General features: G+C 44.6%; 7 protein-coding genes across 8 annotated transcripts in view; 3 read left to right on the top strand and 4 right to left on the bottom strand.

Moving 5' to 3' along the window:
• ppp3cb (protein phosphatase 3, catalytic subunit, beta isozyme) overlaps positions 1–31,284 on the top strand; it is a gene marked incomplete at both ends in the record, with an annotated part of 39,467 nt that extends 8,183 nt beyond the window's left edge. Inside the window, 13 exons of the mRNA XM_080501957.1 lie at positions 6,225–6,425; positions 9,961–10,085; positions 13,052–13,163; positions 15,632–15,777; positions 17,402–17,541; positions 19,113–19,190; positions 22,784–22,878; positions 23,031–23,156; positions 23,588–23,665; positions 23,787–23,871; positions 24,173–24,270; positions 25,275–25,322; positions 31,106–31,284. Of these exons, the coding sequence (XP_080358083.1) occupies positions 6,225–6,425; positions 9,961–10,085; positions 13,052–13,163; positions 15,632–15,777; positions 17,402–17,541; positions 19,113–19,190; positions 22,784–22,878; positions 23,031–23,156; positions 23,588–23,665; positions 23,787–23,871; positions 24,173–24,270; positions 25,275–25,322; positions 31,106–31,284 (1,511 nt within the window). The remainder of the gene's footprint in view (positions 1–6,224; positions 6,426–9,960; positions 10,086–13,051; positions 13,164–15,631; positions 15,778–17,401; positions 17,542–19,112; positions 19,191–22,783; positions 22,879–23,030; positions 23,157–23,587; positions 23,666–23,786; positions 23,872–24,172; positions 24,271–25,274; positions 25,323–31,105) is intronic.
• A 5,263-nt stretch (positions 31,285–36,547) lies between these two features.
• On the top strand, positions 36,548–46,495 carry sting1 (stimulator of interferon response cGAMP interactor 1). The gene is made up of 7 exons (XM_080501887.1): positions 36,548–36,604; positions 39,313–39,536; positions 40,256–40,448; positions 41,841–41,949; positions 42,862–43,106; positions 45,335–45,521; positions 46,107–46,495. Exons 2-7 carry the CDS (start codon positions 39,313–39,315, stop codon positions 46,355–46,357), a joined length of 1,209 nt encoding a protein of 402 aa, XP_080358013.1. The 5' UTR covers positions 36,548–36,604; the 3' UTR covers positions 46,358–46,495.
• A 5,144-nt stretch (positions 46,496–51,639) lies between these two features.
• On the top strand, positions 51,640–52,968 carry LOC308134977 (DNA damage-inducible transcript 4-like protein). The gene is made up of 2 exons (XM_080502840.1): positions 51,640–51,858; positions 52,283–52,968. Exons 1-2 carry the CDS (start codon positions 51,705–51,707, stop codon positions 52,717–52,719), a joined length of 591 nt encoding a protein of 196 aa, XP_080358966.1. The 5' UTR covers positions 51,640–51,704; the 3' UTR covers positions 52,720–52,968.
• Positions 52,969–53,594: 626 nt separating this feature from the next.
• On the bottom strand, positions 53,595–71,253 carry brd8b (bromodomain containing 8b). Of its 2 annotated transcripts, none has more exons than XM_080502728.1 (19): positions 71,137–71,253; positions 68,690–68,786; positions 68,485–68,554; positions 68,304–68,353; positions 68,102–68,224; positions 67,940–68,020; positions 67,616–67,680; positions 67,026–67,219; positions 64,935–65,126; positions 64,555–64,648; positions 64,221–64,363; positions 62,372–62,810; positions 61,410–61,456; positions 61,108–61,307; positions 60,914–61,006; positions 60,717–60,785; positions 60,316–60,601; positions 54,641–54,729; positions 53,595–54,550 (listed from the first exon to the last, which is right to left on the bottom strand). In XM_080502728.1, exons 1-18 carry the CDS (start codon positions 71,153–71,155, stop codon positions 54,670–54,672), a joined length of 2,322 nt encoding a protein of 773 aa, XP_080358854.1. In that variant the 5' UTR covers positions 71,156–71,253; the 3' UTR covers positions 53,595–54,550; positions 54,641–54,669. The 2 variants fall into 2 exon arrangements, with proteins under 2 accessions (XP_080358854.1, XP_080358855.1); XM_080502729.1 differs by having other exon boundaries at positions 61,419–61,456; positions 71,137–71,251.
• A 4,751-nt stretch (positions 71,254–76,004) lies between these two features.
• gpc4 (glypican 4) lies at positions 76,005–105,411 on the bottom strand. Its single transcript, XM_080501978.1, has 9 exons — positions 104,692–105,411; positions 85,176–85,334; positions 78,805–79,202; positions 78,502–78,667; positions 77,486–77,616; positions 77,232–77,378; positions 76,965–77,089; positions 76,718–76,890; positions 76,005–76,267 (listed from the first exon to the last, which is right to left on the bottom strand). The coding sequence occupies exons 1-9, from the start codon at positions 104,846–104,848 to the stop codon at positions 76,050–76,052; spliced, it is 1,674 nt and encodes a 557-aa protein (XP_080358104.1). The 5' UTR covers positions 104,849–105,411; the 3' UTR covers positions 76,005–76,049.
• Positions 105,412–112,842: 7,431 nt separating this feature from the next.
• Positions 112,843–246,055, bottom strand: gpc3 (glypican 3; the record flags this gene model as incomplete). The annotated part of the gene is given in 9 exon segments (XM_080501768.1): positions 112,843–113,018; positions 128,509–128,695; positions 144,917–145,028; positions 152,321–152,446; positions 153,509–153,648; positions 167,405–168,090; positions 233,787–233,948; positions 245,900–245,911; positions 245,914–246,055. Coding segments are annotated over 9 exon segments (1,743 nt in total).
• Positions 246,056–256,305: 10,250 nt separating this feature from the next.
• On the bottom strand, positions 256,306–260,277 carry cab39l1 (calcium binding protein 39, like 1). The gene is given in 10 exon segments (XM_080502084.1): positions 256,306–257,453; positions 257,558–257,691; positions 257,694–257,700; positions 257,807–257,872; positions 257,957–258,016; positions 258,107–258,275; positions 258,851–258,969; positions 259,172–259,336; positions 259,453–259,579; positions 260,022–260,277. Coding segments are annotated over 9 exon segments (1,029 nt in total). The 5' UTR covers positions 259,570–259,579; positions 260,022–260,277; the 3' UTR covers positions 256,306–257,261.
• Between the last annotated feature and the right edge of the window lie 2,635 nt (positions 260,278–262,912).

Genomic DNA, 262,912 nt, shown 5'->3' with positions numbered 1-262,912 from the left:
GCCGACCAAAACACATAACAAGAGATTAAGTTCATTTTGAGCAGTATTGAATCAAAGTTGTGTCTTGGCTCTCCACTGTAGTTTTACTTTTTCATGTGGCTCTCTTGGGGAAAAAGAATTGCCCACCGGTGCAGTAGTGCTCTTATTCTATTGTGTGAAGTGTTTTGAAGCCAAAGAAGTCTGCCTATGGCTTAAAGTTAGTAAGACTTGGTCAAACCTTGTTTTAATCCTCAGTGTTTTCATGGCGAGCGCAGGATGTTAATCCGAAACCCGACAGGGAAACGCTGTGGGGTTGATAGTAGATCGCCATGTATATATCTGTGTGGGTGCTTCAAAATATCAAGGAAGTATCAAAGACTTGAGGGAGACTGTGTGTGTTACATCTCTCTGCCAAACCAAGTCTTTGCTGCTATTAGTGCAGTGAGACACATCTCCACATTGCATCAGACAGGTGCTTAGAAATCCTAACATTTCTATTGGAAGCAGACTCAGGCCACATTTACACATAGCTCGTTTTTCAAAAAAAAAATGTTTCATTTACTCAAGCGTGTAAAAACCTTAACGGCAACTATGAGCATGACACACCTCTAGGCGGCGATGTAACGAGGAGCACACGGCCTCTGCTCCTCCGCATAATAGAGCAGCCGTGATTGTAAACGCCAACAAGACAAAAGCGTTTGCACATACATTAAAAACAAGCACTGCTCTGACAGCATCCATCGCCACCTCAGCAGCCAAACTGGAAACGCCGGTGACTTTGATGCCGATGACGCTTCTGTCGCACACTGTGACGTTAACCTCCGCCTCCCCTGAGTTTCTACACGCAAACAGAAAGACAGCGTTTGACCAAATCTTCACTTTGGGTGTAGTTTTCAGATATAATCTTTTTTGGGGGGGGTAACAAATGGCCCAAAACACATTGAAATATCACAGTTTTTGCAAAATAAAAAAAAAACCTTTAAGTACAAGAGCCATCGGCACAATTAAACTTGAAAAGAGTGTCTTATTTTAACGTGGTGATTAAAAGTACAATATTGTACAGTATCAGTCTTGCTCTTTTTGGCAGTAGGCACGGTAATAACTAGTAATTGCTTTCAGTCCGCCGACCCCCTCAGGTAAAAGCGCTGGTTATTGTGCGTCATCGCCGATTTGCGGCTTCGCTCACCTCATTAGATGCTCACATGAATGAAAATGTTTGTTCAGTCTTTGACACAGTTAACTTGGCGGTAATGTCACTCGCGCTACAAGAGGTGAGCGTGTGGTTCACGCAGCTCCTCCCTCTGAGATACAGGTGGCGCCCTTCAGGCCTCTGCGAGAGGTTATGAGCTCACGGACCGGCGCTGGTGTGAATGTCCTCGCTCCAAATGTCGTCTCTGCAGCAGCGACTCCGCTATCTAATCTAATGAATGCGGCAACGCAAACTGTCACCGACTCCTCCCTGAAGTCCAGCGCGAAGCATTTGAAGGCAATTTCAAACATCGCCACTTATAGCAACATTGCATCACAGCCTGACATAATAACGCCGCTGCCTACTGGTTCAGCGTGCAGCCGATGATCAGAAGTAACCCGCGGGCTTTGTAGCCCGGGTGGGTGAGGTGACTTTCTGAACCACGGATGCAAAGGAGAGCAGCCAAGCTCCTGTTCTTGATCTCCGGTCTTCACACATCCACTGTTAGAAGGCTGGTTGCAGCAGACCGCTGAAAAAAGACTTGACGCTTTCAGTCGTCAGTGGGTGAGATTGGTTCTGCACAAGCTGTAACAAGTCATCGGCACCAAATGACACCAAATGAAGCTTTGCAAGGAACCCAAACATCCGTTTTCCCCGAATACCGACTTGGAAAAGAGGATTTTCATGTTTGAAGTCCTTCCTGTGTGTTTGTGATAAGCTGAGTCACATTTTGTCACTGAAATGTCACTAAATGGTCTCTATTGTTAAAAGATAATAAATTGCTACATTTTAGACGTTACTATTTCATTATGATTTCACCATGAGTTTTAACTCCAAACATCAAGATTAAATTTCAGGACCTGTTTTAGTTCTGTTAGTCTTTCCATTTCCATGAATATCTGAGTATTTTAATAAGTCAAATAGTTCAAACAGTGAGGAGACAAGCAGCCACATTTGATCTCGTCCTCAGTTCTTACAAACTAACATTGGTGAGTCGGTGAAAACTCCAAAATATAGTGCCAAATTGAAATTGGAGCAGGTTGAGTACTTTGTGTAAATGACGTTAAATATAATAATGATCCTGCTCTCAACCTCTCGTGTTTTGGTATAAACCACGTCACCACGTTTAATCGACAGTGTTCAGAAAATAAATGATCCATAGGTGGCATGTTTAACAAATTTTCAATTTAGACACAAATTTACACGGTAAATTGTGAAATAAATGCACTTTTGACCAGTTTTATACTTTCCCTAGAGAACGCATGATAATTTGGTGTCACCCAATGATGTTAATTACCTACTTTAATGACTCCAGAAGTAAAAGTTTAACCTTGAAATTCTCTTAGAAGCTTAAACGTTTTTATTATAATCCTGTCACTGGTTGAACGTAATAAGTAGCTGTTTATTGCGATAGTAAGTATAAAGAAAGCAAAAGCACAAGGCAGCAGCTCACCGCCACTATTCCAGTAATCAAACGTTACATAAACAAGGATTCAGACTTTCTCAGAATTTGATGCTGCGTTGCAGTTGTCTTGGAAAACGTGGATGCTTCTAGGAAACCCCATTCTTGCACTAAATTAAATTCTATGCCTTTTATTCAAGATTTCCCTGTTTGAGGATCACTTTGGTGGCGAATATCATGAAAGGTTACAGGAGGAGCCGAACAGAAACTTGCTTGTTAGAATGCTTAGAAATCTAAATCGGTACCAGACCAACACCAGAAAATGGACACGAAACCACACAATTAGACACTGTGTTGTCAGTTTATGTTAAAGATGGAATGTCTCATAACTTTCTGTCCAGTTTTGGATTCAGAGCAAATATCCAGTCTGACATAAATGTGCACATTTTCCTGCTGTTTGCACTCGCTCATTCACCCTTAAAGCCTCCCCCTGCTGTGGACTTGCACATTTCTATAGCTTCCGTCTTCACAGAGACCCACACGAGCAGATGTGGACATAAGATGATAAATCCTTCAACCTTTCAGTTTAAGAAAACAACTTCAGCTGTGTTGTATAACACATTACATATTGTTTTAACCTGACCTTCACTGTTACGTTTAGATTTCCTTTTGAAGCTTCTGTACAGTCAAAAAAATATGGAAGCAATCAGTGCTTCTCCCTATGTTTTTCTTGCGTCTTGTTAAGAAAGGGAACCAGATTCCAGCTGTTGTTAGTGAATTCCCTATGACGAGTAGATACTAAATTGATGTCAGCATTGAGCTCTGATAAGCTCTGCGTCAGTCCAGAAGAGCTGCTGCCACTTTCCACTTTGTTTCCTAAATCAAATTCAACTGCAGACTTCAGTCACATTGGATCCATCAGACGACAGCCCACAAGCTGGTAACCACGAGATAATTAATTGTACTAGTGAATAATGGATGTCGCATCCAGACGTCATGCTAAAGCCACGGTTATGAGTGCATTGCTTCTGTTTCTCTATTTGCCTTCCGGGCGAATAAATCAACACTTGTTAAATTAAAATGCTTATTTTTCAACATGCTTCACAAGCATCTTTCAGAATTCAGATGTGGTCCTTTCATACTTGTGTGTGTGTGTGGGAACCTCTCGACCATAACTGAGTGTTTCCCATGGATTGTGCCCTCCTCAGACGGGCGGCCATCGTGTGATCTGACGGCGTCGGCGCTGAACTTCTCCTCTCTATTCCCCAACTGCCGAGTGTAGCTTTCCCAAGTATAGTTCCTCTCCCCTAAGCTCGGTGTCTCTGCTGCTTTCCACTCTCATACCTGCCCTACTTAAAACGCTCTCACAATTTACGAGCTTCACACTCTGTCCCTCTCGCTTCTGCCCTCCTCCGTCTCTCCGGCTCTTTTTCCTCTCGCACTCGCACGCCCGGGCGTCGCACAAAGGCCTCGGTTGGACCAGAAACACACATAAACAGATCAAGTTTATGGGCGTGCGCTCCTACAAAAGAGGATCCCGGCCTCTTTCTTGGCTGTTTTGTTTTAATCACGCGGAACAGCGTCGGCACAGTAATTCAGACGAGTGCATTACAGCACAACAAAGGACGAGTTTAACCACTTACTCGCCGGGCCCTGTTGTTTCCTGTTATAAATAAATATGCAGTCACATAAAATGCCAACATGTGCGAGTAATTCCTTCGTTGGCCTGAAGTCCACGTGCCTTCTTCAATATCAATCAGGCTCAACTTGCAATGCAGAACTGGTCTCAACATGTAGGACCACTGCTCTGAATGGATGGAAAACAGACCCGTTGCTCTGGCAGCTAGAGGTGTGCTGGGATGTCTCAGGGTGAGCTGATGTGTTACGTTCAATATGGAGAAGTTGAAAAGAGTCATGGGCATGGTGGAAGCTGTCTTACAGAGTCAGGAGATGCACCCACTGAGCTTGAGCCACATGGCTTAAGTTCTTGGTTTTTTTTTGTAAAGTTTTTCCACGTTACCTCGTGTTCCTAACGAGGGCTGCTGGTTCATAGGCAATAAAAAGCACGAATCTTATCAGTCTTCATATAAATCTGCAACCCTCATAACTGTCTTTGTTATATTTACTTACATTCGTCTGTGTTATTCACACTTCAATGTACATCTCAATAACTGTTAATATGAATATCTTATCATGTCGTGTAGAGAAGGAAACCAACGCCCGAGCTCTAAAGTGACAAGTTTGAAACTCTTCCCCCGACACACTAATGAGCAGTGTCCTAAAAATCTGTTTGGAATTGAGATGATGTGGGATGTGTTTTAAGTGCTAATGGGCATCTCAAGTTGGACAAGTGTGACAAGGTGAAAGAAATCCTCGTGTTTTTCCGTGAATGACACAAGCGTACTGAGTTGCCGCTCACATCTGAGGGCCACGTGATATGGAGGAACCATAACGGTTGAAATAATCAGTTTTTCCCCATTCGCTGATTTTCACATAATAAGGACTCATAGTGAGTAAAATCACAGTAATCAGACAGAAAGTGTTGATTGTAACAAATGTATCCAACATCCCCCCCCTAAGGACAGCTCATTTGGAGTTGGCGAAATGTCACTGATGTTTCAGATTGGACTACATAAATGTTTTTGATGAGCCAGCTTTACTGTGGAAAGTAAAGTGTGAGTGTCACATTAGAAAGAAACACGATGCAGGCTGGTGTGAACGCTCACCGAGGAGGCGCTTGTCTGTTACGGCAACAGGACGAGCGAGAGAGGGAGGAAAGAGAAGGGACCGGAGGAGAGAGTGCAAAACAGAGACTAAGTGACAGGGTGTGTGTGTGTGGGGGGGGGGGGAGAGACAGGCCTACTTTTTAGTATGTGATCTAGGCCATTATCTGTGTTAGCACTGGTGGGGCTCCAACAGGCTCTGTGGATCCTGAATAACAATACCTTTTATGAGCTTTCATGAATGTGTGTATGTGTGAGTGCGTGTGTGTGTGTGTGTGTGTGTGTGTGTGTGTGTGTGTGTGTGTGTGTGTGTGTGTGTGTACACCCGTTTGATCATGCGTGCTAACGCCATTTTGCCATACATGATGTGCGCATGCGCCCCTGCACCTCTGCCTTTTGTTTCTTGCCACTGACTTTGTGCTCATTCGTTAAGAACACTTTGCGTGCCTGTGTGTGTGTGTGTGTGTATGTGTGTGTGTCTGTGTGTGTGTCTGTTCGTTCACATGTGTGTGCGCGCCCCCTCACGTGCAGCTGTGCGCTCTTGCTGTATCACCCTCGTCGTCAGTCAAACCCCCCTCTCCAGCAGCGCCCTGGGGGCCTTCATTATGTAAGAAAGACATTACTGCAGAACAGAGGCAGGCAGCCCTGATAACACTGGCAGCCCCTGCTTACACACACACACACACACACACACACACACACAAAGAGCAGAGGCTCCTAAAAACTGCTGGAAAATACAGAAAATATCAATAAATCATGTCCGTCATTATAACAAACCTTCCCTCCTTCTTTCCCTGGTTCAACCTCTCCACCTCGCCTGTTCAACTTCATTCCAACTCCTCCCGGTCATGATGTCGGCTGTATTTTACGCTTTCCCTCCCTCCGCCGTTGACTCGTACTCCTCTCATTTCGAACCCTTCTTTGTCCTCAGCGGTCCCCTTCCCCCTGGCCCACCGGCTGACCATGAAGGAGGTGTTCGACGCCGAGGGCCGGCCGCGGGTGGACCTGCTCAAAGCTCACCTCACGAAGGAGGGCCGGCTGGAGGAGGCCGTGGCCCTGCGCATCATCGACGAGGGCGCCGCCATCCTGCGCCAGGAGCGCACCATGTTGGACATTGAGGCGCCAGTCACGGGTATGGTACACTGATGAAGAGCAAACAGGCTTCACACAAAAAAAGAAAAAGAAAGACAAGTCAACCCCCAGATGTACATCAGGTCAGATTGATTAAACCAGCAGGAGAGAGATGCCACCATAGCAATATGTCAGACATTTCTGTTCAGTGTGCACCAAACACTGGCAGAGGACAAAAGAGAGACAAAACAACCCGACAGCATAGAAACCAAAGATCTGTTAGTCCATTCAGACCTTGAGCAACACGGCGCAATATTTTCTCTCCAGACGGGTTGGCTTGAGAATCTTGTAAGAGTATCCTTGTGTTTTGTGGTCAACAAACCCATGAGTGCAAAAGCATGAAACACATTCAGCTCAAGAAGCCTGAAGCACACAAACAATCCGAAACAGATAGAAGCAATCGTCGCAGAACAATTGAAACCAATTGCTGAAATTCCCAAACGCAACAGTACTGACTTTAAAGTGACGGATTGCTCACATTAGGGCTTTGATGATTACATTTTGATTTGAATTAATCACATCCCAAATTTTCTTTTCTTTTTCTTTTTTTTTTTTTTGTTGAATCAATAGTCTTCTATTTTTGTAGTGCAATACAGAGCATTTCTCCGTGCACCTGGAGAAGTACGTTTGAGCTCCAGACAATCTTCTCGATGCAGCATATCATAAAAACCCATGCAGAGGGAGAACATGCAAACTCGAAGTGGGAGAGCCTCCAAGTCCACCTTTACCTCGAACTACTAGGTCACCGTGCCTATGTAATAATACAAATGTAATTTACTTAAAAGCAAAATGTGTATTTTTGGGCTGTGAAACCAAACCTTCCAAAATCTTGGCGTGAGTGTTGGGCTACTCGACAAAGCTGGGGGGTTTTTTGTTCTCAGAGAAAATAAGAGAAAATTGTTGAATCCCAGGCATCTGTTGTTGCCAGTAGATTATGAATAAATTGTGTAAAGCAGCAAAAATAGAGATAATATTTGTCTCAACATGCATGCAGTCTGACGTCAGCTAGAAACAGCTAGAAATTAGCCTTATTTGACATATGGTGGTATTCATTTTCTCCCTACAGACACGTTTCTGAAGTGAATTTTAAACTCGAAATGTCTTGTTCTTTTTATTGGCAGCTTCTATTGAGGCAAAAACCCCCCCCAAAAAACAGGATGAAAAGTGAGATGTTAATTCAAATGTGCTCCTGAATGACATGCAGATAGTGAGGTTCACACAGAGCTGTGAAGCAAAAAGGCAGGAAGATCAGTAATTATGTATTAATCAGAATCCATTCGTGGACTCATTAATCTGCCATACGTATCTGCCACCCTTCTTAATGTGAACTGTTGTTCGGTCGCACTTCACTGCGAGAGCCAATTGGCACATACGCGCCTCACAATAGCGGACGACGGCTTCGGTAATATCTGCATGCATTTCCCCGGAGGAGCGCAACGGAGAGGCGAGCGACTGAGAGGGAGGAGAAGATGGAGATCGATGGAGAGCAAAATGAACAACAACTTTCTGAGACAAGGACGGAGAAGACAGACAAGCAGGCGGGCAGACTCAGACAATCCCAACCTTTTGACACCGCTCGGCTCGCGCCTTTCTGTGTGTGTGTGTGTGTGTGTGTGTGTGTGTTATGCAAATGCCAACGATGAGATAATTCTGTGTGGGACGTCGTGCCCACGCCATGTGGGAACATCGCTCAGCTTTCACAGGTACAGATCCCCGGGGACGAGGACGGACAGACAGGCAGACGGAGAGACGGTGGATCATAAGCAGCTTAGAGCAGAGGTTCTCCGACCTGCTCGCTCCTCCAGAGCGACACATCCATCCTGGCTTCCAGGTTCCTCTCCATCCACGGATGCTGTCCCGGGGAAACACACCTGAGGGGAGTGGGCTGGTGAATTTCCTTGGACCAGGCCACTGCAAAAGAGCCTGAGAGACAGGATTTGTGGACGGCTGAGATCTGAACTTGACAGGCTTTTAGGATGTCACGAGAAAGCTGAGACAGGTCGGAGGAGGCAGACAGGTATAGCTCCGTTTCAACTCAGGCCATTTTGCATTTCCCAATTCCCACTTCAAATTAAAGCCAATGCTTACAAGGAGCACAAAAAAAAAAAAAAAAAAAAACCCAGACATTAACATGGCAGGCAGATGAAATGACAGATCGACGTAGCCGGCCAGACAGATGCAAAATAGCGAAATGGCTGCAGAGGGGAAACGGTGACATGGACGAGAAGTGAAAGGAGAGCCCGGACAGATGGTGAGAGAAGGAGGCTGGGAAGACATTTGCTGGCAGATCATGCAGACAGACAGTCCTGAAGACTATTCAAAACACAAAGAGTTCACATCGTAAAAGCTGATACTCCTGGAAGTGACTTGGAATAAATTCTGAGGAAAAAAACAGCGGGAAAACACATGCAGCAGGATAGAAACGGTGATCACATAGAGATTGCGAGTATTTAAAAAAAACTAATTAATTTGTTAATCATGTAAGTTATGAACAAACTTCAAAAGGATCCTTTCAAAAATGCTACAAGTTGTAACAGAAGTTGATGCTCTTATTGCCGCTACACACTGTGAGATCTTCCACCGTCCCAGACGAGACATAGCCATCGTAAGAGAATCGGGTCAGTATCTTTGGTCTTGACTGGAAATCAGTCGTCCTACGTCCCACTGTGAGACCGGCTCAAGCACCAAAGACAATAAAATTCAGATGGTGTTAGAAATTTGGGGTGATCGTTGCTGCTGCTGTGACCTGCGGCAACTAAAGAAGCTGGTCCACGTCCATACGGTATACATGTTTGAAGCCACTTTGCTCGTCCATCTAAACGATATCATGAGCAAACTTTTAGTAGGTGGCATTTAGTCTTAGAACATTTAGATAATCCTCACATTCATTTTGTTTATGTTTACGTGTCGTGTGTTGGAAAATGGAAGACAGTAACAGCAAATGCTAACCTGAAATGCTAGCAGACGCTCACAAGTTCTTCAAACTCAAAGACATGACTGCACTTTACACTTTGCCCAAAGTCGTCAGTGACCCGTTCCATCCTCCCATAAGCCTAGATTCAATAAAGCAAGTATCAAAGATGTACAGATGATTACAACATTATTTGTGAAAGGGCAGAAAATCAGCGCACACTTTCCAGAGAACGCAGGAGAATGCCAGCTCTGTGGCCGAGTGACAGTCCAAAACAAACAAACAAACAAATTAAAAAGGCTTCATGTTCGAGAAACTGGAACCATCCAAAGCTTTTGCTTGAAAATCGCCAAACAGTCGGTTTTCTCAGATGGCCCTCGAAATGACGTGAGCAGATTTTCACGGCGAGGAGATTTAAACATCTTTTTTTACTATCGCACAGATAAGTGATGTTTCCAGATCAGCAGACAGGACAGATATACCTCTGCAGATGCAAATCAGGCCATATGGAGTTCAGTGAAGCAGACACGGTCCCGTATGTGTCAACTGACTTGTTTAACATGTGGGAGCTGAAAACGCTCGTCTCCGTCCTCACAACACTGTGGTTTGTTGTTGCTTCCAACAGTGTGTGGCGACATCCACGGCCAATTCTTCGACCTGATGAAGCTGTTTGAAGTGGGAGGTTCTCCTGCCAACACGCGATACCTCTTCCTGGGGGACTACGTGGACAGGGGCTACTTCAGTATCGAGGTGAGGACCGACCTCTTAGCCACAACCGTAACACATAATGGATGTGCACCCGCTCTAAAAATAGCTCCATTCTGACTAGATTGTGCTTACACTGAGCCTAAAACTGAAACGGTGCGGTGGACATCGCCCTGAAATGTATTATACAGATGTCCTGGGGCACCGCTTGTGTCACTGCAGCGGTTTACTGTTAGCACAGCGAGCACTGTGCTGGATTTAATGCATTGTTAATCTACAAAAGGTACCTGAGATTAGCGCTGACATAACACTCTGTGTGTGTGTGTGTGTGTGTGTGTGTGTGCGTGCGTGCGTGCGTGCGTGCGTGCGTGCGTGTTGCCCTGTACATACACTCAGGTGATGCAATTCAACATCAATGAATAGGAAGTCTCGCTGTTAAGGTCTGCTGTCATGGACCCTTCAGATTTGTGTGTTTTCCTAAAAGGCTGAGAAGGATTTTTGACAATGTCCATTATGGACGGTACATCACAAATCTATCTTTATCATGATGTTCACGTATCACAATAGAGCGAGCGACAGTATTGCTCATTCATGCTCGGCATATTCACATTGAAAAGTGGGATCGAGTGGTAATTTACAAAAATACAATAAACAACAAAATCAACTGGAAATATGACTAAAAATCAACAAACTGCTCCTCTCTTAAATGTCCTGGTGGGAATCGCAGACTCATATATGATGGGAATAACATTGAAAAGAAAACAGGGTCCAGTTTGTGCTGGTGTGAAGTAGCTGCAAGAGGAAGAGCACTGTTACTTGAAAAAAACCCCAACAACACACACATCTTAAAGCCCCAATGACCCAGAATGGGATAAAGTGATATAAAAGATGGATGGATATCTTAAAGCACAGACGATAGTTTCATCTACTCCAACATTTGTGTTTATCAACATAGCACATTGTCACTTAATATCACGCAGCACTACTTATTCTTCAAAAAGGCCACGATGTCCGTTAAAAGTCCTCTTTCATTAGGTTCTCTGTTCAAAGCGCTCCTCTGATCAACAGTGCGACTCGAGTCTGGAGAGTAGGTGCTCTTGAACGTCTCAGCCTGTCCTGGCAATTGGGACATGTCACTGACACGGAGTGAGTTTGGAGCACAGGGAGTGAAATTCAGGCCACCTTGCTAACACATTTCAAGGGCGCATGAGGGGGGGGGGGGGGGGGGTAGAGCGGAGACAGTAACTGTGTGATGGTGAGAGAAGATCCTCTGAGTCGTTTGTAGAGTTAAACCAAGTGATAACAGTGAAAGCGTGTCACACAAAGCCACAGCTGTTTTCTAGTCATCTTTTTGCCCCCCCACACCCCCCAAGTGAACTTAATCAGCTCGGTCTGACTTGCGATGATTGTTGTCAAAACCCTGTTTGTTTCCATATTTAGCCCTGGGAAAAGGATCAGCTCGCTTGCAGCTCCATTATTTCATGACAGTGGCTCATTCAGAGGAGGGATTCCGAGTAACAGCTTCATCGTGACACTCTGTCAAGCTCTGAATTTCCCACTTTAATGAGGGGAAGTGAACGAGAAATGACTCCAACTCTGTCTCATGCAATTATGTAGTAGGAATCATGTGGTCGGACAAAGTTTGGTAACAGTGCAGTGTGTGTTTTGGCTACTCAACGTGAAACTCAAGATGGCTTCGCAGCCAGCTCAGCGCGGAGACTGGTAACGTGAAGTAACTCGACTGGACCCTACAACCTCAAATAGAGCAATAAGATCCAATCCTGTGGCGAGAGACGAGACAGGTGGAGAGATGGAGATGCAGGAAGTAGAGTGGAGGCGGATGAGGTCAAGGATCTGGTGTCGACCATCCAGAGAGTGACGAGGGCGTCGAACCTGAGGCCCACAAGAGGCTCCAATCCGGTCCCCTAATACACCAAGCAAGCTGTAAGAATTTCAAAACAAAAATTCCTTCAGAGTAGCGGAGACAACACAACATTGAGTCCAGAGCTGGGATATTGGCATGAGAGCGAGTCACCATGTTGCTCAGTCATGCTGTCAGGGTGAGTTTGTAAACACAAGCATATCGCATATCGCTGTAGGAGGTGTTTTGATGGATATTTCACTGTATTTTGCACCTGAAAGTACCACTAAAATCAACCTCGTGTTGAGATTTTTAGTTGTAATTGTTCAGTTTTGTGAAAATAGAGACATTTTCATGAGGTACACTGTGTCACAACGAAGAAAATCTCAACACAAGGTTTAATTTCAACAATTATAATGACACTGTTTTACTGGTCTGGACCACTCAAGATGAATTTGGCCCCTGAACTAAAATGTGTTTGACACCGCTGTGTGAAGATATTTAAGACAAGTAGCTGAGGTGGAGGTGGCAGAGATGAATAAAAATTAACAAATCAGAGGGAGCTCTAACCTTTGGAGAGAAACTAGAGAGCAGGGCTCCACAAAATATCACTTGCCATATCAACATCTCGGAATTATTGACAGAATTTTAAATATGAAAATGCATTGCAGTTTTTTTTTTTAACAATTAATTCACAAATCATGTGATTGACTTATTTAAAAAAAAAAAAAAATTCTGTTAGATTGACCCTCATAATAATTGTATGTCTTTTAGCCTATTGGCATTAGATAGAGGCACTAAAATCAAAGAACGGCCAAAAATTTCACTTGTGAAACGCTGCTGGTGCAAATTGCAGATACATCTGTGACTGAAAGAAAGACATAAAGAAAAAAAAAAAACACATACATTCCATCCAGAGAAGGAGCTCTGATTCAGCTGTGATGTCGCCTGGAAGAGCAGCTGAAGGACTTTGCAATGTAGATATATCATGAGCCTGTTTAACCTCTATTAGTGCCAGAGTGCAGTAGATTATGACTAATATCTCATTAATCTGAGACTCGATTACTCTTTTGTTCTGCGAGTCGAATGCTGCTAGAAATGTCGTGCTGCTTTAATGTTTTTTTTTGCGTTTCCCTTCCTCTTCATTCAGTGCGTGTTGTACCTGTGGTCGCTGAAAATCCTCTACCCAAAGACGCTCTTTCTTCTACGGGGAAACCATGAATGTAGACACCTGACGGAATATTTCACCTTCAAACAAGAATGTAAGTTCCTTCCTTCCTTCCTTCCTTCCTTTCTTTATTTCTTTCTTTCTTAACCTGCTGTCTTCCTCATTATCGTGTTCATCGTGGCTCTAAAGGTCATACGAGCTTGTCACTCCTCATCTTTGCTGTAGTGACTCAGCGAAAACGTGACAAACGAGTTGTACGACAACAATGTTTCTACGCTGGCACTACATCATATGTGTACATAGAAAACACAAAGATCGTTTTCTTTTTACTGAGTTATGTTGTTAAATGAAATATTTTTTACTAAGTGGAACAAAAAAAAAAAAAAAAATCATTGTGTTGTTTAACTGTTTTTAATATATTTGAATGGGATTTTCCTCTTTTATACACGCACCTTCGTTTACTCTGTTGCCGACGTTACAGGTAGAAAACCTTCTGGAAAAGTTTGGTTTTGTGGAGAAGAGTTAGGTCTACGCTCAGATTAGAAGATACTAAGTGTTAATTAGGACAAATGTCTTTTAAAAGTAAGAAAATACATTTTGAACTTCCCACTTAGAAAGTGGAAGACTTCTCAAAGACCAATTAAGCTGATGTACATAATGTACTTATAGTACTCGATGAGAAATGGTATTTTCTAAAAACTAAACTTATATCCCAACTATCCTAATGAAATAGAGGAATCCATTAGCTTAGCCTGTGCTGTTAGCTGTGTATTACAAGCATGTACAATGACTTGAATTTCTTGATGCTGACATGGGAAATGGGAGATTCCGAGCTGGTGACGTTCCAAATTCCCAGCTGCACGAATGACAGAAGCGTCCAACCAAAACTTGATTATTTTTCTAGCAGCTCCCGAGGGCTGATTCAGTCCAGTCGTCAATACACTGAGTGATCATTTCAGCTCGTGAAGTAGCTTCTCTCTTATCTGCTCTTTTCTTTTTTTCCCCCCTTCATAACAGGCTGCGTGCTTTCTTCTTCCTCCCTCCCTCCCTTCATCCATCCCTCCCCCAGTCTCTCGCTTTCTCGCTCCATGTCTTTGACTCCTCTGCCAGTGAGTTTCGGCGTCCTGTCCGAGAGAGGGTGATTAGCAGCAAATTAATTTGGCCCTTAATGATTGGCTCAGGGACTTAGTCCTCTGTGTCTGATTGGCCAGGGGACGAGGAAGCTAATTTCCCCTGGTGCTCCTGGCGAATAGTGGTCGCCCTCAATTACCATCTGCTGTGTGTGTGTGTGTGTGTGTGTGTGTGTGTGTGTGTGTACAACAAGTGTATGTAAGTACATGTGCTGTGGCTGCATGCATGTGCAATTGCCTTCATAAATGTTTGAGTGAATGTGTGCGTGTGTGCGTGTGTGAGAGAGAGATTGGTAGAAGTGTGTTTGTCAACCTCTCCATCTGCCTTGTGTAGAGCAAGGGCTCATTATTGCCAGTCCACCAGTTGTCAGCTCACACACACACACACACACACACACACACACACACACACACACACACACACACACACACACACACACACACACACACACACACACACACACACACACGCAAAGATTTTGGCTACTGTATGCTTGTACTCACTGTCTTTGATTCGTGTTTATGTGGTTTTCATGTCCTCATGCCCTCCCTCTTCCCTCCCTCCCTCCATCCTCCTTCCTCCTGTCATCTCCTTTCTTTCTTCTCTTAACCTCTTTCCTCCTTCTCCTGTCTCCTTCCATCTCTCTCTCTCTCTCCCTCTTTCTCTCTCTCCCTCTCTCTCTTTTCTGCCTTTATGAAATTATCGCTCTTTTTTTTTCTCGCCTCCCCGCTCGCTATCATCTGAATCCACGCTCCTTTCTTCCTCTCCCTCGGCTTCTATCGCTCCCCTCCGATCTCCTCTCAGCTATTTTAATCCTGTGATATTGTTTAGTGTCAGATGTATTGTTACGCCCGTGTGTGAAATTAACTTTAAAAGATGCTGCGTGTTGGATGTGGTTATTGAAATAGCTGCCAAATCAAAAGACAGTTTCAGAAAGCATAAAAAAGAAGTTGAAGAAGAGAAAAAAAACTCAGTGTTACAGAGCGTCGCGTCTATATGTGGGTCAGAATTAGTTCAGTAGAAGCAGAAATGGGTAGTTTTGCATCCATACAGTGTGATGCAGGAGAATATTCTCACTAATCTGGGAAGTGCCATTCCTAAATCATCGGCGGGGAGAGAAGCAGGTCATGCGGGAGAGTGCTGGAGAGGAGATGGCCGCATAAATTAATAAGGCGCCGTGTGGAAAATCCTACATGTTAGCGCCTTTACACCCGAGTGAAGCGAGCTGTGTTTTTGGGAGAGTCTGTTTGAAGCCTGTGAGATGGCTGAGCCCCTCAGATGTGCACGAGCAAGAGAGGCAGTGTGTTTGTGTGCGATATGAAACACATGACGGGGGAACCGACTGTACGTCTGGTCAACCGAACACGGCCCCGGGCACTTTGTTTTAGTCTCGGGCTTTAAAAACGTCACTCCGTTCCTTCAAACCCGCAGGTAAGATCAAGTACTCCGAGCAGGTGTACGACTCCTGCATGGAGGCGTTTGATTGCCTGCCCCTGGCGGCCCTGATGAACCAGCAGTTCCTGTGTGTGCACGGGGGGCTTTCACCAGAGATCCACACGCTGGACGACATCAAGAAGGTACGTCGCGTGTAGCCGACATACACACACACACATAACAGTGGATGCACTTTTAGCCAAAAGTGACTGGAGGTTTGCATCAGTATCATCACTACCTGAAGACGTCACTCAATACGACATGTTCTGTGGGAAAATGAGAAAACACAATGAAGAAGATGTGTATGGAAACAGCTGACATGTAGATAAACCTCGAAGCAACACTGTAGTTAAAGATAAAACTTAATTTACCTCTCAATTTAGCATTTAAAAAAAAAATCTGTTCAATACAACAATGTAGATTTATTCAGATTTTGCAATAATAATTTCAGTAAAAGATTAACGTTGATATTCAAACAAAACTTTGTGTTCATTTGTGTCCGAAACTTTTATGAGTTACCTTAAAATAATAAAAAGTTACTTGTTACTTGGGAAAGTAACTCTTGCATTTGATTCTTTCAGTCACAAATCTGTTCAGAGATGTGCACGTAACTGTGTTGTTGTAGGGTTTCTCAGTCGTCAGCACTGCATATCGATTAATTTAAGGAACATGCTCTATCGCCTGAATGTTACATCTCTTGAAATAAAACAGATTTATGAATTAATACTAAAGAAAATCATCACCAGACATAATCATCAAGCCAACAACCTCGAATAAAGCTAATGTAATTTTTTTTTTTTTTTTGGGGGGGGGGGGGGCTCAGTCAATAAGATAGAGAGAGACAGCAGCTCTGCAACTCTTCAAGTATTTTTATAAATGACAAAAGTACCAATGGTACTGTATCTTTAACTCCCTATTCATTCATGCATTCATTCATTCTGCTTTATTTATATAGCTCCACATAAAACACTGTTATTTCCAGGTGCTTTTTCCTTGCACTGTGTATAAAACACCAAAAACCAGAATGTAGAAATGATGTTCTGGAAAAGTAGATGTGATATTCAATATGTTTTTCATTAAAAAAAAAAAAAAAAAGCATACATTTCAGTGATACACCGTTTAACAGCCGATATTCTTCATAAGAGAGACTTCAGATAAAGATCTTAAGACCCCCATAAAAAAGTTGGTTCCAGTAACAAAATGTGATCGACTCATGTTCAGCGATCAAACACACTTGTAATCAGCTGTGGACACATACCAAGTTTTATCAATGCTTTAAAGGAGCGCCAAACAAAAACAAATGAATCACAAGCCTGTGTGTGTGTGTGTGTGTGTGTGTGTGTGTGTGTGTGTGTGTGTGTGTGTGTGTGTGTGTGTGTGTGCGTGTGTGTGTGTGTCACAGTATTACAGAATACAAAGGCACACACATGAACAGAGACATGAGAAACACACACACACTTCCTCATCTAATGGCAGTGTTTCCATGGTGAATCTGCTGGTGTGACATCTTCTCCCCCCTGTGTGGTGAGGGTTGCCATAGCGATGCTCTGCTCTGACAGTACGTGTTTGCTTGTGTGTGCACATTGTGTGTGCGTGTGTTTTTCTTTCCCCCTATTCATACTATATGTGTTCATGAGTGCGGTTTACTTCAAATGTGTGCTTCAGTTGCATGTGTGATTTCTTTGTACACACTTATCTTTGTGACTGCCTTTTGTGTTCATATTTCCGTGTGTGTGTCTGTGTGTGTGTGTGTTATGTATGTCCTAGTTGGACCGGTTCAAGGAGCCCCCGGCGTTTGGGCCCATGTGCGACCTGTTGTGGGCCGACCCCCTGGAAGACTTTGGCAACGAGAAGACCCAAGAGTACTTTGGACACAACACAGTCAGAGGGTGCTCATATTTCTACAGGTACACCAGGACAAAATTACCTCTTGAAACAACAAAAGAAAAGAAAATTGCATAAGAGGGGAAAATCAACATGAATGTGAATGAATCGTCTCTTCGCCTCGGAGCAATAGATCCCAGTGCTTATGAAGCTCGCAGATATGAACTAACCCCATATCTCAACAAGCCAGAATGAATCGATGCAATATTCAGAGATATGAAAAAAACATCCGTAGTTGGAGCAATATTTTTTTTTCAATTAATTAACTGTCAAGAAGAGGGTGTGTGCGTGTGTGTGTGTGTGTGTGTGAGTGTGCGTGTGCATGCGTATGTGTGTGTGTGATTACATGTCAGGATCCCACAGGTGCCCAGTGTCACTGAGCTGTGGTGCTCATCTACAAAACAGAAATCTAATAAGTTTTAGTGGGAATCAATGCTGCTAGTTTTAAAGAGAGAGAGAGAGAAAGAGAGAGAGAGAAAGAGAGAGAGAGAAAGAGAGATGGGGGAGGAAAAAGAAACAAGATGCTTTCTGCTTGCTCTCACTCCATCCGAGATCCATTAACAGCAACGCACACTATTTAAAACACACACACACACACACACACACACACACACACACACACACACACACACACACACACACACACACACACATATCTTGGGTTTACTCGCAAATGCATAACTGCATGCTCTCCAATATACACGTACTCAGACACACTCATACACACTTTTGTTGAAGAGCAGGCAAACATACATGCACGTTGACAGACACACACATTTACCTTTGGTGTACACGCAAGGACGTAGTAATGCCAATTAACACACACGTTCACACGTTCACACACTGGGTACACATGCAAACCCGCAGTATAACACATAGATGCACTTATTTAAATACTCAGATAGTGTGTAGGAGAAAACATACTGTATAGCACATCAACTACACTCACAAACCACACACAGTTCTGTTTCAGTATGAAATGATATCCCACAATCCCCAGGGAGACTGCACGGTTCTGTTGCTATGACGACTGGCTACTCCTGCCAGATATGGAGTGATATTAAGATACAGTGAGAGAAAGAGGGAGAGCAACATGAGGGGAGGGTTGTGATGGCGATGCCGGTGGTGGTGGTGGTGGTGGTGAGGAGGAGGAGAAGATGAAAGAGGCGAATAAGAAACAATTAGCATGGAGGAGTGTAAAGAGGAGTGGAGACGGGACGCAGGTGGAGATAACCTCGGTGGTTATATATAAGTTTGTTTCTGTGACATGCTCTCTGTGGCTCACACACACTGGTTCCCAGTGTTTAGGAGACACAGCATCCACAGACCAACTCCTGTAAGCTCCGTCCCCTCAAGCAGTGAGGCCTGCCCTCGCTCACTGATGCCCCCTGCTGCTCACTTCACACACCGCATGAGGAAACAAGAGGCCGGATCATCACCCACAGCTCCACTTGAGATACTTCTGTTCACTAGTTTACGGCAGCATTAATGTAATAACATATGACATTTTAGTGATGCAAAGTGTATTTCACTGGATAGTCTTCCCTCTGTATGTGTGCCTGACTTCAGATCTGCTTCTTCTCTCTGTGTGCAGCTATCCAGCAGTGTGCGAGTTCCTACAGACCAACAACCTGCTGTCAATCATCAGAGCACACGAAGCACAGGACGCTGGGTAAGCTGACTGACAGTGGCAGCTCCATCCTCCCGCTCCACTTAAACGGGAGCAACCATTTAATTTAATGGCTTTACCTTGACATTTCACGTTCTTGAGTTGTTATTTTTCTTTGTCTGGGAATTGGCACATTACAGGGGAAAAAGAGCCGCCACGATTTCCCCCCCCCCCCTCCCCTGTCACATTTACACCGTGTTATTAGCCTTGTTAGAGGTTCGTGTGGCGGAGCGCCGCCGGGAGCCCGAACCAAATTCAGGTTAAATAAGCCACCTCGCGAAATACACACAGGAAGCCAGAGCGCCATGCCTGGTTTGCACTACTCGTCTAAACAAAATAGTAATAGGGCAAAACAGAATTTTCTGACCCACAAATCCACTCCTGGCAGCTGTCACCTCAGCCAAAATCCCCCGGATATAATGCAGCAATTAAGGCAGCACTATAGTGTCTGTGTCTGTGCCGTGTGCCGGCTTGTTGAACCCATTGACAGCATTTTGTCTGTGGTGCAGATGGGTGGTGTGGGTGCTGCCGCAGGGGCCTGAGTGCACTTGTCAGAGGAAACCGCTTCGGAGGCTGTAGATCCTCCACCTGCACAGTGTGCACATCATTTATGCTCATTTGAAGAAGCAGAGCGACTTCAATACGATCACACGGGCGCTGATCGCTCTGCATGCATTAACCCTTTCATAGAACACTCGTTAAAAATCTCTACAGGATGGAGGATCAATACTCCTCTGTGCTTTTTAGACATGAGGAAGTCGCTTAAAAAGCTGGAAACTGACAGAAATCACTATTAACACCTTAAAAAATTCTGCGAATTGGAAAAGAATGTGAATGGATTTCTACAAATGATTGACCGCACACTCTTAATTCCCATGCGTTTGTTATTTAAAGAAAAGAGACATGCCCTATATATCAAGCAATTGCCATTCATCTTTTTTTTTTTTTTTTTACAGGTCATGTTTTTAAGGTAAATCGGATCAATGGGGTATCAGGTGTTGTGACTTGGAGAAAGATATCCTTACTTTCTATATTTTTATATTATCACCATTACTTTACAATTAATACCTAGGGAAAAGTTACACAAAGTTACTTAATATGGTCATCTGCCATATGAAGGGTTGAAAAGTCGTAATTGTGTCGTTAATATAACGTTTCTCTCCAAATGTACAAAGAGGAACCAAAATTAAGCTGATGGTGGAAGAACTGTTCAGGAGACGTGGCACACATTCTTGACTTCTGATATATAAAATGTAGATCTGGTCAAACTAGAAAAAGAGCTATAGCCTTGTTGTTTTATATATATATACATATAGCTTTGTTGTAAAGCACTTTGGACACCACTAGGTGATTGTAAAGGGCTATAAAAAATAAAGTTTGATTGATTGATTGATTGGTACTGAAGTAAAATATAAAGAAAAAGCAGTTTAAAAAAAAATCTGCAACAGTATAATTTGTAAGAATTATAAAAAAGATTTCTGTTGCTTGAGTGGACAGTAGCACCGATTTCGAAATTGTCGCACTACTAGTTTTTCATGTTTTCTGCGACTGTTCGTTTTTGGAAAATAAAACAGGACGTTACTGAAAATGGTAAGGGTTAATTTAACGGGTGAAACAGAGACGAACAAAACAAATAAACACGAAGGTGAAATATATTTACCAGAAAACTTCACTCAAATTAAGAAAAAAAGATAACTTTGCTTATGAAGTGAAATTTATTTTCTTTTTCTTCGACTTTTTACGTAAAATGTCAATTGTCCCAAGTTTGGACATTTAAAAGACACAGTTTGTGTCTGAGCTGACTGTGTTGTCATCTGTCAATATAGAACCAATAAATCTGATGGATTTGTTCAATAACTTATTGCACATAAGAATTTACACCCTGCTGTATTGTAACTTCGAAAAAAACAAACCATCACAACAGATTTTTAGCTCAAGGTTTGACATGCTGATGACAACATTTCATTATGAAAAGAAAGACTGCAATTATGTCTAAATTGCATTTGCAAAAAATAATAAATACATAACCAGAAAATATCCGGTTTGCTTGGGGACCACTCCATGTTTGAGTTTGCATATCTGTTGTACTGAAATGTCCTCCCACAGTGTAAAAACATGGATTCACACATAGTAACTAGTGTCTCTAAATGATCCTTCTGTTTGAACATGATATGTTTATACCTGTGCCTCTATTGGCTTCCTGTTATAATCTAAAGTCATGCTCGTCAGTTTGAATGCAGAAAGTCATTTGTCAGGTGTGTATAGGTCTTTTTGTGTCTCTTTGAGGAGGACACTGTGACCGTAACCCAGTGGTTCTCAATTATTTTCTGTCACGCCCCCCCTAGAGGACAGAATTTTTTTCAGGGCACCCCCCCCCCGAATTGTACTACCATTGAGAACTTGATAATATGTATTTATTTATCTGTATAAACCACTGTATGAGTTGCTGGCACCAGCATTCTGCATACAATCGCCTGATTATCAAAATAAATCTGCTATGGTGTGAGGTTTTTTGCACCTTGCGATGTGGTGGGCAACTTTTAAGAGGCTAACAGGCTTTTTTGTTTACTGATGCCGCGCTGACAAAATGACCGGCTTGTTGGCAATACTCATGGAGTTTACGATGAAAAAACTCCAGTGGCTTACTAACATAACGGGTGTATGGTCTCCAGGTGTATGGTGTATGGTCTCCAGGTGTATGGTCTCCAGGTGCCGTCTTCATTTATTTGGTTTCATGCTCCGCTGCCAGAGTTTTTAGGCATAAAACACAAACGGGTGTTTCCTCGTTTCCGACGTGTTCACGGTAAACCTAAGGGCGACGTAGCATCGTCATACCTTCTGCTCTTACTAGGTTTATGTTTACTCTCACCTGTTTTCTTTTCTTCTGACGCCTCATCCTTTTTTCTTTTCACTCCTGTCAGAAACTTCTCGACCTCCTCCTCCTCCTCCGCCAGCTCTGTACACCGGTGTTCATGTGTAGTACTTCTTCTTCTCTACTGGTTGAACAGGCAGCCTGTTGATTAGTTTGAGCACTGCTGCCACCTAGTGGCTGGAGGCCCTTTTTTTATTGTTCAAGCATGAATAAAGACACTAATACTGAAAGTCGCGCCTGCCTCGCGCCCCCCCTGACACCCCACCACGCCCCCCCAGGGGGGCGCGCCCCACCATTTGAGAAGCACTGCCGTAACCTAAAGCTGCTGTGGACCATTGACGAGTTCGTGCCAGAAGGACACCACTAGAGTTCAGTGTTGGGGATGGAATACATGCTGCTTTGTTTATCACGTCTCATCCTGTCAGCTTCTTTGCATGCATACCATTAAGTACCCACAGACTGAATAGATCCAGGACTGAGGAATCAAAACTCTGTGCTTTCAGTACCTTCGTCAATAGCTCTTTCACTTCGTCTTGTCATTTCCCCGCCGTGCCCGAGACTGTTCTATTTCTGTTCTATTTGTTTTTAAGTGTGCGGCTGTCTCGCCTTCAACTCGTCCCCCGTCTGCTTTAAAGTTCTCTGAAGCAGAGCCTCGTCCACCGTGCGCTGTCTTATTGGAGGAGCTGTAACATGGGTGGTGGTTTGTTTGTCTTTCTGTCCTCAGGTACCGCATGTACAGGAAGAGTCAGACTACAGGTTTCCCCTCCCTCATAACCATATTCTCTGCTCCAAACTACCTGGATGTCTACAACAACAAAGGTCTGACACACAGAAGTGCTCAGAAACACAGGTGTCACACAAAATAGAGACGTTTGTCACGAAACTAATGTTTTTCCTGTGTGTGTGTGTGTGTGTGTGTGTGTGTGTGTGTGTGTGTGTGTGTGTGTGTGTGTGTGTGTGTGTGTGTGTAGCGGCGGTGCTAAAATATGAGAACAATGTGATGAACATCCGTCAGTTTAACTGCTCCCCTCACCCTTACTGGCTGCCCAACTTCATGGACGTCTTCACATGGTCACTGCCTTTTGTGGGAGAAAAAGGTAACACACACACACACACACACACACACACACACACACACACACACACACACACACACACACACACACACACACACACACACACCTTTAGTTTTCATATATATATTGATATTTTCAACATTTGCTGGGCAGTGTTGTTGGGCCAGATTGGGGCCTCTTGCAGGCCAGTTTCGGGCCACCGGCCTTATGTTTGACATCCCTACTTTAGAGCATCTTCCTCCAACCTCCCAGCTTATGAAACTTCACTCTGACCCACACGGCTATTTGCAAAATCTATTTGCACGTTAAGAGGACAGGTTAGTCCTTCATCAAGTGTGTGTGTGTGTGTGTGTGTGTGTGTGTGTGTGTGTGTGTGTGTGTGTGTGTGTGTGTGTGTGTGTGTGTGTGTGTGTGTGTGTGTGTGTGTGTGTGTGTGTGTTTTCGCCCGGTAGTGACTGAGATGCTGGTCAACGTCCTGAGCATCTGCTCCGACGACGAACTCATGAACGACGGCGACGAGATCTACGACGGTGAGAGACGTTGAAGCCAGCCGGGTTAAATGGACGCCGTGGATTGGGTTCAATATGTGCAGGTTACGGTTTTAACGACTCGCTTCTCTTATTTATGAGTGTGTTCCTGACTGTTTCGCAGCCAGCGCAGCAGCAGCCAGGAAAGAGGTGATCAAAAACAAGATCCGAGCCATTGGAAAAATGGCCAAAATGTTCTCAGTTCTAAGGTGGGTTGACTAAAAATACTTGTTTTTACTAATGTTTTGGCTGAGCGTTTTGCCTCACGGGGATGTCAGTGTGTGTGTGTGTGTGTGTGTGTGTGTGTGTGTGTGTGTGTGTGTGTGTGTGTGTGTGTGTGTGTGTGTGTGTGTGTGTGTGTGTGTGTGTGTGTGTGTGTGTGTGTGTGTGCAGGTGCACAGTGTGGGGAAGTGTGTCATTCTCCGTAGTTCTCTCTCCATCACCTGTTCGCTGTTTCTATTTCCTCTCATGTGTCACATGTGCATATAACCTCCCGTCTCTGTTTCTCAGAGAGGAGAGTGAGAACGTCCTGACTCTGAAGGGCCTGACCCCGACAGGCATGCTGCCCAGTGGAGTTCTGTCCGGGGGCAAACAGACCCTGCAGAGTGGTGAGTTTTTCACACACACACGCACATACATACACAAGCTCACACTTTACAGCTTAACCCTGATCACACCTCTGGAGGCCAGACGGAGAGAAGACGCCTCCCCGCCCTCTTCTCCTTTTCTCCTCCTCCTCTCATCCCTCCGCCTCACTGACTCACCTCACCTCACCAGCGCTGAGGATACTAACAGCCTGCTGGTCGCGCCTGCGCGTGTGTGTGTGTGTGTGTGTGTGAGAGAGAGAGAGAGATTCACAGTGACGTTAAGAGCGAGACGACATGAAGCTAAATGGTGTGCATGAGTGTGAGACAGCTAACCCAAGCTAATGCTAACACCTGGTGACCTCTGACCCCCGCTGCGGTCCCAGTGCTGCTCTGAGGGCCTCACATGTTTTAAAGCCTGAAACATGCCCCGAGTCTGCAAGGAAAAAAAAAAAAACCCCACGTACACCTTCAACTGGAGATTTAGAAATCAAAATTATAGGTGAAGTCCAAATAAAAAGTCCCACATTCGCTCAGATTTGAACCTTTGGCCCGCCATGTGCCGTTTATTTTTTAGTCTTACAAGGTCATTCTAATATTTATTTTGATATTTTTCATTAAAGGTCACTCAACAGCACATTTTTTTTAATCATTTTTCATGAGCTTTGTGGTTAAATTGTTTTGTTATTTGAGGCTGAATCAACCCAGTTAACTTTTTTTTTTTTTTTACCCGATCAGAGTTCAGTCTCATCCATACACTTCTTTGCCTTCTGAGGCAAAGATGTTAACGCGTATCTGCACAGAAGCATGTTTCAGCCTTCACTTCGTTTTCCTTCTGCTCCTTCTTTCTTTGTTCTTCATCCTTTCTCGCTCTCTCTCTCTCTCCTTCGCTCTCTCTCTCTCTCTCTCCCTCGCTCGCTCTCTCTCTCTCTCTCTCTCCCTCGCTCTCTCTCTCCTCTCTCTCTCTCTCTCTCTCTCTCTCTCTCTCTCTCTCTCCTTCTTCTCTCTTGTTTTTGCCCATCCTTCAGCTACCATTGAGGCCATAGAAGCTATCGAGACAGTTAAGGACGACGAAGGTAAAATCACACTCATTTCACTGTGTGTGTGTTGTGTGAGTGTGTGTGTGTGTGTGCGGCATGGCTGCGCTCTCAGCCACCCATGCTCATAAGGTCATGGATTTTCTTTACCCACAATGCACTGAGCTCTTCTAACCGCATCTAACAACAAAGCATCAAACCACCGATCATTTATAACACATGAACATGCACAAGCTTCTCTCCTTCTTCCTCTGGAGAAACAGGAAACCCCAGAAGAAGTTCTCACGGTGCACGCGCGCACACACACACACACACACACACACACACACACACACACACACACACACACACACACACACACACACACACATACATAAGAAGAGCGGAGCTGTGGGTGGGAGTGGGTGTTGTAAAGGTGGGCCGGGTCACTCAAACCTCTTATAGACTGCGGCGCGATGCAGTCTGTTCTTTATATTTCTGAGGTGCTGTACAACAAAACCATGCCATCAGTCTGTTTCTCTCCAAGCTACGGCAGAAAAAGAGATATGGGATTGACGTGCAGACGAACGACTTGTGCTCGTTTTACAACCTCGTCTATGAGAGAGTGGGGGGGGTCCGTAGTGCTTGGAACAGATTGTGGCCATGGTTTTTGTGTCTGGTGTAAAGAGGCTGACTTAACGGCCTGCACCGCTTTCCGTTGTGTTCAGAAAGTTTTCAAAAAACTTTTCACCTCGTTTCCCAATTTTTGTTAGGTTATCGGCTTCTGCTGAAATGCTTGAAATTCCTTTTTACTCCCTCATCAGTCTCCTCCCTCGGGTCCCGTCATGGAAAAGTCAGAGGTCAGGTGAAGGGATGTGTGTTCAAGTTAAGTCACGCTGGCCTACGGATTCAGTTCCTTCAAGTTGAACACGCCCAGAGTTTAAATTGTAACCGTCTACAAATTGTAGATGGATGTGATGCACATGGGATGTATTTATTGTTGATCAAATCTAAAACTGGTCATTTTTATTTGTATTTTTTGCCATTTTGACTCTAAAAATACAATTTTTTAAACAGTTTTTAGCTGTTTTCAGTTGTTGTACTTTTCTCCAACCAGTCTTAGTTGTTTTAGGACCTTCAACATCATCATCATCATTGACAGTGAGTCTATTCAGAATATATCGTTCTACTTTTGGGACATATTTTAGTTGAAAAGTACGTTGACTTTAATTTGTCACCTTGAACTGGAGAACAGAATTGACATTATGACTTGGCGAAGGCTTCGTGGAGCCACGACAGAGGGACTGAAGAGCCACGTGTGGCTCCAGAGCTGAGGGTCCTTGAGGGCTCTGGATGAGGTTTTTGTAACTGACATTTTGTACTTCGCTCCACAGTCTTTCCTCAGCACTCCCTCTGGAGCCTGATGGTGCCGCCGCCATGCTTCAGAGCAGGGCAGCAGGAGTATAATGAGCCTTGGTTTCCTCCAGACACAAAGATTTGAATTAAGGTCAAACATCTCAATCTTTTTTATTTCAAGATTGTGCTTTAGGGTTTCTTTTTTTTTTTTTTTTTTATAACTCCAAGTGAGTTCCTTGTGTCTGTCACTGAGAAATTTTTTTTTAATAGATTTTGGGCCTTGTGAAAGTTTAAAAAAAATGTTTTTTATCTTCACCACACAGGATCTCTGGATTCCACAAACAGAGACCGTTGCGTTCTTGTGCACTTCAATTTACTCGCTGGGCTGTGCTGGTTGACTTAGTTACTGGTTCTAAAACAAGGTCTGAATCTTCTGGAACTTCACGTTTTTGTTTTTTTTTTGTGATTTGTAGAGACGCCCCATGTTTAATCAATGCACTGGTGGCTGAGGAAAGTTTTCCTTTGCCAGTTTTATGCATGCAGTCAATCACCCGCTGGCAGCTCTTCCAAGGCCATTTAACGACGTGTGCCTGCCTTCCTTTTCATATCCAATCAATGAGATTTATTTCTGTCGGGCTCCATTCAAGCCAGAGATGATGGAGAAAAATGGAGGCGGACTGCACCGAAGCTCAAGTATCCTTTCGTATGAACGTCTGAATATTTCCAGCAGAAGGGATATCTGTGACGATGGGTCAGTAAGTGCAGGCTGATGAGGGGGAGAAATGAACTTTAAATAATCATTTCGTATGACTGAAACCAAAAAAAGAAAGAGGTGAAGGAAACTGAAGACGCTTCTGAATGTAGATAACTGTGCTCCTCTGTGTTCGTAGCTGTACCGCTGTCTTTGGCTCAACTGCAGTACAGTCCATAATTTGTTTCCGCCGATGAATTATGGGTATCTCCTGTGCCGTGTATTTCTGTCACATGATCCGTAGCTGAGTGGTAGACTGTACGTCCGCTGTGTGATACGGGGCCATGCTGCGTTTGTGAGGAGCTGCATGTGTACGAAGGGGGATGTACGACAGTCGCCGCTGTTCAAACTCTGTGGTTGTAAGATTCATCAACGTTTTGAGGGGAAATGAGTGATGAACAAACTCTCCTGATTCACTTTGTGCCTGAATAAAAAAAGGAAGCACTCCGCTGATTTGGCACAACATTAAAATATGGATTCAAATAAGCCATGAATTACATTTAATATTTAATATTTAAAGATGCTCAAATATCTGCTGACACTGACAACATGAACCTAATCTAGATAGATAGATAGATAGATAGATAGATAGATAGATAGATAGATAGATAGATAGATAGATAGATAGATAGATATGTGACATGACTACAAATTCAGAAGACACACACATTGAATTTGTTCAGAATTTGTTCCACCAGCTAAAAAAAAAGCGCTTCCAACATAAAAACAAACTCAAACTCATTTATAAAATTGAGGAGCCACAGGTGGAGTGACAATAATAGTGCCTATCAGGTATTTCTGCATTAAATTAAGAAAGGAGAAACAGACAGGAAATTGAAGTCAGGTTGTACGAAGATTCATCCAAAAACAATGAGCAGTGTGAGACTTTATGTCTTGTTTAGAACAAAGCAACACTCAAGCAGTAATTATGAAACCAGAGAATAACTTTTTTTTTTTGTCACTGTCTGGATATTTTTAAAGGTTTGTTTTCATGAAATGTTAACATTTTAGTAGTACATCACATTCATCAAATGTGCTTAAGACAGAAAAAAAAATTACAGTTGGGGAAAAACAGAATTGTATCTAAAAGAGAGTGATTATAAAGAATTGTAGTTCTCAGTATTTAGTCTGACAAGAGTACATTGGTATGTTTTCCTTCTTTCTGTCCTCATATACTCCAGGCGTAAAAAAAACAGTTGACAATCTTGTTTCACAATGACTCTGAACATGTTAACGCTTGAATTCATCAGTCGGTCAGCTTGTTTCCTGATCAGGGGATCCGTTTCACTGCTGCCTGGTCCAGATCTACGTATCCTGGAGAGACACGACATTAAACAGTCACCTCCTCCTGTGCAGCCTTGACACAATGTCTGGGCAGGGGCCATAAGTCTGATCAATATGAGAGCAACAAACATTATGTCATCATCACTACCAGACTGCCAAACTATTTGCTGAGCTCATAACCGGTTGGACGTCTAATCATAAGATAATTGGTAGAATAAGGTAACCCTCATGTTTGGTTAGTGCTGCATTGACACTTGAGTCAAGCTTTCAAACTCGTTTCTTTAAAAGTGTATTGCGGTCGTCTGTGTAAATGAACTCAGTCCATTTGTTTAGTAGTGACCACTTTACAGAATGATGTCTCATCTAGTTTCACCTAATTATGTAAAAAAAGAAAATACATATTATAATAGTCAGCCACATTTGGAAACAAATAGCCTGAACACAATAAGTGTTATTCTTCTAAATAAATTGTTAGAGATTTATATGGCTCTTACAAAGGCTTAGATGTTTTTATTCAAGGTTTAATGGTTCATTTTTAATCCTAATATGCAAGTTGTGAAAGGAAGAAAATTCAAAAGAATCTAATTGTGCAACTTGATTCGTGTGTGTGTGTGTGTGTGTGTGTGTGTGTGTGTGTGTGTGTGTGTGTGTGTGTGTGTGTGTGTGTGTGTGTGTGTGTGTGTGTGTGTGTGTGTGTGTGTGTGTGTGTGTGTGTGTGTGTCTTTATGGATCCTTGAGTACAGGTTTTAATTTATTAAGATAAGAACTAAAGAGACACATGATGCAGTTTTGACCAACTGAAGTCGTGAAAGTTTTGCTCATTCAGATTACAGTAATAATGTATATTTATGTTTGTTGACGTTATTTCTGGTTTGCAAGTTATTATATTTGAACTTCAAAAAGGGAATTCACATAATTGTACATATCCGCTGCAGTATCTCACAATTTACTTTAAAAATGCAGTACAATTGATTGCATGTTACAAAATATGTGTTATTACATGATGAAGGAAAAATCTAACAACGGTCTTGCAGAAACTGCAACACATTTACCCCTTGGCACCCTACTTCTGAACACATTTTAAAAAAAGAAAGATTTTGTACCTGGTCTGGTTCTCTTTCAACTCACAGTGACGTTTTTAACATCTGACCCAAAAACGCACACAGAACTGTTGCTGGGCAGCTGTTAAGAAGTAGATTCAGTTTATTTATTGACTCCCACAACAATGCTGCGTGTTGAACTAAATGCACCACAAAGCATTGTGGATTATTGGAGTTGGATATGTACCAGCTGGTAAAGTCACCCACGGTCAATTACATGCAAAAATGAGTCAAAACAGCAGCAGGAAATCCTCTTTTATGCATCGATTACAATAAAACTATGAGAATCCAACAGTTCTTGACATTCCGTGTTTGGTCTCTCCACATGGTTTTGGTCACTGTTTCATTCAGGGTCTCCTCAAACTACATCAGAGGATGTTTTTAAGTGCATCTTTCAAGGCAAACCAGTATATTTCCCCACCTATTCAGGGCTCATGGGTCATCACCGCATCATTCATGGTAACCAAGGAAATGATCATTACAGCTTTTAAATGTACCTGCGTGTTTAAAATCAATGGAGTGCCCCTTTAAATGAAGGATTATAGCAGTTCTATCACAACAAATTGACTCAGTTCGGACCAAATCTAAGCTGCTGACGCATCTAAGCAGCATCAAAGGTGAAGCTCTTTGTCTTCACCCTAAATCTCCGTGTGCAGAACGGCAAACGAGCAAAAAAAGAACATAGTTTCGAACAAACGGCTGACTGTCACCAGCTCCTCACAGAGGTGAAATGTGTTTTTTCAGGACTTTATGAGTGAGCGCTTCTGTGCCGCTGTGCTTTGTTACGTATTCTGTGTCTCATAATGGCTTTTTCCTACCCGGGCGTCTCCGTCTACTGATCTGGGATCAATGGCCGGGTTGCACTGACTGTCACGTTCATCGTGAGCCGCAAGGTCAAACCAGTCCTTGGTCGGCACTGAGACGGGAGATGAACGATCACTCTGTGTGTCTGTGTGTGTGTGTGTGTGTGTGTGTGTGTGTGTGTGTGTGTGTACGTGTGTGTGGACCATGTCGATGCGAAAGCAAAACTTTGTGTATCCAAATCCCAAATGACCCTCAGGTTAAAGCAGCAGACGTAGGATGGCAATTGTGCAAAGGATTGTCACTCAAAGGAAAAAACGTTCAAATGGAAAAACACATCAGAGGGAGCTGTACGTTTAATAATAAAATGTGGAGCTGCGAAGGTTTTCCTTCAAAGCTCCCCCCAGAGGGTTTGGATACACAAGACTCTACTCAATGTGTATGGTAAATATTAACTCTGTGTGCGTGCGTGTGCGGTTGTGTGTGTGTGTGTGTGTGTGTGTGTGTGTGTGTGTGTGTGTGTGTGTGTGTGTGTGTGTGTGTGTCTGCAGCCATCCGAGGCTTCTCCCCGCAGCATCGGATCAGCAGCTTTGAGGAGGCCAAAGGTCTGGACCGGATCAATGAGAGGATGCCGCCACGGCGCGACGCCGTCAACAGCGTGGGCCTGTCGATGGGCCGCATGAACATGGGGGAGCCCAACGGGACCGACAGCAATAGCAATATACAGTGATGGACACACGCCCCCCCCCCCCTCCCCCCACACACGGCCAGACACATACTGCAGGTCCAGCACTGATACGGTACCATATTTATAGATACGTGTACATAAAGCATAATATACACAAGAAAGATGCAGCACATTCAAAATCAAGTATTTGCTACACTAAATACATATACATATACATAGAACATAACGCACGCACACACACACACACACACACACACACACACACATACACACGATTACCTAGCCCTTCCCCGTCCAGCTGTTATGTAAGGACATGAGCGTACCCAGACTTTACCACCAAAGGCTGGACCTCTTCACTGAAACTGCTCGGCCCTATTTAGAGAACTCCCATGATGCACCTGCGCCACCGCAGAAGAGAAACTCCAGAAACGCTCCCCAGTGCAGCGCAGGAGGAGCTGCAGTTCACCTTGTTCGTTAGGGGGTCACCAGTGGGGTTTGACAGTGTCGGCATGACGTGCCTGTGTTAGTGGAGAGTGTGTGTGTGTGTGTGTGTGTGTGTGTGTGTGTGTGTGTGTGTGTGTGTGTGTGTGTGTGTGTGTGTGTGTGTGTGTGTGTGTGTGTGTGCGCGTGTGTGTGTGTGTGCAGGGGAGGGACCGCAGGGGTCGACCGTTTGCACGGGGGGAACCTGGAGGGGGAGTGAGGGCAGCAATCAGAGGAATTTAAGAGACGTACGCTTGCATTTTTTTATTTTAATTTTTCCTGTTTGCATCCCAAAGCAGGAAGCGGAACCAAATTTAAGGCCGGGTTTCCAAGAATGGTGGATTTTGTCTGCCTTGAGTGCGTGCACATATAAGTGTCTGTGCAGTTGTATTTGAAAAAAATAAATAAATAAATAAAAGGAGCAAGTATGTTTGGGGTAAAGAGCTCGCCGTCGGCCGGGTGCGGTTGAGCAGAAGCGGCGAGGGGATCGCCGGTCGGCGTGTGGCGGTCGTTCGGTGGCTTATCTGGAGATAATCTGAGCTCCGGTCGTGCTTTTTCTTCTCTCGAGAAGATTCCCGTTTGTAGCACTACATTGCACACAGGACCCCCACCCTCCAAACACCTCCTCTCAGAACAGAAAACACCCCCCCATCCCCCAGCCTGCCGGCTCCGGGGGGGTTGGTAAAAGGCTTTAAACCAGGCCTGCTCGTGTTCAGAGTCTCTACCCACCCGTTGTGTGTGTAAATAAGACACATGCAGAGGTTTTAATGCATATCTGATGCATACGGGATGCAAGATGCAGTGTAGCGGGACGTTTGTGTGTGTGAGGGGGCAAACGAAGGGGGGTGGGGGGTGAGGTTAAAAATGTGAAGTCATGTTCATTCTCTTTCTACATCCTCCTTTTCCTCCGGCGTGGCAGTGAGCCTCTCTGGCCTCAAACTAAAAGCGGCAAACGGCGTCACACCGAGGAAACAGACTCTTCTGGTAAAGGCAACAAGAGGAAGTGTGAAGAAAAAGGTCTTTGTAAAGCATTTATATTAACGCATCAGTGCATGCAGAGTTAAGTTCTTTGATAACAATGTGAAGATTATATTTGTGCTCTGTGTTTCACTATGGTAGGAACTTTTTTCTTCTTGTTTTTTTTTCTTTTTTTCTGGCTAATATAACTGAACTGAGGTATAATGAATCATTTATTTTGTACATAATGTTGATTTTATTTATTTTTTTGTATTCATTTTGTTGGGTTTTTTTCCGTCTTTTTTGTTGTTGTTTTGTTTTGTTTTGTTTATTTTTCACGGCCTGTGTTTCCGGTTTCTTTCTCGACGCTGTACAGACTGACGGTGCGCTTCTATTGAAAAAGTGTCACGTCCACGTCCTCTCCTCTTCTTTGTCGGTGTACAGGAGTTGTTTTTAAATGATAAATATGAATAACGGTAAACAATTATTAAACTAGCATTGATGAATGACCATACTATATAACAAAGGCACAGGTATTCAGGCAGCCAAAAGCATGATTGCATGGTTACAATTTGCGCTGTTCGAGGCAAAAAGCAGCAGACACATTTTACCAGAAGAGCCCGTGTGTTGCCGTCACAATTTAAAGGAAAAAAAAAGTGTACTCTCTCTCTGATCATTATTCTTGATGACTCCTCTTGTTATTTGATGATATTTATGATTCTATGATTATTATGATTCTATTTATTATGGACATTCTTCTTAATATTTAAGCTCTCTCTCTCTCTTTCTCTCTCTCTCTCTCTCTCTCTGCTGGTTGCTCTTCATGTTGCGTTGCTCCTTGGTTGATCTTGTGCTTCTTTGGGAGAGGTGAACCCCCCCGGGAGACCCTGTGCCATAGAAATTGTGCCACGGTTCTGACTTTCTCTCCCTCTCTCTCGTTCTCCCTATCTTTCTCTCTCTCTCTCTCTCGTTCTCCCTATCTTTCTCTCTATCTTGCTCTCTCTCTCCCTTTTTTTCCCCTTTTATTTCTTTCTCTCTCTTTCTGCTCCGGTTCTGTTTTGACTCCCCAGTCACTAACACTGTAAGCATGCCCCATGGGACGATCCACTTTTTTTACTCTTGAATAAAATATGCATGAACCTTTGGTATGGACTTTGTTTCACACACACACGCACACTGAAAACATGATTCACCCTTTGCATCATATATCATGTGACAGATTTCCTCCACTTTCACTGAAACCAAGAGACCTCAAGCAAATCAAGACACAAGTGTTAAAAAACAATAAAGAGAATTTAACTGGGTTCATTTCAAAAAATCCGAATCCTTAAATTAAATCTCCACCTCGGCGGGATTCACTTCATACTTCAGACACGTCTTTATTGTTTTCTCGAAGTCATTTGGTTTACAGGAAAAGGTAGAGCACACGACAAAGTGAAAGGGGGAGTGACGGTGAATCCACCATAATTACAACACAGATTATAGTTATATTTAACTATAAGATCATGAGAGGTAATTCTGTTAAACATTAGTCAAGGATTCAGCCATTCAGCTTTTTTTTTAATTATCCTTCATTAAAATACTTGTAAACCTTTTTTTCTCCAAGGATTCATTCATTTAGAGTCTGTTCGAACTTTTCTAAAAACTTTTTTTTTATTACCTATTGAAGATTGTAGATATAATTTTTGAAAAACATAACTTTTAAAAGACTTGAGAAAATGCATATTTACACCTTTATGTACAGTTCTATTTTCTTATTTGCAGTTTATATCAGTTTAAATGGAATTAGTGTTGCTCATCTGGCCATGTGCTCTAGAGCAGATTCTCACCTTCAAATTAATTATCAGAGTGAGACTTCAGACTTCTCCTTGATGCATGACTAAATCTTTTTTTTTTTTTTTTAGTCTTGTGTGTGTTGCCAAAGGGCAAAGCTGTGCCAGTTGAGAGATACTGGAAAGAGAAAAACAGGGTGTACCTCGTGTGATACCGTTTTGAACAAACCTGGCTTGACTTGATGAACAAGGAGTGCTGGGGGGGGGGGGGGGGGGGGGGGGGTAAAACAAAAACCTATGAAACCGACTCGTCATGAACAGGTGACACCAGCATGAAGTCACGGCGGAAATGATGCTCAAGTCATTTAGTATCTTCCCTTGGTCAGGGATTAATTAAAATAAAGTTTGAGTCTCGAAATGGCTTAAAGAGAAAATAGCCATTCTGGAGAACTTCACCCTTTGTGTTGGACGCTGTTGTTTCTTCATGTTGGCTATAATTGTATCTCTATTTTCTCTAGATTCTGCATGTTCCTAAAACTGTGGCTGACTATGGAGACAACAGATCTGAGACAGTTACTGTCAGGAGAATTCTCCTCGTAAGAAAACCTCAGGGAGGCAGAACACACAGGAAAGAGACTGAGAGCGACTGAAAAGTTTAAGAGAAAGTTTATTAGATTATTCTTGCAAGGAGGGACAAAGGTCACAGTACAAACCTCTGCATGGTCGTCCAGGAGTCTGTCCAACTCTGAAGTCAGACGGTGCCTTCAGGCTGGATGGTTCTGAGTCTGCATTGAAGCAGCACGGAGGTTTCAACAGTGCTGACACAGGTTTATCCTTGAACACAGACTGCAAAACTACACATCGTTCTTTATGAGACAAAACAAGATTCCCTTAACAGTTACGAATGAACACAACTATTTGTGAAGCAAAGACATTCTCACCACATGGTACAGGACGGCCGCGCTCCCCCAACACGTACTTGAAGGAAAGAGAGAAAGAATCTAACACAAACAACCCAGGGTATGTGTGAAAAGTTCCTCGGAACTCACTTATCTACAAACTGTCACTTCACGCCGGAAGTGTTTTGTGAAGCGGCCATGATAAGGACTGTCCAAATTCTCAATGAGCAAAGAAAAGGAGGCTTGTTGGTTCCTTTAGAGCCTCTTTTAGCCTAGCACTGATGTATCCTTTACCAAAGAAGGAGAACTCCAGCTGCCCTACAATTCCTTGCAGCAACAACATTTAAAGGGACCCGCTCATCCGAGTGTTTACGGAAAATCACGGTGGCGGAAAAATGACCATGTAATCAAAGCAATAATCTGCAGTGAACCACTTAAAATCATCTAAAACCCAAATGTGCTTTTAATAGTCCATTTTGGGAAACTCGTAGTTCTTTCCCCCACCACGGCAGACGTCACTAAACTTGCGTTGCCGTCGCATTATTATGACGTCTAAGTTACCGACTATATTATCCGGCTGCCACGCCAACGTGATTTCACAAACTCCTTTAGGAAGCCTTCTAACACCTTTCCTTTAACCCCGTGACGTCAGCCGAGGACTTTTCGGACGTACCCCAAATGTACAAACTCTGACCGCTTCCATTCCAACAAGCTGAGGAAAAGCACCATCCCGTGGAAACCTCATGGAGAAATTATTGGGAGGGGGGGGGAAAGTCTTCCGTCTATATCCATGCCTGAGGCGGGGTCCCGTTTGCAGTCGCTTCCTTGTTTACACATCCACAGGATGTTGTCGTTGATCATCAGTCAAAGCAACATGGAGGGAAACACATGGTCAAATGCAAAGCGTTTGTCTCTGTAACAGTGAAACTAAAATGGCAGACTGCACGGAAGAATTTAAGTCAAAATACTCCAACATTTATTACCAACTTTATGTTGGGTCATGACACCTGCATCCCTTCTTCCTGTTGATTATGTTAGTGGAGGTCAGCTGGACTGTGACAAACTGTCGAAACTTCCTCTTTCTGGAGATCTGCACACTCTCACTGATCACAGGAATAACAGGGAGACAGGTTTATGTGAAAACAAAACTGAAACTGGTGGACACTGTTATAAGGTGCGGCAGAGAGGAGAGGAGAGGAGAGCAAACAGAAAACAGAGCAGCAAATCTTTCCATTGTCGACTGAACACATCGAGGTGAGTGTCTGCATGCTGCGTGTCTTTGTCCCGTCTGGTTTTAATTCATGTGCTTAAGGCTAGATGGTGAAACATTACTAAGAGACATTGGTTCCGTTTAAGATGTACGAAGCCTCAACCAGCATGTGTGTACTTGTCACTTCATTCAGCTTTTCAGTTCAATCTTTATATAGTTGCTATTATCATATAATAGCAACAGTTGCTATTATCATATAATAGCAACTGTATAATCTGTCACTTTCGTCATGGCGGCCATTAAGATTAACTGACCTTCAAAACAAACAGGCTTTGATGACTATTGTGGTAGAAAAGCATCTGAGACTCGACCTCGCTTGGTTATGATCTGTGACTATGGTTACACGTGTGAAGAATTACCCCGGGCTCTCTTCACAGTTTGGTGCTTCCACGTACATTTATGAAATAAAAATTACACTATCGGATAGTTGAGATGGAGATTAGATTCTGCACGATTACAGAAATTCGCAATATCTTGACAATGCATCCAAATGTAAAAAATGTTTCCCTCCTTTTTGATTCAGCAAAGCATCTGTTCAGTTTGTTTTTTTTTACCACTTGATGTATTCTATTTGGAAATACCCCCTAAGAGTGGTGAGCATTTCAAAAAATATGCCCGCAAACATAAAACGAGTACAAGAAACTGTATAAACTTCCTCTTATCGACCATATTCAGAATTATAGCAAGAAATAACATAATAATGGCTAATGAATGAATAATTGTGGTACTTTTAAATTTAATTAGGTGAATAATGTAATGTTTTACCACATTATTAACAATTTTAGACTGATTTCATCATGTAGAAATCCGTGTCACTGTAAGGAACATACACTCATTCCTGCAGCTCAGAGGACAAACTGTATGTGTTGATATTTGAACATTCTTGTCCTCCGTCCGGACCTCAGTGGGAAGCAGCAGGTTGACCACATTTTTTTGAAGTGGCTGACAGGAAGTGTTGGAGACAGAGGAGCCGAGAGGGAGCAGCCCAGGAGAATAGCGTATCACCTCAGTGGCGGCAGAGACACGCCGGGGATAAAGACCGTCACTGGCTTACGGTTCCCCACAGCAGACCCCCCGATAGCATCGCTCCTCTGCTGAATGACTTCTTTGGCCACTTTGAGGCAAACAATAGCAGCCCTGCTTCATCTCCTCGTGGCGGGCAGGTGCAGTCAGTGTCCCCAGAGAGTGTGTGGAGAGCCCTCGGCAGGATAAACGCACAAGAGCTCCAGGTCCTGACAGCTTACCTGGTCAGGTACTGAGGGACTGTGCTGGAGAACGTAACGATGTATTCACGGACATGTTCAACGTCTCCCCCGAGGGGGACTGGGACAATTCCCGGTGGGCCGTTCTGATGTTTGGGCCGGTGTTTGCTTCTTTTTTTTTTCTTTACAGCACTGGGTTGATCACACGCTTTTTCCACTGTTCCTGGGTGAACTCTGCCCTTAAAAAAAAAAACTGTATTTGAAGTTTGCCACTGGCAGCTTCTTTTATTTGCAGACACACCCTGACGACGTAACACGTCCGTACAGTCGGTCAGTGGTGTTCGAAAGATGGATAGAAAGAAGAAGGGTGGGGCAGAGAAGGCGAGGGTTAAAAAGAAGAAAGTTCTGGAAACAGATGCAACATGTGCTAAGATTGTCTATATTTTCATTAAAACCAGCTCACGGTTAGAAACAACAAATGACGGTGGAAAAGGTAAGAGGCTTAACTTTGCCTCCAGACCACTGCTCAATTTAAATATCAATTCAATGAATTCTGTGGCATCTCAGGGCATACCCTGAGATGCTAAATGATTCAGCACTACATTAATGAAACTGAGCTGAACTTCGTAAAAGATGAGAGTTGTGCTGGGAATTTGGACCATTTTTAAAAAAGTGATTTAGCGTCAGAAGCAGAGCTTGATGAGGGGATTGGTGCCGTCAGTATGGAAAGAACAGGTGATCTGTTGTAACAGTGTGTGAATGATCAAGCATTACTTCCAATATATGAGAAGTTTCTCAACGGTACATTTGATTGAAAACAGACTCAGGAGCACTTTGACCCAGAAGAAACTTGAGGTATCTAACCGCCAACGGAGTGGCTATGGAGAGATTGAGCAGTGCCAAGTTCCTGGGTGTGCACGTTATGGATTATCTCTGCTGGCCATAAAAGCACGTCAACGTCTCTGTTTTCATTATAAGCTGAGAAGAGCCAGAGCCCTGCCCCCTTCATGTCCACCTTTTACAGACGCATCATTCCATAAGCTAGAGTCTGAGGTCCAGGACCAGCAGACTGAAAAAAACCAGCTTCCTCCACCAGACTGTCAGGAAGCTGAACTCTTTACCAGCTATACCCTATTTTAAGTGTTTGCCACACATCAATATCTGCTCCACTCACTGCTTCCTCCTTCTTTCTCGGTTGACTTCCACGTTGCTTTGATTGACACACTTCAGTAAAGTAACTGCATGTAGCAGTGAGACCGGGATGACAGGAAGGTGTCCTTCACGGATGTCATTGCAATTTGACCGCTGGTTGTTTGATGGCGTTAATGGGGTGGGTCCCTGCAGTTGCTACATTTCAAGCCATTACTGTGGAGTACAGGGGGCCCCGAGCAGCTGCCGGCCTCGCCTGTTGACAAGCTCCATCCCCAATGAAGCAAGTGTAGATTGTGACAGGTGAGGCGAGTTGTTGATGCTCTGGTTTCCCCTCACAGATGCACCGTCTCCGAGATCAGGATGCTTTGGTCCCTCAGCCTCGTGGCAGCCTGCCGAAGGCGTGCGGTGTGGTCGTCTTCACCATAACCATGAGCTGTTTTGGGTTTTTGGGTCCTGAAAATGGGGGCTGGCTCATAATGGCGGTACTTGCCCTGACCCTGGGGCCTCTGCTGCATGGGATCGGTCTGCTGGCTGAGGAGATGCTGTTCCACTCAAACACAAGGTGAGAGAGCAGAGAGGCTGTCTGGTCAGTAACAAGACTGTCATGGAATGAACCTCTCTTGTTAGGGTCCTCTGGACAATCAGGCGAATAAAAAAATTGTAAATAAGTGAATGGAATTTGAGAACAATAGGGAAAAAAAGGAAGCAAGCTTTAGTAGTGTAACAAGTAAGATTACTGAAAGTTAAGAATATATATGTCGATGCACAGTAAGATGTTTCAAATGATGACCCGACTGCCTTTACTCACAGTCCTAGTTAATAAAACAATAATCCACACATGAGGTTCCTCTCACCCAATAAGCTGTCCAGTTAAGATAAACAGAGAATGAAAACCCCTGGGAAAGGTGGTCACATGACGGCACCCACGCTTATAATAGGCCACAGCTCTTATCATACCTGCAGCCAGATCAACACCGTCTACGTGGTACACATGTAGCTCAGATAGACAAAGTGCCAGAGTTTGATTGTGGTTTTCTCCATGCTTAAATAGCCTCAGCACAACTACAATGAACCAAGAGATCTTCCTTATTTACACAAGATATGCACAGTACAGTAAAATGCACTACTGACACTACTGAAAAATACACACTCCTCATATCTCCACCAGGCATTGGAGAAAATATCTTATTGTGTATATCTTATAGAAAGTATCTTATAGTGTGCAATAGTTGTAATGTAAAGACATGCGCCCCCCCCCCCCCCCCCCCCCCCCCTCCACAGGTATCGAGGCAAAACAGTGCTGAAGCACATGCTGCCAGCTTGTGGTTTGTGGGGCCGGACCCTGCTGACTGCAGCGCTGGCGGGCCTCCTGCAGTACCTGGTCGGACACCCACTGTCTAATGAAGGCCAGTACTGGAAACTGCTAGGCCTCTGTTCTGTTACTTACACTCTGCTCAGGAGCCTGGGAGTCCTGGTGAGACTCACACACACACACACACACACACACACACACACACACACACACACACACACACACACACACACACACACACACACACACACACACACACACACGGTTTCTGCATTTCATCATGCCTCCCCTCCCATCCTACACCTCCTTTCAGGTGCAAGACTTCAAGTCGTGGGGAAAACTCTAATGGCGACGGGAATTCGCAGGTTGATAATTAGCCTGCGGGATAGAAATAGTACATGATAAATTAGCACGTCAGCATCTACCGCAACGAGGATACTTTGATTATTTGAAAGGAGTCTAATTCATGGAGACGAGATGAAGCTGTTGAGACAGACAGGTGGCAGAACAGTTTCATGTGTCAGTGGTCATAGTAGCGGAGAGGCTAACGCTGTTCACACTTACTGTGTGGATTTTGAATGTATTGGTTAGTATTAGCTGGATTGTCTCCACACTGTACACTCTGTTTCGGAACAGAAGGTCTTTTAAGAATGAATGGATTCATCCCCTTTAGAGGACGACATAACTTTTTTTTTTTGTTGAGATATTGCTCACATCCTGAGTCTCACTTCGGGAAGTGAAGTCAATTAGCTCCCTGTCCATGTTTAAATCCACCTCACAGCGGTGAGTGTCCCGCTGCTGTCTTACATCTGAAAAGGCCTCCCACCCCCCTTCTCTCTGGCCATGGCCTCCTCAGCAGCCCACCTGTCAGCACTGCTCATCCGGCTCCACTCGTCTCACCATTAGCAACTAATGAGAAGCACCTCTGATATGTTCGAACAGGAGAATGGTTTCAATTTCAGTCTCTTAAGCGGAGCCACGTCTGCAGGGTCAGCCGGCGATCGCTCTCCAGTTGAGCCTCGCTGATGCGTTCACTCGCGGCTCGCAGCCACCCTGCACCCACACGCTGCAGACCTGTGCCTCTGCTCATTTGAATTTCAGATCAGAGCTTACAGTATGTTTGTACAGCCGAGCAACAAGACAAAGTAACGCAGGGCGCCTATGCGCTTCTGCTGGTTTCGCTTGACAGTAATTGATGTGACGCTTCTGGAGTAAGAATAGACTCAAAATATCTTCTTCGTCAGCAATAATGACCGTCACACTCATCACACGCCGCGCTTGAAGAATTCCGTCTAATTTTGACCAACGCTTCCTCGGAGTCCTGATAAGAATTGACAGCAATATAGATTCAAGTCCCGCCAGAGTCCTCAAGTGGCTGCACTGAAATCAGTCTAAAAAAAAATGTTGTCCTACATAGGAAAGTCGAGCCGGGGTGCGGGGATGCCCTTTTGTTTTTGTCTTTGTTTTTGCCGTGACACTTTGTGGAAGGTGTCAGAGGGCCTCGGAGAAAAGGTGAGCTGTCGTGACTCTCCCACCGCTGTCTGTGTGATGCAGGGTCCTTCAGACGTGGAGGTGTCAGAGATCTGCGAGGGGAAGAAGATGAACGTGGCTCACGGCCTGGCCTGGTCCTTCTACCTGGGCTACCTGCAACTGGTGCTGCCACGTCAGTAGCAACCAAACACACACGACGCACACACAGCACATTTGACTTCCTTTTTTAAAAAATATTCAAATATAATACCAGGTTTTTTTTTTCTTCTTTTCACATGCACAATGCAATCAAATTTAAATATAGTCTGCTCTCTGTTCTACGACAAATGTGTTTTACATAAAAGGTAGTGAGCTGCAGATGATAGAGCATCTTCCTCCTAAACTGATTGAGATACCAGACTGACACAGAGCAACACTATAATAACACAACAAATGTGTGTATTGTTGATATTGTAATAATTTCCGTCAGTAATTGCGAAACATTTTGCAAAAACATATAGTTTTCCAAAACGTACACTTGACTACGAAAACTTTAAAGGTCATATTGAAAGGTAATATGTCACTACTGTACCAGTCTGGTCACTCAAGATGATATTGGGCCTTGAACTACAATGAGTTTGACACCCGAAGTAATGATAATATTCTCTTTCAGATGATTCCTTCTCGTGGAAACTGTTGCAACATAGTCTATTTTTTATGGCGTAGGTTTTTTTTCCTTCCATAGGCAGGATTTGAACCAACATCCTCCACACATAAAGTCAGAATTTATCACAGTATCTCTACCACCATGGTTTCCAAAAAATTGGCTTCGATGCAGAATCTCTCCACAGTGTCTATCAGGTGGTTCATGATAACTTTCTATGCAGGTGAATTAAATATGAACATTTTAAGACTATATGTGTGTATTTGGATCAAAACAGATGGAAAATGTGGAATTTATGTTGAGTCTGATTGAGATCAATCAATATGTGACATCCAAAACCAAAGTGAGTGTGACACTACGGGTATAAATGATCGGATGTGTGTGTGTGTCTGTGTGTGTGTGTGTGTGTGTCTGTGTGTGTGTGTGTGTGTGTGCGCACAGATTTGGAGGATTCCATTGAAAAATTCCGTGCTACCCATCAGTCCTCCACTTCCTTCAGAGGCCGGGGCTCCCACAGGCTCCTCATCCTCATCCCCCTCAACTCCAACATCGCCAACAAGCTGGACTCCGAGGACGACAACATCCGTTTCTATGACAACCTCCCAGAACTCGAGATAGACAGGGCCGGGGTCCGGCGTCGAGTCTACAAGCACAGCGTCTACAGAGTGCAGGACAATAACGGGCAGGTATGTAAAGCACCGGGACGACGAGGTTATGATGCTGGTACGCTGGTTATGATTGCAATGAGCTGTATCAGTGACATTTAGATTCCTTCCTGTGGTTCAGGGTACAAATATTAAGTCGGCCCTGAACAAAGTGGCCAGAGAACCCTGGAGTCTGAATGCTGCTCGCACAATAATTCCACTCAGCTTCGGTCGTGTCGTTGCCAGTGTGGGTTGAAAGACTCAGCATGCTGATATTTTCCCCTTTGATCAGATTTGTAAAGACTTGCACAGCCTAAATGCGACAGAGTCACAGGAAAGTGACAGACTCAAGGGGCTGTTTCTCTCTTTCTCTCGCTCTCTCTCTCTCTCTCTCTCTCTCTCTCTCTCTCTCTCTCTCTCTCTCTCTCTCTCTCTCTCTCTCTCTCTCTCTCTCTATATATATATATATATATATATATATATATATATATATATATATATATATATATATATATATATATATATATATATATAAATTTTCCCGCAGTACTTCTTAGATGGAGCGTCAATGTACTCTATATTCAAAGTATTTGATGTAGCCAATCTGACACGGATTGTACTCAAAATCAACTATGCCGTTTCATCGAGTGAAAGGAAGTTTGGGGCTGCATGAAAGCATCCGGAGTTTCAAACAAGACCAAAAATAGCCGGCAATTATTCCAAAGTGATTACAAAGAGGATGTTTTGGCCTGGTTTTACCCTCACGGTGAATAAAATGCTGGCGATTGCGTGATTGCTATTTCTCTTTAGAGTGCTGTAAGGAACCCTTTCTGCTATTGTTGACCATTTCAAGATACTACTGCTCTAGTTTTACTGTATCTAATTGTAGTTATTTTACTTCCTTTCACTTGAACGACCCTCCTGGTGGAGCCTGAGCGTGGAGGCCCTGTGTTCAAATCCCATGTGTGACATAAACTAGTAGTTTTTAGTTCTATACATTCATTGTCTATAAGGCTTTAGTAGTAACATGCAAACTGCACACAAAAAGATAAACAATATATATTGTTGCTGTTGAGGCAATTACATAAACTGCCAAACAATGTTGAATTACTCAGCAGTTGAATGCATTTAAAGATGATGTACATATCCAACGCATGCAAGTTTATTCATTAAACCTATTTAAAGGGTTTTGTATCCTACTGATAGAATTGTTTAGTGTCGATCCCACCCTATGTTTGAAGCAATGTTGTTGATGTTGCTGTTTTCCAACTGTTTGATGACATTTTGTTTGCTACTGCTCAACTCAGAGATATGGCGGGGGTTGCTTCCACAAACAAGACCTCCCCCTGTGTATATGTGAAGGTCTGATTCTAGGGAAGCAAAGGCAGAGACGCCCTTTGAAAAGTCTGATTAAATTCTGCTTATAAAATTTGAAGAATCCCACACAGGAGATCAAAACAAGCTCCCATCATAGCCTGACTGCTCCTACTGCTGGTGCTTCTTAAAGTGTGTCACCTTGTTTTTTAAAAACCAAGTCGTTAATGGAGAAAACGAGCTTTAATGTTACATATTGCTGAAATAAATATTCCCAGTGATGGCACTTAACATGAGGTCGACATGAAACAAAGCATTTTTTAAATATAAAAATGTAGTGACATTGTACAAACATGTATAATGCAACAGTTATAGAAGTTAGATTTTTTTTATATTTCACTTTTCAACCAGAAAGCATCATTAAATTTAGCTTCATGTTGGGACTGTAGTCAGTCTGTAGTAATTGTTTGATTTTGAGAAAATATAGACAATTTAACCACGCTTACCTAGAAAACCTTGAATGTTTTAACTGAAGGGTTATTATAGCTCTATGTTACCAGTCTGGCCTCGTCAAGAAGGAAAGTCAAGTCAACAAAGAAAGGCTCTAATCTGGAGTGGACATCTGTACGCCACTCTGCAGGTGTAGAAATGCTTCCTTGTTGCCTTTTGAACACTTAAAATACTCAGTACATCACCTCCAGCAGGATGCTTCCCCTTTCCAAAGCAGAGCATTAGCACCACCTATTGGCCACAACTGTGAACTTCCTTTGTTGGAGAACTCATCTCTTTAAACTCCAACGGGTGTGAGGCCGGAGTGAGTCAAGCTTTTAAGGGATTATCTGTCCAGGAAATGAATCGTCCTCTGGGTGTCTGTTTTGGTTAATGTGTGTGTGTGTGTGTGTGTGTGTGTGTGTGTGTGTGTGTGTGTGTGTATGTGTGTGTGTGTGCGTGCACAGGCCCACGACTGCGTGGCGGAGTACGCGACCCCTCTGGTGACCCTCTACAACATGTCCCATGAGAGCAGCGCCGGCTTCGGGGAGCCGGAGCGCCGACACCAGGTCCTGCTCTTCTTCAGGACCCTGCAGGACATCCTGGACCAGTCGCTGGAATGTCGCAACCGCTACAAGCTCATCCTGATCCATGGTGCCAACATAAATATGTCAATTACATTTCGTGTGTTGTGTGTGTGTGCGTGTGCGTGTGCGTGTGCGTGTGTGCGTGTGCGTGTGTGTGTGCGTGTGTGTGTGTGTGTGACCTCTGCACACACCTCCCAGCATGATACAGGCTGCTTTTAGAGGGATTTAGCTTTTAGCTTATCCACTGCCCCACAAGGGTTGACAATCAGGATTTGTTGTATTTATAGACACTTTCGCAATTTATTTGTTGTTGTTTTTAGGAGGTTTTTTTTTTTTTTTTTTAGTTGTTGTTGTTGATGTTGTTCATGATGCAGCATTGGGCAGAGCTGAAATGAAGTATGAAGGTCAGACTGTCAGTGTTGGAAGTATCTGTGGCTCTGTTCCAGGTACCTGCAGACTCATGTGAACTTTGTCGCTCCGCTATAGTAGAGAGCGTCGAGAAATCCCCCGTCATGGCACGAGAACCTTCAGTTCCCTGGATTAGTCCTGCTTTACGTAACACTTTTTAAAACGGTGAACCTCAGAGAACGAAAACAAGTCGAGGGAAATTGCTGAAAAAGTGACGTTTGCTTCTCATGTCTTCCCGTCCTAGACGATCACGGGGAAGACCCTCACTTCCTGTCCAAGACCATCCTCAGACACCTGAAGCAGCAGGAGAAGGAGGAGTTCTGCCTCACGCCACCTCCTCACCAGGAGGTGCGAGACCCGTTCAGAGGCGCTGGAGTGGCCCTGCCCAGCGCCCCGCCGATGAACCCTGAGCCGCTGAGCCGGGAGCCCACGCTGATGTACAGCCTGGAGGAACCTCGGCCTCTGAAGGAAGCTGTGGAGAACAGCCACTACTAGGCCATTGCTATTTTTTTTACTAGATTTCCATATTCGAGATTGAAGGAGAGAGAGAAAAAAAAAAAAGTCGTGTGCACGTGAAGACTTTGGGAATTTTGGTGTTTTAATTGAAAATTTTAATAAATCAAATAAATGCTGTGTTGATCTTTCTTGTTTGGTGAAAGATGTCCAGAGATTGTCACTGCTGGTACAATGATTCACAAGGGACTAAATAGTTGGAAGGTTAAAAGAAGATTAAACTACACGTCGGTCAACGAAACGTAGGACTGTGATACACGCGTTGCAATGAGGAGCAAACTATGCACAGCTCGCAGCAATCCAGGGCCGTCAGAGTGGAGGGACATGAAATGTGCACGAGCATTATATAAGACGTGAGCATTAACAATGGCAGCTGACACGGTAGGGAAACAAACTATAAAGGCCGAGGACAAGACGTGAGAATATCACACTTCTTCAGTACGTTGAGCGAAGACTAATCCGCAGAATTAGCTTCATAAACTCCGAGTTAAAAGACAAATCCTGGATTGTGCACCTGGTTGCAGTGCTCAGAAAGTGCTGCAGCCTGAAGGTTGAGGGCTTCTCATCATGTTTCCTCATGTGGAGAACAAGAAACATCCCAGTGGATTCGCTTCCACAGTATAAAGGCTAATATCCACGTGGAAATATAGTCACAGCAAGTGGAAAAATACAATTTGGGAAAGGAGGCAGGAGCTGAAACAACTTTACAGCTTCTTCTTTTTTTTTTTTTTTAGTGTGAGGCGGATGTTTTGCATAAGAAAATAGAGGGAGCAGTCACAAGGCAGCTGGCAGCCGGCCTGTTTGTCTACATTTCACATTCGCCTCATAACAGGACTGACGGCGCCGCCGCCGCCGAAACCGCTGCGCCAGGTTGCATCAGCTCTGTTTACAGCTGCAGTGTTTTGTTTACAAGGCGAGAACGTGGACAGAGAGGGTCTGACCCGGTCATCGACCGCCTCTGCACACGGCACGTGTGGGTAGCTTCGAACTTTACATACCAAGAAACTGCAATAAAGCGAGAGATTTATACATGAAATACAAACCCGTGGCGGTGAAGTGATCCTGGTTGAACGTGTGTGTGAACTTCAACTTTTATTTTATGTCTGTTTCTGGCGAAACCTGAAGATCAAAAAGGTTCCCAGTTAATTAAAACGGTCATAATTCACTTCACCCTTTGTGACCATGAGTCTGGACTTGTGTGTGTAAAAGGTATAGTAAAGTAGTAGTTGATTGCAATTACTTGGCGATTATCTAAAAAAAAAAAAAAAAAAAAAAGCAGTTGGTTTAATTTTTTAATTACAGATTAAAAAAAGTCATGTTGGTTTTGATGGTTTCCTTTCTGTTAGGACTGTCCTGCATGTGTACAAGTAACACAAAGGGACCGATTTTAGCTGCTGCAGCTCATTTTCTTTATTAAACTAACTTAAATGTTAATTAAAAAAATATATATATATCAAACATCCAGTTAACTCATACTAACATAAAGCAAATACGATGAACAAGTAACGTGGCTGTCTTCACAGGACACAAATCACGCTAAAATACATGAAGTGTATTTTACAGGAACTGAATTACGAGTGCAAATTTCCTGAAGTTCATTAGTTAGATTAAATCAGACATATTAAAAATGGCTTTTGGCTTCAGTGTCGACTTTAGGATTTAAGATTTAAAACAGGCCATTATGTTTTTAATCTTTAAAAAAAAACCTATCCCTCTCTCCTCTGTATCTCCCAGTCAAACCGTTTTGAGATCAATGCTTGTGATTATAGGAAATCTATGGCCTTAAAGGTCACCTGTGTTTCTGCACACAGATTATCAACATGCTGACCATGTGTGACACTTTAAGTGAGTCAATCTGAAAAAGGAAATGATAAAAAGATGCTTGGATGCTGCTTTAGAAAAAAAAACAAAAAACAAAAAAAACATCAACACAAATCGCTTCATCTTTAAATGACTGACTCAATCCATCGCTCCAATGCAATCTGCAGACGGCAAAAAGTTTTACTTTGAAGGACCGTGGGAGGAAACCTGGACAAACCGGGCGCACAGGGAGAACATGAACCAAAGCAAAGATTTAGATAAAGTACCGTATAATTGATTTAAAAAAAACATGTTTCTACACTCCTGCATGCTATTTATTTTTACATTTAAACTTTACACAGTCCAAAGCTTTCAGAGTCAGTATCTCGTTCTCATCGGACCACAGACGATAGCATTTTCTGCTCTCTTTGTTTGATAAGGGTTTTTTTTTGTTTTGTTTTTTTAAATAAACAGCACACCCTACAGGCTGCAGACACGTGAGTTTTTAGTTGTGGACACAGAGTTGACAAGTCAGACCAGTTTCCCCACAAGAAGCAGCTGACCTCAGCAGAAGGCCTGATGCTGACACAAGGAGGACGACGAAGCCGCTGTGAGCAGGAGTGAACGCCAGCACAGCGTGGAAAGACCACTTTCAATTTAAATAAATCAACGACACGCCAAATAGTAGAAGTAAAACTTGTGTTTCTGCTGCTGGCGTCCAGATGGGCCACAGTTGATCATCGTGTTTGTTTGGGCTCATAAAAAAATATAAAAATAAAAAGCACATCAAGATTACATTGGGCTAATTTCATTTTTGTACTGTGTTTTGCAAACAAATATAAAGGTGAATCAGGACGTTTCTCAGCTAAAAGATTAAAGTAACAGGCGACAAAAATGCAGATTGAAATATTGACATTTTGAATTATTTGTAGACACACCCAAGAAGTGTCAAATTAGCCAAAGCTAGGTTATTTCTACACTTATGACAAAAAAAATGTAATATGGTAATAATGTCTAATAATTACTTCCTGCTCGCACACTCACTCTTTTAAAATCAGGACTTAAAGCACTAATATTCATTCAGGCCTTCAATTAAACACTAGATTTTATTAATTGTATTACCTTTATCGCAATAAATTTTTTTACTTCATTTATTCTATTCTTTTATTCCTTTTTAATCCGTTTATTTTAATCACTTTATATATTTTTCAAACTGTGCGTTTTAACTCCTATTTCCACCTTCCAGTTATTACTCTTTGCGATGATGTTTTATAAGATCTTAAACTGGAACACACACACACACACACACACACACACACACACACACACACACACACACACACACACACACACACACACACACACACACACACACGGTGTAATTCCCCTGCTGTGTTGCAGACAAACACTTCCTCCTTGGGGGCACGCCGGTGTGACATCAGCCTCTTCCCGGAACGCGATTGGCTGGTAGCAGTGAGGTCACACAGAGAGAAGATTTTCCACTGCAGGTGACTCAGGTGTGTGAGGGTCAGACGTACGTCACCATCCTCATACAGCTTCACATTGTTTTTAAACTGAGTGGAAAGACTTGGCAGCTCCACGTATATCTGTGGATACACATCCTGCGCTCCACCAGGTGTGTGTGTGTGTGTGTGTGTGTGTGTGTGTGTGTGTTTAGTCACCTGTGAGTAAGGCGGGGGTCACACCACGGTGTCTAGACTTGTTGCAAAACACAGAATTCCCACTGGAAACCTCTCATGAATCTCTCATGAATAGGTTGAGATTATTAGAGACATAAATGATGGATCCATAGAGCAAAGTCTGACATATGGAGTGCAGATTACACCACAAAAGACACGTGATTTAATAAACGTTTTTGATGTAATTACACAATGTGGCTCAGTAGGAAGAGCAACTCGTCTTCCAAACCATGAGGTCCGTGGTTCGATCTCCCATGTCAACCTGTGATTGTGTCGTTATACAAACACTGATATAAACACACATACTACACAGGCTGCACAAGCAGTTTACAGTGTGTAAAGGAGAGTTCCTCTTGAAAGTGGTACTGTGGTTATACACCCTCTACTATAAGGAAAGTCTTTGGCACGTACAGCCTCTGTCTGAGTCACACACTGATATACTGTATTTCCACTGAACAATAGAAACACGTTTTCCCAGAAATTACCAGACACATAAATGCTTCAATTAACTATAACAGCGGCAGGAATAATACGACAGAACTCAAAAGTGACCATAGATGATGAATGCTGCTGCAATTAAGATTCAAAGGTCAGTTGTTTGGAGGGAGTTTCCTGGAAGACGTTGATAATGTGAATTTCCTTGTGAGGAAAGCAAAACTCTAACTTATATATCAGCCAAATTAACCTTGTTTAAACACATAACTTTGACTTCTTGTGTATGTTGAACTGAAACTGTGCCGGTGGACAAACGAGACCCACGGTGACAAGATCAGACCGAAAGATGAGGTCAAATATAGAACTACTTTACAAACCACTCCTCTGAAATCGAAGTGCAACCATGTAATACAAATCTCTATTGTAGCGTGGAGACACAGTGCCCAGTCTATTGTCTCTCGGTTTGTTCAGTGAGTCAGTGTTTATTGGTGGGAGTCAGACGATATGATACATATTAAAGACTGTATTTGCAATAACCACTGTGCCACATTAAAGTACGAGGATGCAAGACAAAAGGCGCTCACTGAAATAACACACACAGCATAAATAAAACAACTAAATGTTATTTATGTATAATACAATCTGATGTCAGATTGACCAAAATGACGTATTTCACAACTTGTGATATAAGAATCTCTTTGAAAGAATAAAATTGTTACTAGGTTGTCTTTAAATACATTTAAAGACATTAAATACTGTTGTCTCTTGCGTTGTTATCAGAACAGTAAAGTCATAAACATAAAAGTCGTTACATACACAACAACACAAGGAAATAACAGCAAGACTGGAACATATTGTGTTTAACGTGATGCCAAATAATCAAGAGGCCAAACTTTTTTCAAAGTTCTGATTCAGTCCAGAGGACGACAGTCATTTTCCACAAACATCACTGTGGGCGGGGTGGTTTCATGCATTCATAATCTTAATTTCACTTTTTCTATCAGAAATATTCATAATTATTGTGTTGTTGGACTCCTATTCCAAGTAACATTCCACAAAAATCCCAATCGATGAACTCAAAGGATAAAATTAGCCTGTTTTCCCTCGAGCTCAGTGGGTGGAGCTCTAAAGTTTGATTAAGACGTGTCGAGTGGAACGTGTTTTCTTCCCGGGTTGGATGTTTTGGCTCACCTGTGTAATCTCCGGCAGAGTTGCGTGATGCTCGCGCGACAGGAACGTTCTCGAAGCCCCGCCCACACGCCTCTGACGCAGCTCGGCTATAAAGCGGCGCAGCACGTCGCGTGCCGCTCGACTCGGCCGTTCACCTGTTACATGGAGGAGACACGGAACCAACGTTTGCGGGAGAAATCGGAGCTGCGCGAACGGGACTCAGGATGGTGTGTAGCACGGCTCTGCTCTTTGGAAACGGAGTTCTGTCGGAAGAAGAGATGATCGGGAAGTACCTGTTCCAGCGGCCGGCTCCCGGCGCGAGCTCAGCCCGGCGGGGGAGCGTCGAGAGCTGCGGGGAGAGCGACAACAACTCGCCTTGTAAGTCCCTTTAAAAAAACAAACGAACAAAAAAAAAAACTTGTGACTAATATGAATCAGTTAAATGTTGAAAACCGAAACGGAACGTAACCGCGGACCAGAAAGTCAATACGATATTAATGCGCCATCCCGATAGGAAGCGTCAAGGTAAAAGTTGGAGCGAGGACTATAAAACCCGGCGGATGAATACGCAATCAAGTGTCAGAGCGAGATGCGTCTGATGCAATTGACTCCGGTCTTGAATCAGCTGATCTGCTGCTGAGCTGCTCACTGTTTCTGCTGATAACGAGGCTTCTTGCTGATGACTCAAAGTAGTTCTCTTGTACTCACACACTTGAATCACTGCTTAGCAGGAAGTTAATTTCAATAAATCATTTTTTTAAATAAATTTTTTATTTAAACCTCCCTCTTGCTCTTGTTTCAGTTGCTGACCTGGAGCCTGAACTCCGGCTCCTCCAGCAGGACGTGACCCGGCAGATCGAGCGCCGCCTGACGGAGGCCAAAGCCTCCGCCCTGCACTGCCGGTCGCTGCTGCTGCCCCGCCACATGACGACCAGGGTGGGCCTGGACGTGGTGCGAGCCTCCGCCGACGAGCCCTGCGGGCTCCGGGGCGCCTCCATCCACGTCTACGTGGAGAGGGAAGACGGGCTGAAGCCCGCGGGGAGCTTCGTCCCCGACCCCGCCGTCAACTCCACGTTTGAGCTGTCCGTGATCTTCAAGGCGGATAAAGACGACGGCTGGCCGCCGCTCAAGCACATCTTCGACGGCGGCGGCAAGGTGTTGAAGCTGAGGCCCGAGTACCGACTGGTGAAGAGGAAGCTCTACTCCTCCGCCAGTCCAGTGATTCGCGATTTTAACTAGGCTCAGCATCGAATGGACACGATTCACTGGAACGTCTGTTACATCGTCACTCAGGAAGTGGGATCGTTCAATATAGGACCAACGTTTAGAGTTGGGTTGTTCTTCCACTGTAATGAACATTAACTCCCCACAGTATTTTGCACAGGTTGAGGGTGTGAACAGTTGGGTGTTTACCAGGAATGGGCGGGCCTCACTCCTGAAGTGTGCTGCTGTTTATTTATGAAACTGTAAAATAAATATTTTCTACAATCCTGTTGTCCCGTGTGTTAGTAGCTTTTATTTTTCAAGAATTAGCAACATTTTTTGAACACACTGGTACTTTGTGTTGGTAAAACTCGAACTTAAAAACCAAGTATTTTTAAATTAATAATTACAAATGTTTGTAGCATTTGTCAGATCGGCAAAGTTTGACTAAAAGCTGTTTTCTACTGGGTAGAATTGGTCGAACCACTTCCAAATAAAGAACACAGCTTATGTGTATAATCAGTTAACAGTTTTAGCCACTTGATCAATATACAATTTATGCTATTATGGCAGATTTCAAATTGTCACTTCAAGGTAGTTTTCTGTGCATCAATTGTATAAGAATAGCTTAATATAGCTGCACGAGCCACAGAAACTGCCCCAACAAAGCATTTTGCACTTGAATTACAAAATGAGGAACAGTGGATGATGGCATGTTACAAGGAAATGCAGTGAGAAATGTGTCCGACTCAGACATTTTAAGCAAGAAGTGGTGAAATATAAGTGGTCAGTCTGGTGCTTTTAATCTTTTTCTGTAAATGACTCTGCAAGTATTGAAACATCGAGCCGTGGTTGAGACTGTACACCACGATTCAGAAGACGTACACATGAAAAAAACACTATACCGTAGGTTTAGATACAATCTTTATTTAACAAATTTACAACAGAACACATGTACATGTAATCAGCTACCCAAACACAAAACTACACGACCCATCGCAGGTACAAAAAAAAAAACCCGGTGATTTTGTCCTCTCGTCTAACACCCAACACAAACATCTCTGATAGCACTGCACACACTGGCTACATCCTAAGTGAGGCGTGGGGCCAGGTGGTGAACTGCCCCCGGCCCTGTTGAAGCCCCATCAACTGACACCTGATCTCACAGAGCTGTAGCATTTTAACGTCGTTTCTCCCACCTCCAGGGGGCAGCGCTTCGTTCCGCCACGGCGTGAAACTATTCCAGGTTGAGGTGATTCGTCAAACTAAACGTTATGCGAGTTATGTGACGGGCGGCTCAGTTCCTTGGTGCTTTTCAGGAACTCTGCAGCGGCAATGTAACTGAAGACACGGGTCACTATGCTGAAGCTCATTTCAAAACTGTGTGTGATGTTCATTTGTAGCTGGAACACTCAATTATGGCATCCTTGTCCTAAATTAAAGCCCTTGAGCTTAAAAAAAAAGAGCCATTCAACTGGAAAGCTTGCATAACTTAACGGCGTGAAACAAACAAGTTCATCAACGCGATCGTTTATTACCAAACAGAAGATTTGAACTGACGTTTGAATTTTGTGGAGGGGGGGCCCAAATCAATCCAACCTAGTCGTTACTTTAACACAACCTTGTTTTGAACATTTCAGCAGCCATCAGACCGACTTGTGTTTTCATCTGTGTGGTGGTGGTCAGTCTGGACAACAACAGTCGACGGGACAATCCGTGAACCGCGACTCGGTACGGAATCTTAAAACTTAAGCCGTCCTTTTTGTCGCGGGAGCCCCAACAAACGTTTCCTGCTGGTGAAAATCCTCTCGCTCCACAAAGTCCTTGTTGGTGAGGGGGAGACGGCGATGGTCGGCTGCTCGGCCTGCTGGGGAGACATTTGGGTAAAATGACGCTGCGCATTGACCTCCTGAACAAATAAACAAATAAAAAATAAAAGTATGGAATTACTTCCAACCTCTGCTCTTATTGTCCCTTTATTTGTCTCTATTTCTTCATTTTGAGGTCGGCCTCCATGGCACTACGGCGACCCCTGGTGCCTCCGTCCTGTATCAGAGAAAGAGGAGAGAAAGAGGAGAGAGAGAGGAGAGAGGAGAGAGGAGAGAGGAGAGAGGGAGAGGGAGAGGGAGAGGGAGAGGGAGAGGGAGAGAGAGAGAGAGAGAGAGAGAGAGAGAGAGAGAGAGCGAGAGAGAGAGGTTTAGTATGGGAGTGCCGGGGGTCAAAGGTCAGCTGGACAGAGTGCAGGGAGGCCCTGTGGCGGGGCCTCCTCGTGTGACTGAGCTCCGCACAACAACACAGCCTCAGAGGGCTTCCTCCCCAAATGAAGAACAGAAATGAAGAAACTCAACAGAACAATGGCGACCAAAAAAAGGGGGGGGGGGACACTTTGAAAAGAAAGGAAGGAGAAAATAAATTAGAACATGCAGAAACATGGACAACCGCACGTGAACAAGAGGGGGGGGAAAAAAGAAGAAGAAACAAAACAGGAAACCGGCATGGGGTCATTAACCGAAGGTCGACGGAAGCTTGGGTGATGACGGGTTACTGGAGCCTGAGTGTGTGTGTGTGTGTGTGTGTGGGGGGGTGTCAGAGAGGTGTAAGAGGGAGGTAGAGAGAGAGAGAGAGCGTGGACGATAGCCACATCTTTCAACTTGGGCTGCAGAGCCTGATTAGTACAACAGAACACATGTACATGTAATCAGCTACCCAAACACAAAACTACACGACCCATCGCAGGTACAAAAAAAAACGATGATTTTGTCCTCTCGTCTAACACCCAACACAAACATCTAACCCTAACCCTAGTGCTTAATCTTTAAACCAAGATTAACACCGCTATGTTAGGGTCACAGTAGTTCTTTCGCCAAATGTTGACAGTTTAAAAAATAAAAATCCTTTGCAGATGTGATGTTTGGCTCATCGTTCTGCTCAAAACTTTCTCACAACATTTCAAGCTAAAAAGTCCTCGTGTTTTTGAATAACATTCGACGCTTCCAGGACCAGAAGAAGCAAAAGCAGCCCAGCAGCATCATGGTGCCTCCACCATGTCTCACAGCAGGTCCTCTGGTCCTTTCTCTCTCTGGGCTGTTTGGATTCTGAACGGGAACTTCTAGAGAACGCCTCACACTTCTTACATTCTGTCCCGTTTTGACATTTCTGTTCCTCACAAACGGCATTCTGCAGGATAATGAATGAGCTTTAAGAATGGGATGCTTTCTTTGACAGAGGGCATTTCCAAGGTTGAGTACATGATACACACACAGACACACACACACACACACACATACACACTGGGGATAACCGGTTAAGATTCCTGTTGAAAGACTCTCTACCAACTCCTGCCTCAATCAAACATTCAAGTGAAATGATCGCTGAAATCCATGAGCTAATCGACAGAGAGAGATAGAGAGAGAAAAGATTAGAGATTACAGGCATAGACAGATGTGTACTGAGTGTGTCACTGTTTGTGTGTGTGTGTGTGTGGGTGCGCGTTGAGACAAGCGTGTGCGGAGCGTGGCCCGGTTCTTGTGCAATCGAAGCGAGGACCTGAATACTTACAAAGAGAGAGAGAAGGAAAGCAGGAGAGGCCATTGGGACACTGTCCTGTAGGAGGACAAACATCGGAGTGAGAAAGAGAAAGAGAAGGCACACGTGCGTGAGAAAGCAAGTTTCATACAAGTCGGGAGTCAAACACGCCGGGGGGGGGACAAGACACGCACTCCCACAGCCAGAAAACAGTGAGTGACAAGAGATTGAGAGGAAACGGGGGGGGGGGGGGGGGCACCAGACGTCTTCATGACCGTTTACTGGCTCCAGATCAAGCTTTTCATTGATCTCATTTAAGATCACCTGGTTTTTTTTGGGGGGGGGGGGGGGTTTGTGCATACACAAATAGTGTAATTGTTTCATATATTTTGCCGTTTTTTGTAAGACCAGCGAAATTTACTCACAAATGGCAAATTCACGGATGTTTTTCTCTTCTTCTTTAAAAAAAAAAAATCAGACTACTATAATTAATCAAAAATGCAATGAGCAGCAAAGACTCCCAAGACCTAAGTTCAAAAAAATTAAAGAGGCAGACATCACGCCGGTGGAAAGGAAAAAAAAAACAACACAAAAAAAAACCAGAAAGATATCAGACAGGAGGACAGAAGGGAGCGGACGACATGAGTCAGAGACAGGCGGCAGTCAGCGAGGAGAGCTGCAGCGAGCATGCGGGGGGGGTTGAACCAGCTGGCAGGTTCAAACTCAAAGAGTTCTTCCACTGAGACAGACGCTGTGGCATGTTGTACAGCAGAGTGTGTGTGAGACGCTCATGTGAATCCAAGGAGAGGGAGGAGGGGGGAAGAAAAAGAAGAAAGTAAAAAAAAAAAAAAAGAAGACAAATTGGCACTTTATGACAATTAAAAACTGGAGTGCAATTCGTAGAAAAAAACCTGCCGGACTCGTTTCAAAGAGGGGATTATTTGTCTCCGGATGCAGTTGATCCGGATCACCTGTGCTCTCAGGCGATACAGTTTAAGAACCAGGCCTGAAAATTTGGTCACAACAACACAAGAAAAACCATCAGACCCTTAACATCAGGCGTCATTGTGCGACGTTCAGGCACGTCTTTGGGCCAATCCCAATTCTACCCCTTAGCCCTACCCCTTACCCTTGCACACTTAAAACAGAGGGGTAGGAGGACATGGCTCAGAAGGACTCGCATTTCACATATATACGCTTCTAAAGTTATATAAACCTGTTGTGTTATATACTAGTAAGAACGGCAGTAGTGCTGCCGTATGTAGCTTCCGTGTGTATTTGTTTGGTAGAGACCGTGTTTATAACATTTTATTATTACACTGTAGAGTTCCAAAGTCTTCCAATATGGGTGTTTTGAAAACAGGGGCCCCCGAGCAAACAAGGAAGCTCCTCCGCTTTCGCATGGTGAATGAGGAAATATTTCTGAAGTCCAAATACAACGCAAAAACTGAAGTAATCCATGTCTCCGTCTATTTCTTCACCTTGGTGTGGGAAAGGCGGAAAACGAAACAAAGCAGCCAAGCTACTGCAACACGTTGAATTTGGGACTGCATGACGATGCTCCTGCTGGAAAATCAACAAACATCCGTGGCTCAGCGCTGCTGATATAAGGGCGCCATATTATGACGTCGCAACTATGAGACTGAGCGAGAGGGGGCGGGGTGAGCAGAGGGAGAGGGGTGTCCAAAATCTAAGGGCTGAAACTTGCCTTTGCCCTTGTTTTGGAGGGGAAGGCGGAGGCGAAGGGCTAAGGGGTAGGGGTACAAAATTGAATTGGGATTGGGCCTTTATCTCCTCTGATCTGATGTCAAGCATAAAAGACCAGATTTGTAGCAGCAGACCGTCTTAAATACAAACGTTAATATGAGGCACATCTGGCCTGCATGAAGAGCTGGACATGGTCAGCAACAACACTCAGGCAAGACTGTGGAGTTTAAACACGGTTGATTTCAATGCTGGATGGATCCATAAGTTCAAACTCTTTACTCCTCCATCCGAGTGACATCTTTTATTGTCCAGTTTTGGTGAGGCGGTGTGACAAGTGACCACAGAGGCACTTGGTATGGGTTTTCTACTATTGGGCTCCCAGGTTCCCCATGTTGAGATGCTCTTCGGTTGTAAACGGTGGTTCATTGAGTCACTGTCGTCGTTCTGTCGTTCCAAAGCAGTCAGAGCTTCGACAAGGTATATCACTTCAGGGGACGGCTGCTCACTTATACATTTTAAGTCAGATTTGTTCCAAAAGAGGAAAATATCCAGATGGTTACAAGTGAAAATAGACTCAAAATACTCAGATCAGACCGTCTGGCACCAACTAGCATTCTAAGTCGCTTAAGTCAGTGATTCCCAACCAGAGTCAAAGATTGACGGGCGGGTCGCGAAACCCTCCTGATCGTAAGGGGTATACAAAAAAAAGATGAATCGGCCCAAGAATATGGCTTCATAAACATAATGGACCAAATTAGAGCTGAATGTGTCTTTAGCAGTGGACAACTGGTGAATGAAAGTTTGAAACTGTTTCAAGCTGAATAAGAACGAGTCCAACAACCCCCCCCCCGGGGGGGGGGACGGTGTGTGACACCTGAAGAGTTCACTCTCAAGGGGAAAAGAACTTAACTTTTACAAAAGGGAACAAAGAAACTGGATTTTACATGTCGAGTGTTACCGGGTAATTGTAAATGTGTTTTTTGTAACTGTACAGGCTGTGCTAGCGAGTCGCCCACGTTTACAAGTAGTGAAAGTGGTGTGATTTAATTCAGTCCCAACCTTTTTTCTCGAGTGACCTCAGGTCACTCAAGACCTCAGGTCACTCAAGAAAAAAGGTTGGGACTGAATTAAATCACACCACTTCCACAGCGAGTCGCTGACACGCGGCCGGCTGATTAGATATTCAGATCACAAAGTCGCTAATGTGCACACGGTGAGTGTCTTCTAATATACAGTGGAGCCAGAAACTATGAAGGCTTTGGATAAAAAGGGCTGCTTGAATCTCTGCGGTTAACGCCGCCTCAGCGCTTCTGGGAGCTGCTGATAAGAGCTTCATGTCCCATCCGGCTTTCTGGGACTCAACGCTCCGTGACCATAGGTCACCTGACCGTGAATCTTGGTTCAAATCAGTAAATGACACTTTTTTGAAAGTCAAAAAGTTTGAATGATTTTATGAGTCAGCGTTTTTTTTATTTTTTATTTTTTTTTATTTTTCTTAAGTCTCCTATGTGAAACACTTTGTGCTGTATAAAGAAAGCTGACTCGACACTTTATCAGGTTTGCTAAATACTGACAACGAAGATTTCAGCGTTCAGCAGAGACACAAAATGTTATGTCTATTGTATTTGTCTTATACTTGTGACACGGCTGGAGAGAAGAGAACTTTTTTTTTATATCCAATAAATTCAAGTTCAATAGGCTTAAACTTAGATTAAACAATAGGGTTGGGTTTTTTTTTTGCTGGTTTAAGCCACAATGTAAACCCCCACAGTACACTGTTGGCTTCAGAAAGTCCCGCCGTCGTACACGAGATTCACGAAAACGCAGGAATCCAACGACTGGCCCAGAGTGCTGAACGGAAAACGACTCACCGCCACTATTCAGACACAGAAGCACACTTTCCTCTTCACTCACCATGTGACACCGTGGCCAGAAATACAGGCTGACGTGTTAAACCAGAGGCTGCAGCGGCAAACCTTTCAGATCACAGCTCTATAATGCATCGATGACCGGCTCAACAGATGGTGTGACTGATTCTATAACAAGCACTGTGATGATAAGAAAAATAACCGAGGTAAATTCTTCGTAACCCTGAAATTGGAAAATGTGGAGACACAGCTGAGAATGTTTGCCACCTGTAAAAAGAGTTTACAAAACAAAGCATGCCGACACCAACCCTTCTCAACAAAGCGAGGCAGTCCTGCTCTTGACCGACCTCAGCTCGCTATTTGGCGAGGGGTCGTGGAAGCAAACGCTTTCCATCGAGTCCAACCTTAATAAAAGCCGCAGAACTAAACACGTAATTTGGAGAGAATCAAACGTCGCCTCTCCAACCATCAACAATAAAAACAACGATTTGACACAGCCACGCCGCCGTCGCCCCGACGGCGCCACACCCACCTTCTCGGCCGGCTCCCCCGGCTTGCGGTTCCCCTCCCTGCCGCGGAGGCTCTTGGCGGAGATGGCGCTCTCCGACGTCTGCATGATGAGCTGGGTGGCGAGGAACTGCTGCACGTGCTCCAGGACGTCCCGCTGCATCTCCAGCGCCATGTGGTACACGTCGTGGTCCGACGAGTTGTACATGACGGCGTTCTGAAACATCAGCATGATGTCGCGCTGGAACTCGGCCGTGGTTCGGATCACGCCGGACTCGATGTTCTTCTTTATGGCCGACAGGTCCATCGGTCTGGAGGGGGGGGGAGAGGTGAGACGACACGCGTTTATTTTGAGTTTGCCTCTATAATCGACTGTGTGAGTATGTGACTTTATGTTAAGAAAGGAGGTTGTGCACGTGTCGTCACCTGTGTACGATGCTGTGGTAACCAGGAGCGATGTCGTCCGAAACAGGCTGCAGGAAGACGCTGGCGTATCTGAGGGACATGAGCGAGAGCTGAAGCCGCTACTGGAAGGATCCTGCACGACTTACGAATCCGACGCAATCAAAGAAACTAGAACTACTGCGGACAAGAGCCTGCTGGCGATCATGTGCCGGGCTCACCTGTGATTGGCTGCGGCTCTCCACACCAACATGATGGCTTTTTTCCAGATCTTCTGCGCCTGGACAGTTTCCTGGTCCTCCCCACACGTGGAGCTAAAGCGGCGACAGGGGAAGCCGGGGCACGGCGGGAAACCATGAGGGGCCACAACCAGAACCAGAACACTGAAGAGGACCGCCGGCGCCTGGACACTTACAGCTGGGAGGACGAGGCCGGGCTGCTGGCCAGCGAGTCGGCCGTGTAGCGCTGGGACGGCGGGCCGTAGCCGTCCTCGCTCTCGCTGGCGGCGCGCTCCACCTCCGACAGGTACGGACCCTCGCCGTCTCCGCACTCCTCCTTTATCTCCATCCCTTCCTCTGGGTCGCCCTCGCTGCCCGCTTCCTCCTCCTTCACGTCCTGCAGGCAACCGCACAGGGGCGAGGGTGAAGGAAACGGTTTTCTTTTTTCTTTCGACAAGAGGTTTTTCTTATATGTAGGGGGGGGGGGGGGGACACATACGAGTGTTACCTTGGACTCTTTCCCAGACACAGAGCTGTCCTCGGAGTCTGTGGGACAAAACAGAGAGGACGTTTAAATCAGTGTTTTTCAACCTTTTTTGAACCAAGGCACACTTTTTTGTTTGGAAAAATCTCGAGGCACACCACCACCCGAAAATGTTAAAATGTGAAACTCTGCAGCCTCTATTAACAATATAAAGTCGTTCTCATCAATGCTTTATCAACAGGAATCAAATAAATACAGAAGAAATGTATTTCCCAATTTCTTTTTTTTATTTTTCCTCACTCAGTGTGAAACCGGATGAATGGATGAACACAGAGCTGAGATCCTGGTTAGATTCTTCCTTTTCAAAAACTTCTCCATTACTGTCAGTTTCATTTCACCGGCAACGTTCTGTGCTGCCATCTAGTGGCGAAGAGTATTGTAGCAATCACGGAGTTGGTCGCTGCAGGGCATGATGGGAGTTCAGGTTGTGTGTTGCCGGAGGTTATTGAGGGTTGTTGTGTGTGTTGATTTGTGCTTGTGTTGTGTTTTTGTTCCTCGGTTCAGATAGTTAATTATTTCGTCTAGTTTGGTTTGTTGGATGTTGATGTGCAACCATGAGTGAGAAATGTGTTGTGTCGAGTGTCATCCTGTTATGAAGTTGCGTATATTTATGTCAAAATAAAAGCCTCTGGTGATCAGCTGGTAGATTAGAATCTCGACTCAGAGCAATACTTCCGCGGTGCTCGCCACAGTATTTATACATGATTACTCTGCACACTGCTCTCACAGCTGACAGTGAGAGTAAATGTTTTTTTAAGAAAAAATGTGAAATTGGATAATTTCCCACGGCACACCTGACTATATCTCGCGGAACACCAGTGTGCCGCGGCACACTGGTTGAAAAACACTGGTTTAGAGAATAGAGGTGAAGGACGTGACTTCGTGTGTGTGTGTGTGTGTGTGTGTGTGTGTCTCACCAAGGCAGGGTAAGTTTGGTTCAGGCTGGCTCCACTCCTCTCCTTCACTTTTCACCGTGGCCTCGGCGGCCTCCTTCACCGTGGCGACCTCCTCCGCGACCTCGCTTCCCGCGGCGCCGTCGTCAGAGGTCGCGGACGACGTGACGTCACTTCCCGTCGCCTCGGGCGCGTCGCCGTTTCCCTTCAGCCTCTCGTCTCTCTTCGCGTCCGGCTGACTCGGCGCCTCCGGGCCGGCCGGCGTCGGCACCGACGTCGTGGCCACGTCCGGGCCTTCCTGGGCGGGGGCGGGGTCCTGAACCGCGGGCGTGGGCTCGGAGGCCTTCAGCTCCTGGGTCTCCCAGGGGCCCGGGAGAGTGTGCCCCTCTGAGACGGCCTCCTCGCACAGGGAGAGCGCTGCTTCCACCGCGGCCGCATCCAAAGCCTCCACCGAGTCGTCCACCTGTTGTGACCAGAACCAGGTTATTTGTACTTTGAAAACTGGATTTAAGGTTTGAAGTCTCCCAGAATCCACGCGGGACCAATTAAAAAAAATGGAGGACCCAATTTTAGTCTCTAATATGTCGTCAGGATCTTTATGAAGACAATTCGTCATTTCACTAATGCAGTAACGCATTTCCAGCATTTACATTTCGCAAAACATCCCCCGGATTTGTTGACATCTTGCCGTCACGGAAACGTGATAATTCTGCTGGAGCTGCCGTGACACCATCTTTGATTTCCCAGAAACCCTTACGGCAGGTTTCCGAATATTATTATCGGCTATTTTTATGTTATAATAAAACTGTGACTAAAAATTGCTTTATCATCACAAAACATAAATAAAACATAATTTCTTTATATGTTTTTGCACTATACAATATACAATATTCCATTTGAAAACCGAGTCAAGCTTTAGTTATTCAAGCTTTTCCAGATTCAAACTGAGTTTTGACACTTTGGAGTCACAAACAATAAATGTCCTCAAATGCTGATAAAACGTATCTTTCAAAAGCTTTCAGGAGTCAATCAATTATTCAATCAATCATTCTTCTTCAGTGGATAACACAGTGACTTGTGGACTTTATTCTCTTATGTTTGTATTTGGTCTTGAAATATCTTTTTTTTAAGATAATTTTCAATGCTATATCAGATATGGTCTTTATCTGACTGAAGTGATGGTTGGAGAGGACTGAAAAATCTTTCTCCTCTTTTCTTCACTCTTCACTCTTCAAGTCTTCACTCCAGTTTCTACATATTTTGGAACCCTGCACTTTATGAGCAGTCTTTGCCATATTATCAAAGTGAGATTAGTCCAGGAATTACTCCCTTCTCGTGTTTGTGATTCTGGCCCAGAGAGAGAAATATTGTCTAATTGGAGCTTAAATCTTACTGCAACACGGTGCGATGCCAGGAAGGGATTTTTTAAAGCAAGCGGTCCCATTCCTCTATTTTATTTCCAAATTCTCCACTTTGTTTATGCTGTATTTGTCCCATGAGTTCACAAGTAAATTAGTTTTCAATGAAAAAAAACGTATTTTCTTTAATAATTTTGCAATATCTGAGGCTTATAATATGGTCGGTTTAGGAAATCAAACAGCAGTGAAATGAATCCTAAAATTTTTTTTTTTTTCTGGATTCCCCTATAGAACACTAAACCACAATCAGTGAACATCTCCACCCTCTGCTCCGTCCTAGCCACGTTCACTGCTGAAATGAGGTTGCTTTGTCTTATTAAATGGGCCTGATGTGCAATAAAAACAAAGCAGAAAAAAAGAGGGGAAATTGGATGAGCGCAAGTCAGTGAGATCCACATTAACTTTGTCTCTCATGCAAAGGCCTGACCGATGAGCCTGTGATTCCCAGCACGTACCTTCTCCTCGATGATGGCGATGATGTCCCCCACCGTCTCCAGGTCCAGCTCGTCCCCCATGTACGACACGGCGACGAGGTCTTCTTCCACCAGGCCCGTCTCCTCGCCCAGCTCCGCCTTGACCGCCGCCTCTGCGTCTCCTTCTGGAAGCCATACGGGCGGGAGAAGGTGAGGACGCAGCCAAGCTCCGAGCAGCGATTCATGACGAGAACCGGGGCGACACAGATGGAATTAAAATGAAGAGAAAAGCCACATGAACGTGGTCCAGGAGTGTGTGTGAGACAGTGTACACACACACACACACACAGGCAACAGTAAATCTAGGTGTCTTCACCTGTGATGATGTCATGACCAGGTGGTAAGGCCGTAGCTGCCGTGGCCGTCTGGACACCGTTGGTGAGGCTCCCGGTTGAGTCTCCGTCTGCGACCTGATGTCAGAGAAACATAAATGACTTATAATCAAAATAATAGATGAAGATTTCTGCCTTTAACTCAACCCATTACAGCAAAATGTGGACTTCTACATGTAAAAAGCCTGTAAAAAGATTTTTTTTTAAAAACCTTTTTAAATGTAATCAGCTATTCAGAAAGAAGTATTGTATATAGATACATTAATCAGTTTTTTATTGTAAATGCTGTTTATTATAATAGAATTTCAAGATTCCTCGTAACCTAGTTTTTGACTATTACAACCCGATGTAATCCGTCTCTTACCAGGCGAGGGCTGGCTGAGATGAGGTTGCCTTTTTTTAGTAATTCTGACAGGAGCGGTGAGGGCGGCGGCGTGGCTTTTTGTGTGAGGAGTCTTTTCTGCGGCGAGTCGTCCACCAGAGCGGTCAGGCCTCCATCTTTGGGCCCTGGACCCGGTGGGTCTGCTGCTGGGAGGAACACTCCCACGCCATGGGCCTGGCAGGGGGGAAAAGAAAAGAAAAGAAGAAAAAAAAAAAAGCAAAGCTTTTATTTTTAAATTGCTCCCACTATCATCTATACAGTGAAATGGATCGTTTTCTGCTGATTGCCATCATGAAATGCATTGAGAAACAGCCTTGTCGCATTGATCCATCAGACTTCTGAACTAGAACAGTAACGCAGTGTCACTTCCATTCGCTGGAATTATTTTAAAAGGGTCATATTATGCAAAATTCCCTTTCTTTTTTTTTTTTTTAATTAGTATTTTATTGTGATTTTCCAAAATTTACAACAGACAATCCTTCACAGTACAGGCACATTTCTCCCAAACTCAATGTCCTTTATGATATCTATACTTGTAACAAAAGGGAATACTCACAATAAACAAAGGAAAATAAACAGATAAGAAAAAGACAAAATATAAAATAAACGAAAATACAAGAAACAGTTGTAGCTTAGAACCAGGGGTAAAAATAAAAAAATGCTTTATATATGTATATATCTGCCCGGCCTCTATAGAAAGTATTACCATCCTCAGACATGCATCCCTCAGACAAGATTAGTCCACAGAAGCATACATACGTTGCAGTAGGTCCTACACAAAGTCAGGTCTATGTTGCTGTATATATAGTAGCCATCCTTTCCAGTTACACTTAAATTTGTCCACTTCCATTCTAAGAGACGCAGTCAATCTTTCCATATTATAAATGTTCAACATTACATCCATCCATTCATCAACAGTCGGCACCAGATCCTGGCACCATCTCTTGGTTATTGCCTTTTTTCCAGCCAAAACCATAATCCTCAGTAATTTACCATCTTGTTTATTTTTCAAATTCAAAGTCTTTAATAATCCAAAATACAAAATCTTAAAACTAGTTGGAATCTTAGTTCCAGAGATCTCCCCTATTATTTTTGCTATCTCTTCCCAATATTGATTAATCAAGGGGCAACCCCAGAATATGTGGAAGTGATCTGCTTTAGCTTCCCCACAGGATCGCCAGCATTTGGTGTCACCGTGTTTCCTCTGTGCCGGGGTCGCAAAGAACCTTATGGTATTCTTCCATCCATACTCCCTCCAAACCAATGAATTTGTAGTTTTCCACTGGTAATTGCTTATCTCCTCCCATTCCTCTGCAAAATTCCCTTTCTAATGGCAATAATCATCTCCATACCTGGAATTCCACAGAAGGGAAGAAAATCTGTCCTCTCTCTCCCTGGTTTGTTAAAATGTTTTGCTCCAACGAGCCAATCAGAAATCAAACCCTATATAGTGTCATTAGGGGTTCAGCCAATCCCAATCAAGGTAGGCCCTCCCTTTGACCCGCCCACAATTAGGCAGCTTTACTCTGGCACATGGCACCACGAGAGGAAGGACTTCCTCCTCTTCCCAAGATGGGCATGTGTGGGCGGAGCCAGTCCAGCTCACATACACACAGCAGATTCTGAATGCAGCTCCTATGATCCAATGTTCAAATGGAGGAAAATCAAGGAAAAGCTGGATTTACGGCATTAAAATATTGAATACAATGTTTTTGGACCAATGAGACCATGTGAAAGTGTTGAAAAGCTGAATAATATGACCCCTCTAATGTTGCTTATGTACAATCTCCTGCCAATAATTATTCAATTTTATTGGTTTTTATTAGATGTTATTCGCTCCCACACTGCACTGGACATCGCTTACCTCTTATTGCATACGTTTGTACTTTTGAATATAGTCTTGTTTTATATGTACATTGGATTTGATCATTTATTGTTTTTGATCTAGCTTATCAATGCACCATCCAGTGATGATCGAAAATACTGCTCCTTGAAAATGTATCCAATTCCCCTGAAAAAGATTGGGAATGTTCTACCACAAGCCCAAGAGGTGAGAATTAGATGCAGTCTTACGACGGAGTGGGTGGTGGTGGTGGTGGTGGTGGTAGTGGTGGTGGTGTCGTCCGACGCGACACTTCCTGTATCCATGGGTGGTGTGGATACTGAGGAGTCCGTCTGAGAGTCGGTGGCGGGGGGGCTGGCACCCATCGGAGAGCGGACGGTCACGCTGGGGAGACGCTTCGGTGTGTTCTTCACTGCCTGCCGAGCTGTGGTGGACACAGAGGATCAGACAGGAGTGAAGTGAACAAGCGAGAAAAGGATCGAAATCAAGCATTTATATGAAATCTGCAAACAAACAACTGAGATTAAAAAGTATTGGAAAACTCTCATTCGCACAATTATTTGCTTTCATAGAATATTTCTGGAAATTCATGCATCAGACTTGTGCTTGACTGGAGATGAACAATTGCTTGTTCTTTTTTCACTCAACAAAGTTAAAGTTAAGTTTTAGTACAAGCAATGTAATATTTAAGTGAGGTTAGTGAATGATTTACAGTTGTGTGGAATTAACACCCTGTCAATGTGACTATCACATAAACCCAATTCTAACATCGCACAACAATAAATCTTTCTATATTCAGCAGGGTGGGTAGTGAGCCTACCTTGGTATGCAGATTCTGTAGCTTTCCTCTTCTGTTCCGCTTCCTCCTCATCCTGCTTCTTCTTTCTGGAATTAAGAAGTACTGGTATGAGAGATCATAGGAAGAACTGCAGCTGATGTTTGTATCTGAAGAGGTTCAAGCAAACAGGAACAACTCTTTGCCCCGTGTCTACGATTGATTGGTTTAAATGACCAAGTGGGTTGAACGTCTTCATGTGCCGTGTGTGAGGAAGCCCTCCGGACTAAAAAGGATTCTTTCTCGGACCTCATGTGGAGATCATGGGAGCACCGATCATTCAGAAAGCAAGCGAGATGAGAGACTTACACTGTGATCTCGGCCCACAGTTCCTTCACCTGGGAGTCCATGTGACCCGTCTGTATCAGATCCACCTCCTTTTTCAACTTTCTGTCAGGAAAACGGAGGCGACGGAGGATTAAAGCTTGTATATCACCGTCCTCAGGAAGGAGGGTGGGGGTGGGTTAGTACCTGTACTGCTCCTGTGTGTCTCGCAGTAACTTTTTCAACTCTTCTATCCTCTCAGCGGTCAGCCTCCGAACGATAACATCTTCGATTGTCTCAACCACTTCTCCCTTCTCGCCACGCTTACGCCTGGAGAAACAGAGCACGTGCAGTTTAAGATACCTCCGACTCCTGGCACACCGATGTGTTCTCGTGTCGTCATACTGACTTTGGTGCTTCTGTGGCTTCAAGAAGTTCAGAATACTGCGAGGCACAGTGCTGGGAAACAAGAGAAGGGAGAACTTGATTATTATGTGGACGAAGAGACGCTCCCTCTCATTGTATTGTAAAGACCAGGAGTCAAGAAAGAAAAGAAAAAAAAAAGGAGGTAATCGGACTAATTCTCTCACCTTCTGGGAAAACCAGTCAGGTGGACGGCCTTGCTCTGAGAAAGGCTTGATGGCTCTGCTTACGGATACCCTGGAAAACAAGGAGAGTTCAGCTCGAGAAGACAATCTGAGCTCAAAGAAGAAACAGGTTTATACGATTTACTCTTTACACACATTAACGGCTTCTTCGCCTTTAGGACAGTGACTTAAAACGTGTTTATTTTACCAGTTTTGATCTCCACTCCTCATCACAGAGGAGGCCAGACACAGTTTCTCCCTGACTGACCATGGCTCAGTTGGCCCCACGTTGAGGATCTTGTGTTCTGTGAGGGGGGAAAAAAAAACAAAAACACAAACAGATTTTAGGAAGCAATGAAGTTTGAAAGTGTATTTTACCCAGTGTAAGATTGCAGCGAACTGGATTCAATTCCAGCTGAAATTAATCAAAATGCAAATGGATCCTTGTGTTGACTATTAAACATTAGTCAAAACAACATGAGAACGGGCCCTCCGTAGAACTAGACCTTTGCCAAGGCCACATTTGTTATTCGGAACCAAGTTAGCATTACTGACATGTTAGCTGCATATCAATGCTAACTCGCCTGTCAGGTAGCAACATCACTGTGTGAAACACTGAGTGGGGAGCATCGCTATGGCAACAAACACTAATCTCCTCCATGACCTCTCTCATCTGCTTTGTATGGGGTAATTTTTTTCCACATTTTTTTTAGGATTTATTCTGAAACAGTTAGTCGTTAACGTCCCAAAATCGAACTGATTGGTCCTTGGATGATGATAAATCATCCCTGAAGATTTCGTACAATTTGGGTTAATAGTTTTTTGCAAAAACTTGGTAAAACACATACATACACACACAAATCAATACATGAAAAAAATTAATAAATACAGGCAAATCGAACACACATTCACAGCTGCGGCCAATTTAAACCACAAATCAACTTAATAAACATATATTTGGACTGTTTTCCCAACCATTACATTCAGGGAGTGGATAGAGCACCATTCTGCTCCCTCTTGAAGGTCCAGTGAATTTTAAATCCGACACAGTGACAGATCACTACGTCCTACTCCTTTTATGAGACAATGTTATTATCCTTACATTACTTATCCTATTTACGTGACTTTATTTCTCCACATGACAATTCTCCTCTCCATAGCCACTCATTCCCGGCAGTCACTCCCAGTGTCCGAAATTATTTTCTATGAATATAAGAAATAGCAGGCCTGCCATTGGAACAGTGGTTAGATCTCTTGCCTCACACTGAGATGGTCATAGGTTCAAATAATGGCCCGGCCTTTCTGTGCGGATTTTGCATGTTCTCCCTGCGTGGGTTTCCTCGGACAGTTCAAAAACAGGCATGTGAGATTAATTGGTGACACTAAATTGCCCACCAGTTGTGAATGTGAGCCTGTCTGGTTTGCTCTGTGATAGACTGGAACACTTTCCAGGGTGGACTACTATGTTCTCACCCATAATTAGCCAGGTGCTGGACCCTGAATAGGAATAAGAGGCATAGAAGCTAGATGGAATACAAATAACATATTCTGCATTCTTTTCACACACCCAGCCTAATAAAGATGGCAATGTTCACTGTTCTGCAAGATATCTTACTGCAGGACCAATTACATAGAAATATCCACGTTTTGCACATTCTCCTGATGATGAGCAGCAAAAGTACAAAAGTAGGTGACGAGACGTGCTGACAGGAGGTCAAGGGAGAGAAAGCACACCACTTTAATAAAGCGTTTGGTTTCCTTTGCAAAGTCATGTTCATGTCAGCCTGAACGTATCAATATTCCATCCGTTCACCCACGTACATATCTTTAATATCCTCTCTAGCGAACTTAAGAACCAAGTTAATTCCAGCTGATGTTTTCCTAATGTAAGCTATGAATAACTATAAACACGTTCGAACCAGCAACCTTCTCGAAATTGTTTAATAGGATTCCCATTAACTCCCAAAGTGGTTGCAAGTCTTCCTCCCATTACAAGGCTTCGTCGCGTGTTGCTGAAATAGTCTAATTATGGAAAATGTCCTTTTATAGCCATTTTAAGTTGCCAAGTGAAAACAAGGCACACCATTAAAAAAAAACAACACCCTATGACTTTTAGTGATTTTCATCAGAATTAGTGACTCAGTCCTGTGTCTCTGGATTGCGCCTCTGATTTGGTTTCGTCTGGAAGCGTTTATCTGATTTTACGGTTTTGAAAAGTTGACGTTTCTGCAGTCGTGATGCAGTGAAGGTTGAAAACAGAGACAGCGAAGCAGCGCCGCTTTGCATTGTTTACAACAGTTAGCTCGCCTCTGTTAGCGGCGGCGTTTTACAAGTTAGCTCCGATTTTAGCTTTGAGAACGTTTCTCCAAACATTATGGCATACCGACTCTTGTTAATGCGTTTATATTTCACACACCACTATTAACGTGGCTATAACATACACACGGGAAACAGATTATATCTAAATAACAGCGTTAGCTTAGCGCCGTGGATCGGGGGAGAAATTCAGGAGACACACAGTTCCCACAATTTATCGTTTTGTTTTTGTTGGCCACGTTCAACCTACGTCAAATAGCCCATCCAATGTTTTGTATTGCTTATATTTCCTTTAAAATAAAAGCTGATATTACAAAAGCTAAAAATAAAATTACTTACTTCCGATGCCGCTCGCCATCGTTTTCGTTACAAGGCCGTGGGATCAATTTCCGCCGGATACGTTTCAGTGCTGCACACCGAGGAGCCTGAACTGAGCGGAAATGAAAAAAAACCAAACCCAAACAAACAAACAAAAAACCCCCACTAAAAGTAATGTTTCACTTCAAAACTAACGTTAACCTCCAAAAATGTATGTTGCATTATCAACAAATAGGAATTATCGTTTCACCCATAGAAGTCGTGTTTCATTCTAAAACGTCAAACACACTGTTAACGAGTTGTGTATGATGTCAATTTAGTGCCAAAAACACAAGCACATAAAAACTGTAATTAATTAGGCTATAAACTGTGGTTAAAAAAACAAAAAGGATGCGAGGCAAGACAGTTCGTCTTTTAAGTCTCTTGTTCCACGTTCAGTCGACGGAGAGCCTGAGGCAGGAAGCGCCTTCTCATCCTCTGTGGCGCTGCCTTCAGGCAGTGGTGGTGTAGCACCGCCCTGGTGGCAGCAGGGAGAACTGTCACAACTGTGAGGACGCTCCCAAGCTTCCTCACCTTTAACCTGCACTGTTCCTCAGGCTGATCGAGGTGATGTGACAGGACCACATCAGGTCCTGTGCCATGTCAACAGCCACGTACTTGAAGCTCTCCAACTCTCTCCGCCTCCGTTCCGCTGATCCTGAGTGGCTGCTGCTATCCACTATCAGCTCCTTGGTCTTGCTGACATTGCAGAGGAGGCCGTTGTCACTGTACCAGTCCTCCAAGTGGATGATCCCCATCAGGGAACCCTCCTCATCGTTGTTGGGGATCAAACCCACCACTGCAGTGTCGTCAGCACGCCTGATGATGGTGTTAAGAGTCTGATGGGGACACACCAGAGGGGTCTGCACTCACACCTGGGAGGTTTTCTTAATAGAGTAATTTGTCTATATATGAATTTTAAAAAAAAAGTGTATTAATCACACAACCTGAGATATGAACAAAGTATAAAAATACAGTTATAGCTGCAAGCAGTGTTGAACTGCGTCCATGCTGGTCAGCGATTTGAAGCCTGTTTTCCAGATGGCGCTGTTTGCGACTAATAGTGTATTTTGGCATGTGGATATGATGAGGGCCGACTGTGATCAGACATGTAAAGTTTCAGGCAGATTGCAGCACGTGGAGCATGCTGTTTAATAGATAACCATGAGATATTCAGCCGGCCGCCATACCCACGCCCCCTTTGACTTTAGATTTTAATGCATTTTTCATCGGGAATGCTTGTTGTATTCACTGGGCAAATTTCAGTTCTCTACGACTCAATGCCCTGGAGGATTGTGTTTCACGCATAATGTGAAATGTCAGGCTTCCTGTTGGATTTAGAGCATGGAGTATAGAGTATTTTTGCGCACATTTAAGGATTGACAAATGGAGCCATTTCGCCTGTAAATTAGTAGTACAGTAAAACTAAATGATTGAAGCTGCGATGAATGGACCCTCGCACACTGGAAACACAACTCTCTCAAGCCCTGATAGATATGCCAAACGTCATTTATGGAGAGTCGGTTTGTAAGGGGACAGGGATTCCTGGGCTTCTCCGCTCTCCATTACTGCCCCAAATGGACTAAGCAGCAAAGACGAAAGATTGAGGGACGGTTGGTTGGATGGTTTGCGCCGAACAGGAGACATTGGGCACGTCACTGGCCTTCACTACCTCTTCATTTCCAGGGGAGTGGAGAAGAGCCAGGCCAGGCGGGCGGAGGCGGCACCAGTGTGATGACCCGAGCGTACAAGGCTCTTCTTGGCTTGGTTCCCTCATACTTACCTTCTCTTCTCCAGACGACCAACAGCCACTGCTCTTCCATATTCAGCTTCAAATGTGGTTGAAGTAACATGGCGGATGGGCGGCACCGGTTGCACACGTCTGCTGTAAGATCGGCAAGCAACTGCATGCAGCACTTGGGAAATATACACACACCCGCTTAAATATTGGCAGTCTTTATTTCAACAAGACTAAGACATGTTTAATATACATTTTCTCTTACAATTTAACATCTATCTCATCTTGTTTTTTTTTTTTTTTTTCATAACATTTAGGAGATACTCTGACATGTAAAAATCTGGTGTACTGTTAAGGCCTCTTTTAGAGACATCTAAAAACGGCTGCTCTGTATATTTACACTTTTTTTTTTTCTTTTTCATTCTTCTCAGTCGCTCTCTCTCTCTCGCCGTCTCCTCTCGACAGGCGAGTCCTTCTCTGTTCTTGTGGGCCAAAGGCAGGCGGGAAAGTTTTCAAGCACCTTCCCCGACTCAACGTTTCAGTCGCCGCTCCGACTTTTGCTCCGCGGCTTGAACGAACAACATCCGGGAGCTGGACCATCTCCTCGTCTTTCCCCGCCAGCCCGAATTAAAAAAACAAAACAAATAAAAAAACAAAAAAGAAAAATCGCTTCTGCCCTGGCCCGCAAGCACAGACATCTATCACCATCACCCAGAACATTTCCTCTGACTCTCAGAAACACTCGACACAGCTCTTCCACGTGACACAAACACATGCAAAAGCCCTTGTAGAAATGTTGGTAGGACACACAACCGGGAGTAATGCCTGATCGAGCTGCTTGAAGCACAGCTCCATGATTTCATTAAAAAAAAAAAAAAAAAAAAAGAGGAAAGGCTGGAGTATTTCATTCAGGTTGCATAGATGTTTTGTCAAATCCTTCAAAGTCTGATTGATGTTTCTCTCTTCTTCTTTTTTTGGGGGGGAGTGGGGGGGGGACAAACTTAGCTAATCTTACAATCAACCTGTCATTTCCAAAGCCAAACAAAAAGCAAAATAGATTGTTTCTTTAGTTTTCTAACAAATAGAATTGTTTCAAAATGGGTTTTTGTTGTTGAATTTTACAGACTGAATCTTTAAAGCCCCCCGAACAATCAATTCAATAAATTAATTAAAGAATCTCCCCCCGGTTTCCCCTAAAGCGTGCATTTCGAAGTCTCGTGGTTTGCGTTTTGGATAATCTGTCAGTACTAAAGCAGGCTTGCAGTGACTAGAAACTAGACTCATAAGTTAATGTACAACAAGCCACTGAAGGCTGCCGTCACTTCAGAGATGAAACGGCCAGGTGATGCAACTTACACCCCTGATTATCAAATCGGAACGCACCCAAAAAACAAAAAAAAACAAATCTCTTTCGTCGTGCTTTTCAGATGGTAGCGACGTACTCGAAGGAGTCCGAGCTGATTACGCAGCATCTGCGGTCTTTCGTGTCGCCGCGGGAAGACGCTGGCGTACCAAAGAAACGCACGCACCGGACACCTTGCATTGCACTCATTTTGGCAGTAATAGTGACGATACCTGGACGTTCCTCCTGCAGCTGAAATGGTGAGAATGTCAGGAAGAGGATAGGTAGATCAAATCGGTCAGGATGAGTCCATTTATAGTGTCACAGGCCAGTAAAGAGGTACAAGTGTGTGTTGTGGGATGGGGGAATGTGGGTTAATAAAACCCTAAAAAAAAAAAAAAAAAAAAAGGCTTAAAAAAACAAAACAAAACAACTGGACACTGACCAAAGTGCCCCCATCATCTGTGCACATTGTCCTCTTCCACCATCTAAATCTAGCAGTAAAATCCACTGTAGTACCTAATATATATCTTCATACCAAAAATAGCTAAAATTACATCATCTCCTCCACATAAAACCCTGTATTAAAATAATCTTCTCTTGCGTTCATTCGATCACAACACCGTCTTCTGCTCCGGTTCCTCTGGCTGGATGGGCATACGTGACGCCGCCTCTGTCTGTTCCAAAGAGTGAGAGACCGTGTCGAGTCAGACCTTCTGTGCCAAACTGAGCTTACCCCACCGAAAAAAAGGCAAAAAAAAAAAAAAAAAAAAAAAAAAAAAAGGACTTTCAGGACTCGTCAGCTTTTGCCTTCTTCAGGTGTGACGGCAGGGGACGATACCGGCCACGTATCAAACTCTTATCAGACACTTTCCCGCTCCTCACCACCAGAGTGCATTGACAATGAGAGTATGCATGAGGTATGGACTTTACTGTGGAACTGCTTTAAAAAAACAAAACAAAAAAAACAAAAACCCCGATGAAATTAAAAACATTAATGAGGAGATTACGCGTCGGGTTGAAATAATGCACGTTGGCGACGATGCACGTTGTTTAGTCCCGCCGGTCTTAAAAGACTGAGGGACCCTCTGGGACCAACAGAAATGACCTCTGCTGTCCTCGCCGCTCGGCTCCTGACCACACAGTAACCATCCCACCCGAAGCTGCTCCACGGGCCGGCTGATGTCGCGGCAATAAAATACTGAAAACAGCATTCCTCAACCCCTTTATCGCCACGTCCCATGATTCATTCGGGTGATGTCTGGATTGGTGGGAAGAACGAACGTCCCGCGGAAACACGCGGCTCGGGCACGCCGCGTTCAGCCAGACGTCTCGCTTCATTACGTACTTAATCTGATGGCGATCGCTGAAGAAGGCACGGCGTCGGATGATGAGATCAAATTGCCAGAACAAGAACAATTTTATAATGTTTTGCAATGTTGTAAGCGGAACCATAAAGTTGGCATCTGTGTGTGTGTGTGTGGGGGAGGGAGGGGGGGTGGGGGGTGGGTGGAGGTCTTGCAAGGGAAATCATATTGCTGTACACTGATGTCCTTAAAACATACAAATAGTTAATAGCGAAGTTATTGTAATATTAAGAAGAGTCCCGCCCCCTCCCCCTCCCCCCCTCCTCTTCTCCCCTCCAAGACGGACAGTCTGAGGTCCTGAAGGCAGTCTGTTTTCTTCTTCTTCTTCTTCTTTTTTTCTTTCTTGAAAGTCTCTCTTGACAGTTTTACCCCCCCCCCCCCCCCCCCCCCCCCCCACCCCGTTTCGCTTCATTATTTCCTGGTCACTCTTCCTCTGCCCAGCCAGTTTTTATCTCCAGTGGGGGGCGAGCAGAGCGACAGCCAGCCCGCAGAGCGCCAGCGCCATGCTTCCCCGGGACGCCGCGCCGGCCGACGACTTGCTCTGCACCTGGTTCACCCGGGGTCTGCCGGGGCTCGGCGGGGTGGAGAAGTAGATGTCCTGGTCCGTGTCGCAAGGCGGGGAGTCGCATCCACTGCCGCTCTCCTCGTCTCCGCTGCCGTCCTCCTCTGGAAAAGACAAGGCGGCAAGGAGAGGGACACGGAGGTGAAGATGCGCAGTGTTTACGGTGCATATCGTCCGCCGTGCTTCTTGTCAATAACAGTTAAAAAATGTAAGTTTATTGGTCGAAGTGGGTCCACAACTTCAGTCCGGGTTCACAAACTCACCGTTCCACTTCATGTTTTTACTGGAGTCATTAGCCTCATGGCTCATGGCTTAATTATTTCATAAAATGTGATTTAAAAAAAATTAAACAAGTAAAAAACAACAACAAAATGGTGGAAAAGTTTAAATTCAAGGTTAAAAAAATGTGAGACACTTAACGAAAATGAAATAGCCAAACATTAAGCCACGAAACACATACGTTCTACATGGTGACGCACTACGTGACTTGTTTGAATCCAGTCCGAGTGTGGACTCAGCGGCTTGGCGAGGAGGCGGAGGACGAACACACTCACCGGCGTCCACCGAGATGTCGGTGCCGAGGTACGCGGCTTTGAGCCAGCTCGTCATCTCCCTCAAGACGGCGATCTGACTGCGAATCACCCGGTCCGGCTTCGTTATGTCCACGTCCACGTCGGGGTTCGAGCCCTGATTGGCCAGCCCGCTGCCGATGACAACAGGCTCGTACCTGCGCAAGAGGGAGCGTCAGAGTCGAGACGCGGCAACTGGAGGACGGGGTTGGACGATGGGCACGTTTCTCACCTGCTTTTCGCGGTGCCGTTCCAGCACTCGTCGCCCGGTGCAATCCTGTCGTCCGTACACACCGTGTCCGGCAACGTGGACCAGAACTTCTTGGCGAGCCTCAGCTTCTTCTTCACATCGGCCGTCTGTCAACCCACGAGAGGAGCAGGCCAATTATAAGTACGAGTCCAGCAGTAGAGGCACTCATCATCATTATTGTAATGATAATACATGGACGACACAGTGGTGTAGCGGTCAGTCCGTGTTCCGCGTTTTCCCTCTTCTCACCAATCGATCCAGACTCGTCCTGGCGGCGGTGGTCGGTCTCGCATCAGGACTGTATGGACGAAAGCGGCCGGTAAAGGTCGTTTCTTTCACGGAGCGTGCGGAACGGAAGGCCGTGCTCTGCTTTGGGGTCCCGCACCCCTGGAAAACCTGGATGGCAACGAGCACAAAGTAAATCTTAGTACCCTCCCCACCTCCTTTTTTTTTTTCACTCAATCTCCCGTTGCAGTGGCTGGAGCAGAGAAAGGGGGACTGACTTTCTGTGACACTTGCATGCTGTTCTCCTGCATGTTCATGATGGCGTCGGAAATCTTCACGTCGATGGGCTCCACGATGGACTCGAAATTGAAAGGACCTTCGAGCCTCTCGGCGAGACTGATCATGGCATCTGGAAAGCAGCACGTTAAAAGAAAAACTTTACTCGCAATCAACACGTGGGAGACGATGTAAAAATCCCTGGCCGGACTTCACTTCTATACTTATTTCAAACACAAACTGTTGAGTTTGAGTTCATTTATTGGGAGTGAAAACAAGCTAATTAAATACAGACAACTGAAATAAGTTAAAAGAGTAACATTTCCTCTCTCGCCATCCTTTGATAATCTGTCTAATTACAAGGAGGAAAAACAAGCTGCAGAATGTTTTTCACTGTGGTGTGATATTACTTGAAGTTACCACTAGGTGGCGGCACATTCTAAGGAATATATGATGCTGTGCGCTCCTAAAGTGAGCTTGAAGCAGCAGAAGGTGTAGCGCCTCCACGTGCCACTAGACATGTTTCTGCCACCACTCTGATGAATTCAATACACAGTGACGAACAGTGAAAACGTGCACCACCTTGATTAAAACCAAACTGATCTTGGCGAGCTGCATTCATTCTAAAGGCCCGCGACGCGTCCTACTTGTCCCGGACTTACTTCTCCCTTTACCTCGAGCAAGACGTGAATGAAAGGGGAACATGTTCATGCTTGATCTCCCACAATTATCATTGTGCTGTACGACAGGTTGACATTCCTCATTTTTTGAAAATATCTGATTTCGTGCCATTGAGGAAAAGCGCTCGGTGTGGATTACACGATTTAAAAACAACCTCTCTGGAAATATGCGCACGGAATCAAGAGATACACCCAGGAGCAGGAGGTGCTTTGTGAGCGTCTCCCAGGTCAAACATACTGGAGTATTTTAATGGTACGGGGCGGCGCTCTCATGGTCAGGCTGGCTGAAGGGTGTGGTTGGGGGGGGGTTGTCCTTGATTCGCGTGTTGCCCACTTACCGAGGAAATTGTTCCACTCGGTGTCCAAGTCGGCCTGGTTGGCCAAGCAGCCCCGCATCACGTTCAGGCAGTAGTTCTGGCACGGCTTCAGGGCCACTTGGCCGGAGCAGTATGGACAGTACAGCATCTTCGTGGCCGCTCGCACACAGCTGGGCGAGGCGCTGACCTGAAGTGTGAGGGTGGGCAGTTAACACACCGTTTTAATTGGAACCACCCCCCCCGTCCATCCAGCACCAGTTGGGTCAATCTGTTTGAGCGAATGTGTTCACGTTTCATAAGAGTGCACAGAACCGAGGCGCCTACCGTTGAGACTTTGTTGACCACCTCCGGCATGAGCCCCAGGCCGCGGGTGAAGGTCCGCGCGGCGATGAAGGCCCTGGACAGGTGGATGCGGACCTTTCGCGGCACGTCGCCGAACGGCTGCAGCTGCTCCGTGTGCCGGCTCACGCACTCCATGTAGGAGTCGCTGAACTCGTACTGGACGTTGACCAGCCGGAACATCCGCTCCAGCAACTCGGCCCAGAAGTCCGACAGCGTGTAGTCCAGGTTGACGGCGGAGCTGCCCGACACGTAGTACCTCGTCAGGGACTGGAAGAAGTTCTTGAACAGCTCGGCGTTCTGCACGTACATCATGCCGTACGTCCGCACGAACATGCTGTGGAGCGACGCCTCCGCCTTCTTCAAAAGCTCACGGAAAAACTCTGCGGAGAGAAGGGGGAGAGGTTGGCTGTGGTGCCTGAAACCCGCGGTCGACAGAGAGAGAGAGAGGGGAAGGAATCGGTTCAGCGTGTGTCTACGGCGAGGAATCTTGTTTTAAAAGATGACATGAAGGAAATTGAATTTGGTGCAAATGTTAACATCCGGCTGGGAAGATTTACAGAGACGGAGCTGATTTGATCAATCTTCTGCCCGACGTCTACCGATCTGATCTGTCATGTTTTTGGGAGGATGGAGCTTTGTGGGTATGGCATCATGCAGCTTCAGACGGCCCGCAAACACACGGCGAGGTTCAAGTCTTTGAAGGGCACAGACTCCGCCGTGACCATGACGCGTGTAAACAACTGAAGCATTGCTGCTTCCATCCTGCTGACAAAAACCCACACATTTCAAAGTAAAACCCTACTGCCTGAAGCCCATGTGATGTTACATCTTAACAGTGATACGTAGATCCTGCAACCCAAATTTCCACAGGGGGGGTGGGGGCGGACAAAAACAAACACAAAAAAAAAAACTCAACACGCACAAGGTTGCTACATTCTGGTTTGGTTCTGCAGTCTGCTGACAAATCCATATGTGGTATGTATGCGGTCACAGTTCAGGCCGAGCCAAGGAGCTGAAGAAGGAGCAGCATCAAATAACTCAAGGGCTGGCTGCAACAAATGCAACTGAGTGAATTATCCTGGACTGTGGAAGACTTCTCGGCATGTGACGAGGGCCGCTTGTGGCTTTCTGCTGGGACGCTGCAGGCTTCTCTTCCTCCAAACCACAGAAGCTCATAGTTGTTGGAATAAGTCAAACGATCATGAGGATCCTGTCTGAACATTAAATCTTCAATTAAAGGCAGAGGAATGCATTTTGGGAGGTGAAGAAGGGATTGGAGGAGGAGGAGGAGGGAGGGAGGGAGGGGGCTGGAGCATCTCCGTCATGCTCACTTGTATCTGCAGACCCTCCATTCACGGAGGACGTCTCTCCACATCAATCTGCTTCAAACTGACCACCATCAATGGCATTTTTCCGTTGTCACATTCCATTCGCTCTCCTTTCTGGCCGGCTTCTCTTGGACTGTCCTTCAGAGACATTTTCAATAGGATTACTGAATAATGCAACCCCCTCTCCCCTTCCTCCCGTATATGGACCTGTACCCCCCCACCCCCCCACCCCTCAGCATCACCCCCCCACCCCCTGTCCGCTGCTTTCACTTCATCAGTTCCTTCAGAGCTCTCTTCAGTAGAGACAGGGAACAATGACCTACTTCATCCTAAGGAATGTCCATCACCCCCCCCCACCTTACCCCACCCCCAATAATCCAGGTCCCCCCTCTCCCATGGAAACCTCCCTACCCCTTACACGTTCTTAATCTGAACAAAATGAGAATTCCTCAGAGTCTCAGAAAAAAGAAGAAGAAGAAAAATTCACCTTCAGTCTTACATGCGTGCGAACATACACTTACTCCCCCCCCACCACCACCACCCACCCCCCACCCCGTCCTGCTGGAGTGTGTATGTGGGTGCCCTCTGACTGGCTTTGAAATGTAAAGTTCCCATAAATTCGAAGAGAGTCACTAAACACTCGCCGCCACCAGCGCGCGCGCGCACGCACGCACGCACGCACGCACGCACGCACGCACGCCCACACGCCCACACACACACACACACACACACACACACACACACACACACACACACACACACACACACACACACACACACACACACACACACACACACACACACACACACACACACACACACCGAGCAGTGCTGTCACTTCCACTTCAGACTGACACACTAAATGAGATAGGGGAGGGGTGAGCGTGGCTCGGGGTGGGTTAAGTTGAGAGATTTTTTTTTTTTTAACTCCAAATCCCCACTGCGTTGCCAAGGAAACTGAAAACACTGCAGCCCCTCCATCGCCATCCTCCCTCCACTCCAGCACAATTCACGCACACGCAGGCACACACACACACACACACAAACTGGGGGAGAGGGCACCAAGCTCCACGCTCCATTGATAGAGATTAAAACAAAAATGGTCCAGCCCCCCCCCCCCCATTCCTGGAATGTCATAGTACCCACGAGCTGAAAGTCAGTGAATGAAGGCCAATGAGGTGAGGAGGAGGGAGGAGGGAGGGGGGGCATGAAGCATGAGGATAACCCCTAACTTCTCTATTTCCTTTCCACAGTTTATTAAGGCAGTAATGCCTGTATGCTAAACAGATAAACCCAATAATGAGTTTAAGGAGGGAGGGTGCCGGGCAGAATGTGTTGTGAGTGGCGGTAGCAGGAGGGGGAGGCGGCTTGCGGAGGCCGATTGGGGTCTGAGGCATGAGCAGCATTACCCAGGCAGCTTGCATTGTCATTAAAAGCAGTTTATGACACGACGTCGCCTGCCAACGGGCTGCGGAGCAGCACACTCCTTCAGGATTTCTTCTTTTTTTTTTCCGCCATTAAATATGCGCCCCTCACTCACGCCCAATGGTCTTGGGGAAACTGGGTGAAAGGTTACGTGGGAGGAAAGCATGGAAAGAGGGACAACTCCTGCCTCCAAGTTTTGTGTCTTTATTCTCCTTGCCCCTCACCACCACCACCACCACCACCACCACCCTGTCGCTATTTCCACATGTTGCAGAGAAAGCCCTAAATTATGTAGAGTGATCTTAGGCACCAATCCATCACAGGAACAGAGGAGCTGACCCATCTCCTCCCACTTCCTCCGCCGTGGAGCTGCCTCACACCTCCCACCGGCGCCCCTATAAACTCTGCTCCTCCCAGTCCCCAGCCCAGGCAGTAATTGCATCCTATTTGTGCCAATTAGTCCCTGTGCTTCTCCCTTTTCTCAGAGGATGAGATTCTGTCCCTCCTGCTGCTGGTTCTCAGTGCTTTAGATGGATGTCTCTTGTTGTGTGTGTGTCGGGAGGGAAGGGGCCTTAATCCAGGCGCTTAAATCCCAGACGTAGACTTGCTCTGCTGGACAGGGTCACTGCAAGCAGGACAGACGGGGCCGCGGCCAGGACAAACACGCCAGTGACGAGACACAGAGAGGGGAGAACTATTTCTGGCTCGGCTCTTAATTGGCCGTGACTCCTCGCTCCGGGCGCATGATGGGAGCATGCCTAATCACATACACCACTTCCTGAGTTTGTCGCGGCGCAGCTGCATGTTGTTGCAGCTCATCTTGGCCCGTTTGCGGGCGGCGGTCGTCGTCGGTAACGGCATGACGAGCGCTCCCCCCCCACCTCGACTGGAAGTGCCTCCTTCAGGGTGACAACGGGAAATAATAGGGCGGCAACCCGAGCTCGTCACCGTATCCAGTGAGAAAGACGGCGTAATGGCCCAGGTGGACGACAACACAGCGGGCCTTTGTAAAGAGATCCCACATCTGACAGTTCAGAGACAGCAGCGACCTGTCTGCAGGGATGAGGAGGGGGGATGGGGGGGGGGGGTTCTCTGTCATCCTTACAGCTACCCGCCCACCCCCACCGACGGCCAACTAACACAACATGACAGCTGTTTGGCTTTGCAAAAATTCTCCAGACACTAACTTTTACTGGAGATACTTCATAACTCCTCCTCCTCCAAAAAAAAATCTCTCCCGATACCATTGTGTGCAATTTTGGATGTGGATGGTTCACGGTTTCTGCATCTGTAAAAAAGATTGAAATAATTCTAATGTATGCAACATCTGGAATGATCGCAATAAAAGTACTTTTATAGATAGGAGAATATTTATACACCGTTTTATGGAGGAAAAAAATTAAATAGGTAAAGTAAGAAGCAAATCTGATCTATTTGTGACAAGTGTCTGTTGTTACAAACCAGTTGACGTTGAACTGACGTTAAACCTTTTCCACAACAATTAGATCATAAACATTGACACTTTTTGCGTCAAGCTAATAGTTTCGATCACGTCTGGGTACACGTGTGGACGGTTTCCATTCACAGTTACCAGCGTTGACGTCCCCACGGAAGGGAAGAGAGGGAAGGAGACGGATGAGCCTTCATCAAACGTATAAGTACGTGTGTTGCACTATTTTACAGTGTTGCACCAATCCCACTATCGTTTTCAAAGTGACAAAAGTAGTCAGAACGTCCGCTCATTATTTCATAGCTCAGACGTCACACGCAAAATGATCAATTGCCTTTTGGGGTCTCAAAGACACACGTGCTTTTAGCCCACAAATATCTATGAACTTGAAGCCTCTGAGATTTCATTGGTCATCACTGACGGGGTTAAGAGAGGCGGCTCGGTTCCAGTGTCTCCACGGCAGATCATGTGATCAACAAGTTGACCCCCCGGGGGGGGTGGGGTTCAGGAGGAGGCCTGGAGGTAGTGGAACACAAACCAGTGAACCTCTGGTCACAAGGGGTTGCTTCCCAAAACCATCGAGATCGCTGACGAAATTACGGTACGCGGTAACGGGCCACTGTGAACCCAGACTGACGGGCTGCGGTGTTTTCAGTAAGTCACTACCTTTTTTTTACAAACAATCCTCAGGGCTGCGGTTGACCTTCAGCCGTGATCGGCGCACTCACGGCTGTGAGAATGAGCCGGGCCGATTGTGAAAACGGCGATAACCGTTTCACATTCGGGATGTTTGTTTATCAGTCGTGAACCTTTTGTGTACATGCCGTCGGTCTGAATTTGGTTGCATTGTGCGATACTTGAATGGGGTCTTATGGAAAGAATCCTTAATTGTGAATCATTTGTGCAACACAAATCTGACAGGGAAAGAGGCTCTCAGCTGAAGCCGCAATTGTTCAGATTTTTATAACTTATGTAAAACATCTCCCGAGGAAGTTGTCAACACAGCTGTGGCTCTGGTTGTCAGTTCCCGAAACTGTGGGCCGAGCACTCTGCAAAGTGATGTCAAATGTGTTTGACGGAGAACTTTTGTAGAGGGAAAGGCAAGGGTCTGTGGAGTAAAGAGAGGGGAGGGGTTTTTTTTTTGGGGGGGGGGGGGGGGGGTAAAGCCTGAGACGGGGACAAAGGGCAGTTAGAGCAAAGAAAACGAGGGGCAGGACAACTCGAGCAACCACTGCATTCCGACACGTCACATTCCTCTTCACATCTGGCTGCAATACACACGCTCCCCGTTACTGACTCGCCCTCGCTGCCTTTCACAGACACATAAGATCCCAGGGTCTGTGACCTGCATGCACACATGCACAAGCTGAAAACTCACACACACACACACACACACACACACACACACACACACACACACACACACACACACACACACACACACACACACACACACACACACACACACACACACACACACACACACACACACACACACACACACACACACACAATCTCGCTCCACAAGATGAATTCCGGAGATTTTCGAAACTTCCGGATCCGGCATTTCCCCGTTGGTTCCCCCTCTATTCCGAGCCGGCGTCTCCCTTCTACGTTATCTTCAAAAACGGCGCTGCGGCCAAGGCATGGTTGGGTGGCATGCGGGGGATTGGGAGCTGCGTCGTTTCCGCTGTGAGTCAGCACTGTTGCATGTTCCCATGCGCTCCGGCCCTCAGCAGAGAGAAACCCGACCCCAATATTTACAGGCATACACACATGTGCACACACACACACACAGAGAGGAACAGGAAGTACAGAGAAGACTAAATCGGAGGATGTGTGTGGTCCGTCTGAAGTATGCATGTCTATGTGGAGAGCTGGGAAGCTGGTATGGTGGGGGGGGGGGGGGGGGGCATGATGAGGCAGGGAGCTGAGACGCTGAGAGACAGGTGGACAGGGTCTGATGGACACAGACTGACTGTCTCCGCGCCGAGCGGTGCCCTGGCAGGTGGGGGCGTCCGTCAAAACTTGTGCAACGTGGGGGCGCGTGCGGGAGGGGGAGGGGGGGGGGGGGGGTTTGCATGGCGACCGGCAGCACAATGGCAAGTCCTCAAAGTAGTCGGTGTGTTTGTGCAAGTGTGTTTGCTTACTGTCAAAATGTTCGTGCTTCTGTTTGAAGGTGGATTGTAGGTTGGTGCTCTGAATGGAGACGGGCTCTTTGATCTCCGTGTGGCTCTGCTGGCTCAGCTTCTCCTCCATCTCCAGCGTGCAGCAGGAGAAACCCTGCGGACACACCTTCAGGGGGGCTCCTGCAAAACAGGCCGAGAGCGCCAATGTTAATCACCGCACCGACATGGGGACGGAAAAAAAAACAACTTGGCCCCGGGAGGCAAAATCGGCATAAAATATTGCAAGTCAATTGTATGTTGGAGTGAAAAAAAGAAAAAGAAACAAGAGCACTTTCAAACACCTCAGTGAGTCTCTACATGTAATTAAACTAAAAGTATATATATATATACCTTACGCACTTGTCGTGAAATTAATCATGACACAGGATGTTTTAATTTTTAACTGCATCAGTGACGAAACACTCGCACTGGTAAATAACAGGTTCAACCTTCAGCAAATCAAATGCACCTTGGCTGTTAAACCCTCTTAACTGCACTTAATTGCAACACTCCGCTCAGAGCAGTCTTTAGCCGGGCCACTTTATAGAGCCTCGCTCTTATCCTGGCACTCCCCTGTCTGATTGATAGTTCAGTGCTGAAGCCGTCTCTCAAGAGCGCCGTGTCCTTCCAAAACATAGGTTTTTAAGAGGAGAGGATTAACTTATCACCCACTTCGCAGGTAAGAAGTTGGACTTCAGACACAAACACACACACACAGTTGGCCTATGAGTCGAGGAGCATCAAATGTGATTTTTTTTTTCAAAGCGTCATCCCTGGACAATCGCACCAAATCGAAGACAGTGGAGTCGCAGTGGAAACGGCACAGGTGTGATTTCCATACATGACCCCAGGCTCCCGGGTGTCAAGTGGTCAAGCCTTTAAATCTGTCCTTGTAAACCGACACGGGGCTGTGAACTCCTTTCGGTCTTTTGTTAACATCGACGTATTAGCTGAAACGTTCAGAAACCTGACAGGCTGGACAGATGATGTGTGAACGTTTTCCAAAACGCCCGCTGTTCAAATAAGACGTGTTTACGAATCGGGTCCAAAAAAAAAAAAAGCTCAACACAAACTATGCCGTATGTTTCTTTTCCCTCTAGGAAAAAACCTAAACACTCTCTTTGGTCAAACGGCAACCGTCAACATATGTCAAACGCGAGCTTAACGTCCAATTAAAAAAGCGAGGGTCACAGTGGGACGAATGCAAAAGTCGCAGCTGCAATAATGTTTTGTTTTAAACGTGGCTGGTGGAATTTGAGAGAACACAGGGATCCTTTCATTGCGTCTCGGCACCGAAGAGCCTGTTTGGTTTTCCCCGCCGGCTTGCGCTCACGAACTCCGCGAGCGACGCACGCCTTTACTGCTACTGGCAGGGTCCGGCGTGTTGTGAAATGACTCTGGCGTTTGACATCATCTGTGACGTTTTGATGAACTCTTGTTTACAGAATCGCTCGAAAATCCCAGATTAATTTGGTTCAGCTTTGGGTCAGCACTTCATAGTTTTCAGATGGACTTTAGCAAGGGTGGGGGGGGGATTAAGGGATCACAAAAATTCACGGCTTGGATTTTCGCCCAAGTTTGAGTCACCGATTGGATCGCTTTTCAAACGAGTGAAAACAAAACTAAATAATAATAACAACGCACGACCGGGTTTGGGCTGTGTCGGACAAACTGGATTTTTCCCCCACCAACTTTTGAAAATATTTACCTGGAAACCATCAGGATTCCTTTTTTTTGAAATGGAGACGCAAGGTTGTAGCGTTTAGCTGCGCGTTGATAAAACTTGTGGCCGGGACTGCGTTCAACACCGTATCGAGATAAACTTTGCTAAATTAGGCCGCGGTCCACGAGTGTCGCTATAAACTATGGGGTTGGGGTTTGTGTGTACATATTGCAGATAAACTGCAGCCAGTAGTAAAAAAAACAACAAAAAAAACATTTCAAGCCTCATTTTATCGCTTGCTGTTGAAACCTTTAACTTGATAAAGTCAATATGAATGAACCTGCACAACAAGCGTCGTTACACATGATGATTAGAATGACAGGGACGCTGGAAGTTAACTTTCTATTCTGTTGAATTCAACACAGTGGCTGCTCTACTTATGATGACGTAGTTGAAGTCAACTTCATCTAATTCACATTTAAGTGGGACGCTTATGTCCTGCTGGCATGCCAGAAAACAAGGTGGAGAAAGTAATAGTAACTGCAAGCAGACTTTAATGAAGATTTGAAATCTTTCAATCCCTGCACTTGTATTTTGAATCAACCTCCCAGAGATACTTGTCTGACGCGGGCTTGTACAACTATTGGAAAGTTGTTTTTTTTTGTTTTTTAAAAACCAGGCCAAACAGCCAAGAAACAACACCGCCCGAACTGCACACAACATGTTCAGACAAGATCCCAGTTTCTCCGAAATCGTAGCCAAAAAGTTGAACTGCGAGGGTCAGAAGTGTCTCACGGCAATACAACTATCTAAACAGGGCAACAGGGGGCGGGATGCACCATGGCGCCATCAACTGGACCCCTCAGTCTGGGATCAAGTCCAAATAAGCCTCAAATCACTCCTTCTCTCACAGTCCTCTCCTCAAACTCATCTCTCTCTCGCTCGCTCTCTCTCTCTCTCTCTCTCTCCACTCATCCCTCTCCCCTACATGCACACACACATACCCAGGCACAGTTGGCAGCCCCTACCTAAACATATTCACACATCACATCACTGCTCAACACATGGCTCTTTGTACGAGCGTGATTGGAGGTACAGGGAGCACACACACGCACACACACACACACACTGAGGCTGAACCTTTGGGTGAAACAGCCATCCAGTCTCTCCTCCAGCAGCCCCCCCCCCCAGAGCACAGCCGTACAATCAAAAGGGCCTATATCCGTGTGGAAAATGTCGCTCGTTACCAAAGTACACAAATAAAAGTGAGATGGTCAATATTTCACGGGAATGTCTGCACAAATGTCACGTTGTTAGCCCGGAGGATTAGGTCTCTCCGAAAACTGCAGGATTCTTAGCTAATGCATACTTTGTGAAAACACTGTGACAGCCAATTTCTCAAAACCGCCAGGCGGTGGGTGGGTGGGTGGGGGTGGGGGTGGGGGGGGTGGCTGAAACAAAAGGAGGGTCAACGGTGAATGAGAGCAGTCGGATTTCATAACAATTACCAGCACGTGGACGTGTTACTGCCTTGCTCTTTCATAAAAAGGTTATTTGTTTGGGTTTTTTTTAAAACCTTAACTGGCATCAAAAGCTACAGTGTGACGGCAAAGTTGGCTCTTGGTTTGCCTGATGCGAAGCTCCTTTTAAGGACTCCTCCAGTTCAAGGTGTAATAAGTGACAGCGCATTGTTCCGAGAGTCACTTAAGAGGGGGAAAGCTGCCATTTATGGAGGGCAAAACAAGAGCGCGACATCTTGTAAACAAACATGTGACGGTGCGCCGCGAGCATTCCCCCGCCCCGCGCTGCTCCTCGGGCCCTCGCCCTTTGTGGGGAAGGACCACCATCCCCTTTTAAATGGCTCATAAAATAAGTCACTTCCCTTTGACATTGTCCTGCCTCTCAAACGTTTCTCGGAGAGGGGGGGGGGGGGGGGGAGAAGGCCGGTGGGGGAGGTGAAAACGCCTCACAGACAAAAACCAGATTAGACACCTCACCACCCCCTCTGCCTCCCATCATGTGCCCCTGAACCAGACGGACCTCAAAGCACCCCCCCCCACCACCACCACCACCACCACTCCCCACCCACCTCAGCCTCGCCACCACCCTGCAGGCTTAAGCAGCGAGGTCAGGGGTTAACAGCAACTCCTCTGAGAGAGGTCCCGTCCTCTGACCCCCCCCCCCCCCCCCCCTCCTGTCCGCCGACCAGCACATCCACCACACACAGTAACTCACGCCCCAAAAGCCCCCAATAATAACATCACACACCAAAAAAAAAAAAAAAAAAAAACCCACACATACAGGCAATTAGGAGTTGTAAAACTCGCAGACACTTGCAGAAAATATAAATAGGAAACCTGAACAGTCGTACACTGAAGTCCTGAAAGGTCCCTCGAGGATTATTTCCGTGCTCAACGGAGAGTTGTTTACAAGGCCACGAGGCGCGGCGCGTCACCAGCCGCCCGCCATCTCGTCCAACCCTTTTTTTGTATTCCACATTCGGAAAAAAAACGGCGAAATGATGGGACCGGGGGCGTGCACGCGCATTAATTCAATCCCAGAAGAATTGCAGCTATTAGAACCTTTGGTGTTTTTGGATTTACAAACGCGTCAACGAGATTTCAGGTTCGCTTTGATTTATCTCCCGACCGTCTGCAACGGGAACAAAGCAACCGGCGCGTTTGCAGCCGACTCGTGAATGTGAAGCAGGCCCCCGTGAACGCGAAGGCTGACTATTAATTGCCATATTATTCTCCCTGCTGCAACACGTGCAAGAGCAGAGCGCTGCCAGTCTGCGGAGCATTGCTCACGCAGACTGTTGTAAATTTGCACGCCCTGCAGCCACAACATTCTCCTCTTGCTCCTCACCTCCGTCTGGGGTGTAATTACCCCGGAGGAGGGGGGCGGGTTTAGGGATCGGTGCCATTTGTTGGCCAACTTTCTTTTTCTGCTCCACTTCCTGTCGTGCACAATCGCAACGAGCTGAGGCCAGGGTGGACGATTCAAACCCCGCTGCCTTTTAAAAAAGGTGCGAACGCCTCGCTTTGCTGAGCGCGATGGCTCTCACAGGCATAATTCAATTGTCTGCGGGTGCGAGGGAATCGGGGGGCCACGATGGTGAAGCCGCAATTTTAAAGGCGAGATGAAACGCTCGGGGAAAAAAATAATTTCATTTCAGGGTGATTGCCCTCTCCCGAGTCTTTCCCTCCTGTTACGGCATGTTGTCAAATCACACCTCTCTTTTATCTCACAAACCATAATGGCTCTGGTGTGTTCCTTTGACACACTCCCCTCTTTCAAAAATACCATTTATCCGTGAAAAAAAATGACTTTGTAAATTCACAGACCATTCCGACAAGTTCGTCCCGGACCGTCGTTTTAATGTTGAACGCTCAAACTACATACCTTCTATTAACTTTGGAAGATGGCTTGTGGAAGCCAGTGTTTTTATCAAATGCCGAATGTGTCATTTTGGAATTAAGGCCTGGCATCTCCTATCCAAAACCGTGGAATGAATGCGTTCAAGGCTGCGTAATTATACAGGATTTAGGGATGGAATCTCCCGCTCGAGATCAGTCTGACATTAAGGATAACAAAAGTCAAGCTATGAAGCAGAAAGTACAGTTTCTGGACCGCTGCCGTCTAATTTTACACCACAACTTTTCACAGCGCCATTAAAAAAAAAAAAAGTCTCTTTTACAATATAAAACCCCTCGGCCGTCCTTTCAAGAAGCCCTTTAACTGGGTGAGCCCAGTAAGACTCTTATTTACAACATGGAGGAATGAATAGGGGGGGGGGGGGGGGGGTTGTGGGTGAACGGGAGGGGGCATTACAGTACAACCGCAGACTCTGGCTCAAGGGCACCATGCCAGTGGTAGTTTAGGGAGGAGGAAAAGTGTGTCTTGTTCGTGTTCCTCCATCCAGAGTTTCCTCGCTCCTCTCCAAGGGCTTTCTCAGTGATGCCCTTCATAACCCCCCCCTCACCCCCCCCTTTACACTTGGGCCATTAACACACAGATGTACCGATATGGAGGGATAGATGGAAAAGGAAGCCAGAGAACCGCGAGCGCATTTAGCACTCCGGCATTTCCAAAACCGGGTGAAGTAGAGTCACGGTTAGGAGCAGGAAAAACTACTTAAAACTGCAGTTTGGAGCCCAAAATAAACGCAACCCTCGTCCGTATTTCTCTCACTCTAATAACCTGCGTACACAGTTTTACTCCGAGCTATGGCCGGATCGCCGCAAAAGAGAAAAAGCCGCTCAACAACATTACGCTGTAAGCGGAAACCATTATTAGAGGCCGGGGCTGTTCATATGGAGATAATCAGGGGCTGGGCAATAGTTCCACCTACTCTTTTTTTCTACACTTCAGCCCCTTACAAAAATAGAGTAATGACAAGTTTATAGCAGCTCTGGCCAAACCAATAATGCTTTTTAGGTTGCCGTCTGTGAGGCAAATGGAAAAGAAGCAAGAGTCCGACCGGAGAGCCTCGCCAAAATGGTGCAACAAAAGATACCGACACAATAAATAGTGTATACACTGAAAACTCGCGTTTAAAATAATCTATTCTGCAGGTGTCAGAAGGGGATAATGCGATCATTTGTTGCAGTGCTGGATGTGACGGCTAATCTAAGGCTGGCCGGTGTTTACGCAGACGGCCGGCAAAGTGCAACATTCACCTGAACGTCAGATCTGAAGCATCAACCTCCAACATTCTCTTCAGACGAGTTTCCAGACTCCAGACAAGCGACGACTCAGACAACAACACCACCTCCCATAACCGGCCTATAGCTTGTAAAGGATGCAAGTGGAGTGGGTGACCGCTTTTAAATTCAAAGTTAAGCCGTAAAATCTTTCATTGGAATAGCTTGAAACTGTAACCTTAACATCTGCATGTATGCCTTAATTAAAAAAAAAGTAAAAATACCCCCAAAAAATCTAAATTACCAGTTGAAAATGGAAGGTGTTGCATCATCTGGGTCACGTATGAGTCATCATAGCTGAAGGTAGAACAAGAGCAGATTAAATAAATATGGACTACACCTACAAAATCTAATTTTCCCCAATACGATCATCACATTTATGCCTCATGCAACAATAAATTAATACTTTCAGTTGGATGTTTACACTAATCCAATGATGAAGGGAGTCTACAGACAACGCATTACTGTCAATCACGCTGTGCTAAAAAAAAAAAAAAACTTTGTTCATACATGTTCCAACAGATGTGGCTGTCTGAGGCAGAGAGAAGAGAAGGAACTCCACTGTGGGGGGACAGCAAAGAAATACACGAGGCGGCTTGAATAAACCTTATTGAGGCAACTAAACGATGAGCCAATGTGTATAATCAAAAAAAAAAAAAGAAGAAGATAACTTGATGCAATCAGCTTCGACCTTTTCAATCAAGGTAAATGTAATATCATGATACTGATTTTAGTTCTAAGTCTATTTACTTGCTATATACGAGCTGTAAACTTTGGCTTTACTTATACATGGTAATTAAAGCCCTTTTACATGATCGCCATTTTAAAATATAAACCAAAGAGTTACTACCCCATGTCTGACTATGGTGAAGGTCAGTGTAGATTGGGTTTCTCCAAACCCTGTTAATTTTGGTATTTTTGTCATGTCGTGATATATATAGTCGCTCTTAGATGGACGATTGCATGGTGGAGCTCTACAGCTGCAAGTCAGCAACAATTACATAACCAGCACATGATGGCCGCCCTCAAACTGAGAGTTCTATGGCTCCACTTTCAGTACCGGGGGGGGGGGGGGGGGGGGATGTAGGGTTACGCGTCCGCCTTGCAACTATTCATTGTGTGTCTTGTCACTCAGTATGCGACCAGCTGATCAGAAACCACAAGCCCCCCCACATGATGAGTCACAACACTATTGCAGGACTGGACTCATGACTCAGCATCGACCAAAACAAGTAAATCACACAACAGTTAAGCTGTCTGGTGTAAAATGTACAGTTCAGTGAAATCCCCCCCCCCCCCTCCATGTGGCGACGGGCACGAGAAAGATCCATTAGCGTTTTGGGACACGAGGCATTCGCTTCAGTCACAAGAGGAAGGAAGCTCTGCGCTAAGAGCGCTTTCTCGAGCGGAGCCGCGCCGCCAGCCACGGGGGTTTCGGAGGATATCGGGAGTCGAAGGATGTTTCCGCGCAATAAATCTCAAATTAAAAAGCTGTTCCGTAAACGCAGCTGTCAAAACACCAAACTGCCAGAAATCTGCTTGTCACATGGCGTGTGGATGAAGAGGAAGGAAAGCGTGTCTGCTGAACTCCCGACGCCGCGATCCCTGCAGCATCAGCTGCTGCTTTGTGCAGCAGATGCATCACCGCAGGAAAAACTCCAGCGCCGCTTCCTTCTTATCCGCAGCGAGGAGTTTATCACATTCGAATGGCAAATCGGAGCCAAATCTAACACTTTTCCCCTCCGGTGTGTTTCTTAATTTGTGAAACTAGAAAAAAAAAAAGACGCTCGATCTTGAACAAACAAAAGCACATCCTGGGAGCACATGAATCTGAGCCCTGCAGCCACCGCCGTCCATTTCTGATTGCTAAACCAGCCGGGGGCCTCAGGCCAATTAAAACTCACCATTTGTGAACATTCCAAAACGCTGTCATCCATGAACATTTTACCCAGAAGCCCCTGGGGAGATTCCACAACATTGCCCCGGCCTCTCGCTCTGTCCGTTTCCCCCTCTCCCGTCCCGGCCCGGCATCTCCGGCTTTGTCTGCCCACACAAAAGCTCCCTGCCTACACCACTTCCCAGGTCACTGCTTTGTCAGGGCTTCAGCTCGCCTGTGCACTTCCACCAAGTACGTTTAAACAAGTCAGAAACCAAATTCCTGCCGCGGCGGGGCCGCGCCGCGAGTTCACCTGCCGGAGAACTTCTACAAACTCTCCGGTGGTCAAAGAGAATCTGGAGAGCTGCTCTTCGGTGCTGACCTGTGGAGTGAAATCATCTCGGGGAAGAAAGAAGAAAGATGCAAATGCGTCTAAAAAATTTTTTGAAAAAGGCTATTCTTATGAACTTGAGCATATAAACAATTCAAATGAGAACAGAAGGCCGTGATCCAGTCTGATAGGGGTCAAGTAATATACAAACACACTTGCAAAAACACGAGGGCAGACCAAAAGGACAAACCGCCGAGAAGCCATGATTCCTGCTAACAACGCCGCAGGGAGCCCAGACTTCAAACAGAAGTGGTTTGTCTCAGGATGTAATTCAGTTTGGGCGACTTTCACACCCCGCGCCACGCAAACTTGGAGCTATTGTTTAAACTTCCTTCTGGTAAATAAATGACCCACTGCTGTTCGGCTCCGCTGCCGCTCAGGCACGCGGACCTGTGCAGTTTTCTGAGTCGGGGTAATGTCCAGACAACCGTTGCAGACATGAAAGGCAAAAAAAACTCGAGTAAACTCTTGCAAGCAAATCAAAGAGCGATCCTCCTCACGGTTCCCCGCCAGGAATCTCTTCTCAACGACTGCTGGATCTATCAGTGGGAGATGATTCATGTTAACAACTAGTCTAATCTTTCACCCCTTTCCACATCTTTATTTCAGCTTACACGTCTTTTGATGAGCCACATATTTGCAAGCGTCCGACCTGCTTGCTTTTTACAACAGATCCCACCTTGATGCTCCCGTCTGTCAGTGTGTGTGTGTGTGTGTGTGTTTGAGATTTGCAGAGACAGGCAAAGAGGTTTCGCAGAGAAACGGAGCGAACAAGTTACAGCACAGCACGATTATCACAAGAAGAGAGAAGGAGGGAGGGAGAGAAAAAAAAAAAAGAGCCACAAAAGACCTTCCTGGCTTGTCCCTCTGCACCAGTGCTCCATCTTTCCACTGACTCACGGCATACAAACGAAAACAGACTTTTAAGAAGAAGATGAAAAACACCCTTTACTTAAGGCCAAGTGCTTTTTACCATGGGGCCCTGCAGAAACGCTGCAGTGCTGTCAGAAGGGATGGACTACTGTTGAGCTCACAAACAGGCCCTCGATAACACGGGCCCGAAGCACACGCTGCGCGAAAGCAACACACTTTAAAACCTAAGGGGGGGGGGGGTTTACAGCAGCCTGGTCTTGTCGTTTGCGTCGTCCAGCCTCATCTCGAAAGAATTCACGAAATCCACGTTTCTCGAGACCTAGAAAAAGGCCTTTCTTCGACTTCTCCAGCACAGAACACTTTTCCTACATTGCCAGTAGAAGCCAAGGCAGCTCTCCTAGGGACAGGGAGCTCTTTGACAATGTTTATAACAGACATCCAAAAGCAGCTGAAGTCCACCAGATGTTGAGGCAGGACAGGGCCCGGCGAAGCCCCCCCCCCCCCCACCCGAGGCAGAATGAGGTCAGGTACAAGCTCAGGTTTCTGGAAGCTCAGAGCTACAAAAGGGCAACAAAGATTCTGATATACCTGTTGGGCCTTAGGAAACCGGACACCGGCGGAGGGCGGTGGGAAGAGAACCTCTCGTCGCCGACTGTCAAAGGGAGCAAGAAAGCCTAACCCTTGCGCTACAACGGTTTAATGGGCCTCACGGTCCTGGACGGCGAGTCTGTTCCTGATGACGTGCGTCAAATGTTTCGGTAAATCAAAAAAAAAAGCTCCCGACGTACAATAATTGAGCCTCAGAACAACACATTTTTTACCCGTTAGGAAAGGCTCGCCGGACAAATGATTTGCGGCTCCAGAGACGACTGCAAAAATAGTTGAATACTCTTGTGTGTGGTTGTTTTCTTTTCCTCCGTTATCGGCCATCGGCCAGCAGGAAGGTCTGCCGTTATTTCCTTTCTGGCTTAAATGTGAGCGTCGAGGACCTGCTTTTAACACATGGCATCAACTCATCAAACTCGCTAAACCGCGTGAAGCAGCCAAAGACTGCGCTCCCGAGTGTTGTATTGTATTTGACAGGAGGGAAATAGAAAGACAGGGGATTTGGTCTCAAACAATGTAATTCATATGAAAATAAATCTACGCGCGAGAAGCACACAGAGGAACTGAGCAAATATTAGGAAACTTATTAAGCTAACTGCAGTTTGGAAAAGTGAGCTAAGTGAGTGACTGCCTTGACAGTGGGAGTCTCGATGGAGGCCTTGGGAGTAATTAGCTGGGATTACAGCTCCTCTGGCCGGCACCCAGCACTGGGGTTTCAGTCCAAACACCCAGGCAAGTCCCTGGCTTCGCTCCCTCGCTGCTTTTCCCCAACCACACGGGCCTCTGGCGGCGAGCAGCGCGCATTCTAATGATGATCACGGCTATCAACGTGGACTCCAACCTCACTGCGGCTGCATCGGGAATCAATCCCTATCGACTGAGTTACACCTACGTCGTAAATACACTTCGGACGCTCGCCGGCGGCTCTGTGGCGAGCGAGCCCGAGACTTTTGGTTGTGTCGGGAGGAAAAAAGGGGTTCAAGCTCCCCTGCAGTTTGGGATCAGGGCTGCGGGGGGGGGGGGGGGGCTTTGCCACACTCCTCACCGCCAGCTGAGTGACACCAGCACAGCGGTGGCTGACACACGAGAGGCGAGCATCTCTAATATCAGAGGGACAAACAGAATTTACACGACGGAGCATCAGGTGAGCAGAACTTCTGCCGCCTGGGGAGTGGGATGTCGCCGAGAAGCGGAGGCCAACGCACAGGAGCAGCGCTTGTGAAACAACCAGTCTGATACTGGCTGGCTTATAGTCCTGAGCCTATACTTAAAAGAAGTTTCCAGCGGTGTAGTGTTTACAGCTTTCTTCGACCCAAAGCAAAGGTGTCTCACTTGACATTGTTCCTGTTATGCAGCGGTATAGTTCAGTCATGTAATAATCCGTACCGATCATCAAAGGGAGGGAAAAGGTATTTGTGACTCCCCGACTATGAAATCTGAGATCAAAGCTATAGGGAGATGGATGTTAACAAGAGATGTGGTCAGGACTTGGCTCGCACATCATCTAAAAGCCTGCACAGAAATAAATAACAAAGGGCAAAAAAAAAGAAAAAGCAGACGAGACGGGAGTGAGGTGGGCTGAATGGCAGTGGAGTGCCAGTAAAACCACCACGGACAGTGAAAGGGAGAGGAAATCATCCAGGGATGAGGGAGGAAAGAAAGAGACTCAGACTGAAAGAGAACCTCCCAGAGGAGCTGCGAAAGAGCGAGCAGCCAGAGAAGAAAATGAATCGATATGTCAGTTGGGACATAACAGTGGTGGGGGGTTGGGGTGGGGGGGGGAAACATCGTGACTCTAACTGTGTGCAAACAGGATGTGTTAACAAGGAATTTCAGGGGGTCGCTCCTCCTAATCTCGAAATACAGAAAGCCACAAAGTCAGGATGAGGATTTCGCAAAGTTTGCATCAGGTGGAGACCCAGGCAAACTATTACAGGCATGTTTCACCGACTGCTTGTTTTGTGTTCGGACATGTACGGTCAAGAGTGGCCTGCACGTACAAGCCTCCGTGGCCTGCACGTACAAGCCTCCGTGGCTGACCAAAGATGATTCACAGTGCATGCATGCATCCAGAGACGTCCCAAGATTCCTCAAGAGTGTCTCGCACACTCCCACTGCCTCCTACCAAGCCCAACACTCCTGGATGGTCCCACATCGACCTCGGTACAAAACTCTTTCCTGTCAGTCAAATCCCCTCTCTTTCTCTGCATGTAGTCAGCCCCTCCAGCGCTCTCTTTGTTGCCGTGTGTTCCCAGCTCCGGGGCTCCTGTGTGCAGGTCTTGGTGGTCCAGTGTGGAATGTGGTGAGGAGGAGGAGGAGGGAGAGGAGGGAGGGGAGGTAGGGGGGGTCAGTAAAGCCGGCCTTAAAAAAAAAAAAAAAAAAAAAAGGAGGGGTGCTCAATTGTTCCCACACAGAGCATCCACCCCCCACTGATCTGTCGCTCATTTGGCCATTGGAGGAGGAGGAAGGGGGGGGGGGGGCTACAGGCCGAAGCAAAGGATGCAAAGTGATGGAATCGCAGACGCACACACTGCCATTGAATTGATGCGACACTCTGAGCATACAAAATGAGCACAAGAGAGAAACTTAACATTCCACAGTTGTTGAAGAGGAAGGCAACTCTGAAACTAAATCGAGGCCGCAAGCGACAAAATCACCTCCCTCACCAAACATGGGTCCACTGAAACGACCCGTGCACAAAGTATCGCCACTGTTATTGCACTTCCTTTGAGCGGGGAGGGGGGGGGGGTGGGCTACATTTTTTTTTTGCACACACGGTGATAAGCTGATTTGTTTTTTTTGGATAAGGCGGTTGTTGCTGGCAGAGCGCAACGCCACGCCACACGAGAGGCCCCTGACGGCAGACCTGCCCTGCCGCCGCCGCCGCAGCAGGAAACTGATAAGAGGTAGCGGGCACGTGGAGCCGCCGTCTCTTCCTGCCCCGTTTCCCTCTGGCCACTAAAACTCACTGCCGGGTTCATCTCCTCCCCCTGGTTCACGAGACCCAAAACCTCGTGACACCTCAAATCAATTATCCCCTGAGGGCCGATGAGGAGATATCACACACTGCGGGGGCGGCAGGAACCTTCGCATTATCGCTGCATCTGACCGATCTGCGAGGAAGCAGAGGAGCAACAATCTACCGAGCGATTAGCATATCGCAGACGTGAGCCGAGCACAATCTGGAAGTCATGTGTCCCGCCTCCACATCCTCATGTAACCGAACGCAGGCATAACAAATGCAGGGGTCGGCGGTGGACGCCGAGGAGATGTTGTTGTTTTAGATCCTCCTATTAATACTGGAATGCAGGAAGAGGGAACAAATACTGTATCCCCGGGTCTTTGGAAAAGGTCAAAGAAGCAAAGAAAAAAAAGAAGTGCTGGGAAAGTTTTGATTTAAGATGCTGAAGTAATCCACTCCATCGCTCAGGAATGTTATTAGAGATTATTGCACATGCTTTGGTTTAATCTCTACATTCAGGGATGGACAATATATCCCAAATGTATCGTTACTGCGACATTGACATATTGCAAATCACCGACTTAACCGCGATAAATAATGTATATGTAGGCTCCACATGTTCAAATGCTGAGAATTCAAATACGAAAGTGTCACACTGTAAAGAATTATTCTCAGAAATTGTGTGAAACCTTTCTTAATTAATTGACAACTTTAATTATCACACAGCTAATGGTCATCAGAAGCACAACAATCAGGGAAAATTACTGAAAAGTAAAAAAATAAAACTACTCTACTTGTGAAAAGCTGCTGTTGGAACGTGGAGATAAAAAATGTGATGACAACAAACAAACAAAAACACGACCAAATCCCAGCTGGTGTAAATTAAGGGGAAAGAGGAAGTGCACATTATTTGTAATTATCGCAAATCATATCATTACTGCTCGTCAACGTAACGTTTTTCATGTGTTACCTCAAATTGTGCGGATCGACTCCATGTGCATCCACTCCCACCCATTTCACTTTTTGTGCAAAACAACCCTATGGTGAGCTTTTCATTTGACCATAAATCCTCCGAGCAGAGGACTTAACTACTTTTAATTGTCACACAAAATGGAAATCTAACCCAAAACATGGCTTTGATATACTGCGAGTCGTTCGCAGTCGCAATCATGAGTCAGACGCCCACGTGTGAATTATCCGTTGGTTGCGACCACACCTATGGGTGGGTCTGAGGACGGCTCCTTGGATGACGCATCTGCGATGAGCTGGAGCCCCTCTCATACCTGGCGGGAAACCAGCTTGGGATTAGAAGCGCAGTATTTCTCTCATGTTCCGATTAAGGGAAGAACAAAAGCTGCATTTAAGTGTGCTGCAGCTCTCGGAAAGATAAAGCCCACAGTTACAAAAACGAGAGACAAACGTGTACATGGCCTGACTACCAAAACGCCCCATTGAACTGACTTTATTTCATTCCCAGGGGAATCTATGATGTTCGACTAGCGTGTGAAGACATAAAACTGCAGATATGCAATAGCAGTATCTCTTGTGGCCTTGTGCTAGACACTCTCTCAATCCCTGTTACATAACATGGACCGTTAACAAAGATCTCAATGTCTAGACTTTATGTGATTACACAAACAATATCCTTAAAGGCCCTGTGGCTTTTTCTGGGAACACGTCCCTCTAAAAAAAAAAAAGTCTGCTATTGCCTAATTTAGCATGAACTCCATAACATAAACCACTCATCATCAGCATGTCAGACGTAGGTTTAATAAATACTGGTGTTCTGGACTGGGAATGTCTTAAGTCTTCCCCTCTGAGAGGCTGAGGGTGTGAATAAAACAGCAGATGAGAGGAACTAATCAGAAAATACACTCTTCAAACTGTAACGGTCGAGTCTCAGCAGCCTGCTGTACATTTTCCTGTGCAAACTTTGTACTACAACCCCTTTTTCAAAGTAATTAAACGTCATTACAAAGTTCACCAAAGCGGTGACTCCCAATGATAAGACTTGTAAATGATTTAAATTGACACAGAGACACTTAGGGCGCATCCACAACAATCTTTTTTGTCCCCAAGCCTTCGCCAAAAAAATTCACTACTAGGAACACGGCTCAACACGAGGCTTCAGGGCATGTAGTACACATGCCAGGCCTTTAGAGGCGCTGTGACTTACTAAATACACCACAAACGCAGAAGAAGACAAAGCACATACAACTTTAGAAGTAGATTCCTGCTCATAAATCCCTATATAACTCTAGTTCTCTCGGTCTATGGTCACGCTCTTCCTGCTGTTAGCAGCATGTAGCTTTATGCAGCTCCACCGGAGCTTGTAGTCCCTGATTGTTGTGGTTGTTTGATGACATTGCAGACTGCAGTAGAGAGGGGGGGGGGGGGGACATAACGCCATCTTTTTTCCACAGATGATCGTCTTTGCAGTCTTTGCCGTCCACATCTCGGGGGGGGGGGGGGGGGGGGGGGGGGGATTGGACGGCACGTCAAATTTCCCCATTCTGGGACCCGTGTTTAAAATTTTAAAAAGGCTAGGCTAACCGGTTTCATGGTGTAGACGGCCCCCTGAGTTCTGAAGCACAGACCACGACGCAGGACAGTTGACTGAAGAGTTTATTGGTTAATAATTGCTGAGCTGCTCGAATGTTGGTCTTTGAACCATAAAAGTCACAGACGGTGTGTGTGTGTGTGTGTGTGTGTGTGTGTGTGTGTGTGTGTGTGTGTGTGTGTGCGTGTGCCCCAGTCCGCATGCCCTTATCTTATTTGCATAATGTCCCTGCAATGGCAGAACCTGTTATTTCCCCCAACCGTTATGATGCACGGCTTTCTGCCACCAGCTCGGGGGGGGGGGGGGGGGGGGGCGACGGCCCTCACAGCGCCAGACTGCAGCACGTCTCCAGCTCTCCAAGAGGCCGAAGCGCTGAGGTCATGCACGCTTTAAGTTTCAGCCATAATGCCCTGAACTGATTATGTACGGGGAGATGTTCCACATGCAGGAGGCCGGCGAGCCCGACCCTCTCGCCTCTTTGATCTACTCCCCCGTCCCGTACCTGAAGCCTGACATCGAGTCGGCCCGTCAGGAATAACCCGAAGCAGATTTGACTTTCCTCTTTGACCAAGTGTAACGTCCAGCCTTGCAGAAACTTATTTTTTTTTCTTTCTTTCTTCCAGGCAGTGCCTGAAGAGGAGCTGGTTCTTGTTATGGCTGTGCAGCACATACCTTCATCCACAGTACCGAATATAAGCATTCAGAATAATAAACGCCACCTACCATTAACAGATCAATTCGCACAGTAAAACCACAATGCTCGGTCTGGAGCGCTCCTCGGATTATTTACCTGTCACCATTAGATGGTTTAAACATAATTTATTTCCCATTTAAGTGTAATGTTCGACCACAGGCCCTAAACAAACCCATCATTTCACAGAGAAGGAGGTGGAGTGCTGAACTTTCTTCCACCGGTGGCAAACGAGTGACAGTGGAATCGAGGAGGAATTTACCAACGGAGACCGACTTTTTACTGTTGCTCAACTCTGCCGACGCAACCAAGGTTTCCATTTCACTTTTACTGCGCTAAAACATCTTTATTGAATCTCAAGTCTGGCCTCAGCTGAGCCCGTCTGTAATTTTAACTCTTTAGCAAACATTCTTATCTCTCTGCTGCCAACAATAACACAAGACGCGGCGGTTAGAAAAGTCTCAAATCTCGTGTCTCCAATAAGTCTCACATTCCGCAAATCTGATTTATGATTCCTGTATCAAATGAGGTAAACATATAAGCTCTTTATGTGTCAACTGGCAAAGAGAATGTAGAATTTTTAAAGTATGTCACATGAAATCGCAGTTATGGTGAAAGCTAAGGGACTTTGAAACATCCTGGCGACAATCCCTCCAGCCATGTGTGGAAAAACAATCCCAGCAACATTTGCATCGTGCACAGATATTCTAAGTGAAACTGCTCTTCCAGCAAACTGTCAGCAAACTTGATTAATAACTGCCAAAACGGAATATGTGATACGAGCATGCATGTAATTAATGGTCTGACCCTTCTGCAACCCAACATCCAGTTCAATTTGATCCGAGCGATTCAAGTCCGGCCGACTACCAAGTATAGACGTGAAGCTTTGACACATTTGAGTGAAGTTCAAGCAGACTTACACATCTGGGGTCTCTTTTTCTCATCGGCAACATTGAACATTTCGAGAAGCTTTTGTATCCGGGAAACCCCCCCCCCCACACTCTCTTAATGACAGTAGACGTTTCTATGGATCAATTATCTCAGTCTCCATTGATGACAAAGAGCAGCTCATTGAGTCCGACCCTACTTAAAAGCCCAGACATACACCAGCAATCTATTGTAAGGACGAGGCACGTGCATGCACAGCAACACAAACCTGCACAATAACACTGGCTTCATTCACGTCCTCCTTTCACGAACCAAGAGATGCGAGACAATCAAGTCACACTAACACCGACATGTTGGGGTGCTCCCGGTGACATTTAGCATCACAAAGACATACAGCCGGGAAACAAAAAAAAGGACACAAGAGATTTGTGTGAGATGCAGGAAAAAAAGAAAGAAAGAAAAAAATAACAAGTCTTCACTCTCTTATGGACAACCGAGTCTACGCCTAATTGTGGCCTTAAAAGAATAAAGGGAGACTGAACACCCTCTTATGGTGCAAAGGAAAACTCATAAATGTCTGCGGGACAATAACAGGAACACATACAAATTGGTCACCCTTGTCAGATAAAGTAATGCTGTGAATACTTTCCCAAAAAAGGAGCTGGTGGCAGAACGGCGAACAGACCTAAAAAAAAAAAAACTGTGGCAAATCGTTAATTAAGTTTAAAATAATCTGTAAAAAGTACTGAAATATGACAGGGGCCATATCTGGATGTCCTACATATTAAAGTTTCAGATAGCAGCCAGTCTAAAACTGACAATTACACTGAGGGGGGGGCCTTCAATACATAATACATATTGTATATTTACTTTAACCACCGTGTTAAATTAGGAAAATTAGAGGGGGTGGGGTTAAAGTATGCAGGGCACATTGAACCCCCCCAATCCCTTCCTATTCCTAAATCAGTTACTTTTTCTCACTTTAGCTCATGATTAGCAGAACTAATTTGTCTTCTCTTCTTATCAACATATCAGTTCTCACTTACAGCCAAGCAATGTTCATTGGTGCATTACATCCTGTCATTCAGACTAGTCCAGGAGTCAATGCAAACACTGCTTAAACCACAAAACAAAACTAACCCGGCGTAAGAGGAACTGAGAGAGAGAGAGAGAGAGAGCGAGAGAGAGAAAAAGAAAAACATAAGCCTTGTTCAACAATGCACAGGAATGTTTACTAAATCACTGCCGGGTGCCTGCACTTCACAGCCATAGGAGTCGCTAACTGAGGAAGCTGGGAAATAAACACAGGCCTGGCTTTTTTTCAATGGGGAGCGGAGTATGATGTGTTGATTATAGCTCTTTATTGTTATGAATCACCTACAAGTATTTCCTAAATGAAGACTATGTTTACCCACCGGAGCGCTCCAGTGATGCCAGCAACACATACCAATGGTTCACTGCTGTAATTTCCTCCAGAGTTAATGTGCTGAAACTTTTCTACAGTGTCTCTATGCTGACTTTTACTGGAACACACACACACACACCAAAAATCTATTTTCTTAAGTGACAGTTGTACTAAGTTGGAAAAGTTATCTGGACTAATGTCCACACAGTCACGTCTGCATACTTTAACATTGCTCAGATTTAAAAATCCCTTTGGGGAAATTCCTTGTTTCTGGGATGTGGTGGGCCGCCACACTACGACACCCCAGGGAGCTGATGGGGGTCAAAGGTCTTCGCTCAGGGACCCACAGTGGTGACCTGTCCCACTGTCGGATTCGAACCCGCAAACTCGCGATCCAAAAGTCTGCTTCTCTCGCCCCCAAGGCCACCGCTGCCCAAAGAGAAGTGAACTTGGGTATCAGGAGTTAACAGGTTTGAATCCCACAGGTGACAGGTCACCACCACGAGTCCCTGAGCAAAGACCCTTGACCCCAATCAGCTCCCCAGAGCGTACTAGGAATAGGTGTATACGGAAAAAGTTTATAAGCCATGTAGATGTCTTCCACTGATGCCAGCATGAAAATCAAACACAATAATAATAATAATAAAAACATGTAAATTAAATCTGGGAATGTAAATACAAACAAAAATGTAATGAATTAATCAAAATGAATAAAGCAGAGTTATTTAAAGGGTAGCATTGGGACCACCAGGACACTTCTCCACGACATGTGTGTGTGTGTGTGTGGGGGGGGGGGGGGTCCACGACCCCTACTTTAACACTTTAAAAACATCCCCCAGGGAAAAAACGAGTGGATAAATAAGAAAAAACCTCTCACCAGTGATGCCTTTGTTGGGCACATCGTTAACGTTGAAGCCTTTGGAGCTGTACGCAGCGCGGACTTCGTTACAGTTTTTTAACTTTTGCTCCGCGGCGCTCGAGACAGACAACACAACCAGCGTGCTGACGACACACAGCGCGAGCAGCCGTTTCATCTCGACTCTTTGAAGGGGTGTAAGAAAAAGAAGAAAAAAAAAACTACCGGGAAAAATGAAAATAAAAAGTTGTTTTTCTTTTTGTTTAAAAAAAAAGAAAAAGAAAACCCCCTCAGGTGTGTTAGAGCTGTGAGAGAGTAGGAGCTCCCACGCCGAGTTTCCTCATGGAGATTTTCTTCAGCGCAACAGAAACTTCATTCACAGCTGCTGCGGCCAACTCTCCACAAAACTGCGAGGAAAAAAAACTAAAAACTTGCAAAACACCTCCGTTTTTAAGTTACACACCGGTATGCTTAGTGACGAGTTCCAGACTCGATTGAAAACGGTTTTAAAAAACATGTAAAAGAAAAAGAGAGAGAGAGAAAAAAAAAAGTTTTTCGGACTGGAGGACAAAAAAACAAAAAAAAAACAATCTCAGAGTCACACTGTTGCTTCGACGGAGACAGAAACGAGAGTAAAACCAGGGCAGGACGAAGTTGCTTGGGAGAGTGGGGAAAAAAAAGTTTTGTTGCCTTTGTCCTTATTTGTCTTCTTTTTCTTGCTTTCTCCTGCAGGAGTAGGAGCAGGCCGTGGTTTCGGTGGGACAGGACGCGGGGGCTGCTTCGTACTGGGATCCAGATGCGAGCTAGAGGAAGGAAAAAAAAAAAAAAAAGTCCTGGTGGACACCCAGGAGTGAGAGCCAGTTCCGGGGACAAAGACCTGGAGATCAGGAACACCAGGGGTGGAGCATGGAGCAGGGACTTCCAACCTGGATCTCTCCTTCTCTCTCTCTCTCTCTGTCTCTCTCTCTCTCTCTCTCTCTAATGTCTAGACTGGAGGCAACTGCTCCTGAAAATCAGGACTGGAGCTGCAGGGTGGAGTTCTGCACGCTGGCATAACATGATACTGTATAAGGGGAAAGAAACATTTGGTGCACAAATGTCATCCAGACCACAAATGTTGGTTTGTTTGTTTTTTTCCCATTGCAGATTCCTGCTACGATCTTATCTGCTCTCAATTGTCTGCGTGGAGATAACAGCAGATATAAGCCTATTTGGTCTTAATGGACTTTCCTCATCTTTCTCACACAATCATGACAGAGTCAGTAAAACAGTCAGAGGCAACGTGTCGCTTAATGACCTCGAGGAGCCACCCAGAGCTGAAAGCCAGTACATTCACGACAGGACAGCGGAAATCAGATCATTAGGCATTAAAACCATTAAGGTCCTCACATTCTTTACCGGAGTAGAAGTACAGTGTGTGCACAATGAAATAATAAATGCACAATAAAAGTACTGCTTGAACTCCCGTACTGAAGCAAAAGTGAAAAGTGCTGGTTTCCGAAGAAGGCAAAGGGCTACAATGACATTTTAGCGTCAGTGTTTGTGGACGCTGGGCGGTGGTGCAGTGGTTTGCACCCTCCGCTCACAGTAACACTATCATGGGTTCAAGTTTGTGGAGTTTGCATGTTTTTCCCTGCATGTATGCGGGTTGGGCGTCCTCCCACGCTCCCAAAACATGCATGCAAGGTTAATTGGTGACCCTAAATTGTCCTCTAGATGTGAGTGTGTGTGTGTGTGTGTGTGTCGTTGTCTGTCTCTCTGTCTGCCCTGTGATGGACTATTGACCCGGCCGTCTCTCGCACACAGTCAGCTGGGATTGGCTCCAGATAAAGCTTTCTGTCTATTCATGTTTTTTCCTGGGTTTTCACCAGGTGATAAGGGTTCCACGATCCAAAAATCTGTATTAAAGCTCAATCGGTGACACTGCATGTCCTGTACATGCACACTTAAGTGCGTGACTCTGTCTCGGTTGCCGTTTTTACATTGACCTGGTACTTTTAACCCCAACAACCAAGATACAGTGACCCAAGAGCCACGTGTTTCACAGGTATTGCAACAGTGTGAAGCGTAGACCGAGGGCACGCCGACACAGTTCAATCACAACGACTGTTTTTAATAGAAACAAGAGCACAAGAAGCAAGCGTATTATGATGGCAGTTCAGCAAAGATGGCAGTGAACTGGCGAGACAGAGAGATGAGGAAGGTTGCACTGGGGGTGGGAGGTTATAATTTTATATAGACAAACCTTAAAATTTGCTCATGAGGTGTTGAGTTCACTTACAGGTTCTTGTTGCTGATTTGACACGACATGACCCATGTTTGTGCTTCCCATCCGCTTTTTTTTTTCCCCCCGACAAATTGATTTACATAACAAGAAAGCACATGACACAGAACATGTTTTCATCCAAATGAGTTATTTCCGTCCAAACCTTATAACCCACTACATCCCAGTTTGTTTAAAAGCCCCAGATCAAACCCTTGCCAGTGTTTCCGTAACCATAGAGGCAACGAGAAATTACAGGCGTGGGCCCTTCTACAAAACACAGGTCGGTCTGGTCCTGCTCGCACCGGAGTGCCCATGTTTGTAATATGCAGCTGCTGAGAGTGCAACCCCTACAGTAAACAGGCTGCTGGATACACGGTGGACCTGTTCTCAAGGACAAATATTACGGTTAGGAATAATAAAAGGTGTATACGGCGAATATAGATCAGCCCATGCTTGCGCGTTGCTCTTCGGTTGCTCAGAATAGAGGGAACCTTGTGAAAACCACTTTGTGGCTGAAAACTCTCCAACAGCTTGTGGCCTGATGTTGAATAATGTCAAGGTATACACAAATGTTGTCTGTCATCTATTTTAAGAAGCACTTTGTTCTATTTGCAGTCGTCTGCTCTTCTGTCTCCCACCCTTGCCCCAGTTGCAACAGCAAGTAGAGATCATTTGAGATCGCCTTTGTATCGGATTGAACGAGGCGAGGCACACAAATATCAAACAGATGATTTCACACAGTCCCTCCTGAGCTGCGTCATACCTCTTAAATTCTAACGACATATCAAACACATGGTTATTTTTATTGTGGAAGATAAATAAAATACAGTGTTTTGAATTTGGATCAGGTGTGTGGAGACTTGGAGGCAGACATTAAAGTAAGGTGAATGCTTGTTTTAATGTGAGACTACGGTTATGATCATTATTGGGTAACTAGTGGTTATAGTCTCGTCTTCGTAACTCTTTAGAAAATAGTTTGTGTGTCTCTAATAGACCATAAAACGCAACAAGTGTGTGTGTTTGGACACGTTTTGTAAACGTTGTGACCTCACAGCATGGAGACCTGGCTGAAATAAGAAGACGTCAGTAAAATCTCCATAATGTAACTAATTAGATTTTGAGATTGAGATAATTAGGCTGAGCTTTGTGTTACGTTAGATTATTGGCTAAGTGTTAAAGATAAACAATTGAATGTTATGGTTAAGATTAAGGTGAGTTTACACTGCTGGATGTGAATGTAAGTCAATGCAACGTCCCCTGAAGTTATGGAAATGTGGTGTGTGCGTGCGTGTGTGTGTGTGCGTGTGTGTGTGTGTGTGTGTGTGTGTGTGTGTGTGTGTGTGTGTGTGTTGTCCCTCGGTTTGGGGGGTAGCACTCGGGCAAAATGACATTCCTCCCTTTGTGCTCGCATTCCTCAGGCGGCTCCATTCATTCTGTGTGACTGCGGCGGCTGCAGGGGAATCCAGGGGTTTGTGAGGAGCAGGAGGAGGATGCTGGGGCCGTGTGCATGGGAGAGCGTGGGCCCGGCGCTCCTCAACAAAAGGTAGGAAAATGGTCCAGTGCCATGGTAATTAGACGTGAATGAGCTTTGAACGACATGACATGTCCCAGGCTTTTCTCTCTGTGGCAGAGGAATTTTAACGTCCAGCTTGGTTAAAAAAAAAAAATTGGGGACTGGACTTGGAGAGGGGGGGGGGGATTGTTATGGGTCCGTACGCTCCTGACCACCTGAGTCACATTGTTCATTTAATTTATATGCACTGTTTGATGAGCCCTCTGACTTGTAAAGGTGCCCAAGCCCAAACATCTGAGCATGACCATGAAGTGAAGCTGGAATACATATTCATAGGCAGTTTATTCACTCGGGCATAAAACGCAAGCGTTCCTGGTCCCGTCAGCTATTCTCAACTGTTCCTGCTGACTAACGTCAAGCTGACCTTTCACTCTCATAAGGCAGCCTCCTCCAACATTGCCCCAATATTACCCTAAGAAAACACATGAACTCTGCATTTCAATGGGCCTGTTTGCCCATTCTCCAGCCTCACATTAGCATTCAGGGTGTCACCCCCCACCCTATCGAGGGTGAGCTGCTGCTTTCTCTGCAGCCACTGTTTGCTCATCTCCTAATCAGCCTCTCTCTCTCTCTCTCTCTCTCTCTCCCCAACTCAAAACGCTGCATTTCCAGCTCAGGAGAGAAAAGCACAGCTGGATAATGGTGGAGGTTTTTTTTTTTTTTTTTTTTAACCTTAAACCTGCCAAGTGGAGGGAGTGTGGGTGTGAAAAGGTACAGCGGAGAATTGGGACAGAGGAGACGGGTTTTGAAGTGTGTTTGCTGTGACAAGCGTGGTATGTGAGTGATTGACCTTGTTAGGGGAGCAGACAGGCTTTAAATAAGGCAGACGAAATGCAAACAATTAGGACTAATGAAGCCGGTTTCATTGTTGGGGTCTGTTACCTGGCCGATGTCAAGCCTGAGGGGGGGGGGGGGGTTGAGCGGCGGTACATTGATTGAGTTGAATGTGGAGAATCCCTATGGAGAGGGGGCAAGAGAGGAGCAGCTCATGCCCAGAGTAGTCCATCATCTGCTGAGTGAGAAATATGGTTGAGAGGAAAACACACATGATTCACGTGTTGCTTGGGGGATTCAGAGAACCGCGAGCAACGTCCAGAGACACATAAATTATGTGATTCATGAAGGCCTTTGAAGTGGATCAGACTGTGAAAAGCACACAAAGTAACAGAGACAGTATACTTGCAACACTGTGCCCCCCCCCCCCCATTCCTCACCTCTGTGGTGCGCCACCCATTTTTCACCTCACTGGTATTCTGGAAATCTTCCAAATCCGTACCCGTTACTGTGATGTGTTTCTGAAAGTTACTTTGAATTCTTTCATTTCTGTTTTTTCGTTAGCTTCGCCAAACAACTGCAGGGAGAAAATAAAAATATGTTTGCTTTCTTTGAAACAGGTTCGTTTTGTTACTGTACTTTCACATTTTCATCGACGTTAAATGTAAACTAGCATCAGTCAAATGAAATCCTGAGCTCATTTCACCTCTTCATTCAGTTTGACAGTAGCTGTACTTCCCCATAGATAGATACTAGCTTTTTGCATTTTGAATTAAAGTTGAATAATACCGTTTGAAATATAGCATCATTAAATGGTTAAGTTTGCATTCATGTAAACGTCTGACAGAAAAGTCCTTGTCAGGATATGAACTCAATGAATTCAATGTCAAAATACACTCAAGTGAAATCTAAAATAAGATTTTTATTTTTTTTAAATTTATCAACGACACATGTTCATACGTTTTCCATGAAGTGCAAGATGCCGTTAAAATATCCACGCAGTAACACTCGACACAAAACCTCAAAACAATGTTCATGTTTATTTTTACATTGTACGTCGATCAACATACAACCGAGAAAAACATACAAACACCAAACTGTGCATTAACGTTTCTCCTTCCGTGATCCCAGGTCTGAAAACAGTGTGGGTCTTTTTTTTACTGATCGTAAGCAGAGCTTAAACATGACAAACACATGGAACTAATAAACATCATTAGACTGGTATCTGAGTCAGGATCTGCACATATTTCAGAGCACTTAAGACGGCTCAGGCCCGGCACACACGTTTCCCCGGAGCGCACGGCCGCACATGTTGAAAACAAACTGTTCTCACCAAGATGTCAAATTTATAATACATATTATGATCGTGACCACCATCTCGTCTAATTTGTGCATGCCCAATGGTTCTTTGAGGCTCGCTGACCTGCAATGGTCAGTAGTTTGAATGCAAACAAAAAGTAGTCATTTTCAGTACATTGAGGATCGATAGCAACGTGTTTAGCAGTGAAGGAAAGCATGTGAAATAAAAGGCATATTAAACAGTTTTTTTTTTTTTTTAATGAAGAACCTGCAAAGATACAGCTACACTTTACTTAACCCCCTCACTGTCATCAGTTTCAAGTTTGGAAGAAAAGACATTCACAATCATAACAATCTAACTTTATTGCAACCTACAGGTCCGACGTTACTGTTTTCAGTGACTAAGGTCACTTTTCCCCAGTGTAAAATATCAAAACACGATAAAGTCAACTTTTTGATAGGTTGAAATTTATGTTGCTTTGGATTTTTTGGAATAAATACAAAAACACTTCTTGAACATTTCATTGCAGAAACTCATGTTTGATGACGTTGGAACAGGAAAATGTGTCTAATCTCTTCTTCTGGTGCCAAACTTCTTTAAATATTTGAAATTGTTCACCATTTCTAGATGTAGTTTTATGCTGGTTGGTGAGCTTCTGCGTCTCTAAAATGCTCCTTTTGTACCCAGCGTAATGACTAATTTGTTATAATCCGATGGCTTAAAGAATGCTCCCTCTTTTTTTACCACTTGTCTTTTGTCAATGTCCCACAATGATCAAATCATGAAATTATTATTTTTTTTAATTGCTCACACTGCTGAAATATTTTTTGAATCGCAGGGGGAAAAAAATTAAATTGCGCAAATGAAGGGAATAAAGGGGGAAATGAATGTAGGGGGAAAAAAAGTGCGCATGTGTTGCGAGTGGAATTTGTTAGCAGTGCGGCTTTCCATGAAACCGAGCCATCAATGCACCTGATAGGACGGGCCAAACACTCCCAGCTGTGCAGTCAGCTGGGTGGCAGCGGCAGCTTTTAATGAGCGACTTTCCACACATCCATCACACGTCCTCCAGTGTAAATAACAAGGGAGCTGGACTTCATCTCCCGACCACACTTCATTTTGAAAAACCAAACAGAATTAAATAAACAATAAACTGACTTCTGGTTTTAAACCGAGAACACAGAAGCAACAAGTGATTAAATACTAAGGGCAGACTTTGAAAGTGTATGAGCCCAGTGCAAACCAACGTACACACAATTTTTTTTTACACATTATTTATACTTCATTTTACTGCTCACTTTATGCACAGTGCAAAAAAAGAAAAAAGAAAAAGAAAAAAAGTACCAGTTAGAAATTTGTAACAACGCTTCATAGTCCATCCAAGCGTTTCAGTCCAGATATCAAAGTACCAATACTGCAAATAATCTGGATTTGTAAACGTGGTACCAACACGGGGGAAACATAGATCTGTACACTTATCAGGATGATATGGAGACTGATGCTGTAGTGATAGCTCTTGAATCTTTTTCTTTTTTTAAATTATAGGGCTCTGAAGAAATGCAGCTCTGAAAATAAGAAAATGATGATGGTGGAAGTGCGAAGGAATCAAACTAGTTGCAGGGCATTTCTAGAAGCAGTGCATCTTTAAGTAAGTGATTCACCTCAGCCTTCAGGATAAAGAACTCACAAAAAAACAAACCAAAAAAAACAAAACAACCCTTAGTCCAGTGCTGGCAGGAGATCATTCATAACCAGGATGGAAAAAATAGTAGCAGTTGGTTTCTTCTTCCCCTTCCAGCTTGTTCCTGGAGGGCAATAACTGAGCGCAGAGTCAGAGTCAAAGCATTTGGAGGGAAAAAAAAAAAAAAGGCCTGTTTTGTGTTAGATCCTCAGTTACAGGTCCAGAACAAAACTGTCCAATGGTGTGGATCTCCATCATGGTGTTGCTATAGAGAGGGTGGCGAGGCAAGAGGGCACCAAGTTGAAATAGCTGTGGTGGGAGTGGACTGGTTGGTAAGTTTCATATTTACACAATTCCGAGGGTTTTATTTTATTTTATTTTTTTCTCTAGTGTGCTTTCAGAGGTTTGGTGAAAAACCATCTGCTGACTCTGAATAAGATGAAACAGGTTTATTTTGTACGGGATGGAGAAATGTTATGTTCTGTATTCCACTGATGAGCCATTGTACTGGCTAACCAGAGCCGGCTTGTCACCGTCCGCACAGCTTGGTGGTGAAGAGGTGAGAGAGTGGGACGGCGTCAGTGGAGACGGAGCAGGACCAGGGTGAGTGTCGCGGGGCCGGTCAGAACCGCGTAGCCCCTCCGCAGGTCGGCCGCCGGCGAGGAGGCGCCGCCGACCCCGCCTGTGGCCAGCCGAGGGGTCAGCAGCTGCTCCTGGAAGGTGAAGTCGTCCACCGCCAGGTTGTCGGACAGGTCTGCGAGGGGGGACAGACGATAACGGGGGCACGGTGAAAGAATGAAAAAAATATGAGAGGCGGGAAAAAAGGATTAGAATAAACACTGTGACAGAATCTGAAAAACACATGTCTGTCCGCCTCTCGTATCATGTCTTGCGCAGCTGTGAAAACAATGTTAGATGGGGAGAAACCCAAGTCCCTCATATAACCAGATGTTGCATGTTATTGTTGTCGACACATGCTGAATCACGCAGACATAAATTTTGCTGAGAGTGAGTGTTGAAATGCCAATTCGAGTGGTGAGATGCTGAGGACCCCCCCCCCCCAAAACAAGCTGCTGCATGACATCACGTCTGAGCGTGTAACACAATCAAGACATTTGACTGACGTGTGTCATCGGTCTGATCACACAGATTTATGCCTCATCTGAACTTTTCCTTTTACCAGCGCAGCTTTCTACTGAGACAACACACATTAGCGTCGTCGGTGCGTTGTAATAGTCCATCCTTCTATATTCCCCAAGGGAAGAAATGTCTTCAATTAGATTTATAAACTATGATTTCTTCTTTTTTCTTCAATACCCACTTAGTCTAAGTGGAGGGTTGCAAGGGTCCCGGGGTCGATTACATTTTATCTATATGAACGTCTTGATTGATCATCAAATCCACCTTAATTATTATTCACAAAAAGATTCCCAAGGAATGCACTGAACTGTCAACTTATTATGCAACGCTGGAGACGTAGTGTCAGCTATTGCCTCTTCCATTCAGAAAGTTCAGAATAGTTTCCATGTTGGACCAGTAGTGGGTGCTGTGGTTCATTTTTCTAAATGAAACCACACACGTATGCTTTAAACATTAACAATGGCGAGCACACAGACGTTCATCTGGACAGACGATCAAGTTGGATTGTTATTGCGGGTGACTGAACTATAAAACGACCACGTCCCAGGACAATATGAAGTGGGAGTCGGGACACTCTGGATCTAAACATTGTTATTATTGTCCATCTCCTCGTGCAAGTGCAGTCGCAGCATTTTCCTGTTTCCAGGGAGACGTAGCATTTAAAAAAAAAAAGATCAATTTTAAGAGCAGTTTTCCAAAAGTTGTATTTTCAGTGATTTCCCTGATGATCGACATCCATAACACTTGGAAATGTTTGTGTGAATGTGGTCTAATATCCGTCAGTGATAACACCTGTATTCATACACGTATTCAAACCCCAACCGCCTCTTTAAATGGATTCTACCTCCGACACTCCATCATGCTCCTTTACATCACAATTAATCCAATCAGTAAAAAAAAGAAAGTACTGTCTAATACACATTGTGTTACCATCTCCATTTTTTCCCCCCCACAAAGAGGACACACCAAGACACTAAGTTCAGCGCAGGGAGCCTGGAAACAGTGAGCTGAAATGACAGAACGCCATCGAAGCTGATTTTTTTGTTTTTCATGCATTGTCAGAGGGCCGCACACTGGTGTAGCGGTCAGTGGTTTCGCCTCACAGTGAAAGATTGATGGTTCGAATTTGGTTGGGGACTTTTCATGCTCTGAGTTGTCATGCCTGGGGTTTGGTGTCTCCACTTTCCTTCAGACCAAAAACATGTGCTTGAGGTTAATTAGTCACTTTAGATTTGCTGGTCAATGTGAACGCGAGGGTGTTTATCTGCTTTTTCCCCACAGTCAGCTGGGACTGGAGCCAGTGTCCAACAACGCTGGATAAGATGGATGGATGAACACTTTATCAGAAAAGTATGTGATATTGTGGCAAAACCTAACATGAAACAAGTTTCCTTCAACTTTCAATCAATTGCCTGTTTTCATTTTTACCCTGAAGAACATCTTGTTTGCATTTTTTTTTTTTTTTTGGTGTGAAAGGAAAGAAAAGCTGCAAAAACATATCAAGGTTGAAATCAGTGATTGAAGCGATTAAAAGAGTCAGTTCTTCATCAGCTTTGACGCTACTATATCTAAACAACGTATAGTATTTTATTTGCCGAATGTCAAAGCAACTGGCTTTTTGCTTTTGGGAAATAATGTTACGTAGGCTTGCTGGAAAAAGCAAAATGATTGCCCAAGCACAATCAATAGAAACACAGATAGAAATCAGTCTCCTAAGAGGTCAAAATAAAATCTTTTGAGTTGCAACTTCTGGCTCTAAACTGAAAATCATGCTTCACATATTTGTAATATTCCCTTCTTGTATTCAGCTGCATCTTTATATTTGTTGTCTGAAATGTTTGGCATCTGAAATGAAGTGTAAAAGAGATACTTATGTCCGCGCGTGAAACTGGCGCTGCTGTCATCTCCCCCTCCACAGCTGTTGTAACGGCGCCCTAAAGCAAAGGCACTCAACTCATTTGCTCCAACGGGGCTGTTAAGGGGGGCTGTGTCAGTGCGCTGTGGCTGTGAGGTGGACTTTTTGTTGAATAACGACCTCGAAAAAGAAAAAAAAAAAAAACCTTGTTTACATTAATAAACGTTTCTCAAGGCGAAATGTTTCACTCCCGTCTCCTCCATCTGTTTTGTACGCCGCAGTGACTTCATGGTCACCTGCTGCTCTGCTCCTGCTTACTGCTGCCTCACTGCTCTGCATCCACAGCTGTTCCCCTCCTGACGCTGAGCAGATCCTCCTCCCGGTGTGTGTGTGCGTGTCTGTCTGGATGTGTGTGTGTGTGTGTGTGTGTGCGCGCGCACACGATGTGATCTGTGCTGCTTTGTCTGGCTGAGAGCGGCGAGCGAGACCGAAATAAAAGGCTGAGTTATGAGAGAGGCCAGGAGGATATCAGTAATAAAGCAGCACTATAGTTAGGAACGCCAGCTATGAGCTGAGCTGTCCCTTGTCAAGCCCGAGGCAGAGCACGTCTCCACACGCACAGACACACACACACACACACAACCAGATTTTGTGACAACTGAGGTCCTTGAAAAAAAAAAAAATGTCGCTCCTAATTGAATTAGACTGTTTCATCTGATCTGTGCACTGTTCTCCCTCATGGGAGCGATCCATGAGGAAGTGGCCGGTCCGAGCCACTGTGCGATCAGTGGGAGCAGCCCGGGGTCCGGCGCTCCACTGGAGTAGGAACGCAGAGCGCCAGGGCCCCTTCCTGCTCAGTGTCTGTGCCCTCGGGCCGCGACGCTGCCAGGCACCGTCTCAAGCGTGGGGGGGGGGGGGGACGGGGCAAATAAATAAACCTCCAAAGCGTCGGACTGCATGTCCGATGAATTTCTTTACCGTTACGACATCGTTTGAACGCCGGCCAGGGGACAATTAACTTTTCTTTTTTTTTTTCTTTCCTCCTCTCTGTGTCGTCTGACATGGCAGTGAGGCAGACATTCTCTGGGGCCCTGAAAGAACGATTTGTCACTGTCGACAGCGGCGCACTGTACTGCCGAGCCAATTAAGCTCAAGGTGCAATTCGATACAGCTTTTATATACACTGTGGATAAGAGGCAGGGCAGAGGGACGGGGGGGGGGGGGGGGGGGGGGACGGACCCGCGCGTCTGCATTTGTGTGTTTGCGGGCGGATGATTGAGTGGGGTGTGTTCGCCCGTCCCTGTGCGTGTTTGTTGAATGAGAAGGGGACAAAGTGGGAGAGCATTGTGTTAGTGTGCTTTACAGCGGCAATAATTTGAGTGAAAAAAAAAAAAAGAAAAAACAAAACTCCAAGAAGTTTCAGGCTCTGAATGGAAGAAAAAAAAAGAAGAAAAAAAAACTCCCAATAAGCTGGAGAAAAGCAGGACTTTCTAACCGGTTTAAACACTTGGACATGAGCACCACAGAGGGGCCTTGTTCTGCAGGATTGAAAAACAACCCAACTGGGACTGAACACTATGCAAACTTAGATCCCTGACAGTCCTACACAAGGCGAGGACTAATAATATCCTGGTATAATTAGTGATGAACACCTGTGCCTCTGTGTGCGTGTGGTAAAGTGCAGACAGGGTGAGAGTGAGCAAAATGTAAAACACAGACAGAGGTTACCCACATTCCTTTTTCCTCTTTTTTTCTTTCAGAGGAGAGCCGGGACAGTAGACGGACAGAGGCAATTAAGCAAATAGATGGATGCCTCCCGGCTACAAATAGAGCCGCAGACCCAACTGTGATTAATGTGACCAACGTGGGCCCTTGTGGCTTCCATCTCAAACAGAGCCCTCCTCCTGCTCGCTCATTCAAGACTTCCATTTGCAGCCGATCACTCTGCAAAAGACACCACCTTGCCAGCGTACCCCCGCTGGCTTTATCGTGGCCTTATGAGCTCCAGTTACGACCCAGGGGAGAGGTCAACAGTCCACCCATTGATTTGTAATGCTCAAGGCCCGGGACCATGAATGAGCAGGCCTGGCAGTCACATGCAAGTCTACAAACCGAGGCAGAGTTTAGCCTTTAGAGTCTGTGACTGAGGATCGAGTCGAGAGTACCGGCTTCTCGATCAGCTACCTTGAGAATGATCTTAACTTTGATTTGGTCATGTCATAAAAGCTAAAGGGGGTTCCACCACATTTGGCTTCTGCATAGTCATAAGCATTGATTGCACATACTCTTTGCAGTACTTACAGGCCACTTTGGAGTCGCGTTAAATTGGAAGTCAGACATTGCGAGGAGAATCCCGTTAACCTCCAAATGCCCCTGTCAGTAATGACCTCGACAACATTGGAAGTGACATAAGTGAGCACAAATTAAAAGTGTTTCGTTGCACTGATTATTTTCTATTGTGACTTATTAAGTTGGTCCAGTCACGTTAACTGCAGTAACAGACTCAGGAGACCACACAACAGTTTTCTTCCCCGGCGAGTCCTGTTTGATTCTGTACAGCTAATATTCAGTTTCAGTGTTTCTTCTTCCTCCCAGGGCGCTGCTTGTGTTTTAAAAGCTATTTTTGCTCAGAGAGGCCATTTTTTTTTTTTTAAGTATTTTCTATCTCAGTGTTATGATGCAAAAAATGTTGTGCTTTCACTGTAATTTAATTCTACGTTTGCAGCTTGTATAAAACATTTGGTAAAAAGAATTGTGTGTGTCTGTATGGGCTTCATTACATCGAAAAAAGCCAACATTATTCCATTCTCGGCAGGTATCACATTATCGGTTGTCACAAGGAGGCATCAGACAATCTATTTCTCTGTAACAAGAGAAATATGTCACGAAATTGTTGCTGCGAAACAGTAACATGCCATTCACAACTCTTTTATGCCATTTTTCCTTTTGGAAACCTTATTATGATATTTACAGCTTACCTGTTTATATTGGTCAAATAAATGTCTATTTTCATCCACAGCCTTTATTTCTAAACTTCATTCCAGACATCCGTCCCCAGTAATCAACCAAAGTTGATTATATATGCTTAATGTTTTTGAGGCGTGGTTCTATCCTGTAAGGCTGTATTAGAAATTGTAAATCTGTTGTAGAAGGGCAACAAATCTACTGGATGAAGCTTTTCCTTTTGAGCTTCATGTCTAAACACTCCCAATGATTCACACAATAGAATAAAGTTTATGTCTTTATGGTTCTGAAACCTAATTTTACACTGTTTTACACTTTTTTCCCCCAAATCATTCAAACTTGGGTGAGTGGTAAAAAAGATTTTTTTTTTTTTTGTGGCATGACCAATTCAGAGCACATTTATTTCTGCTTTATGTGGATTTAAACCTTGTTTTCCTTTGTGACCAATTCTCTGGAGAACAGACAGATATATCCAGACACTGTGGGTTTTCATGGGGCAACGGATGTTTGTTTGGATTCCCCTCGCAGGTCAAACAGTGGCTTGAGTGTGTGTTTGTGTGTGTGCATGTTTATGTGTGTGTGGTGTTTCTGTCCGTCTCCACAAAGAGGAACAGGGCAAAAAAAAAAAAAAAAGAAAGGAAAGGGGGGGGGGGGGGGTGAGAGAGAGTCTGGGGTTTGGTTTTGAGCAGTGATTGGTGCCTGAGGCTTGTCGTTTACAGTTTGCAGTTGTCACAACAGTGAAACTATGTGGAGAAATTGGAAGAATGGCTGCATTTTCCCAGACGCACCTCAAGTACAGGCGAAGACTGCAAGAGACAGAAACTGACATTAAAAAAAAACCCAAAACCAGTCAGTTTGTCCTGCCTCACACTGTCAGGAAACGTGTTTTGTTTAAACCGTGGCAGGTCTGCTGCTCACCAGCCACTTGACACATTTCACCTCCTCTGGCAAGCGTCTACCTCCGTGATGAGGTACAGTTTATGTGGTACATGTGTGCTCCGCACAAAGGCCTTTATTTGGTCAGATAAGAATGTGGAATGTTAAGTCTCCAAACACAGGTGCTTCTTATGAAACAGTAGAGATGGTTTAAATTGCTGCTACATTGGCAGGCGACGTGTGCACATTACACACCTAAGCTGGTCAAATTTGATCTCAGTTTTTAAGATTCGACAGCTTAAAAGATATTACGGTTTCCAAGGTAAAGCAAATATTTTATCACTTGTCTCATCTCCGCGGAGAAAAACGTTCAATTCAGCAGCTTTGGAAAAAAATGCGAGGGGTTGGTGTGCTTTTGTGAGGCGCCGCCTTCCAGCTGCAGAGAAGACAGTGCTTCTGTGAAAACATGATAGGAGCTGCTGAATTCGCTGGCTCCATATCTGGCAGAGTTAACTGATAACAACTGTAATTATTGGCTTCTCGGTCACATTCTGTAACTCCGAGGGTTGGCCGGGGCCGGTCCGTCCCGACTGAGGGCCCGGGAAGGGAATCGAGGGGAGCGGCGCGGGATGCCTCTGTCCATGGGTTGGCGGGAATGTGACTGTCTGCCTCCACACCCACAGGCCAACCACAGGGGTGCTTCGGAGAGGCTGGGAATGTCGGGCCAAGACAAACGCGGAGGCCCTGCCCCTGGCCTTCGCAACAGCGCTGCACTCTGAGCCGCTCCGGCCTCCCGACTTCCACAGCACCCACTGTTATTGCAGGCCGAGGGACCCTCCCCTACATGGAGGACAAGAGCCTAAGATATGAGGACTCGGTGCCAAAGAGGGCCGAGAACAGATAAAAGAGTTTGGTTGTGTTTGAAAAGGAAACGTGCAGAGATGATTACATGGAGCTTGGAGATAAACACAATAAAGAAAACAGGAAATAGTGAGGATACAAGAGACAGGTCTGCTAACGTTCGTGTGTGTGTGTGTCGACTCTGATAAGAAGGGGATAAACCCCCGTCAGAAAGGAGGAAACCAAACCATCACAGACACGTTCTAAGTTCTGGCTTATGGGCCAAATGCAAGTCAACACCTATTAATTAAAGCGACCAATGAAGGGAGGTGGTGTCAGTGAGGGGGGTGGTCCATTGGTCTCTCCCTGCTACATACAAATTAGATGAACTCCAATGTATTTATAGTCTCCACTTCTAGCAACCGCTAATATAATCATAGGAAGGGCGAAAGAGAACGGGTTCGAAGAGGAGCAACAAGAGCCCAGGACAGAGGCATAAATTGTAGCTGTGAATTCCTCGTAGCGCCAGTGCGGTGAGGGTGGAAAGTGTGTGCACAAGCCAGAGAGGTAAAAACCATAACAAATCAAACATACAAAGAGTGAATTCTGTGCTGAGGGCGAGGGGGCTCGTTCTGGGTGGGGAGCTCCGCTCGCGTACAGAGGAGGCCTGTGAACCAGCTCAGGGGTCAGTGCTGACGGAGGGTCAGAGGTTCTCGGGGAGAGTCGTTTAAGGGGCCGGACAATGGCGGGCCTTATCAGGGCAGGACAGAAAGATAGAAACTGATGTCGAGGGGAAGCAGGAGGGGCTGTGCACTGAAGCTGAGCTTGACGACCAGCGGGATGGCGTTCAGCTCGAAGGACGTTCTGATCCTGGACATCGAACACATTCTTCAAGAGCTGTAGCTACAATGTAATGGAGAGGGAAGCTGACATCCCACACATTGTGTTTGCTCCTGCTGGGTCCAGTAGTCAGTGCAGCAAAGGAAATGTAGCTGGCAGTTTGAGATGTGTTTGCTGTGCAAATGTCCCTGCCAACAAACAAGCACAATCCTTCTGACATTCCTATCTTAGAAAAGCTGACTCGATACAGCCAAGAGTGACAATTTGGCTGCTTGGACTTCACACACAAAGAGCTCCTGTTGTTTGGTTTCACTATCTGTCTAAGCCCTTTTTTTTTTTTTTTTGGTAGTTTGCCTTTGCTGTCCCCCAACAGCTCAGAGCCCTTTGACAGCGTGGCTCCCGCAATGCTGGCTGCGCCGTCGAGTTACTGTTGAGAATGAGCTGGAAAAACAGAGCGAGAGCCGGCCAGCGGACGAAAGGACGGGACAGAGGTGGGAGAAAACTCAATAGACGCAGGTGAGAGTGGAGGGTTAACATGTAAAATTCAAGCCACGAAAATCCTCAACCGAGCTTTTAAGACATTCCCACAAAATGGCTTCTGTGTGTCACTGTGGCAGCGAGCAGCGGAGCGCCGGGCCTCGAGAAAGGTCCCGCTGTGTGCAGAGTGTTTGTGGACTGTGGCTGAGCTGATGGACACGACCCAGGAACGGGCCTGGAATCAATTTGGAGCGTCCAAAAAGTGCCTGCGAATGTAAATAAAGCTCTTGAGCAAACAAACGCTTTTCCAAGAAGCACACACAAACACAGAAAAATGCACGGGCCTACAAAATGAATCAAATGTCGAATCTCCCCTCACCCCCCCTCCCCTTGCCTGCAACCCTTCATATAGTTGATGAGAAACCAGGCAGAACTGTGTGCTTGTACCCACAGAAATTAAACTCCTGGCTCTTCGTCCTGACTTGTGCTAATCTTCTGGGTTGTATCCCTGGACTGATTTGAGAAAGCCCCACGAAGGAAGACCAACAAGAGTCCAGTAAAGAAGCCAACTCCATCCCTCCTTTTCCTCTCTTTTCCCCCCCATCTTCCCTTCCACCGCCACCCTCTCAGGCCCAGTGGCCGGGCCCGGTGAGAACAAGGCTACAACTCTCACTCGCCAAGCCTGTTTACACAGATGGTGGCAAGCTTCATTATTTTTGTGCGGGGCGTGGAGGAGGCTCGGGGCAGAAGGGGGATTGGCCGAATTTACAGAGGTTGTTTATAAGCTCAAAGAGGAATGGTCGTAGAGAACATTGGGTCAGAACTTTTTTCAGTGTGTTATTAGCTTTTCTACCACTGCCTGCCCCCTTCAACACCTCCTCTGTTTCATGTATTTTACATCATCATCAGTTTTAGACTTCGTCGCAAATACATTTTTGGCCATCAGTCAATACCTTTAAGCTCATCGTTAATCATTAAAAACTTTAAAAAAATAAATACATTTGTTGACGTAAAAGAAGATAGTCATGATGAGCGATTGAAGCAACAACGAAAGTGGGAAGCATTTTTCCCAAGTCTGTTTGGATTGACTTGTCGATTCGCAGCCAGGCGGCAGATCGCCTCGGAACTGAGCAGCAACATCTGCTGCCTAATTTGTATCCCGTCTACATCTCCGAAAAACAAAACAAATCATAACTGGGCTCTTTTGCAACCACACTTAAGAAACATTCCATCAAAACCCAAACTTTTCGGAGTTGGAAATATTTGAAGAGTCCTGATTGTTTACTAATGGTTTGCGGTCGGCAAAAATCAGAGGGCAGAAAGAAAAAAAAAGAAGGGCTATAGTTTAATGCTCTAAACACATGGTCTCAAGAGCATTGTGCAAGTGGTTTTAGTGCACATTGAAACTCACTCTGTTTAAAAGCAGATATTTTGAGTCAAAAGCGACGTGTTCCCTGAGTCATGGTCATTTATTCTGAGTTACTAAAAATCAGTGATTCATTGCAGTGTGTGGTTTTGTAAAATATAGTGCTGTGACGTTTGTAGTTCCAGCAGAAGGATACTTGGAAGTAAGTTTTGAGTTAATTCTGCCTCTGTTATTTGCAGCTGACGTGACTTATAGTGTGACATTTGTCATGACGCTGTTAGGAGCCGTGAGTTAGTTCAAAATTAATGCTCGTCATCAAGGAGTGAAAAGATCAGTGCGCAGGACATTGAGAGACAGCAGCTCTGAAAGTCGAGTCTATTTGCCTTTTGCCCACAATACTTGTGGGCCTTCGATGTGGTCTGTTCAAGGATTCAGTGTGTACAGATGACGGCACGAAGTTGAATGAACCAATTAATGACGTCTCCCACTCACTGCGAGCAACGACACATATTGCTATCCTCATGTACTCCGAGAAACATACTTCAGCAGTGATGGAAGTTTCACATGATCAGTTTTAGAATCACATTCAGCTGCCTTGAGAAAGCAATGCGCCACCGGTCCACTCGACCGCACCTTCAAAACTAACAGTGCTCAGATTGGTTGCAAGTGCATTTGCTTTGAAAACAATGTAATACGGGATGGGGAAATGACAACTGTGTCGGTGCAAACACACTTGTGTTACACTCGCCAGCACTCAGCAAACTGATGTAAGATAAAACTCCAGCTGTGGCTCTTTGGGATCAAGTTTTAACGGACAAGTTTGCAAAGTATGTGGTGGCTACCCGGGCCGCACAGTCACTCAGTGGTTGGCACCGCAGCAAGAGAGTGGTCAAGGTGGTCCGTGTGGAGTTTGCACGTTCGACCTGATTTGTCATAGAAGACAAAGTACAGCTGAGATTAATAAAGCATTTGGTCCCTATGCAAGTTTGTTTACAATCCCATGGAAACGATGACTTGTTAAACGACAGCTGCATAAAGTCCTTCAATAGGTATCATCCACAAACGACTCTTACCTGCTGCTGCTGCTAACCAGCCACGCTCAGGCCCGTTTGGCATCTTTTAAACTCTTATCTCTCCTGGTTTGAGAAAACAATGTATCTTATCACAACACTGACCAGGCAAAGCCTTTATCCTCCTAACTTACTTGAAGATAAAGGCTTCAGGAATGAGACGTGTTGAGCTTGAGCAGGAATGCAAAATGATCACTTCCAGAGTACACATCTTATTTAAGGAGCATTTAAAAGTCCATTACAGTTTGTTGAAGATTGTGATTACAAGAGTGTGAAAGGACTCCTTATGCAAACAATACATTTCAGGGACAATTTAACTAGAAATTCAGCATCAGTTTTGATTAACCCTGATCTGAGCTTTGTCCTTTCTTGAACACGAGTCAATTTGTCTGAATCCAACTTTGTGTTTAGTTAACAGAGCAATTAGGCATTAAAGAACACTTATGGTAAATGTACTTTTACTTCTAACCAACGGCCATAACTGCGGTAATCAAAGTGCTCCCACGTCACTAGGAACAAGGGAGCGTTTAATGTCTTGCTGAAGGACACTTTGACACAGATACAGGAGGAGAATTGGAAAAATTGAACCAGTTGCTGAAGCTGCACAGATTTGGCATTGTGTCACTGACCTGTTCCCCCTCGACTTCTACATTCGCTTGATGATTGACGGAGGCCTCAGATCTGTGACTCTCCGCTGAAGTTTGCATGTTTTCACGTGTTTCTGATAGTGGTCTGAAACCGCAGGAGGCTCCGTCCATATGGGCGCCCAGATTCTTCCTCCACCAAGACACCTGCACTCCTCCTCGCACATCTGCATTGTCCAAAACATTCTGCCAGCTGTGGCACGCAAGCTCTCTTACCAACAACCACATGTCGATGGAAGTTTGCGCTGCGAGTACATTCCGGCCCTGGCAGCTCTGCCCGTCGGTACCGTGAAACTATACGAAGCTTAAACGGGGAGGAAACTGCATACACGGCGGATGTGTCCAGTGCTGCTAATGTCAACAGTGTCTGGATCATGGCTGCTTTGATGGAGACATGTGGCGAACACTACTGTGCAGCGCCGGTGCCGTGTGACTCACCTATCAGGTGTAGAGGGTCAGGGGGTGGCAGCTGCAGTTAATTAACATACCGCGTCCTCGTGTTTGGCAGCGCGTACGGCTGTTAATTCCACCCACATACAGAGTAAAGAATGTTTAGGTTTCCCCCAAACGTATCAACCTTTAGAGCTATCAAAGGTGTTTTTGTCTCTTTCTGTTCTTTCCCCACATTCTTTCATCGCCTGCTTCTTTCTTTTTCGCCCGCTCCTTTGTTCCAGCCACGAAATTTGTAGCAGACCTGAAAGGTGAGCCCAGCCCGAGCCTCTCATCGTAAGCCGCGTGTTTCACATTACAGGAATATTTTCACTTTGTATTTTGCTAAACCCCCCCCCCCCTCCCCAACGGTGCTGATAAAATGCTCACAAGCTCCCAAAAGAGCAGCCCTCCTTCAGGGTGCTTACAGTGACCGAACGTCTGAGTGCAGGAACGTAACAAGAGGTCTATTCACGCGGCTCCTGCTGAGCACGGCGAGGGCGTAGGGAAGGCCTGTATAGCTCAGCAAGAAACACATGAGGCAGAGCTGCCGAGTCCAGGTGGAGCCCACCAACTGTTCGCTTGCAGACTACTGAATGTTTCCAAAGAGCTTTTAAAAAGCCACTTTAACAAGTTATGTAGTCCAGCAGTTAATGTCTTAAATAACCATTTTAATAGTCATTTAAACTTGAGTAGTCATGCTCTTGTTATAGAAAAAGACATTTCTTTGGATGAGGCTCACTTCCCCCCCCCAACGGGAACTGCTATATTTTATTGTGTTGCCTTTTTTTTTTTTTTGGCAAAAACTTCAAGAGCTGAGTACTCCAGTTGTATGACTTTATATGGTAAATTACTTAGTATTTGCTGGTGTCCTGGTGAGTCTGTATTGTCAAAATATAACAAGCAATCTGACGTGGCAGAGGAGTACAAAGAGGAAGTGAGCATGAGGGAATGATGAGAGGCTCAGAGAAATCTGTAAGCAGGGTTTTTGGTTTTTTTCCCCCTTCTTTTTACAATGAGGGAGACTCTGTGTTTGTTCATAACCAAAGCTGTACGGTCAGAGGCCAGGTGTGCATTAAAGCAGAGAAACACAGGTGAACCCTCATCGAAAGGCAAACACAAGTTGTGCAAAATCCAAGATTAAAGGAACCTTACATAACTACGTCACGGACAGAACTATACCCTCCCAATACATATTACATAGGGGTGTATAGGGGTGGCTGTGGCTCAAATGGGAGATCAGGTATTCTTACAATGAATGTTGAATTGTCCCCGGTCAAAACTGTGAACACCAAGTTTTTTGAAACTCAGTTGTTGCCATTATTGTGACAGGCACTTTGTTATATTGAAATTATGTGGATGGATTTACAAAGATCCAGCAGTGATTGAGTTTGAGCGTATGATAGTCTAATATAGAGAAAAGTACATAACATGTTCTGTTGTGGTATCCTGAGCCATCCGGTCTGTCTGATGGGGATCATACATAAGCACATATCCAAATAATCTTTGTTTTCTCATTTCCTTATAAGTGCCGGGTGCTGGAGTTCATCTGTGTTTATCCTGCTGTTTGAGTATTTAAAAAAACAGAGGAAAGACTTCAGATCCTGATGTTTTCGTCAAACGCCTGTGTGTAATGAGGAGATTGTATGTTAGTAAGGAGCCACTCCTCTATGACGTTATCCTATGTCCTTAAACTGAAAGAAAAACAAACTCTGACTTGAAGCCTGGTTTTAGCAGGTCAAAAAAGCAGTTGCTCTCTGCCGCCCAGAGATGCGTCACCACTGCTCCTGACCAAATGTGAATCCAAGTACTGTCGCTAATTCAAACAGCATGAATGGAGAACCTGTCAACTGTGTCAGTGTGGAACTCACAAAGGCTGTCATGATGTTCTTTGATCTGCTTTTGCAAAGTGTGTAAGATAACAAATATCAGCTTAATTAATTATAATGTTGAATTCATAAGCAATGAAAACACACTTGTGTAAGCCAATAAACTCATAAGTTCTGCCTCCGTCATGGCCTGTGGATGATGTTCTTCATGTCCGTTCTCTTTGTGACTGATTGCGTTCAACTATGTGCATAAAGTCAAATGACCAGTCTTATAATCGTTTCACCACGAGTAACTGCATCGCATATACAAAGCTGCAACTGTTGCTACAACAGATATTTCATTGTTTAAACAAAATATTTTGAGAGGTTTCAAAAAGTGCAACATTTTCAGTACGGAGGTCAGGATGAAGCCAGATCTGTGTCTCTTCTTTGTGAGCTCTCACCACACGTCCTCTGGCTGCTCGTCTGACTTTGTAGCGACGGGGGTGGGCGGTGTATATATGTGTGTGTTGGGGGGAAGGGGTGAGGTGGGTGGGTGGGGGTGGTGGGGGTCTCTGTCCTGGAATAGCTCCCCCGGCCTGGAATGCTCTGGGGAATGTGTAGCATGGGGTTTGATTGGTCAGGAGGGGGTGTGTGTGTGTGTGTTGTGTAGTGAGTGGCATTAGTTATCAGAAGGTTATGGAATCTGAGTAGAGAATGAGCTGTGAGAGATCAATCACTAGGCCCGTTTGAGAACATCCTCTATGCGGTGGGCAGGTTGACAGCCGGGCCATGTTGGGGTCTCAGCTCTGCCTCGGTCCTGTCTGCACCTTGTTGTTGTGGCTCCCGCCACCTTTCCCCACCTCCTGTGTGTGCGTGCACCACCACCGTCGATCTGCGCCGGCCTTTGTGAAACCCGATCCCTTTCGTCCATCTCGGAGCAGCGGGAGCACAGACAGGCCGCCCATTAGGCCTCGTGCTCGGCAGGTTGACCTTTGAACTCAGTGCCCCGTTTGACCAAAAGTGGCCTGGGCGACCGTGCTAGGTCAGCGTTTCGCCGGGTCATCGCGGGCTATCAGCGGCTATCTGCCGTCCTGCCAATGAGCAGGGACTCCTCAAGGTCTGCAAACACTGCCGGCTCGTGTACCAACAAGCACAAACAGACGTATAGATGTGCCTGCAGACACAAACACACACACACTCCTCAGGAACACAAACATCTAATCTTGTGATTTACAGAGCAGATAAAGGAAAACTGCTGCAATGCTGAGACTAAAGTGAAACTTCCATCAGCTTGTGAGCCGGAGGAGACAGTGTAATTACTCGGTATTGTTGTCCACTAACAGGAGCATGTAAGAGAGTGCAGCAGGCTGTCATGGGCCAGCCTGCTGCAGGAGAGAGAGCCCCACAGGGATCCTGTGTGAACCCGGGGTTCCTGCTCCCGCTCCCAAACCCAAATCTCTGCCACAACATCCCCGACAGGAGGACAACTCCCACCGCCATGTTTGCTCAGCTGCACGGGCTTTGTGTCGGCGAATCAAAACCACTTGTTCCTGCTGCCTGGCTGTTTTTCTCCCTCTTCTTGTGTTTGGTTTCTTTTCTTCTAACAGTTTGTATCTTATTTTGTTCCCTGTTTGGCTCCTGGGGAGCTCGTCTGGCATTTCCATGGGACTGACATGGATAGAGGTCAAGAGGCTTTGGTCGTGGGGGGGGGTACCTGAGGAAGTCTCACGTCTCCGGCTGCATAGTGTCACAGTGGTGTCAACATGTACAGTAGTCATGTAAACACCTCTCTGCTGTGCCCACAGCTTGGGTTTGGACTGCGATGGTTCTGACTCACTGCAGCGAAGGCCAAGTGTCTCCATGCACATACTAATTTTTAAGTAAATATCTCCAGTTCACAGAGCGGGCTTCGTGATCCGGGTTTCGTCTCACCTGCGAAGATGCGTAGCCGTTTGCGCCTCGGCGGCGGGCCGAGCCCCGACACCCCGGTGCACTCGTCCTCGTCGTCGCAGTCGCCGCTCTCGAATCCCTCCTCCACCTCGTCCCCCCACCCATCCGCTCCGACTCCACGCGACCGGGCTCTCCACCGCTTCTCAGACACCGTCACGATCCGCAGCAGCTGTGGGGTAAACAGGACGTGGTTAAAGGTAATGATGTAAAAACGCTCTCAGCCCCTCCGTGAGTCACTGTGCGGCTGGAATGTGCCCGTACGTATTAACGGTTTAGCAGAGCTGTGAAAGTAAATAGGATGTGTCCTTTGATCCAAACATGCACCGTGTGATTACGGCAATATGAGGGGAATTCCGGGCAAAAAAAAGAGAGATCTGAAAGCATCGCTATTTACAAAACTCTTATTATAATCACCAGGCAGGAAAACAGTTTTGTTATCTGTGCCAGTTTTGTTATTTTAGTCCAAACGTGAATCATTCAAAGAGCTGCGGCTTTTTGCCCCATGTAATTTACTGGTCGAAAAAGAAACTGTGGGGTAAGCAGACTGGTGCGATTGTGTTGTTATTGGCAACCGTCATTGTCTTGAGTGGTTGTCTTAGAGCAATAATACCACATGACAGACTGCCCCAGTGGAAATCAGCCCCCAAGATCCTAAATTTAAAACGCCAGATGACAGATGGAAAATGAACATTGAAGCTGGCCTAATATGTCTTTTCTTTATTTTCTGTTCAAGTTCGTGTCAAAATGATGACGTTAAACACATATTCATCGAGGGTGATTCTTAGTGGTGGTGCTCTCCATAGAGGAGTAGTTTACAGTAAATAGTTTAAAATATTGAATATTAGTAATTACACGGAAAAGCTTCACTGTAAAAAAAACGCAATACATACACAGAGACGGACATCGCAGTAAAATAAAAGAACTATGTCAAAGAAGAGTTGTGAAATTTGATGTCCATATGAAGAAAGGACATCTTTTAAAGGTTGGGATTCATAGTAATGGAAGTTAGGAAAGTATTCTCCTCTCTGCGACCACCAGCACAGAGTCCATATCCACTCCCACTGCGTCTCTGGGCTTTTCAGTGACTCTATTGAGACTGCTTGAACAGGGGTGTCAAACAGGTTTAGTTCAGGGGCCACATACAGACCATTCTCATCTGGACAGGTAAAATAGCTTCACAATAACCTTCAGATTGAAATGTTTCTTTGTTGTGGTGCAGAGTACAGGTGATGAAAATGTCCCTATTTTCACACAAAAAAAGAACCCAAACAATTACTGCAGAAAATGACTACATCCCAACATAAAGTTAATCCTAATGACGCCATCTGCTGAAAAATACTGTGAAATTACAAAAACAAACAAAAAAAAAAAACACAAAAGTTTTCTTTACTTGGTGGTTTGTGGGATGGGATTGGAGCGTCTTGCGGGACGGTTTTGGCCCACGGACCTTATGTTTGACACCCCTGGCATATAAGATAGCAGTTGTCACCATCCTGCATTCTTTAAGGTCTCTCCCTGTGGTAACTTGGGTTTGTTAGGATCTCGGTGAAAATATGATCATTCGATTCAGGTGTGTCGATGCAGGAAGCAACCTAAATTCCAACCATAGAAAATAGAAAAGGCTTGTAGAGGGCGACGGTGTTCCTCCGGTCCCAGTTCGGTTTATTGTCAGTGTGCATCCCAGAATAAGTATTATTTGTATATAAACCAAAATAAATCATCACACCACAAATGTCCTTGCTGTGAAAGCGACGGTTTCACACATTTTATTGAACATCACACTACTGTATGTTGTGCAACAAATACCATAAGTATTTATGGAAAAGTGTGAACTCATATATAAAAAGTCAAACCACTGTAAAAAAAAAAAAAAAAAAAAAAAAAATGTTATTCCTTTCTCAGCGACTAAAACAAAACATTTAATACATTAAATCACTAAAATATGAGCCGACCATGGCATCTCAAATGATGGAGGAAACCTTGTTCATTACATTTTATTTTTGATTTCATAGCTGTCGGTCAACTCTGAGATGAAAAAATTAAAACAAGTCTTGTTGGTCTTGTATCCACGGGTGAAAAACATGTGTGTGAACTTGGAGACAGCCTCCACAACCACACTGTGACCACCTTTCAGGCTCCAAAACATCGCACATGATTGAGAGCCCTGCCAAACTAACAGATGTGCTAAATTCCAGCCGCCTGCCCTGCGAGCATCCTTTCATCTCACCGCTCTGCCTCCTTCTCCTTGTTTGTGTTTTATTGATTTCCTTCCTATCTGTGTACGTCAGCATGCATTTTTTTTGGGGGGGTGGGTTGTTGTTTTGCGCTTGTTTTAGTTGTCAACGGGAGAAAATTGGGCTCATATGGGCCTCGTCTCAGGTCAGCTGCGTGGGCCCAGACTGCCTGCTTGTGCACCCGCGATAGAGAGCGGAGGTATAAAAACCCCAGCGCTAATCACAGAATTACGTCAGTTCGAAGATAAACAACCCAGTTCCCTTAGCCCGCATATACAAGCCAGTCAATCTGGGTTTTACAAGTGACATAAACTCTAAAGTTTGGAGAGGGAAACACATATCACCTTGTTCCCGGCGCGGCCGCTCAACAAACCCCCATTCATGTCTCAACATTGAGGCCATACATGGACGATGACCACAACATTTCTAAAAGCTTGGTCACTCAGACCCGGGGATGGACGAACAGTAACTCACAGACAGGATTCACGAGAACATTTTTCACTTCAAGTCTGACGGGCCCGCTCAGCGGAGCGCCACCTGCTGACGGAGCCGAGCCCACCCGGGTGTCACATGAAGACAACCCGGTCATCTCCCCGAAATACACTCGCCCCCAACGATGAATGGGGCTTTAATGTACTCAACTGTTTTGTCCAAGGCAGAAATGTGTTTGTCTACATTTAGCCGAGTCCTCCATAGATTTACTGAGGTCCTGAAATTCCTTCCCATGGTTTGTATCCTGGCAACTCGCCGGGGTCTCTGGAAAGAGGACGGACGCCTCGCAGACCTCGTTAAAAGGCAAACAACCACTTGTAAAGCGCGGGGAGAAAGATGTGGCTCGGGGTATTTTAGAACAAAACCTAAAAAAAGGAACAGGGAGTGAGGGGGAAAAGCATTGACACAGAGCCGCTCGGCACCTCTGTTTAGACTTCAGTCTGCGAACGCCGCCATGCGGAGCACACCACCTTCCAGCAAGCACACGAAACTCTCCTCGACACATAAACAGACACACTGTCGTCTGATCCAGTGCAGACGAGCGCAGGAAAAAAACAAGTCTCCAGCCATGTTGGCCGCTTTGTGTATACAAACGCCGCAGTGTTTTGAGTTGAAAGACAGTGTTATCATACTGACTATTATTCTGACTCACTTTATAGGGATAAGAAGCAGCGCATTTGTATAGAAACACGGGTATGTTTGTCTCATTTAATCTTAGAATGGCATCCGTGTTCTTTTCTGCATGTAATGCAGTGGTTAGCACTTTCACCTAACAGCGGGAAAACTCCCGGTTCAAGTTCTGTATGGACATACAACCAAGTTGCTATTGCGAGTAACTCTCAACTATAACACCACCAAGTCCCAGGAGAATATGGACTGGGAGTCATGACACTCTGGGGGAAATGTTGTTATTGTCCGTCTACTCACACATGTGCTGAAGAACTATTTACCACGGCCGTGGTGCGCATGGGTAGTGTAGCAGCATTTTCAGTAACTCCGAGCACCGATGTCATGTAAACAGACACCCAAGTCATGATGAACATTTTCCATTTTCACTTGTCGTGACAACAGGGTCTATGTTATTGTGTTAATTAAAGTTTAACAGGTCAGCTTACCTGTTACCTGTCCAGGTTGTGACCAACTTAGCGAATACTTTGAGAGACATGTGAAAGATTTATTTAAAAAAAAAAAAAGATCATAAGCTGTATTTTATGTCACTTAACAAAACATAAAAATGTATGAATAATAATACACAATAATAATAGTCAGAAATACATGAATGAAAATGAAACAACGATAAGAGGTGGGAGGCTTAAAAAGCTCAAATAATAAAATGAATAATCTATTGGTACTTCATTTTATGACACTCATACATGTGTAAAGTAATAAAAATCAGACTAGAATACACAACTAACCGACTAATTTTAGAACCAACTAAGGTTTTGGCAGTATAACGTGACACTTGATAAACGATACAAATAGTAATATGAACAGCAGATTATACACTTCTCCTAATAAACATGTGTTTTGAGAACCGAGAGCTACTCGTGGCCATGCCTTTCTCCACAGATGGGGCAGTAGCAGGGCAGTAACTCTGTGGGCTGCGGTGGCGGGGAGGGGTGGGGTGGGGTGGGGTGTATGCTTGTGTCGAAAGTGACGCTGCGCTTTTGGCAAGGCTGAGCAACAGCATGAAGCGCCAGGTTTACCACAAGAGGGAGAAACCTCAAACTGGTATCTTCAGCAATAAAAAAAAAAGAAAAGAAAAAGCAAATGGAAACAGGGAGGAAATAAACAATGCTCAATATGTTTTCTATCAGGAGAGAAAATCCGGCACTCTCGCTCTCCTCCCATTTCTCACTCTGCGAGCTTCATCCTGCCGTGCGCAGATCGCGAAGTCAGCGTCGCTACAGGCATCCCGCAGGCCACAGGGTTCACGTCCCTCCGACACAAAAGCACGAGTCGCACCAAGGAAACGCGGGCTCAGAGGCTGCGCACAAAGCCCAAACATGTGGCGGATTGCTCAGCGCAGGCCGGCCCAGACAGAGACACCGAAACCACAAGTCTGTCACTGCCTCTCTCACACACGTGACGTGAACTCCATACAGGGTCGGCGTTCGACACGACAGCTGCAGCTGAGCCTCAGAGCCACCGGTTTGACCTGCGCTGATCAACCTGCACCCACCGATCATCGGCTGTGGTGTTTTTACACCAGCTGACAACAGCACAGAGGAAATTCAATGTATACAGTGATGCTTCCCAAAAAAAAAAAATGAAAAAGGGGCACAGAGTGCATAGGGAGGGGGAAAAGGGACTTCTTGTCAGCATCTGTGATTGGGATCAGCGCCGTGTTATGTCCTCCTTTCTGTGCAGTCCGACTTGTCTGGGCAAGTCCCTCATGACTCGGCCCAGACGGAATCTGCTGCTCCCAAACTTTCTACCAGCGCCTCAACACATCTCATCAAATCTAGGACCCAAACCTGACGAGTTCGCTCACAACACGGCACAGCGCATTCGAGCCATCAGACAATTTATGGTTTTCCACAAACGTTGAAGGCTTTATGTGCACAAAGCATTTTAAATCTTATTTCAGTCATAAAAAGCCTTTAAAGCTGCTTTAATCAAGCGGTTTGTATCAAAGGTGGAGCTCAGCGGATCATTGACACCAGACGCAGTGGTTCTCCTTTTCCGCTGTGGAGCCTTTCGGTGTCCTCAGGAGGGAGACCTCAAGTCCCACTCCAGCTCTAAAATGTTTTCCCCTCCTTCCTGTGGTTGGATGTTTCAGCTTCACTGTGCACAATGATGCATGTGCAGGCTTTAAGACTGGAAGAAGAGGAAACTGTTAAATCTGCACGTCAAGCGTCTGAAGTTAAAGTAGTGGGACCAAGTGTGGGCGTTTGTGGCGTCACAAATACTATTATTTATATTTTATATTTATTTATTATTATTTATATTTATTTATATTTTTACCTATGCAAGTTATATTCAACTTGCATAGGTGTGTTGCTGTGGAAATGTAATTTTTTTTTTTTTTAAAGTGTGCAGATGCAAAAGAGGAAAGCAGCAACAACCAAAAATTCAATGCTTTTTTCCCCCCTAACAACAAGAGATAAAGAAGAAACAGATTTTAATTGAAGAGCAAAAGAGACAAATCAAAAATGATTTTAAAAATAAAACTTTGAATACAAAACCTATAGTTTAATAGTTATGACGGTTGCATGCTACATATAAAGGCCCCATTGACCAGGAAATTTAACTGATTTTAAACTCAATCTTTTTTTCAAGATGGCGTGCTGCATGTTTTTTGGAGGAGGGCTGTTTTCTGTTCCACCTGTTCTATTTTTGTGTTATAGCCTACTTTATGGCCTTTGATTTGTCTTTACTACAATCATGATAGCACATTTTACCTACAGCACCCAGCTTTAAAACTGTACGTTTTAATGAAACCCAGTTTTATTGCAGCCTCTCTGTTTAGTTAACACCCGTCACTAAATCATGCCCCGAGAACATCTTGTGTTCTGCAATAAAAACTTCATAAACTAAACATATTTGCATTTTCATACATCCTGAATTTTTTATTTTTATTGAGGATTAGATCTCATTTCAACCCATTAAGTCCACACTCTTAATTTATGCCTATCCGTTTATGATTGTTTACAACATTTGCATGCTTCTCTCTCTTGGAGCTGGAGGCAGCATGTTTTTTACCTTTTTCCCAACCACATGTGGTTCTGCAAATCATCATGCAAATCACTGGTCATGGCTCTTTATAAACCGATGGCATCATTTAAACAAATCTATGCTGCATCTGTCTGCCGAGGCAGGATTTGAATACGTGTTGCTCCAGGTTGTGGAGAGTTAAGAAGTTTAACAAGGTGACGTCAGAGTTTTTCCTTTAATTGGGGGGGCAGATAAGATCAATGTTACAAGCAGAACATTTGTCTTTACACGTGTCTACGGGGCCTTCTTTCAGCTCATCTGCTTGATTTAAATATAACTCCAGCTGAACGCTTACGGTTTCAATGTTTTACATGTGCATTTGTGAGTTTTCTTTGGTCCACAGTCCAAAAACAATCTTTTTGAGGTTAATTGGTGACTCTGGAGTGCTCATGGTGGGGTGGGGTGGGGGGGTGGGGGGGTTGTCTGTCTCTCTGTTGATGGACTGGCGACCGGTCCAGAGTGTAACCTGCCTTCAGCTCATAGCCGTCAAACAGAATCCAACATGTATGGATTGATCATTATCACGGAGTGTCGTCTTTTCTCTAAATAGCACAGTGGTCCTTATTTGGCTGACTCAAATGTTGTTTGTCTCATTCCTCTTATAACACGGGCCACATAGTGGTGCAGACTCAAGGACCTCTGTCCCACAGCAAGAAGATATAGACTCCCTCCCCATAAGCTAAAAAAAGGGTAGGAATCTTTTTATTTTTTTAAAGTACAAACATGGTATATTAGGATTGTGGTGTTTATTTTCTTTTATTTATTCATATCAAACCAAACATTTTTTTTAATCTTTCTTTGTTGTTGATTAATGACTCTTTAATGCCTGTGTGTGTGACAATCTTTCTCTCTGTGTTGGCACTGTGAGGGTCCTTCCTTACCCCTCCCTCCTGCTGTGACCCCACCATGGATAAAGCAAATATTAAGATGGATGGATGTACTGAGCTATTACAGCGGCATTATTGCCAATATAAACTGTCCACAAAATAACGTAGATACACATGGTAGTAAATTCTCTTAAATGACCATAGAAGGAGGTTGGTTTTTTTCTATTCTATGATGTAGTAGACATAATTCCAATGTGTATTCCAGGCTGGGGGGGGGGGGGGGGGGAGACATATTAAACTGCTGCATTTTACACTGTCTCTAATTGTTTTTCTATTTATATCGGAGCTCCTGTGAAACCGAAAACGAGCGGCAGTTTTGAAGCGGCGCAGGAGTGGATGTCAGGGTCACTGTGTTAAACACACACGTCACACTTTTCAGGGCAGACTGTTTTTCCTGGAAAAAAAATGAAGAAAGGGACTTTCCTCACACCTAATCCCCTGCGTTACTCCTCATGCCGCCGTGTTCGCATCACACTGGCAGACGCTTGTGTTTAGATCACGGGGGGGGGGGGGGGATGAAAAAGGAACATGATGGGAGAGCAGATAGAGAGACAGATGGAGGAGTGACAGGGGGCACTTTCCACCGAGTGAGTCATGGAAAGCTCCTCAGCAGGCAGAGTGGCGTTCGGGTGTACAAGGCCGGCCCTGCGTTCCCACCAGGTCTCCTCCACTCGTTACTTCACTGTTATTGAATTTGAAGGAGAGAAAGAGAGAGAGAGAGAGAGAGAGAGAGAGAGAGAGAGAGAGAGAGAGAGAGAGAGAGAGCGCGAGTGTGTGTCTGGTGCCGTCTCATTCTTCTCCGTTTCCTCTCCCCTCAGACTCTGTCTCCCTCCATCTTTCCGCCGTCGAGTATGTCACGCAACGGGAGCCCAGCCTCAGACAGTTAATGCAGACAAGATTCATTTCCTGATGTTCATTCCAGTCGGAAACAAGGCGCACAGAGAAGAAAAGTAGCTCTCTGGCCCCGCGTTAAACTGGGCGTGTGTCCACTCCACCTTTCTGACTAAGCCTTTAAGTCTATTTCCAGATTTCTCAAGTTCAGACTGAATCCTGATGGATGTTTAGACGTTGTTGGCAGGGACTTTTCCCCGCCAGTATATAATTTCTAAAAAGCTAATAAAAACTCGTAATCCTTGAACATACACATTAGGTTAGCTGTGAAACTTCTGGAGCGTCGGGTTCCAGCACAGATCAAGCCTTAACTCCCTCAAGTATCCAATATATCAGGTACGACAGTAATTTTTGCGAACTTTTCTGAGGCTAACCAAATGAAAATCTTGACTTATGTCTATGAATGTGGCCGATTGTCTGCGCTGAGGTTTAATAGTTTAAAAAGTTCCATTCCTGCGCAGGCCGCTGGTCGTCAAATCAGATTACGCCGATAGAACAATCCCTTTTTGTCTGCTGCTCTTCTGCTTTACACGTTATCGCCGTGGTTTGCGGAGTCATGTGTTGCTAAGGAACCTCTTCATTTCGACATCAGCAGACCGTTCGCCGTGTGTCCCATGATCGCACCTAGCGGGGAGCTGGCTGGCGTACGTTGGGCGGAGAGGCCTGGGAGCTCGGCGGCGGCTGCTCTGCTGGCAGGGGAGCTCGGCTTGTGACAGAGAATTGCCAGAAAATAGCGAGAACGTGAGGTAGGAGGAAGGAGTAGATGTAAAACAAGGAAACAGTGGAGTAACACGAACTGCAAAGAGATAAAGGCAAAAAAAAAAAAAAACATGTTGGAGGGAGGGGGGGGGGGGTGATAAAGTTTGTAGGTGTTAACACTTTGACAGGTCCGGGGATGTGCCTCAAACTGTGCTGCCCCCCCCCGGGGCAATGACGTCGCAAACAAAAGGCAGGGGAGGAACAGAGGAGGTCTCTGACCCTGACACGGAGACCCTCTGATGACCCAGTGGAGACAGGAAACAGGAAGTGTGACCCCTGACCTTCTGACAGGGTGGTGGAAGAAGGGGGAGGGGCGGCCTGCTTTACAGCTCCACGTGAGTGTGCCCGGTGACAGCCATCCCTTGATGTGTGTGTGTGTGTGTGTGTGTGTGTGTGTGTGTGTGTGTGTGTGTGTGTGTGTGTGTGTGTGTGTGTGTGTGTGTGTGTGTGTGTGTGTGTGTGTGTGTGTGTGTGTGTGTGTGTGTGTGTGTGTGTGTGTCAAATCATAGCCTGAAGAAAACTGAGCAAAAAGAAAGGAAATAATATATTGAGAGCACAAGAAGCGGGTAAAGAAATACTGCATGCTGGAGAGTCTGGTTAGAGAGGCGAGTGCCTGGCTTGTGCTGTAGGCTCTTTATAAGCCGGGTGCATAATAATTATACCCAGTGGGGTGGTAGAGGTGTGGGCTCGGAGGGGAGGAGAGGGAGAGAGAGAGAGAGAGAGAGAGAGAGAGAACCCAGTCCGGGCCTCAGGATGGATGATGGGAGGGAGAGGTGGAGGTTAGGAGGTATGGAGGAATGGATGGCAGTGGCGGAAAAAAAAGATGGTTGAGCCTCATTAGCAGGCAGACTAATTGGAAGGAAAAGGACCCTCACATGCTCAGTCTGACCTCCCAGCCAGCAGGGGAGAAACCCAGTGAAGGAGAGGGGTGTGTGAAAGGAAGAGGGGTGGGACCTGTTCACTGGATTTCTACACTTAAGGAACCAGTACTCCCCAAAATCTCTACTTGCTGTGAAGTGGCAAGTTTCCGGAAAACAAAGGAGGTAACATGCGCTCTGCTCCGATAGGAAAAGAGGAGGAGAGGGGGTTTACACACTTGGCCTACGCAAAATGCCCCTTGGCTCCTCAGAGGTTTACACCAGGTGTCACACTTCATTTAAAAAAACAAAAAACAAACCCTAGTGGCTTATACCTGTAAATATACGCAGCGTAACAGCCATTCTTCCTCCTCCTGCTTCCAGAACGAGCAGGGCGAGAGGACAAAAGCCCCGAGGGGGTATATTAAATAACGCTTCAAAAACCCTCAGTAAATAACATCAAACAGGAGTCAGCCTCTTTGACTGGAGCGAGCATAATGACTAGGTTAGCAAGTGTAAGTTTACAAAACAGCAGGCCGAGTCTGACACCCATGGTGTCTATTAGTCTGATTGTAAGCACACCCTTTAGGAAAAAGGGCCACCGCACGCTGGCCTTGTCATGAGGCGGCTTCCATTTTTATCTCTACTGTAATAATAACAAAGGTATTTCATAACAGCTCACCAACTGCATTTCAAGTGTTGCTTTATTTTACAGCCGCTCGGATGCGTGTAAATCACCGCCGCATATATAGGCTGCGGTTTTATTCCTGCGTGTAACAGAGATTAATCGCTGCGAGCGTGCGCGGGGGTGAAAACCGTTGTAGCTTAAGTGTGCGAGCTATATATTAAAGAGTGTGTCCCGGGCAAGCACACAGGAGGTGTTGAGCGTACGCTGCCCAGGCGCTGGTGGCTCGGAGGAAGTAAGACTGCGTGATGGAATTTGTGGCGCTCGGGATCTGGTTTATTTTCCACACCCGGATTCCTGTCCTACCTGCAGGATTTTCCCAGGTTCTGGCTTCAATTAGTCTGGGAAGCTGCGAAGACGAGAGGAGGAGGAGGAGGAGGAGGAGGGGGATCGAGAGGTTTAAGACAGGGGGAGAAAGCAGGGGAGGGCCGGAGGAGGGAAGGGCGACAGCGCTGGAGTCTGTCACACACAACTCAGCACAGCTGGGGGAGACGGAGAGGGAGGCAGCGAACAAGGAGAGGGCACACAGAGCCAAAACATGGAGTGTAAAAAAGAAAAAGTGTTGGCTCGCGAGATGAAGACGTTTGTTATTCTTCAAATGACAGAGCAATTTGAACGGCGTGCCATCAAACAATTGGGTGTTTTTTCTTTCCTGCGACAGATGGAGGAAAATCTTCAACAAAGACGTCTGGCTCTCAGGAGCGTCACTTAGCCAAGAAGCAGAATAATCCCAGGAGCTCTGACCCTGTGAACGGCGAACTGGCCCGGCAAATGAAACGCTCTGTAATCAAAGGCCAATCATATAATTGCTCTATTTTGCCACTAGCTCAGCCATCCCCTTTGCCAGATTAGTTGTTCGGAGGAGAAACCCGATACTCTGGGAAGTCAAACAGATGTGCATCTCTGAAGAATGAGGACACATCAGTAAAATATGTCCACATTTAAGAGCACGGACTCCAAATATGTGTCTCACTTCAGGCTCACTGGAGGCAGAAGAGCAAAGTCACGTCCACCGTTCCACAGTCGCAGCCAGAGTGTCGTCAACTTGACGTCAGGGACGAAGGTGGGAAAGCAAGCGACGCGCACTTGTCTTTATCGGCTTCTGCATATTGCATATACAGGCCACAGCGCTCAGACGGGACCTCACACAGGAATGTGTTACACAGTGTGCTTGCATGAAAAAAAAAAATGTCCACGGCTCCTCGCAGTCCTGCACTGTTTAAAGATTCCAGGTCGCATTTCTCCTCATCCATTTATAGTGTGCAGTTTGCTTTCGGCTTGGCCCCTGCTCAGTCATGACATCAACTGCTTTAGGCGTGAGAAAACGGTGTTTTATAAGCCGAGGCGACGGGCTGAGATTTTTTTCTTCCCCTTATGGTGTTTAGTTTTAGCCTCGCAGAGGCACAAAGGCGAGGCCACAGCGTCTGTGTATCTGCAGATACTCTGATCAACACTGACAACGTGAGAAATGACACATTTCCGCTGCATAGCTGCATTTCGCAGGGCCATCATCACAGAGCACTTAGGAGTGGAGGAATGAAACATCGGGGGGATTAAAGTTGGAAGGAAGCAGATTGTTTGGAGGGGTCCCATGTTCCCCCTCGCTGTTAGAGAAGCCCCCACATTTTATGACACGGTCTCGCATGCTGTCGTCTGGGACTGATTCGGGGGGTTTAAAGTGGGTCAGTCGAAGCCGGAGGAACCACTGATTGCATCTACAGTTTCAAGCCAAAAGGAGAATAATGTTCAACCAATTGGAAAATGAAATAAACGGGTCTTACAGGAGTTGTAAAGACTTTCAGTCAAGGTAACTTGATGCTGCATGCAAATAATACACAATAAAAGACACGGTCTTCAGCCGCCACAGAGGACGGTGAATCACACGGACGACATCATGAGACTGGGTTTTTAATCGGCGGGGCGCTCTGCTGGTGGACTTCCAGGAGCGTTACACACACACTATCTCAGCGTTGGCCTGTCCTCTTACACCCTGCACATAAACAGGGCAGATGAAAGTAATTACCTGTGAGCTGTGGCCTGCTCTCTCGCATCAGATGCTTAATTAGTCCATTTGCTTTCTAGCTCCACATCATCCAGAGCCGCTGGTCTTTCAACTGCCGGGGAGGCGGAGACCTTGTAAAAGTGCTTTTAACTAAACAACATCACTTTCTCCGCCGCTCCCCGAGGTTGTTTACAATACGAGGGCTTGAGAGCCGCCCGGGCCATGAAATACTTCGGACAGTCAATAAACATTTCGCAGGATTATAAAGTGTGTTTAAGGTTTGGCGAAATGTGACATCATGCTTTGCTCTTCGCAGAGATGTTTTCAGCCAACGGCCGCTTCTGGGACGGGGATGCCCGGCGAGTCGGCCTGTCTGCCGTCTTGTTCCAGACTGAAACGTCTCGAGGACTGCTTCGTATAATCCCTTCACATTTCACTCAGACATGTGTGATGCCCGCGGGAAAGGTCCCGCCGAGTGCCTCCCCAAATGGAGACATTGTCTGACCAGTCACGGATCTGTTGAGCGAACGGCTCTTGTCAGAGCAGCGGGGTTAACAGTGACCTCGAGTGGCTGATGCGGTTAAGAAGGGAACGATCCAGAAAATCTGAGCAGTTTGTTGAGGTCATCAGGACGAACAGAGGATCCTGGCTTCATTTAACTTACATATTTAAACTGAAACTGTCATTTCCCCCCCCCCCCCCCCACTGAGCTGAAGTTGGACAAAAACATAATGGTTTATGTGACTTATGTGACATGTTTGATATTGTTGCCTCTGCAATGTTGGAGAGGCGAGTACCCTTGCCTCAGAGAAAGTTGTAGATTTGAGAAAAAACATAAATTGGTGACTGTAAAGTGCCCGTAGGTATGTGTGGCTGTTGGCCCCGGGACCCCGAGCTACATAAAGGAGGAAAAAGATGGATATATGGATTGTGCAGAACCACAATGTTTAATCTATTTAATGTAAAAAGAAATTCAAGGGTGCGGAAACAAGTCTACATTCTTTCATGAGGATGAGTTGGGAAGTTAATGAGCCATTTTAATCTGACTTCACCAGCTGGTAAAAAAAAACTTGAACTTGGGGATTAAAGGTATCTTGAAAACTCTGGTGATCGTCTTCCTCGCTCCTTGCCCTCTGGCACAACCAGCGGGTTGACTTATGTGGTTTTGAATAAAATGTCTGAGCTGTCACTGGGTGCATTGCTGCTAAATTTCCCCCAGACATTCATAAATCCCCTCAAGTTGAAAATCTAAGAACTTCCCTTTGTGTGTGTGTGTGTGTGTGTGTGTGTGTGTGTGTGTGTGTGTGTGTGTGTGTGTGTGTGTGTGTGTGTGTGTGTGTGTGTGTGTGTGTGTGTATGTAACCCAGCACTCCCATCTTTATAAGTTGCCCAATTCTTCCCTAAATACCTTCATAACTTTCTCATTAGCCGCTGGCAAAGTGAGCACTTTGGCCACAATTGTATAACACAGTAAACTTCACTTAATTCATTGCAGAACCGTCTCACTAGATTGCGCAACACTGTAACTTGTCCCTATCATTTCCGTGCACCGCAGCATTGTGATGATTGGTTTTGAAAATATTAGAATAATCTGATTTCATCACGGCTATGAGCCATAAACACTTTTACTGCACATGAAATATGCAATCAAACACAGTCGTGCGCTCGTCAGATGTTAATCCAGCCCATTGAAGTCGAGATCTGAAGGGAAGTCGAGGCTGCAGCAGAAATGTGCTCCACTGTGCTGTATGGTCATCAGATACGAGACTAAAAGCTCCCATGTGAAAAGTCAGTGTGCATAAATATCAAGAGTTTTTTCTTAAAAAAAATTTTTTTTAAACACAAAAAGAAAACAAGGAAACACTGACGTCCAGGTGTGGCGCGGACCACGTCTACAGCCCGAATGGGAGCCAATCGGAGGCAGAGCGTTCGGTTACACAGAGCATCTGATTTGAACGCGTTCCCGTTTCTGAGAGAGTGTACGAATGTCTTTAACACAGTGAGCTCAGTCAGCGCACTAAACTGCGTTTTCTAGCTGAATCTCATCAAAAGCCTATCGGGAACTTGATCCCGGCGGTAAACAGTCCACGCTGCAGCAGCTCTGACGTGCGAGCTGCTCAACCTCTATTGGGGGCAACATATTGAAATATTAAAATGAATACTTGGAACCACCAAACCTGGAAAGTAAAAACATTCTGCCTGACTGGACCACACATGCTAACACTCCTCACGTCCATGGACACATACATACATTATCCTCGTGTCATTTTTTGTTACGTTTGCTCTCTTCAGTGAAACAGGCTATATATAGTTTTTATAGGAATGGTTCTAACAACTGGTTATGTTCGCAGCAGAGAAAGTAATGTCTTCAAAGGAAACAAGCATAAATGTACTGCGAAATGAAATGGTACATCCCAAAATTCACTTAATTCCTCCTTCAGCCTGTTTTTCTCTTTTCTGCACCACAGCTGTTATCACCATGTGAATGTTGTAAACTGGGAAATCAGACCTTCTCTGACTGGTAACTTTCCCTATTATCAGCTGCATTGACACACAGCAACATATAGAATTGTGTCCATCATATATCTAACTGTGAAAAGTTGAACTGGATTGTTTTTTTTTTTATTATCTGTCACCTGAACAGATCCAGAAGAGGAAAAAAAAATTAATGTACACAAACTCTCCATTACAAACATGCATCGTGCTCTATAAACATCCTGCTCCGGATTTTGACATGTTTGCACACAGTTTTCTCTCTGCAATGATAGATTGTCATTGACATTTTACACACTCTTTTAGTTTTAGTGCCACATAAAACACTCCTTGACAACTCGGCCAATCAGTTCACTTGTTTCTCTCCACAGTGAACCTGAGGAATTTGAGCTGGCGAGAACAGCGTCTTCATAACTGACAGATGATGATGATGATGATGATGATGATGATGATGATGATGATGACGATGATGACGGCCAAAACTATAAAAGTAACAGACGCTGTTATGATATTGGAATTATCCTTGAAACACTCATGTTTGGGTGTTTTTGAAGCCGGCAGGAGGTGCATGTAACACACATGCATGAGGTAATGCAGTAAAAGTAAATGAGAAAATTAAGTCTAAACCCACAACCATTCAGTTTTTACTTTTTTTTTTTTTTTCTCCCCTAAAGGGTCTGTCAGGAGGGAGTGGAGGAGGGCCCACTGTTGCTCTTAGATCTCCCAAGTTGTTTAAACAGAGGAAAAGGAGACTGTAATCCACTGAGACAGGTCTGCAGTGCTCTGAAACTCAAACACACACAAGCAGACGAAAACACACACAGTGGGTGTGTATGCGTGTGTGTGTGTGTGTGTGTGTGTGTGTGTGTGTGTGTGTGTGTGTGTGTGTGTGTGTGTGTGTGTGTGTGTGTGTGTAGGCGGAGGGGTGTAGGTGGTCAGCTGGAGGCACTGACAGCTCCAAGTGTAACCACCGAGAACCAGGAAGTGTTCGCTGATCGGTGAGGCTGACACATTGATTCTGGGTGTTTGATCCTGCGAGCATCTCTGCACTGCAAAGGTGGTTCAGTGATAAATGAAGCAGTTTGACGGAGAGAAAATACGAATGTGGGCATTGGCCTTGATGACAGATAGGGCTTACTGTACCATCTGAACAAACCCACTTACACACAGGAAATAGGTCATCCTCCGGCTGGAACTCTGGAGAAACTGTTTCTGGGTTTTTTTTGTGGTTGTGCAGACGGACCTTCGGTACTCCGCAGTCTTCTGCCGTCTGAGAATCGACGTGATCCCAGAGGCAGCACTAATAGAAAGGTCAAGTCTCACGTCTCCTCTGACGAGAGACTCTCATTAATTCAAATGAAGATGCAGCTCACCTGATTGATGTGTTTGAGTTTGTCTATGATCTGGCTGATGACCGGCTCCGGGGGCTTGTTGCTCTTCGACTCGGAGCCGGGGTGCAGCCGTTTCAGCCCGGGTCCGGGAAACCTGACAGGATGGAGGAGAAACATTTCAACAGATCTTGTTGAGAGGCCTCAGGGAGCTCGGAAAACACCAAGCGTAAGCTACAGATGTGGAAGACATTATAAAGTGACCGGCGCTCAAACCACTCCCAGACAAGGGGTTTATCACCATCTAGTGTCCACACAGTGAATGGCAGGACGGAGTTTTCAGGAGCCAAACTGCAGAGCTGGGAGGCTCATTTGTAACTCAGTATTCAGGGCTGGACTAACTTTTTCCATCTTTTCTTCATTTTTTTTAATGAATGTATAAAGCCTGTATGCATCTCTGCAGAAGTGAAACATTTACTGCATGATACCCTGCCCAGCAATAGAAAAAAAAACCATTTGCATGAGCATGTGTAGCAAAACTCAATAAATTTAACTTGAAATAAAGTCATAAATATGCTTTTAGTCCCTTCTACATTTGCATTTAAGCATGTGGGCCTTTTCCAGGGAGCACCTCCATCCTCAAATGTGTAACCATTATGCAAAGTTTTGGCTGGTGATTAAACTCCTGTGCAATTACTGTCTTTTAAATCACCCAGAGTTAATAGACAGCACATTAGCAGAGACGTATTTCTGTGCTGCTTTTGACTCAAGTATAATATTTAGGGTTGCGCAGCAGGCCCCCCCACAGGGCGGGCGCTCACACGCTCCCACGCGTAACTGAGGAAACGCCGCTCTGTTGACACTTGTGTATGTTATCAAGAGGAGGAGCTGGCGTGTCTGAAAGGTTGATTTCCCTCCACTTTCATGTCGACACTTTGCTGCAGGTGTTCTTCCACCTCAGGCGGAGCTGTGAATTCTTCACCCCCCCCCTTCCCTGCACACCGTGGCAGGCCCCGAGGAGGAGACTTGACTTTACTGCCGCAAACACGAGACGGCCGGCTCAAAACTTTATCCCCACCAGGCACCACGGTGCGATCAGCGCTGGCAAGGGCGCAAAGGTTGGATCGCAACGTAAATGTCACCTTCGGTCTTGCCGTAAATGCGGGTAAGATGAAGGACAAGTGGGCTGGAATGGCAGAAATGTGCTCGGTGTGAAGGTTAGTGGGATCCTGGGAGGAAGAGGGGCCTTGAAGTCAACACTTGCACGTGCAAGTGGCTCTGCAAAGCATGAGGTCATGCTCTGTACTCGTCTCTGTGACACACACACACACACACACACTTTTTACAGCTGCCGTCTCCATTCATCAGTCTTTTTCCTCTCAGACTTTTCATTAAAATCAAATTACATTCCCCCGGTTATTTATTCTTCTTATTAGCCATGATCTCATCCCCTCCGCACTCCTAATTATCACATTAATAATGGAAAGATGTGTTCAGGAGAGAGACAGAGGAAATGTGGGTGGAGGAAGTGGGATTAGAGGGAGGGAGATTGGGGTTGGGGATAAGGAGCTGCTGCAGGTTAGTGTTCCACCTGACGACTGTCAACATGATCATTTCGCCGCAGTATAATTTATCGTGCATCTCTGTGAAACTCTCAGAGATCAAACCGTTTCTTCGCTACTATTTGCTGCCGGCGGAGCCGGTCGGTCGAGTTAACTCTGGCGATAACTCGACGTAATCTAACATCAATTATCACGCGAATTCGGTCCAGTCTGAATGAGATGACTGTTTTTCTCACGTCACTGTAAATAACGGGAGAGGGAGAGGTGAGGAGGTGAGGAGGTGAGGAGGTGAGGAGGTGAGGAGGTGAGGAGATGGAGCACAGGTGGTGCAGTCGGCAGTGTTTTCACACCATCTGAAGGATCACACCTCTGGTCCCACGCAGCCGGTCAGAGGTCAGAGCCGGCGCTGTCTTAAAAGTCACAACACATGAATGTCCACTTGAGCAAGGAAGAAATCTAATTCAGATGTGATAATTAAAAAAAATAAAATAAAAAAATCCTGTTTGATCTGCATAATAGCAGGGTTTATTGTTTGCATGTTCCCCTTGTTCTCCCACAGCCCAAAGACATGAATCTAAGCCCTCCACTGACCACAAGTGTGAATGAGAGTGTTTGTCCCCCAATGGACTGACAACTTGTCCTCCTTCAGTCCGATGGAAACGATTCCAGTAACTCAAGAGGCCTGGTTTGTACCAACGGCTATAAAATACAAAGTTCCTGATTAAAATGCGTCACTGCTTCACTGTCAATGACTTTGAGCTTCTCAGATATCCCTGGTTCTAATGTCAAATGTGTGGACGCTTGTATTTTAACTTTCAGTGCTCTCTTTAAAAAGAGATTCTGTCCTCAATGAGGTCTTTTAGGATACTTTTTTTTTTTTTTTTTTAAAGTGACCCTGGTATTTTATGTCATGCTTTGTTTTCGGTGTTCCATGTGTGTGTTCCATGTAGTTATGGTATTAGTTTGTAGTTATAGACCATGTCTGGTTTGGTGCTCCCTGCTTGTCCTCAGTTCAGTTCCCATCACGTCACATCTCGTACCCTGATTATCCTCACTGTTGTCAGCTCTGGCTGGTTGTCTCCTGAGTCCCACTGTGTATTGATATGCCATCTCCAGACTGCTAATTTTCCCTTCTTGCTCCTGTTCTGTATTCATTTCTAGTTTTTCATATATTTTTTTTTTTGTTTTAATTGAATTTCCTCTTTATTAACCATGGCCTTCTGGTTTTCCACTCTATCTGCATATTGCGTCTTTTATCCACATCTCAACAACATTTCATTACTTTATAGCAGCTGGTGTGGATGTCTGTCCAGATCAGACATGCATAGATCCAAAAACGCCTGTTAGACGCACCTCTTTCCTGAGGCGATGGAATGACTGAAAACACCCGACGAGCTCATTAAGGAGTCGACATCAGGAGGAAAGACATTTCCTTCAGATTTCCTTTAATCATCACTTTCTCAAAAGTGGAGTAAACAAGGTCACAGAACTTAATCAGCCCACCGTCGATCATGAACGTGCCAGAAGATATTACATTAATGAGAATGAGATGGATGAATCGACAATACGACGCCTCCCGTCCCGTAAAGGGCTAACTTTCTTAAGGTTACTTTTCAACAAAGAACGACATAATGCAGCATTAATACATGATTAAACACCTTGTTTTGCACTGAATCCTTCTCTTCCAGTCAGTTCATCTTCTAGAAGCATTTAAATTGAAACTATAAATAAACTTATGTAAAACTACATGAGGAAAGCAGTTGACATATAAAATTACTGTTTTTGTGTAAATGATACACGATGTTTCCTTTCGATCCAATGAGAAATTGATCCATTTAGAGATTTTTTTTTTTTAAGCGAGATGTTTTTAACCAGATGTTTTGATTTTTGGTCACTGTAAAGCTTCTTAACATGTGTCAGTGGCACAAACATGTATTTTTTACTGATGTATGGGGTATGGTGGTATGTTAATACATTTAGTATAAAGGGTAAAATTATTGATTCATTCTTTTTATATATATTTTTTTAGTTCTACCTGAAAGATCTTTGACCATTAAGGAAGTTGGAGAGGGGACGTAGCGGACGTAGTGGACGTACTGGACATAGCGGTTAGCAACCAGCCCTGAAATACAATCAATAACCATTTTACTTGAAAGCCACTGTAAAGTGTTTCTTATAATACCAAAAAAATAAGATCTAAAATCTATTAAATAAAATATGAATAAACATCTTGAGATTCTGTGTTTTTTCAGTGACTATTATTGCAAATGAAAGAAAAAATAAATGCTTTCTATGTGATATAAAGCAAACATATAACTAAACATAACTGTGTGGACCAAGATATGGTGAAAATAAACTGAATTTTAGCCTTTTGAGTTGCACCTGAACAGAAGGAGTTTTTCACCCTCAGTAACAGTCACATTTCTATGGATCTGCTGAGAAAGACGCTCGCTCTCCTTCTGAAGCATGTCGGATGCAAACGTCTTTCCCAAGGACACCGAACAAGAAGGTTATGGGGATCAAACCACCAATCCCAGAGTGCCACCTGAGCCACTGCTGTGCACTTCAGTGCTTTCAGGTTGTGCAGCCTCCCACTGTATGACTTGAATGTTAACATTATCACAACATGCTCAAAAGGCTTTGTGTAACCTTTAAGTTTTTAATCTAAATACGATCGCATATCTCTTATACATTATATTTATTGTAATTTGCTTAAAGTGATTTTTGACGGTTGTGCATAGAATCCGAGGCTGAGGTGCCACTGAGTACTGATACGTTATTCAAATTGTTGCCAATTACAAATAAGCATACTTTTAAATGTGTGTTTGATTAAATTAAATGTAAAACATAAAGAATAAGCACATTCTTCTTATGAACTACTCAGAAAAACTACAGTTTGTCTGATGAATGTGAACATTCGATAGTGTCGATATAAAGGTTGGGTATAAACATGTAGATTTAAATGTAGACATATGAATTCAGACTGTAGACATTGTTAGTATTAACCAGTTATCTTTAATTCCTGTATATATTAAGTATCAAACTAGATTGTAGAGTGTTAATTCAAATAGCATTTAATTATACTAATGTTTTTTGGTTGTTTTTTTTTATTACTTCATTGAACGGAACAGAATGTTTAAATTTTGGGGAGTTTAATGACGCAGTAGAAAATATTTGCAGGATGATATATCATTCATCCATCTTCTCATCAGCTACATGCAACACAGACTCACATCTACAGCCAATTCAAAGTCACTGACAACCATTAAACACATGGCTGGAGAAACAACAAGCCGCTACAAGATCAGGTATAAAGTCCTAGTGAAATGAAAATTCGACCTCCAAAACACTGGCTATCGCTTCTAGGGACATTTTTATGCCAACTGGTCAAAGGGTAAAATGTTAAAACACGGCAATCTGCGAGAAAATAGCTGATAAACAGCGGTATTTTCGCTGCTCAGCGGAGCTTCTGACAATAATAGAGTGACGTCACGAGTTGTGCACGCGCCCAAGTTGTGTTTACATTATGGAGGATCAGAGTTTTGATGACAAAGAGGCTGAATTTAACGATATTTCATCATCATCGGGCATTTCAAACCCAGTGATTGATGAAGAAGACACAGAATGGGTCGTTCTGCCATTGGTGACCCCGTTTTTAACATGTTTGAGGAAGCAGAAGACTGTTCGTCCGCGCCTCAGCAGCCGCGGCTTTGAGGCTTCCTGACCCGGCTTCGTGGATCATGTCGAAGCGCTTTTCTGACTGCGCAGAATCACCGAAGATGAGTCCAGGCATTACTTGATCGTCTACTAGCTGCCCAAGCTAGCGGCTCCCGCTAGCCGCTAGCCACGCGAGCTAGCGGCTCCCGCCGCCTGTGCTCCTTTTCTCCTCTCTCGGGTCTCTTCCATGCTCAATCTTTCGTCAAGGCTCATAAAACACAGACTATAACTTCAAAACACTGTAAAAACTTCGATATTTAAGAGGGAAACAACGCAAGCCAATATAAACACAACAGATCAAGATCTGCACAACTCTTGACGTCACGCCCACGAAGAAGGATTCCCCCGACTTCGTCGGCTGGAGATTCAAAATTCAAATAACTTTGTTATGCGACAACAGTGGTGGGGCAGAGAGAAACCTTATAAGTAATACCCCAACTATCGTTTTTTTGCAAAGTAGTGTTTTACATTTCACTAGGCCTTTAAGTAACTGTAAGAGGAAAAACTTGAATTTCTGAATCACGCCTGCCGGGACTCTGTGTACTACAGACGTAGTGTAAACTGTCACCTTAAATATTTACAACAACAACAAAAAAAAAGTCACTATATCTTAATGTGAATGCGTGTGAAATCTGGAGAGAAACTCCCCCGAAGGCTCTCGGGAGAAATCTCGTTAGCGAGAAACGAGAGAAATAAACCCGGGACATAACGCGTCCTGCCACGGCTGTCACCAGCGTGGAGGCTTGATCATAATACTCCCTCTAATTTCTGACCTCCTCTTGATTTTCATAGCTCTTAAATGAAACGTTCCAAGCTGACAGGGGATCTTATCTATCGTCGTTCGACGAGCGGCATGGCTTTACACTGTCATTAGATCCCAAAAAGAAAAGAGTGGTGGTGGGGGGAATGTTTGGCGCCGATGCGCCGTCTTTATCTTGGTTATCGGTGTGACGCTCTTTGATGTGGCGGAAAGTGCTGCTCCTCTGATCTCCGTTCCAGGTGGGATTGTAAACACGGCTGATAAAAAAAAAAAAAAAAATGCGCCTCATTTAGCATCTGAAAGATCACTCCTCAACTATCTGAGACGCTCGGTGCCCGACCTCCTCGGTGCTTATCCTCCCACGCTCCCCCACCTGATCTAAAATAAACCCGCGCGAGGCGGCGCTCTGAATGGATGCCACGTCGGGCAGCGGAAGAAGAAGAAGAAGCTCCTATCTGGTGAGATAATGGAGGACGATCCAGAACAAATCTGGTGAAAATGTTCTGGGAGTGTATTTGCAGGCGCAGGCACTCGCGGATGACACCGAAGAATTGCCTGCTGCAAGACGTGGCAATCTCTCCATCGTTTTGTCCTCCTGCCCGGCTCTCTGCACCCTCCTATCTCCGTGCTCGGTCCAGCTTGTAATCACCGCCTTGGGACAGCTCTGCCCTCATGCCAACCTGATGTCTGCTCCTCAGAGTGAACCCCCCTCCCCCCCCATCTATTTTCCATTTTTTGTGACAAAACCTTTTTTATTATTTTCGCTGTAGTTTGAGAGACATTCAGTCTCCATCCTCCTTGGGAAGGAGAGGTACAACATTAACCTGCAGCACTTCTCATCTGGGCTGTCTACTTCTGTACCGACTTCATTCCAGACATCATTTAAAAAGACAAAAGATAGAAGTTGATCTCTGTATCTATCCGCAGCCAAATTGAAACGGTAGCCCGGCTGACAGCTCAGGCCTGAAAGAGAGAGAGCGAGAAGTTATGATGTGTGAAGCCAAGGGACGGGGGGGTGGGGGGTGAAGTGAAATATGGGGGGGGGACAGAACGTGGTTCGGTGGGGTGCGCGGGAGACGCTGGGGGAAAAAAGGAGGCGAGAATGAAGATCGAAGCAGCAATTAACTAAAGCGAGAAGAGGTGACAGCGTGCCTGACATTAATAACATCCCATAGAGCCAAAGTCAAGATTTACACTGGCACTCAGTGGGGAGAGGAGGCCCTCGTGTGAAGCTCATCAGCTCTGGACAAACCTGCCCTTCAAATCACCTCCACTCCTGGATGTGAGTTTACGAACCACAACTGTAGGCGAATCTTGGGGGGGGAACTCGATGAGCGCCGAGCAGCTGTGGACTCCGGGCGCACATGCGACTCCAGTGTGTAAATCCAAACATGCGAGTCACTGCTGTACCTGTCTGTCATCTCCTGCCCGTTCCAGCAGAGGGAGTCGTTCGCAGGAGCGGGTTCACGGCTGCACAACGCCTCCCCGAGTCCACTGTAGAAGGAGCTGAAGCCTCTCAGGCTGGCAATGAAGTCCCTGAAGCAGGCAACAGAAGAGAACCACTTCAGTTCGGTTGAAAGGAAGGAAAAAAAGAAGGAAATAAAGAACGAAAGCAGAGAGGGAAACTTTTGATAGAGATTTTTGATGTCTTTAGGTGTTTTAGAACTTTCTTACTATCTGGATCGCGGTCATCTGTGTGTTTATCAATCAAGAAGAAAACTGCTTGATGAAAGAATCGACCAACAAGGAAGCAATAATTCAGGGGATGTTTGCGAAAGCTGGTTTATAGATGGCTGGACGAAGAGAAGAAGCTGATATTGATTGGAAAAACAGACTATTATTCTCTTTCCCAGCATGCCTTCTTCCACTTTGAAAGGAAATTCTGGCAAATAAAATGTAATTGCACAGTCGAGCCAATATTTATCATTAATATAAGACACAATCCATGCAAGATGCCATTTAAAAGGTTATAAAATAAGCTATATTGTTAAACCCGCGGGTGTGAGAGGAATGAAAGTGGTAGAAATTCCGCACATATTAAGTCATCCGCCGCTTTGCTTCAGGATCCCTAATGTGGGAAGGTGTGCGTCGAGCAACAGACCGCAGCTTTGTGTGAGAAAACACACGGGTTTAAAATCAAATGCCTCGCTCTCGGTGTGAGAGGAAGCAGGAGAGATACTATGGTAGAGGGAATTCCACTTGATAACAGCGAGAGTTAGTCGATTAGATCCCCCCCCTCCGGAGAAAGAGTGTGTAAAAGAAGCTAGAATAAGCAGTGTCTCTCTTCCTAATTGACATTAATCTGTCCATTGTGCTGCTGAGGCCAGCAGCCCCGCCGGGCATTATCACACTGCTCATTTAAGCCAGTTACTGCATCAGAGGTGTGAGAAACTCTGGAGTGAAGAGAGGCCGAGTGTCACGGCGAAACAGGAGGGAACCTGTCCACGGTGTCGGGGGCAATATTTGTCTGTCAGACATTGAATTGCTCCTGCAGTGCTCTGGAGAGAGAGAGAGAGAGAGAGAGAGAGAGAGAGAGAGAGAGAGAGAGAGAGAAAGTACACCTCCATCATCCAAGCCAGCCCTTCTGGACACTCTCACCTGCGGAGGCCTGCCAGAGTCTCGTCAGAGTCCACAGACAAAGGCTGGATGCCGCGGGCCGCTGCCGCCGCCGGCCGCGGAGGAGGGGATCCGACGGAGCGCGAGGCCCGCTGAGGAGTGTGTCCGCACATCCCGCTCACCTGCGCCGCAACGGAAGAGAACAAGGGGAGGCACGTGAGCGAGGGAATTCACCTCTTAACCCCACTCGTGTTCCGTGGCACCATAAGCCTGTTTATTCCAACTCTTCACGGCACCGCGGGCGCTAAGAACCTGTCAACTGGCAAACTGCAGGCCTTACTCAGCTGAGCCCCTCTGCAAATTGTCATCTGTTTTGGGTTTGTTTATTTTTGGGAGGGATGAAAGCAGGAGGGATTTGCATAACAAACAAGTCATTGTATCCTCTGCCAGCCTTGTTCGAATTTGTAATCATAACACTCCAAAAAAAAAAAAGAGAGAGAGAGAGAGAAAAAAAAAACGAGAGTGTGAAAATAAGGCCTCTCGTTTGCTTCTTTCTCCATATAAATGCCATTGTGTTTCCACACGGGACGACATAACAATAATAAATAAGGAACCCCTCTCTGTCTCCCGGAGATAATGGACCTGGCACATTCTTTTCAGGTGCAATAAAAATGCAAATGGATGTTAATGTTTAGCTTGTGGTTTAATGATTTGCCGGTGGTTTAATTTCCCAGGAGGCCACTGGCTGAGGTTGAATTCTGCCATGTAATGTTAACAGCTAATTGTGGCCGGCTCCTCTATAAGTGAATGGGCTGCAAGCACCGGCAACCGAATGCTGATGGGAACTGATGGAGCGGCACCGGACATCTTCATCTGGTGCTGACCTGGAACACACACACACACACACACACACACACACACACACACACACACACACACACACACACACACACACACACACACACACACACACACACACACACACACACACACACACACACACACACACACACACACACACACACACACAAATCCATATGGGGGCAACCCAATTGGAGGAATTTCAATAATATGAATGAGACCATAATCACAATGCATGTAACACAATTTATCCGTCATTTCTGGTTTTGTCACCTGAAATTCACACACGTCCCTCCTCCATCTATCCATCTCTTATACAACCAGAGGGCATCCAAGCCCTGGAAGAATGTGCAAACGGCACTGCACAGCCAGTAAGAGGGAAAGTACGAACCACTACACCACCACATGTTCTGCCAAAATCAGCCAAGGTCAAATATGAAGAACACGTTGACCGTATTATGAACCAGCTGGACTCCGCCTGACCAACAGTGGCAGAACTAAATACAAACGCACACTAAAATTTGAATTGCCGTCTTCACAGGCTAAATAATGATTTCCGTCTGAAGGACTGAAGCACTGAGCTCAACATGAACCCTGAGCCTGACGTAGATACAGCTTTTTAATGGGACGTGACCAAATAAGCTTGATGTATCATCCAATTGGGCTTCCATGGTCTGAGTAAAGATAGCTTCACAAATACACACACACACACACACACACACACACACACACACACACACACACACACACACACACACACACACACACACACACACACACACACACACACACACACACACACACACACACACACACACACAGATTGTCCATGGTAAAGAAAAATAAATAATTTCGTATAGTTATTCATTTGAAAATAATGCACATCAGCCCATTAACATGATGAACACATGCTTCAAGACAATACACACACACACACACACACACAAATACACACATGCGCGCGTGTCAGAAAAAATGCTGATGCTAAGAAATGCTGATCAGCTGTAACACAGAATCATCATAGTTAATCAATAGAGACTTGTCATCTAAGCATAGAGCCAGTTTGGAGACACACACTCACACACACACACACACACACACACACAGATGGTTGAGTTCTCCTGCGCTCTACATTTAGCAGCACCCCCAACTAGCCATTTGCACTAATTCACCCCTGTCGTGTACTTGGAATAACACACACACACACACACACACACACACACACACACACACACACACACACACACACACACACACACACACACACACACACACACACACACACAATGGCACGCCATTCTCCTCCTCCTCCTCCTCCTCCTCCTCCTCCTCCTCCTCCTCCTCCTCCTCCTCCTCCTCCTCTGGGGTGATCCTTGCAGCCTCATGTGCCTGCAGCAGGTGCCGGTGCTCCCACAGGCCATGATTAATGTGATCGGAGCCACTTTCCCCTCCATTTTTTTTTTTTTTTTCCTTGTTGTTTGTGCATTCCCGGGAAGCCGTAGGGGAGTTGTGGCACAAGGGAGCGACTTGATTCAGCACACATGTCCCCCCAGCCCAACCCCACCCCTTCAATTGTTTCCGATTTTTCTTCAAGGAAGCGGCTCATTAGCGGGGTATTAATATCACCCAGGGCTGGACTAACACAACCAACAGGAGAGGGTGCAGATAAAGCCCGTCTCAGCGTGAGAGCACAGAAAAATATCTGTACACTTTTATCTGCACTGAGCAGCCTGCATCACTGAGGGAGAGAGGTGCTGACAGCCAGTAATACAACACACTCACACACGCTCACACACACCTGCATCTCAAGTTCTGTGTGGGACTTTGCTTGTGCCAACACGCTGCAAAGATAAACTCAAGCCATTCAATAGAAAATGCACATTTGTATGATCAGACTTTTGCATTCATCTCGATCACAGAGTTTCCTAAGGAGCCGGAGACTTGATACTGTCAGCAGTGTGGCGGTGGCAAGGTGCCATGCACAGCAGCAACATGCTGGAGAATATTTGGTGAGTAATCTTTGTGTTTCAGGAGAGTCAAGGCTCAGGGGAAAGACTGAGTCAGCATTCTCCCCTTCTTGCTCTTCCTCCTCCTCCTCCTCCTCCTCCTCATCTTCCCTCTCGCTGGATTGTTGTTCACCACCATATGAACTGACTTCTGGTGAGATGCACACATTGCAGACAGCCTATTTCAGCTGCAGCGCCTTCAGATTCAGCCAGTGAAATGGGAAGGAGGGAGAAGTGTCATCGCGGCGATATCTCCAGGAGATTGTACTGTCTGGGTTTGAAGTGAATCTTTACGGCTCAAATGAAGCCTTGCACTTCCAGATTTGAATAATATTACAGTACTTACCAGTGGAAAACCAACCTCTGTTTCTGGAAATTTGGCCTTGAAGGACCCGTCAGCCCATCACAGTGACTTTTACTTTTACCCTTCATTTCAAATAAAAAAGCCTTTCTTTTCAGACACTTCCATGCACTAGCGTTTTCAATTATCTTGTCTCTTGATCCGCCACTGAAATAATTCTCATTTTAAAGCAGATTTATATTCCTATGACGATTGTGGGGTTTCGTCTATTCATTATTGTGTTAAATATTTTATTATTTCAACTTTATGAGCTAGGTCTGAATACCAGATTTAAAGATAGTGTCCTCAAGACTGAATCGAGCCTATTCACCACAGGATTTAATGTTGTATTGAGCAGGGAGGTGAAATCAGGTTACACATGGAAGAAAAAACACATTATTGTATTTTCTGCTCAGATAATAAGCGTCTCTAAATGCTCAATGGAAGTCCGGTTACACATAAGCTTCACGTGCGTCTGATGCTTTTTCAATATTGTCAATGTAATGTGCTTAGAACTCGACTTGTTTCCAGGGAGAGATTTAGTTCTGGTGATTTCACAAAAAAGAGTAATGGAGGCACGGAAGGTGAGGGAATCTGTTTCTTTGTCCCTGTAGAGGGCAGTGCTGAGCAGACAGCACTAAAACCAGCATGTATTTGATCAAATAAACAAGTGTGTGAACTGAGCACGAAATGTAAATCCTTTCGATTGAAAAGCTTAGAAATGAAAAAAAAATGGGGAGAGAGGGGGAATAATTTAAATCTATGGTTTCTTAAGTCAAGCCATATTACAAACAGCTAATATATTTGCTTAATATATTTAAATACCAAACATGAAAACATGAAAAATGACTCGTGTGAAAACCGAGTTTTCTTTCCAGTGCTACTGGAAGACTTGGTATGTGGAGTTTTCTTAGTTATAGGTTATAGGTTAAAACAACCTTTTTCTACTTTTTTCATTTAAAAAATAAAATAAAATCATGCCAGGATTTAGTCATGTTCTATACTTTCTGATTACGTTGGTGAAATAATAAATGATGGCCACTCATGAGACTGACTTGTGTAGTTTGGACCTGCTGGTCATCACTGTGTTTGAAGACCAGACCACAGCACATCTGGGATATTTACTGAACGCGTCACCTCAAGTGCAGCAGGAGAAGAGGAGGAAAGAAACGACTCGGAATGACTGGATATTGAACTTGATGGCTGCTCTGGGTGCAGAACTGGCTGTTAGCGGCAGCTATACAGTCGGGAGCTGGATGGTTTTGAAACTGCAGGCATAAACAGTCACACTGTAACTCTACTGTTAATAAGAGGCTTGACATGCTTTCAAAGTTTTCGTTTTGGGAACCTGATAGAAGCAAGCTTCTGGCCTCGGGGTGTTGTTTTGCTTTGAATTAAACCGGGTGTTTTTGAGTAGGAATCTACTGCAGGTAAGTTTGCTGTTCTGATCAAATTTGTCAGGATTGTTAGGAGGCGACGCTTCGCCTCGTTACTGCTGCAGTAACGGAGCACAGTCGGTGTTGTGATCACCTTCAATGCTGATGTTACAGATATAATAACCTGATACTCTTAACTGGCACCTCGCTTCGCCAGCAAGAAGTTTTTTATTTTTATTTTTTCTAACACTAATCGAGTGAGAGAGGGGGGGGCATCTTTTAACCTTTCCTGTCAGATGGTGTTGAAGTCATTTCCAGGCTTACCGCCGAGCCGACTATGTGGTCTGACTTGGCATCATCACCTGCCTCCACCTGCATCTTCTCACGCTAATACGCGTCGCATTAGCCGACTGGAGCTGACAGACGCCTGTCAAAGGCAAACTGTGGTTTTTTCAGGCTCCCGGCGAGCTGCTTCAGAGGTGAAAATGTCCTCGCGCGGCGTATTTTTTGTTTCACACTTTGGAAAAAGAGGTTTTTTTTAAATTAGCTGAGCTCTCCTGTAAAGGCAGCCTCTGGCAACTCCAGAAGTAGCCCCCTGGGGTACGCGCAGCCTCTGGGTAGGAGTTGCCGAGCTGGAGGTAAAGTGTGAGTCAAACCCCGACGTGAGGACACGGAACAGCAGTACCGCGCGTCAGCGCGGCTTTACTGCACTCCTGCGTCGTCACAGGTAGATTAAGTCAACATGAGATGGATTGAATGCGTCGCGGTGAAGCCCGAGGCCTAATAAACACGACTTCCTTCGAACCGCACAGAGGAAGATCATTTCATAAAAATAGATTCTACTGAAGTGTAATTTAGAGGGATGCAGTAGTTCCATGTGCTGCTTGGATGTAAAGGAAAAGTGTAAACCAGGACCGAGGATGGTGATAGATGCCCCGACCAGCTAATTGCCTGCACTGGGAGACCAGCAACCCTTTGATGAATGGCCTTTTAGTGACAGGAAATATGTGACCTAACGAAGAAGTATTACACTACGTGGCATAACATCAGACGATCAGTAATTAAATTAAGCTCAAGAGTTGAGTCCTTCATTAAAAATGTGTTTTAATAAATCTTTTTTTTTTAAATATGTGAAAGAAATGTATTTTTTTTACAGGATATTCACGTTTACCCAAACAAATGAAATTACTTTGCATCATTACCATTATCCCAACAAACACACGAACCGTAGAAAATGATACATAATTGAAGTTAAACACAGCTTGAATGAATCGCTGCACTATTTATACATTTCTTCTTTTGCATGTTTGACAGCTGAAGAGTTTTTTCTTTTTCTTTTTTTTGCAGTCTCAGAGCTGGGTCAGTTTCCGGCGTCTGCGGCTGCCGACGTCTCGGAGAGGATTAATAACTCATATAATTGCAACAGAGATTTAATTAGCGCTCGTTTCTGTCAGTGAAGCAACAGTTTGAGCCGAGATATTTCCGTGTAGGAGCCGGGAGAAGCAGAGAGTCGCGACGTATCGATGAGGAGGCATCGCAGAGACGGTTTTTGATCCGTTCATTCATTTTTCATGGCACTTCATCCGAGTCGGCGTCACCTGTGCTGGGCGGTGTACGTCAGGTAGCCTCAAATGCGTATTTGTTTTGGAACTGCAGGAGGAAACTATGTTGAGGAAGAACATGCAAACCTCACAGAGACGTGCACCCAACAAACTCGTGTTGCTCTTGTAGCCACGACGCCTCCTAGCAGCCCCCCCCCCCCCCCAGTGCTTGATGAGAGAGTTGACACTAAGTGCCCAGCTGTGTAAAAACACATACATGCGTCGTGTCCTCTGCAGCAGATCTCCTCTAATCCTGCTCAGATCCATCATTTTTCCGTCTCAACCTACTTCCTGTCTTGGTTTTCAGCCGAGGGGTCGCGGGGTGATGGATGTCTCCTTCACACTCTCTGTCCTCCTTCCCCTTGGGTTTCTTCTTCACACACACACACACACACACACACACACACACACACACACACACACACACACACACACACACACACACACACACACACACACACACACACACACACACACACACACACACACACACACACACACACACACACAAAAACAGATGCAGACACACACACACACACACACACCTCCCTCCCCCATCTCTTCTTCACTCTCTCACTTTCTATCCCTCTCGTTTGTCCCTCTTCCTCTCCTCAGTAACCGGTAAAAATAGAGCTTCATAAATCATGCATCTTCTCTCACAGCAGCGCGTAAGAAGGAGAGGAAAGAGAAATAAATGGAGGGGGATGAAAGAGGGAGAGAGAGAGAGAGAGAGGGATGTTGAGGAGGAGATGTGGAGACGGAGGAGGATGACATCAAACTCCAGGAAAAGGGTGGGAAGTTGACAGGGGAATAGATTCGAGCTGCAGGGCTCTTGGCTGCCCTCGCCGTCTCTCTCTCTCTCTGATTCACGCCGGAGTTTGCACCGGATGGAGGGAATGAATGTTAACATGCCAGGGGAGCGGGGCTGGCAGGGCGCTGAGTGGTCATCTCGCCAGCGAGAGCTCCACGCTCTCAGGACGTCTGGAGGAAGACGAACCTCCGTCTGTCACCCTCGGTAACAGGGGTCTGCACTTTAACTGGAGGGGAGCTGAAGTGAGAGACGGCGGCCGCGGCCGCACCGCAATCCCGATCACAGGAAACCACAGAACAAGACACGGTACACTGCAGCTCCACTATGCTGCAAAACACTGAAGTGTCACTAAATGATTACTTAAGGTTTCCTCTCAGTGGTGCACATGCACACAGCTGAAGGCGGATGGAAGAGTTATACAAGCGCGGTGCTGGCTTACACATCGCTACCTGACAAACTGAACGTGTTTTGCTTTTCTCTTTAAAATTTTACTCAACACATGGCTGGGAGAAAGAAAAAAAAAAGACAAGAAAGTTCTGCGGCCACAGCACCTGATCAGAATTGAAAGTGGGGAGTAAAAGGGAATATTTCAAGAGTAACTTGTGAAGAGAACACCAAAGGCAGGAATATAGCTGGATGAAATGTACAACTCCACCTCATCTCCGCATCGCATATAGACTTAACGCACTAGATTCAACCAGCATTCAAGACAGTTATTCTACTGTGGCAGACAAACTTTCGCAAAAGAATCCTGAGCCTGCAGCTCAAATGATTAAATTTTTTTGTATTTGCGTGTTTCTCTAACTTTCTGCAATTCAAATGGTATAAATGTCTCCACCCTTCCACTACCATGTGTGTGTCCAATGCATTGGGAGGAGATTTCTGCATTCAGTCCTACTGCGTATCTGTACATGTATCTTACGTGTCCTCTTGCATAAATATGTCATAAATATATCAAAGGTGTGATTGTGTGTCTCTGTTGTTGTTCTGAGACAGACTAATGACTTGTCCTCCCTCTCCAACCATTGTCAGCCACGATAAATCAGCTATTGAAGTACTGAAGATTAAAGCAATGTCATTTCATCTTACGTTGAATCTTTTATTTGATAAACCGTTTGTTTTTTCCTGAGTAAAGATTTATGCACCGTGGTCCACGCTGTGATTTCCAACTATGATAATGAGCGATCTCATCCATCAACCTCTCCATATTAACGAAAAACAGCATTATATTTACCCCCAGACGCAGAGCCCCGATCTGAGCGTAAACCACAGTACAACAAAACAGCATTTCAACACATTTCACTTTTTACATTACAGTCACAACCAGGAAGTTTGACATGATGGCTACTATGGAGTTGGAAAGAAACTCTGAACTGGTTTAGTTTTGGCTTGAATAAGCCCTATTTGAAACGCCGCAGGACTGTGAGGGTATAATTATGGCCCTGGCACAAAAGAGTATTCAGGTGGACACGTGAAAATGAACTGTGGTCTCTGGTATTCAGTCCAACATTTTTCAAAGCCACCCAAACAAGATGGATGGGCATAAAAACACTATCTGACTTCTTCCTTTGACCTTTAATTATTACTGAATAATAGCAGATGGCTGGCTATGTCACTTTAAACTAAATATAGAGCACATGGGGGGGGGAAATGACTGATGGTGCATCTCGGGAGGTCAGTTTTCATTCTGTCTGATGTACAACGTTTTTACTTATCTCATGGATAAAACAAGCTTTATATCAGCCATATGCAGTGTTTGGTGGTGGAGCTGGAGGCTGGGACTGTTGGTTATGCTTCCAGACACATTTCAGAAACGTACTGTGATTTTCTACACGCTGAACTAAACAATGGTGAGTTCACACAATGATGGATGTGTGTAAAACAAGACATTTATAATGCATCATATCGAAGGATGGTAAGAAATCAATGTGCTGGAAATCTGTTAGTCAAATCCAGGTATACAACCATCTCATTTAGAGATTTGTTTCTAAGTGAGAAATTGTGGAATGTGTGTAAAACGTTAATCTATAAAGGAGATGTAAATGATGCTGATTGATGTGTCAAAAGGTAAAAAGCCCTACGGTATACTTGAAGGAAACATGAGGGTGGATTATTTTCTTTAAAGGTACAAAGCGTTTCAGCGAGTCCTCCACAAGGCCGAAAGAGTAATTAGCAGGTCGGATCACATAATAGAGAAAACACTTGTATATTGTCTGACCGCTGAAGCAGGTTACACATTTGTGATGAATAGTTTAGTCAGTGTGAAGTGGCATGTTCAGGTGTAAATGAACGGACAAAGCATCTGTCAGAGGCACGGAAACATGGATAGAAGTAGCCGTAACATTACGACCACGAGGAGGTGAAGAGGATTATCTCTTTATAATAACATCCGCTGTGCAGTTGCTCCCACACTGAAGGAAACTTCACTGAAGACCTGATCTGTCAAAAGCCACATGCTTTAGCGACTGCATGAAGAGAAAGTTGCTTTAGTTTCCTAAATAGACAGTTTTAGACTTTTCTTTTAGACGTTTCACATGAGGGATTTTGTGAACAGCAGTTGGGAGTCATAAGCAAGACCAAAAAGATGGTCAAATTCAATTTATCTATGAAATGAAAGTCAAGTTGGTTGATCTACATATTACACCTGTGCTTGTTCACTTCATCATTTTTTATCAACTTTTCAATAAAAGAAATATGAATTTTAAACACTGTTATGATTTTCTTTTTTTAAATTGCAATAATAAATGTGTGTTTGGAGAGGAAGCCCCTCCCCCAACACACACACACCACCTCTCTGTGGAAACATTCTCCTCTATAGCGTCTTCAAATGCTACATGAAAGTATTTCCTAGATTAGGATCGGTGAAGTTCTTGTATGTTGAGACGGTGGGTGTTGCCGGCAGCTTCTGCAAGAAACTTCAAAAAGTAATTGTAATATGTAATTTAACATGGTTACTTTTAAAAAGTAACTAAGTCACTTTTTAAGGAGTAACTAGTAATCACTCATCAGATTACTTTTTCAAGGTAACTGTGGCAACTGCAGCTTCATTATGTCACCATAAAAAAAAAATCCCACTTTATTGTAACTCCAATCTCAAACTATAATCATTTTTCTACAACATTATCAGATGTAGCTTTTCATCGATTGGTAAAACTCTAAATATCTGTACTTCTGAAAGGCTCTTCCTCTTTAAAAGTCACTTACCTGTTGTCAATCAGTCTAATTGTTTGGAAATTTCTCCTCCAGATGTTTTTATGCGAAACACTTATCTCACTCACTTCCAGCCATCTGTTACCGTCATCCCAATTTTGTGGAAAATTCAATATGAGCAAATATCTGAGGAGGGAAAGTGTCCTACTTTCAACATGTGACGTGTTGTCTTTGTTCTCTCGTGAATGAAACACATGAGAAATCAAAATCATTGCCACCGATTTTATTTGCACTTCACACATGTTCCCAAAGTTTATGTATTTGTGGAAAAGTTTTCTGGTCGACGACTCTAAAATTAGCCTTTAGGCCTCTGTCCCTTTAATGATGACACACACACACACACACACACTGAGCTAAACAATGTGATGGCAGATTGGGCGTTAATCCCCCGGATTACAACGAGCCATGAACACAATGTAAAAGTCATCACTGCAGACTTAAATAAACCCTCACAGGAACTTATTAAAATTTGATACGGATCCGAAACACAGAGAAAGAGAACTATTTTCCCCCAAGTCAGCGATTCATGCATGGAGCCACGTCTACATGCTGCAGAGTAAGTGAGGTCAACCTGTGTGTTAATAAATGATGGCTTCTGAGTGGAAACCTGCCCACCGCGGGGATTCGGGGGTGTGAGAGTGAAAAGTTCAGCAGAGCCACAGTGGCAGAAGCTCATCCGGCTCTGTAACTCCGGCAGAAGGAGGCTCTTCATATTTCATGAGCACTTCCCTCTGACTTCACATGTGGGCTGCGAGCAAACCCGACGGTTTTATCGCAGGTGGAAAAACCACACATGACGGGTCACCGCTGGCGGGCTGCAGAGGTGCTGCGAGCATCTGTCAGACCCCGACGGTGAAATCCATGCTGGGTCTCTGAGCTGCTTCACCCCATTATAATGCAAACACCATATGGGCGACGAGACGACAGACACGAAATGATACAATATTTGATGTGCTCTAACAACTCTTAAAGGCGTTTTGTTATTAGAAAAGGACTTTAGATTTTTAAGGTGGACCCGACAGTCTTGGTTTAATGTAGTTCAGGAGTTCTCAATGCGTGGGGGGGTCTTTAAGCTTTATGGGGCAGAACATAAATGGAAAGCCTGGGGGTCTATGGGATGCCTTTTCCTAGCAGGATTATACCTCTGAAACGAATTGATGGAAGAGGACACACATTTTCATCACTTAATTTGTTGAAGTATAATGGAGACACATTTGAATAATAAAATTAGCTTTGTTATAAAACAGAACTTGTTGAATAATTTATAAAGAAACTGTGTAAATATCATAATGTAAAATTAACCCCTAAACAGATAGATGGAACTTTACCTTTGCATTTTGGCAGATTTAACCCAGAATAATAGCAGGAGTTGTATTATGTGCAAACAAAGGAATTCAAATGAAAGTTTTCCTGTTATAGACCTGTTTACAACGATCGTCACGACCTTGTTGTTGGCCGTGGAGTAACTGAGTACAGCACTGAGCCCCGACAAGCACAAAAACAGATGTGATATCATTTGGATGTGTTAGTGGAGGAAGTTATCAAACTCACCGGAACATTGCAAGAAATATATCAGAAAAATGGTGGGGAAATGCAATATAGGGCTGATCTGTTCTATTATATATTATATAGTGTGTGTGTGTGTGTGTGTGTGTGTGTGTGTGTGTGTGTGTGTGTGTGTGTGTGTGTGTGTGTGTGTGTGTGTGTGTGTGTGTGTGGTGGGAGAGGTTTGTACCACAACTATCAATCAAATGAAGTCATACTCTATCAGCAAGTTATTCATTCATAGAGTGTAATTGTGTAATTTGCTGTGTGTGGATACATCGCTGCTTTCATCTACACGTCCCTTCTTCTGAAGAAATTATATTCATGGCAGGGGGTGGAGTGAAATACATACCCCCGCCTTCAGTGATTAAAGCTCCTTCACCAACACACAAAACAAATCAAACACAAGTAAAAGTCTCGGAGGTTCCAAGTAAAGCGAAGCTGTTACATCTCCCGTCGTTTTTGTATTAATGGAAACATTAACGTGATTCATGGGTCCGAATAAGTACTTGTTGACGGCTGCTAGTTCGAGGCTTTGAAAGTAATAATTAAGTAATCATCTAAACACCACGACAGTCTCAACTGTGATGAGGAAGATCCAAATCCTTGTGCTTTCATGAAGTAAACATCTTTATATTTATATATCAAGTAAATATTTTTCCCCAAAATTCAATATTATGATGATTTCATGCACAGACATACATAAATTAGATGTCATTGTCCAGCCTCACAGATTGTACCTCATGCTGTAAATACTATTTAGAAATGCAGTTAATGACACACACACACACACACACACACACACACACACACACACACACACACACACACACACACACACGCGCGCGCGCGCGGAGAAGAAACAAAGCTGCACATGAAGCCTTGTGTTGAACCAGGTTGAGGACATCTACTTCTTTTGAAAGATAAGACGTAAGACTTAGTGTATTGTGCACTACAGCTGTTTATCTTCCCTTCAGATATGTGCTGGTGAGGCATCGCAAAGTGCTCCGGTGTTCCGGCAAACACTCCTATTAATGGCTTTCTGCGTTGCTAGAAGGTTCACGGCACGGCTAACAAGCCTTTGTATCCTCGGTGGATACAAGCAGAACACTCACCGACTGCATCATACAGTGTAGAACCAACCAACCCGGCTTGTTGTTTCCTCTGTGGTTATTTCTGTCACACAGTTTATAAAAAAAAAAAAAAAAAAGACACGGTGGGAACTTTGTTGTTGTCCATTGATCTGGTTAACAATGTGATCTGTCCTTTGCCACAGAACATAACTGATTACTGAGCAAATTGTTGTCAATAAGGTGGTATGCGATAAAGAATGAGGGTGTAGACATGAAGATGCATACCAAAAGTGTCTAACATTTTAGGCGAGAGTGTCATTTAACTTTGCCTTTGAAAGATGCTAAAACATTTTTTTAATACATATGGCACAGAACTTGAAGGATTGCCTTCAAGGCATTCCAGATAGCATGTTTATGAAAATTGGACTGAGAGAGAACTCTCAAAAAAATCTCTATATTTTGACCTACATCTATCAGCCAGAAATCAAAAGGATTGTATTTTCTGGGTGTCTGGTCGTTGAGACGGGACCTCCTGCAGGTGATAATTTCATTGTCTCACCAGAGGAACAAGAAACGCAACCACATGCGACCCATTTACAGTCTGACACCTTTGCAAGTGTGTGTGCATGTGTGTGTTTATTACTCATGTGGGGCCCCTAAAGCTGTTACTCTAACAATTTTTTCAGGACTTGTCATGTTTGAAGGGGGGAAAGAAATGGAGTCTGTATGAGAAGAGCCATGAGACTTTAAACTGAAGGCAGGACACTTCCTCTAACTTGGTTTTAGTTGTTGAGTTGTAGCGGTCGGGCGTTGGGCATGTAGTGACAGCTGAGTGCAGAGAGAGACTGCAGGAAATTAATTTGAGTTAATGAAATGTCCCAGAAAGCCATTAAAAGATGTGTTGAGACATGAGAGCATATATGAGTACACTGTAGTTTAACATATAGGTTAGCGTGAGGAGAAGTATTTTGTTGTATTTTAATATTCAGGGTCAGAAAACCCATAGTAATGTGCCTTGTGGGGGCCCCACACTTGTTTACATGCATGTGCACAGTATGAGGCGTCGCGGGCTTCAAAAAAGAGAGTCTGAGTCTGTTGGTGTGTGTTTTACTCACCAGGGTGCTGATGCGGCTGCGGGCGTTCACAGCATGCTTCAGAGCCAGTCTGATCATGGACGGCAGGCGAAGAACAACAGCCTCCATGTCCTGCTCTCCCCTCATGGCGCCGGCCAGCTTCCCCAGTCCGTCGATGTAGCTCCTCCAGTGAGGCTGCACCTCCGCCGCGCCGCCCAGGCAGCCGTGCATCACTGCCTGACAGAAGCCTCTGCAGGCCGGCGGTCCCAGCATGCCCTGGCAGTGCGGGCAGTACCACAGCCTCAGCAGGGCCCGGCTGCAGTCTCTGCCGGGGCGCAGGTGGTCCGTGGTGTTGACCACCTCAATGCCCAGGTTCAGGGCCTGCAGGAAGACTCTGGTGGCCAGCAGCGAGCGGGACAGACGGGTCATCATCAGTTTGGGGTACGGGCCAAACGCTCCCGAGTCCTTCCAGGCTCCCCTCACACACTCCTCGGGCACCGAGGACGAGCCGCCGCCCAGGAGGCGGCGGTACGTGAGGGGGAAGAGGCGGCCGTAGAGCACCGCCACCATGTGGTCCACCGTGGAGTCGGAGCCCAGGATATAGAGGGACATGTCCAGGAAGAGCTGGCCCACAGAGCTCTGGGCAACGCCTCCAAGACTGGGGAACTCGGACTTCAGCATGGCCAGAGTGGAGTTTCTGCCGTGACGCAGCACCAGGTCAAAGGCCTCTGCAAGAGAAGCAGCAGAGCAACATACGGAAGAGTGACATGAGGTCAGAGTCAGGCCAAGTCTTAAAGGCTGTGGCGTTCGCGAAGTGATCATATGCCTCAATAAACACAGCAGGTATGCCAAGCTGTCAGAAAATAGGCAATTGAGCTCAAATATATGAAACACTCAACGAGAAGCTATTCCCCTGAACAACAATCCCCTCCCTAACAATCACAGTGAGAAAAAAACTTCCCACGCACTTCCATTCTTTCCCTTTTCTCTATTTTTTTTTTTCATTTCATCTGACGGGACCGCTCACACATGCACACACACTGGAAAAAAAAAAAAAAAAAAAGCAACTTGAAACGTAAAGACAACAAAGATCCACACATATTCAACATGAAAAGAACAAATCTGGGTTTGACTTTTGATCTCTACAAAAACATGGGCCTGGATAGCAGCATGGAGAATCTTTAAAAAGACAATGTTAATGTCAGTATATTGGCTCGAGACGCTCGTGTGTGAGGTTGTCTGCGGGGAGGAGGGCATTCAGAGCACGCAGGAGGGAGGAGGGCTGGGCCCGTGCGAGGAGGGGAAAATAATCAGTGCCGTTTTATGGCACAAAGTGGAGTCTTATCAACAAGGTGGCACAAGAGGAGAGAGGTCTATCACTGGCCCGCTAGCAAAATGAGCGAGGACCCAACAACAGAGGGGATTTAAAGCTCCATTACTGAACTTAGCAGGGGAGCTGAGAGCGGGTGAAATGAAGCTGTGGACGTGGGAATAGCTGGGGACGCCGCAAACCCCATTTATACAGCAGCTGGTTCACTACATCACTTTGTGGAGAGCTGATAGCCTCAATCGCTTTGTGAGGAGGGGGTGCGTGGGAGAAACACTGGTTTAGGAGACATTAGAGGAAGTTATTGGTTTTTATGCTACAACAGCTCGCCATATCATCTTTATTTCCTATGTTCTTACTTGGTTGGTTTTATTTCTCTCTCTCTTCATGCTTCTCCGAGGTCAAATCAAGCTCATTAGCCTGTACATAGCTGTGGGGCCTTGGATACGTCTTATTTGCGTAGGACATATAATGTCCTCCTCTGTGTGCAGTTTCAGGCACATAAAGTCCCGGCGATGATATAAATACACACGAGAGTCAGAAATGAAAATTTCTCTCACTATGACTAACTTGCTGCTGGTGTGCATTTAAAGTATGTGACCCCTGACAGAGGAATGAACACATATTTCTCTTTATGACTCAAACTGGAAGTTGAACTCAGATGAAAGAAATCTTAGGTTCAGGGCTTTTCCTGCGAGTCGTCCTGCTCCGTCAAAACATGCATTCAGAATCAAAACACAGCACACTGAAGTCATTAAGTAGATGCCTAAACACAAACCGATGCCGGTTCATTCTTGGACATAAACATAAATCCGTACAGGCTCCAAAGTTTCTACCTGTCCTGATCTTGCGCAGAGGACCAATTATCTAGTGGCCATTGAGCAGGCATACTCTTCAGCAAGGGCAATATTTTACATTAAAGCTCATGGAAAGTCTGCAGGTCAATGAAAAATATGAACAGTCTACGGTTTAGACGTATTAGTCCCGTAACAGCGTTTCAAATGTCATTAAACACGAGAAATAACTTTCACTAACCAAAGCTCGGCTTGCCTTCAGTGTGCCCTCTCCTTACAGAGTAAGCTGACACCAGATCCACCTTTTTATCTTACAAGATTTCTGTGGAATCCTTTAATCGATTCTAGTCCTGGTTTATAGTGCTCATTGCAACAGAAGGTATTTGTCCTTGGCCGCAGAAAGTGAAATCTCTCTGCCCTGCAGATAAAAGGAGATATTTGAAAAAAAACAAAAAACACTTTGATGGTGCCTCGTGTTGCCACTCACTGTCATATTAACAAATGCATGAATGCACGTCCAGGCTGAATGTTTGAGGAATGTGATGAATGAAGGATATTTTATCCAACAGTCTGGTGGTTTTAATTGAAATGATTGAGGAGAATCTCAGGGCAAAGAAAAGAGGATTGGATTCATTCACAATGACCACACATGGCCACAGTTTTAGGTTGTTTTTTTTTAAAGTCCCTTAATTAATTTGTGAATAAAGGTTAGGGAAAGCGCTGGAGAGTGTTTGGCTGTGTTTGAGAGGATACTCGGGAGCAGCGCACATCTGCTGGATTGTTTTCAGGCTACGGTCGTCCTGCTGCGCCTTCCCCCTGTGATCAGTGAGCAGACAGATGTGCAGACTGCCAACAGAGACATGGAGGCAAACTGAAGGGAGGAGAGACATCAACTCAAAAAAAAAAAAACACAGATGAAGATAGATGCTTTCCATCCCTGGTAGGACACAAAGACAAGCGTTCAGTTATCGATCCGACGCATCCACCTCAAGGCCTCTCCTTTTCTCGTTTCAATGGAATCATCCAACATCAAACCGTGTCGTTCGGTTGGTATGTGTATTATCTCTTACACCATGAAGAGAAGAGCTGCTTAGTAGATTAAGGAGAAAGACTGGAGGGCTCTTCATAAATGCACCTCTATGGCTTTGAGTAGCCGGGATCACACTAAAAACCATTGTGGGCCCATTTCCTGCGTGTGCTGCACACTCTCTTTCACCAGTGAAAGCCTGAGCAGGATCAGGTATCATCTAATGGAGGGGAAAGGGGCTCCATGTCAGAGACCTGTGACGCTCTGGGTACAACGGCCGGAGGTCAAGAGCACACATTACCAGAGCCGAAGCCCCTAGAATCATACTGGGTCACACTTTTAAAATTAGCAGTCGCATTTATTTTGTCAGTGTCACAGATGGAGGCAGAAGGCTGGCTCCTGGAAAAGTGTTTCTCCAGAGACTGGAGGCTTTTTACAGATGGATCCGCAGCACAAGGCAGAGGGAAATGCTTCTGCCAGGCCTCTTTTACTTCTGTTCACCCAGTGCACCAGGCGGATTATGTTTACTCCGAAGAAACTGGGCATCCCAGCTTCCTTAGACCTAAAAGCAGATGCATGATTATGGTCACGAAAACAGCGAAATATGTACCAGAAAAAAAAACCAGTGTGGTATTTATCTTCAGGCATGTTTGTGAGTAGGCCCAAGTGTGGTCGCGTGCCACATTACTGCCAGTTCAGTTCAAATGATGTGCATCAGTCAGAAAGAATAACAAACAGAAGAATGGAACAGTGAAACATTAACCAGTACAAGCCTCATTTACACAGCGCTTCAATTGAAAACGCGTCATGTTCATGTTTGAGTTTCAGAAAAGTTTCAGTGGCGGAAACGATGAAAATGAGGTCGCTTTCCTGTATGGCCACTAGTGGGTGCTGTTGTTTATTTTTGTAATAAAACCACACGCACCTGCCCAAAAACAATAATACACCGTAAAAATTAACAAGGGCAAGTAACATTGTTGTTATTGTATTCACTACAGCATTTCCACCGTCTCTACAAAGATGGAGCTTGAGCATTTTCAATAAAATTACACTACCCCCCCCCCCCCCCCCCCCACCTAGCCAACAACGGAGCTGGAACGTTTTCAAAAAGTTCCACCTTGGGAGTCGTTATCATAAAGATGTGCTTTCAAGTGGCTCCGCCCGTCACTGTGGAGTAAACTGATCGTTAAAAAGCCACAAAACGTTTGCGTTTTCACGTAAAAAACAATGTAGTTGAAACAGGGCCTGGGATTGAGGCTCTAACAGCAGATCAGGTGCGGCTCTGCCTTCAATGTTTGTAAAACCTCCCAGCGTACAGTGATCAACCCTGATCCTCACATCGCCATCATCGTGCTGCAGCCAGTCGATGTGGAAAGCTCGGCAGTGTAACAGAGATCAGGTTCTGCAAATTCTGTCCATTAAGCCAAAACATGCTTGTGAAAGAATGTTCAAAATTGTGACTTCTGCTGCCGAGGGTGACATTTTTGCTGCCTGGTATAAAAGCAACTGTCTGACTGTGAGAAGATAACGAGGTTAGTGGGACTGGGATACAAAATCTTCTCCAGCAAACCAACTCCATAAGTAATAACAAAGGATTAAAAGTTCACAGTCTTCATTCTCAAATTCAGTGAACATTTTTGAACATGTAGAATAAATCTTTCAGTTTGTTTTCCTTGGTGAGTCTGTGTATTGACAGAATCACAATGTAAGCCGTCCAAACAGCCGTCAACAGAGAAAAATGTACATTCAGTCTCTGCTTCACTGACTCCAGTGTAACTGATCTGTGTTTGAGACGTTCACTGTCACATTTCATCATTTCCAATCAGCACTTTCTGTAGGTTTCTGACAGCACAATCACCATCACACCACAGAAATGAAAAACTGTTTTTTTCCACAGGATATAAAATAAGAGAAACACTTATTTAAAAAAAGAATCTGATTTCAGAAATGTCCAGTCTTTCAGCAAACATCAGTGAGGTATTATTAAAAACTGCTCTTCAAATCCGATGCTCCACCAACACCTGTCTTAACTTTGTACCAGAACATCTGCAAGAAAAAAAGCCTCCTCTGCAGCACCAGTCAGTGAAGGTTAGTCTCCATATGTTCATTTTTCTGTAAAGATTCAACAGAAGTTGAAGTGGAGTGAAGCTGAAGATGTGGTTAAATAATTAATTCCAGTGGTTTACTAAGTATTCACACCCAGTCAGGGAAAAGTCCAGCAGGAAATTGTATTCAAAAGTAAAGAAGAAGTTTTGGTCACTTTTATAAATCTGTTATTTATTATTGAATGAAAGACAGCATTAGATTTTTAACTTTCGAGTGTTTGAACAACTAACCAACTTAAAATGCAATAAAATACTACCAAAATGTAAAATTATCACGAAGCACACAAGACTTCTTTTACAAGTTTCTTTCCTTTCAATGATTGAGAACAAATCACGTTAGAATGAAGTAATACAACGATGTAATACTATTTGTCACTTATCAAAACACACATTATGAGATTTGACTCCAGTGTTAGTGAGATTAACTGAACTCATAAAATGAGCTGAACTGTAGCAGCGATGACAGTTTTAGACTATAAGTAAATCCTGGAACGAGAACTGAAGAGCTTCGCTTTCATTACTAATGGATCGTTGATAGCAGTGAAAAAAATACAAATAAAAAAATGAATAAATCGTAGTCAGTCCAGAAAGCGGTTGCAGCGCTGTGACAGGAGCTCCCACACTTTGAAAACCCCTGGTTTAGATGTCGGGGTGTGTTTACTGTGTACAGGCTGAGTTTAAAGTACCACACATTAAAGTAGACTATATTTAGTGGATAAATGTGCACATCAAATCATCCGCTAGTCAAAGTTACCCTCATCATTTTTTGGGACTCCCCCCCTCCTCCCTTTCAAAATTGACCAGAAGTCACCAGTTAAAGTCCTATTTTTGACGAAAATTTCTGGGCTTCATCATTTTTATGCTTCACACTCTATTACATCTTGCCAGGCAGCGCTGACAAGGCGCTTGGTCACGCTGCCGCGGCCGATAGCTGTAAATCTGATATGTGGCATTACACCATCAGTGTTTTATCACAACATCAACTTTCTCTGCATTATCATGTCATTAATCATCGCCAGGCCAATTACACAGTGATCATGTGCTGCAGACATGAGGTTATCTGAGGAAGAAAAGAAATCTAATAAATTTGCTACACAGTGAGGTCAGTCACTTATCGCTGGCTCTCAGTGACTGCAGATCCAACATAAAACATCCCGGCGCGTAGACTATGAACGGCCCATCAAACGAACACATTTGATGTTCAGATGGCCATAAATCCGCACGAGTCAAGACGGCGGATTTGAGTGACCGCTGACGGTGGTTGACACGCAGGGAAGACAGACATGCACCGTGCCGCCTCATCCATCAGCGGCCCATGTAGCCATTATCCCCAGGAGAGGAAAACATCAATAAATTACCAAGCCAATGAGACTAATCCATTTGGCTGATGGCGTTTCACCTCTAGCTGCCACGGAGACGGATGCAACCGCCGCTGCCACCTGGTCGGGAAACAAAGCTGTGCCCTGCCCAGGGACGATGGGCACGGCCGCCAAAGTGTCCGCTTTCATGCAACAAAGACAATCAGATGAGATTTTTAGCTTGTGGATGGTCCAAGTTTAGGCTTTTTGAAGGGGGATTCAGACATCCCCGGGTCAAAGTGACAACCTGACTCCGTCACCAGCTTTTCGTATAGAAACTTCCCTCAACATTCAGCCGAACACAAAAAGCAGCGTGCGTTCATCGACTGTAAACAGTATGTTATTTCACTCGGTGCAACCTGCCACCCAGGTAACCCGAGATCCACTGCACCTGACATCCCCCCCCCCCTCTTGAGGGACCAGCAGGCAGTCAGCGGGGAAAGGGGCACGGCCGGAGCCCGGAGGAGGGGCCGGTTCCAGGAACAAAGCAGACAAGATGCTGGTAAAGGCCGAGATAAACATCGGCGAGCAGGCTGTGAGGGCCGGTGGACAGCGGGGTAGAAATGAGATGTGTATTAGGTTACTCCATCTGTTAGAGAGCACTCCCTCGCACACACACAAAGACGGATGTACACACTTGCAATCACGGGGCACAGCGGCGGCCAGGTGGCGACAGCGCGGGCCAACAATTGGCAAACTACAGCAGGAAGAAAAAGGTGATAGTCAGGTGCAAGGACTGCCGCCACACACACACTCACATACACACTGCAGCAGGTCGGTCTGTCCGTTCATTCTCTTGGCATCCTGCAAACGTCTGGGAAATAGTTCATCACAGCCAGATAGTGTGGAAACAATGAAAACTCTTTATTGCACATTGTCTGCTTCTCATAACGAAAATAGACTGTAATTCACAATTCAATGAATTTAAACACTCACATAAAATCATGAAGGCTACAGATTATTTCTTTGGTTTTGCACCGTCATCGCAATCTCCCAAAAATCCAAAGATTAATGAGAAATCTGCACATTTAAATAACACCGATATATTATAAACACCACTTGATGTGTTTCTTGGATGCTTTGCTGGAGTCATGATTCAAAAATGGAACTCTATTTGCCGTAAACTCTCTATAAAGTTTTTGTCTCGCACCGAGGAGTGACGTTCAGTTGAACGTCAGACTGAGCACGGTATCAGACCCTCTTCCTCGTCTTACTTTTGCGGAGTCGTGATACAAAAAGCACTTTCCTCTGCAGCCTCACCGTCACGCCAGCAGAAAACACCAGTCTGGGTTCTCAGCCCCGTAGTCCCGAAAACATCCAGCTGCATATTTTATCTGATTGACTCGTCGAAACGGCCTTGTGTCTGCAGACTGCAGAGCCTTAGGCGGGTCTTTAAGCTTGTCAAGTGCATCCATCATCGGCCCAGGGTTTTTAACAAAAGCAATTGAACGCAACTTTGCTGCCAGCCTCCCATACATACACCTTTCACTTGAATTTGGCTCCGTATCTTCACTTGCAGCTGTGAGTTGATTGTCGAGTGGAGCATATATATCGTCCAAATGGTGTTTACCGTTTGGAAAGATGGAGCCACCCACCTTATCCTTAAGACGCCGCCAATCCCTCTCACACATACACCTAACTTCACAAACTACATCTTGCAGTTCTCTCAGGTACTGCGGTGAGTGATTATACAGACGCTATAACTTATCAAGAACAGGTCTCTGCCTGATGCTTTGATGATGCAGTTGTTTCCTTCCTCACTGATGTGGTGAACTCCGGTCTACGTCTCCCTGCTTCACTTCCGTGGTATACTCTTCATTTTTGTGTTTTCACTTCATATCGAGCTGCGTGTCAAGAACTACAACCTTTTGTCTTCTCTCGTGTCAGCCCGACTTGTTTCCTTGTTGTATGTGGTTTTGTACTTTTACCCGGTTTGTGTCTTTGGCCGTCCCCATTGGTACCATCACCTGTCGAATCCCCTGAACTCCTGCTGACCTTTTCCTGTCTTGAGTTCTCAGACTGAACCTCGGGAAAAGCATTCCATCTGCAACTTGTACTTTCCAGTGCGCGTCGGTTTACCTACCTTGTGTTGTCTTGACTTCGCTGCCCTGGTGTCACACAGTGCTTCAGCCCCCCCCCCCCATCCTTTACTGTGTGCACCTATGTCTTGTTATCTTCCCTCTCCGTTTTCTATTTAGGTCGTACACTGCATGGCTGTCAGTTCCCCGGCTGCTCTGTTGTTCACATCAAGTCGTTACAGTCATCTCTATGACTTTGTATCTCGATGCCTGTTTTGACCCCGGTCTTCACTTTTTCTGTCTGCTGTTTTTTTTTTTTTTTTCCCTTTCAGTGGTTTTGTATTTTGACCCAAGGCTTCTCACCTTGATTTTTTTTTTTTTTTTTAAACCTCGTGGACTACATCTGTCTTCGACAATTCTGCATTTGCTCCTGTCGTCAGGGCAAGTCCTTACAAGAACTCTGATAACTTTCTTGTTTTCACTTTCCCCTATCACGATACTGATCAGCTCTAAAATCATTGCAGAAGCCAAGCTGAGGCTTCAAGCCCCTCAGATGCTACATCGGGATACTTAAATGACAAGTTGTTGGTGTGTTGGATGAATGAAAGTGTTTAATTGTGAATTGAATACTTTTTCCCTTTTTTAACAAACACTCAGTCATGAGTACGGTTTCTCTGCCTCTCGTTTCAGGCTGTTGGACTTTCATTTGTGTCTGATTGCTTTCTCTGCCCTGATGTGTTTTGCCTGGTGGCGGTGGTCCATGCTGGGCGTCTCCTGTGAGTTCCTGTTGTCGATTCGTCTATGCTTCGGTGAGGATAGCACTCCAGTGACGCTATCTATGCTTCCGAGTTCCTGCGTTTGAACTTTCCAGCACCTCTTCATCTGTCCCCCGTGCTCTCCATTGGACTTTATTTCAAAATGGCAAAAACCAAAAAATCCAAAACACCTAAAATAAAGATGAGCTTCTGGCGGTGTCTGGCATATTGAGTCCTCTCATGAGCCAAACCTAACAGAGATACACTGAATTCATCCCTGAGGTTAAAAAGAGGGTGTTCAAAACAGTTGTCGGTCCTTTTTAAAATATATTATTTCATATTACTTATTCACAATTTAATGACCTTCATCAAAAAGAACCGTTTGCAAACACACATACTATTGAAGTCGGGTAACATAACGTTCCTTTTTGAACTGTAGTATTTTATTTCTTTCCTGTGTGAAAATTTAATTTGAGCGAGAAAAAAAAACCTCTCAGACATGATTTAACAAAGGCGTCATCAAGGCTGCTTGTGCGGTTTGTATTTGCTGGAGAAGATCTGAGGTCAGGGGCACAAAAGCGTCAGAACTCAAAGAAGAGTTTTCATCCAGCACAACGGTTGGTCTGGTGCACAATGCCTGTACTTGTGACATTACAGTGAAGGACACGGCCAACATTTGAACCGTTTCTCGCGCGTAGCTCTGCCAGTCCACAGATGTACGCTCAGTTATGAAGACATTGTGGACTGAGTCTTGAGTTGTCTTGAGTTGCAGCTTGAGTTTTTGTTGGCTCCGTCTTCTCTGATCAGCTAATTTGTGACTAAGTGGTCATGTGTTTTCTTAATGTGCAAGCTTATTGTTGCACCATATGGAACCACCCAACAGTTTAATGTCCTCCACCTCAGTGGTTCTCAAGATGTTTTCATTGGAGCTTTTCAAGTTTAGAAAGCCTGTGGACATTAGAACCTTTCCCGTCTCTGATATGCCAAAACAATACAGTGAAGCCAAGCTGGTGGAACCTTAAAGAAACATACACAATCAGAAGCATTAACTCATTTCCCAGCTCTACATTCTAAATGGTGTCTTATAGGGATGCACTGATACCGACACCGATACCAGTTTCCGATATCGGGTTGATACCAGGCATGAGTACTCACACTCGTACTCATGAAACTGTCACTGATACCACGACACCAATACCACCTTGCGGCAGCCCACAGTTTACGCTATTTTTTTCCGAAAATTGACCGTTCCAATGACAGTTGGAGGCTCGCTGCCTAAAACAGTGCACTGAAATGGTTCTTAAACTGGCTTTAGTGGCCAAAACACTACCTGTGTTTGGTCTGTTCCACCGAGCACACCCCCAACACCCCCAACACCCCCAACACCCCGGGCCACTCCTAAATGAATGTAGAGGAAACCCTGCGGTTTCTGACAAAGTTTTATTGAAAGCGTTTTTGTTACATGTTAGTTCTCAGTTTATGACCAAGTGTTAAGCCTTCCTGCTCAGAGGAAGCAGGGCAGAGCAGCTTCTACTCCGGGGCCGAAGCCGTCCTCAGCTTCGGGGTTTACTCCCTCGCCTCACAGCCGCTGGAAAGCAAGACTCACGACTCTGAGATGAACTCTTGTTGCATTTTTTTTGGCCAGTTACCTTTATGTACAGCCTCTTGCTAGACCCGTTCCTCATGCATGCTCTCTCTCTCTCGCTCTCTCTCACACACACACACACACACACACACACACACACACACACACACACACACACACACACACACACACACACACACACACACACACACACACACACACACACACACACACACTCTGATAACAAAAATTTTAATGAAATACTTTCTTACAGTATATGTGGCAGTTCCATTACAGGACATATTTTGAATGTCAGTACACCACAATGTAGGAATGTTGTTCAATTAACATCCGTGAGGAAAAAATAAATGTGTGTATCGGCTATGTGTAAGAACATGTGTATAAAAATATGTAAGCGCTCAGTATTGGTATTGGTGAGTACTCAAAAGCAAATACTCATACACTACTCACTTTGAAAAAAAAAGTATCGGTGCATCCCCAGTGTCTTATTATGGTTTTCTTTCATATGTGTGAATTTAAGACTCGAGTCCCCCCTGTGATCTGTGTTTCCCCTCACAAGAGGCTCCCACACCCCAGGTTAAGAATCAATTCATGATTAATAGCTCAGTCTTCTTGTGTGAGTAATCCTGCTGCCCTACAGCGGTCACATCCATGCATTTTATATTTGTGTTGTACACCATTTGAAGGTTTGTAAGGCTGGTTTGAAGGCTGTTATAGTGGCCAGCTTTCTTGCAATAAGACCACAGTCTTTGATAAAGCTATTGAGGAAAAGTAAGTCGTGCCTGGATTGGCTCACAATGACATCACAAAACAAGACAAGTGGTTTCAGACCACAATTTGAACTAGCAGGCACCATCTAGTTTAAGGTAAAACAACAACATGTTCCAAAACAAACTTATTTGAACTTGACTTTGGGTGTAATTCTGGCAAAAACAATCATGGTTACAGTTCAATATATAAGATATACAGTTTAAAGATAAATGCAATTGCATTGTGATTTTGCTTTCTCAGTCATATACTGTCATAAATGTTCATATATAAGAAACATACAATCATATTTAAGTTTTTGGAATATAAATCCAAGAGAGGCGTTCAATCTTTTTCCTCAGTGATACAAAATACGCCGACAGCCTTTTTACTATTTCCTCTGCCTCCATATTTTTTTTTATCAGCATCGACTCCATTGATCTCCAATGCTGCTTTTCCTCGCCGAGGTCAAAGTTGAGCATCTCAGACCGGCAAACAGGCGCTTGACAGAGGACACAGTGTACAGCAGTGCAAAGGACACGGCGAGGTGGGGAAGGACGCAAGGGCAAAAGTGAACTGGAAAAAAACAGCAGAGACCTGGAGGAGGAGGAGGAGGAGGAGGAGGAGGAGGAGGAGGAGGAGGAGGAGGAGGAGGAGGAGGAGGAAGGGGGGGGGGGGGGGGGGTATTGCCAGAACGTGTGTGGAGAGAAACATTCAGCCAGGCAGGCTTTGAAGCCGCATTCAAAGGCAGCTGGAGTCAAGCAGTGCCAGAGCTGCGAGACACAACGCACACCTCGCGCCAAAAACTCAGCCATGGGTGAGCGAGACCCGACACCCCAATCAAACGCTCGCCTTCGCAAACAAAATACGCATGCAGCAGAAACATGCTCGGACTCACAGGAACCCGGCCACTCAGGAAAGTGATACTTGAGTGAAAGGCTATTCCAATAATGGATTCATTTCCAGCACACAGGCGCAGACACAGAGGCAGGACACACACACACACACACACACACACACACACACACACACACACACACACACACACACACACACACACACACACACACACACACACACACACACACACACACACACACACGGCGCTCTCGTTGCTCTCCAGGGTTACAATTTGAGGATGTGGATAAAAAGCCTGCAGCCCATCCAGAGTGAAGAAGGCGTCAGGCGAGGAGAGAGAGAGAGAGAGGTCACGACGAACGCAGCCCCAGCACTCCTCTCCAAATTAAGCATCGCAGCTCTATTAATCCAATATGCATCTCTAAGTGGCTCCTGCGGTTTAAGATGAATACGCTCCCACTCATTCACCCTCAGCGTGGCGTTTCACGCTCGCGTCGCATCACGCCCATGCGGCGTCGGCTTAAATCTGCACAGCCTACTTTCCAAGAGAAACAAATGTTTCAGAGGAGATATTTGTACGGAAGCGCTTAAAACATAATAAAAGATGAGATTCTTTGTGGGGGGGGGGTTTGAAGTCGGGCTTACGAGGTCTTAAAAGGAGCGACGGACTGGAGCGAGGAGAACTTGCAGAGAGAAGCAGTGAGGTTGTTTTTGAAGTTCTTGAGACAGATGGGTTCACAGTGTGAGATAGAGGAGGAAACAAGGGGCGCGAGAGATGGAGGGGAAGAGATGGAGGGAAACAGTGAGGGAGCGGAGGGCCGGGGAGGCGGCTGCTGCTTTAATTGTGGAAAGCAGACAAATAACTTTCTCTGCAGCAGCAAAAAAAAAAGAAAGTATCTTGTCCAGTGGAAATCCTCTTTTTAACTGTGACAGCAATTCTGACTAGTAATTCCTCTCGTCTGTTCACAGAAATTAGTATTTTGGCTCATACTGTCATCATCTAACAGTTGCCAGCAGAGCATCATTAGAACCAGTGAATGAAAATCCCAATTTTAAGTAATCATCATCACACTTCCTCTCATCTGCGCTCCCTCCTCTTTCACTGTAGATACTAAAAATTGATGCATTCTGCCTCCGAGCAGAGCTGAACTAAGCTAAACACACTATTGGAGTTGAAAATATTTTCGCTGAGTTTTTTTTTTTTTTCCCCTGCTGCTGCTGCTGCTGTGTCCCCCTTGAACCTCTCTGAGGCCCCCCCAGGGTGAACCACACACGATGGAAACCACTGACACAGTGCACCAAAAGTATAAAGTAAGATGTAGGGTTGTGTGGATGTGGAAAGTTTTGTGGTGGGGATGCAACGATACCACTTTATCAAAGGACGAGCACGAGTACTAACCATATGTTTGAACTGTGAAACTAAAATATCAGTAGAAAGCCTCGTGCACAGGCAGGAAGAACATGGAAACTCTGGACAGTAAATCCCTTGAAGAAAATATGCAAATAACTACACAACCCCAGTGTGTTCATGTGATGGAGAAACTGAGGCATTTTATGAGAGTAAAATAACTACTTTATAAGATATTGAGAAAATGGGATGATCACACAGCATCTGCCACCAACTGCAATAACAACAACATGGATACATGTACTGTGTACAGATTCTTCCACATCACAGTATATAAGCTTTCTGTAAATGATCCTTCACCATGTTGTTTCACTCAACGTGACCTCAGTAATATAAAAACATGAGCAATGAGAGTCTCATTAAGCTACAAGCTTACCTCGTCTCACGCGCGCACAAAGACCCCAAATGTGAAGAAACGAGATGAGAGCAATTCTTAATTATTACAAGCTGAGTATAATAAAAGATTAGAAAGGCCAGCGCCTTGCTGCTTTAATAATTAATAGTGACTAACATGACCCGGCTCCTATAGTGTATTAGTATGCGAAGTGTATTGTGACATTGGTGTAGTGGTATCAGGCTGCTTGAGGAGGACTTATCTTCACCCATTGTCACAAGATCAAATGGGTTTTGATTGTGTGCGTGTGTGTGCGCGCGTGTGTGTGTGTGTTGGTGTTTGTAATTGACTGCCTGAAGCCCTGAGGGTTGAAGGACATCAATGACACTTGCATTACAGCGCTGCGGAGCTGCAGAGTCAGGACTTTTGTGTTTGCTGCGTCTTCTCCTCGCAATAATGCAGGTTCAAGTGTGACACAAAAACACTGAATCCGTGCCAGTCGTGTTCGATGGACCAAAGATCATTAACCAAGAGAGCCTTTTCAGCAAGACGTTCGCTCTTAACTTTGGAGAGAGGATGGGAACAACATGCCAACAAACTTTTAATGTTTAACATGAATTATACGGCGCAATTCACCAGGAGCAGGCTCTCTGCGGCTGGTAGAAAACCCACTTTGCTGATGTTATCGTACAAGATGGAAAGAAAAAAGCTGGACTGAGTAGCATATCAGCATGTCTGTCGTTGAGGGAGGAGGTATCAGGTGTGGAATGTGTGGTCAGGAGGGCAGGAGGTCACGCAGGTGACAAGGAAAACAGATTAGAAATAAGTGAAAACAGCCAGAGGGAGCAGGGAGATGATTTATGCCGATTGAACAACAGCATCTGACACACCGATCACACCACGCTGGAGAAAACCTGGGCAAGTTATCAGAGCACGGAGCTCCGGGTGTCTCGGGGTGGAAAAGGAAATGTTCTGGGGAACGGCAACAAGTGGAAAGCGGGAGACGGCTCAGGGAGGCAGACATCAGGAGATGACAGAGAATGTTTCAGCGTGCGGCTGTTTTAAGTGTAAACCGGAAGAATCCCTGATCGCACTGACGACCACAACGGAGCAACCAAAGGGGGGGGGGGGGGGGGGGTTGGGCGAACGAGCGAAGACAGCACTTTGCAAGGCTCATTTATAATTGATGAACTCGCTCGTCGCTTATTCCTCTTCATGGAGACAAATTGGGTAAAGTCTGGAGAGTGTTTACAACGTTTATTCTCTTTGTCACATGTGGTTTTGGCAACATACTGTACGTGCACATGGAGCCGACAGCCCCTCAGCCTGAGTCTTTATCTATAAAAAGGTACAGTCTTTATACGTTCTCTCTGTACCTGCTGGGATTGTGCATCTTTCAACCTTTTGAAAGTTTTTTTTTTTTTTTGTGTGCAAAATTTAGAAATAGTGATGCAAGAAGTAAGATAACCATGAAACACAAATTAATGTGCAATAGCAAAAAGAAAGAGGCTTACAGAGAGAAAGTAGCAGGAGGGAAAGTTTGATTAAGATCTCATGTAAACGTGAAGGACAACAAAATTCAATTAGTCTGAAAGTATTGTTTTCTGAAAGCTTGGCTTCATGGATGCTGATAAGGTGAGACACAACAAGTAATGCAAAAAATGGTGAATAACGTAGTAATTGTGGATATTTTAAGGCCCTTTCCACACGAGCCAAAAAAATAAAAAAATAAAAAATTCCATCTAAATTTTTCTCAATTGTTTGTTTCGCACATTATTACTTCATTGAATCCATTTTTACATGATTGTGTGGTTAGTGGATTGTGGAAGTAGTATTAAAATCATTTTAAATGTAATGACCGCAGTCGATAATGAATAAAAAGGGCTGCAATTTTGCTTATGGAAAGTGGGTATAGTCATGATATTAATGCAGCACTTCCTCACGTCGTCTCTCCAGAATGGGTCTTGAGTGGTCTTCTATTGTACGTGGGGGGACAAGTTGTGTCCCGTCCACTGTTCAGTGCTGGATGTTCCAGCTTGACATGGATGGATTCTTTCATTTCTCAAGCTGTGGCGTGTCAAGATGTGAACGCTGCCGTCCTCAAATGAATGCTGCTCCTCCTGGAGGTGTGACAGTCTGGTGCTGGGGAGTCGGCGCCAGTGTACCTGTTGGATCAGCTCACGCCTCCGTGTAAATGCTTCACTGGACTCATTAGAACTGGGAGATGAGAGGTGAAACCAGGTGTCTTCAAGACAAAACTAGACCTACAAACACAAGTTACCTGATGTGCAAGTTACTCCGTCAGAAAACAGTTCAATTGGGGTTGTTTTTTTTAAGCTCTTGAAAAGAGGTGGAACCCAGCAGCCTTCAGCCTTTTGACTTTTATTTGTGGATTTTATTAAAGGACATTACGTGTTTAGGACCGACTCATGTCCAACTCCTCATTATTGTTTGTTTATGTTTGTTGGGGCACCAGAACAATCTTGCAAACACATTGTTCTGGTGTAAACAGGGTATGAAGGATACTTTAAGGATTTAAGCCTGATCTCACTCGTGCTTTTTTTCTTAGTAAATCACAAAAAGAAATCTTCTACAAAACTCGGCTGTATCTGCTGTAAATCCAGCAGGTTAGCAGACTTGAGACATGAAATCTGAACCCGATGTGCAGCAAGTGTCCTCCAGCCTCGTTCACACATCCCACACAGGCAGAAGGAAGGAGCCGGGCTTCTGTTTGGCTGCTGCTGCCAGCGGTGGAAGCAAAAGAGCCGCAGAAAACGGAGACAATCTGCCAATAGATCTGTTTTCAAGCACCGCGGCTCCCTGTCATGTTCTCGTACCGACTCTGACATTTCCATCCTCATGGCGGAGAACATTAGAGCCTGACCTCGCTAAACCCGTCGCTCCGTTGTTTCTACTACCTGACAGCTTCCTACACAACGGCAAGCAGATGTTTTGGGTTCTTTTTTTAAATCGTGTCTATCAAAATGTCTTTGGATGCACAGAAGTCACTTAACTTTCTGTTTAAAAGGCCATACTTCATATCAGCATTAGCCACTAATGCTTATCGTTGTTAAACTAATAATGGTGAGGGTAGCGTTGGAGAAAAAGCTTTCACGATTCATTTCACGTATGGACTGAAAGCTTTTTGTTCTGGCGCTTGTAGCGTTTGGCTTTGGGTCCATGTTTTCTCATGTTGTCAGTAGTTGCAACATTTCAAACGGTCAAAAAGATTTTCAGTCAAATTGAATGGAGCTTTAGTTGGTATAATTTCCAGATCTGTGCATTCAAAAACGTGAAAATAAAACAGCGGCTCAGTAGAAAAAGAATCAAACAATTATATTTTATTGAAGTCAATTTTACTGTTAAATGTAGTTCAACTGCAAAACTTAATTTTTTTTTTCTGACTGCATGTAGACTGTCAATGAATATTTCATTAGAAAAGCATAAAAAGTATTGTTTCTATTGCGTGAAGCACTTTTTAATCTCCAAAGACACTCGCACCTGTTGCATTCATTGCATCTTTTTACCTAAAAAGTGAAATTGTTTAAAATGTTTATTAAAAGAAAGCGTTAAACTCCATCTCTCGGTTCACTGAAGACTTCTTGTCACAGACAAAGAATCCCAAAGCACATGTGCAGAAGTGGAGTGTATAGCTACAACTTAACAAGAACACAGAATTAAAACAAAACAAAACAAAAAAATCCCATCACACCCTGCGCATAAAAAGCAATCTTAGAAGGATTTAAACTCCAGCGTTTCCGCAAACAAAACTTTTCTGGGCTTCACACACTTGATATGTGAATGTGGTCACCACTGCGACCAGGGGGATTAATTAATCAGAGTCCTCTGAAACTGAAAGCAACCGTACTGACCAGCATCTCAATGAAGGAGCTTCAAACACCAAAAGGGACCTCTCTCCTGCCACACATACACACACACACACACACACACACACACACACACACACACACACACACACACACACACACACACACACACACACACACACACACACATACACACACACACACAAAATAAATAAATAAAATAGTCTCCAAATGCTGGTGGCTTGCTGTCAGACATGATGCAACAAAGTATTTATTTTCAATTACCGCTTTGCTAGACCACAGTCAAATATTGATATGGCAGCGTCCCCAGTTTAACGATGCCCCTGACGTCTCCGCCGACAAGCACACCAGATGTCCTGAGATTTTGGGATTACACCCGTTCCTCAAACACGACGAGGAGACAATTCATCTCTCAACCAAAGAGCAGCAGGACAAATTCTGATCTCGCGTGGAAATGTTCTTGAGGAAGGAATCGCTTCCTTCCTGTTCGACCCTCTTTAATCTGCAAGCAATTACTGTCACGGCCGGTGGTTGGCATGTTTAGAATGAACCGGTACATTTTCAGTTGATGAGGCCAGTAAAAGCATCTCGGGGGGGGGGGTGAAACACATAAGTATGCTCGGTAACTAATGCAACCGTCAAATCAACAGTTCTTTTTGACGGGTCTGTTGAATACACGGCACTGAGAACAACAGTGCAGCACAAACATCACTCAACCAACAAGACATCAAAACACGTCGAAGCCCTTTTCCAGGAAAGAGACCTCAAGTAACGACACCGAAGAAGATAGTAAAGTTTAGAGAGCAACAGCAGGTGGAAGACAACGCTTGGTGCTAAAGTTAAAAGCACAACAGTAACGCCTTCAACGATGGGGCATGCCGTCGTAAACAAGGCGCTCGATTTAAGACCCCGTTTAATGAGACACTCCCAGTGAAAAAAGCATAACCTTTGCGCTCTCGTCTCAGTAAAGTTTCGCGTTTACGTGGCAACGTTTTGAAAAGGAGGTCCAATTACATGGAAACACTGAACATGTGAGGTAAAAAAGTAACAATATGAAAGTCTGATTTCCTGCAGATATTTTCACATTATAATTGTCGGTTGTTCAAAATGACCCACATCTGGGTGTCAAAATCTGTCGGAGTGATATAGTTTGGCTAACTTTACGAAAAGTGACAATCCAATGTTGCTTTACTTTCCATGCACACACATAATAACAAGAGCATCTATAAAACTGAGTAAATGATGGTTTTGCAAAGAGAACACATACCCCGACAAAGATAAAGCTAAGGTAGGCAAGATAACGTTCATTTTGCCCTCTGTACACAAAACCTGGTTGTACAAATGAATAATAGCCAAGTAACAATTAGGCTCCTCCTAAATTTCAATTTAATTTTAATAATTACATTTCCGTTGCCAACATAAAAGTACTTAATTATCAGGAATTAGACTTGTTTACATGCTACAAAAAAACAGCAGGAATTCCAAATGTGTAAAAGAAAACGTCATAAATAATATTAACCTTACATTTCCCTATGTTGGCTTGTATATGTGCCCATGATTTAGTTTAGTTGGTTTGTTTATTGAAGATTTGGAGGGTTAAAACTTGTCTTGTATTAGTGTGAATGTTGAATTTTTCCAGCTCAAAACTGTATGACAAAACTACTGTATATACCCGATAAGATGAAAACACACTATAAATCATAAAATAACACATTTAGCCAGCTTATTGTTCGATGTCTGTATGGGCATGACTTCTTTTTTTTTCTTCTTTTTTTTATTATATAAAAATAATTTCAAAGGGTTCAAAATAATTTCATAAACCAACATGACTTGCTGGAAATAATTACCGGAGAAGCGCTGCAGGTCTCCAACCACGTCCTCTCAGAAACGATGAAAGCTGAAGGCCACGTTTTTATTTCCTGCCGCGGCGCGTAGACCCGAGAAACAATGCGTTCAAAAGGCTCCTGCGTCACGCCGGCGTTTCTCTCATACTGCTGCAGCCTGGCCGGCCCAGAAAGCATCGACTCGGGACCTTGCTTTCATTGCATGAATAGAGAAATACCAATATAATCGAGGTGCGCTCTTTTGAACTCGTGAAATCGCAGCTTATGTGCAATTAGCAGTTGATGTTTGCCGAGCGCCGATTAATTCCTCCGGTTCAGAATGTGGTGCCATGCTTCGCAAGACGTTGGTGGAGGTTTATTCTGGATCAGAGTGAAAAGAACCTAAAAATATGTGCCGTCGTCGTATTTGCATTCAATTATATGAAGTCATGAGTCAGATTTTGGACACATATTGCAGCGTCTCTGGATCCCACACCTCCTGCTCAAACACCACCTCTGCAGCTTCTCCGCCATTCGTTTAGGATTGAAAAAAAAAAGAAAAAAAACACCACTGGGTCGCAGGTTTTAGCTTTATTCTACATGACAGCATGCACAATATCTTGCCTGGGTTTGTCCACGTCCTGCATCGCATGACCGTGACTGTTCTCAGCTGTGAATCCTCATGTGGGGACCTTCTGCTTGTTCTGGAGATTGAAATCTGGAGGTGACCCCAGTTTTTTTTGCTATCAGGGGCAAGTGACTTTGGAACGACCTGCCCGAGGACATGAGGCTTGCACGGTAAATTTAAGACACTTTTACAGCAAGCAGCTTACTAGCATCTGTGTGAGGGCAGTGGTTAACGGAATTTATTTATTAATGTATTTATTGTAAATTTATACAATGTAGTTTCTTATTATTAATATTTAACACTGCATCTTATGCTTCATATATATATATATATATATATATATAAAATCATTTGTGTCTCAAAATACCTGCTTAAGAACTATCTGTCGTTCATATCTTTTCTGGTTAACAATAAAATAATGTTGTGCTAAAAATGGTGGTTTATGTGATATTGAATTAATTGCATATAGATTTTACCCAGAGGGGGTTTATTCACACGTTAGCATCATGAAATGTCTTTTACTCAACATAAGATTTGAGGAGTGCTCTATCAATTGTTTAACTGCTGTTATTTTCCCTTTCTCATTCATCCAAGAGGATCACACTGCAGAAAACTCTCCGAATGTGTAATAATGATCTCCTCCTTCACTTCCACCACGGAAAATACAAAACTAACTGGCTCATCACGATCTCCCTCTCACTCCTCCTCTTTGACTTCATCCTCCTGTCAGGTCGCTCTCTCACCATGGAGCTGTTTGCTCAGACCTCTCACTTTGTGAGCGGTGTTTACCTTTCCAGCTTTATTGGTAAACAAGCGCCTAATTAAGTGATGCTGCAGAGTGAGTGGAGCTTCTCAACCTGCATGGCTAAAAATAGACAAGAGTTTGGAAAAGGTATTGTACATGATGGAATGGGGGTGTGTGTCTTTGTTGTTTGTGTGAGAGGAGAAGATGAAAGACAAACGCCTACGCTGCCTGAATGGGTTAGACCCCCTCCACCTCTCCACACATGTGCCCCCCCCCCCATCACCCACTCCCCTTCTCTTCTTCACTTCTTCCCTCCAGCAGAGCAAGAGCCCCCCTTTTGCTCACATGCACTCTTGTTAAGGCTGACGCTCGATTGTATTTATTTTATTATGCATTTTCATTACATGACGTCACTCTCAATCATTGTACTGTCAGAATTTACATAACATTTTAATAATAATAATAATAATAATAATGACACTGTATTGGCCGCCCCCAAAAAAACAGTGATTCAAAGAGACATACAGTAGGAACAAAAGAGACAGAGTTTTAACATTTTTAGATACCATTAATGACACATGGAGTCTTGCTGTACGTCTCATATGTTTCATACAGTTTGTTGAAACATACGAGTTTCTTGTTCCAGTTCCGCCTGCTCCTGCCACAGCCTGTCCAAAAACCTTCAAACCAGGACTCTTTAAGCCTGATCCTGAAGACTCGGTGTCCAGCATGCTTTAGGCCCGGCCCACACGACAACGCTTCAAGTGAAAACATCAACATTTTGAAAACAATGTCCACTCCCACAGAAATGGCAGAAACTATGAAAACGATGCAACCAGCATGTAGGGCCACTGGTTGGCACTGTTGGTTGCACACGGACATTCATGAGGACGGACAATGAAGTTGGATTTTTAATATGGCGACGCTCAACTACAAACCCACCCAAGTCCCAGGAGAATGTGGACTGGGAGTCGTGACGTTCTGAAGGCAAACGTTGTTGTTATTGTCCGTCTAACTCATTCGTGTGCATGAGAACTATCCATGTGCGGCAGCAGCCTTTCAGAAAGTCTGGACAGTCTGACATCTGTGTCTGAGTGGCGGCCGTCGGACAGGCTCCTGTCAACCACGGACAAGCTGCTGCGTCCATTGTGCAGTATCATCTGCAGGCAAAGGAGCATGTTCAGTGATGGGACGCCGTCACTGTCCTCCCTCATGCCATGTGGCTTTTTAACTCCAGATAGGGAAAGGCGAAGGTGAAGAGCCTCATATGGGAACAGTGCAGGACACAGACTGACCTGCACCTTAAGCTTCAGGTTTATATGAACTCATCCATTTGTCTAATATCTATCAGGAGCTTTTTACCCGTTTCCAGAGAGATGGAGTGTTTTCAAAAACTTCTACCTAGCGTCGTCACTGGCTCCGACCACCGTTGTCGTGGAAACAGACACCCAAAACACAAAGAAACGTCTCTCCCTGCTGAAGCTCCTTAGATATACATAAGGTGGCAAGTGAAACTTTTTTCGGACCCACTACCAGGGGGCAAAAAAAAAAAAAGAAAAAATCTTACATTCGAATCCTTGGATTATACAGTACTTGATGTTACAATACGTGACGAGTGTGGAGAGTATTTCTTCTGGAAAGACAATATCACCGCCTGAAAATAAAAGCTTCACTTGGCTGCTGAAATAGCAAAACTGTTGACTTTACAGACGTAAATCTTTTGTTGAATAGAGAATAGGCTGGAGAAAAATGGAGGGAACCTAATATTAATGTTGAAGAGAACAAAACTAAAAAATATTAAAGAAAGGATTACCTGCATTTTAGTATAAATCTTAAAGAGACATATCATTTTTCACGAGTTTTTACCACGTTTGGATGATCTCTGCCTCCCTCTGGATCAACTCTTCATGCCCTCTGAGACACACACACACACACACACACACACACACACACACACACACACACACACACAACACACACACACACACACACACACACACACACACTCTATAGTTTATCTCCCCTGTCTTCACTTTCCTTTTTGTCTCCATTAATTAGAGCTGCTGTAACCTTCGGCGCAGACCCTCCTCCTCCTCTTCCTCCTCTTCCTCCTCCTCCTCCTACACCTGCCCCACCCCTTCCCATCCCTCCCCACCGTGGCCTTCATCCATCCCTGGTGAAAAAGACATCTCCAGCAGGATAAAAAATGAGCACGACAGTGTGTTTTAGGTAAAAACAATGGGTAGAGTCCCGGAGCTGTGCTACGTTGGGTTATTCATCTCCAGGTAAAGATGCGCCTCATCTCCAACTTTTCCTCCCCTCAGCTCTAATCCTATACTCCCACAGCCCCCTCAGCCCCCTCCTCTTCCTCCTCCTGCTCCTCTGGGAGTCTCCTCAGCGGTCCATACATTACAATCTGGACCTCGGGAACTCGCCGAACGGCAACACTTTTAATTTTTAATCAGGGCCTCAGTCAGAGGGGACCTGGCTTTTTCCGCTCCCTTTCTCCAGCCACCTTTCTCTCACCTTCACTCCTACCCTCTCTCCGCTCGCTCACTCTCGCTCGCCCACGCTCCCCATCCCTCGTGCCTCTCCCATCCCAAAGTCACGGTGATGAATGGGTGAGCGTTGCCATCTCTGTGCCCACCAGCGAGAGGCAGAGGCCAGCTAACGCGGCTCAGACGCTCTCGGGGATCACAGGCAGCGAGGAGAGTAATTAATCCAGGAGGATGGGAGGCAGGGTTGCAGGACACACTGCGAGCTTCAGGACAGCGTGTGTGCGTGTGTGCTGGAGTACATTATTGGAAACCGAGGATAGAAACTCCAGACAGAGTTTTATCTCTGTAGAACTGGGAGTAGTGATGTGTTTCAGAGCACAAGGTTAGGCTGGTGTGTGTGTGTGTGTGTGTGTGTGTGTGTGTGTGTGTGTGTGTGTGTGTGTGTGTGTGTGTGTGTGTGTGTGTGTGTGTGTGTGTGTGGGTAGATGAGCTCCTTAAATAAACACCGCTTGGGTACAGACAGGAGCAGCCAGAGGCAGCACATACGAGACCGTCCTTGAACTTCAGGGTCAAACGCACTAAAACAGCCGACAAAATACACAACACACACACACACACACACACACACACACACACACACACACACACACACACACACACACACACACACACACACACACACACACACACACACACACACACACCAGCCTAAAACCCAACATATGTGAGGATGGAGAATTAGTCTGCACAAGCTGTTTTGAAACGGAAAAAAAAAAAAGACTTTACACCATTTCATCGTCTCCTTTGTTGAGTAAGTTCATTGTCTGCACGGTTTCTCTGAAGACTCGCCTGTCTCCGATTGTCCGCGGAGCGCAGACGGGATCCGGCTCCCAAATTAAATTGCGTTCACCTTGATAAGAGAGTCTTCTCAGACCGGAGTGTAGTTAATGAAAGATGTGTAGTGGCTGGCTGTATAAACAGGTGTGCTCTCCGTCAAAGCTCTGCGTTAATTGGACCAATCTATTACCCACCTTGACGTGCTTAATGTTACGGGGGATGACCGATTAGGGCGGCGTAGAGCGCCGTACACAGGCGCCTGGCTGGTTTCCTCTGGTCCATGACGTCTAACCGGAGGCTACGGCGCCATGCATCATTAGTCCTGGCCTCGCCAGCATACCAATCAACGTGTCCCTATAGCCTAATAGGATAACTGAGGGGAAGTGGAGGAAATGGCATCAACGCTGTAGAGCCACTCCGGGTGCAGAGTCTCCCGAGGTTGGTTTTTTTTTTGTGTGTGCGGGTGCTAATAGACAAGGCTGGCCCAATTATGGCACAAATGAAGCTGGAAAGGAAACACGCCAAGCGCCCAGGCTGAACCTCACATAGCCGAGAAATATATTGGATTTTGCATCAAACATGAAAAAGCATGTGGAGGATGTGTGAGCGCCAAAAGAAGGGGAGGAGAGGGGGGGGGGGGGGGGGTGTTGACAGCACAGGTCTTTGTGGGGAGAGGAAGCCGTGCTCCGATGTTTCATGTCAGGCTTTCATCTGCAGCGTGGTGCACGGCAGCCGACGTATCAGTGGGTGAAAGATGCAACGTGAGGAAGGAAAAACAAATGCACGGTGGAGCTGGTTGCTCCGTCAGGCTATACTTTGTCACAGCTATGCTTTGAGATGAACGCGATTGTGAGCGTACAGACACATTTATTTTATGTTTACTGTGTTTAGTTGGGGGGGGGGGTTTCCCCCCTGCATGTTAATGTGAAGGAATTTCCCTTCACAAATGTGGTATCATACAACTAACATGGCTCCAGATATGTATGTACTTTTATTCACTTAGAAGCATAAAAGTATTCATGTTTGTGAAGAAAAGTAAATAAAAAAACTAGCCTTTTGAGAGGGGGGCTCTCTCAAATAAGCCCACAGATGCACTAGTCCTTGCAGGTAGAGACATCAGGCAGCAATTCTCACTCCTGCAAGTGAACATCCATCAATCCATCCAACCATGTCAATACAGAAGTGCAGCCGGAAGATATTTTGGCCATTACAGGTCCAAATGCAGGGTTCACCTGTCCGACCGTCAGGCCATGACGGGAGGGGGGGGGGGGGGGGGGGGGGGGGGGGGGACCCCACGCATGACGGGGAGAACAAGCAACTTCCAGACAGAAAGACTCCCAGCAGGTTCCAACAAGTTCACAGTGCTGAACACTGGTCCACCATTAATCCAGAAGATAAGCAGGGACGGAACAAAAATTAATCTCAAACGCAAACTAAAATTAAAACTGAAATAGGAAGAGAGGAGTTGAGACCGAATTAGACGAGACCCTCCGTCAGGAAGTACATATTCCACTAAATTGACTTCTCTCATGCTCCTATTGCATGCGCTGACATACGTGTGATGATTTGGCATTCAAAGTGATGTACATTTACGTAGGGTAACAAATAAATAAAAATAATTTTCTATTTTTAACATCCAATTCAGTTCTCTTCCCAAATGTCCACATTTATTTTAATCAGTAGCCTTTTTTTGGGAACCAATTTATACCTTGCAGAAGTCAACTAGAGCCAGAACACAACCTTGAGTGACTCGCGCTTCTTATTTTGAACGGCTGACACATTCAGCAGTGTCTTTTTTTTCTCTTTTCTGACTAACTTTGTTTTTGACTTGGTGGTGAACTCGTGCTGAACAATAAGGTCTTAGAAATGTCGACACAATATCTGCATATTCAGCACAAAATCAACTCGTAAAAGCTCTTTTCATGCCTTCATTCTGCGTTTTTTTCCCCATTGCAGAAATCATAGGACCCCGGGGGTAATAACTCATGGAAAGACTGATATGTTGGTCAGAGTTTGGGGGTAATTTCAACTTTCTTTGATCAAGTACGAGTCGACAGAAAATGTCCACACGAGACACTGAATTTCAATTTCAGACAAATTCCCCATTTTTGATGGCGATGCTCATTGTGTGAAGAGACGATACAACAAAGCTGTATCCACGGAGTATCAATACATTTCCTGTGAGAAATCGAAAGGTCCTGGATTTTATGTGTTGGTCCAACCAATTGTGTTATCTCAACCTACAATGCTCTCACGCTCTGGATCCAGGTGGAAGGAGGTGTCACGCTGAAGCCCTCGTAACGTGTCCCATTTTTTGGGGTGGGGTGTGGGTGGGGGTGGGGGGGGGGGGGGGTGGAGGAGCAATCAGCAACCGAGCCGAGGGGTGCCGAAGACGGCGAGTGCACACGTGGTCCCAGAGGACGGACGGCTATTACACAGGAAACACAATCATCCGCCAGCCTCCAGGCTAAATGTAGCATTCAGCAACCGAGCACCAGAGGAGTGAAGTCCTGTTAAAGTCCCACCAGCACACCGCCCACTCGTGCGAAAATGCATTTTTGCGGCTTGAAAATTTCATCAAAGGTACTTGTTCACCTATCGAGTTGGCCTGTTGACGCACAGCGGCGTGTTTTAAAGCCACAGGAAGCCGACTAAAGCGTCGCTCCCCTGCGGTTTTCATCCATCTCGAGACGTTTTCCTTTCCCCATCTGAGATTACCAGACTTTGGTGAAGCAAGTGCGTCGCTGTTGGTTTCCCGTCGAGGCGAGACGACGGAGCGACTGGATGAAAGGGGAGAGGCGAGCGGGGATGAATGGAGATGAGAGGTCACAGTGGAGGGGAGAGCAGACTGACAGATATGGAAATTAAGTCAAGAGGGAGACAGAGATATGAACTATTTCCTTCACTTCCTCTTTGTATTTACCCTTCAAAAAAAGGGGGGGGGGGGGTAAGGCCTAATAAAACATTTATCATTCCAGGAAAGCTCTTTAATGTCTTTGACATTAAAAGGCAGAAAAAGAGGAGCAAGAGATGAAAAGAGGAGAGAAAATGGATGTGGAGGGATGGCACAGGGGGGGGAATCAGAGGTAAAGGTGTGGAAGGTGAGAGCAGGAGCTAAAAGGGGTGAATTACACAGAGCCTGAAGAGAAGAGCTGATTAGAGAAGAGAAGACATTCAGCCCGAGACATGATTACAAGTTATTCCTTTTGAGTCTTGCTGGACAGTTCATGCTTAATTTGTGCACAGAGCCCAACGTGGGGGTGAACATTAAAAAAACAATAAGAAAAAGCATAAAGACGATGGAAATTACATTTCATATTTTTCTCCATCTTAAAACCTTAGCCTTTGATCATATTTTATTATCTTATACTTCGGATTACAATATGCATGAGGCAGTTTCTCTGACTGAAGAATAAGGAAAAATAGATATTCATTCATAAATGATTATCCTAAACTAAATGTAATGTGTTTTGGGTTTTTTTCCAAGCAGTCACGGTCTGAGCCATCACAAAGAAGTGCTTAAAAAAAAAAAAAAAAACACTTTGAATTCATAATTATGCTTCATTACTGCATAATGTTTTTTATGGCTTTTAACTTTTCAAGATGTACTTTGTATCTACAAAGGCAGCGGGTCGTTTCACAACAAAGCTTCAGAGCAGTCTTATCCTGCTTCTGTGCAGCTTTCTGGCCACCGCAGGTTCTCTTAGGCCACGTTTTCAATTGAAAACGTAAAAACGCCATCCTACCTTTGGCGTCCGTTTACACAACAACGGTGCTTGGAGCCACTGAAAATGCCACTTTTTGAAAGCGGCTCTCGTGTACTCCTATTGTTAATGTTTAAAGCGTATTCTTCACTGCTCGCGTGTGTGTGTGTGTGTGTGTGTGTGTGTGTGTGTGTGTGTGTGTGTGTGTGTGTGTGTGTGTGTGTGTGTGTGTGTGTGTGTGTGTGTGTGTGGTTTACTTACAAAAACAACCAAAAGCACTTTACATGCATAATTAATTATCGCAATGCTTCGCTTTCTGGTCTCACAAATAAGAACAGATCACTTTACAACAGATCCAAACTGCCGCAGCAGAAAAAGTTTGGGGAACGTCTCACGACCAGACGTGGAGTAACGACGAGGTGGAGGTATTCATTGATACATGGTCAGTTTATTAATCGCAGTGTCTTGTGGCCACCCGCAGGAAGAATGATGATTTTTAATTGCTCCATTGGTTTCCATTTGGTGTGTGTTTTTCGGAGGTGTGTGTGAAGCTGAACAGGATGGATTTCCGTTGTGCAGTCCTGAGCGATCAATGAGCCGGATTCTCTTCCTTCTTGTGCTTTTTCAATTCCTACTCACTGTTTATTTATGGCAGAAGCGCCCCAAACAAGCAGATTTTGCTGATGCAGTTTGGTCCACTTTGAAAAGTCCAACTGATATCGAAGCTCCTCAAGTCAGATTGAAAAGTGTGTTTTAAATAGTTATAAATACCAGACAGACATTTATTACACCCTTGAAGGTGAGGCTCGGTAAACAGTTGGATAATAACCTCCCATTCTGTAAACATAAGTTCACTTTGAGTTGAAAAACAGTCCAGAAACACACATCTGCTCTTCCAAAGTAAACTGCTATCACCAACAGAAACACTAATTCATAAACAGACTTTATGTTTTACCACAAGGTCAGTGACAACAGATCTGTTTTCCAGCTTTGTACTTGGAAAAATGTGTGTTTTAATTTCCCAGAGTGTCTGTAAGAATCTGATATTCTGATATACAAAAGGAATGTGTGAATTCTGTTTTAGCGCTCCTTTCCTCTGAACCATTTCTGTGAAGTGATGTGAAAGAAAAAGATAGAAATAGATTGAATCATAAAAGTGAAGAAAAAAAAGAATTTAATTTTTTTTTTTAAAGAAGGCGGCTTCTGCTGATCAAATGCAAGAGCAGAGTGAGGTTTCTCTTCAGGATCTTGCAAAGACACAAATAAATGAGTGAAGATAGCAGTGAATCCTGCCTCCACTGGGGTCGACAGTCCAACGCATCCCCGAGGTGGAAGACTGGAAAGGTTTGCAAACAGCGGCACTTCAAGTGAAATCAACTGTTTATAATCACATTATTATAGTAGGAAATTATTTCCAGGCATTCTATTATTTTGTATCCAGACTATTAATCATCCATTATAAAAGTAAGATGGTGCGTCAGTTCAAAAATGTGCACTTGAACAGTTGATACGTTGATGAAGATGACGCTTTAAGAGTTAAATACATGTAACATCATGGAATATCTTACTGCTGCTTTATTCACAATCTATTAACTCTGAAATCCTACTGTTCAACAAAACGTCCTGCACATATGTTTGGGTTAAAAAGACTTCATTTGATCCTCCTTTGTTACACGTTTCTGAGACATTTCAGAGGGAATCGTTGCACTTCAGTCTTAAATACATGTACTGCTGAAAATATGTTTGAATCATAGTTTCTCAGGATTGCACATGACATGAACCACAGTTACATGATGCATTTCATCCACTGTTCAAAAGAATAGAGTGAATGAAGTAAGAGATTTTTTTTTCTACTTAAAAGTCTCAGTTTATTGAAATTGATATTTAAAATGATCCAATATTTCTGTAGAAATCCAAGATGAAAATCCAAAAAAACACAATGTTGTGAAAACTTCATCCACCAATAGATCACGTTGACATTTATCTAGTTGCCCTGTGTATAAAATTGTTCCGTACATGTTGCTTACACACGGCATTAAAATCATATTGAATTGAACAAACTTTATCGATATAGTACTTTTCATGCAGGTTGTTGTAATTCAACGTGTTTCACAGTGACGGTGCCCAAACGGGGAAACAAAGAAACAGTGGATCAAAGACAAGAGAGAAAACAAGCTTTTAATAGGGAAAGTTAGAGTGATTAATTAAAAAAATCAACAAATTATAAACATGAATAAAAAACAAAATTAAAACTGATGTCAAAGATCAGACTACACTGAAAACAAGACAACAAGTCAACTATTTCATTTATAAAAGAAGTGAGAAAAAAAGAAAGACTACAAATTCGCCCAAGGATGACCAGACATACTAAAAGAAAAGTCCGAGTACAATAATATGCTATCAAAGCAATTATCAGTCATCAATTAAAAGAAGAGGCATGTTTTATTTAATAACTTCTGTTAATGAGTTCGGTTCATGAAGCATAAAAGCTTCAGGGTCGGTTGTAGATCCTCAGAGAACTGAATTTGATCACAGATGTGAAGATTTGAGCGGCGCAGGGCTGAGATTGATTTCACATATTGATGTTGTACGTTTTATGAATGCGCTTACCGTATCTCTGTATGTTGTGTTCCACTGTTTTCAGCTGCTGTGCACATCTCCCTTCAAGGCTAATCAAGCTGGGGCGGATGAAGCTATAAAAGAATAGCTGACAGTTAAGTTTAAAGAGCGAGACCGTTTAATCAAGGCTGGGATGATGCTTTGATGAATAGGAACTAATAATCCATGATAATAATAAAAAAAAAAGAACTGCACTAACAGATGTGCAGCCCGAGAGATCAGGTCAATATGTAAATCAGTGTTTGTCCACCTGCTCAGTACGAACATCCATCTGTTCCCTGGTGTCAGACTGGAGATGTGATGTCTGATGGACTACAGCCACATCCAAGCGAGGAAACACAAAACTATCAGAGGCCGTGAAGAAAACACCGAAATGAGGAAGCGATCAAGATTGTCCAATGGGAAAAGAAAAGGGAAAAAAAAAAGAAACATCTGGAGATATTTCTTTGTGCGCCTCACGTTCACGCAGCTTCGTCTCACGCGCCATTCGACTGCCTGTTTAAGGAATCATGAAAGGAAACGGCACCACCGGGGGGCATGCAGCGAGACGAGATGTGTGCTGCTCCTAATGTGCGCTCAGCACCTCGTTTACACCTGGACAGGCCGACGGAGCCGTACCGGCGTAGACTCTGCACTGCCTTAACGATGACTTTTATTGGAGGTTATGACATAATCTCCACGTTTTCCTGATCGGGCCCGTCAACCCTCAAAAGGTTAGGAAACGGCTCAGGCTGGTCTCGTCTGATGCTGCTGGACTGCAGCTCGAATATGAAAGAATCCCCGCGCAGAGATGTGAAGGAAAACCCTCACACAGGGCTCCATGATATTCAAACTTTCTGACAGTCGCTCACGTCTCGGATTTCGACAGGCAGCGTGAAAAGCTGTAGGAAGATGAAGAGGCCCCTCTCATCAGCTCCCGTCTTGTCATCGTCAATGGCACACCAAAGATGGCGCGCCATAAATACATCAGCTGGACAACGACGTGGGGAGAGACGGATCCCTTTGTGCTGGGCTTTTCTGCCGGCTGCCATCGGCCGTGGAAATCTCAAGTGACAGGATAAATCCCAACAGCCATCACAGGAAGTAATCCCGCCGTCCAATAGTTCAGCTGATTCAGCAAAAGTAGTGGAACACCCTCCTTTAGCTTGGACTTTTTGTCTGATTATAACAAGATTTGAGGCTTTAATTCAACTCCAAAGTCGCCATTAACATCCAGGTGGACGTTGCCGTGTCGGGTGAGGATTTTTCTATAATTCCCTTTATTCAACGTAAAACATTCAGTCATGCTTTCAATAAAGATATGAACTGTCATTTTTTAAGTTACCTTAAATAGAAGCTTTGGATTTCTCCCAAATTCTTCAACGTGTGAGTGACATAAATGAGCGAAATGATTGAACCAAGCTCAAATAGGCCCCGTTGAAAACTGAAAATACAGTTTTGAAGGGTTAAAATATAAAAGAAATGATGCATTGTCTACCCAAGTGCTTCATATTACCAGTGGACGCGAGTGGTTTTCACAAAGTATACATAAATAAAACTTCACCACAGGTTTCGGGTGGAAACAACAACACGTTCCTTCCTTCCTGCTCACAACACCGACTTCCCTGCACTGCGCTCGAACACCATGGGGAGAAATTTGGAGTTCACTTTCTTTCCCAAGGACAATTTGGCAGATAAGCAGGGGGAGATGGACGACTGAACCACTAACCTTGGAAGACCAACTCCACCGACCGAGTCGCAGCTGTGCCGGCTGAAGGCGTTTCAACACATTGAATTCCTCTTCTTTGTAGTTCCAGGAGCAGCGCACTGTTGTTAAGTCCAACATCTAATAATAAATAAGCCGCAGAAAATGCTTTAACTTGGAAGGAATAATCCAGGCGGGCCTCATCCAGGACAGCTGGACCGGTGGTCTGTTGTGTAAATGTTGTTTTTCGATGAAGCTGCACCAATCTCTTGATTACAGCGCGACTTCAAGGCAAAGTCCGTACTGATTATTAGAGTTTTCCTCAAATGATTACACCTTTCTCAAAGTGCCTCGACTTGTTCACACGCTCGTTTTGCCTGCAACCAAAATGTGTTCTCGCTCTCCGTTTGTGTTCGCGGCGTGCATTGCTTTTGAAAAATACATGTTTTACTTGCTCGATTATACCGCTTCAACCCGCTTCCCTTTTCTCTCTGAAGACTAGTCGTTTAAAAGTTGAGATGTGCACTTCAGGATATATTTGTTTGTGTTGTGGCATTTATGTTTTTGTGTGTGGGCATTTGTATTCATGAGGACCCTCCCGCGCGACTGCGAGAAATAGCTGCAGTTTAAGTATTTTCCCTTTTTTGCCGCCGCAAAATGTCACGAGAGTGGCAGTATACTGTACGATTCCACCTGAGAAAAAAACACAGCGCTCTTCCCGGCTCTGATCGTACGCTCACAGAGCAAAGAGACTTAAGAGTGGCCCTGACAGCCTCTGGGCCTGAAGCGCCGGAGCCGAAGTTCAGGTCTCTCCGGGGGGTCCCGTCACATCCCTGACTGTATTAAGTGGCTCAGCCCGAGACTGGACTGTATGCACACACACACACACACACACATACTAAAACACACACACGCACACACTCCTCCTGAGTCTTGCTGGAGAGTTGCTCTGGTCCACTGTGGGCTGCCACAGACGGCAGTTTGTCTGTCACACGGTCAGCGCTGAGCCTGGCAGTCAGACCCCGGGGAGGAGTCGTGGCTCACGGGCAGATCGGGCTGCCCAGTGCAAACCCTCAGTGATGCCGTGACATGGCGCCGCCGTCACTCTGTGAAATCAGAGCTGCGAGGTGAGAGCTGCTCCTGCTTGACACAGGACAGACAGACAATCTGTCTCAGGATTCTGCAGCACTACACAATGCTAAAAATACACACTTTAAATCACATAAAGCGCCGACCAAATACTCTCGTGTTGAGTCGAATACTAGAATAAAATGCTTTATATTCAGAGGTAATCGGGCATGAGTTGTCCCTCTGCTCTCACAGGATCAGGTGCCAGCCTATGCTTCAATTTGTTCCAGGTATGTGGAGCAAAAAATTTAAAAATCTGTCTTTCCCGGTTTAGCACCAAGTCGGGAAATCCAGAGCAACATTCAGAGTTGCATAAAGCACTTACAGTCTGAGAAGGAGAGCTTTAATAATACACAGGAAAAAACCTTGAGGCTTTCTGAATGAGATCCAAAATACAGAAATGCTGATAAGGAATAGAGGAAATCATGTGTTTTGATCGTCATGTGAAGCAGGTGACGTCGGCCGACAAACTTACACCTTTACATATTTGCGTCAGGATTTAAAACAGACACATCAACCTTACCAATTTCAAATAGACACTATACTGAAGGCACAAAGCCAATCCTACTGTCTGTCCTTTTTCCAAAATGGCTTCACCTTCAGCCACGTGGTGCACATAAGAGCTGGGTAACTTCAGTCTCTTTGAACAGACTGAGTCTAGTTTCTTATGCATGAAAATGCCATAAAACAGATTTCTAAGACTCAAAAGTAGGTCCAAATGCTTCAGGGTTGCAACCCGCCAGCAGAGAATCACTGGACAGATGCCCGGCATTATACCAACAGTATTCAAATACACAACGCTTATAACTGTTCTACACTTCTTGGATGGGTTTCCACATTTCTTTTGGGAGACTTTCTTTTTCTTCTGGGTCTTCCCCCGACAGACCTCATGGTCAGGCGTCTGCAACCTGCCGCCCTTTGGCCCCTCTGTCGTGCCTCCATGAAGCTTTCACTAAATTATACCCAAATAAATATTTTAGCTTGTTTTCCTTCACACACATCTTATTTTTATTGGACTTACACACCAGGCAAATTCTCAAAAGGCTCGTAATCTCTTGGTTAAAATGGCATTTAAATAAAAAAGATTCAAGTAAAAAGGGAGAAAACAGATAAAACTACAAGAAACTGGGGAAATATTTTTAAATGTAAAAAAAAAAAAACTGAAATTATAAGGATTTCTAAAAGAAAAAAAGAAAAATGGGGGACGACTTGCAAAACGGCTTAAAAAGAACCAAAATGGATTAAATTTCTAAAATGTCAAAATTGTCGTGAAAACATGCTGAAAAAGATTGAAACTACTGAAATCAGGTGCAAAAACAGGTAGAATGGAATTAAATGATCACCATCTTAAATTGTAATGGACCCCTAATAAATACAACATAATATAGTTTTTCTACATGTATCAAAACTCTATATAAAACTTTAGCAGCCATTTTAGCCTCATTTTAAAAGTTAAAACATGTTTTGCGGCTCCAGTTAAACTTGATTTTGTGGAAAAATCACAAAATAAATACTCTTTTTAGTCAAAAAGATTGTAGACCCCTGTTCAAGGTCCTTCTCCGTGCGCTGGAAAAGAAAGAGGCCTTTTCTAAACCGTTTGCAACACGGTGTCCAAATTATCTTGGTGTGTGTTTGACTTTATATTTCTTTATATATATTTTCTATTTCATATATTTATACCAGACGCATAAAAGAATCTCAATCTGTTGGGTCAATAAATGATACACTGATTCTTTATATTGTACATAAAGATGCAGCATTGTTTTAGAGGCGACAGTCTACCCTTGTGAAAGTCAAGAGATGAAAGGCTTCATTTGAGGTTTCAGTTTTGTAAGAAGTGCTTTCAAAGTCAGAATCATATCATGGTAATGTAAAGCCAGACTTCATTTCCATACTTGTCTCATGCAGCGTGCATGGAGCCAGAGGCTCGATATCCCTGTGTGGAACTGCAGGGTTTGAACTGATAAAACTGCAGGGTATGAATATTAAGTATTGCTTGGGCTTCACTGCTCAGAGCTGAAAGGATGATTTATGGCCTTATTAAAGACTGACATGTAAATATCTCCTTAACATCCACTTAATAAAACTAAGTTACAGTCCATGTGTCTTTTGCTTTTCCAAGATGTGTCAATTTAAGTGAACACTGTGCAGTACATGGTGGAAGGCTTCAGAATAAATCCGTTCAGACTGGAGATTTGGTCCATAATTATTAACCACGTCACAGCTGCATGCTGTTGAATGGGTCCTCCTCGTGCTGCTGCAGGAACAGGACAAAGTGAAAGTGTCCTCCATGTCAAGCACCACGTCTTCAGGAAGAAAGCTGTTCAGAAGCCTTCCCTCCATGTTTTAGAAGTCTCCTTCCTTCGAGACTGTAATGACCTCCTCCTTCATACAGCGTGTCTGATCATTTCAAAATCAAAGACTGTTGCTCACTAGACCAGCAGCAGACACACCAGTGATCACTGCCACTTTTATTATCCACACACGAATCATGTGTCTTTATTAAACCTACAGGTTTACATAAAACCTGTTTCAGCTTTTTGGACAAAATAAGGTACATTAACACCTTCAAGAACCTTTATAACTATTTGCTAAATACATTTTCCTTAAACCATCACAAACTGTTCATCCTTCTCCCAAATCACTTAATCCAACTCAGGCTCTGAAGCAGATTCATTCTGTTAATGAAGAAAAGCAGGAATTCTCACACTCTCACCTAAACGCAGTTTAGAGTCGCCAATGAATCCTGATGATGTGTTTTTTAAACTGAGTACCTTGATACATCCTTCTGGCCGGTCAAAACCGTTTATCCTTCTGATCGCTTGGAACTGAACCACATATCTCCATTGGTCCACGGTCCTCTTCTGGAGGAGACGCTTTAGGAAAGGGAAGGAAACTATGGCCATTATGAAGCTGCACCGTTTCCACCACAACCAGGAATAAAGTCAGAGGTTTAGGTTAAAGTAGCTTCACCGTTGGATGAGTCATGAGATAGGCATGGACCGAGGGGACGGGGTGGTCTGGATCTCTCTCAAATATATAATGTTTTAAGGAAACAAAATGTTTGTTTTGTTGTCCCGCCCAATAATGACATAAAATCTGTGTCTTACACACATCAACGAGCTCTGGGCACTGGACAAAATCACGAGTTCACCAGATTGCCTTCAAACACCCTCCGAGCCTGCTCTTTTGGGAGTGTCCTGACCCAATTGTCAAAGAAACTGAAGAAACCAGGAAGCTTGTGCTCTATAAAAGGCTCTGCACTCAGCTCAGAACTAAAGCCTAAGTATAGACCGCTGAGCTGCCGGTCTCTGGGGTCACCGGGCGCAAAACCTGTCGACAATAGTGCTTGATGTACTCCGGTCCCACGGCATCTCCTGGAGCCGAGACGGGGATCTCTGGTGTCTCCAGAGACTACCCACTTCCACAAAACCAGCCCGGGCTGTACCCTTTACCACAACTTGATAACGCTTTAATATGTTAAAATGAGACGGTATGTCATTAATGTCATCAGTTGATATTTAGTGCTTACTCAGGCATTGACTCGTAACTCTCGTGGTGGGCGCCATCGTGATCAATATCTCTCACCCAATAGTGGCTGTAATGTTGTAGTTGATCAATCGTATAATGGTATGGCCCAATTCTATCATTTATGATTGATTGGCAATTGGAAAAATTTGTGTTTTGGTGTTTTTTTTTAATAGCAGCTCCCTGAAACTATGGTAGCATTTGTGACCCGCCCTAACCAGACATGTGATACCCCTGTGATACCCCCGCCATAGCAGCAGCAGTGACTAAAATGGACATATTTCAAAGTCGAAACTGAAAAGTCCTAACTTAAAATGCAAAATCAACAAAAGTAGCATTTCAACAAATGGATCCATCAGAGTTTCATTCAACACAAAGCAGTTTCTTAAGACACCTAAAAAGTGAACTCAGAGCAGAGGGTGGGGCATCAAGACCCAGATACGACACTTAACGTTTCCCATGCTTTCAGCTCACGGTTGCGGATCTTTCCAGACTATCTTTTTTTTTATTCTTTGGGGTTTTTTTTTTCCAAGTCCAATCAAACTGAGACAAGGTTAGCCGCACCACCACAGGGGTGAGTCCAGTGGCGCCACGCTGAACCAAATCAAACGAACTTCTTTTTGATGAACTGATCAAGTTTCATCATCTTCCAGTAGTTTTAGATAAATGTGGCTCAGATGTAGTTAGTTAAGCGACTTCAAAGAGGCTCTTTGAAATGAGGCCATGAAAATGCCACAGCTCTGGTATCATCTGTGTCCGTCCGTCTGCCTGTGGCTTCCTGGCGGCGTGCTAATGATGAGCGGATAAAATATTCAACTGAGTGGCATTACTCAGCAGCCGTCAGCCCGCGCTCGTACGCCGACATATGGGCGAACGAGCACAAAAGCGCAGGGGTGTCCATCCGTCTGCCGGATCGTGGTGGACGCGCCGCGGAGCGTGAACGTAACCGATTGTGCCGTTTTGCCCGCGAGTCAAAAGACTGCGGATATGTGGTCTGCGGTTAGAGCGTGTCCTGGTGTGAGGCAGCGGGCAAAACAGTCTTATCTAAGAAAAAGGAGAGTCGGGTTGTGTAATTATTTTTCACTGGCTTTGATCCAGAGCCGCTTCGTCCCGACACCTGTTGGCCTGTGGCTCCTGTCTGAGGCCTGATAATTAGAGCCACAACCACAGGAGCAGCGACACACACACACACACACACACACACACACACACACACACACACACACACACACACACACACACACACACACACACACACACACACACACACACGCGCGCACGTACAGTATGTGCATATCAACACGCACCCGTTTCCACTAATACTCCACAAAACCCTGCAGAGGAAGGAGTGATGAAGTCAAACTTTCCGCGGGGCGGCCCCGCGGAGCAAGTGAAGTGTCACGCTGGTTAAAAGAGAGTCTCAGGCGAAGTGACAGCCGTAGTCAGTCAGACTGCAGCTCGGCGTCGTAGATTTAATTTCTCTATGTTCCTCACTTCATTGTCTCACTGTGAGCTTGAAAGCAGCTGCGTCCCTGCTGTCATTCAAGCGGCGCCACACTTTCAAATGACATTGACGGTCAAAGGCTTTCCTGCCACGCAGACGGTTGGCGGCGGCAGCCGCTGATTGTGTTCTCTCTTCGGGCCAAAACGAATTTCATACAAATTTCAAATAAAAAAAAGAGATTCGACAAGTAGGCACCGAAAGGGAAATGGTCAATAAGAGGCCTTGGTTTTTTTTGTTTTTATTTATTTATTTATTTTTCAAAGTGAATTCTTTAAAAAGAAAATACATTTTGGAGAAAAAGTAATTTCCTGACATGCCTTGTCTTGTCTTTTCATTTCAGTACATTCCCAAGGCTGCCTATTATTGTTCAAAGAACAGAGGAGCTTTCGGGCAGATGGACTCGTCAGCCAGAGCCAACATTTCCAACGAGCCACACAAAAACCGCCAAAAAAAACGCAGGTTCACTGGCCTTGAGACGTCTTTGTGTTTGGAGTTTTACTGGTGACGCCACCAATTTGGAAATAACTCTAAAAACTTGAAAAAAAAATAAAAAAAATTTTTCCATAGTGTTCCTGGACTTGGTAGTTTTATATCCGGCAGTCTCCCACAATAGCAATCCAACATCATCGTCTATCCCAATCAAACTATCCCAACTCTGCATTAATGTAAAAATCGGAGCCAAACTTTGAGTTAATATGTTCAATGTGATCACGTTAAAGCTGATTTAACTGCTTCAAAATCCAATGTATCATCTTTTTATTTAAAAAAAAACATGATGGGAACAACGTCACACTAAAAACACAACATCACCATTTATTTACAGGTCAGTTGTTTACTATTATGTGCACTGATTACTGCTTGGTAAAGCTACTGCTGGTTTATTAAGGCTTCTTCTGTAAAAGCAGCTGTTGAAACGAGGAGATCCGATTCAGTGTTGAAATCTCTGCAGTGCTGAGCGGAGGAGCGGAGGCAGATGGCGACTCTCCAACACCTCACACCGTACTGCTCAGGAAACTTACAAAGAGTATCTGTGGACGTCTGCCAGAGACAAAGTACTGCCAGTGTACTACGATGGCTCTCCCATCATCTATAGACATGGTGAGTGCTGTGAGCCAGCCGGCTGTTTGGTGCAGTATGTCAACGTCACATAACGTACTATTAAGTGAGGAACGCACATTACTGGAGCCCGGCGCTGCTTTTTAGAGTCGTCCAGAAATATACTGGCAAATTATTTCTTACTAACTGCACTTAGGTTGTGTTTTAGACTTATAAAGAGTGATTAGCAAAATGATGGGACCAACAGAAAATCTTCTGTGTATCTGTCAGCACATTTAAATTTACAATGAATTTAAAGCTACAAAAAAATTATGGTAAGTATAAAAAGAAAGGCGAGAGTGTGATCTCCGCGACTCTGATGAGGGAGCAGATGACATTTTTTTTAATATTTGAAGTTGTGTGCTCCAAGGACAGTTGGTAGGTTTTTTTTTGTTTTTTTTTAATGTTGTACTTAGTAGATTTCAAAGAATGAATGTTTGCCTCCTCTCCATGCCGGCTTCGTAAATAATAGACTTCATTATCGTTGCTTTTTAAAACCATTATTGAATGAAATGGGTGAATGAAGCATTAAGGACCACGGATCATGGGCAAATTAATCACTGGGGCTGCACAATATATCATAACTGTATCAACACGTGCAATATAAATTCATTGAAAGAACGGACTGAACTGTGATAAATGATGCTTCCATGCACTGCGCATTCATTCAATATGACAGAATATTAAATATGAAAAAAGAGTGTTCAAAAATGATGTACTTACCTACTTAAAAAAATATAACAGCCCCAATTATTTCCTACCTGGTGGGGAGAGTGCTGAAATCGGAACCACAAAAATGTAAGATTTAAAAGAGTCAGGACACTGTATGTCTGAAAAGCTGCTGGTGGTTCCTGCAGAAGCACGTGTGATGGGAAAAAAAATGAAAGAAAACTCAGATCCTAGTCACAGGTGATATAAATTAGAGGAAGAATGAACACGTACCTAACTATTTAAGGTACTGTGATAAATATATACACACATGTTGACCTATCAAGTTATAGATTCAACATGCAGTTAGTTCAGTTAAAAAAATAAAAGTGATTGATCATCATACATGCAACCATTTTGCTCTCTGGAAGTTATCTGTGCCTATTCTATTAATATTAATTGTAATATTATTAATTCTATATATTAATATGAATTATATTTAATGTATTAATATTAATAGATCCTTTTCTCTTATTCTGGATGATGACGCCGTCTAATCCTTGTAAGATGTTTGATGTTACATTGCCCTGCAATCCGTTAAAGAAAGTGGTGCGTTTACACTGCAGCAGCGGACATACGGTGATATGCCGGGCCACCGGAGGGCGCTGTTGCTTGTTTTTGTAATGAAACCACATAGAGAACAATACGCTGTAAACGTGACGAAAATCGAGAGAACTTATCGTTCAAATGGACTGGTGGCTGATGCTATCAGGGGTGAATCTCAAGTATAAAACTACCGATATCGACTATACAACTGGAATACGGACCTCAAGTAATACCGCTACGGGTCGGCCATGTTTGTTTGCAGGCGCATAAGCAGAAGGAACTATTTTCAATGGGAGGGAGGGGGAGAGATGCACATGCGCAGCAACAGGCTCCGCACACCGGTGTCGTGTAATCGGACCCCCCAAAAGTGAAGAAAGTTTTTGCAGATAGACTCGCAATCGTTGTTGTGGAAACGGCCCTCAGTTTGAATCAGCCGTCCGACCAGAGACTGATACATTAAAAACCTCGGCATCCACTGAGCTTCCATGTGTGGATGAAGGCTGATGAATCTGGAGATTGTTGCAGTTGAAAGATTTATTTCTGTGTATATTTATTTAAATGAACCTAACAAATCCTTTGCTTGAAAAAAAAACTTACGCCTCCTGCTATGCTGAGATGGTTCCTCCTCTGAAGTCGAAGCTAAAAATGACCCAAGAACTACAATCGTCCTCAAGGAGGTATTTTCTGCGCTAGTTAAGAAAAGTTCCTCTTTTTTTAAATCAGTTATAAATAGAAACCTACCAATTAATACGGCCCAGCTGTGGGACTTAACATACAGCATTTGTGTGTCTTACATTTTCATGGCAGCCATGTTTTGGTTTTTTTGTCGGTCCTGTCTGCAGTTGCTAATGACCACGTTTTCCCAGGAGTCAGCCATTAACCCACACAGGCTCTGCTCTCGTTTTGACTCTCTTAACCTTACGAGGACATGTGCACTCGTACAGGAGTGTTGTAAGGAGATCCAGTCGCCAGTGCACCCCTGGGTCTTGTCTACAGTTTAGCTCTGAAATGTCGTGGTTAAACCCAACACCTCTCCTGGGGGTTCATTGGGATTTCGGACAGTTTTTGCTGCAGCTGTGTCATCGTCTCTTTCTTTATCTTCTCTTTCTCTTTGCCCTCCCTAAAAAATGCATGAGTAAAAGAACTGTCACTTTACCATCCACATTTGGCTGTGCTGTAACTTTCACGTACATTTTTGCCCTTGAAGTCACTACAATGTCACACATGCAACTGCGAGCTTGACGATGTGCAGAGAGGTCCCCACTTTGTAATCTTTCATTAGTCATAGAGAAAGGAGGAAATACGCAGATGAATAAAACTATTCTGTAAATCCATATACAAATCGTCACTTGAAAAGAAAGTGAACTGTGGCCCCCTCATAAATAAAGAAGTGTCGACGTCCTTCGTTTCATTTAACAGCCGACGCTCCATGCGCAGCTTTTTCAAACGCTTCGAAACCCTTGGAAACGCCAAATCTGTCCTCCATTGAGCTCCACGCCTGCACAGATCTGACATATTCACCCTCAATAAGGCAACGTTTCATTGAGTTCCTCGCGTGTCTGTGAGGATGTACAGGGAAGAGAAGTGTGCCGACGTCGACCCTCTCGTACGCGACCCACAGTATCTGCTCTCAGGCACACACACACACACACACACATACACACACACACACACACACACACACACACACACACACACACACACACACACACACACACACACACACACACACACACACGTGACCGGCCTCTAAACTCTCCCAGGTGCATTTGACGGTGCGGTTTTGTTTCGACAAATAGGGCTGCTCGGAGGAAAAACACGGGCCGGCGTCTGACAAAGACACAACACAAGAGCTAACAGCGTGGGATACGGTGTGCAAATTAAGCCGCGCAAGACAAAGCTCCACATGAGAGGGAGGCTGTGCTGTCTGAGGGAGACCGAGGCTCTTGTTCCTTCGATTAATGGGGCGTTGAGCACGCGCGCACACACACACACACACACACACACACACACACACACACACACACACACACACACACACACACACACACACACACACACACACACACACACACACACACACACACACACACACACACACACACACACACACACACACACACACACACACACACACACACACACATTCCCCTTGCAGCCCAATGGGAGCTCGGCCATTAAGCCTATGCGATCTGCTCGCGCATATCCAGGCCTGCTTTCGTTATTGAGTTTGCCCGAATGAAGGCGAGGTTCAAAGCAGGACAGGGGAAAAAAAAAAAAAAAAAAACAGTTTCCCGCTGACACCTGTGACAAATCCTGCTCCTCTGAGGAGAACAGAAGGCCTCCGGATGGCAGGCGAGCACGGACAAGGAACACGAAGAAAGGAAGTGGGGGATGAAAAAGGAAACGGTTGACCTTAAAATACAAAGCAGACATCATGAATCTTTTCTGTTCTGTTTATTCAGGACTTTGTTTCGATGGCAGGCCGGGGGACTCCACATTGTCGGGAGTTTAGCTGGAAGGGAACAAGATATGAAGATCAATACTGCACAGTGAGCACAAAGTCACGCGGCAGTAATGGAAGCTTAAAGGCTGGAATCCGGGCAACTTAGGTAGTCTAACTAAGAAATAGTCAAGGACATAACTCGGCGCAAGATCCATTCTCATTTTCACAGCTATGTATGGATTAAAGAAAGAAAACATGAGGGGTACATTAGTCAGCTTTAGTCGTTATGCGAGTCCTTCTGGATATCTTCGACTGCACAAATCACTGCACATTCGTAATGTTACTAAATCAGGGAAAGTGAGGATTCATTTTGGCATATTCAATTATCCCCTCACCCAAACAGGCTTTGTTGGTATAAATATAGTTACAGCAGTAATACCTGGCTAATAGAGCCATAAGTGCCAATACTTCACAATACAAACCCTCATCGGACATTTGCCTGGGTCATTTTTTGTGTCAGGCCGCGACAGTATTGCAAATTATGCATAATGCAAAAGTGAATTAACTGTGACCAGACTTACATTGAGTCTCAAAATCCATTCAAAACAGCCTGGATTTTCTCTCTCAGCCGGGGGGAAAAAAAATTAAAAATTCAAGTGGAGGTTTGTTGCAATAGCTGAAAGTGAGTTTAAGAAACTTTCCAAATCTGTGCATGAAGTATTTTCTTGACAGAAGCGGCGTGTTTGTGCCCTTAAGATGGATATTACAACAGCGCTTCTGTTTGTTTAAAAAATGAAGCATTTAGCATGTGAAATCTGTAGTTTGCACAGATGTCATCATGTTTCAGAAAAAGAAAATCTCTCGTATGTGTCAAACCAGTCAACAATATTCAGTCCCATAAAACGTCAGGAAAGTATGAAAAAACACGAATCAGACGTGAGCTGTTAACTAATCAAAAGCTAGAAGAACAAAAATAAGCACAAAGCCAAATTTCTGTATTTAGTGGCCTGTCATACAGAATGGAAACTGTGTTTTTCTCACGCATCTCTCAAAGCAGTTTTTCCAAACTGGAGCCAACAAACATCCTGATTTACAAAGATCTGGCCTAAACCGTGATTTATGGCCCACTTATGCAAAAAGTGTGTTTAACTAATGCCTTACTAACACAGTAAGGCATTAAGTGCTTGGGGTCTCTTTTTTTACATGCAGAACGACCTGATGAAATTGATCAGTATTGATTTTGGGAGTTGGACATGTTGGTGGAGGGAGTGATCAAAAAACATCCAATTAGTCAAAAGGTCCAAATTTAAGGTAAAACACAGAAAATATGTGATAAATAAATGCAAATAGTGAAAACGTCTCCCATCACTGAAAGCCGAGCCGATTTGCTCCTTGAATTGAAATGACGTATAAATGGGTGCAGTTGTTTAATAAGTCATATTGTGAGTTGTACATTTATCAATCAGCATACGCTGCTCCCAGTATTTTACGTGATCGGTCCATCCTGTCAGAAGATCAGCTTCCACGAGTGTTTGCACACAACACTGCACACTCACTTACGTGTGAAGACCTTCAGCTGTCCAAAGAAGTTCAAATTTGATTTTCTGCATCAAAGGAAACTAAAATAAGCAGGATAAGACACTTTGTATGTGCTACATCTGGGACAACATCTGTTTTGGTAAGTTTTCTTTGTCTGTATTTGGCTTCACTGTAATGTTTTGGTGAATCTGAGAAAAAAAGTGGAGGACAACAGTTTTTTTTATTTGAAAAAATGGTAGTGATGCCTCAAGCTTGCTCTGGCAACCTGTCTCTAGTATGTTATTTTAGTTTAATTCAATGGTCGTATGTAGTTTGATGATGGATTTGACAAGATTTGAAAAATAGATGAAATATATCAGATGTACTTTCAAATAAATGTAATCCTAGTTTTAGAAAAACAAATTTATAGCCATGGAAGCTCAATGGTAATTCAAAATTTTGGTCCGTGATTCAACCTTGTAAAATGAGGCACAGATCATGCAGACTATGTTTTTTTTTCTGTTTATTGTCCTATGAACATTGATGCGAAGTCACAGCACAAGAGAGGAGAACATTTTACATGAACTCACATTCAGCACATCACAGCGTGAAAAAGCAGACTCTCTAAAAGGACGGAGGATTCTTTAAAGCAGCAGCTATGAACTGTATGCCAGCAGAGACGAGACAGCGAGAAATTTGGGAGGAGGGGGGGAAAAAGTCAGCTATTAAAGCTGCATGAACTCTTGAACCCTGCGTGACTGGGGAGTGGCGATGTGCACGTCGGGTCGACGAGGCTGCGAGTGCAGAGGTCTGGTCTCCTCGTTCTCGTCACAGTTTGGCCACGGCCGCCGGTAAATGTGCGGCTCAGAACTCGGAAGTGACACGCAAACAGCGCCGTGACAAGTCAACAAGGTCCGGACTGAGCAGATCAGTGACACAGATATGTTTACAAATTGAAAGGGGGGTGGGGCAAACGCAACGAGGGAGTGCCTGCCTCTGTAACATGGCTGCACAAATGAAAAATAACGACAGCCTCTACAGAGGCTGACAGGCATGAAGTTGTACGACAGGACGGTGATGGATGGGAGTGGGGGGAGGGTGGAGCTCTAGGGAGGAGAGGCAGGTAGCGGTGCAGCGCCCACCAGGGCCCCGTGGTGGAGGCGGGTGGGCGGGGGGACGAGGGGGAGTGAGTGACGGGGTGACACCGTCAGCTCCTCGGTGGCGCGCTCTTCGGGGGAGCCCCGGAGCGTGTTCTGTTAAGTAAACAGCTGCAGCGACGAGAGCTCCTCAAATATTAATAGGGACCGATCCCCCTCCTCCCCCTCCTCCTCCTCCACCCGCCCTGTTCCAACCTGACGTTCCCTGAAGTGGACCGCAGTGCTGCGGCCTCCCGGAACACACCGGAGCCCGCAGGGGAGCCGCCGACAGCCCCCCGTCAGACCTGACAGAGCAGGGATCAAGCCCCCCCAGTACAAGCCAGCCACACGGAGGTCCTTCCCTGCGGACGGAGCACACGGGCCTCCGGTGGCTCATTACGAGCAGCGCCGTCAGAAGAAAACATTTCAGACTGCAAATAAAAACATGCCGAACGTGGCTCGCCCCCGCCCTCGCCATCTATGCCCATCAGACAGAGATAAATTATGAATGAAAGGGTCCTCGGTCTGAGGGAGATCAATACTAACGCAGTCCGAGATAGCCATGACACAGTTCTCGCTCCCTGTTTTTACTTCCCGCCACTCCTCCGCCCCTCAGGGGGAGATAAAACAACCTCTTTATGCAAACTCCCCAAAAAAGTGTTACGCCAACAAGGGAGAATTAACTACGTTTTACAGCCTCCATTCGGAGGGAACTGAAAAGCATCCCTTTGGCTGATGGGGGGGGGGGGGGGGGGGGGGGTTAAATGAACGAGACTCTATTCTACCTCGTTTGATCGACCCACCACTCCCCAACACCCACCACATCACCTCTCCACTGACAGGCAGAGCAGAGGAATTGGCTGAGGAGAAGTAATGGAGCTTGTCGAGGAGCTCCCGGCTTCACACCACTTAGCCTCTCGTCCAGGGCCGGGCTGCTGGGGGGGGGGGACTGGAGGGCGTTCACCACTGATGAGGCTCCGCCGGGACCCGGAGCAGACTCCTCACCACCCAAACATTTCTCCTCACATCAGTCACGCCACGCGGGCAGAGGAGCGTTACGGCAGATCCCTCCACCTCCACCTCCTCCTCCTCCTCCTCCTTCCTCCCATCGTTAAGCTGCGCCATCCCACCTCGCCCTCCGGCTGCACACTGCCCTCTTCACACACTCCTGCTGGGCCAACACGGCGTCCTGCTCCATCAATAATTCCCGGGGTCAATCACGACACCGAGGACAACCACACATCTGGCCTGAGCTTCTTCTTCTTCTTCTTCTTCTTTTTTTAAGACTGGGGCTTTAAAGTAGACTTGGAAAAAAAAATAATCTGTGCCGACATATCACTTTGTCGCTGTCAGTGCGATAACACGCTAAGCTAAGATGACAGTCCCAGTGATGGAGTTCAACTTATTAGCACTGTCACTTTAGAGAACATTAGTTTGAAGGCATTAGCATTTAGCTCAAAGCACTGAAATGTCCAGACGCCCACTTCAAATAGCAACAGACCATTAAGTTGGCCATTGTCAGCTCAATCAGTCCCTTTGTGTCACCTGAGACAACTTGTAATCCCGAGGTGGCGGTTCGATCGTCACCTCAAGCTGACCGTGTGTTAAAGTGAGGAAGACTGAAGGCCGAAGGTCCACTTTCATCTTTCGTCGTCGCAGTCGGTGTGTGAAACGATGAACAGCACAGGTTCAAATGTGCTTAATGAGCGTCCACGGTGCACAAAGCGTCGTAACTGATTAATACGTATGTGGAGGTTTACACGAAAATGTTTCAAGTCAAAACTCGTCATTTTTGTGTTTTCGTTTCACAAAAGTTTCAGGTTCACAACGTTTTGAAAAACATGCCGGATTACGCGAAAACGACAGAAACGCTGAAAACAATCGGCATCCCGCTTACATCGGCGTGGGAGCATTTTCAAAAAGTTGCGTTTTCAGTGGCTTTTGAGCAACGCTGTCGTGCAAATAAACATCCGGAACGCAACAATAGTTTTGTAGTTTGACTTGAAAACGTTAGAAGGGAGAAAGACCAAGTAACAGTGATCTTACCTTGGTATCAAAAGCACTTATTTTTTTTAAAAAGCTACCCAACTAATGCAGGTACTTAAGATTTTCCTTCTTAAAACAACCAATAATGTCATCTGCCAAGAAAAACATAACGTACCTGCCAATAATTTAATAATGTTGGCCATTTTAAATGTAATAAAGCCAATAATGTAATAACTTGCCAACAGTGCCAAAGGGTATAAGACCCATTATCATAGTAACGTCTGACTTACAGCCAATATTGTAATAAAACATAAAATAGGGATGCAGTTCTTGGAAATTTTTTTGGCAGGTTTTGTGCATTCTGTTCTTGAAATATAAATGGAGGCAGTCGTCATGTTCATTAGTAAGTGTGTAAGTCGCTTCTTTAGTTTCTGGGATAGAGACTTAAAAAAAGCTTTAAAAAGATGAACAATGTGCAAAAGTGACAAAGTTTCAAGTTTTCCTATATAATTCTTCAACATATTATTTCAATTTTTACTTCAAGTTACCCAGCAGTTGCATATTCTCCAAGGTGGGTCTTGCTGAAAACGTATTTCAAACTTCAGGAAAAAAAAGCAATTCCATCCAGAAATCTTTTATTTCAAAGCCATTAAATGCAGTAAGACTTGTGTGATCCAACATATCGCCCTCAGTCGTGGATCCACTGTAGAGGTTTACAGAGACGTTAGAACCTATGAAAGTCACTCTGGCTTTTAAAGGAGGTTTTCTGTCAACGTCATTTGGCCCCTACGCGATTCACTGCTTCATAAAAAGGCTCATAAATGAGGACTCCGAGCTGCAGATGGACTTCCTGGGACACGTCGTGGATTTCAAAGAACGTCTGCATCCTCGCGGCCCCTCGGCCCGGAAAGAAAGGATTCCCGGTGCCGATCCAGCAGATCATTTGACGACCCACTTTGCTTTTTTTAACGTTCACTTTTCCAACATTAGTGCTTTATGGAACCTCTCAAAGGTGATGTTACTTTTCTTGACACAGTCAATTAAACTGTATAAAATAGCTTAGCAGGCAGCGACCCTCCAAAACTTAATTTGCTTGACATCCTAATGATACGTCTTGGTTCTAATAACTATAGTTTCCTTCTAGAGGACACATGCACATCTGATGACGTTTGGAGGTTTCGTGTGCAACTTTAGAGTGACATTTTTCATGAATTCCGAATATAAATCTACATTTCACCATGACATAACTTGTCAACCAACTTACTGAGCATTACCACTTTCTGAATCATCACAGTAAATACATTTTAAGTATTTACCGTGAACCGTCTACGTGTAATGACTTGCAAAACTTTGACATTTTCATCACTTCTTAATTTTTTTTTTTAGCAGAGCGGTAGCCATTTTTTCATGCCTTTATATCTGTCACGGCCCTGGTTTTATGTTCCTTTCTAAGGTTTCATGAAATGTGCTTCTTCAATTTGTTTTCATTTCTCTGCTCTTGTGTGCTGCTCTCTGATTAACCCCTAATCTGTTTCCACCTGCATCTCGCCTCTTCTTCCTGGTGTGTGGAGAAGCACTCAGTCTGTCTGTGTCCTTGTTATTGTTTGCTATTTTCTCCCGTCTGTTTTCTTTGTGTTGGATAATCGCATTGAATCATTGTAATGAAGGTTAAGTGGGAATAATGACTAAAATGCAGTCAGTTTGGCAACAATTGTCCCGTTTATTTACTAATTTAGATTATGTTATATATTGTGTTTAAATGTAGATAACACTATTTATGTTGCATCTCTTTTGGCTATATATATATATATATATAAAAACAAACCATGTTACCATGCATAAATGCCATATAAAAAGCCTTTGCATGACATATAGATACATATAGATAATATAATGCAAAATTAACCAACTTCTCCCTCATATCATTACTTCATTTGACAAAACATTACAATGAATTCAAACAAGGCTGAATACATTAATTCTCACCCGCATACATACAAAAAAAAAAAGAAGTGGCCAGTAGCCCAGGTCTGGTTCGATGCTAGAAAGAGTATTATTATGGTTTTCTTTGACGTGAGCGAGCCTAATTTTGATAAACTCATGGTAGGTAAAGCCTCGGGTCCCTCCTGTGATCTCTGGGAACCATTGCATTAAGAGAATCAATTTACTATCAAAAACATTTCCCCCGCACGCGGGTGTATCAGTATTTTTTCCGACCGTCCAAAGACATCACAAGGTTACCTTTCGGGAAAAGACCGGTGAACGCGGGTCACTCCGGCGGCTTTCGCGACGGAGATGTTTTCGTGTGAAGGACCGTCTTGCTGTTTTAGGAGAAATAGGGTCAATGCCGTTGCATATTTATGTTGTTGGAAATAAGCGACGGGATTTGAGCGATGTAAGATCAGCCCCTCTGCCCTGCTCCACCCTGCCCTGACACCACCGTCATGCCCGCATGACTGAGCACGTGTTGCGTAAGCGCTTCAATATTTCATAGAACCGAATGAAAAATGCATCTCTTTGAACTATAAGTGCATGATTGAAGAAGAAGAGGGCAAGCTGGTGGGGTCGGGAGGTGAAGGAAGGAGGATGAAAACACGGGGAATGAGCAGAAATAAATGGGTCGCTCACTTCTCGATGCCGCGAGAGTCTTATAATCTTCCCTTTCAGGGAATCGCTGCGCTTCGTATTATGAAACCACAACCGGAATAAGGTTCAAACGTCTTAGACCTGCGAGTGAACCAGACTGCGGAGTGCAGAGGATGCTTTTCATAAACAGGGAGACCTTGAAGATTAATTCTGGAGCAGGTGTCCCGAGCCACGAGCTGCCAAACGTCGCGCACAAAGAGAAAGACTGACAAGCAAACACCTTCAGGTCTTGTTGGGGCTGCCCCCACAGAGCTGCACTCAAATAACTTCAGACTGAGGAAGCGGGAGCTTTGAGCGCCGACATCGGCAGCCACGACAACATCAGCTCCAAAGAACCATTCAGACTTTGGATTTAGACTGAACGCGCCTGCCCCGGAGTGAGGACATAAACAAAGTGGCGTCTAAGAATAGACTCCCGTTTGGGTTCACGTGAAGACAAATGTGTGCTCTTCCGAAACGCGCGCGCTTAATAGATGCGACTCTTCAGGGCGAGCTCACATTAGCATTGATTTAGCTCAAAGAGGCGGCTTTGATTAAAAAGAACTGTGAGCATTTGTGAACAGCAGATTTGTATCATCCGTTCAGTCGGGGGGCGGCGGGGGGGAATCTCACATGATGTATGGAGAAACAGGGTGATTCATTTAACAGGCGTATTAGCCCGGTATGAAATGTGTACATGCCAATATGCCGCGTTCACTCTCCGGCCTTTTTCTTTCTTTCCTTTATCGCTATTAATCTTCTTCCCTTACCTTCAGTTTCCTTTCCCTTAAACCTATTTTGTCTTTTCCCACCTTTGCCTTTTCTACCCTTTTACCTCCTCTTCATTCATTTTCCTTCCTTTGTTTACTCTGCTCTATTTCTTCTGCAAAAGCTTTCTCTTCCATCACTCTTTTCATGCCGTCTATCATTTTCTGTTTATTCATGGTCTTTCCCACACATCCTGCACTTTTCTTTCCCTTAATTGGGCCCATTTCTTTCACCATTTCCTCATTTCATTCTACCAAATTTGTTCTTCTTTTGTTCTGAACAGTTTCCTTCCCTTCATCCCATCACCCTTTCCTGCCTCTTCTTTTCTTTGTCCAATTTCATTTCATTTCATTTCTCGAAACATTTTCGGTTTACGTTTACAATTCAGTTTCTTTGCCCTTTTCTTTCTTTTCCCCACCATCTTTTCTCAATTCATTTCCCCTCCTTTCCTTACTATTTATCTCGTCTCGTCTCCTCTCCTCCGTCCCAGCTGATGCACCAGCCACCAGACTTTGGAGAGAAACAAAGGCTTCTCCTTCTGCGAGCTGAAGCTGGGAGGAGCTGTCAGTCCCTTCAGCTGTTTGATGATAGCATTTCAAATGACACTTTGATCCTCACTCCACACTGTTTGTTTTCCCGCTATGATGAAATTCAGCTCGAGAGGCGTGCAACAGGCCACATCATTAAAATGTGGCTCAAAAAGCGACGAGCCAGACTTGTCCCTAGAAACCATTCATGACACTTTTTTTTTTTTCTCATGTCACGTCGGCTTACGGGAAGCGACGGGGTTGGTTGGTGTCGGAATCGTGGAGACGAGCAAAACTCGGGCGCTCGCCCTGCAGATATCGCTCCGCTGAGGTGACGCCACAGCCGAGACAAAACTGGGGAGAATAAAAATCTAATGAGGCGGATCTGCCACAGCTAAGTGTCGCCTCTGATCAGGGACGAGGAAAGAACACATTTCTGCTTCACAGCAAAGGAAAACAGTGGATGGTGAGTATTTGCTGAAACAACAGGGTGAAAACAAAAATGTCATTGCAAATACACGAGATTCTTTCTGAGTAAAAACACTTGTGCGTACCAGAAAACATTCAACAGCTCCAGACAGACCCAGCACTGAATGAAACGGATAAAAAAAAGTACAAAAAATGCATTCACAACTTCAAGTCTGTTCCTCTTTAGTTCATCCTTTTCCCTCCGGTTCTTAAGGCTCTGGAGCACCGGTTCTCCGCAGGTTCTTTCCAAAAAATGTATATCAACATTATACACCAACTCTTAATCCCAATGGAAAAACGTGTCTTTGTTTGAAAAATAATGGTGGAGATGAAGAGCCCAAGAGTCGGCCTGAAAGAGCGGGCTCATTTCTTTCTGGGGTGATAATTCTCCTATTGAAGATTTTCAGAGTCGCAGCTGAAATCATATGCAAATATCCACCCCATGGGGTGCCGACTGGCTGACACATTATCAGCAGAGAGACAGCCGTGGCGTTTTTTTTTTCTGGGTGTGAGCGTGGTCAAATCAAAAAAGGCGGAGGCGGGCTTGAAAAAGGTGCACCGCCGAGCGCACGCGAGACAACGGGAGCACTTTAAACAGGACGGCGGCCCTGTTGGGGAACGAGGCGGCGGGGCCTCCCGTGGAGGCGGCAGCGCCTGGCAACACGCAACAAAGCCCGCAGAGATAAGACGGACAGTTTGGAGCGCCAAACAATAAAAGCGTGTAGAAACGGGAGGGGAAAAAAACAATGGGAGTTGTGCGGGATAAAAAGCCGGCGATTTCAACGAGAGGAAGTGAGATCATCTCGACGGAACTCGGCAACCTGAACGTTTACTCACCTCTGGTACTGCGGTTTTACCCCCCGGTGAGTTCGGCCCTGGGCCCCGCGACGCTGTGATCATTTCAATCAGTTTTTAAACATCGCAGTCCCTTGACATGCAGAAGTGTGTCAGTACGGCGTGTACCACAACAAAACTCCCAGCGCCGCTGTCGTGCTCCACATAATCACCTTCAGCTGCGGCGCTCGCAACGCCAACAGAGGATCGACACATTTCAGAGAGATTTGTGATACGCAGCAAACCTTTTTCGCTCGTACGCCAACATAAATGCACATACGCAGATCATAAAATGGACTTCAGTTTTGGGCCTTCAACCAAATAATTAGACATGGGGTCAAACTCTTTTCAGATCAGGTTCTACATACAGTCCAGATTCATCTTGAGCGAGCCGGACTGGTGAAATGGTGCCACCATACCTTTAAGTTTAAAGTTCAACGTTGTTATCGATGTGGCGTCGGATATAAGTTTTAAAAAAGTGTCTTTTTTTTGTAGAACGTTTCACATTTAGTCCAAAAAATGACTGCAATCTAAATAAAAAAACATTTTTAACTACTTTAATGAATGGTTCTGGTGCAAAATACAGTGAAATGTCCAGAATGTTGTGTTATGTCTGCAACTCCAGAGAAAACTGGCTAAAATAGTTGATGGTTTCTCTGCATTTTTTCCAACTGGCTTGGTTCTTTTTCTGGAGACGGCCCGGAGCCTGTTGTAGGCCCGTTTAGACCCACAGTCTTTATGTTGACACCTCTGGATTAAACCACAATCTGTGTTCGTTTGTTTGCAATCAACATGTTATTTGACGGAGCGCTGAGACACACAAACAGAACAAAAAAAAATGGATTGAGCAGGTTAGCAAAGGAAATATAGACATTTTACAGTGAATAAAACTAAACTTCAACCAAAACACAATATTAGAAAAGGTTGGTCACAGTCAAAATTTGAGGTATAACACAAAACATTATGAAAAGAGCCACAAATATAAATTCTGGAGAGCCAGCTCAGAAAATGCCTCTCACCTCAATAATAGAAGAATCAATAAACAATGCAAACATTTGTCATTGGTAGAAACTCATATTTTGCCTTGTACATTATCAAATTGTATTCTTCTCTGTATTTCGCACATTCTACCCAATATTTCGTATTCATAAAGGTAAACACATCGACTCAATCATGTGCATTATTGTACTTCCTTGCACGTCTGCAATATCATCATGTGCAAAGCTTTAGTTGATCAGGCCCGTAATAAATTGTTCTTTCTGTTCAAACATTGCACAAATCCTTAAAATCGTATCTCCCATGAAAAGACTCAAAATTCATATGTTTTCCTTTAAAGCGGTTTCTGACTTCACTGTCCTGAGTGCATGGAGGGTTTGACTTTTCACATCAGCAGGTATGAATACTTTCCAAAAGGCCCCGTCCATTAAACATTTGACTTTCATCGTGCAGAAGAAAAATGTCACACATTTTGCACACGACTTTACACGTCTTTGTAGTTTTGTGAACCTTTGCACATACATTTGTCTGCACAGTGAAGCTCAAACATGTTGTAAGACCTCAAAGAAAAAAAAAGAAAAAGAGAAAACACATTTTTGCCTGGAATTTAAAGTCTAAAAACTTTATTGTGCCAGCTGCCTTGCATCATGCCGCAGTCCAATACAGGTGTGGATTGAAGTTTTCTCTCTGCCATATAAAGAAAAGTAATAAAAAAAAAAAAGAAAGAAAGAAAAGCCCTGCCTGATCGAGACACGAGCAAGCTCTTTGAATTCAAACCCTTTCGGACAGAACTATGAATACCGGAGAATCTGCCTTGTAAAATGTACTCTCTGTGCCGTAATGTTAGCCTGTCATTCAACGAGGGGGGAGGAAAAAAATGATAGTCTATGTTACCCTCAACCTGATGAATGGCATCCCGCTCCATGAATACCGGCCTGAAGGCGGTGGTGGTGGTGGTGGTTGGGGGGGGGGCATTGACTCCCCACAGCAACAATATTCTCCACTTCATCCTGGCTGACAGCCTCTCGACAGACTCTCACTGCTCGACATTGAGCCGGAGATCAAGTTCAAGGAGGAGGAGGCTGTGATTGAGTGGAGATGATCAGGGTGTAGCTGGGCCCAGGGAATTATCGCCAAGCCATAAAGCTGCTGGTCACGACTGGAAGAACATTATTTCTTTTTTAACCATTTGTCATTATTCATCTTTATTTTCTGAGCCAAAAACAAGAGCAGAGCTTCCATCTGCCCCCCTTGTTCTCGATTGTATTTTATTTCACTTTGTTTTTTGAAATAACTGCCAGGCAATGTGTTCATTGGCAATGGTCAAATACTTTTCCACGGGAACTCGGGATTTTGTAAGAAAGCTCAGTAACTATTGCTCTAAAAAAAAAAAAGGTTTGCACATTTAAATAATGGCTGCAAATTGATGTTATGTGCACAGATATCTGAGAGCTGATTAACAAAAATGACAAATCTGCTCAATGTTGTGCAGTGAGAGACATTTCTTCAGCTGCCTCCCCAGAACTTTTTTTTTTTTTACACAAACTTGAATATCTCGTAATCTTTTCTAAATCTCATTTGTTCCTTTTTTTCCTGCAGCTTTGACATCGTGACAGCTCCGCGGGTCGTCGGTTTGTGCATGGTGGCCCTTAATGGTGTAATTCTTAAATAATCACCTGCAAAACCTGTCGAAACTGAAAGCACAACCTATTTAAGTGACATATAAATGAGCATAATGATGTATGCTGTATAATTCAATAGTACCTATAGAATCAAATCTCTTCCAATGTGGAATGAAGCTGATTGAAAAGACCCACGATTGACTCCTGAGGTTAGGGTTTGTGTGAATATTGAAGCTTATTCTGTTCATGCCATTAGAATGTATACTGCAAAAACAATAGCTTAGATGTCTCAATAATAAACACATCTCCTTTTTTCTGTCTTCACACTCCCTTTAATTTACTCGTGTTAACTTAAAAGACTAAATTAATCTACTTGTTGGCCTATATGGTGTCTTGCCTGATAAAAGTGAGACGTCACTGTCGGCCTTTTTTTAATCACTTTACATTTTTCAACAAAAGTAACTCTCGGTACATGTTGTACCCACTCACAAACAGAAGAAAAGGCACCTCAAGAGGGTTATCAACAAGAGACAACCATCATCCGAGAAACGCAAGGTTCATTTTGGGGAATATTCAAAAGGCTGCTTGTATCTGATACAGACCAGTGAATCTATTATGGCCCACAATTAACTAACAAAGCTGCGACAACGTGCTTTGACATCATTATTTCCCGACATTCATCTATTTCTTACCGATTGTGTACTATATATTAGTCGATAAAGCACTTTTCAATGCATTAACATCATCTTTTCCCAGCCCCAGTTTAATCCAAACTGTGGAGACTCAAATGTTTTTATCGGCACGTACACACACAGGAAAATATGCCACAGAAAAGAAAAACACATTAGATCTTAATTCAGTGGCAAGCTGCACCCATACATCTATTTTGTATCTGCCTCCGGTGATTTATTGTTTCATATTAGACTTTCTCCACAAACAGCACACAGGATAATGAGAGGAAATAAGGAGTGCGGCATCACTGGAGTATTCGCCGTACCTCAATGTTTTGGTGCTTCGCTGTGTGGCGGCTCTTCCTCATGCTCCACAAACGCTAAAATGTTCTCTCGGGCTTTTCGTAAAGACGACTCGAAGACTATTTCTTGTCCTTACCGAGGTACCGGAGCTGCTCAGAACTGCTTCGCCGAGTATTAATCTGCACGTCGACTTGCCAGCCGAGCAGAGTGCTCAAAAAGGCCAGAAAATCTCATTACAAGAAAACTAATAAGTGACGCATAATGATAAAACGCGGCAATTAAGTTAAAACCAAATTACGCACTGATAGAAGAAGACGTGGTAATGGCTGGTGTACCCCCATCGTGTCTGGTAAACGATGCTCGGAGGAGCCCATTGGACATAGCAAAACTGCCTCTCCCCATCATTAAGTTATTAGATTAGCCCGGGGCAGCGAGTAAACAACTTCAGACATCTCGCAGCAGGCATTCATCCCACCAGTCCCCACTGTTATTGGATTACTCAGGGAAACTTCTCCAGAAGACAAAACGAGTCTGTGGAGAGAGCAAGAGGGGGATGATTATTGGAAAGTGGATGACGGGGAGAACAGAAGGGAAAGGCCCCGCTCAGGCCAGGCGCCCGGGGCACTTAGGATCGAGCGGACGGCTAACGAGCGGGAGACGGGGAATGGATGCAGAGGGCAGCGAGGTCTGGGTTTTGATTATTGGCTGCTGGATGGAGAGGCGGCTCAGGCCTGCCAGCTCCCGCATCATCCGCCTCCTGCCACATCTCGTTTGGGTTACTGCCACCGCAAACGTCCATTCAGCACTATCGGAGACAAATGGGGCTAAACTCTCCTCAAGGTCAACAACCACCTCCACCGCAGGGCCACAGGGGGGCTGCTATTGTAATTCCTTATACACTTAAAGTAATTAAAACCCAACCAGAAGAAGCGGGGGAAGTCGATAGGATTTTTTTGAGACTGCTAATGAGATGCTAATTTGTTGGCCCGCTAGGAATGAGGTATGAGGAACTCAAGGACACAAAAGAAGATTTATTCACACTTGTGTGGAGTGAACTTTTTAAATTACTGCACGTGCACGAGTGCGCGTGTGCGTGTGCGCGCACCCTTGCAGATATGCAATGAGTTTGTTGAGTGCACTCTGCAGGTTGCCCTATGTCTCTATGTTTGATAAAAAGATGTGAGCATCCTTTCAAGCTCCTTCCAGGCGCCCGATCATTTACAGAGCCCCCCCCCCGCGAGTTCAGAGCAAAGTGGAGAAAGCTCCCCTGCCTCGCAGCAACGAGTGAAGCCACATCGCCCGCACGCTGCCTGAAAGTAGTCCAAGCTAGACCTGTTTTCGAACACCCCACTGCGTCTGCCTTCTATGGACTCATTGAGTCATTCCAGGAGCACCAGGCTGGCTGTCCCACTTTTTTTTTTTCTCTACCAGATATCACACAGACTCTCTGATATCGACACACACACACACACACACTCATGCAGCACAACTTTTCTCCCCACATCTCTCGCTTCATAGGCAATCAGGGCAATTCCGTCCTCTCATGTTTATTAATTGGGTTTGCTCTTTGGACTTGAGTCCCGACTCCCTTCTGGGCGATGTCTCCTCTTTCGGGAGCGTGAAGCTGTGATGAAACCGAGCGTACAGCAGTGTGGTCTTGTTCCCCACGCCAGCCCTGCAATCGCAGGACACTCCTTTCCCGACGTGTCACTTCACAACACAAAACGACCACATGAGGCCGAACCCCAGTCTGGCTGCCAGCCAGCCGGTGGCGTTGGACTAATACGCAGTGATAACTACAATGAATCTCACTGAAAAAAGTTAAATAAAAGCTTATCTCGTTAACAGAAGGGGATAATCTAATTTTTTAATCTGCAGGCCCGGGACGAGCATCACAATAACAGCGGCGGCTCGACTCTGAAGGACACATCGCCGGGGAAATAACAACAATTAGAGCTGCCAGTCAACCCAAATGCCAGAAGACGGATTTTGGATGAGTTTCTGCTTCATCGGGCAGTCGTACAGGAGATACAGACAGGGGGGACGGGTGAGGGGAGGGGATGGGGATGACACGTCATGTGGTGAAGTATAATCACATCACATACATAAATCTGTGAAGAACTTCACTAAGCTCCATTGTGAAGTCTGTCTTTTGGAGAAAAAGTTACAGCTCTGAAGTAGCTTATCACACTTCACACAATTCATGCACAAATTCACTTTTTCTCTCCCCCTCGGAGTCAGTTTGACATCTTCCTAATTGGCGCGCCAAACAGAGGCTCACTGAAAACAGTCCATAAGCTCAATATTACTGCAGCTAACCAATTAACCCATGAGCTGACCAGCACAACCTTAAAGTCCCTACAACTCACTAAATGTGTGTGTGTGGGGGGGGGGGGGGGGGGGGGGGTTCTGCAGTTCAAGCTTTCGGATGTCTGAGTTTCATTGTGCAGAGTTTTAAATGAAAAAGTTTTCCTTGTGAAAATTGGAATTCTTCAAAGGACGTCACAAATACTTTCAAAAGACATCCAAACATGCACAGTTCGAATCAGCAGACGTAAGCTTTGGTCTCAGTGAAGAGGCTTATAATGAGGGAACGCAAATCAGCTTCATCTTTGTGTTTAAAAAAAAAAAAATGGTTGAACAAACAATTTTCATGTTCATATTCAGAAGAAATTAAATAGACCGTATCCATGTTGTCTGACTCAGTCCGTATTCTCCTGGGACTTGGGAGGTTTCTGGTTGACAGTCACCATGACAACACTCCAACTCCGTCGTCTGTCATACCAATGTTGGTGTTTATAGCTTATCGTTTTCTACAGCATCAACACGTGGTCCGACATGTAAACTACCTCGTTTCTGACGCTTCCGTGTTTTCAAAACTTTCAACCCATTGTTTTCAAAACTCAAAACTTTTCGGGAACAAAAAAATACAACTATGCATTCTCACTTGCCACGTTGTCGCGTGAACGGAGTGCAACATGGACAATATAGTGACTGCTTGACGACCGGAACGATTCAAAAAAAAGGAGACCTCAAAGGCATAAGCCTTCAATTTGGTGTTTCACTTGCATAAGACCGGAAAAGAATTGAGAGAGCTTGGCTACTTGCCCATGTCTTTCCCACCTTGAGCTGCAGATACGACTCAGTCTGCCTTTTCAACAGCTACATGATGATGCACACCTTTTGGTTACTTCAAGCGGTCTTGCAGAGCCTCGAAGGATCATATACGTCTGTATTACTATCCTTGACAAGTAAGCTTCGTGTGTAAAAGCTGTGTTATGCTTCTTTAAGATTTCTTGACTTACCCCGACATCGACTCAGCCACCTCAGTTCTGACTGAAATCCGAACAGATAAAAATCATGGACAGCTGCACGCAGCACCTCATACTAATGCACTGCCCTCAAATATCGGCCTCCATTACTTATTTACCAAATGAAACTCGGAGCATGCACAAGATCAGCCTCTCGTTTCAAAAGATTAGATGTAAAGATGTGCACCCTGTGCAGGTTTACAGATTCTCATTTTGAGCTTAATTGACAGCATCAGGCCACTGAGTGCAAGGCAATGTGAGCGTGCAGTGGGAGGGAAACGGCCTTATGATCTCTATAATGTGAATCCAAATGAAATCCAATAATCTGTCATACACGAGAGGCCGCTGCGAGTTGTCCATTAGGTGCTATTTCCCAGATATGCCATAAAGACATCGGCTCAGGGTCATTTGATTGTCAAATATGAGACGCGCGCAAGAGCTGCGCGTCGTTAGAAATTCCTAATGCCTCACCTATTTCCTGGTATTGATTTCCAGGAAGCCTGACGTTAAGGCTGCCTGTCATCTCGCTGCTTAAAAGACAGAGATCGACGGAGCCATTACTTTTCTGCTGTTTGGAGAAGTTGACTTCAAACGAGGGAGGAAAACCTCTGGTGGAGGCAGCAACTTGGGAAAGCGGAGCGGGGGCAGGTGGAGCTGGAAGGAGAGGAGGATGCTGGGAAAGCAGGGAGGAGAGCAGAGGGGATAGATGGAGAGAGCGAGAGAGAGAGAGAGAGAGAGAGAGCACTTGGAGATGGAGGAGAGGAGAGAGGGGAGGCCCTTTGATCTCTGGCAGAAGTGAGCACTGAAGAAAAGAGACAGAGAGCAGCACAGAAGATTGCAAACAAACCATGCGCTCAATTCCCAACAGCACCAACACCAGAACAAGAAGAGACAGACGGAGGGAGAAAAGTGAGCGAGACAGAAGTGAGAATGACAGGGTCACGGAGCGAGAGAGAGAGAGAGAGAGATTGAGAAGAAAGGAGGAGAAGACAGAGGATAAAACCGAAGTACAGGGAAACAGATAAGACCAGGATGTTAAAAGGATTTCAGTCCGGGGGCTGTTTGGGGAGTTCTCTCAAGTCCTATGCTAAAGCAATTAGTATTGAACCCCTTCTTGGAAAGAGCAGCCAAACCACAGCGGCAGGCTCTAACACAGTTAGAGTGGAACAACCAAGTCAAGCAAACCCCACGGTCCCCATTAAACCTCAAGTTTTAATTGGCGTGTCAGGATGGTGCTGGGTTTCACAGCCCATGAGTGCGCAAATGAAAAAGAAAACCCCCCCCCCAAAAAAAAAGTTGGCCCAAGCGAGTCCCCACATCCCACTTCAAGGGGGTAAAACCCCGAGACAGTAAACAGTTCTGCTTTGCTGGATTGAAAAGGGCCTGCGCAGCCTGATAACAAAGCTCGACATGAAATGCGAAAGGAATACTTCATAACAACTGTTGCTGCCTGGATACAGAGAAGCAGAAGTTGTGCACCTCTTTGTTATTCACAAGTTTACGTGAAGCTGGTTCCTAAAGTTCAACACCAAAGTTCCCGCTGAAGTTTTCAGGAAAAGTTGAGCCTCTGTGACTTTTTAGAAGTGCAGGAAATATTGAACTGAGAGAACAATGCCTCCACCTCACCCCATACAGTGCAGGATTCTAATTCAAAATACTTTTTTGTTTGTTTGTTTTTTATTCCAGTTGTACTCGAGCAACAGTTTGACTTCAAATCAGGACCTAATTGCTGGTCCCAGAAGCTCATTTATTTCCAAACATGCCCCTATAGTTCAGGTTATGGCTCTTAGCATTGATCCATATTAAAAATAAATAAACAAAGAAACTAATTTCTGTACTTTCAGCCTTCACATTTCAGCTATGTTAGATTTTGCATGGTGCAGGATTAGGTGCAACAGTGGCGTAGGGGTTTAAAACGCCAGAGTGATCGAGACTTCAAACTAATCCTATTTACACTACAACCGTAGCATCAGAGCACTACAATGCAAATAATCCTTAAAATACATTTCAGTGAATGGAAGTAACTTTAAATGCTTTCAACAAACCCAATCTGAACTGAAGCCTGCAAGATGAGGTGAGAAAACGTAACCGATAATCACAGTGCTGGTTGTCAATGTATCGTCATATTTACATCTCGTGTTGTTTCGTCTCCCTTCTGTAAAGTGTCTCTCTCATGGTTGCAAATGAGACGCCAGACCGATAAAGTACAAATACTTATTTCAGGCTCAAAAGCCCTTGTAGCGTTATTGGGGAGAAAGTTCAAGGAAAACTCTATAAAAGTGCAACAACGTGTCAAAACAGTAGCGGGATCTTCTCTGTAGGACTCGCCAACAAAGCACTGATCACGTGTCAAAGAGTTCGTTTCAATCTAACCCGGCCTGCCAAGTGCAAACTCTTCCTCAGCCTCGCGTATTCATCAGAGGCCAGAGCAGGAAACCTGAACAGAGAAAGTGCCCTTTGTTGCGTCGGAGTGGAACTTTTCCTTGGTGGGAGGTTTAATATTCTTTCCTAAAAGAGGCTGAAATGTTAAGTTCAAGACTCTTTAACACCTTTTAACTATACAACTTGAATCAATGCGACCTGAACCGCATCACTTGACTTTGTTCCGGTACACTTGACCCCACTGATTTTGTGTGATCAGTGGGGTGTAATAAGTAGTGTTGTCATACTCGAGAGCAGTCTTGATCTCAAAGGCACAATTTCAAGGTCTTGGCCTTCACTCAGCCTCGGCTCCTCAAAGTGTCTTCGCCCGGTGTCAGGTCACGTGTCCTTGACTAAAACACTAGTGTTAAATTCAACTGAAATGTAAAAAGGTAAATCATACTTTGTAGTTAGAATACAAGAAGAATTCAATGACAGGTCCAAGAGTGTTCAATTCCACAGTGTTTCATAAGTACCGGTAAGTGTAGATTTATTTCACCACCACGTGGATCAGCACAGACACATTCCTGACATGTGCAGGACACTGGCCTGAAGCATGAATGTTCTCACTTCCAGCTAAACCTGGTAAGTTGGGAGAAGCACCGTCAATAAATTTGATTGCTTTTCGAAAGCCTCGAATCGCTGCGGGCTACGTTTGTTTTCACTTCTAACTTTCATAACAGCCTCATTAAAGTGCCGGTCGCAGCCCACGACCAGAGGAGAACAAAAAGTAGACACAAAAATGTAAAAAAATAGGAATGCGCTCCTCTTTGGAGCCGGACTCTTGACGGTTAACGCCGCGCTACGGGATGAGCTCGACAAAAGGGCTGATGAACGAACCCGCCACTTCAATGACTGCACTGTTCAAAGAAGCGCTTAATGACGCTCCCGTCACCCGTCACCTGCATCCTCGGAGAACGTTCAGTCTGCTGCTGACCAACAAAGGCCAAATGTTAAATGAAGTGGAAAATGGCACGCTGTCACACCACGGCAACAGGAGTCGAAAACTTGAAAAGAAAATTGGTGCCCTGCAGTTGGAAAATATTCAGTTTGAGGTAAAAAATAAATAAATAAATAAAAGAGCAGATGATCTTGAAAATACATCACGTCCACGAAAACCAAGGATAATTGAAATCCCTGTGAAAATGGAGAGAAGTCGACATGTTAAGGTCTCATCAGAGTTGGAAGTTTTTGGAAAGTACTTTTTTCTTCTTTTTTTTTTACTCCCATCATTGACGACGCACATCGACTTGGAAACTTTTCAGCATCGGGCTTCGTTCAGTAGAAACCCTCTTTTGTTCTTTCACACTCATTCAAAGATGAAGGCTACATCATGTATGCAATGGGTTCTGAATTTTATGCATCCACCGGCCAACTACCAGGCAATAGAATAGAAAAGAATAGAATAGAATATTAAAAAGCAAAAAATTGAAATTGTACAGTCCCTGTTTCTTTTATGTTCTTAATAATACAACTCTTACATCAAACAACAGAGAATTTATTCAGAGGTTGGCTGTTTTATACACGACTCTCAAGATAAATATTCACAAACCTTATAAAAATAAAGAAAATCTTCGGGGAGATTTTGTCATACATGTCGATATAGAATAGTTTGGATTCAGTATCATGATTAGATTCCAACCAGCGCCACTGTTGTAATGGTCAAAGACTCACAACAACTGGTGTTTTCACAATATGTAAAACATTGGCAGTAAAGGCTTTTACGCAAGACATTTACTGATTACTACTAAATGTCGTCGGTTTTATCAGCTCAACATGTTTTTTTGTCTGTCGTTCACTTTGTGAAGAGTAGAAAAAACTTTGAGGACGTCACAGTTTCGGGAGTTCTTTGTTATATATCAGACTCGGAACAGTACAGTAAATATGAAGCTGCTCGGTTCAGCATGGAAATCCTCTACACAGTAAACAAATAAATAATGTCATCTTTTTACTGGCTCTTCTTCTTGTTTCAGGCATCATTTTTCAAAAAAGAATGTGTCTGAGTCTGTTGTTTTTCGAGGCATAAAGTGACACACGCTTTGAACAGAACACATGGAACGCAAGTTCAGGAAACATCGAGCGTCATTTCTATCATCACAAGCTCGGACAAATTACAATCACAGTCGCCTGAGATACAGAAGCACCTGCTACCTGGTGGAAAACATCCCTTGAAACAGAGTTTTGGAGCTTGAAGATGAGCGGTTTTGAACTGTGGGCCAACAAGGGGAGGAAAGAAGCACTTGTGTAGAACCAGCTGGGATTTTTTCTTCAGCGTTCAAAGCCTTCTTGATGCGACGGTGTCACGTCGTTTTATCTCCCTCTTCAGTGCCTTTGCTTCCACCGTTGTTCCACCGGGTGTCATCTCTCTGCTCAGTCGCTCCCTCTCAGCAGCCGCCTGCCTCCTTCATCTCCGTCATTTTCCTCATTGCACCCACCTGCTTTCTTTTTTTTTTGTGCACATGTGAAGGTGAACTTGCCCTGCCTGCAGCCTCTCCTCTGGCCGCTCTCATCCATGTTTCCAGGTTTCTTTCACCAACTTCCCACAATTTTTTTTTTCATCCTCTCTTGTTTTTGGTTTTTTTTTTACCGCCCTGTGAATAATAGTCATCATTGCCTGCAGTGCGCCAAATCTCAGGAGGCTGTCACTTTCTGGAACAACATGTCTGGCGCCGACAACCGCACTACATCTAAAGTCACTTAAACCGCTCGTCTCTGCCATTCTAACATTTAGCTGAACAGCAGCCGAACGCCCCGTCCCTGTCTGTCTGCGCGCATTATGCTTCTGCTTTATTTACATGTGACTCACTGTCTGGAGGAGTGAGCTGCTGTCATGCCGGAGATGTTGGGAGCCAAGAAAGTCGGGGCCGACGCGAGCTGCTTTTGGGATGGTGAATTCTGGCAATCAGGATGTGTCGTTTGTCGTCACGCGTCGGTACATTCAAGACTATAATGCTGCTTTCCAGTTGCCTTTGACCTCAGGAGGGTGTTGCAGAGCAGAAATACTAAAGACCCTTTACTCTTTACCAGCAGCATTGAAGACCCTTGGTGGGGCAGGTGCTCATGTTTGGTACCTTCTACATGCCTTCCTGTAGAAAATTAGGAATGCTGCGCATACTTAAGTGGTGGGAGACTTTCAACCAGGCTCAATTTATTAAACTGGTTCGGATTATGTCAACCATCTCATAATAGCATGAACATTGTTTGGGTTTTTTTCCCCCTATCCAACACCATCTTTGATATAATGCAGTGTGCACATCATTCCCATGCAAATTCCAAAAGCAGATTAGAGCATTTTTGGGGGGTATTTGTTTTTGTGCCACAGTATATTGTAGGATATAGCACATCAAGGAGACAGTTTTTTTTTCATTTAGAAATATTTTCAAGAGAAAAACACATGAAAAATGCTTTGATAAGTCTTGAATTATTCTACATCAACACGATTAAGATTTCCAAATAAAATATTTTAATGAGTGCCCCTACAAACATTGCATCCGACTATTGCAAGACTATTTCAAGCTCTGAAATTCCTGAAAATCATCACTATTGTAGTGGGTGCTTACCTTGGAATATGGCGGCGTTTTGGATGATGAGGCGTTTGAGCTGTGCGCTGACCACCTGCAGGCCGGACTCCATGTTGCCGCGTGCGGCTACCTGATATCGCTCCTCCATCTTCTTGGAGCAGCAAGTCGGGGCTTTGGTTTGGCAAACCTGCAAATCTGCGCCTGAAATCAGCAGAGACAGGACGGCGGCCTGGATGAGCAGTGGGAAATCTACTTGTGCTTAATTCTCACAAATAGGAGCCTCTGCTTTCACAAACACACACTCACACACACACACACACACACACGCACAGTGAAGTAACTCTATCTACAGAAGATTCTGCAGCCCTGATGAGTCTATGATTATTATGTATAGGCTGTGTTATCTCGCAGGGCTGGAGACAAAAAATAAATTCCCCGCTTCAAAATGAGCCATTCTGATGCACATTCAAGCAAAACACCGAACCGGTGCAGCTTTCCTCCGAGATCAATTTGGTCAACAGAAACTTTTCCATCACTGGAGGTTACACTTTCCACTCCAAGGATCAAAAGAAGAAGAAGAAGAAGAAAACAAAAAAAAGGATATTTTCAGGCACAAAGATGAGACGTGGGAGCAATGTGGCATGCAGACAACCAAGCCCAGGTTTCAGCATGCTTCCATTATGTGCGGTATGGAGAGGGTGATGAAACAACCACTGTGCAGCCAGTTGTGGACACTAAAGGTTGTTTAGACAGATGAGAAATAATTGGATTTTTTTTATTTTTTCAGACCTCGTTTCTTAAAGCAAAGGAGCAAATACAGAAACCTAAATGGAAGATCGACGCCCCGCAAAGGCCAATTCAAAGACTCCCGATGAGGATGGCGATAAAGAGAGAGCAGTGCGAACTCGTGAAGCTGAAGGCCTTGGCCACCGCCATTGTGGTGTGGATTACAGTACATCTCCCCGTTAGGATACACCGAAGGACGCGTCGCACAAAAAGCCTTTCTTCTCCCTTTATCACGTTCCTCCGCCATCACAATGCCACAGTCGTGTGGCAAGAAAGTGTGAAATCTGCTCAAAAAGTTTGAAAAGAGATTTGACTGTCATTCAGAGTAATGGCTTCTACGCCGCCACGTCTCGACAACAGAGGAAGGAACACAAATTTTTGTGTCAGACCACCTTTTAAAAGAAAATATGCGCGTTCTCAAAAAAACAAAAAAAACAGATATAAATTCCCACTTTAATTCCCCAATCTCTCCTTTAAAGTGATGCCTGCAGACGTAAGTGGGGCAAAAAAGAGCCACGCGGTGTTTAAGCACAGAGAGGAGCTCCTTGCCGCGGCGCCTCCCTGCAGTCCCGCACGGCTGCCGCTGCAGTCGGCGTGCTGCATCGAGGACTCGCCGCCGTCTGCGGGGCCTGCTGCCGGAGAGGCGTCACTGATACGAGGTGGCCTGATTGATGGTGTGGTAAACAAATGTCACGGGAGTCTGCTGGCTTCAGCTGCCGCCGCCCGGTTGTGCCGGGAGAATAAAAGAAACGGAAGCTGAAAGATTAATTTGGGGGTGAGCACGAAGAGGGAGGGCGCTCGGATTGCAAATGTATCAGAAAAGTCTTGATAACTAGCATGTCAGAAGGATGGGGGGGGGGGGGGGGGGGGTGAGGGGGGGCTTTTCTGTGGAGATGGAGGGTTTATCTTGCTGACAAAAGAGGAATTTCTCCAAAGGTTTGAGCCTTTGTCTCTTTGAGATCTTCAAACAAAAGATTTCGGAAAACAGAGCTCAGGCTGCAACAATGCAAACAGCAGGAACGCAGGAAGTTAAACTACCGGGAGATGCAACAGGAGTGACAGTTGTGATAATTAATAAGCGCTGGAGAATCAAAGGGAGAAGAGCTCCTGCTCACTCTCTGACTTTCCCGTCAAAGTTTGAGGTGCACCGTCTAATGAGCGAAAAGAGGCAATAAAGCTGTCGCACAGCACCTTTTGTATGCATACTGACAGGCTTAATATCTTAAATCAATACCGACAAAAGACTCCTGACAGATAAGATCAAGTTAATTTCAGCCTGCAGGGGCAAAATTATTAAGCTGTCAATAGCATGGAGGGGAGGTGAGCGCGGCCGGAGCCCGAAAAGAGACGGGGGGATTTAGCAATTATCTCTGGAGAAAACCGACAGATTCGTCTGCACATTGGTCGTTTTTCACAGATGATAAATGTGTTTCATTACAGAAGTGACTGAAGGATTCGGAAGGGAAATGATTCCCCGCAGAGCTTCACAAATAATAAAATCACACTGTCTAAATAAAGCCTTCTTTGTGACTGACAGATCACTCGGGAATAAGCTTCCTCCTTCTTTCTTTCTTTTTTTTTTTTTTTTTTACCTTTGCTTCAGGCTTAGCTCTGCTCCTCCTCACCTCACATCTTTTTACCCTCATTCCTTCTTTTCATCCACACAGTTTTGTTCTGGCCTTGTTTCTCTTCACTTTCCTTCAGCTTTAATCGCCACTGGGCACTGGGAGCAACTTCCCATCAGCCTGCTAGGGGTTAATTAGCGGATTTTTGTGTCCCGGTGGCCAAGTCTCACCAGACTAAATGAAGACAGACAAGGTGCAAGGCGAGGAGCAATTTAGATGTAAATTTCACATGACCTCAGTTCAAGGTGACGCCTTTCGATGATCAGACCCTGAAAGTGCGGCGGACGATTCAACATGCAGAGCGGTGACTGTTTTTTCTTTTATGAGTGTTGAGGCCTCCAAATGCCTTTTAAAAAAACACATTGATCGGCCGTCACCTTGTCACAGCCTCGCCTGACCGTCCCAGCTGCTTCCAGCCACAGAAAGTACGTTTTTCGAAGGCCGGCTTGTGGAGACAGCAGCCCTACACACACACACACACACACAGATCCCGAGAGGAGTCCTTCCCCTTACATCCCTAACAAGCTCGGGGACCCCAAGTCGAGGGAACGCGGGGCGGCCACGAATACAGCTTGTGTCTCGGTTTCCCAGCACCAATTAGAAAGCCATTGCTATGCAAGTTTAATGACAGAGACCATGGGGGGAAAAACAAGTTGTATTAAGATATAGAATATGCTAAAAGCTGTTCATTATGAGCATAAATTATACAAGAACTTCCAGTTTGGGAGTGGAAGCATGTGGGAATCCGTGGCTACCTCTCCGGGGCAAAACAAGCCAGTGTCATTTTGTAAAGACAATACGTGAAATAAAGATACGCAATTTACAACCAACCTGAGGAGTAATAATATCATTAGCTACTGGGGATTTCATGTATTACATGTATTTTTAGAGCTCGCTGCTCCAGTTTAACTCGTTTCATGAAGCAATAGGATAAAAAGTGGAAGTCTGTGTGTGAAAAAGCCAAAAATCATCTAAACTTTAAGGTTTTTTTTCCTGTTAAAGTCAACATCAAACGATGAGGTAGTAAACACAAGTCCCTTCATTAAAGCGGCGTTCTTCAAAAATGGACAAGCAAACGAACAAGCTCCCAATCACAGTTTAATGAGACACAAAAAGACCTCTTGTGCTTCAGGTCAGATGATCCACCTATTTGGCCGCTGTCATTTCAACAGCAGCATTTGTTCTTTTGTTGTTCACATTAATTTTTGTGACAAACAAGCCCAGGTGTCCCGACCCTGCAGATAATTACTGCTCACAGCCAGAGAGTGGCTATCACGCCACACTCAGCTGTAATTATACCGCCAGACAGAGAGAGAGAGAGAGAGAGAGAGAGAGACAGAAAGAAAGAAAGAAAGAAAGAAAGGGTGGTGAGGAAAGCCACCCTCATCAATGAGAATCCCTCCCACCCCCTGCACCACTCCTTCATGCTGCTGACATGTGTGCAGACACTAACAATACGCTATAAATGTGAACAAAATCGAGAGAACCTAACATTCCTAAGGACTGATGACGAATCGGATGCCATCAAGGGAGAGTCTCAACCATGAGGGTTCTTCCACACGACGAAAAGAAAACATCTTTCTCCCCAGACTTCTCCAAAACAATTCTTTCCACACGTCACTATGAGCACGGCTCAACAGGAGGCTTCAGGACATGTACTACTACAATAACGCGGAAGGAGACACAGCACATAGACCTTTGGAAGTAGATTCCTATCCATAAACCTGTATACAACTCTTGATAACTCCAGTTCTATAGGTCTATGTCCGCACTCGTCCTGCTATTGGCGTCATGCAGCTTCTGCAGCTTGTCGTCCCTGACTGTTGTGGTTATTTGATGACATCACGGACCACGGTGGGGGCAAGAGGGGGGCGATTATGTCATTTTTTTCCACGGATGATCCTCTTTGCCGTCCACACCCCGGGGGGTTGGACAGCACATGCCGGGGTTTTAGAATTTCCCCACTCTGGGACCCGTGTTAAAAAAAAAAAGACTGCCTCATGTGGATGACAGGCACAAAAACAGCTTGTTTAGGTTCACCGGTTTCCTGGTGTGGACGGCCCCTAGAACTACCGTTATGGACGATAAAACGAGAATACGGACCGCGAGTCATACCACTATGGGTCCACCGTGTTCGTTTACAGGCGCATGAGCAGAAGGAAATATTTATAACGAGAAGGGAGGGGGAGACATGCACATGCACAGTAAGAGCGCTCCGCATTTATTGATTTGAAGGATTTCAAAGTACATTATACACATTTGGAAGGATCATTAAGCATATTTGACACAAAAACATGCTAGTGTATTGAGGTTGACAAGATTGTGTATTTTTAGCGTGTTGGATAGGATCAATGTTTGTTTTATAATTATTCCCCCAGATTTCTACACCACAAATAAGAAAGTTGTATAATACGTTGAGTGAATTTTGATTGAATAATGATTAGATTATATGCTGATTTTGCTTATTTTGACTTCAGGATATATATATATATATATATATATATATATATCAAAAGTAATTCCGAAAAATTTATTTACATGCACTTCTTCAATTTGTTTACCATTAAGAGAACGGTAAACAAAGAGAAACAAAGCCATATGATACTATACTAAATATATATGGAAATATACCAGATATATGAAAAATATGTAAAATATCAGTAAGAAATACCAATATGTAAAAGTACGTTGTGTTTATTTTATCCAAAACAATTCGGAAATCTCATCGGTGGACGAGTTGTCCGATGCGATTTCACGAGAAAACATTGTCGAGTCAAACACAGAGAGAGACGGGTGAAAAATGAAGACCAGGAGAACAAGTTTGAGGACAGAGAGTAACGAACGACGAAGAGACAGAAAGAACAAAGGAAAACCAAAGAAATAATGGCGGGGGAAGGAAGGAGGGTATGAAGTGGAAGGAAACTTTGAAACAAAGGAAAAGATGAAGAAAAACAGTGCTAAATGACACACAAAGGAAGAAATCAGAACCAGGAAAAGTGACAGATGGAAAGTGAAGATGTAAAGGAGAAGGAGTTGGACGTTACAAAGGATGGATAAATAGAAGGAACATGTAGGGAAGAGAGGAAGAAAACCAGAAAGAAAGAAGGCTTCTGGGTGCTGGAGTCACTCGTCCTCTGGCAGTCTGTTTTCACTCCTCCACTGGGTGAGAAGCTGCCCCCCCCCCCCCCCCCCTCCCTTATGAATAAGTCTTTCAGACCTTCGTCTCAAACCAACACTGACCGAGCTGCTTTCACACTGGTGTCCTGAGGTTAGAGCTCTCACAGCCGCCAACAGCCTCTCCACACACCCACCACCCACCACCCCCGTTATTCCTCTCATATCCACTGCAACGTGGTTTCGCTCCACTCGCTCCTTCTGACGCTGGAAATACAAACTTATTCCTCCTCGTTTTTTGGTGTTTTGCCTCCCGGCAGCACACACTGCATTATTAGGATTCTGCTCTGCCTTCCTGCGGACATCTCTCTGAATCAGCCGCCTCGCCCACACACTACTCCATGTCAATACGGGCCATTTCGCGTCTCCCTCCAGCCACACACACACACACACACACACACACACACACACACACACACACACACACACACACACACACACACACACACACACACACACACACACACACACACAGAAAGTGATACTCGCCTCAGTCACATCCTCAACATGGGCTTTCATCAATCTTTCATTGCCTCAGTGAAGAATCAGTGTTACACTAAATAGTATAACAAGCCTTCTGTTTACCAAGGCCGGAAGTTTTACTCACAACACAGACATGACCCCAACTTTTCCTCTCTAAATTAGTAATAATGATGCATTATGCGTGATTGGATGAATCAAAAAATTTTAAAAACTATTTCTAAGGCGTTTTTTTCTTTTTCCTCCACTACCCTTGGTCCTTGAGTAAATCACACAACAGAACAAATCTCAGCATTTGCTGGATGTCAGCATCAGCCAATCCAAAACAATATCTAGTGGTTTTAAAATATGAGTTCAAGTTCAGTATATCTCGCCACACAACTACAGGTTTCTTTGAAGGAGTCCAGTTTCAATCAGATCTGCCGAATCAGCCTTTTGAAAGATGACGACTCAGCTTCTTGAACAAAAGAAAAAAAAATTTAAAAGGAGAGCATTTTTTTGCTTGTTGCCCGTTGCCAACAACCTCCAGCATTTCATGATGAATCCACTACTAAGTATCTGATCGCTTGGACTCAATTTGTAATGATGTTTAAAAAAATTTTAAAAAGGCGTTTTGCACTTTTGTCCTTGAAGCTTCTACATTGTTGTGGTCGCCATCCCATCGGAGGGAAACCCACACCTTAACAGAGAGAACATGCAAATTCTGCACAGAAGACCAGTCGTTGGGACGGTAGAGTTGTTTCTTCCTGTTTACTGGAAGAGGAGCGCCATAGTCTCTCTGCTGGTGTTTCAGCAAGGAGGAGCCAAATGCAGACATGGACTTGAACAAAAAAAGTATTTTTAATAAAGACAAAAAGCAACAACAACAGTATACTCACAGTGTACTCACAGGAAAGTAGCCACTAAAACAGGTGTCACTTGGACAGGTTTCCACATTAATAACACAGACACACAAGACACAGCAGGCACAATCAGGGAGGAGGATGATAAGAAGGAGCACCGGGCCAAAAACAGGCGTAATGGAAAGGGAGACTAAGGCACAGGTACAAGTAAAGGAGGGCAGACGGTGTTCGCGACTGCATGGGGAGGATACAAAGAACAGAGCAAGACATGAAACCAGACCAACAGAAGCAGGGAACAATGGAAACAATGTGAAAGTCATGATGACAAAGAGAAACCCAAACCGTAGACAGAAAATCCAGATGAAATGCTGGGGAAGCGAAACTCGGCCCGACTGTCAGCGATTAGCATTAGCCACATTAGCTTCCTTTTACATGATCTGTCAGTTGCTGTGCGTGTGCCGGCAGTTCTCATCTGTTTATATACATTTGTATCTTGAAAAATGGCAACGTCCAGGTTATAGATCTTCTTACAACATGAGCGCTCAACTTAATGACAGGCAATACAGCAACTAACACCAATAAGACGGCTTTATTAGAACCCGCGCAAATGAAGGAGACATTTAAAAGTAACAGAAGAGTGACTTTCTTGACTTGATGGTCAATTTTCAGTAATTTTCACAACATCAGACGTGAACTCAGTCTCGTGGTATTTATTATTAATATTGTAGTCTGAAGTTGATGTTGCGAGTTGCTGAGAACAGCTGGTGTTTGTGTCGTTTCAACCAACTTGGGTGAAGGCCCTGTACAGAAAATGAACTTTTAATGTTTGTCTTGTCACTGCAATTCTTTAACGGCCTAATTAGCAGAACTTGTAACAGATGAAAATGCCAACGCCGCTCCCATCCGTGACTTTGTTGCATTTATCCACTTTTCGCTTTCATTTCCTGCTCATAATATTTAATCGGCCTTTAACATTTTTAAACGCAAACGCAACACTGCTGACATTTTTCCTGTGAACACCGCTAAAGTTTTAATTTATTCAAAAACACACTGGCAGCGTGTGCATGAATATTTATGATAGAACAATAGGTCATAAATGATCAGAAGCTAAACAATTATGAAAAATAAAGCAAACATCCTTCCTGATAATATACGTAAACACACATAATACCTGCATATGCTTTGTCTAAACAGAGTAGTCATTTTTGGTTAATACCAGACTTTCTGATGATTTTCTTCAATTCCATGGGAAAATAAAAAGCAGAATTCTTCCTGTGCTGGTTATATGATTTTTGCTTGCCAAGCCTTTATATATAGTCTGAAACTGCCATAACTGTTCAATTTACGTCTTTGTTTACACTTTAAATAAAATCAGTTCTTAAGGTGTGTTTAACAAAACAATTAATGACGATACCTTCCAGGTATCCATCACAAGCCAACCACAGGGAGGCAATCACACACACTCTTAGTCATTCCTGAAGGAAATTTAAAGTTACTCTCCCAGACAAAAATTAAATCTTTAAAATGTACTTTTCATAAAAATCATCACTTCTGCACAGAGAATAAAACCTATACAGGAGAGCATCACCACTCATGTCCACTCATTTCCAACCCCACAGCTGCCTAAATCCATCACACCAAAGTCCCATATATTTATAAACAAACAAACAAACAAAAGACTTTCCCAAAGAAAAGAGTAGTGAAGCCATGAGAATAATCAAAGTTTACAGATGGATCTTGCCTTAAAAAGGTTCTGAGACGTCAACAAACCGGGGTACGTTTTGTGAAATTTAAATTCGGGTGAAATAAGCGTTTGTGTGAGTGTCGTGACAAATTCCCTTCAGAAAGATTTTAATAACGTACTAGAGACGTACATCAACAGCTAAACTGAATATTTTCCTTTTTCCCCATGTGGATTCTGGTGGAGTAACTTAAAAGCCACAAGTCAACACTAGAAATATGGGAACCAGAGGAAACCCAGGTCGACGTGCAAGGAAAACGCACACATTGTCTTTTTTTAGATTTAAAGACAGATATTACCTTAAGATCAGATACGCGGGGAGGCGAGAGGCCCGTCATTGATAGAACCTGAGGATATCTGCTCCTCCCTCTCCTCCGCCCTCAGACACACCACCTCCTGCTTTCACTGCACCTCTGCATTGATTTCCTCACAAAGTATCAGCTGCGACCTAAACTGGATTTCATCCTATTAATAGTATTTAATGGAGAAACAGATCTGGCAACAAGCTTGAGTGACACTTTTCTGATGGCGGTATCATTGTACGGCAGAGTGAAGAAATATGTGTACGGGTTAGTGGATAGCTTTACATGCTGCGCTGCAACAAGACGCCTCTGGAACGTTGGACAGTGCGACTGTGTGGTCAGTAAAACGTTGAGTGTTAATTGTAAATGCTGGCGTGTTGAGGAGCAACGTACCAAACATCAATGAACACTCATTTTATGTAAAATGTTGTTTTAATTACTGTGGAATTGTAAATAAAATATTCCAATCACCTCTGTTTAATCGTTAAATATCACAATGTTATGTTCTAAAAAATAAGGAAGCTGTTCAAACCATAATAGTTGTAATTCAACCATATTTAATTTTTTTTTTTTTTTTTTTTCATTCATTTCTATTTTTTGTTTCTGTTTCTTATTTCTATTGTTGTCATGGTTCACATTTTCGTTTCTTGTGCTATTTTGAGATTCTGACTTGGTCTCTTGTTTCAAACCGCTGGATTTCCCCTCCTTGTGTCTTGATTGCTGCTCCCCTCCCTAATGTGTTTCACCTGTGTGTGATTATCTTCACCTGGTGGCTGTGCTTTACGTTGGCCGTCTTCCGATTGTTGGTTCATCTGTGTTTGTTTCAGGTTGCTTTCCGGTGTCTCTGCATTTACAGTCTCCTGAGATGTCGAGGATTTAGTGTTTTGAGAATTTGGTTGTTTGTTTTGTTTTTTTTGTGCTCTAGTAAAATGAGTTTCTGCTCCGTAGTATTTGTACTGGAAAAACGATTAACGATCAAGTTTTACAACACTTGAGACTATTTTCGTGGCTTCAATACTCTTTCTTAGAGACAATCAGGCTTTTTTTTCTGGCAGTCAAATGTTGATATTTTCCCTTCAGCTGCGATGACGCCATCTTTGATATCCCAGAAATCCATGCGACAGGTTGACATCAGTTAGTATCCTTCCAGCTATTCACATTTCAGTTGTCAAGAATTCTGTTGTGCCTTGCCACAGCCAGATGCACCACTGATTCAACCTCAAATAGATATTTTATGGGAAGTATATTTGAAAGATTTTTTTCTTCTGGTAAAGCGACATTTAAGTGTTTAAAATGTCATATAAACAGTGAATGGATGAGACCCAGCTCCTGTGGAGATTCACCTAATTCAGAAGCACAGGAGGCCAGAGACAGATGGAGGTGGTGGAAGGCGGGATACGCCCTGAACAGCTCAAATTCACACCCACAGGCAATTTTGAGACGCCAATAAACCTTCAACCGCATGTTTTTAGACTGTGGTAAGAAAACAGAGTGTCTTGGGGAAGATCCACGCACACCCAGGGAGGAAATGCTCAACTCAACACAAAAAGCCTTCAAATCTATGCGATAATAACTGTGAGGCAATGTCCAGCCCTGTAAGGGTAGCAGATGCACCCACATGGTGTGATGAGCCTTCATATCCAAAATCTCAGTAACCCCACCACCTCCTCTAAATACAAATCAGCTCATCTGTATCTTTTTTTTAAATGACATCATTAATTCCACAGAGAAGGACCCCCAGAAGGTTGAAACCATGGTTTCATGGGCCTCCAACTGTTTAACCAATGGCAGCAATCAATCAGCCACAGAGCACCAATGAGACGCGGTAAACCAAACCGTGGCTATTCTGGCTGAGATTTATGGTCCTCTGCCTGACTGGTGAATTGATTTCCAGTCTAAGTGATGGTTGTGACCAGCAGGACGTCCAGCTCGGGCTGAGTGAAGCTTCCCCCCCTCCCTCCACTTGGCTTGCAGATGAAACCCCCGATGGCGAAGGTGCGTGTGATCAACCATGGATGCATGGAGAATTGTGGCGCTCAGTGGTTGTGCACTTTTACAAGATGGAAGATTAATATACGTTGGGAGGCAGCGTGACAACAACCTGCTCCTGAGTGCATCTTTCTTGCACGTTCCATTTGAAGCATCCTGTGATTTGTTGCCCCTCTCCCCTGTTTATGGAACATTTTGTGTTATTTAACAAATTCACTCGAGTGTGAGTGTGAGTGTGTGTGTGTGTGTGTGTGTGTGTGTGTGTGTGTGTGTGTGTGTGTGTGTGTGTGTGTGTGTGTGTCCTGCACGCGGTGAGGTGGTGAGAACAAGTGAACCTGGAGCACTTCCCCGTGCTGACATGACACTAAAACGCCCAATTAACATTTGCAGCTGGCTGTGATTCAGCCACATGAGAGCTTTTCCATTAACATACCGAATCAGAATGCAACAGGCTCCCAACACGACGTGCTCTGCAGAACTGCACAAAGAAATTAATTATTCCACCCAGGATAAGCCGCTCTCGTCAACACGCGCACTCCGACTCTGACACTTGAGCTCCATGTAACAATTATCCTAACTTAATCACCACTTTTTTCTTTTTAACTAAAGAGCTTTTTTGCTTGGTCACAAGTCACATTAACAACAATTGATATTGTGTGACTATGTGATTGAAGAAAAGACAGCCAGGGTGACAAACATGACCAACAGCCGTCGCTGCTTCTTGACTTGTTTTTTCCTTCCATTCAACCACAAGATTTCATCCCACATAGAAAATAAATAGAAAGTAGACTAGAGAAATATGTTCACATCTCGTTCAATGCATGGACCAAATCAAAGTTGGGGTGCAGGGCAGCCCGCTTCTCTTCATGTTGGCATCAATACGAGAACAAATCTATTGTTCTGGGCTATTATTTCACAGTTAACTTATGTAATTCAACTTACTTTTTTTGTACCTGATTCCTAACAAGGCTGGGTTGGGGAGGGGGGGGGGGGGGGGGGTTCTGTAGAGCTATAGTAAATGTTCATCCAGAGTGAGTTGGTTTGGATCTCACTGCTAATTCAGGAGAGGTCAGACTCTAGAAGCTGCTCGGTATAGAAACATGTTGTGATGTGGGAATGAAGTGGGGAAATGATTAAAGTGCGCGGAGGGAGAAAAGAAAAATAAAATAAAAACAACCCGGTGTGCGTAAAGCTCGAGACTGAGGAGAGTTACCTGACACCGGGTTTCGGGGACCCACTTGGATCCCGGGTGCAGGGACTGAAACACCGCTCGCACCTCCTGGCAGTTCGGCACCTGTCCGCCGGGCATCGAGAAGAGCTGCAGGAAGGCGCACAGGAAGAGCGCACGGCGCGGCGACGAGCCCCCCATGGCGCGAACGGACGCACGCAACTTCACAAAAAAACCGGACAGGGATGGAGTAACAACGCAGGAGATGGAACTTCGGCTCGTTAAAAGTTACGACGGGATCCGCTGGTGTGGAAGAAGCTGCAGCTCCCGGCTCGGCTCGGCTCGGCTCGGATCAGCATTCCCTCTTTATCTTCATGCTTGTCCCCATCGCGGTGCGTCCGCCCGGGAAAGCTGCTCGGCTGAGCCTCCTGGATGAAGATCCACCGTCGCTGGTAACTTGTGAGCCCGTCTTGCCTTTGCTGCACGGAGTCTGAGTGAGCGCCACTACGCACGTGCGGAGCGCGCACCCCCCCCCCCCCCCCCTTAAAGCACGCGCAAGTGCGCGCGCCTCCCGACTGATAGTGGAGATGTGAGCAGATACTGTGGCCCTGCTGGAGGTGCAGGAGTGGAGATATGAGGAGGGGATTAATGCGCTGTGCGGGCTTGTTGGCGCTTTAGATGAATGGCGCTGTTTGGTATTGGTCCGCAATTACTGCTCAGTCGACAGAGGCCAGTGCAGCGGCCGAGCTGCATATTTATTACAAAAAAAAAAAAAAGTAACACATTGTTGTGACAGCAGTATACGACCTGGAGGCAGCGTTTTATTAATTAAAACCTTAAGGATGAAGTGAACAGAGAACAAGCATTCAAACGTTTGTACGAAAGTTTCTCACCTTTCCTAACAGCTGATATAGTTATTGCATGATTATTTATAAACTTTCACATCAGGCTCCAGCAGAGCCCCATAACAAAATTTAAAACTGTGATGCTACCATCTAGTGGCCAGTCTGCAGACTTACAGACTGATCGACACATTGTCCACTGGTTTGTTTATGCAGGCTCGCTTACTTCATTTCTACACCAGCTGTTACAGCAGGAGACTTTGTGCCGTTTTTCCACAGCATCTTGCGGATTGCAGATGGATACTGTGCAATTTCTGTCATTGTGCAAAGTTTTGAAATTGCGGAGTCATCATCCGAAAACAGCGAGACAAAACAAGCGGTTGTGAAACTCAAGCCAGGCTCCAGTGCCTCCGGTGTGGCCCAGGAACGGGGTCAAGGTGTCAGTGGTTGTGGAGCCCCGCCACGCTCATCCCGTGATTCTCTGAGAAACAGAGAGCTTTGCATGGATTTGCACAGCACAGGCGGGAAAGAAAAGCTGAGAGCAAACCAACAAAACTCACTGTGAGCCCAGTCGTCGCCACCACTGAGCTCTGAGGGTCGGGCTGACGGAAGGTGACCGGCAGTGCTCGAAGTGCACAAACTGCAGTAGGTGAATGTGGACTACCTGCACTGTGAGCACTTTGGAACTGCCGAGTCCACAGCTTGTCCAGCTTCACACTCAGCAAGTAATGAGGGTGGGGGGGGGGTGGGGGGTGTCCGAGATACACAATGACAGCTTAAGTACCTGGAAAATGCGTGCAACAGGATCATCGAGATGGAATTGTGAGATGAAACAGGATATTTATCATAGACGTAAACAAAGTATGAGTTGTTATATACTTGAATTTTGTTACACGTTCATCTGCACTGCAAGACATAATCAAACTATTAAAGGAAAAAATAAGAAGCAGTACTGTGGTCTAAAAACAGGGACCAGAGGCTCTTTTTTTTTTTTTTTTTTTAATCAATAACATGAAGCAGTTTCAAGGGAAGATTTGTCCAAAGGTACTTCACTCTCCGAGACAGAACAAGTCCTCCATCCAGAAGGAGCAACTAGGGCAGTAGATGTTGAACTACTTCACTAACTACACTAGATGCACCTTAGATGGAGGACTGCAGGATGCGTGGCAGGGCGGGTGTGCTGGACGACTTCCAACTCTTCCAGGGCAAGATCAGATCCGCCTGAAACAAAAATCAATCAAAGGTGATGAACAATGAATATTCAGCCGGGTTCTATAAATAATTACTGGAGAATTAATTCATGCTTTGTAAGCCGCAGTGCAGAGTCCCACATTGCTTATTGTTTATTTTACACCGTAAAAAAATGAGTGTTAACTTTTCAAGACATGTCGTATGAATATAAATCTTGTGGTTCAGTTGAAAAGCTTTTCATTTAAAATATCTGATCAGCGCTTATGTACAGTGTACAGCTGTTTTTTTCCTAGTATTTTGTTTCTTGTCATTATTATTATTATTATTATTTATATATATATTTATTATTGTTCTACTTTTGCATCCCTTCTCCTCATCCTTTCATTAATACCAATCAAATTTGAAAACAAACATCACCACCATGAGGAGCATTCTCAATAAGATCTCTGTTACGAGGCTGATTGACCACAACATTCAGTTTAATTTATGAAGTTCCGTTTTGAAGGAAAACTTACTTCTCTGCATTTATCCCATCCTATTCATAGTTACCCTGCCTCGGTGCACTTTTGTCACTGACCACCTGTCAGCAGTGGGATTCGAACCCGTCAACCTCTGTGCTGGTCAGTCGGGTTTTAAAACGGCTACTGCGCATGCACCCTACACCGTTCTACAATAATATTGAATGAATCCAGTGCATGAAAGTGTAGTCAGTGTGCATATATGTGTGTGTGGTTGTATGACGTAATAAACAGCACCCACTAGTGGTCACACATTAAGACTACGTCACTTTCAGCCTCTCTGCCAGCCACAGTATCAGCAGTCCTTTATGCACTTTGGGCACAAGTAGACAGAGATTGAAATGTTGTTTGAGGATTATAGTTTTCATCTCGTATCAACTGAGTGACTGTGAGCACAGATATCCATCATGGATTAACCCTGGAAGCAAAACACCTGAACCTGATCTCTTTCCTAATCAGCATCGGCTTTATTACTCATTCGCGACTGAAGCCCATTTTTATAGAATTTCACTTGTATTTATCACTGCATGTACAAATATAGGACTTGTTATTCAGGTAGATTTTATTGCCTGGATAAATCTGTGGCCTGAGACAAAATTCTGTCTCTACAAGCTCCAACAGCTTTTCCCTGATATATCATCTGCACACATGGAGTACTGGATTTATTAAAAGATGACACAACCTTCCACTTCCTCGTAATCTATCTGGACCCAAATCTGATCTAAGATATAATTTATACAAGGGAATTTCACTTCAGTGTGTCTTTTATTTGGTAAGTCTTTATACATAGTCTTAACCTTCAGAGCTTCATAACATTTTTGTGCAAATACATCATTCAAAATCGTATATGATCTCATTACACTTACCGGAACTTAATTTTTTTTAAATGGGATTTTCAATTGAGTAGTAGTTTTAGGTTTTACCAATTTCTTTTTATGGTGGTTTTGGGTTGGATATACATGTATATAAAAGAAAGTGGAAAAATGCAGTGGAGAACGAAGGTTGATGATGAAAACATTTGATAGTAGTTTGATATTTTAAAAGGTTTTTACAATAAATGAAACTGTATTAACAGATACGAGTGATTTCACACGCACCCTTCACATAAATTATACACAGCATTGTTACTATCTTATCATAATTATGAATAAAACACATCGAGAGGATTCTGTAACAAATTAATCCAGATTGAAAAATGTAAACTTTCCATCCCTTGTGTAAATAACTATTTTTTCTGCATTAAAAAACAGTTTAAAGCTTGTGTGTGGGGGTATTTTTAAAGTTTTCAAATGTGACAGAAACTGTGGCTAAAGAGTCAAAGGTATCTATCATAATCAACAATAAATATTAGGTAACACGTTCATTGTGAAGCAATATTTGAAGAATACCGTGTCTCCTGGTGTTGCAAATATAATCAAAAGGGAAAATCATGAACATTTAACTGTATGAAAATAGATATTTATCCTGAAATAGTCAGAAGTTAAAAAAATGAAAATATGTACAGAGGTTTCTTGCTTTCAAACAGCAACTTCATTTAACTGTAGCTAGTATTTCCATGCAAAGCATTTTTGTCCAAATTAATTATAGGGGAAAAAAATCCACTTTGTCCATTTGTGTTATTAAAAATATAAATATGTGAAGCAAGACTTTGAAAAAAAAAAGTTTAATTGCTTATTAAATCCAATAATGGATGTACTGGAGCCACAGGTCTTATGAATAAAATTACGCACATTATACACAGTTCCAATGTACCCCGAAATATTTCTTCATGATAGTAATGTGAGTATTTGTAATGCGTTACTTCCACTCCTGGAACTAATAAAGTGAAGCACTCCCGACAGGCCTCCATCTTTTGTCAGTTGGATGAATCCTCACAAGGATTAACGCCACATTTAACAAAAGCGCTGAAATTAACTGAAAGGTTGTATATTATCAGTTTTGTGTCATTTTTGCTCCACCAATCTGTTATGACGAATGGATTTCATATATATGTAAAGCTTCCATGATTTATTAATCATGCTTGGGTTGAAACATGCGCGCATGTTGAGTTGGCGCTCCGCGCGAGGCGCACAACAGAGGGGGGAGTTTAATTCACATAAAACCTGAATGAGAAACGTGTGGCGCGTGATACCGTCACTATGTGATCAATCCTCAGCCCCTGGAGACGCAATGCCTGAGTTATAACGACTTTCTGCATGAGGTCAGGGAGATCTGCGTTTCACAAAGTGGCGCCAACAGGCTGCCGCTGGCGATGATGATGATGTTGATGATGATGATCAGAGCGTCAATCCCACCCCCCACACACCCACCCTCCCCCCTCCGATTAAAAAAATGGAAGTCAAGCACAATCACATCCGCTTTAATCCACTTACATCATTAATAGAAATAGCGGACGGCCGCTCAGTGGGAGGATTAATTTGCAGGGGGTTTTTTTTATTTTATTTTTACGCACAGACTCGAGCTGCGCGCGACCGTCAGCCCCCAACAAAGACTTGATGGAAACAGAATGCACGAGCTCCTGACGCAAAGGAAACAAAAGTTGTTGAAAAGGCATGGAAAAGCACGCGGATGGGCGAGAAATAAGACGCGGACTATTCACGTGCCGCACATTGGTCGCGAGCGGTTTGAAAGGAGTTAAGTTGACGATGTGTTGTAGAGTGTGTGCGTCTGTGTGTGTGTGTGTTAACAAACAGGGGAAAGAAAAGCTGCACCTACCTCCTCCTCCTTCAATGATCTGCCCACCATCCTGCAGGAAACACAATATATCTCATGGCACCACACAAACTCCGCTGATGTATCCTCACAAACAAAAAGTTTTGCCATGCATGAAATTGTGGGGGCTTTTTTTTTTTTTTATGTTTCTCTCTTTGTGGGGGTGGGGACGGGCGACGCTCCCTTTTGGATGGATCCTCCTCAGATCCTCTTCTCACTTCCCACACGTTTGTGGCGAAATATGGCCAGATCTGGTCCAGGCCCTTCCTCCTCTCCGTGTTTTAGGCGCGTATCGTCCCGTGGCGCAGTCTGCTGGCGCACAGAGGAGCGAGGAGACTTTTCTTTTCTTTTTTTCTTTTTTTTTTAAATTGAGGCGTCCAAGCTCCTCCGTTCAGCGCCGCGCTGGTCAAAGAAACGCAGGAGGCTTGTGACCTGTAACCCCTGTACACCCTGCCCCCACCCTGCCTGCTGCTCTGTCCGCTGGAGCGCGTCCCACTCACCCTTGCGCACACACACACAAGTACGCACACACCGGATCACGCAAAATAACTTGGTGTGTGTGTGTGACCGAGATCCTAACTTCAATCCAGAGGCACGATGGCACCCCGCCCCTCCTCCACTGTGGGAACCGGCTGCAGCCTCTCCTTACTTGCCTTCTCCTCAGAATGAACTTTAACCTACATTCCCATGCCGCATCCTCTCTGTGATCTGTGGGGTTGAGTAGGGCGGGGAGGAGGGGGGGGGGGGGGGTCCTATCCGTTGCTCTGGCGAACCCAGCTCCAACATGTCACTGACATATAAAGCATGCAGGTTAACGTTGGTCACCGACACCCTGAGCTCATTTTGCGCGAAATCCGGTTCTTCTCTCGCTGGCTGGCTTTTGTGCGTCTGTGTCTGTGTCTGTGGAGCTGGAGCTGGTGGAAGCTCTTAAAGCTATATATGTATGTGTTTGTTAGCAGAAATGGAAGAGGGGTCCTCACAGACAATGGGCTGCCAGTGTATTGAACAGGCCTCCTGGCAGGATGGAATGTGTCCCAGTGAACTCACTGGGAGGAGGGGGCTTCTTCACTCACACCGCCTCACAACAAATGCCGCAAACTTTAGTCCCGCCACATGGAAAGCGTTTCATTATCCCACTGAAACATTAGGGTAAAGATAGATAACAGATAACTGGGAGGGACATTACTAATAGAAAGTGATATGGAATAAAGCGCATAAGAATCAGATAAAAGGGAGTGGCGTATGTAACAATTGTAGATCTGTACATTTAGTCTATATATGTCATGATCTACATGTGTAAATCTCTATATTTAGTCTTTATTCACACTCTTCCGCATAATCTGTCTAAAATATCCACATAAAATATATCTATTAAATGGAGCCCATCATGGTCTTTGCTTTATATATTTGAAATGTTTTCATTATTATGATTATTCAATGTGTGTGTGTGTGCTCTAGTCAAAATGTACAATAATATACCATTAAAAGCATTTTAAGATTTTTTTTTTATTCTGCAGAGACTGGAGAAACACTTATCGTTAATGAATCCATTTTCTACTGTGCTTTATTAAATTTAGGGTAGGTTACACCCTGGACCACTCTAAATTCAAGGAGACAGACCAACAACCACAAATACACACTCCCCGACTGACATGAACTGCATGTTTCTAAACAGTTTTTTTTTTTTTTTGAGGCACACAGGGAGAAAATGCAGGAAGCAGAAAGGGCCCAAATATCCTGGAATATCACAGGCTATTGAAATCCATTAATCTTAATTGCCACTCTGCCAGCTCATCTCCTGAGATTACTCATTTTAATGTCTCCTCTTCCTGCCTTCCTGGGGTTTGTTTGAAATGACTGCATTTTGTATTTGGCGCTACTGCAATAAATTTGCATCGAGTCGAGCTGAACTACTAACTTAAACTAGGTTTTTATTTTCAACCCACTAAACCGCCTGAGCCGTGACCTTTCTGATCCACAGCTGCAAGAACACTTTATAAGGCCTGGTGAATTCTGGGTCAGATCTCATAGATATTGAGTTCAGAGGTTTTATTGCATTTTATTACAGCTGCAGCTCTTTTCAGCATGAAAACGCTTTAAACCGACTGGGTTGTACGGATTCCTATTATTGCTTGAGGTTCATGTTGTGGGTTGAACTTTTGCCGTGATTGCAGGACAACCTCATCACTGAACGAGTGCTCTTGTTTTAAGGTGTGGAGTCCTGCCTGCAGGCCTTGATCCACACTGTGCCTCCATGTTCTTCCCTGCCGACGGATGTTTTCAACAGATGTGAATAGATTGTTAAAGGCAATATACGCGTCGTGCGCTTTTAACAAAATATCTGGAGAGTTCTTCATGTTGTCAAGTTTATTCTACATTATTGATTTTATTCATTGCACTAAGAGATCCAATTTTAAAATTGACTTTTTTTGTTCCTTTTTAATCAAGTTCTTGTCAAATAAGTAACACATCCTGTGTGTGAAAGTCAACCACACAATCTTCTGATTTTATCCTGTGATAAAAAAAAAAAAAAAAGAAAACAACCCTTTCTTGGAAAACCAGTGACTGAAAACACACAAAACTCGCCACAAACTTTTATTCTCATGAACGCTTTCACACTTCACTTATATTTTATAAAGTTATGTACACATAATTCGCTCCCATGGTAAATAACATATCCAGTGTGGAAAGAATAAAGAGGGGGGAGAGAAAAAAAGAAGGCAACAGAGTTGGGGAAGAAAAAAAAAAAAAAAGGGCACAAAAAGAAAAGAAATAAATACAGAGAACTTTAAATCATGAAATATCTGGTACATGTAGGGATTTTGAATTCCCATCTACATAATATTGCCAGTGATTTTAATAGAATTATTAACTGGAGGTAGGGCGAGAGCGAAGTGAAATGCTTTGTTTATATATCTGAATACAAGGTGCAAGTGTTACCGACAGCGCTCCCTAGTGGGAGAGCTGGGGCATAGCATGTCCTTCAAAGTGCCTGCCGTGGCATTTTGAAGGACTTCATTATATAAGAAAATAGCAGAAAACCAATGTTAAATAGAATTATTCAGGATCTACAGATTACGTTTCGTTCGCCGCCAATCTATACGTTTGGTACAGCTCAATTAAAATAAGTCGGAAAATCATGAGGTCTCGTGTGTTCAGGGAATCAAACTGTCTTAACGTTTTCCCAGGACAGTGCATTGCGTGGACTTCAGTCTATTTGTGTATAATGTACCACGTTCACAGCAGAGTTCCCAATTTATTTTATGGCTGCTAAAAGAAAAAAATCGGCTTTGTAACGACCTGCTGCTGTTGATCAAACAGGGATCAAGTTACTTAAACAACAAATATAGTTATCTAATGCTGGAAAAATGACAGTGATGCCTGCGAATCTGGATTAAAACATATTTACACTCACAGGATCACGTTTGGAGCGTAAAGCAGCCTGCAAAGGAAAATAAAGAAGTCTACCTATGAACCTGAGAAAGTCAATAATAATAATAATAATAATGCATTTGGGACATGAAATGTACAAATTTTTTTTTTTTTACACCCCCTATTTTTTTTTTTTTTTCATGATCACTTTGGTTTCAAAACAAATTAAGAGGTCTGGAATTGAACACGATCTTTACGATCCATTAACGTCTTTTAAATAAGGCAACATTCATTACAAGGCATCACACTGCAATTCATTATGAATTAACGTTTTGTGTGACGCTGCCCAATGAGTGCAAAAACCCGGCTTTCCATTGGAGAAAGCCAGCCTGCAGTCCCTGTTCAAGTCTGAACATATACATATGTATATATTATATTGAGGCATGCATACATCCCAATGTTGTGTATGTTTAAAAATAGCCAATAAAATATCATGTCGAAGAAAGGGGGGGGGAGAGAGAGGGGGGGAAAAAAGAACACAGCATTTTGCAAACGCAAACCCCATGAGGTATATCCTAGCAGACTGTGCACAGGCCACACACCTCCAAACCCCAAACTCTACCCAAGTATTTGGTCACTTTCAGAGACAGAAATTGTGTCGGTTTGCGAAGTACGCGTGAGAGTCGGGTGCTCGCCGTTCCAAAAACAAAACGCGGGGACAAGAAGTAGTTTCCGTTGAAAGCACAGGCCTGTTGCCGCAGGTTCGACGCGGCTGCTTTCAGTCACGTTGGTCCATTCACCGCTTTCGCCTTCTGCTTTTCCGACATTCGAACTGGATGAATGATCAATTTGGAAAAAAACCAAAATGGAACGTTTGCATTAATAAGATCTGGTAGAAAAGTCCGTATTGGATCACTGCGAAGCTATCGGCGACGGATTCTTATCGAAAAGCTAAAACCTGCTGTTGGTCGACATTTACAAACTTTCTCTGTCGTTAAAATTACTTTGTTTATTTATACAAATGCCTCCTGAAACCGGGTGTTTAAATTATAGCAAATTCAACAATATCTCCATCCATTAAAACAAGCCAATGTATAGTTATCATACATTTGATGCATATTTACTATTGAACGTATTGAAGATATTCTACGGGGAAATAATATATCACATTTTGATTGTGAAAATCAACAATATGAAGTTCTTCCATCCAATTCTCAGCAGGAATATTAAGCTGAGCCACTAATCTGAACTGAAGTCAGGGGTTAATTGAATAGTAAATTACATACCAACGACATTAGTTTACACTTCCTGCTCTGACATGAATAGAACAGCTGTTCAGATGTATCTTTCCGTCTCTTTGTGATGCGGCACACGTATGTTTTAACGAATCGCGGTATGTGTCGGCGGTGCAGCGCTCGTGGTTGGATCAATGGGTGTATCCTGTGCGGGTTGGCCGCGAATGGATGGCTGGTGCCCCGCAGCGTTATCGGACGCCTCGTTTCTATTTCGGTCACGACCGCATCGCAGCCTAAATTTTAAAAAAGGAAACAAAAAAATAAAATAAAATCACAGCACAATTAATTGATTGATCCCTCTATGGTTTTGATTTTCCTCTTCCCGTGCTGCCTAATGCACCAGCGAGTAGAAACCCCCCCCCCCCCCCACGCTCGCAACCAAAAAGCCAGCTAAACTACACGCTAATCAGCTAATGTCACTACTTTGTGCTGAGCTGGTCTGCGTGCGCCAAATCTCACCCCAACGCGGTAAAGCTAAAGATCAGCCGAGTCTCCCCCCCCCCCCCCCCGTGTGACACAAAGCTAACAATAAGGCAATAAAAGCAAAACCTAAGCGATCAGATTACACGGAGTTGACGAGAGAAGAGTCACTGTGCTTTAAATGGTTCACCGAGAAGATGCATTAGAAAAAAAATATAATATATTCAACTTCTCAGCATTTTCAACCTCTGAAAGGAGGGAGTTTGCAAAAAGGACTCTGAAGCACACCTCAGACAACATTACTGAAGTGTCTGCCAGCAACAACACAAGTCGAGGGGTAACAGTTTAAGGTCCAACATGACAAGCACGGAATAAAGGTGTCTCATCATCGCTAAAGAAGAAGAAGAAGAAGAAGAAGCACTGCGGTTTAAATAACAGTTCTTGGCCCATTGTGTTGCTGGATGGAAACCACCTCCACATCCACACAAAACCAGAAAGTCAAAGAAGTCAACTTCACCTTCTTTCCTAGGTTTTGTCCTCCACGTCAAAGTACCAGTGTGTAGAATTTAGTGGCTTATTTTGTCAGAGACGGTACAGCATCCCGTTCATTGTGCCGTCTTTTAAAGTAGAAGAGAAGCTGTGTGTGTGTGTCTGTGTGTGTGTGTGTGTGTGGGGGGGGGGGGGGTAGGAAAGTTGCTAAGAAGTAGAAAGGGCTCTCAGGAGCTGGTGCTCGATTCGTACTTTCTCCAGCCGAAGCAGTGCCGTGCAGCTCGACAACCTCAAAGAAAAAAAACAACAAAAAACCCCACTCCCCCGCACAGAAACTACAGGCTCTCTATGGGAGCAAAGAACATTTAGTTACAGGCGATTAGAATCCTATGAAAACCTTATTAGGAATATTATTTGCCATTATTGCCGACAGATTCTCCCAAATCCTACACACTGGCCCTTTGAACTCTCAGTGGAAGGGTGTTTTCCTCTCATCAAGCTCTCTGCAGCTCCGAACCGCCACCGTGAAAAATCTACCACCTGACAAAGCAGCTCGGTCTGTGCGGCTCTACGCCTCCTCTGGTGTGCTGGCTTTTTTCAGATCCCGGATCTGCTTTATCAGATAGTTCTTCTCGTCGCAGAACTGCTCGTCCTCGGACCGGTCCGTCTGGAAGTTGCTGAGGAACTCCACCAGCTTGGCCTGGTTCTTCAGCAGTATGTCCAGCACGGGCTGAGTCTTGTTGGGGTTTGCAACGAACACCTAGGAAACGCGAGAGAACCTGGGTTAACGCCTCACCTGACAACAGCATTTATTTATTTGTTAAATCAGACGACAGATTTTCGACCGGAGTCGTCAGTGGAGACCTTGAAGACGTGGAATGCTTCAAACTGAATGTTCCGGCTGTTGTAACGCAGCAGGTTCATCATCAGCTTCAAGTTGTCGGCGCGCCCGATGTACTTGGTCATGACGGAGAAGTTGTGCCTGTCGAGGAGGAGTTCCCGAGGAGCTGCAACCGTACGGGGAAAGACACGACGCCGCAAAGAGCAAATTAATGCATCGGCGCAAAGCCAGTCGGTGGCGGGAACTTTGTACGGGGATTTTGGGGTTTTTACCTTCAAAGACTGTCGCTTGGTGACGTAGTTGTCAGAATGCAGAAGCTTCTCGTAATTTGTGAAAACCTGATGCACCACAAGGATGTCAGCAAGAAAAGGAGCACTTTCTTCCCCCCCAATTCATTGAAAATTTCACACTGGTGAGCTCACCTTTTCATAATTGTTCTCCAGGAAATCTGCACACATAATCTTGTGTCTGGTGAGAAGGTCCTGAAAGAGAATAGAAGGGGGTGGGGGCATTAATATTAATTCAACATGTTGTGCTGACGCTGCAGTCGAAGCAAGAGTATCTCGCCGCACCTTGAACGAGGCGAAAGCGTCCGAGGCGATGTCAAAGGTTGAGAGCTCCACGTAGCGGAAGAAGCAGAAGAAGTCTTCGGAGAGGAGCACGGTCTTCGCCAGGGCCTCGTGGCGCAGACACTCCCTCAGCATCATGCCACAGTTCAGAGCCACTTCTGCACTCTCGTATCTGCGCCGGGGGAGGAGACACAGGGCTGAGCAACTCCGGGACAAGCATACAAATGGATAAAAAAAATAAAACGATCCAACATTGAATTATTGGGCTGAAGGGAAATTAATGTCTCCCATTACAAAGCGGCAGGCTGAGAGACGGCGTCCGAGTCGCCGCCTGCAACCTGGTCCGCCATATTGCACTGCAGCTCTGAGTGAGCAGGATGACTCAAGTCTCGTCGGGCTGCATAACCGGCATGTTGCCATCGCCGTGTGCATCGACGCGGGCAACACGCGAGTGAATGCAACAAGTTCACACTCGCTCCCCTTTGGGAGATGTTGAAACACATTCTGTATAGCGAGGAATCAAAATGTGTGTTCGGGGAAAGGAGCTTTCAAGCAAAAAATAAATAAAAAATATTTTTATAACTCCACCATTTAACCACTTCTGCTTCTTGCTTGAAGCTTTTTTTTGTTTGTTTTATATACATCAGATGATGAACTTATGTTAATGCATGCAACTGGACAAATTGAGCCACCAAATACTGAAGCGCTGTGCCGTTAAAAAAAAAAAAAAAAAAAAGATGAACTTACCCTTTCAGAAGCATGAAGAGGATCTGCGGGTGTGTAGAGATGTATTCTACCGTGGGTGTACGAGATCCAATCTGACGTCTCACGATATTGCTGAACACATGGACCACATCCTTCTTCCCCTGCGACACAACAAACCACTCAGACAGAGCAGGGGCCGAGAGGCTGCTCATCTTTTATGCAAACACAGTTTTGCTTTGAGTACAAATCTCTCGGATATCATGCAGGTCAATTTGATGCCAGCGCAAGGCAATCGATCTTTCATACACTCGTAAAGTCAATGTGAAAATAAATAAATAACCGAACGGTTACAGGCGTCCCCACCTCAAAATCAATCTTCTGTAGGTTTGCGATGAGAGCGATGAGCAGGTTGGTGTTGTACAGCTCCTGGGCGAGCTGGGCCACGGCTTCGGTTTGAGGCTCCTTGTCACCAGAACCACTGAGGATTTCCTTCAGTGAAGCCAGATGTTTGGAGGCTTCCTCTGCAACCTGAGCGGTGAGGTAGAACAGAAACCAAACAGTCAGGGAGTGGGTAATAAAATAAAATAAATTTAAAAAAAAAACTTGAGATTCTTCCAAGAGCCAGAATTACAACCACCGCTGACCTTTTCGCACTTTTTACTGTCTCCAGCATCCAGCTTTTCCATGTGTGCCACATTCTCCTTTAAATTCCTCACGATTTCAGCAGGACTCTTCTGCGACTTCCCGAAAGGAAAAGGCATGGCTGATGATCTGTGACAAAACAAGACACAGATTAGGGGGAAAAAAACAAGGTTAAACTTCCCCTGACAAGCACCTGAGCAGCACAGTTATGGTGGCTGCTCAGGAAAAAAAAACAAAAAACAAAACAACCCAAAAAATACGTACAAAGTTTGCGGTTTATAAAACTTTAAAAGTTAACAATTGTCCAGGAGAGTTAGACTCCAGCAGACCACGTTAAGTTGATTTGAGGTGTTTATCTCGTGTCGGAGACGCGCACAGCACAAGATGCTAAAATGTCAACTTTCCAGCAAAGTTGCGCTAGCTGGTGACCTAGTTAGCTGCTCCGAGCGGCGAGCAGACTTCAACCGCGGGACTCGGTGGAAGAAGCCGAAGCCGGCGAGGGAGGGGGCAAAACACACACTCTCTCCCGACAACGCTGAGGAAATATCTGGTCCAGGCTGTCGGGACTCACCGAGTGAAGTCTACTTTGGAAGCTGGAAGACACTCGGAGGCTAAAGGTGAGCTAGCAGGCTAGCGACTTGTCCCCCACACACTCTTTAAATCCGCCAAAAAGTCCGCGAGGGGCTCCGACAAAGTGTGGCAGTCCAACCGACACCGACTATGGCTACAAACTGCCGAAAAGGAGCACTTTCATCGCTGTGATAGTCCGTGTAAGAGTCACCGTGCTCGCTTATGGAGAGAGCTGCCGCGGGGCTGGCCTGTCTGATAACTTCATTTCCCTGTTCTGCCCCAGCAGCCGTCCTCTCTTCATCGCGGGGTCACTGGGCGGGCCTGTTTGTGACACAGCGTGACTGACACCTGCTTCAGCCTATCACAGAGCCCGATTCTGTGACACGGCCACGCCCACTTCACTGTGGCTGCGCTTGTTTAGTAACACATGTAGCCCGTGGGCGCGGAAGGACCGCGGACTTGAGGGAACGCCCTGCCAAGCGGACTGTCCTGTAATCCAAATCAAGCGTATCTTACTTCTGAAGAAAAGATAAAGACCTTTCCGTGAGAAATGTCAAGAGTTTCTGAACTCATGTGCATGGGATTTAAAATTTATATAACGCTTCAGTGTCATGTTTTACATGACGCTTGAATCAGGAAATTACATTTTATTTATTCTCAGAAGTCATCAAAACAGCATGTGTTGAAAAAACATGTAAGTAAATATTAGTTATCTTAAGTTATCTTCAGAGGTCAAAGAAGTACTGAAAATGAGTGCAGCTATAATTACTTTCACATGGTTTACACTGATTTGGAGTTTAAAAGAAAGTACTTTAGTTAAACATAGCGTGAGTCAAAAAAGTTCTGTCGCACTTTCAAAAAAATACCAAGTAAATTTAGCCTTTTTTGTAACCCTACAATATGAAATATCAACATCACTAAAATAGAGAAGAAGTACCAATATTGCCAATTAATGTAGTCATAAAGCCGATTTTTTTTCTGTTAACACTGTGAACTTATTGTCTACTAAATGCAAACCATAAGATTTTGAATCTATCAAACTTTATTAGATCAGATTTGATTAATCTCACATGGAGAAATGTGGTCATCACAGCAGCAGTTTAGCATTGCTCAAAATAGTTAAAGTACACGTAAAAAAAAAAAACTAAGCTACAAAGATGGGGCGAAATAATAATGAGTACCCATAGCAGCATTAATAGTTACCATATTGACAGTATTTAACTGTTTTTCTGTGCCAGGACAATGGTATTTGCACATTCAGTTCCTGCTGTTGGACAAACTCACGGCAGCAGGTATGAAGGAGCTTCTTCCTGGATGGTGGCTGCGGTAGTGTGCCACTTAGGGCTTGTTAATGCTCCCACAGCATCGTGGAGGGGATGCAAGGCATTATCCATGATGGATTCCAGCTTTGCCAGACTGAACCGGCCCCCCTATCCAGTCTGTTTAGTCTGACCCAGTTCCTGACTGTTGCAGAGAAGCGCCAGCAGACCACTCCATAGAAGATAGCTGACACTACCACAGAATCATAAAATGCCTTCAACAGAGTCCTGCAAACTCTGACAGACCCCAGCCTCCTCAGCAGGTGGAGTCGGCTTTGGCCCTTCTAGTACTCGTTCAGCTTATTTGAGGTCAAATTGATATAGAATGAGTGAAAACATTCCGAATGCAGTTTAACATCGAAGATGTTGTCTGATGAGTTCATGTCAAATAAGTACTTTGAGTCAGCATAGTCATGCAGTAGTGAATCTCTGTAATACCCAGTCAGAATACGTGTTCTGACTTCTTTGAATTTCTGTCAAGAGTTTTGGCAGATTATTGTTAAGCTCTCTGTGGAGACAGACCAGAAGGTCATTTTCCAGAGAGGCCACATGGGAACCAATGACTCGAAGTGGACCTGGCCGTGAGTTACACTCACTTCTGTTCAGTTCAAAAAAGTTTTATGCTATATGATTTTTAGCGGATTTCTGATCTGTGTCAATCAGGTTGTTAGTATTAACCACAAGATAATTTTTGATCTGTGTCAATCAGGTTGTTAGTATTAACAACAACCAGTTTAGCCTGGTAAACATAGTCATTGCTCAGTTGGCCATCCCAGTAGACAAGTAGAGGAACATGCACAAGCCTGAACTATGTCAACGAAAGAGAATCAAATGGTCACCTTCAAAATAAAATCAAGTCTTTTTCCTTGCACGCACCATGTACTCTTCCATCTTCATGATAAAACTTCGGAATGTCTTTTACTCGTGTATGATGTGTTGATTGATATTTATCACGTTTTAATCTGTGTATCACTATTTGGAAGTATGTATTTTTTCCCTCTGTGAGGCACTTTCAGCTGTGTTTAATGGTGACCAGCCAGGTCACACATTGCTGTGTGGATGCCATCCCATTCTTCAAACGGCATTTGTTGCTGGTCAGCCACCGTGGTTATGTTGGTCAGTCTGGCACAGACAGCGTGCCCAAGCTGATCCCACAAGTGTTCAATGGGGTTGAGGTCAGGACTGCTGGCAGGACATTGAAATTTCCACGCCCGTGTTCTGGAGGTATAGTCTCTTATAAAGCTCGCCCTGGAAAGGTGAGCCGTGTCATCTGGGGGGGACAGTTTAGCCAAAGTCAGTGGAAACATGAGATTGCCATCGGTTGCAGAATCTCATTCTGATACCACTGGAGGAAAGGTGCAAATGAGACATGTGATTGTTATCACATGGGGGTCCAATTCCTTCATCTTCTTTACACTTCATCCCATTCAGAGTTGTTTTACATTTGAGCAGATCAAAAGCTCTACTCCTCATCCCGCAAATACACGTGCCTGGCAAATATGGCAAAATTTAAAAGGGAAATAATTATTATTTCCAATTAGCATTGTTACAATATTGCTCTGTCATGGACTGG

Source organism: Blennius ocellaris (genome assembly GCF_963422515.1).
Source record: "Blennius ocellaris genome assembly, chromosome: 9".
In the NCBI taxonomy this organism is placed as follows: domain Eukaryota; kingdom Metazoa; phylum Chordata; class Actinopteri; order Blenniiformes; family Blenniidae; genus Blennius; species Blennius ocellaris.
This window is presented reverse-complemented; position numbering and strand designations above follow the sequence as displayed.

Bases quoted from the DNA above. Each gene is read 5' to 3' on its own strand.
- sting1 (XM_080501887.1), top strand. From the start codon at position 39,313: ATGCACCGTCTCCGAGATCAGGATGCTTTGGTCCCTCAGCCTCGTGGC. The intron at 41,950-42,861 runs GTCAGTAGCAAC...GTGTGCGCACAG, and splicing joins CCTGCAACTGGTGCTGCCAC to ATTTGGAGGATTCCATTGAA. The intron at 45,522-46,106 runs GTGCCAACATAA...TTCCCGTCCTAG, and splicing joins CAAGCTCATCCTGATCCATG to ACGATCACGGGGAAGACCCT.
- LOC308134977 (XM_080502840.1), top strand. From the start codon at position 51,705: ATGGTGTGTAGCACGGCTCTGCTCTTTGGAAACGGAGTTCTGTCGGAA. The intron at 51,859-52,282 runs GTAAGTCCCTTT...CTCTTGTTTCAG, and splicing joins GAGCGACAACAACTCGCCTT to TTGCTGACCTGGAGCCTGAA.
- brd8b (XM_080502728.1), bottom strand. The intron at 68,225-68,303 runs GTCAGTATGACG...CTGTTTCTCCAG, and splicing joins GAAGCCACAGAAGCACCAAA to GCGTAAGCGTGGCGAGAAGG. The intron at 54,730-60,315 runs GTGGGTGTGGCG...TCTCTGATACAG, and splicing joins CGGGGGAGCCGGCCGAGAAG to GACGGAGGCACCAGGGGTCG.
- gpc4 (XM_080501978.1), bottom strand. From the start codon at position 104,848: ATGAAACGGCTGCTCGCGCTGTGTGTCGTCAGCACGCTGGTTGTGTTG. The intron at 77,379-77,485 runs GTCAGTCCCCCT...GTTGCCATCCAG, and splicing joins GCATGCAAGTGTCACAGAAA to GTTTTCCAGGGGTGCGGGAC. The intron at 77,090-77,231 runs GTGAGAAGAGGG...GTGGGTTGACAG, and splicing joins GGACGAGTCTGGATCGATTG to ACGGCCGATGTGAAGAAGAA.